Consider the following 288,358-nt stretch of genomic DNA (forward strand, 5'->3'; position numbering starts at 1 on the left):
TTAAAAAAGCAAAAGGCATCTTGGACATATCAGTGGCAAAAGCTAAAATTTTAATTAGCTGAGAATAATAAGAATAATGGTTACACATCCAGTTCTGTGGATTTGGGAGCATATAACGAAATCAGGAAAACCAGCCTTTTCACAGAATCACAGAATCACCGAATTATCAGAGTTGGAAGGGACCTCTAGAGATCATCTAGCCCAACTCCCCTGCTAAAGCAGGATTGCCTAGAGCACGTTACTCAGGACTGCATCCAGGCGGGTCTTGAAAATCTCCACAGAAGGGGACTCCACAACCTCCCTGGGCAGCCTGTTCCAGTGCTCTGTCACCCTCACCGTAAAGAAGTGTTTCCGTGTATTTGAACGGAACTTCCTGTGTACTAATTGTGCCCGTTACCCCTCGTCCTGTTACTTGGAACCATTGAAAAGAGCCTGGCTCCATCCTCCTTCAACCCACCCTTTAGATACTTGTATGCCATAATAAGGTCTCCCCTCAGCCTTCTCTTCTCCAGGCTACAGAGTCCCAGCTCTCTCAGCCTTTCCTCATAAGGCAGATGCTCCAAGCCCTTAATCATCTTATTTGCCCTTCGCTGGACTCGCTCCAGCAGTTCCCTGTCCCTCTTGAACTGGGGAGCCCAAAATTGGACACAGTATTCCAGTTGTGGCCTCCCCAGTGCAGAGTAGAGGGGGAGAATGACCTCCCTCGACCTACTGGCCACACTCTTCCCTATGCAGCCCAGGATTCCATTGGCCTTTTTGGCAACAAGGGCACATTGCTGGGCCATGGATAATTTACTGTCTATTTACTAATTTACTGTTTTATGCTGGCAAAATTGAAAGAAGGAATTTATAACTATTACTGACCCTCACTCCTTGCATTTCCTGACTTGTTAAATGGAGAGACTCTAATGTTTCAGATGATTGCATAATTATACTAAAAAATGTTTCACAAACAGACGGGGGAAAAAAATCACATACCAGGTACAAGCACAGCTAGCCATAGGCCTATCTGCCACTGGCAGCTTTCTTTCCTTGTTCTGATCGGCAAATTAAATCCAAAACATTCACTTTACCCAGTAACTCAGAGAAACATGAGACATAAGAAAGCTTCTCTTCTCCCAAGCCTGGGATAAGGCTCTGCTCCAACCTCCATTGTACTCAAGCAAGTTTAGGTCAGCTCCACTGGCAGATCAGAAGCTGTCCTATTTTTTTTTTTTTTTTGATCCCTTGATTTTAATGTTCAAGGCTGGGATTCAAAGAGAAAGGGGAAAGGAGACAGGATATGAGTGTCAGGAGAGTTTTGGTTTTGTTGCAAAGGAGAAGCCGCATAGTTACACTATGTTTCAGCGTCAGGAGCTGCAGCACCTCCCCAGGCGGCAGGCAGAGCATCGGCTGTCCTCTGGAAGAGGAGTAAAATCTGGATGACTCTTGTAGCAGCTCAGTGGGACAGTTATTCAGGTAATGTCTGGTGATCTCTGCTTTCTGCAGAAATTTAGCCGTGGAGCTCTGACCCTTTGCAGCCATCAGCTTTTTAGGCAGCTATTTGGATGAACAATGTGCCTTTTTGTACTGTGAAGGTGCTGTACGCAGCCTGGACATGGTGGTCATAGCAGGAATCTTCCCTCTTGCTAATACAGTTGGCTGCCTTCAACTCCAGTTCATATTGGAGCTGTAATATATCTGGTACAGCAGCACTCAGTGTTGGCATGACCCGAAGTGTTCTGTAGAATATTCCCATCTCAGTAACACACCGCTGCACGTGCGTTAATGATCACATCCACTTTTGGAAATATTATCCTCAACAGCATTCTGCATCTTCAGTGCCAGCTTTCACATCTGTAATTTCTACTTATCCTTTTGCTTCCAGGGTCTTGCTGTGTCTGTTTGTAAAGCACCACTTAGCCTAGAGATGGGACGGTCAGGGATGTTGAAGGGAAGCATGCAAGCGGCAGCTTATGTACAGGGTCCTGGTGCCATCCAGTGGGCAGCTGCGCTCTCCACCGCAGAAGCATGCTTTCAAGAACAACTGCGAAATTGCCACTCCTGCTTTCTGAGACCCCTTTCTCCTTCCTGCAACAGGTACTAGGAGTAATGGGGAGCCAGCTCAGGATTCACATGCACATGGGTGGTTCTCCACAGCACAGGCTGCTCGTACGGGAGCTGCGTGTCTGAGCTCCAGGACAGTCAATACAGCTAGTGGGTCTTAAAAAGTGATTTGTGTTACCCTAGTGGAGGGACCTTCTCCTGTCTGCTCTAAGGAATGCTTAAACACTTGGGTATACAAAAGAGGAGGAAAAAAGAATAATAACCCACCACCACCAAACATGTCCCAGGTGACTCACTGGCAGTTCAGAATCAAACATGAGTTTGATTTCTGAGACACCTCTGGTGGGATTCACTTTGGGATACTGAGAGCTGCTCACCTCTTGACAGCCTCAACTGTCTCCAAAACCAATTTGTCTGGATACAAGTCCATTTTTCTATCCAGCTTTCTAACCTACTGCCTGGCAAAAACAGTGGTGTTCAAGCCATATTTTAGGGGTAGGATTTTATAAAGTCAGTGTGTTCTGAGTTGGCAGAACTCTTCAGAGGTAGTCATGAATACCTTGCTCTACCCAGCTGCATCGGCCTTGTGGCATTAACCCTGGAAGGCAAGATGAAATATTTTGTGCTGACCACCAGAGTTTATGGCCAAGAGCAACACTTATCTCATTTGTCCCCTTTCTGAAGTGATTATTGCAGTCAGAAGCCTGACCCCACTCCGCACCATATGGATATTCTGATTTACTGCAACACACTTTTCTCTTTCCACTCCCTGCGAGTCGAGCTTATCTGGGAAAAGAGATGTCTTGAAAACGTGGGGCCTCTATTCTCTGTTCCAGCTAAATTCCACTTATGACTAGAAGGGAGGGGGAAAGGTTACTTTAAATCATCTTTAAGTTCCCCATATTTCATGGTAGGCAGAGAGCTCGCTTCACTTCTAATAGGAATTAAAGTGCCTTGAGGTATTGTGATATAAGGCTAGCTATTTAGGAATTCTAACACCTTTCTGGCACACAGGAATAGGCAGAGAGGGTCTTTGCCTCCTCTGGCATAATGCGTATCTCTGAGGTTAAAAAAACACAGAGAAAAAATGCACCTTCTCAGGATATTTATTTGACTCATTACTTATTCCTCTTTACAGTCTGCAGATAGCCCTTTTGCCATGGGGGTTATAGTAGAAACAAAGGCTGGCTTGATTGTATTTACAGTGATTTTAAAGAATAAGTAACCCTATCTGCAACTCAGATAACTGCAAGTGCCCGCTCTAAGGAGTCAGAGAGGCAGGATCCCCTACACAGAGCCGTTCAAGATCATATAAAGGCAAGATAACGTGTATAAGGTACAGAAGAACGCAGCTATGAACTTTGGAAAACACTCCTCATGCAAATGCAGATAAAGAATAACACATTCCTTTATGGCAGCCCTGAGAGATGTACCCTGACCACACATCCTTATCTGCCTGCAAAGACGACCCACAAACAGCATTTCTGTGGCTACGTACATCCCCCTACCCTCGCTCATATGTGCTGCTCTTCTTCCCTACTACCTAACACAGAAATATCTCCTGCCTACATGGTCTTCCACTACAAAGTCCTCAGTGAAAACAAACTAAGACCCCTGAATACAGCCCTGGCTTCTTAGAAAGAAGCACACTACTTTTTAGGGGCCAGAGAAAAGGGGAAAAAAGCTTTTCTCATACCTCGGAGCCTGGAGAGCCAGCCAAGCCTTGCCAAAGTCCTCTTTTATGTGTAGCTATAGTGACTCATTAAATGGTAAGAGGAAACATGGGTAGGAAAATCTACGTGGAGGAATCTGCTCATACCCATACTGTTGCGCTTTATTTGGGATAACAGAAGACTGAGATACTGGGATAAACTCGTGGAGGGGTAGTGGTGTAAGAAATGCCCGTCACATTTTTTTTTGGGGGGGGAAGAATCACTAGCAATACTAAAACTGAGGTTAAAAGTCATGAAACAACACAAAAGTAAAACTTTGGGGCTGGAGCTGTGTTTTGACTTCCCCATCCCACTGTTTTTTTGTGGCAGTGTGCAAGCGGGGATGCCCAGGGTGCCCTGGCAGCTGCTCTGCAGCATCCCCACATCAGTGACAGGAGAGGAGGGAGATTTCCCCAGAGCAGCTCTGAAGCTGAGGTGTGTCCGTGTAGGTGTATGTGTGGAGGTGAGGGAGCTGAGGGTAAGAAGGAAAAAAAAGCAGATACAGCTTTTTGACCAGTGCACTCATGAAAGAAAGACTGGACGAAGGGTCACCTTCCTCCTCCCCCTTTACTTTCCAGCAACCATGTCCAGAGTTGGCCTAATTTCTGGCTTCCTTGGAAACCCTTTAGTGAGCATGTTTATTGTAACAGCTTGAGTGCAAATTGTGTAACTAAAGAAAAGCCTGTGAATAAAGAGATTTTCATAGTTCAGAGGAATTTAAGCGATGTGCCGATATGTAAGTTTACATGTACGTGCATGTGCCTACATGTACCTGTGCACTCATTTTATGAAGGTTCCCAAAGGTTAGAAGTTTTCTTGGGACTGTGCAATAGCTGAAGATAACAGAAGGTGGCATGTTTTCAACATTTTCATGCAGTGAAAGAAATGCAGGAAGGAGCTACAGTAGAAGGAAAAGAAGAAGGTAATGAAATAAAAGGATACAGAAGGAAGAAGACAGCTAAGCCCAAATCATATCCAATTTGATCTATCTGTGTTATTAATGATTTTATTAACACTGAAGGCTATTTATTTCCCCCGTTTTTGTAAGATAATTCACCGATGTCGTAAGGGCTGATTTTACTAGACTCTGAAAAACGCCTGGGCAGTTGTGATGCATTTAATTTTCAGTACTTCAGCATTTTCTGAAAATTGTAAAATGCAGGTGTGTATCTTTTCTGTTTTTTTTTTTTTAATTATTATTTATTTTATTTTATTTTATTTTATTTTTTCTTTAAATAAAATTCTCACAGTGTGACCAGTTTATCAAGATCTTTAATGGGAAGGTAAATATGACATTGACAGTTTCCCTTTAAAATGCAGGTATGTAAGCAGGGATCAGGCAAAAAAGGAGAATTAATTTACATTTTCTAGAAAAATAGGAAACAAATATGAAGCAAAACCCCAAAAGAAATAAATCAGACATGATGACAGAACAGTTTGGTCCCAAGTCATTAAATTAAGGTCTTTCTGAATATTCAGCCTGGCGTTCTGAGGCTGTTACCACAAGCAAGTGCCTTTTAATCTGTGGGCACCCTCTTGGCCTGCTTAATTTTCTTTAAAGCACACGTTTACCTCCTTTTTCCTACCTCCCAATCTATTTTAAGCAACAGTCTCACCTTACACTGTGTGACAGTGGCACGAAAGACCCGTTTGCAGCTAATGTTGGTGACTCACCAGGTAGGATGCTCCACGCATCTTGAGCGTCTTGAGCTCTTCACTCTGTTCTATGAATAGTTGCCACAGCTCATTCAATGAGAAGCAGACTGAAAGTTAGGTTTGAGTGCTCCAGAGGGGTGGTGAGGGCTGGTCGGAGCTGCACTGAAGTGACCTCTCCTGCCTCAGCCAGGGGTGCCAGGAGACACTGAGGAGTTAAAGCCCTCATCCACGGGCACTCACGTGGGAATAAAGCTGCACCTTTGTTGCCCCTTTGAGAAATCTTGGACTGCATCCGACAGCTGACGGCTCTTCTTTGTTTAGCAGCCAAATTCCCTCATTCCCTGGGCAGCTAATTAGCTTTTAACTTCATACCTTCACCAAACGAAAAAGACTCTCTTACAATGCCTGGGGACTGGGGAGAAGAGGACTCACGTGTCCAAGACGCTGGCAGCATCACCTGTCATTGGTCCTTAGAGGCACAGGCTCACTGACTGAGCCTTCTGCCTGCCCCCTCTTTGGGGGCATTTCCAGGCCAATCTGCTAATGGGTGACCAAAAGCAGCTCACAGCAGCCGCAGAAGGGGAGCCAAGAGACCAGCAGCCCAGGAGAGGGGCACATGGAGAAGCTGATGCTATGGCTATCGTTTTCCAGCCCCCAGGCTGCGGGGGCTCGGGAGGAGCAAATCCTGCTACTGCAGCATCTTGACATAAAATAAATAGAAGAGGCACTGATACATGGACTTTTGGAGAACTTTTGTAATTTAATTTCTCTTTTTCTCAATGTGTTTACCTGCTGCCCTCCAAACACAAAGTATTTTGGAGGAATGGTTGTGCGGCTCCGTGGCATCCTGCAGCAGACCAGGACAGGAAAGCTCAAACTGGAAGTAGAGATTGCAGCTGCTGGTTCCAGGAGCTGCGACCGCTGAAGTCACCATCTGGGAGACAGTCCTGAATGCCACCAGTTTGCTTATTTTGGACTTCAGCAGAGTGTATCAAATCAGTCTCCCTGACCCCAAGCGCTGGGAAGTGCATTCTCAGGTTTTGGCCATGGGTCTGGCAGCTGTGACTCCTTCCAGGCAGATAAACCTTGAATTCTGCTTCCCAGCTTGTCACTCTTCATCCTTGTGATCTTATCTGAGGAATTACATATAAATAAAGTATTGTATTATATAATACAAAAATAGAAACACACATAATATGTGTACTATTTACATACATTGATATCTATTACATACTATATAAAATGTACATATTATAAATAACTATAAGTAAAGTTTAATATATATATTACATAATAAAATCTATATAAAATTTACATAATAATAAAAACATATTCTCTGTGTGTGCATGCGTGTGCGCGAACAAATGTGCACTTGTTGCAGTCATGCCTTGAAACCAATCATTTTGTCAGGGAACAAAACTTCTCAGCCACTTCATGAGGAGACTGGGATAATGCATATCACCACAGCTGACAGTTCCAGATGGGAGCTACAGGCAGTGCCTAGTTGCTGCAAGAATTTTTTTGAATTGTTGGCACCACACTTACCGTCCGTAATGATGTTACGGATGTCAAACGCACAGTTCCTCAGGAAACCGAAATTTCCTAGGGGATAAATATCTCCTCAGCACCTTCATTTTGAGAGCCAAATTGGAAAGGAAAAGCCAAGCTGCTGTGCACCAGGCCAAAAGAGCTCAGACAGAAGCTGTTATTGGTCGTCCTGTTCCGAGCGCAGCGTTGCAGGGTAGGAAAATCACCGCAGCCGAGGAAATAGTAATAAATGGGTGCAGCAACTGTTGCAGGAGGTGCGCACACAAACCTCTTCATGCTAAAGGCCGATAACAGGACCTGAATTTCCTGGACAAGCTATCTAACGATACAACTAGCTCAGAAAGAAACTGCCAGCAATAGAAAGAAGTTATTGAATTGCTCGCATTTAGCCTGGCTTCATAAAAGCAAGAAGTGGGTTCTCTCTCTTAAACTCTTTTTTTTTTTTTTTTTGAGATGCCACTCTGGTTAAAAACATTTAAGTTGATAACGAAACAATTGCAGCCACGGACCATTCTGGGTACTCTCTGCAGGCGGGTTTAGGTCCCAGTGCACAACCTGCTGTGTTGACAATCACTGCTGAACCAAGGCTTTTCCATAACCGAATGTGGCATGTAGACCCTTAATCAGCAGAGAGAATTGCACTCCTCTGTTGCACCTCTATTCAGCAACTTTTTGGTGTCTGTCCATCATGGTACAGTTCATAAATATTTTTGTGGTTTTTTTTGACCTTGTTACTAAAGTTCGCCTAAGTTAGGAACTGAGTGGAGTTGAGGCAAAGTGAACACAGTCTGCTGAGACTTTTGCATCTGAAATCTTGGAAGACGTGACATAAATGAGCACATCCCCTGCGCAGCACAGCGAGTTAGTGGTTGACATTGTGACCTGAGATGGAAGAAGTCTGCTGGGGCACAGAGGAGCCCCGAGAGTGCCTGTGCTGGACTGCACGCTCTGGTGTGTTCAGGTTGCATGGGGTATTGAGGGCATCTTGTGTTCCCAGGGCTAAGTCCTGGGAACGTGAAAGTTGCTGCACGCGTGATGCATGGGCGGCTGCTGATGCCCCCAAAGCCATCACAAATCTCTCTCCAGATGATGCTCTTTGAGGGTGGATACAAATCTTTCCCTTCCTCCTACTGGGAGACAGTGTTTCAAGATCCTGACAAGGGGAGGCTGGGAATCCTGTCTCCAGGAAACTGCGTAAGGCACACCGTTGATGAGGTGGTCTGTGGCATTGTTGTGTAATGCTGCTATGAGATGTGGGCATAGGAGGACACCTCCTATGAAGCCAATCTCTTCACATATCAACATCATTTTGTCCCCGAAGACAGAGGTTTCTGTTCTCAATGATTACCCAGATCCTACTCCAGCCTCTGTTTCACAGACTTGACAATACTGGGGACCAGTCCCTGTGAGGCGCAGTGTAGCTGGCTGTACTGAAATCCAAGCCTTTTGCCAAGAATTGGAAGAGAAGCCCAGCCATATCCCCATGAGGTACTGCTACTTAAAGAATTTGGTATTTATGTTTCTTTCTTGCCAGGATCATTCTGGTGCCATAAGAAACATGAAAAAAATAAATCAGTGAAAGAGACACTCGATAGCCCAAGAAATACTCTTTTAACCTTTTGTTACAAACAGCAGAGAATAAAGGGAGCACGTTTATGAGTTTAATAAAATAATCAACAGTATCTTTTACCTCTGCACCCACTTTCCAGACCATATGCCTTCACAGGTTATGCGCCAGGAAAAGGCTATTGGCTCGCGCGACTCTTTCAAGCAATCCTCAGTAGGAGGACTAGGCAGACGTGAGGTGCAGGTAAGTCAGCTGCCAGAGACCTGGGGTGCTGACAAATTAAAGCTTTCTTTCCCTCTTACCCCAAGAAAAAACCCCAAATCATTATGTATTTTGTACTTTCTATTATCTGTTCCAAGCCTGAGACTGGCGGCTCTTTGCACAACTGTTAGGACATGAGAGTGGCTCTTCTGGGTTGGGTGATTTGCCTCTGACAGTGCCCAGTAGTGGAGTTGCAGGGGAGAGAAAGGAACGAGAAGATGAACAGCTTGTTCCTTCTCCTGAATCCTCACAGCTTTTTTCCAGTCCAGGCTTTCTGAACTAGCTGTTGAAACAAATAGCTGATGTCAACGGACTTTTCTTCCATGAATTTCACTTCTTTTTTAGTTTGGCATACACATGCTCTTTCAGTAATGAGTCTTGACATTTTAATTTTGTCTCGGATGATTAGGTATTGCCTACTTTGTTTCATCCTTGTAGCCAGCAAATTTTGTTGGGTAGAAACTCTCTAAAATACTATAAGAAATAGTGAATCATCGTTCTCTATTCACTGCCTCTGTATTGTTCAGGATTTAATGTACCGCTCACATACTCTCCCTTGGGTACTACCTTCTGAGGGTGAAGAGCAGAAGAAAATCTTATCTAGTTAATCTGTCCTTATGGGGAAGGTATTCTTCACCTTTTGTCATTATTTTTGTCATTTGCTGTCTCATTTAATTCCATTAATGACTCACTGCGGCAGCATCAATGCCTCTGACCCAGGTCACCTGTGGGATGTTAATATACTCTAAGGCACAGAATCTTGCAGCTAGAATTGGCTGAACCTCCAGCATCTATACACTGCTGTTGCTGTGGCTTGAAGGAAGCTTTGGAACAATTCATTTTGAAGAAAAAAAAGCATGTTTTTACCCTCTATCTTATGGTTAGAAAAGGTGTATTCCACAGCTGGGATTATTCTCCATGTGTTTATTCAGAAATAGATGCCCATATGGAAAGGAACCTTCTGGGTGCTTTGCATGAGAACAGTAATTGCACACATACAGACGTACACTGGAGGTGTGCTCCATTAGCAATCACGTGGGAGGCATCTGGCTTCACACTCAGGAATGTTTTAATGGGCAGCACTCACAGGAAGCCAGCAGAAGCATCTCTGAGCCAAAAGACCTGCAGGGCCGGTTCAGGCTTGGGAAGTGATGCTGGGACGCTCTGGAAAGCCCTGTTATTATGTTGTTATGACAATTAATTGTCATTTAGACAATTATTCTATCACCCAATGACTCCTCCCCACCCAGACAGGGGAGTCGGGAAAAAACAAGGAAACTTCAGGGGTTGAAATATAAACAGATTTAATAGAATAATACTAAATAATTAACATTAATAATATTAAAGAACCAATATTGATCCTGATACCACTATAAAATATACAAGGATTATACTTAGCCAATTGTATCCGTAGGAAGCTGTGCACTCCCAGCAGTGGACAGCAAATGTCGGACACTGCGAGTGCTACGGCTTCAGGAGGAAGGGAAGGGCTCAGGGGTCCCACGCCAGGGCAAGAAGTTCTTAGGATCATCGCCATCAAGGAAGAGAGAGAATTCCTCAGCAAACTTTCTAATTTATATTGAATGTGACATTCATGTCATGAAATAATCCTGTTGGCCAGCTTGGGTCAAGTGCCCAGGTTTCACTCCTCCTCATCCCTGCACCTGGTAAGCTCAAAAACACTGAGACCTTGAAACCCACATACTGTAGTGGGCTATAAAGTATTTTCACAAATTCAGACACTAGGGCCTTCTAAAAGTACAGTTTTCCCAAGCATTAGAAGAGACTTTACTGAGAAGTAAAATTACTGAAAGAGAAATTAGTCCTGTGTCGCTCAAACCAGGACACCTGTCCAAGCCCAACCCATTCCTTCAGCTCACTTCCAGGCTGCAAATGCGGGGGCAGCAGTGGGTTTGAGGTGCCCTGAAAACATCCTTTCCTGGTGTGTGACCGATGCAAGTGCAGATGGCCCCTTGGGTGCTGCCATTAGCTGTTTTGCTTCTCTCTGCTCCCCAAGGTGAGGATATGCACAGCAAATGGCCCCAAAAGGAGAGTCCACATAGCTGCCAACAGCAGTGGTGCTATGACATGGCAGAGTTGCCCTCTAGAAAGCCCCAGGAGCCTTTACTGGGCTTTACAGGGGCCTTTGCAGGGTACTAATTACACTCCAGAGTACCCTGGGTCCCTATCTGGGCTTTGCTGGTGTCCGCTGGAGGGCCCTGCTGCCCTCCAGAGGTCCTCCCATTCTAACAAATCTAAAAGTCTACATCAGATCCCTTTTAAGTACAAATTCACTTCTGCAGATATTCTGGAAGGTTGTATAGGCTACGTTTATTATGATCCATTGTATCTGTGCTTTTTAGCCCCCAACACGCACATCTAGATCCTCTTCATCTTTCTCCAAAATAGGTGAGAGACTGGAAAGATAACAATGAGAATCATTCCAGTTCTTGTTTTCCAGGTCATCATCTGGAATTTCTTTGACACAATTTGAGGGGATGAATGCTCTTCTACCATTTGCCAGCTCTCCCACATACCAACCATCTTCGTCCACCTGTCCAAAGACATAAACATATTGTCCTCCAGTTAGAGGAAGCTCTAGTTCAAGCTGCGGACTGGGACCATCAAAAGGATCGTAGCTATAGCGAGCTATGAATCTTAAAGCTTTCCTGGTTGTGGTCCCAGAGCCTGCAGGTTGACAAACAGTTTATCTGCTACCAGTTCCTCTGCCTCACAGGACTCTAAAGAGTCCTTCTCTGAAAGAAGGCAGGACCCAGGACTGTCCTCTGCCCAAGCTGACTTTGAAGGACTCTGAAACTGATTCTCCAGCTCACTCACCTGGGCTTGAAACAGTTGCATGGCATCATGATGTCCCCTTTTTCCACCTGTCTGAGCATGCTGCAAAAACTCATGTTGCTTTTCTTTCCTCTGCAGTGCTGGCTTTCTCTCCCCACCTTCCTTCTCCAGAAGTTGCCTTCTTTCTGCCTTTTCTCTCACAGCTTTCAGTTTGCTCTTGGCATCTTCCAGTTGGGCTTGAAGACAGCTGATGGCTTGGGTGGCAGAATTTTGCTTCTCTGCCACTTGCATTAATTGCCTCTTCAGGTCAGCATTTTCAGCTTCAACCTTTTCTGCCCAGCACATCTGGCGATGGAGGCGAGAACTTTCTTCTGCTACTCTGGTGATTTTGTCTGCCATCTCCATAAGCTTTACCTTTAACATCTCACACCTTTGTCTGAAGGTGCTCACATAATACGAGCTCTCTTTATCTGCAGCCATCTGGGCCTGAAACTCCTCAGCCACCTTCTGTGAGGCTTCATTCTGCTGATCCCGTGCCAGCAAAGCTCTGGCAGGCTCTCTCCTTTCTCCAGCCCTCTGCTGAGGCAAGGATTTCATGCCCCGTTCCTCAGTGGTGCTTTGGATGGGCACTGACACTGGAGGATCCGTGAGGCGCTTGATGGTCTCCTGCAAGTGCCTGCATCTTTCTTTCAGCTTCTTGGTGAGGGCAGCAAGCTTAGCACTTTTCTGCTGGAGCCTCTCTGCCTCCTTGCACGCTTCTGGAGAGCTTCCCTTTCTCAGGAGGGAGATCTCTACCTCCATAGCACTGCATTGCCTCTCCAGGCCTTCCATGGCACGCTGCAGGTGGGCCTCCTGCTCCAGCAGCTGGCTGCATGTGTTGCCAGGAAGCACCCGGTCTTCCCCCACAGCGTCTGCACCCGGACCAGAGCATCCGACATAGCCTGGCATGAGCTCACCACAAGCGCCTAGCCCACACAATCCTGCCTCATGGCTGAAGGCATGGGGAGTGGGCCATCGGCTACAAAATGCTGCTGTGAACAGTCACCAATAGTTGCCTTCCACAGGTCTGTGAGGACTAGCACCCCTCTGACCCTGTTGTCAGCCGTTGCCTGCCTTCACCTTGCAGGAGCAGACACCACGTCTGACATGGGCCAGAGGTGGGCGAGTATGGCCTTATATGTGTGGCCTGGCCACACAGCACACAATGGAGGGGTGAGGCAGTATGGCCTTATGTCAGAGAATGAAAAAATCTTTTGGGTTGGAAGGGACCTTTAAAGGTGATCTAGTCCAACCCCCCTGCGATGAACAGGAACATCTTCAACTAGATCGGGTTGCTCAGAGGCCCATCCAACCCGACCTTGAATATTTCCAAGGATGAGGCATCTACCACCTCTCTGGGCAACCTATGCCAGTGTTTTACCATCCTCATTGTAAAAAATTTCTTCCTTATATCTAGTCTAAATCTTCCTTCTTTTAGTTTAAAGCCATTGCCACTTGTCCTAGCACAACAGGCCCTCCTAAAAAATCTGTCCCCATCTTTCCTGTAGGCCCCCTTTAAGTACCGAAAGGCTGCAATATGGTCCCCCTGGAGCCTTATATAGGCTGACCTTGTCTGGATGCCAGGTGCCCACCTAGCTGCTCTATCATTCCTCAGCAGGGCAGGGTGGGAAGGAAATAAGATGAAAAAGAACTCGTGGGATGAGATAAAGGCAGTTTAATCAAGAAAAAGCAAAGGCCGCGTGCGCAAGCAAAGGCAAACAAAAAGATCTATTCTCTACTTCACATCAGCAGGTGATGTCCACCCACTGCCTGGGAAGTTAGGCCTCAGTATGTGTAGCAGCTGCTCTGGAAGACAAACACCTTAATGACAAATGCACCCCTTCCTCCTCCTATCTCTTAGCGTTTATTGCTGAGCAGATGTCATATGGTATGGAATATCCCTTTGGTCAGCTTGGATTTAGCTGTCCTGTCTATGTCCCCTCCCAAGATCTTGCCTACCCCCAGCCTACTATCCTTTTGGCATAGGGGGGTGGTTTGGAGAGATGGCCTTGATGCTGTTGAAGCACTTCTCAGCAGTGGCCAAAACATTGCTGTGTTATCAACATCTTTTTTACCTACAAATACAAAGCCCAGCGCTCTGAGGGCTGCTATGGGGAAAGTGAACTCCCTCCCAGCCACACCTAGTACAGTCTCCACCCCTTATTCCATACCATTTGCACCATGCTCAAGTCCCACATAATTTAATACATTTATATATCTTCTCAGAATCCCATTGTATTTAATTCTCATTACCGAAATACCTTTTTACCAACACTCTACAACTTACACTACATATGTAAACCATCTTTATACCTAACATACAGATTTATACATTCTCATTAATTACTACCTCCTGTCCCTTAACAGGTAGATATCATTATTGCGTTCCATGGGCTTCCTCCACTCCTCCAAAATGTTTATAAGAACAGGCTGAGTTGGGCCCCATCTGTCAAGATCAGCACAGGAGAAGCAGCATGTTCAATTATTGTTGGGTGGCAACACCGGTTTGGTTCGTGGTTGCACTCACCCAGTTCCTTGAAAAGCTCACTCTTTGTCACTTCAGGTCATTCCTGCTACATTACTTCCTACAATATACAACTCACATCACAGATTATTTTTTCCCTTTTTTGTCCCAAGGTTAAATCTCCCTGAGGCACACACTGGGTCTCCCCATCCTTATGTATTTCCCACCAAGTCATTATTTTTGACATTTGCTGTCTCATTTAATTCCATTATGTGTTTTTTTGGAAGAGAATGCAGGAGAGAGAAAAGCAAAAATTAATATATTATTAAAGTTAAAGAGGTGGCTACATCATATGCTTATCCAGAATGCCTCCTCTTGTCTTCCATGGTAAGTTAGAGCTTTTGCTACAAAAACAGTCAAAAAGACACTACAGATGATAACTGTTACACCTGATCTTCCAGTTACACGAGTTTAACTGGAACACTTTAACTTGTGTAGCTGTAGAGTCACGCTTGACATGTAAACTTACACTCAGGAAAAAAAAGTGTCATGAAAATGCAAGTAAGAGGAGATAGCAGGAATCCAGCGCAGTCTTGAGCATTGGCCATGGAATGAAATAGATGCATCCTTTAAGAATCTTCCAGCTGTTCCCTTCATTTTTACTGTAAGTCAGTGGTTATTTACCAAAGCAACAGCAGCGCAAAGTAAATTCTGAATGGATTGTCTCTTAGGACAAATAATAAGAAAACCAAAAGTCAAACAGCTCATCACTTGAGAGTAACCTACAGAACAGCTTTCAAAGCTAAAGCATTCAGTGGCAGCAGTGGAATTCTTTCGGGTAGGAGCTAAGTCATTCTTTCCAAAGACAGCGAGGATGCATTAAAAAACCCTGACTCCGATCAATGCTGAAATGTAACCGTGCCTGGGCTGTGAAGAGAAAGTCATTCTGGACCTGCTGGAACACACCTGGACACCTCAGTAGTCTCAGAAGTCCACTAAGTGCTGAACCGAATGTGGACATGGCTTGGTCACTGTGGGCTATCACGGAGTGGGAAATTAATGCCCTTTGATTTATTGATAGTGCCATAGTCCTGTGACAAGATTATTTATTCGTTTACATCATATATAGCTATTTATATTGCATCAGGGCAGAAACCCTTCCAATCTGATTTGCTCTGGCAGAAGCCACAAAGCAGAGCTCATAGATGTGCCACTGGAAGGCTCAGCTCAGTCTGAGGATCTGCGAAGAGTATAAACCCCAGGAGCAAGTTTAGGTAGCAGAAGGTGACAGACGTAGCAATGCAGGAATCACTGCCTGCTAGCTTATCCTTCCTTATAGTACTTGGTAAACATACTTTAAGTGTTACCTGTGTACCTAGCCATGAATATGAATAGTCATTCTGACAATGAATGAAGTGGGTGCTTACTTAAGAAATCAGAGGCCAGTGCTGGCCAGTTTACAATAGGTTCAGAGTTGCTTTTTCTTTCTGCATCATAGTATATATAACAGACTCGCAGTAAATGTCTACATCTCATATATTTCTAACTTGATACATTTGCCACTGGGAAAGAAATCTGATGAGCTGGCACAAGAAGCAACTGACAGCAACATCCGCGCTGCAGGAACAAGAGGACCTCTGGCTGCAGACTCATAGACTCATAGAATCATTATGGCTGGAAAAGACCTTTAAGATCATCAAGTCCAACCGTTATCTAACTCTACCAGGCCCACTTCTAAAACATGTCCCTGAGCACCATATCTAGACGACTTTTAAATACATCCAAGGATGGCAATTCAACCACTTCCCTGGGCAGCCTGTTCCAGTCTTTGATAACCCTTTCAGTGTAGAAGTTTTTCCTAATGTCTAACCTAAACCTCCCCTGGTGTAACTTGAAGCCATTTCCTCTTGTCTTATCAGTTGTAATTTGTGAGAAGAGACTAATGCCCACCTCTCTACAGCCTCCTTTCAGGCAGTTGTAGAGAGCAGTAAGGTCTCCACTCAGCCTCCTTTTCTCCAGGCTAAACAACCCCAAGTCCCTCAGCTGCTCCTCATAAGACTTATGCTCCTCATAAGACTTATTCTCAAGACTCTTCACCAGCTTCGTTGCCCTTCTCTGGACCCTTTCCAGCATCTTCACTCATCAATGCGTATAGTATAATAAACCCTGCCAGCACACAGGAACATGGCAATCTGACCTATAAAGGACTTGCAGATATCTAGAGATTTTTGATGTTCTGGAATCGAAAGAAAAATCCCTCTCTGAACCGTTAGTGAAACCACAATGATTAAAAAACAGCCCCTGAGCTGACCACTTCGTGATCAGAAAACAATCACTTTGGGAACAAAGCAGTGAGTTTTATTGCAAACACAGTAGTAAGCTTATGTTCTTCCATCAGTGTGACAAATAATTAGTTTTTCTTAAAACTGAATTACTGACCCCTCTCCACAGAGTGATATTTATACACAAACTTTAGATCAGTAACCAAACCAGAAGTAGTTTTATTTTTTTTCCTGATACAAATGCCAAATATCACAGACATAGACATAAGCAAAAAATTGTTCCAAATAAATATGCACCGAAAGATTTTTGACAGCTTGATAACAAATTTAAACACAGTAATTATTGTATAAAGGGTTTAACAAATGGTATTATGGATAGCAGAATAAGCATCTCCAGGGAAAAGAGGATTGAATACATAATCTGGAAATAGATTAAATATATATATAAAATATACTCAGTTTATTGCATGGATAGATAAATATTAACGTATTTGTGCACATAACTGGGAACGAGGCACTTATTCAGGTTAGTATAAATGAGGCCACTTGTTAAGTAGAAGGAAAAATGTTAATAAGCCTCCAAAACATCTTGCTGAAATCTAAAACCTTGAAGCCATAACAAAAAAGGCATGCTGTTACAGATGTATTTATAGTTCACTGGATTGTAAGAAACCCAATTTCTTAAGAATGGGACAAATCCGGCAGGCTTTACTGAAACCATCGGGATTTTTTTCTCAGGCAGAGGACTTTGATATCTGACTCATGAATCTTACTCATGCTTGTCCAGCTTTTCAGTGTTTGCTTTGTGTTTTCCTTTGTTATCACCGGTTTGCACTATTATATTATATATTGTTAGAAAGATATTGGTCTGATAATCCCCATCAAGCTAAACATTTTACAGAGTTGTAATCAGACGCTATTCAAAGCAGTGATCAAGCTGTTCACTGGGCTAAATATTTGGCTTGTAGAACACATGGGTCTTTATGAGATTTTATAAAAAGAAATAATAATTAAAAAAAAGATTTTGCCTGCAAGCAACTTTAATGATATTTCTGTCTGTTAAAATTCAAAAGCAGAAAAATAGCTCTACTGATAAACACCTAATTTCTGTATTTTATATATATATATTTTTAAAAAGATCTTCTCTGCTTATACAAAACAGGCATTTTATAAATATTATAATGTTCTATTATTTACATGTGTCCCATTTTACTGTAGAACCACTGACTGCTATTATCCAAACATGCAGGTTCTAGGAGACAAATTCTGCACTTGTTATCAGAATGATTTCACATATAAGCACAAAGGCAAATTTCATCTTAGGTTACATTTGCAACTTAGTTGTGAACTTAAATACAAAAAGTATCTGTGGGTTAAGTCTTTGATCAATCTTGCACACATAATACATGGATCACAAAACCAGGAACTTCATTAAAAGAGTAAATTAATGTCAGGTGACTAGGGAAAAAGTCTAATGCACTGGGCACGTCTTGCGGGTAATTGTTTCGGGCCAGAACTCTTATTAATTAAAGTAAAAGACGACTGTATGACTTTAGTAATGGAGTTTGACCCTTAGGTTGCTGCAAACATCCTTCAATTAAGCAGTCTGAATCACAGTCTTCAGAAAACCTAGAAAAGGTAGGACAAATTCTCACCCGATTCATTGGGTGAAAAACTGATGAAATCTTATTAAATCAGTGAAGTCATAACAATATAAACCCAGAGCAAGAGATAACAGCGTGAGTCTCTCTGTGGGCATATTCACACCGTACCTTGAATCATAGCAGAGATATTCCCAGGCTAGCAGACCTCAACGTTTCTGAGCCTTTAGGGCTCAGAGGACAATTGTGCAGAATTACTAGGTCAGGTCTACCTGTGTTGACAGAGCACCACAGCCAGGCCAGGAAGCCTTTTGGATAGATTCTTTAGTGCAGAGGCAGCATTGTGTGCTTGCAGCCAGGCTGCTTTCAAGTCAGATCCTCCTCAGCTAGCTCAGATCTCTGCAGCGTGGTCCCCAGAATACCAAATGCCAAGTGTACTACAGATAAAGATAGTTTGGGGGCTTCCTGCACCCACCACCACAAGATGTTGGAAGGGAACAGGTATTTTAGCAATAGTCTCAACAGCCTGATTCAGATTTTATGTAGTTTATATAGTTTAACTCCACTGACTTGAAATGACTTATTTGTATATAACACTAGTGTGACAAATGGGACGATCTGTCCTGAAGGTTACGTATTTTTCATGACCAAGCATTTGACCGGATATCTTTGGGACAGAACAAGTCCTGTCTGGATAAGAACTAACATGACACACTGCTGATCCGCATTTCCGTGGAACATCATCCTGTCATGTTACCTAAATCAAGAACACTGAGAGAAAATCAGAATTCCTCTTGCAAAAGCAGTCACTTGTTAAAAAATGCCCAACAATGACCCAGCACGTTTGTCAAGATGTGCTATGATTATACAGTAATAAATGCTACTCAATTCAATCAAATGTTAATTTTTTTCTTCACTTTGTTGCCATTTAAGATGGCAACTGACAATCACATGCTGGAGTCAGTGTCGTGATTCCTAGGCTCGGTTCAGGCAGAACCTTGTCCTCTGCATTTTGAATCTAACTCTATCATCTTCTCTAGGTACTGAAATACTTATGCTTGCAGTTCCCAGCAGTGGATATGCACTAACAAATATAATTTACCTCACAACACTTCCATGATCCGTTACAAACTTAAGAGGACATAAGCATCTAGTTTCTGCGAAAAACAAAATTCTTTCTGGATTTGTTGTATTCTTTGGCTTTATAAAATCATAAATAAGGAAAAGAACTTCTCAGATTAAATAGCTGAATAAAAAGTATGGATTGCATCCTGTGACATGCAACTGATTATAATGCTATGCTGCCTAATTTAACTGTCTTTTCAAAAAGTTCAGTTACACATAAGTAAAAAAAAATAATAAAATAAATCACTGGTATAGCCAAGTGAAGTCAAAAGCTTATAGGAGGGAGGATTCATGCCTGAGGCATTTCATCACCTTTCAGATTAATTGTAGACATTGAGTTCTCTGCGAGAAACAGTACAAAATTTAACTGAAGAGTGTAAGGATTCCTCCTCTCAAGTATTGTGTGTTTCCGAAGAAACAGATTTCCTCTCTAATTGCAGACAGGATATATAGCACCTTTGGATAGTTTCTTCTACATTTTTAAATGTCAGAAAATAGAAAAGCAAAACAAAAACCTCTCCCTTACAATGCAGTTCCTTGAATTGCTGCTTAAGATTAGTGCATGATATACGGATGTCAGGATTACCTGTCGTGCAAAGTGGGAGATTCAGTACGGACTCTTCTATTGTTGATAATGGCAGCAAGAGTTCAGGATAAAAAAATTTCAAGTACATCTAGAAGCATATGAACTTTTTATTCCTCATGAGTCACCATGACCTGCTGCAAACAAAGTGCAGTTCAAGTTTTTTTCTTCTGAGGCACTCTGGAGACTCTGGCTTGAATCCTGTGGTCTTGGAATCAAACCTCCGAGCTGTCGCTGCTGTAATTATATGGTAGCATCATTGGTTCATTGCTGCGTGACTCCTTTGTGGCTTCCTTCTTTTCAGAATTTTGTTTCCGTTTTAGCAGCAAAATGATGATTGCAATTAAGCCAATGGCAAGGAAAATGGCAGCAGCTCCACCGATGATTGTGACTACGCTGACCCCGGCACTTTGGTTATTCAGTTCCCTGGGGAGAATGCCATTGACTGCGACCTCCCTTTGAGGAACCTGTTTCTTGCTGGTGCGATCTAGTGCGATGTGCTGTATGTTTGTTCCTCGGTTGTTTTCCACTCCAATGTCTTTTGTAAGTTCTGTGGCCTGCTCAGCTCCCCTCTTCTGACGTCTCTGAGTGGATGCTCCTGGGCTCCCACCACTAAAGAGAGAGTGGTACTGGTGCTCCACACTTCTTTTGCCGATTCCACGGTTAGCATTCTCTTTTGAACGTACAGTGTAGATTGTATGGACATACCACTCCCTACCCAAAGACACCTAGAAAGATAATTTTTCGTATTTAAACACACACCTACACAATATGGACAGCACTATACACAGAGGAAATCAATCAGTGTTCTGAATTGATTGCCTGGACAAGTACTTTCAAAATCATGCACAGATAACCCCCACTGTGTGCCAATGTGCCACAGAGGAGTCATGTTTTCTGCCAAAATTTTAGGAGGGGGCAGTCTCTATTCCTCTCCATGGCCAGACTCTATGGCTATCAGCTGCAGATGAAGCAGCATAGCCTTTTTTTTTATACTGTCAGTATAAAAAGGCCATATGAAGAACCTCAGCTGCAGACAGGCCGCAGTAGAGGACCTTCCAGGCTCAACCTGCCATCTGGTTGGGCCCTGGCTGTGGCTCTATTTCCATCTTAAGAAAACAATTTTTTACTGTGAGGATGATTAAACATTGGAACAGGGAGGCTGTGGAGTCTCCACCACAGGAGATATTCAAAATCCAACTGGACACAGTCCTGGGCAATCTGCTCTAGGTTGGCCCTGTTTTGAGCAGGGGGTTAGAATAGACAATCTCCAGAGGTCCCTGACAACCTCATCCATTCTGTGATTCCAGGATTTCCTGCAGTTAGCGTGAGATGATGCTATCTTCTCTGAATTTGCCTTGTCTTTTTTGGATACATGATAAATTTGGACTTCGCAAGGTCCTGTAGGATTGTCCAAATACTTTCTTAAAGCTACAGGCTGATAATTTCAGTGGTTGCATACAAGTTCTATTATTGTAAGGAATAACACATTTTTCATCTTATTCTTGTTTTTCTAAGTCTTTCTCAGGACATACTGTTGCTTCATATTTTAATTCTTTCGATAGAATGGGGACAAAAAATTACTGCGTTATTGGAAATGGATTCTTCATATAAAAATGAGATTTCATTTTCATGGGGACAGATTATGAAACCCTTTTTATGCCGGTCAGTAGGCTGTTCTCTTAAAATATGCCATTGCTTACAATGGAACCTTTAATACTGAAGTGGCCAGGAGTAGGATTAAAGTCTCCTCAATACTTTTTCTACTAATTTATACACTTGAGTTTTGCATGCAGTTTTGCAAATACTGAAGAGACAAATACTGAAGAGACAATTCCTGGCTGGGTTATATAGATCAACAGGGCGAATGCACACAGCTGAAGGATTATATTGAATTAATAAGTAGTTGCACCCTTTAAATGTCAATTTCTAGGCTTTCTAGTGCTTAGGTGTTTCACAATGTGCAAGTTTGTGAGGAGAAACTTGCACAGAAAATGCTGAGTAACAATTAGATTTTGATGAAGTTCACTATAATTTCTTATGACTCCTTTATTTTTTGTCTTTGACAAGTGAGATAGGAAGCAAAATTGTGTAACAAGAAACTTAACAAGTCTTTAGAAGAAATGCCTAAGAGTAATTTGTATAATTTCTGGTTAGCCTGTGGAATTAGACAAGAGAAAAGCATAGTAACTCCACAAGAATCTTTTAGTCCGTATTTTATATCCAGAATTTTTTTAAGCATTTATAATCCTATTTGACTGTCACTGGAATCAGAATAAATCTTTCTATTGGCTTCAATATGACTTACTGTTAACAACACTTGTGCAAGTGTTTCTTTTTTGGTTCAGTATTTTTGCTAATAAGCTACAGAAATCATACCTGAAATAGAGGAGTTGAGTCTACTTTAAAACCATCCGAGCCTGGCTGTTTAACTAATGGCATTGCTTCAGGATCATCTATTGCAAGTTTTGCATTAAAAAGCACATTTCCAAAGCTTTCGGCTTGTGTCTCCGGCTGAGCTTTGTCCTACATGGTCATGGAGGGAAAAAAAGAATTTGTAAAACACAGATTCATTTCTTTTAGGAAAAACAGTTCTAATATTTATAGGCAATGCATAAATTGTGTAATTTACATGTGCTCTTTTATGCAATACAGTGTAATATCAAGACAAAAGACATGAGAAACAACTGTGGCCACATCTGACTTGTATTAAATTCTATTTAATCTCTTGCCTGAAGACTTTTTTGTTGAAATACAAGGGGTAAACACTGAAGAACAACCATAGCTACATTTTTAAAATAAAGAGAGATACATAAATGTGGCCTGAAATAAAAGTAAGGAGTCTATTTCCCAGTTTAAAGAAGCTACCTTTCATTTCTATTAACAGACATTCATATAAATTTGTTTAGATCATTAGATAGTCATCTTATTTAAAGTTAACTCTCTGAAAGTTGTGGATCAGGTCAATAGTCATCTAGGCTTATTCTATAATTATTTTCAGAAGGGAAATAGTCTCAGATATTCTAAGCCAGCTTTCCCTATCGACTACAGAGGCAACTAACTGGATGATTAACTTTACATTGTAGACTAAATTTTAGATGGCTAAAGATGAAACAAATCCCAATCTTTAACTTGCTTGTCTCCTAAGACTCCCCTTGTGGTCAATGGATATAGACAATGCAGAGAAAAAGCCTATCTTGGGATTCTAAGTTAGGTCAAACTCTAAATGATGAGAGTCCCCAGAAAGATTAACAATAGAACCAAGAGGGAGAAAGGTAAGATACCACCTTCATCAGTTCGTATTAGCCTGGAGCTCATCAAAAATTTGGTGCTATCAAGAACATTTTAAAGAACCATTGGTTTTGGATAAAAAAAAAGTTAGAGAAAAAATAAAAAATATATATGTGCATCCTCCCAGAATTAGAACACTTACCACAATCTTAAATCTGTACAGAAGGGACGGAGAATCAGCAAGGCACCCATATTCAGTGTTGGATGGATTATATTTGGGTACATATCCATCAGCTCCTGTGCACAGGAAAACCTTCTCGATGCTACAGTAGAAGGAATCACCCAAATTCTGTACTGGATCCACCATCACCCGACCATATATGATATCACCTGTAAACAGTGCACGCAGTTTACATCCTATTACATTGGAACATTTAGCACAGTACTGGGCTAAATTAATAAGCCTAGTCAAGAAGCTCCGTGCAGTGTAATGTGACTGCAGTTCCTGGTCATTGCAAAGGTCCAAGATGAAGATTCTCAATCTGCCCACAGCTACATCCAAAGTCTACTTGAGCGTACCCAGCTTCCACCATAGGGGGTTGTCAAAGGCCATAGACACTCTTCCATGCACTCTGGGCCACATAATAGCATCAGGAGGCTATTTTCTGTTGCTATAACCTGAACCAGTTCAGGGGCTGCTTTAAATTCTGGGCTATACTGGTCTCCATTCAAAAAGTGAGTTAAAGAAACATTATGTACTCCTGTGCACCAGACCAGGGTGTAGGTTTTGGCCTCCTGACCATGTGCTCCATTGAAGAGACGTTCTTTATGTCAATAGAATCCTGTTCAGGCTAGGTAAGAATTTACTTATGCTTGGTCAGACTGGCATAATGTACAAGTGAAATGAACATTATGAAAAGTCACAGAGACGTTTTCTGAGATTTGGCTCCCTAATGTGTAACTGCATTTCAGCTGTCTGATAATGTTTAAGAATAGAAATGCCAGGCCTGTACAAATAACCCGGGCCATTGCTATGCAGGCAAGAAAAGTATACTATGTGCAGCAGTTAGATGCATATGGCAGAAAATGGTTAAGGAAGTCTGAGAATCTGAAGACAGAAAGGAGAAATGTTGTGTTGCTTTTACATCAATTTGGAGCAACTGTAGACTTTTTAGAGAGAGAGAGAATAGGTACCTGCTGTTCAAGAGACTGCAAAAACATCACAAAAGGCAGTCATGTATTCAAGGTGCTGTCACTCTATTAAATAGGAAAAAGAGGCACACAAGGAAAGCAGAGACATGAACTGACTGCTTAGGTCCACTGACAGATGTATCAATTGAATCAATCTTCCCACCCCCAGCCTACTCATTGGAGGGCAGGGGGAAGGGAAAAAGCCTTGATTCTGTGCAAACACTGTTCAGCGATAGCCAAAACATTGGCATGATATCAACACCATTTTAGCCACACATGCAAAGCACGGCACCATAGTGGTTACTACTAAGAAAGTTAACTCCATCCCAGCCAGACTCAGTACACTAACCGGCAACAAAAAACTGTGTAATAGTCACTTATCAACTAGGAATATTCTTAATATGAGCCAACATTTATAAAGTGCTCAGCTTATGAGAAATGGCAACAGTGCTGTAACCCTCAGACATAATAGTTTAGCGCAGATTGGCCAACAGCTCTGATGTAAATTGCCAGGTAAGAAAGGCAAATGCAGAAGAACACAAGCAGCAAGCCCAAACCCTTACTCCTGTCTTGTTTTGACTGAAACAGGATCCTGATATTGTGGAACATATGTGAAATGTGCACGATCTGTGCACAACTGTACCTTCTGAGAAAGCAACATCACTTTCTTGCCCAAAGCCCATTGAGCCATCAGATAGCCACAGTGCCTTTTTGGAGAGGAGGAACATCTGGGTGTTCAAGCTGAACTCAGCAGCCACTGGGTCACTGACCTAAAACACAACAGCATAAGGCTCTTCAACAAGTATTCTTTAATGACTCCTAAAACACAGCATGATCTTCTCCCAATGTACATTATTTATCAGCTCTGCACATCTACATGCAATAATACAGTTTAACCAAAAAGATTTCTTTGTAGTAGACATATATTGCCATATATTTTACATGCATACAACCTCTGGGTTATCTGCCTCTGTGATATTTGATAGGATTCTAGGTTAGCTTCTTTCCACCACATTTTTCCAAATCCGAGCCAAGGAGGTGCCCAAGGCAACTTATGTGTGGGGGTAACATGGGGAAAATATTTCCCTCAATAACTTGTCTCCCTCTGACTCACCACAGCCTGTTTTCTCTATCCCGTTTTCATTTTTACACCCAAGTCCCACCTCTGCTTCTGATCCTCTGCCAATTATTTGAAAGTACACACTGCTGAGGATTTATTTGCAAGTATGAGTACTTCTGATGTGCTGCAGGATATCAGATTATGCACACGAAAATGCACCACACAATTTGAGCATCTTTTTATGCTAGTGTTTATCTTTATATATTTGATACAGTTACCTATGCTTCTTCCTTGATTACATTACAAGAATAAAATAAATCAATACTATCAGCAGCAAGTTCTCATTGGGCCATATAGTGTACGTTAGAAGACAAACTATACAGGGACATGGCACAACAAAGGGGAAAAAACATAGTGAACAGAATTGGGAAGAGCACAAAGTTCAAAAAGATGCAATGTACCTGAGGGAACCATCTGGAAGACACACACATTCAAAAAACATAAGACAAAAGAACAAGAGGCCACTAAACAAATAAAAAAATGCTAATGTGTATATTTATGTATATATATGTGTATGTGTGTGGAAAGGAAGACAGGAAAACAGAAAAGAAAACATTCTTGTTGGCTCATGGACAATGGGCTGATGGAATGGGATATAACCATATCAACAGAAACTACTGCTGCAAGTTATACAGCTGACACATTTATTCTTTTTCAAATCCTTTTTTTCACAATAGAGCCCCAAAATTATCAAAGCAACAGGATTTGGCAAGAAGAATGTATAGCTGAAATATTTTTATATACCTACTGCTACCCTTTAGAAAGAGGAACCCTACTCCCATAGCCTTTTCACAGAAATAATAATTAAAAATATCATTTCCACTCTCTTTATAATGCTTCTTTCTAAATGCCTGGGATTCAGGCTGTTGGGTTGCAGTGCCACAGCTTCAAATACCTGACTGACACAACTGGTTTCCAGCTGTGGTTCTGAAAGAGAATCTAGCATGGCCTCATCAAGCTCTTCCTGGGAAGAGTAGATGTCCACTGAATAGGAAACAAGAAGTGTGTATTCAGCTAAAGGCACTGGACTTCAGCCACATAGTTTACAATGATGGTCAGAGCAATGGCCTGGGCAAATACTATGCACATAGCTGTGAATACATCTCTCAGGCATCCTATTTTTAGTTACTGTTTTTATTTCAGTTCTACGTGTAAGTCTCAGTGCTGCCAGTGGCTGACCCATAGCTGTAATTTATGACAGTAGTTTAAATGTAATTATTTAAATGTAATTTAATTATTACATTTAATTATTTAAATGTAATTATTTTCATGTCCATTTGAGGCATTTTAAACAGGAGTTCATAGAAAAATAATCTGTGAGGATCTGCTGGGTGAGAAGAATATTGTCAATTCATTCTGCCTATTTGCCATGCTCATCAACTCTGCATATGGATGACTTGGGGACAATGCAGATTGCGCATGGTAGACATCCTCACCTCACTGGGACCAAAGCCCATGACGTACTTGGTACCTCAAGAAGCTTTTGAGACCAGTCCGTCCCAGGGGAGTAAGTAACCTGATTATTATTATTGTTAAGTGCTTCTGTTAGGAAATAGTCATGCACATTTAAAGAAAGGAGATACTGAAAGTACTGGGATAAAGCAGAGCTTGGAGGCTGAATGCTATACATGTACAGGAAATCCCAGAGTGAGATAGTGGTAATACAATACTCACTAGTGTTCCAGGCTACCTGCTCCTCTTTTCAGGGGCCACAGAGAGAGGAAAAAGCAGATGGGCAGATACATGTTAAAGAAGGAAATGTTGAACCAAAATCTCCAGGGGGGAGATACCAGATATATTGTCTGCTTGATGTTTGATTCTTAAAACAGCCCCTCACGCATGAACAGTGAAAACAATTGTGAAGGAAATCAGAACAAAAAGTTTCCAAGAAAATTAAAAGCTTCATATTAAAAAGCCCAAGAAGCCCTGTTAGAAAGGGTTCACAGGAACGCCACAAAGATGATCAGAGGGCTGAAGCACCTCTCCTATGAGGAGAGGCTAAGAGTTGGGGTTGTTCAGCCTGGAGAAGAGAAGGCTCTGGTGAGACCTTATAGTGGCCTTCCAGTAGCTAAAGGGGGCCTACAGGAGAGCTGGGGAGGTACTTTTTACAAGAGCATGTAGCAATAGGACAAGGGGGAATGGCTTCAAACTGGAAGAGGGTACATTTCATTAGATATTAGGAAGAAATTTTTCACTTTAAGGGTGGTAAGGCACTGGAACAGGTTGCCCAGAGAAGCTGACAAGGCCCAACCCCTGGAAGAGTTTCAGGCCAAGCTGGACAGGGCTTTGAGCAACCTGGTGTAGTGGGAGGTGTGACTGCGTATGGCAGGGGGGCTGGAAATCGATGATCTTCAAGGTCCATTCCAACCTAAACCATTCTATGATTCTATGACTCTATGATTTCATCATTAGACTTTACAGGCAGTCATTTTGGTCCACTTGGGACACTTGCACTCACTAACTTCATAGAATCATAGAAAGGTTTGGGTTGGAAGGTACTTTGAAGATCATCTAGCCCAACCCCCCTGCTGTGGGCAGGGACATCTTCCACTAGATCAGGCTGCTCAAAGCCCCATCCAACCTGGCCTTGAATACTTCCAAAAATGGAGTATCCACAACTTCTCTGGGCAACTTGTTCCACTGTCTCACCACCCTGAACCTGAAAAATTTCTTCCTTGTGTCCAATCTAAATCTACCCTCTTTCCATTGCCCCTTGTCCTATCACTACAGGCACTGGTAAAAAGTCTCTCTCTGTCTTTCTTATAAGCCCCCTTTATATGTTGAGAGGCTGCAATAAGGTCTTCCTGAAGCCTTCTCTTCTCCAGGCTGAACAGCTACCCCTCTCTCAGCCTTTCTTCATAGGAGAGGTGTTCCAGCCCTCTGATAATTTTTGTGGCCCTCCTCTGGACTCTTTCTAATAGGTCCATTTCTTTCTTCTACTGGGGACCCCACAACTGGATGCAGTGGGCCTGTGCAAGGTATCAGGTGTTTCCTAGTCTAAGGACCAGTGTCACAGTCTGACCTTTTACGCTCATTTCTCTGTCTTTTGTTTCTTATATTTAAAACATGGATACTAATGCTTATTCAGTTTTGCAGAACGCCTAGAAATCTTAGAGGTAAAGTGCTAGATACTGCCCAGTGAATTTGTGCTACAGTGCTGCTGCTAACTGTTGCTTTTTTGGGATTTTGGGACCTGCTCTAAGTCCAAATAGTCTTTCAATCTATGATTGAAGGGAATAATATCACGGGCCACAGAATTTCCTGAATTCCTTTTACTATGAGTATCTCAAGAAAAAGGGCTGGTCTTGGTTTGAAAATTGCTGGTGATAGGGGACTAACTGGCCACTGTCCTTGGTGATTATGACACTATTGCAATTTTGCACCTTATCCGTATTTTGAATTGAGGTACCTGCAACTTCCATATACTGTATTATTAAAGCTTTATCTGATACACTGATCCCTATAGTATCTATTTGTTTTTTCAAAGGCAGTCCTTAGTCTTAGTCATAGTTCTTCGTTCTTAGTCATACACTTCTTCCAGTAATAGTTAGATCTCTCCCCAGGCTACTTTGCCCATTTTGCAATGATTTTTGCAGGTCTTTTGAATTTTATTCAAATTATCAACAACTTCTTGTTCATATAAGGACCAGACACAAGCTGGGGTTCTGCCTTGCTGTGAATTGCTTTGGAGTTCCGAGAAGTTTAGAAATGCCAGACACAAGCCAAAGTGCTGAACTAGCATAAACTCCACCTCCCTCCCTCCATTCAAACTTTTAAAAAATGTTTTGCTGGGTTAACTCTGAGAAGGCAGGTTTCATGTCAGTTCATGTATCACCTCTTTGCTTCACCAGGACTGCCGTATCAGGAATCATCTGTTCTCCCATAGCTGGCATAACACCAAATTAAAGCATAGAGACTGCATACATTCCTTTGTGTACTCTTGCTAATTCAATAATTGTGCATCCCTGACTGATTTATACTGTAAGATTTATACTGATCAGATTTACACTTTAATAGCATACATCTATACTATTTATGAGCACGAAACCAGAGCCACACTGTTCCAGTATTCATTGCATTGGCTCCAAATAACAGAAATGATAAAACTTCCTCACATATCCCAAGGTCACACTAGCCCTTTTGACAACACTGTAAGCTGCCAGTTTATGTTCTGTTAACTACCCAACATGACCCCCAGGTATTTTTCAAGCATTGCTTTCTACAGCAGAGTCCATTTCTCCATATTTTGTTCCCAGCTACAGAGCTTTACAGATGGGCTTTGTGAAAGGTATATTGTTTGCCTGTTCCCACATTACCATATGATCCATACTGCTATGGGTGGGATTTGTCTCACTCTTGTGGGTCTTAAAGCTAAGCATTTTACCAGTGTTGACTATCTACACTTCCTCTATAGTCAGTGAAGGAAGTCCTACCTTAGGACTGAATGAATCTTCCTCTGGAGGTCCCACTTCTAATACCAGAGACATAGTTCTGACCTTTGTGTCAGATGAAAACCTTCTGATAATAGTTTTATGTTTTCCTAATGATCTGATAAAATTATTTCATACCAAAGCCAACAGGTAAAGAAGCCAAAGGTTAGCTCATATCACAGTACCTATCACCCAAACCAATGTCAATGAGCTTCCTACTGGCTATCAAAGATCGGCCACGCATTGAGGCCGAAAAAGCATTTGTGGACCCAGATGAGTAAAACTGGTTAAATAGGAGGAGAGGAGTATGTGCTGCCCCACCAATTCAGGAATTGGTTTGTTGATAAGCAAGTAAATTTGGTTTCTAGCGCCACCGTTACAAGACCAACAAAGGCATTTTGGGAATCAAAATATAAAGGAAACATGAAGAAGGTATCTCTGGGGTGGTACCTGCTGGAATCGGATATCCAGATCAAATGTGATCGGCTCTCTAGGATTGCAGATAACTGGTAGGCTGTACTCCTGATGCGGAGCAGTGGTACAAGCTATCAGCTTCACAGTATACGTTCCAGAATAGTCTCGAACCTGAAGAGAAAGAGAGAGAGCTGTTCCACCAACATCCTACCTATCAGGCTGGCGAAGAGAAGGCACAGTGAAGGCTGAGGTATTACCGCAAAATCAGAAACAAAGCTCCACTGCTGTACTGGCTGGTTGTACGTTGGCTCGCTTCGGATAAGGCTGAGGCTAAATGTCAGGCCCAGGTGATCAGCCGACATAACCATGGAAGTTAGAGATGAAGCTAGAAACATGCCAAGAGACAGATTTGTCACCTTTACTATTTCACTGCAAACTCTTAGAGCCTGAAAAACATTCCAAATAATTCATAAAACATGATGCCATGGTTGATGTTAATACCTTTACAGGGCACTGGGTTTTATTAACCGAAACTAACAAAACCAATTACAGTCAACACAGCTGGGTCCCCTTGATTCTTGTTCAACTGTCTATTAAACAGTTGCTTTTGGGCTACACAACCAGAACTGTATGAAGATTAAATTTAACAGACAGGCAAAACAGTGAGAGTGGAATGGCAAAGATCTATAATCCCTCCTGTTTTAAACTTGGAATGTCAGCCCAGGGAACACAAAATAACTTCTCTTAGCAGCGTAACTCTTTCAGCTCTGCCTGATACACAAAACTTAACACTCTGGAGGACAGCTGAGAAAAAGCAGAAGTACTATGAAGGATTTTTATAGGTTAATAAAACTGAGTTAAACTAAAAGAGATTTCTTAAAATGCCTTTTTTTCCCCCCTTCTCATTATTGTTCAGCAGATTTAATTTAGTCAGATAATCTTTTCCATGGCTGGCATTCATGCTCAGATTTATGTCTGTAGACAGAGTCTTACACCTGTGATTATTCTGAATAAAGGCAGTGGGGTTTAAACAGATTAAATTGCAGGATCAGGTCCTTAGCAATGACTAATTGAATGGCAGTCAGAATGTTTTATTAACAGAGTGATACAATGCTCATACAAGACCTTTTTTACTCTCTGAAAAAGCTCTAAATCACCTAGAAAGGCTTCAAGTTAGAAAAGAAATTTTAATGCTATCTAAGTTCCTAGGGCAACATAAGTAAATAGCTAATCATAGCTTTTGGATTAAAAACATGTATTTATGGATCCCTAAGGGACAGAATGGCCTAGATCTTCATCTTTCATAAATCAGGCTCTTGATCAAGTGGAACTATCTACTTTCCATCAGATTCATGCATATTTCATTAAGTTTGACAATCCGAATACAGTCATCAATGACAAGTCAAAAATCCCAAGCAGAGTGAAAATCCTTATTTAAAGAGCACAGTACAGAAAAAATTCAGATAGCACTAATAGAAATAAGAAAAATGAATAGTATAAAGTTTGGGAGGGGTGTCTTTGTTTTTATAGTACTGCAAAAGCATAGATTAAGCTTACCAGGATGGGACATCACAAACACACCATGAAACCGGGCTTCAGTCTTGAAGTTGACAACCAAGCGTCCCTCTTCACTAATACGCATGCTGGTTGGGTACAGGGAACCTGGCAGCAGAAGCCAATTCACAAGGTTTATTCCATTGGCAGATGACAAATAAATCACACTCCTACAAAACACTAGTCCCACTCTCATTTCTCCTTGTCATGTCAGCTGTTTGGGAGAGGGCCTGCTGGTACCTTTTGGGTTGACTCAAGATTCTTCTCAAGCAAGAATCTACACAGTAGGACCTAAAGTTTTCACAATGCTTCAGCTTTCCAAAGCACGTACAGAACTTTCCAGCAAAATCATGGTTTTACAAGTTTATCATGGACCCACACAGCCGCTTTAGTAGACTGAGGAAAGTCCACAGCAGTCCATGATTGTGTTCAGGCAACAGCATGGTCAGCTGCCAGACAGGTTTGTAGAAGGAAGAATACTTTTGTTTTCACCAGGTTTTCAAGCTTACTTCTACAGCTCTTTATCAGTGCCTCCCCATCCGTTGTCCCAAGTCAGCACCCACCAGCATTTAGTTGTAGCAGTTGGTTGTGGCTTCCATGGAAATATGCTTGTAGGTGCATGAATCTGTGAAACTCATTCTGACGGGCTTTACACTGCTGTTGATTTCTGGCATGAATCTGGCCCCCAGAATGGACCTAATGTTTCCTAATTTCATGTTACAAGGTCTTGTGTATATGTCAGAAGTGGTTTATTGCTGTAGCTTGCAGCCAAGCCCCTTTTTCTCTAGAGTTCTGCAAAGCTTCACAGTTCAAGTGTTTCCTTCAGTGCTCCCTTGCAGAGAGCCAGTGATGTGCCACCATTTTGCCTGCTAGGGGCAAGCAGGAAACAGGAATGTTCCTCCACGAATGTTTCAGAAACCTACCACACTCACCAATGTGAATGTATACCACCCGTACAAAATCACCTGTACCAATCACATTTATTGGCACATTAGAAATATATATATGTATGAATTATGGATTTAGAAGACTTTGACTGCTTTACAGTTTTACGTAGAATTTATGTAGAACATTTATTAGTATCCAGAGGTATGGAAATAAACTGGAAACTAGTTAATCCCTCCCTGCCCAGAAAAACAGCTGCTCATTGTGCAAGGCTGTGGAGTGAGAAAATACTGCCCAAATCAGACTGGGATAGGTTGGGGGTCTACCCTCCACTACCTCACTGTGTTTATCATGCATTTTGTGCTGGCTGTTTTGAAAGGGAGCTGCCAGCGTTCAGCATCTCCAAAGACCTGGCCATCGGCTTCTTAAACAGAGAAATAAAAAATTAAAGCATCAAGGACAGGAAAATGGTGGCATAGATGCACCACATAACCGCTGAGACTGAGGATTAGATCTGATCGTTATTCAGTGATTAGTACATCATATGATTTGTGGCCTGTGGCTTATGCTTTAGGCATCGCATGACATGTGCTTCATTCTTCATGCACTGTAGATTCCCCTCCTCATTTCCTGCTTTTAACATGAGGACAGAAATTGCATAGCAACGACTTCTGTAGTTCATATACAGAGTTTGCAGAAACAAAAAATGGTTTTATGTTCACCGGAGTCCTGAAATTGTGTAAGTGTAAATACATAATTATAGCTGGTGCCTGTATTCTACCTTAGGTTGAGACAGATATGGAACATATCCCAGCTTAATGCTGGGAAATACTAAGTAAATTTGCATAAATAGAACAGAGCAGCATATAGGTGTAACTATACGTTTTAACCTTTCACAGACATCTGTAAGTCACAATTTTTTAAAAATAATTTATCTTTTTGCAAAGATAAATTCTGTAATGATAGAGTTTGATTTGTTGCCTAATTATAGTCATAAACATTTATTGACAGTATCTATCACGTTTAAAGAATATTTTACAGTTCACTACTCCAACACATAGGACAGGCCAATATTATACACGTTATATAATTCTGTATCTTTCGAATGTTTCACAATTAATGTTTTCAAAATATCAAAAGTTTCTGAAACTGTACATTCATGGCCAGATAAAAATGATATCGCAGAAAAGTTTCATTTTTTTTCATTGAAGTGCAAATATCTTGTGTGGCAACAGAATATAAACACATAGAGAACCTCGAGGTTCTGAGTAGAAATAAATGTGCTAATTTTTGCACGTGTACTTCAAACATAATGAGACAGTCATCTTGCTTTGCAATAAAAGAACTGATGTCAACTTCACATGGATTTCATAAACACCCCAGCAGAGAACTGTGGGTGCTAGGAAACAACAGATTGTTTGCAACTGATAATAAACAATATGCTATTTTTTTTATTCTAGTATTAGAATGATTGAAAAATCATTCTACTTTGTGCAAATTATACTTTTAGTAACAGAACATGAGTTCGATGCAAACACTCACCCTGGAGCTCTGCTTCAGGTGGGCTACCGATCCCATCCTTCCACAGGATGGCAGTGTCATACACAAAAGTCAGCCGGAGCTCTGACTGTAGGTCGAAATGCTGCCAGCCTCCTACACCCACCGGAGAGTGGAAAACATAAGAGACGTACAAGGGGACTCTCAGCGTGACATAGGACTGTACTAGGTTGAGAACCTATAAAAAAGAAAATTATGTATTTAGGTTAGTGGTCATGAAAGGCAGCACTGTACAGGTAACCCTAACGCAAGAGAAAGAGAAGACAGAACATTAAATAAATATTGTGACTGAACCAATTTCCCTCATTTTGCCAATTACAGTTGAAGTGCAAAACACCACATTTCAGTGGATTTCAGCTGAGCTTACATCCCTTCAAGTTGCATTTTTATATTTCAAACTGAATATGCATTCTGATAAACATAAACCCTTCAATTTTGACTCAGCATTTTTGTTTATTTTTTAAAATACATAAACAACATGACTACAAATGAAGGCTTTAGAAAATTTTCAAATATCATTTTGCATTTGATCTATGCTTACACCTTAACCAACTCTGTTGCTTACATTCTTATGCCACTATCCTGTAAGAAGCTCTTCTGGAAGACCCTGAATTTGCTCAGATGTCATTGCAAGACTGAGTCCCTGGACTGTACTTAATCCATCTCTGGAACTATTTCTTCTTCTGTGCATGGATAGTAGCTAACATACTGCATGCAAACATGCAACTCACATTGTTTATCACTGTCTGGAAGAACTAAAAGTAGTATGCAAGTTGATATAGACTTAAAAGTAGATCCTTTATGCATATATTGTACAAAACAATAGCACTGTATTTAATTATTATCACTCAGGGAATTACATATTGTCTGTATACTTTTTGATTAAAAATGGCAAGAACAGCATCAGTAAACTGTCACCTCTTAAGATAGACCTTACACGACACATGGATCCAAATCTTTCTGAAAACACTTCGCATTTATGTTTTGTTAGAAATGCTTTTTCGTTCACATCTCTCTGATTAGAAATGTGCAATCCAGATCCTTTTGGAACATTCTGGACTTTCTTAGAACGGCGCAGAAGGAAAGGCATTGAGATCATCTCCCAGTGGGAAACTTTTCAAAGGCACAAATGGTGTTGAACAGCCATTTACTTCCAATAGCAATTGCATAGGTAAACTTGTACATCTTAACATTTCCCTGAAGTGATTACCTTACAAGCTTTTAAAGAGTGTTTTGCACTATTAAAAAAAAAAAAAAAACAACATTCAAAGAACTTTACAAGCTGTGTAAAAACCAAACTGTTTCTGGGTTCACGCAGTGGCATGTCAGGGGGCTGAATGTCCATTACCTTACAGCTGCTCTACATTTCCAAACGCCAGCCAAAACTTTTAGTAATACTATAAAACCACAAATTTGCTGCCTGCACTGGCTAAATACTCTGAACTAATTAGGGAGTTCATTATGGCAAATGTTTGTAGTTGCCACAACCCACTTTCATGCGGGACACTCCTTGATCTACACTCTATGCTACCAAAACCCTTTCCACTTACATTGTTTGCATCGTTCCATAAAATGTGCCAGCATTTAGGCAGTAGACAGTCTGGAAAGACACACAGTATCATGCAGTAAAGCAGCTTGGTAGATAGTATGAGATGCTACAGTTATAGATTATTTTATATTAATGCTTCTTTGTTGGTGTTACATAAATACAATCAATAACTATTTGGAACAAAAAAGGGTTTTCTTCTCTATATGTATTGGATAACAAATGGAAGTTAGACAAAAATACTGTTCTTTAGTCCCATTGAATTTGCAAGTTTATCTTTGGGATACCCGCATGGATATATGATCAATTATTTCAGACGTGGATTTGCTAAATTGTTCCAAATAACAAAACTGAATTCTCACTTCTATAAAAACAATATAGCTAGGATGCAACTCTACAGTGCCTTTGATTCAAAAGTAACCTCAAACATTTGTCATTTCCTGGAACAGTATCAAGAACTGAATACATTTGGTAGCACAACAAATGTGTTACTATTGAAAAACCATCTCAGACAAACTATGTCGGCTTTTCTGCGTGTGTTTTTGCTCTACATCTGCATATTGTACAGTAAGAATTAGACATTGAAGTCAAAGACCTGAAATTCAGTTTGTTTATGAGAAAGAGACAAAGGTATGTGGAAGAAGACTTAATGTATGTCCATTAAACTCTTCAGAAGAAGCACACATAATGTTTCATGATAATGTAGGGAAGGACTGGAATATCACCCAGGGAGAATTTAATGACCTTGCGGACTAGTGTAATAGAAGTGAGTTGAAATTTTATAGCATCAAGTATAAGGTAATAGAAACTAGTGACAGGGATTTCTGGTAGAAATGAAAGACACTGGTTAGAAACAACAGGGGGGGAAAAAGACTTTGGTATGTGAATTGATCACATCATAACTATGACCTTCCTACCCTCTCCATGTGATATGATCCTCAGATAAAGTGAGGAATAGGGTGGAAATTAGAAGCATGCATGCCATTATACAGAGCACTACTGAGAGCTTATCTGGAACAGCTTTGATCATCCATGCTTGAAAAAGCCTAATTTGCATTGTAGACTGTAGAAAAAGAAATCAGCATAATCGCAGGAATGGCAAAACTACCTGATGAGAAGAGGCTAAAATAGCCAGGTTGTTTAGCTTAGTGCAACAAAGGCTGAGAGGCGGTAAGAATCCTGTCTATACACGTCAGGAGATGAACAGTGGAGAAGGGCCACTGATGATGAAAGATGGTGCTGACATGGGAACAAATGGGTAAAAGATGGGCATGACAAATACAGCCTAGAAATTAGAAGGATTTCTAGCCCTCAGTGTGGTGGCATTCAACAAGAACAGTGAGGCCATGAAATCCTATTAGTTTTTAGACTAAGTTTACTAGTGTTGGAACCACATTATATAGTGGCCTGGACTGAGTGATCCACAAAACCCCTTCTAGTTCAGTACCTTATGCCACCTCAATTTAAAACATCCCTTTCTTTCAAAGCTTTTCTTGATTTTAAAATACAAGATAGCGTTGGCTCTTCGTGTACACTGTACACAAAGCAATCCATTAATGGGGTTTGTAAACCACATTTTAGGGTTTTCTTGCATCCCTTCAACGGGAACACAGTGTCAGTGAGCTCGACTTACTTGTACTGGTAGAAACTGAGAAGTAGGATCCCTTCTGGGGATGAAACACTACTCTTTCGCCATACATTACCAGTGGTCTGTGGGAAAATCTTAAACCATAATGCCAAAGAATTATCTCCATTTCTAGGACCCTAGAATTTAGAAGGTACTTCTCTTCCAGTAGAGCCCATAAAAGATGTCAGGGCAGTAGGGCTGCTTTCCCCAGCCTGGGAATTTATTCAGGTATTTAGGAATATCTATGTGCTTGTATCAGTACAGCTGCCCTTACATGTGATTCATGGCACGTAGGGAGAGGAAGGAGTTCTTGCTAAACCAGCTGATGGAGTTTTTATGCACACAAACCCTTCTTCAGGCACTCGTGGTCTTGCAGGTGAGGAGGAAAACCTGCAATACTGATAGCCAGAGAGTTACTGAATAAATAGTTCTCTCTCCTAACAGTAAATTAAAACTTACAAGGCCCTCTCATTTCTTGCTGAAAAGGGAAATGCCACAGGGGAAAAATTACGCTTCAGTAGGCAAAACAGAAAAATCTCAAGACACTCTATATGAGAGGATTTTTTCATATAATAAAAATGAAAAAAAAAAAGAAAAAAAGGAAATTAACTGCAGAGGAAAACTGTGTCTGCGTAAGTTAGCAGAACCCCCCAACAAATGAATCGATGCAATGTGTAACACAGATGGAGGAGTCTGACTTCTCTAGCCCTCTTAATAATGCCATTTAGGCAAACATGAGAAAACATTCTTTCCATTGAGTTATCTTTATTTCCCAGCACTGCCTGCAAAGCCTATTGAAAGCAGCCAGCTGTTCATATTTTATCTCCATGTGCCACTGATGAAACCAAAACGGTAACTTAGAGCTGTATAAGTGTAGGATCAGCGTAACTGCTGTGGAGAGACAGAACAGGTGCATTATGTGTCTACGCATCCCGTGCACAGGAGATTTTAGAAGTTCTATTGAAGAACTTATATTCATTAACATTAGTTTTACACAATAATAAGTATTTATCACACTCTAGATGTGACTTTTAGCCTTGTGATACCAGGAGAGAAAAACAGACTAGAGCCACACCTGAGCTGAATTGGGGAAATTGTGTCTAATAGTCTGTGGCAATGCCAGGTCTGGAGAACCTGAGAAGATGGAACACAAAAATTGTTCCTAGCAGGGAACAGACTCTTACAGTTAGTATCTGAAAAAATTTAGTTCACATATCATTCCAATAGTACATCTCAAAATTCACGTGTGTGAGGGAAGAACATGATTTATCGATATAAGAAGTAGAGGTTCATACACTTTATTTGCAAGATAAATTATCACAGAGCATAAGGTCTATTTTTGAACACTGACAATTCCCATTTAAAGATTTAGGGAATATTAATGGGAGTTTCTATAGGTGTTCTTTTGTTCCCCTTTCTGATGCAAACTGTCAAACTTCATTAAGTAAAAAAACCCATAATTAGTTTGAGAATCTGTCATGTAACAAGCGAGAATATTTAAAAAAAAAAATATTTTCAGTTAAAGCTGTCGGGTGTGGACTCTGTTCTATATTTACACTGTGTTTTATTTATCTGGCTTACATTTCCAGGGAGCAGAACTTGGCAATGTGTGCGTGTGCACTGTTAGCACTGATAAAATCAGAATTAGAAATAACACAAGTTCATGTTCTATATTGCGTCTCCCAATGGAACAAACGTTTCATGAAAACTGTATTTTTGTTCGCCAAAAGACCCTAAGCCTCATTTTCTATTGCATTTACTCGTTATGTCTGTGAATTTGAGTCCCACAAACTTAACAATGTTTCACCTTCTGTTTACTCAATAACAATATGGTATAGCTAAGATTTGGCCCCAGGAAGGCCATGCAGCCAGGTAGGTCACAGGTGAAATGCAAAGCAGGTTTGTTTAAAGAAGCCCGAATGGAGAGGAGAATGAACTACAGCCTTGAAATGCCAGCTCCTTGAAATGTTTAACCTCTGACTTTGTTACACAGCTGGTGCATTAACCTTATAGTAGAGGTTTTTTTCTTCACAGGGCTTACTAAACGCATGTGTTTGCAGCTGGAGAAAAAAAAAAAGGTTTGACTGTTCGTGAGCTTCCATGACAAGGAAGATACAAGTTGCAGGGCTTTCTTAAACTTGACTGTGGTGGCTGAACTGAAAATAAAAATCTGAAAACAAACATTTCTGTCTACTTGCATTTTAAAGCATCTTAATGAGATTTTCAGAAAAGCTGATTTTTTTCCCTTAAAGTATGATTTTGGTAAAAAAATTGAACTAGTAAAGCTGGAAATACACTGTTTCTATGTAATAAAAAAAACTCGTCAAGCCATCTCATGTGAGCTGTGGCAACTCATTAGTGATTTTAAAATCTCTTTTCAGGTGGGATGTCCAAACACCTCAGTGCCATAATATGTGTAGCATAAAAGTGAACTGAACATATTGGAAGACAGACACTTTCAATTTTGGCCAGAAATAACTGTTTTTGTTAGAGAACAAAACAAACTGTTCAGCTGTACTCAATTACAGTAGCTTCAAGGTATCAATCTGTACGTTCAAGTATTTTAACATACGTTCTTTGCCTTCTTGTTTCTGTCAAAGACTTGCTTAACTAATTGTTGTTAATAAAATGTGTTTGAATGGTAGTTTCCTTGCATCCTCATGCCAAGTCTGGCAATAGACTGGAACCAGGGAAAGCAACATCCTCATATAAATACTTGGCCAGAACCACACAGAAGCCTTCAGATGCCAAACTGTCTGGTTACAGCAAACAGTTATAACAGTAGGAAATGAGATCAAATGATATTTCACGCTCTATCAAATAAGTCTAGGTCAAGACTTCAATATATACTTTATTAAAGGATAGTCACTTGCTTAGTTTTCACTGTTTCACTTAACTTCCTTTCAAGAATATCTGTCATTGTTCTAACACCTGCCTCTTGAGAATATGAGATCTCTGTAGTACTTAACTCTCACAATGTCCCCATGAAGTAAAGCCCAAACTTTATTAATTACCTGAAAATACAGGAAGACAGCCCTCAGGTAGGTGAGTTCCACCTTTTTAAGGCCTATATATATCCAAAGACAGACTGAATTTTAGGCTACGACTGCATGTTGTTCAAAAGAAAACTGTTGCTGCTAATCATCAAAGCTGACCTTAACTTTAACCAGAACAGAGCTATAATCCAAACGAATTAGCTCAATTTAAAGAGGAGTAGGTCTTTATTTTTAAATATAAGTTCCTGAAGCTGCACATTTAAATCCATATTTAGAAACATAAATGCCTGTTTTTTCAGATGGGATGAATACGGGCAGACCCCAGGAACAAAGCGTCAAGCTGTATCCTGAAAGGCGAGCTGCATCTAACTCACGCAGGGTTTGCTCATGCACAGAGTAATTGAGAAAGAGAATGGGTCACAAGCAAAAGGCCTCAAAGGAGAAAAAAAAAAAAAGAAAACCAAGACCTTCTCTATGTACTATGACAGTTCATGAGTTCATGGGAACTGGGTAAGACAGCTGCAGCCTGCAGCAAACACTAGGAGCATTGCCAGAAGAACTACACCAGCTGCAGGTCTCCCACCTCACTTCTTCCTGACTGAAGGTCATCTTCTTCCCCTACCCTAGGAGGACCTCCCATAAAGTGAAGGTCCACATCACGCAAGATAGTGCCAGTTGAGTTTGGGAAATCTCTCTGTCTGAATCAACAGTGCTATCTTTGCTTGACCATACAGGTACTGGAGAGCTAGAATCAAGAAAGAGACCTTAAAGACCTAGCCAAAATATCTGGTAAATTCAAGCTATTAAATTTGCAGTGGTAGCAGGATGTGGTAAGAGGGTTTTTGTTATTTATCTGTTCTGTCTGTATAATAGACCTTAAGCTTCTTTTGTGTGCTAAAATACATGGTGAAAACCATAGCTGCCAGCTTTCCTCTCACAGTAGAGGATTATTAATTGTTCACTGAAGGAGAAAAAAACAACAATGGTGACAACCGCAGAGGTAGGGCACTGACTGCCTCCCCTCTCAGCTGGAGGGGGTCATGTGAAGATAAAGACCAAACTTGGAGAAGAATTAAATGGAGGTGGGGGAAACGGGGAGGGCAGTGAAGCGCATACTGGCTGTGGGGCAATGCTTCACTGCTAGAAGTAATTCAGCTTGATATTTCACTTAACACACTGTAAACTTTTAGCCACGACCTACAAGGCACTAAAGGATGACTTCAGCTGCAGTTTCATGGCTCTTCTAGCTCGTGTTCATCCCTCTCTGCTTTCAAATGAGGGATCTTACCCAAAGTACATAAGGGTTCTGGAGCTTAAAGCGAGTACAGCTCTCTTCCACAGCCACATTACTGTTTATGTATTTACTCCACAACTGAAGATATAGGTTCTTTTCATTTACTAAAATATAGGAATGCTGTTAATTTTCTCTTCTGTTTATGCCCATATAGAAATATATAGGTTTTATTTAGACACACATTTGTCTAAACCAGCTATTCAGCCTTTTCCCTAAAGGACACAGAAGTATTTAAAAAGCAAAGGATTCGAACCAGCTCTTTCTTAATCTTTGCTGGGAGAGAAGTGGCTTGTGTAGGTCACAGACTCAGAGGACAGCTGCTTGGCAGCTGTGTGTGCTCATGATTGTGTTGTGTGGGAAATAATATATGGTTACATATCGCATGGGCATAAAGATATAGTCAAAGGAATGATGAGGTGAAGAAATGAAATCATTCTAAGAACAGTGAAGACTGCTGTCGTTTTTATCTTGTGGGAATGTGTAAGATTTACATCCCACACTCGCATGCCTTCCCCTTCCCTCTGACAGGTTCATGGTTCCAGTGGAATGTACCTGTAGGAGGATCTGCTTGTAGCAGAGGGGCAACCTCAGGCAGATGCACTGACAGCAAGCTTCCAACATCAAGGTAGAGACCTTGAACTGGTCCCTGTAACTGACAAGGAACCAGGACAGATGACAGAGCACTGAGATGACATAGCCATGAAGGTCTTTGTATCTAAGAAGGGCAGAAGCTCCATTTTATTCTGGCCTTATACTTTACGGAGCATATAGTCACTAGCTAAAATGGCCAGAAAGTCAGGAAGTTAACCAAGGGCTAAGAGAGCTGGGTGCAATTTCTTTTCCAGTAAATTGACTGTATGATCACCTGTGAAAACCCACAGAGTAAAGTGGACGTTAGGCATTTAAATATATATATATATATATATATAAATAAACATCAGTGTATCTGATTAGGTATCTATATGTCCATTGGCACCCATGTTTGTAGTAGCAAAATAGCTTTGTTTTTGCACATGCCTATAGGTTTTTTTGAGCATCAACACACTTTTTTTCTCATGTCTTAAGGCCCCGTGTCATTTGGGACTGACAAAGTAAGAATTCGTGCACACAAGGCTACTGAGGTCTAATAAGCAGATGGGTCCCTGGCAAAATGAACACCTGTTAAAAAGCAGAGCAATTATGGCCATTTCACACAGTGGCCTCATCCTTTCCATAGAAGCTCAACAGGTAAGGCCAGTCAGCCAGGAACGGGAGTTAGCTTCACCACACCATTATCATGCTATGGAGGGACTCCTCTGAAATGAGGTACTGCATTTCCAGTCCTTCTTCCAGCCTATAGGATTATTCCCTGAAGGGACTTTTCTGTGTCATGAAAGATTGGTCTTCATAGCTACAGCTTTTGTACTCCAGAGCCTGAGTGGGATCAGACAGGCTTATGTAGTAATTATACAAGGAAGACCTAGAGTTCAACTTCACTGCCATTGCACCAGAAGAAACGCTGCATGCTTTTTCTTCCACATTATTACAGATTTCTAGAAATAGTTTTGCAAAGGACACCTGAAGATCTCTCCGACCTCTTTGTTTTAACCCCCAACCACTTTCACAGCTCTGCTCTTCAGCCATCCCATATTGGCAGCTTCTTTTTGCTTCCTGACCAAGGAATTTTCTGCTGGGTAATGCGAGCCCACTGTGCTGTCTGCACTGGTGGGTCTTGTTACACAGTGAGGGAGAGAACAGCGGAGCCAAGCAGCTGGTAGGACAGTGCAGTCCATTGTTATCAGCAGGAAGGCTCTTCACAATTTTTTTAAACTCTTTTTTAAGATACACTATGATTAATACTAAATAGCCCAGTATTATCAATGTGCTAAAAGCAATCCTTTAGAAGGCTTTCACTCTAAGAAAAGGCTAAGGTGGCTCACTACACAGTAGAAGTGTGATTGGTTTGTCCTAAAATACTTCAAAACTGCATTGGGTGAAAATCACAGCAATTTTAATTCAAACTAAATTATTCCCTTAATTTCAACCTGATAAGGATTTCACATGCAGCCTGGTAGTACTTAATGGACATTGGTAGCTTTAAAGAATAAGCTGGCCTTAGGGGAAGCCTAGTATTTGTCAAGAAAAAAAAAAACAACACTTTTCAACTACATTAATTCTACAACCACTTATTTCTAGCATAGATGCATTACAAGGGAAATCATTCCTTTTAAGAACACAGTACAAAATGAAGTTACAGTATCATACCTGTCCATCTGTCCCAATGGTGCCTCCACAATCTGTGAGGAGCTCAGACATGTCATAATAGCTAACAAACTCCCATAGACAGGCTTCCAGATCCAGATTGCGGTAGAAGCGTAAGGTATTGAAGCCTCTAATTGTTGGGCTGTATTGATAGGGAATGGTCTCTCCAATCACATCTGGATTTTTGGTAGCATCAGTCAAGAAACCATGGTGGGTCTTCACTTCTGTGTAATCCAACAGGTTGGAGCATTTATGGTTTCCAACTCTAGTTCCATCAGGGCTAAGTGTCAGCTCAAAGTTGGAGAGCTCTCTTGTAGAAATAACAGGTAGCATGCCTAAAAAACATTAATTTCTATCACTATCATTAAATTTCCGTGGTCAGAGTTCTTTAATTTAGCCAAAGTTTCTTAAACACTAACCATGTTATGCAGTGCTTCTGTATTTTGTACTTACAGTAATTAATGCACTTTACAATTCACAGAAAGGTGATATGCTAAGTGTGTATGAGAATGTTACCCATGATAATTACGCCTTTGTACTATGAAATGCCAAATAAGATATTTCTAAATCTCCAACATATTTTTCAATCAGGATTTTGTGTGATTTTTTCAGAAGCAGATAGTAATTAATTGGCTTTATATTTTTTTAATAAATAAATTCTTCCTTCGTATATCTCTATGGGCTTCAAAGGAGTTTTACAAAGTATAGGTCTAGCTCAGTTTATGTAAACTGTGCAATTAATGTGGAATCACTCAATCTTTGCACCAAAGACTATGTATCAATACAGTATCTTATGCACCTTGTTGCAAACTGCACTTGTACACTCCTCATATTTTTCACTGGTCCCACATTTTAAAAGACTGTATTATGTTTTTGGATATTTAAAATAACATGACCAACAAAATAGCTCGAATAACACCTTGTTGTATAAGTTCTCTCAGCTCCACAGCTGATTTTACCCTACCATCAATATGTGGCATTGTGACTGTCAATTTGATGAGATTGGCATAATCAGGATCTTCTGGGCCAGTATAGCGCAATTTGGCAGAGAATGGTTCTGCTCCAACTACTCCTGACATACGAGGTTGACAAAGACCTAATGGAAAAAAGAGAAAAAACTTTACTTTATGTCCAGAGTAAATAATCTATACTTTCCCTTCCACTATTTTTATGCAATTTATTTCACTATATAAATTTCCAAATCAAGGACAATTTCCTGGAATGACAGGTAAGTGCTTTGGGCGGCATTTACCAGAGGTTTGAACAGGAATTTATGCAAAGGAGGATTCAAACAGAAATAATTACTTGATCAACATTTTCAAAACTGGATGATGATACTGTACCTGTATATTTTCAGTTGCATGTGTCAACCATACTTGCAGACTTAAGTGCGAAGTGCTATACTTTCTTACAGAGGTCCTCAGAGGTATATGCTTTAATCACTCCCACCCCCATAAACACATACATAGCTTTACAGAGGGTACTTGAAGAGTGTTCAGTTGGATTTGGCACTGAATTAGGGTATGAACCTATATACGCCTTCATAGGACTCTATGAGCCTCCTGTTCCAATAGTGACCAAAATGTAATTAGAATAATTGTGTCACAAACTAATTTTAGTTGGAAAAGATCTCTAGAAATACCATGCTCAAAGCAGAGCCAGCTTCAAAGTTACATCAGGTGGCTCAGGGCCTTGTTCAGCTGAGTTTTGAATTTATCCAGGGATGGAGAATCTATAAATTCTTTTGGCAACACATTCCAGGTTAGTTCAACCTGTTCCAGAATTAGTCCTGGTCTGTAAGATCAGAAGATCAGGTTTGCAATCATGTAATCTGAGATACATCAACTTCCAGTTGATGGTTCAATGCAGAAGTGTCTGCATTCTGGTCACAAGAATCATAGTACATTGTCATGTGATGGCTAAAGGACCACAAGGCCCTCTAAGAAAGAAACCAGCAGAAGTGGAAAATCAGAACATGTTCTACTCTTTGCTCATTTCTGAGGGACTGCAATAAAAGAGGAGGCTGTGAGCTCTTCTTGGAGAATTTGTTGGTTCTGGTGAACTTCATCTGGCTCAATAGCTCTGAGGTGGAAACTTCTGGCATGACACAATAGTTTTGTCTTTTTTTTTTCTCAAAAGCAGGTAAGATGTGCTAAATAGACTACATATAATTTTTTGCACAATCTGACTTTTGAAAATTTGGTCTATGCACTGGAGGTCAAGCATCTTCCAAGTTGAAAATATTTAGGATTTTGGCAGGTTAATTTGATCACTGTACTTCTTTCAAGATAGCATTGAACAATTTCTTTTATGTTGTACATGACCTTCAGTATTATTGGCTTCCATATCACGAGTCAGCTCAGGTACTGGAAGTAATATATGCATGACAATCAGTCCTGAGCCTCAGCTAATTAGCCCTGCTAATTTGTCAAGTGTAATCCAAATAATGCATTATAACACTAACATAGCCAGTCTGTTTCACATAACCAAACTAGCTCACCCAGCACAAGGTTGTCTGCTTTTAACAAGCACTACACTGCACCTTGTAGACAATACCCTTAGACAGAGTCCTCTTTAGGGTGTAGGATTCCTGAAAGCGCAAACAAAGGCGACGCGCACCTACAGTCAAAATGCGGAATAAAGGACAGGGGTAAGCAGAAATTCCATTCATTAAGCTTCTTAAAGCCCTAACTTGGTAGAAAATAAAATGTTTTAACTAAAATACTTATTTGGAAAGGCCAAGGAAATTAAAATGATATTGCAAGTGAACAATCATGTAATTTATTATCTACTGTAAGATCTCACAAAAAACAGAAGAGTTAATGTACCTACAAAAGCAGCAGAGGTGACACAAAGAATGCAAAATGGCTGCAGAAGGGTAATAAAAGACAATGTTTTGTAATCTACCTTTTGCTGATAATTATCCGTTCTCCATATTATACAATAAACAAAAGTATCTGTGATTTCTACAACAAAACAGCATACGCTATCAGACTGTACATATGTGCATGTCAGTTCTCCACCTCTGCTTCCTAATGTTATTCAGTACAAGGTTCATTAAAAGAGTTGGCTGGGCAAAGGAGGTAGACTACAGTAACTGCTGGCTGAGAGAATGCAGCATCAGTTCAGTATTGATTAGGTATCAGAGAATCAGAGATAGACAAAGAGAGCATCAGAGAAAGAAGCGGCATGAATATTATTATTATCTTAACCACAGAAAAAATATTTGTCTATGCCTTGAAATTCGACACCCGTTGCTTTAGTCCTTAGTCAAGGAAGAAACTGATTCTCAGGTGTCCAGTGAGGACTGAATGCCAAATGAAGCTTTTCTTCTGGCTAGGCGTTCATAATAGCACTCCCATGTGGATTCTCCAATGTCTAATAGGAGCTGAGATACTACTGCAACATTACTATGGTTGAATTCAAAAGCCAACAGAACCCATTAATTCCAATGCACATCATACACTGTTCTCCTGAATGTACAAGTTTGCTGTGTAGATAACTATTTCAAGATCTGGAGAACCAGCAAAGAAGAAAACCATTTTCTTTATACAATTCTCTTCTATGTTACAAAGAGAGTTTTTGCATCCCCTCTGTGAACAACAGAAGAAAAACTGAGACTGTAATGTTAAAACACTTGATTGTGTCACCAGATTTTGTTAGGATGGGATCTGGGATCCAAAAGAGGTCTGGGGGTTTTGCAATAAGCGATCATGTCTTACCTTCTGATGTGCTTATAATTACAATAGGGCTCATGAGCTCAAGACCCTCATTCCCATCTGAATTCACGGCACGAGCTGCACACTGGACACGAGAACCCGCTTGAAAGTAAATGGAGTCAAGTGTAATCATCTTGGAGGAAGTGAAGAAGGTATCAAAGTCAATCTCCTTCATGGGGCTAGTCACACCATCAGGACCAGTTGGTGCACTCACTAGCCACCGGTACCGTGTCAGAGTATTATTGATGTTCTCACTGGCACATATTGAACCAGTCTTTTCAAAGTCTTCATATTTAGGATTGCAAGCCTGCAGAACAAGGCAGATGTGTTTAAAATTTATTTGCTTCATGGCAAAAGAATTTTAATTTATCAAGAGTCACAAAATTCAACAACACAGAACTGACAACCCTAGTAAATCTCTTAAGATATTACCTTACTTTGACAGTGATGCTTTTCGCATTGCTATGGTAGATGTAAAAAAGTAGGTCTAATTATGCTTATTGAAATAAAAAATATTATTTTAAATTATGGTTTACCAGTGAAAACCTACCATAGTTATGAAGTCACAAACTACACTTCCACGTGCTACTTTAACTTGAATTTCACTCTTTGATCTAATTCTGCAGGTATACTTTCCATTTCAAGATTTCTTTTGGTTTTTTATTTAGGAGAACCATTCAAGACATGATCCATTCCTGTGCATAATAACGGTGCGAGAAATAAACTGAAGATGCAGGTGGACCAAAACCTTTCTCAATGCATATGAATATTCACGCAAACCTTTCAGTTGCAAAATTACAATGAAAGAAGCCTTTAGGACTTCAGTAAACAGGACTCATTTTTCATTCTGTGACATTCATTGAAAACAATGGCTCATCTGTTGTCTCCAGCGATTTTAACGCTGCAAATTAAGGCAAGACAATGCAGGAAAAAGTAAGGTCATGCAATCATAGATATTGTGTGAGTATTAAACTGTTTTTAGTGATGAACATGTGAAACATCTTCCTATACTTTTTGTCCTCCTGAAAACTGATTTGCTATCCAGACAAATTAGATTAGCTCTTAGGACAGTTCTAGCTTGAACCCATGTGTGACTCACAACAATATGAATTGATACTGAGTGCCTAAAATCCAATTGCTCCTTTGAACAACATTCTTCTACTGATTTTGTTTTATCCTTCCACAGAGATACTCACTGTGATACAGATGACAGGATAGCCAGCTATGGGACTGCTTCTGTCTTTGGCTCGAGAAGTATCATCATATATCAAAAGGGATGCAACTTGAGGGACGGAGGGAAAGGTGACATCTGCCATGCTGTTCATTTCTTCAATATAAACAATGGCCTTGGCTGTCTGACAATAAAAAGGCAGAAAAGTTGTCTGTCAACATTTAAATAAACAAAGGGATTCAAGCCGGACCTTGAATATGTCCAGCCTCTGATACATTTTCCCCAAACAAGTTCTGAAACCTCAGCTGGATGAGCTATTGAGGAAGGGTTAAGGAGTTAGAAAGTACATTACAGACTAGAAAGCAGGAGCTAAAATTATATTTTTGTTTTCTTTTCAGAACACTGAATACACCAGACCCTTTGACACCTTGTGTCCCAGCTTTCTTGAATCACTTCACTATTCTGGTAGAACTCTAATGTGCACTGTATGCTTTAATGCCTGATGGAAATGGGGTGTTTGTCATCAGCAAAGGCTATGTCTCTGCTTTCTGGCTACCTGGAGCCAGCCTATATATGGTGTGATACTGACAGAATCATAGAATCATAGGATCATCTAGGTTGGAAGGGACCTTTAAGATCGAGTCCAACTATCAACCTGACACTGCCAAAACCACCACTAAACCATGTCCCTCAGCACCACGTCTACACGTCTTTTAAATACCTCCAGCAATGGTGATTCAACCACTTTCCTGGGCAGCCTGTTCCAATGTCTGATAACCCTTTCTGTGAAGAAATTCGTTCTAATATCCAATCTAAACCTCCCCTGGTGTAACGAGGCCATTTCCTTTTGCCCTCTCACTTGTTACACGGGAGAAGAGACCGATGCCCACCTCGCTACAACCTCCTTTCAAGTAGTTGTAGAGCATGATAAGGTCTCCCCGCAGCCTCCTTTTCTCCAGACTAAGCAATCCCAGTTCCCTGATGAAGGGGCCAAAGAGTTTGAAATACATTTTATGCAGAATCAGAAGAATATACTGTTTATATTAAAAGTATACATGACATAATGCCAAATAACAAGAATCTGTTGCTACTGAAACTCACACAAGAATAATATCAGCACAGTTTTGACTGCAGAAGTTATACTTCACCTCTTTATACAGCATAGAGGTTATATTGTATTGCCAGCCAGTGTTTCTAAGAGGACATCAGTTTTTAGAACTGATTCTATGAAGAGAATGTGTCTGGAATGATATATTGAAGATTTCAGTTCAACATAAGCTCCCATTGTCTCCATGACCCCATGCCGTGGGCAAGCGTCTGTACGGTTCTAGTTGCTGGTTGGACTTAAACCAAGACACCCCATGAACCTTACTGCCTTGGCAACAAACTGTTTTGGGTAGGTGGTACTGTGTCAGATGGGATGATCCTCTTTGTCCAAGATAGTGTGTATAAAGCATAAAAGAAGCGCAAAGCTATGAGCCAGAAAGCAAGAAGGTCTGTTTACCAGATTTTGTTATTGAGGACTTTGCATGAGTTTGTTACCTGTATTTCTGCAACCATGTTCTCATCAGGCTTCAGGTGAACAGTGAAGGCTTCTCTCATCTCCCTTACTCCATCAAAGAGAATTTCAATCTCCACAAAGTGCTGTGTTTCACCCTCCTTAAACTCAATTTCTAAAAACATAATGAGACACTTAAAAATAAATCTGCTGCTCCTAACAAGCTGTAATTCTAGGCCAGCCATGAGAGATAGCAGTTAATACTGAATTTTCCAATTACAGATGTTCATATATTTAGTTAAACATATTTGATGCTAAAAATAGTAATAATGAAAAGCAGTGGACACATGCAGAAATCACTGAAAATGAGGCATTATCATCATCAAAAAACATTTGCAGGGACCAGGACTTAGTCTAATAGAACTTAATATTTTGAAAACGAGCTAGGACTAATTATTACATAAATGTTGGTAACATGTGAATGACTAAAAGACTGAAGAATTCTAAATAAAAAGTATTGTCAGTGATTTCTCAAAAAAATGCACTTTAATACAATGGTATATAACAAAAATAAGGCACAGAGCCAGAGTTATGCAAAATGATTTTGTATTTTAAAAACACTGTCTCTGAAAAAGCTTCTGAGATCATTGTCAGAAGTGCAATCTCAGCTGACGGAGTTAGAAGAGTGCTATGATTCTTGGATGTGTTAACTATTAAAGGATGCAGAGGTACAGAAACTATTTAACATTTGTGTATGGAATGGGTGAGAGAGATACTAAAATAGTAGGTGCGTTTCTACTGTCTTTATTTTTTAAAGGATGTCAAATTAACTGAAGATAGCCCAGAAATGACCAACAGAAACTGAGGACTAGAAGAAAAAAAGAATACTTGCTGAAAAGGATGTTCTGATTAGTATATTGAAACACCATCACAGATAAAGAATACCAGGTGCTAAAGAGCTCTTCGCTCTAAAGGGACAGGCACAATAAGCAGTAGTGAATGAGAGCTGAAGTATATATAGGAAATAAGGCACAGATTATAAGAAGCAATAGGGGCTGATCAGTGAAGCAAAACACTGAGAACACTTGTCCTCTCCAGTGCCTTCAAACCAAGGCTGGATGCCCTTTATGAAGGATATACTTTCTCCAACCAAAGGTTATTTGGCTCAATACAGAAGTAACTGTGGGAAACTGGGAGAATCTTGCAATCCACAGTGAGTGTGACTAATTGTTCTGATGATCCTTCCAGCCTTAAGTGTTATTAAGCCATGAAAATACCCTTTATGCTAATAACCATGCTGTGTGAGAGCTACGAATTTTACTGAATTCTAGTTTGTCACACTTCCTTCAGATAACGCAGTTAAGGATGTGGGTTTGTGCCCATGGTTGAATCGACAGGCTCCCTAAACCCACAGATGTTCTGAAACCTGTGGGGAAATCCTGCAGATCACAGGCCTGTCTCAAAGGCTTCTGGGCAGAGGCCCAGAACCTCTTGTTCTGCAGTAGCGTATTTCCCTTGCAAACTCATGCACTGTTGCTGCACAGCAGCGAGAGGGTAAGCAAGGCAATGCATATAGGTAATGACTATAGGATAAGTATTAACTGATACTAAATATTCATGTGGTTTTCAGGAGGAAAGAGCAAAACTCTAAAATGCAGGAGGCAAAGTGACTGGAATTAGCAGTCTCTGGGCTGAGAATTTTCTTATTGCTAACAATTTTTCTCTTCAAATATCATTAGTAGTGAATGCCTCTTTTTCTATGGAATTTGGAGATGGCTCAATGTTGTTGCTTGGATGTTCAAAAATAAGTCCTATCTTTCAGCTGGACTGGACACCAAAATAGTTTATCAAAAACTGTGACAACACTCTAAAACTGTGAAAAGTCTGCAGCAATGAATGATAAATCTTAAAACACAGATCAGAATCAGGGGTTATCATATACTTCAGAAGAAAAAAAAAATCATGGTGCTACAAACTCTATTAGTCATTCACTAAACCTTGTGGGTGGGCTGTTAATGGAAAGAAGTTTACCAGCCAAGAAATTTCTCATTCTGTTGCACAGCTCTCTCCTCATTAATTTCTAGTGAGGAGCAGCTGGCAGTGAAATGCAGAGATATATAGGGAAAGCTTAATTATTATGAAAGTAAAAAAAATAAACAGAAATAAACTTTAATTCCTACATAAATCAAAAGCCATTAGCTTAATGAATTGCTTAAGGAACAACTACACAATCAGATCCTATGAGTAGATCCTTCTGCAGAGTAATGGTATTACACTTTGCAAACGTTACTAAGGTGACACTCACACATTTCTTCCACAGTTACTTGAGCTACAGATGTTTTCAAAGGAGTCACAATTCTTTTGTAAATATCTTCACTGATATCTAGTATTCCAAGAGCAATTTGGCAGTTGCATATACCACATGGGATCATGTCCATACTGAATCTGAGTAGCAAAACGCATTAATGGATGTGGTTGCAAAGTATTCTATTCATAAAGTTATTTCATTTTTCCAACATTATCATATGTCACAGTCATGAATAAAAACGAATAGCAGGATGTGATAAACACCTGAATGGTCCTACCTTCTGATATAGGGTGATAGTCTTCTCCAGAAGTAGCAGATCCATCCTTTGTATGAACTCTCACAACAGAAACCTTGGAAGTGTCTCCCAGACGAAGCACTGGGATTTTTACAACTGCTACTTGCCTTATGTCCTTTGGTTCACTCACACTAAATTTGGTCTCACCAAACTTAATAATAGCCTCTGTAATTAGAAGAAAAATGTTTTTAGAGCACAGAAACGGGCTTCCAAAAGCCAATAAGAACAAAATAATTTCTTACTGTCTGCATCATCCCGAATCTTTATCAGGGTCTCATTTTGTTCACCAATAGAGGCACCAAAGGAAGAATCACTTCTTGGAGTGCCAAGAACCAGACGTAGTTCTTCCTCTTCCTCATGGAAAGTATCATCCATAAGCACCAGTGTGCAGGGCTTCTCAGTTTCACCTGCAATCATTCTGAAGGTAATGCCATGCAGACCTTAGGTGTTCTTTGCTCTATTACAGCACTTCTCCTAGCTCACAGAACCACATGTTGCTTCTGCCGGCCAAGGCATCCACCTTGACGCCATATAAGTTAATGAGTAACGACAATAATGAAAGCAGAATTAGTAACCATTACCTTTCTTTGGAAGCTCGCCAGATAAGCGAAATCTGCCATTTTGGGACTTCCCTAAGACAAGTTTCTATTTGGTATAGCCACTTCACATGAATTGTTTGTTTTGTTTTATCTTAGAATAAAATACTCATTTTCAGTAACCTCCCCCACAGCATGTATTTTAAAAATAAATACTTGCATGAGGAAGCAGGGTAGTAGAAACTTTCACTAATACTAATGGTAATTTTGCCCTCAAGTTTTTTGTTTCAAGAATTTCAGGCCTTTCCGAGACACAATCCAGTGTGGACCTTCACTTATATTTTTCCATTTGATTTTAATGTCTTAAACTCCCACTGGTACCAAATGAAAATGAGTATTGCCTTAAATATGCTTTGGAATTGCAAAATACTCAGTTTGAGCACTCACAAATCAACATGCCTAGACTTACTAGATGTTCTGAGACTCTGGGAAAAAGACCTTGTCTTTGACCCTCAAAAGAGCAGCAAGAGTTATGAGCAGTCTGCAAAGTGTCTGGCTCCTATTGTCAGATTCAGTGGGCTCATCATCACGAGAACGACTCCTACATCCCTTACAAAAGGAACAGCACGGGATATGAGAGAGATGAGGTCAAATTACAGTATTTTTTAATTATCACGTATGGAAAAATTATCAAGGCCCAAGATAAAGAACCAGATAAGGATGCTGACTGTGTTCATTTTCTGACGTGTTCTTTTTTCCCCTATAGAAAATAAATTATCTACTAGGAGGAGAAAAAAAAAATCAAGATATTCATCCTGCTCATTGTTACATGGGAAATGTGAAAACTTTACTGAAACTGCTGCATCTTGAACAGGTCTAAGAAGCTTATGGAAACAAGATATGATTTAAGTAGATCTCTCTGCTACTTGTCTTCATGGAGAAATGGTAGAGTGACAGTCAAAAAAAAAAAAGAGGAAAGTCACTTCCCAAGGAGCCCAGATCCATTAATCCTAACAAGTTGGATTCTCTTTCCTGGTCGCACGGAAGCAATGGCAAAGGCATGGGGTACATGACAGCACTAAAAGCTGAGGCCAGCTCTAAATAAAGATAGACCGAATAACTCACTTTACAAGAGAAATGTAATACATGTCCATAGAAATATGAAGCTTGTCACTTCTGTGATAAGGGCATACCAAGGATTTCATACTGACGACAGAACTTGTTTAAGGGTTGCAAAAATATTGTGTGTGTGTAAACTTAAAAGACTAAAAGATTAAACTGTCTTCTGCACAAATAGAGTGATTCAGGCAATATTCTTTGAAGGTAGTAACACCTGATTTATTTGTGTTTCATCTCTGATATATTAAGAACATGATACTGGTAAACTACCTTAGGAAAGCCTCCCTGGGAAAAAAAATCAAACAGAAATTAGAGTTATATACCTGTTGAAAGGTCTATTACTCATTTCGGTACAAGGCAAATGTATTTATCAGAAATCTGCCTAACAAAGAGCAGAGCTTCTGAAGTTTCCCTCCTGCTGGCAGGTCCATGCTTCTGTTACTGCGTTACTCCGAACCTGCTTTTGCTACCATGGATCAAAGAGACTCTGGCACTCAGGCTGGACCTATGTGAAGATATGTCCCTTTAATTGCTATTGGCAACTGGGCAACAGGCTGCCCGGAGAGGTTGTGGAGTCTCCTTCTCCAGAGATATTCAAAACCTGCCTGGAAGCATTCCTGTGCAACCTGCTCTACATGAACCTGCTTTGGCAGGGGGTTTGGACTAGATGATCTCTGAAGGTCCATTCCAACTCCTACCATGCTGTGATTCTGTGACTGATTATCCCTCTATATTAGAAGTGAAGGAAAAAAGAGACATCATCTGTGTGCACTCTACCCACTGTGTATGAAAAAAAAAAATGGTTTTCCACAGCAGTCTTTTTGGCATTATGTGAAGACACAATTAAAATAAAACAACCAAAGCAAAGCAAGGCAAAACAAAACAAAACACAGTAGACTAAAGGCTTCTAAATCAAGATCAAGAGCTTACCAGGAAGGAATGTGATGATGGAGCTGTCAGTATTAGGACGCTCTTCAAAGTCCATCATTACCTGAGCTGAACCTTGCCTTGTATAGCATCTCACAGTGGATGTGTATCGGATATCCCCACTCCTGTATATCATGGCAGAAATCTGTCCTTCATTTTCATTGCCTACATATACAGATTCTTTAAACTGCATCTTGGGCACTGGGCAGAAAAACATAAAAAGCACGTGTAAAGTATAAATGCAAAAGTTACCGTATCTTCCCTCCACTATTTCAAATTTAGTGGTGTTGCATTGCGCTGGATATCTAACATAAGCAGCTAGGCAGCAAATGATTTAACACGTTGACTATAGCTAAAACACATGTGATTAAAAAGGAGAAGTGCTGTCTGTGTATTGCAGTTATCCATCTCCTGCATAAATCTGAAAAGGTACAAAAAATTATCACTCACAGTCAGAGACTGAGTCATTAATGAAGATGGTGGCCTTGCTGGGTTCTCCAAGAGCAGCATTCATGGGCATTCTTAGCACAAGCTCAAACTTCTCAGTTCCTTCTAACATTGGCTGTCCAAGGTCATCCAGAATTACCACGCGAAATGTCTGCATGTTGACTCCAGGGGAAAAATCCAAATTACGACTGATGCCTACATAATCTATTCCAGCTACCAACGAAAAAGAGATAAAAAATATCGAATTAATAAACAGCTTTACATGCAATTAAAAATGAAAATATCTATCATTAGGCAGTTAATTTAGATAAATCTCTTTTTTTAAATACAATTTTAAAATTTCCTAAATTTTGGAAGTCATGTAAAGCAAACATCTTTTAACCATTGAAGCTGAATGATACATGAAACAAGTCAATATTGAGTCACTTTTTGTTTAGGGATACAAGTCACAAAACAGGGCTGATTCTGGTCTGTTGTAAACCAACAGTTACTCCACTAAAAGTAATAAAGTTTGTGGTAAGTGAGAAATGAAACTAAGCATAAAGCTCGGAGAGAGACTCTGGAGATGAAGCAAAGGTTTTTGGAAAGAAAGTTCATATTATTCTGTAATGAAGTTGGAAGTTTTGAGACAATTATGTAAAAAGGGAAGAAGAAAAGGCCACTGAGGTGACTGCAAGGAAGAACTGCTGTTCAGAGGAGTTGTGTAAAACAGAATGAATGGAAATGAAGAGGATAAAATTCGGCTCAGACCATGTCAGGTGGGGTCTGGGACCTTATTGTTAGAGGCAGACTGCTCTGGGTCTGGCTTGCTTTTATGTGTTTTTTTTTTGTTTGTTTTCAGCAAAGAAAGCCAAGCCATAAAAAAACAATAAGAAGGAAGCAAACGAAACAAGATACTGACTGAAACATGACACTGTGATGTCATGTGTCTTGGAGCTAAAGCATTAAAGGTAACTTTGGTAAAGGACTGAGTTTAAATGTTCATTTTTGGTGGGAATAAGCAGCAGAGTTGTTGAAATAAAGCTTTGGGGGAAACCATTTAATTTAAATTGAAAGAGAGTTTGGAATTCTGTCAATTTGACAAATCTGGTAATATTAAAGGCCATTTTCAGAAGGCTACTTGGTTAGAGTCCCCACTGCTCTACCCCAGAGCTAAGCCACTAAGGCAGGTTGTCAGGACTGGCAGCTCAGGGCAGCAGATCCATCACTGCACTGTGTAAGACCATGAACCAGGTTCACGTCTTTACAGGCAGCCAGCCATGTCAGAGCCTTCAGGCCATTGCAAAGAGACTAGAAAGCCCAAGAGCTGTGCCATTCTCAGTTTTGAATCCTAAAGGTGCTGGTACAATGATTTAAGATTCTTACTGTAAGGAAATTATTTTTTTTTTCCCACAGATGTAAAATAACTTAAATATTCAGGATGAAGTAGACATCAGATCATATAAAGCAAGTTCAGAAATTAAGTAATCATATATTTTTTTCAAACTTCATAATTTTTTTTTTCATGAGAAATATGATGTTTATCATATATATTTTATACAGACCTGAAGGACATGGACCTGCTGGAGCATGTCCAGAGGAGAGCCACAAAGATGATCTGAGGGCTGGAGCACCTCTCCTATGAGGACAGGCTGAAAGAGTTGGGGCTGTTCAGCCTGGAGAAGAGAAGGCTCTGGGGAGGTCTTATTGCGGCCTTCCAGTACCTAAAGGGGGCCTACAGGAGAGCTGGGGAAGGACTTTTTACTAGGGCATGTAGCGGTAGGATGAGAGGGAATGGCTTTAAACTGGAAGAGGGCAGGTTCAGATTGAACATTAGGAAGAAGTTTTTCACTTTGAGGGTGGTGAGGCACTGGAAGAGGTTGCCCAGAGAGGTTGTTGAGGCCCCATCCCTGGAGGTGTTCAAAGCCAGGCTGGACGTGGCCTTGGGCAACCTGTTCTAGTGGGAGGTGTCCCTGCCTATGGCAGGGGGGTTGGAACTCGATGATCTTCAAGGTCCTTTCCAATCTAACCATTCTATGATTCTATGATTCTATGATATATAGATGATGCTTAGATATTCCTGATATAACAGTAAAGTTTTACACGACTTTGCCTCACTGAAAATTAATAGAGAATATAAACACCACTGTCCAGTTACACTCAGGATAATCATCTAAGGAAGACAATTTTTATGCTGTCTCTATATGAATGTCTCAGTTTTAAGCACTGTGGTTTGTAAAAAAAAGAAAAGTACACTAACACTTGATTCTGCAGACAAAGGTTCTGTCAAAGCATAATTGAATCATGCAGCTGTAGCAATCCTCTTGCTGATAATAATTTCTCATTGTCTACAGTAAAAAAGAGAGGAGCAAACTCTGCATGCCGCCGGTGATTGTAACTCTGTGCCCAGAGTATGCTGTTGAGGCAGTAATCAGCTGCCTTGGTGGGACAGTGTTTTATATGAGTATCTGAAGGCATTTCTCTTAGTGCTGGACTTCACAGTTGCTCCTACTCCTGTTTCTTTGAGAGAAATTCTGTAACTACTTAATTTGTTCTAAGAAGAAAGATCTGCTAAGAGCAAAAGACATACAAATTTCATCTTAGGTGGCTGAATCTATATCAAGACCAAATGTACTAGCATTTGTTGTTGAGATGATCATGAAACTAGAGCAAAACAACAACTTACCCTCTGCAGTTATTGGCTCAGATTTGCGAGACCTCACTGTAACAGATGCAGCTTTAGACAGATCAGTTCCAGTCCTCCAGACACGTACCTCAACATAGCCAGCACTCTCGTCAACATAGTATTCATCATTTCCAAAGTAGAATGCTGGTTCTGGTGAAAGAGGAATAATGTCCATAAATGTTTCTTTACCTTATGTTGAAGGTAAAAGAGAACATAAAATCCACATTATTCAATGGAGAGCACTTTGCTCTTCTCAGTAAGTGAAATAAAGCTTTTTTTTTAAGGTTTATAATTTTTCGAGGCATTTTTGGCTTATTTTCAAGTATTGGTTTATGTATTTTGGGACAGCAATTGTTATATAAGCACTGTGGTCTTTTTGTTGCCTCCTGCATTTTCAACTTTGTGCGTCAGCAGGTATGAATCTGTGTGCAAAACCAAATGTGTTATCTCATTAAACTTATTTGAGCTGGGTCCTGTGCACAAGCCAGAAAATTCCTTGCATTTTTCACTTTGGTGCAAACAGACAAAGGTGAATATAGATAATGAAATCTTAACTTGAATGTTCACAAAGATTCCTGTTGCTAGTACCAGACTGAAACATGATATATAACTGGAACTGCTTTTGTAAATGTTTTCCAGCTAACCAAAGGGGGAAAAATACTTAATTTTACTCCTCCCACAACTAGCATTTAAAACAAAATAAATCTTATTTCATGTAAACTGGAATGTGAATAGTCTTTTATCTTAATATTTAAGTTCCACAGTTTATAAGAAAGAAGAGCAAAAAGCAAAGGAGGTTAAGTGCTATCCCACTTAACAGACATATTTTTTATCCTTATTTTCTCCTCCCTTTTCCTGTTTTTCTAGCCACAGCAATTTCACAAAGCAAAGAGGCTTAAGAACATAGCCCAGCTTCATCCTGGATGTATATCAGCTCCCCTTTGCTATCCCTTACATTCCTGTTTCAAACATATAAGAGTAAGCACACACAGTCAGTGCCTTGGTTTTCCCATTGTGCAGAAGGAATCATACCTACCTTCCCCAATGGTTGGGATGTAATTTGAAGACCTCCACAAATTCTCCTTCTATTTTATCACTATTTTCTTACATTGCCTAGTGAGAATTTATTATAATCATGAGGTTACAATATCACAAATGTGCTTGAAAATACCATACAGCATATGGTCAACTCAAATTAAGTTGACAAAGACCACAGCAATTAATCAGTACTCTATCAGTGGCACTATGAATACTTCCCCTTCATCAAGCACAGAAAAAAAGAAAAAAATGCAAAGGAAATTACTGGAAAAGTTTATAGTTCTATAGGGCTATGCCTAGCATACAGAAAAGGTACAACTTACCCAAAGGAGGAGACGTAAACGCTTTTTAATGGTAAGTGACAGTTGGGCCCATCATTTCCATGATTCAGCCAAATTTTCTTAAGATTATACGCAAAATCTATGACTTCTATTAAAAAAGCTTTGGAATTGAAGAACCTGTTTCACTAAAACTGAGCTCAATAAAGCCAAATATTGTGAAGACATTGTATTATGAAGGTTTTGGAGAGGCTTGTAGGATAACCAGACAGACAAAATATTTATGTTTTTCTGAAGTACTTGAGGACAATCTGACAACACAGTGTATGGCAACAATCTCCTCTGTGGTAGATTGCTTATTTCTTTTTATAGAAAGCTAGACAATGTAAAATAGGATTTTAATTAAAACTAAGCAGAAGTAATATAAAGTAGTTACTCAGTTATTACCAAGCCAAACTTTTATCTGAGAAGGCAGCCATTCCTAAGTATTTTGGAATTGTATACATAAATTGCATAAATTAGAAGTTTTGGATATAAGTATTTTCTCTTCTGTTTTCAAGATGTTTCCTGTATTTCACAACTGACAAAATAAATTATCAAAAAAACAAGCAAACAAAAAAACTCCCTTTATATTCCACATTGATGAAAACAAAGGCAGCTGCCTCTCTACTTGTCTGCTAAAACTAAAATCATGGGTTGTAACAGATTGATAGAACTGAATACCAGTGAAGATTCACGGATCTGCTTGAGCATTGTCAAGGTCATCAACCTTTCCAGAATGAAAGGCAAACTTGGCAAATGTCTAGCTCAGGTAGATGAAAAGGCTTTCGGTTCCAATTTATTTTTTTTTTATTCAACATCATGTGTATTTAAATGTGTGTGTGTTTGTGTGCACAGACAGATACACATCGATCTCACATTATTTGCCTATAGGGACTGGATTGTCAGTAGTTGTATTTATATTTGGGACTGTGAAGCTCTTATCTGAAACATTTTTAATAGGTGAATAGGATACACTCTCTGGAGCTTCTTGTGTAACTACTATTAACTTTGATGAGAGTTCTGCTTACAGGGATACTGCAGAACTGGATATTAGATCTGCAAAGAAACGTGCTATTTCAGACATACAATGATCTTCTAAAATTCTCAAGATGGACAAAGGTTCATTCAACCTCCAGAGGTTAAAAATACAGAACATCCACTAAAACCAAATGGCTACAAATGCGTCAATAATTAGATCAAGACAGTTAAAAATACTATAAAATCTAATACATGTCATTTCTTAAACAAGTATTTTTAGCACACTGTCCCAAGTCTAATCTCGGTTTTATAATCCTGTTCTCTCTATACTGATGTTCTGGTAATTCCAGAATTATATCTGGACTTGACCCTACCTCATTTTAAGCACTTAAGTGAGAGTTACTCACAGTCACAGCCTGCTTGCTCTCAGTTTTCAAAGACAAGGATAGGCAATTCCAGGAGGTTTCCCAGCATAACGAGCATACAAAAAGAGCGGTGGAATGGCTCATCCACTGCAGTGAGTAAAATCTGAGGAGATCTGGAAGCATTCCCTTCTACTCACTGACTACCCAGGGAACATAGATGACCTGCCTTAAACTAGATGGAAGACGTAAAAGAAAATGTTGTTGGTTTCTTGTAGTGTTATCCTAATGCTTGCTTTACTGCTGCTGAAGAAGAATCCTCGTGTTCTGTCTGCTCCTGTAGTCACAGTGAAACATAAAAACGCCTAAACCCTCAGTTGGCTTGCCTTGTATTCCACAGTGAGTTTTTCACACTTTTTGAGGCATGCATCTTCAATGAAAGACACATTCTGCATGGTTACCCATCCTAGGAAACAAATCCTTACAAATGTTTTGTAAGTTCATTTCCTGTAAGCTGTGTTAGTAGCTCCCCAGGGGAAGTAGCAAAGCCAAGCTACTAACAGGGAAAGCATTGTCTTTCTCAGGTCACGGCTGGAAAACACTCTGCTCAATGACTGCAGGCTCACTTACAGCAGATCTTTAATCTAGTAATCACCCTGGAAAGAGACTACTGCAAATTTGATGGTTCCTCTTACAGAAATAAGAGGAAGTTTAAAAAAGAGATTTTTTGTTCAGACCCACAGATTTCACTGGCATGAAGTTACAATAATCAGAGGAGAAAGGTTAGGAGCTTTAGTCCTAGATTTCTTGGCACAGAAATGAAATTTTTGTCTTGCCTTTGCACTTACACAGTCAGGAGCGTGTATCAACTGCAGCACTAGTCGGTCATCCAGCAGGAAAATAAACACACTTCTCATACTGTTAGAAATAGGTCTATTTTTGAATGTATATCAGAAAATCAATGAGATAGTGCAAAAACTCTTTATTTCCAGGGAGGTTTTTGTTTTTAAAATTATATCCTTACAATCTGCTTTAGAGGGACATGGCAAAACAGTAGGTCGTTTGTAAGATATGCAACGTGCCACAAGCAGCTTGGGCTGCCAGCGCAAAGAATGCGTAAGGCAGGATAGTTAGGACAAACACAAAAAAAACAGACTCTTCTGTGCTGACATCTCAATAAGCCTTAATACTAAAGTGATTTTCAGTGATAAATGCTTCCAGTGAGAGATACACATATATATGTATGTATATATTCTCAGGAGGAGAGAAATAACAGAAGAAAACAAGACCTGCCACTTTGACATTGGAACTAGGAGAAGTGGTCATTACAACTGAACTCATGCTTGATCTTTTCTAGTTGTGTTGAACCGTTTATTCCTAAAAGGTTTTGCCTCCTTCTTTCCACGCACAGTACAGACAAGGCTATGACGTGAACATTACGCCATAGCCAGAGCCAGCAGAAAACTGCTGTGGTAGTGCAGAAGGTGCAAAGCAGTGCTTTGTAAGCTTATCAGCCTGCTCTGGTACAGTCTAAACATGATAGTGCAATGCTGAGTCCAAAGTAATGAGCCCTGATGGCTGACACAGCCAATTACCCTTGGACATAACAACAGAAAAACATGGCCGGATTTCCTCTGGACCTGATCTGGCTTACACCCAGACAACACATACATCCCTACACAATGCTTACCTGCATTTCAGTATCACAGCTAGCGTTAAGTGACTGAGCTGCTGAGTCTATATTTAACAAAAGAGACTCCACCCTACCAAACGTGAAGTGGGTGAGTTGTAGGTAGACCAGTTAAGAACAAGAGCTCCATTAGATTTGAGAAGGAATGGGCATTTACTGTTTCATAGCAGTAAAGGTCAGAAAAACTGCCCATACAAAAAGTTTATATTATGATGTTATCAAAAAGAACTTTAACATCTGAAACTAGGTAGCACCATTCTACTGCTATTTACACATACTTGAAGCTATGCAAGCAACTGAGCTTGCATTGACCACAATGAATTTAATTTGCCAAGTCATTTATTTTTGCTGAATGCTGTAGAAGCAGGGGTCAAGATTACAGTCAGAGCTCAGTTCTGGAGCAGGTACCTATTGTGCAAATGCCAATAGCTTTTTATTTGATGTGGTCAAAACAGATTACTTTTCAAATTCATATACTGTAACCTTAACAGCTTTCATCTTCTTAGCACTGTTGTCATAACTTTTGCAATCAAAAAGCAAATTCACCTCAGAATCAAAATTACTAGTTGCAGCCAAATTGCCACACACATTATCTCAAGCAAACAATGTTTGTATTTCCATTTGTCTCAACAGCCCATTTCTGTCTAGCAACTTAAAATGATTTTTTAAAGGATACTGCAAACATAACTGGTAAAAGGACAGACTCAATGCAAACTTTACCAAACCCAGTTCTATTTTGCAAGAAAACACACATTTTTTTTTTTTTTTAATCTGCAAAGGCAATGCCATACATTGATGACTGGTTCATCATTGATTTACTCTCATTTTACACAACTTAACCCAGTAATTTCAGTAGAGTAACGCAGTGGGAATCCAGATGAATAACTGCTATGAACAACATTATATATGATTCACATTTAATTAATTTAATTAATTTATGACACATGCTAATTTGGGATAGATCTTTACATTTTAACAAACCCTTTATGTTAAAGTGCATCCATGTTTCAGTTTCTCTAGACACATTACCATGACAAGCAGCACCTGCCTAGCAGGTCTGGAACGCACATCTAACATCTCTGCTACATGAATAAGTAAAACTCAAATGTCACCAAAATAGCACAGGAAAGGAAGTAGACTACTGCCCCAGCTGCAAGATTGAGGGTGGCAGCAAGATGGCTATAGAGATACCCCATCTCTGGTCACCTACTCTTCACAGAATCACGGAGTTTCAGAGTTGGAAGGGACCTCTAGAGATCATCTAGTCCAACTCCCCTGCTAAAGCAGGATTGCCCAGAGCACGTTACTCAGGACTGCATCCAGGCGGGTCTTGAAAATCTCCACAGAAGGGGACTCCACAACCTCCCTGGGCAGCCTGTGCCAGTGCTCTGTCACCCTCACTGTAAAGAAGTGTTTCCGTGTATTTGAATGGAACTTCTTATGTTCCAACTTGTGCCCATTGCCCCTCGTCCTGTCACTGGGAACCATTGAAAAGAGCCTGGCTTCTTCTTCCTTCAACCCACCCTTTAGAGACTTGTACGCCATAATAAGGTCTCCCCTCAGCCTTCTCTTCTCCAGGCTAAAGAGTCCCAGCTCTCTCAGCCTTTCCTCGTAAGGCAGATGCTCCAAGACCTTAATCATCTTAGTTGCTCTTCGCTGGACTCTCTCCAGCAGTTCCCTGTCCCTCTTGAACTGGGGAGCCCAACACTGGACACAGTATTCCAGTTGTGGCCTCCCCAGTGCCGAGTAGAGGGGGAGAATGACCTCCCTCGACCTCCTGGCCACACTCTTCCCTATGCAGCCCAGGATTCCATTGGCCTTTTTGGCAACAAGGCCACATTGCTGGGCCATGGATAATTTACTGTCTACCACAACCCCCAGATCCTTCTCCTCAGAACTACTTCCCAGCAGGTCCGCCCCTAACCTATAGTGGTGCTTTCCGTTCTTCCTTCCCAGGTGCAGGACCTTGCACTTGCTTTTGTTGAACCTCATTAGGTTCTTCTCTGCCCAGCTCTCCAGCCTGTCCAGGTCACGCTGGATGGCAGCACAGCCCTCTGGGGTGTCAGCCACCCCACCCAGTTTGGTATCATCAGCAAACTTGCTGAGGATACACTTTGTGCCCTCATCCAGGTCATTAATGAATATATTGAACAAAATTGGACTGAGTATTGACCCCTGGGGGACACCACTGGTTACAGGCCCCCAACTAGACTCTGTGCCGCTGATCACAACCCTCTGAGTTCTGTCACACAGCCAACTCTCAATCCACCTCACTGTCACCTCATCTAGCCCATACTTCCTCAGCTTCCTAATGAGGATGTTATGGGAGACAGTGTCAAAAGCCTTGCTAAAGTCAAGGTAGATGACATCTATGACTCTCCCCTCATCCAGCCAACCAGTTATAACATCATAGAAAGCTATCAGATTGGTCAAGCATGATTTACCCTTGGTAAATCCATGTTGACCACTTCCAATAACTTCCTGCTCCTCAACGTGTTTGGAGATGACATCCAGAATGAGTCGCTCCATTACCTTCCCAGGGACAGAGGTAAGACAAACTGGTCTCTAGTTCCCTAGGTCCTCTTTCTTGCCTTTTTTGAAGATTGGAGGGATGTCAGCCTTCCTTCAGTCCTCAGCCACCTCTCCTGTTCTCCATGACTTTTCAAAGACGATGGAGAGTGGTCTAGCAATAACATCTGCCAGCTCTCTCAGCACTCGCGGATGCATGCCATCATGGCCCATGGACTTGTGAATGTCCAGCTTGGCCAAGTGGTCTCTGACCCGGTCCTCCTCAACTGAGGGAAAGTCTTCCTCTCTCCAGACCTTCCCCTTTGCCTTCAGAGTATGGGATTCCTGAGGGACAGCTTTAGCAGTGAAGACCGAAGAAAAGAAGGCATTCAGTAACTCTGCCTTCTCTGTGTCTTCCACCACTAGGGCACCTGTCTCATTCACCAGTGGGCCTACATTTTCCCTTTTTCTTCCTTTTACTATTGATATACTGAAAGAATATCTTCTTATTGTCTTTAACTGCAGTGGCCAAGCTGAGTTCTGATTGAGCTTTGGCCCTTCTCATTTTCCCCCTACATAGCTTTGTTATATCTTGATAGTCCTCATAAGTTGCCAACCCCCTTTTCCAGAGAATGTAAGCTTTCCTTTTGCTCCTGACGTCTTCTCTTCTTTTCTTGTCAGTCCCATCCCTGCTGCAAGGACAGCCTGCAGCATACTTTACAGCCTGAAGAACTGAGATAATTCTGATTGAGCTTAATTCAGGTTGCAGTTGATAATGGTTCAGTAATAACTAGATGAGCGACAGAGGATGCCTGAATCACGGAGAATAGAGATATCTGAGTGCGTGAAGCTGTGCTGTACTCAACTCATTCAAGATGCATGCCTTTAAACTGAAGATGTATTTTTCAACAATTACTTAACTATTATGTACAAGATTGTAATGAACAGTCTAAAGTTGTCTCTCAGCTATAACTGGCATTTCAGGAGGAAGGCTAATGTGTGACGTTGACTATTATAAGTCACCTTCTCTTGGAAGCACGTCATTTACCTTTGTTGATTTGCTGAGAAACATTGTTACCTTTCCAAAACACCAAATTCATATATATGTGAACTAACATATAAGTGAAAATATTTATTAGTAGAAGTAGTACTGTTATGATCATTGCACGGACTCTAAGGATGTAACCTACAGACCTTGATATCACTGGAACCATCACAGGTGTCAGAGAAGCTTTTCCTATGTTCAGATTCAGAGGACAGGGCCAAAAGATTTTTTCCTGCTACAAGTACATCAAGCTTCAATCACTTGCGCAAACTGTTCCATAACACAGATAATTGCCTCATTTACCAATCTAAATAAAAATATAAAGACTAAGAGCTGAAGAAACAAACACTTTGGAATTTGGGGACCCACCCAAACGCGATGGTATTACCTGCAGCAACCATCTAATTTTCACATACCATTTTCCTACTGGCAAGACCTCCCACAGAGCATGAAACCAACTCAGAATCTTCTACATGTTCTATTTTTAAAAAGAATGAGTTTATTTTTATGTAATAGGCCCAGGAAATGGCATCAGTAACAAATTCTCAATGAACTGATGAAACAGAGGCAGGCAGATAAATGGGAAAGCTTGGCAGTAATATTTAAATATACCACACACAAGGTACCTCACAAGGAGACAAAGCATGAAGGAGCTCACAGTCAGTGATTCATACATGAGATAACAAATGAACCTACAAACAGAAATGGTAGGGAAGCTGATCAGCATTTTAGAAATCAGGCTACATAAAGATAGAGCATGTAGCCATTTGTAAATATGTTTTTCACATTTTAATTGAAAAATTATTTTACTACTGGGCCTTGCAGAAAAAGTAGTCTGTAGAACGGGTCTGAGTGTAATAAATACATTTGCAAAAACAGAGGTTTTCTGAGAAGAATATTTTCAATTTTTCTTGTCCAGTGTGTTCCTCGCGCCTACGCTCATATCAAGAAACACAACCACAAAATCGCAATAGCTCATTCTATGAATATATTCTTTATGATAGCTTGTAACATCATCCACTTAAATCATGAGCCTGTTCTCTAAGAGTTTAAAGTCCAAAGTCATAGTGATGTCAATTAGGTTTTCTCCCCAGCTGAGACTTCCACTGGTTGGCAAGTAGTACCAGTAAGGCTTTTGAATGATAAACAAGCATTTTGTGGCTTGGTAATGAGAGATGATAGGAAGATGGCGAGGAAATTGTGGAGAACCAATAGCAAAGACAGTATTCCTGGACCTTCATAAAAGTAAATGCATGCTGAAAATGTGTGAGTTCCTTATGCAGTAAAAGCTATTAGACTTTGAGAAAAAGGATATAACGATATTCTAAAGATCAAAATAAATCCAAATTGTGCACTTTCTGAGAGTATTCTTTCATAGAATCACTGAATGGTTTCGGTCAGAAGGGACCTTTAAAGATCATCTAGTCCAATCCCCCTGCTGTGGGCTGGGACATCTTCCACTAGATCAGGTTACACAAAGCACCATCCAACCTGACATTAAACACATCCAGTGATGGGGCATCCACAACTTCTCTGGACAACCTGTTCCAGTGTCTCACCAGCCTCAGTGTAAAAACTTTCTTCCTTCTGCCCAATCTAATACCCTCTTTCAGTTTAAAACTTGCCTCTTGTCCTGTCACTACAGGTATGGGTAACAAGTCTCTCTCTGTCTTATAAGTCTCTTTATATGTTGAGAGACTGCAATAAGGTTTCCCTGGAGCCTTCTCTTCTCCAGGCTGAACAACCTCAACTCTCTCAGCCTTTCTTCACAGGAGAGGTGTTCCATCCCTCTGATCATTTTTATGACCCTCCTCTGGACCCACTCCAACAGGACCATGTCTGTCTTGCGCTGAGGGCTCCAGAACTGCATGCAGTACTCCAAGCGGGGTCTCACGAGAGCGGAGAAGAGGGAGAGAACCACCTCCCCTGACCTGCTGGCCATGCTTTTTATGCAGCCCAAGATACGATTGGCTTTCTGGGCTGCAAAGCACACATTGCTGGCTCATGTCCAATTTTTCATCCACCAATATCCCCAAACCCTTCTGCGCAGGAGGGAGATACTATTCATCCCTCAGTCTGTACTGGTATTGAGGATTGCCCCAACTCAAGTGCAAGACCTTGCACTTGGTGTTCTTGAACTTAGCGGGCAACGAGGTTTGCAGGGGCCCACTCCTCAAGGCTGACAACGTCCTTCTGGATGGCATCCCTTCCCTCAAGACTATCAACTGTACCACTCAGCTTGGTGCCATCTGCAAACTTACTGATGGTGCATTAAATCCCACTATGTCATTGATGAAGATATTAAATAGTATTGGTCCCAGCATGGACCCTCAAGGAACACCAGTCATCAGTGGTTTCTGTTTGGACATTGAGTGTAACTATTCGGATGCAGCCACCCAGCTAATTTCTTATCCATCCAACAGTCCATCCATAAAACCCACATCTCTCCAATTTAGAGGTAAGAATGTTGAGGGGGACTGTGTCAAAGGCCTTGAAAAAGTCTAGGTAGATGACATCTGTAGCACAGAATTATAGAATCATTTAGGTTGGAAAAGATCTGTTAAGATCATCAAGTCCAACTGTTAACCTAGCACTGCCAAGTCCACCACTAAACCACTTCCCAAAGCACCACATCTTCATGTCTTTGAAATACCTCCAAGGGATGGTGACTCAACCACTTTCCTGGGCAGCCTGTTCCAATGCTTGACAATCCTTTTGGTGAAGAAATTTCTTACTAATATCCAATCTAAACCTCCACTTCCTTTGTCCACCGATGCAGGCAGTCCATCATAGAACGCCACTAGATTAGTGAGGCACGATTTGTCCTTGATGAAGCCATGTTGCCTGTCTCTAATGACTTCCATCTACTGTATGTTTCTACATATCTTCCAGTAGGATCTGCTTCATGATCTTACCAGGCACAGAAGTAAGACTGTTAAATTTACTTTATCAAGTGAATTACAAATCTGAATCTTAGCAAAATAGCAAATTTGTTTGGTTTCACTGAAGAATAAATGAAGAAGAAGGAAGGCACTATTATTATAACTATCATTACTACAAATGGTGCATAGAAGAGGAATAGCATAACTAAAAAATGTAAGATATTTTGTTTTCCCAGTGGCTGTTGGTATTTGTATATCATTTCTGGTACATCTTGTACCACATTTTTAAAGAAAATTATGATCCTATCCATTCTTGTGGATAGTTATTAAATGTGTTCTGTCTCTATGTATACACAGACTTTTCTGGATTGGAGACATCTTGACCATATCACAAGACAGGCTAAGAAAGACACTGCCCCAACTACGACTTTAGATTTTTGCACTTTTACTATTCAGTCAACTCCTGTTGAGTTTGCTTAACTGGCAGAAGCAATTTCTTGCAGGCTTTTCTGCCCACATACAATAAGAACACATTGAGCCCACTGAGGTCTGAAAAGAAAAATACGCAAGAGATCTTCCACGTTCCCATTACAGGAGCTAATGTTGGGGATGGGACTCAGCAGAGAAGACATTGCAGAAGTGAAAACAGAACAACAGCCAGACTTATCAGACCACAAAAGCAGAGCTCTAATGACAGAAAATATGCTTTGCTATATTCTCAAATTCTCTCTTTTGGACTTCTGACCCCATTCGTGTCAAAGGGAAGAGAAAAGAGTTGCCTGACAGACAGTAATGTGAGATAATAACTGAGTTAATCCCTTGTTGATTTATACATTCAAAAGGAGAATCAACATCATTAACGCCCAATGGGGTACACTGGTTACTCTGTTGTTCAGTATCCTATGAGTCTTCGAAGACTGATGAGCAAAGTGGCAAAGTCTCAGTATAAGAAGCTTCAGAGGAAGAAAGATGATCTGAAGAAACCTTAGGAAAATTGAATACACCAAGATGTCCTACACAATTTGATTATCCAAATCTTAAACACACAAAGCACTCACAAGGTCACTAAATTAATTCCCTATGATCGCATGCAAACAAGAACAAATTGTTAACTTAGAATGGTTTGCTGGGCATTCATTGCATTTTCAAGCAGTCTATAATAAACATAAGATCTGCAGTACAAAGACAAAAGACATAAAAATATAACTCAATGTACTCTCGAGTGAACTGTCATAAAACAATGATCCATTAGGCTCTGGAAAATAACTTCAGCACACGTAAGAACACCATCTCATTTAATTCATTCTAGATTTAACAGAAAGTGTCAATTTTCATACCTTGTCTTATCAACTATTTTATGTGCTTCGAGTACAAAACTCAAAAGCTGTTTTCTATATTTAAATACTCTCCTAGAAATATTACTATAATTCACATAGAACTGTAATAATGGATATATAAGCTAACCATTTAAGAACTTGCAGTTGTGAAGGCTTGGAGATATGCTATTCCACCAGCTGAATCCTCTATTACAAAGGAGTCATCTAAAATAGGTGTGACAAAGTACTGTCTGGACGTCATGGTCTGTCCTCCTTACCTATTAAATAACCTAGTTATTAAGCAGATAACTGAAGATGAGATTAATCCAACATCTGTAGTTCATATAAATATAATGTGCGAGTGTGTACCTGCATACACACACATACAATAAACTGCCAGTAACAGATAATGCTAAAAAAGCAAATCATAAATGTGCCTGGTTGCCTCTACAGAATGTCCTACTGTAAGATATGACATTAATTTATTTCTGTGATAGACAGAAAACAGGGACTTTCCAAAATCTTTAAGGCTATCATCATAAATTGAACATTTTTCACTCTTTTGAACTGGTGATAATAAGAAACTGTAAGCAAAGAAAACTGGGAGTATAACATGTGTCATAAGTTGGCTGTCTTCCACATTTTCCCTTGATTAGTTGCCAATCTGGCTACCTGCCACAGACTGGGGAAAGGGGAGGGGTCACATAGAAATTTTACCTAATGAGAGGACAAAAGAAGCTAAAAGCTGCACAGAAGTGCCAGAGGCATCAGATCCACAGGCACTGTAAAAATAGAAAAAAAAAAGAGAAAGTAGGCAAAGATGGCTGTAGAGAGGAAAAAAGAATAACTATTTTATTATTTTAGTTCCCTCCAGAGAATGATGAAGGATACTTGGCCAAATCCAGTCATCTAACACTGGGCATGCTCAGCCTATAGTGTTCAGGTTGTAACTACAACTGGACAGACTGGCAGATATTAACTACCAAGGATCAACCAACCACTCATTCAGTTTAAGGTTATGGCACACCTACTGTTGAAAAGAAAAAGACACATTCAATTGCCTGTCTTGGAGGCCAGTGGAAATAAGGAGACTCCGGATAGCCTTGGGAGATAAGGATGCCCCTCTGCAAACCATGTTACTAATAGAACATTTAATTATCATCAGCTGGAAATTTGGCTCAGTACGCACGCCAAAAGTTAGTTGATACCGTATGCCTACTTGGACACGTAATGTAAAGCATGTATTTATAATACAGCATTGCAGAGCTGACTTTCTGCCTCTTTTCAGGCTATTGATAGTAAACGTCAATATGGACTTTACTACTCCGAGCAAGCTGGACAAGCCCTAGTGGCTACTGATTTCCAGAACATGGTCTAAGGATTTCCAAAGTTTAATTAACTGCAGTGACAGCAAGTTTTTAAAGAAATCTCCAGAAGACTAAAGAATTAATCTGTTCTGTTTGACCTCTAACATTGGCTTTCTGCGTTATCATACCATGACCATACCATCATCCGGTTTACTCAGCTGTAAAATATTCCCAGATAGTGCTACCCTCTATCATGTGGATGATACGAGTGATCGATTCTGTTGAGTAGGTATGAAGAAAATGGTAAGCAAACCTCTGACATAAACCTGAGTCCTTTGCTTTCCCAGCCTTGATGTAGAAATGTCAAGAAGAAGTCTGAACGGCTGCTTGCCCATCTAACGTGAATGAAGTGGAACAAATGTATTTAATGTACTTCCTGCTGTGAACAGCATGAGGCTTCAACAATTCCACTAAGGCAAGATGACTGTTTCTCAGCCTGGCTGTAAGGCTGTGCGCTCTCATGGTAACACTAAATACAGTAGCATGGAATTAAAATCACATGGGAAGACAACCACTGACAAAAAACTTGAAGTAAACAAAATAACTGTAAGCATTCCCCTCTTAGCCACAAACTTCCAGCTCTGCATTCATCACACCTCTTCTCTGCTGGTTTCCAAATGTGATTACAAACCAAGAGTTTAAAATTTGCCCGCAACACAAAACAGAGTAAGTAAAAAGGAGTCCAAACCAGTATCCCGGCAATCAAAACATTTGACTATGAGAGCAGAGCTTTGATGGCAAGCCCTGTTGCATTTTGGATCAGACTTGTTGCACACAACACAGCAACGCTGTTAGCGTTGGAACCAAATTACAGGCTCCTCATTCCCAAATGAATACTAACAAAAGAGCTTGATCTCATTTTTTCTCGATGTATGTGAAATGATTTCAGAGTCACAGCTTCAGCTGGAAAAAGGGTGATTCCAGGCTGATCTTGCTTAGTTGCTAAGTGCCTGGGGGCAGGGGTGGCGGGGGATTAAGGCATTTCCATGGAAGACTGGGGGCTGAGTATTTTCAGGATCTGAGACTAAACTCCGGGACTCCTCTCTCCAAGGGGAATCAAAAGTGCACAGCAACCTTATCTTCCTTTCCCTAGATCCATGATATTGATCTATTATGTAAAGTGCCTTCTCTGAATAAAGCTTTATGCTGGACTTTGTGCTCTCCATGCAGGTATGTCCCGAGCCAACCAACTGACCTCAAATTCTTCAGGGATTTCTGTTCATATCCCAAATCCTTGAGATGCATGAAGACAAGTAGTTTGGTTCATCAATTCTGGCTAGATTTAATAACACAAGTTCACATTTGTATGGAAAATGGTTGATTTTTTTTGTTTGTTTTGGGATTTTATCTTGAGCATCTGAACAGCTATTGAAATACACTTCAGCATTCGTTTCTTTAGACTGCAACTCGATTATTTTAGATCTTTCTTTATAAATCATAATTATTTTATGAAGCAGGAATAGCTATGTATCCCTCTTTTGTTTAATGGCATTTCATAGTAGGAGCTCTTTTAACACAAAATTAGAAAAAAATCCTTCCTTCATGCCAGTAGTGCCTTCGACTTTGGGTTGAATGGCAAATTAAATTTCTAAGGGTAGGGTTTATTCTTATGGTCAGAAATCAATGTATTCAGATGCACCAGGTACCCATGGTGATTGATCTCAGCCATCCTAGGATGGGATAATTCTTGGGAGTATATCTCTTTTCATTAACTATAGAAGGAACCTGGCATAGTCTGCTTGAATGAGATGTCTAAATTTATAGATGGTTAATATCAAGTGAGATTACTGCCGCCCCAAAAGTGGATGATTTGCATAAGTCTTTCCCCTGAATGCTTTTCTTCCTGTGGTTCATGGTTAGTAACTATTATCTCTGACTCAAACAGATCCATGTTTTTATTTTTTAGTGTTTAAACTGTAGTGACACATGCAACTTTGAATACAAGATTTGCATGCGCAACTTACTTTGCTGTGTATTTCATTAACTTAATACTTTTCTTCTTTTCTACCTGTCTCCAACTTCAGGACCTACCAGGAAAAGTCCCTTCCAAATTAAGAAATGTCCCAATAGCATGACCAATTTTAAAATCACCTTTCACAATACATACCTGTGCATGTTCTACATACTATGATTTTTTTTCAGATTTTGGTTTGGCAGTACAGCATAACTGCATAACGCCCAATTAAAGTATTGAGTTGCCAGGAATTTTTTAATATACCCTGTTCACTAGAAAGTTGAGCACACCTCTTTTACTTTTTGTTTATTGCCATGATTGTACAGCAACTCAGCAATTTTACTTAGACCCTAAGGGCCTTGTCTAGAAATAAAAGAAGAAGAAAAGACTTTGATGATAGGTACTGAAGGTGAATGTTTCCTAATTAACTTGCATTGAATGCCAAAGGAGATAAGGCAATGTTGCTAGTGCTGACTTGACTTCCATAGGAAAGATCGCGTGTAGTATTATTAAACTTTGACCTTTGCTGTTTGTATCTTTTGACCTGAAGAAGTCAATGCATAATGTTAATCCAGTCACAGTACTTAGAGAAATCACAACTTAATGCCATACTGTGACATTCAGCCAAAGAAACTTTGTTAAGTACAAGATGAATTTAAACAAACAATAGAAAAATATATCAGTAGGTGTAAAGTAAAGAGACTAAAGTGGACTACAGAACTTAGTGTAACATTATTATAGCTCATAGGCTATTATATATGTGCTAAAGCTTTTATCCACTTTTATCTTAGGGATTCTCTGAATTAATTTTTATTGTTAAAAGCTAAAGAAAATGCTTTTTATTTCACATAGCATACTATTTCAAGTTATTAAAATTAATTTTGTGCACTGCAAACAATAATAACCAATGCTGCTTAAAATCTCCTGCTTATTTATGCAGAATTTTAATCGTGACTAACAGGGTGTTAAATTGCTCACGTTACATAAATATGTGTGATGTGTGTATATACACAATCTGAAATAAGCATATATATATTCATATATGTGTGTGATTACATAAATAAATATGTAAGGTATTACATAATTTATCTACTCTGTAGTTTGTACTCTGCTTTTTATAGAACAAGCAGCACAAGAGATCTCAGATGAAACAAAATGCATATGGACTTTTCTGTTACCATGCATTATGTTGTTGTGCAAACTAAAAGTGTGTGGCAGAAAATTTTACTGGTAAGTTTTTGAATGCTCTGGAATTTTTTGTGGGAGTACTTTCAGTGATACACAAAGCAAAAAAGGAGTTCTGTCACACTATTTCAAATATGACGCATGGAACATTTCAGGTGTAAAAGACAAGTGAATGTTTGTAAAAAATGATCCAAACTTATCTTTCAAAGCCCCCTTATCTTTCGATATCCAAAATATTGTTTACTCTTACCAACAAATGTAGATGTTGCAGTTACTACATAATGAAAATGTTCTACTCTGATGTCCCAAACACTTCTCCATGGCAGTTTTTTTAATAAATCCCATAGGATTACTTTTATTTGCTAAATAAATCCTGTTTAAAAGTTTGTAGCATTGAGACAAAGTTGTGCTCATAAATGCAAGAAATATTAGACTTAAAACTGAATGCTGGTATGTAAACCAAATTACTTCTCATGATTTCTAATAGTGGTGTTAAAATAAAGGAGATTTCTTGTTAACTTCCCTAATATCTTGTGGGAGTTTCATAAACTGTTAAATTCTATACTATGTTGGGATTGATTAATTTTCATCATTTCTTATTTAGTCACTCTACGTTACTGTTAAAATGACTGTATAAGTCTATGAATGACAATATCTTATTTTAAATGCTAAAAACAATACATAAAAACATTCCCTCCCAGGCACTGAGGTTCCCACTGAAGTTAGATGCTCTAATTTCAGCGCATCTCTGTTTTAAATAATCTCTTGGAGAAACTTTCTTCCCATCTCAAACTTTCTGTATACATTTTAAGCAGTCAGAACACCTTCAAAAGCCTCATAATCAGCTTCTTCAGGGATATATTTTTATAGCTACTCTCTCAATATTCTGTGCTCTGCTATCTATAAACTGTACAGCTCATGAATTCATCAAATTATTAAAAAAAAATCAAATTATTGTAAAAAATGTACACAAATAAACCTGGAATTACTATCACCGCAAAGTCAGATAAACATATGATATATGATGTTGCTTTATAAGAAGTATTATTTCAAACTGTTGATTAATGCTATATGATTACCCAAATGCTCCGCAGAGAAAAGTCACCTCTGTCACAGGATTACAAGTGAGAAATTTCAAGCAGACTGAGTATTTATGATTCAATTAGATGGGTGTCAACTTCCTGCCTTTAAGAGCTGCCTTTTATATCCTTAATTAGGGAGAAATCACAGTGCTGGTAAAAACTGTCTATCTTCGCATCAGACTTTCAAAGAGTACTATATAACTCCTCACATTAGGAAATAAGACAGTGTCACAATAGATGGTTTGATGGCCTCATAGAGAGGACTAAAACAGCTTATCATTATTCCTTTCACAGAATTCACAGCTGAGGTGTCAGCCTCCAAACACCATGCATAAATGAGGGCAATTGTACCAGGAAACCAGGAAAATTGCTACCACTCCTAGAAAGACAGTTGCCACACCAATGCTAAGGACACTGAAGGAGAGGCTTGAAGTCTCAATGATATTTACGTGTATTTTCAAAAGCAGTTGGTGACACAGTGTGCTGATTCTACTCTTCCTCAGTCACAGATCTTTCTCTAATCACCACCAGAAATGTTGCTTTCAATGCAATATATCAAAGCTATTGACCACTTGAAAGGACATTAATTCTGTCAGCGCTTCCTCACTGAGGTGATTTCTAAAGCAACATTACAATCTCCTGATTATTTGCTTTGTTTAAAAGACAAAGGAAGCATATGGGGACATTTCTAGGCAGAAATTTCAATGCAGCATCAAATCAGAAGGAATATAGCTTGCCTCTTAGCAGCTGCTAGATGGCTTCTGGTCCATGAGGACCTCTAATATGGCCCCTTGGAGCATAATGCAATGGGTCTGAAGGCTTTGTGGACACAACCTCAGAATCACACAGACAAGAGTGACCGTGCAGGCTGACATTTTGGATTAAACTTGTTACTGTGATAGAATGGAAAGGTGCGTCTCCTCACTCCCAATCACTGCTCATGTGATTTTCTCAAACCATAAAATATCAATACTAAATACTTTAAAGAACCCACACAGCTTCCTAATAGTATTTTCAAATCTCAAGATGGAAGCAGCATGTGTTTTAACCACCAGGGAGAAGTGCAAAAATCTTGTACATGCTGATTTCAGTGTGGTGCTACCTGTGGTTTCGCTCCTGGACTGGCACTACGACTTTATTACATGATGTCTTACCATCATCCTTATCAGGTACAATGGTAATTCGAGTGCTTGGGAATTCTGCACCAATTCTTCCACCCATCGGCATGCTCAGTAAAACATCAAAGGTCTCAGACTCTTCATATAAGGAATCATCTATGATGACTATCCGACACATTTTTTCTCGTTCATCTTTATCAAAACGTAGAATGCTGTTGTGATCCTCAGGCCTGGATATGTAGTCAGAGTAAGAAAGTACAGAGGTTGGGGCAGTGCCAGATGCTGTCCCTGTGGCACAAAAGGAAAACAGTCACTATAATACCATGGTTATAATGATGCCCTCGCAGAGGCTGAATTTTATTTTCATTATCTTTTAATTTCTCTTTACTTTTATGTGATAAGAGGGGCTGAAACTTCTAACCAGGCTAAATTTCGGACGTCTCTGGACAAAATACTTCTGTATATGATGCAATGCAAGCACATGGCTCCTCAAATTCGTTTGCAGTTTTTCAGTCAGAAAGAATATTGTAATCTATCACAAGAGACATAGATTGACAAGGGAGACGCTGTGAGGACTACAAATTAACTCCTTAAGTGCGTTTTATCAGTTGAAGATATCAGTGGACCAGAAATTAACTATAAACAGATAGAATTTGATGTAAACAAATAATTTTTATTCCACATCACCTCAACAAAATCACCTCTCCAGATGAAAAATAACAATAAAAGCACAGGTGTAGAGACCCCATGCTCTGTGTGGATATAATCAATAGCAAATTGACAGATAGAGGAATTAGAAGAATGACAATTAAACAATATTATTTTATACCATTTTTTTCAAGATACAAGCAAGTAAAGGATATCCTGGGCAATCACCGCAGCGCTTTCAGTTCTGATCACTTTCAGATATATGGGGCTGCATAAAAAAAATCTTGCATAAAGATAAAGAACACAGATTTTCTTGACCTCCTAACGAATAGCAGAAATTTGGAACATGATATTTTTTCTGCTGTATTTAACACTTTAAGACAGATTGCAAAGATGAATACATTTCCAATTGAGACTGAAGATATTTAGATGAAAAAGTAATTAACAATTTTATTATGCAATAGATGGAACAATTCTTTTTTGCTTTTCTGTCTTTTCCATTTTTGCCTTTTTTTTTTAACAGTAGATTCTGTTACCTTGCTGCGTGTAGCAGATAACCATCAGTTCCTGGCTCACATCTCCACTTCTTCTGACCGGAATAAATAATTCACCAACATCTTCTTCAATAGTATAAGTGGACTGAGGAATAAAGACAGTTGATTCTGCAAAGAACAGACACATTTGTTTATGTAGGTTTATGGCCTCATAAACTCACCTGTAAAACAGCTACGAGCACTTTATCATATTCTAAAGCGCAACAAATAACTCATATTTATCAGCAATGGTGCTAAATTTGAAGAAAAACTTGGAGGGTGAGAGAAGTAGAGTTTGTTAGTCCTTCAGAAATGGAAAATAAAATCAGATCATTAGGTCTGAATTTACAAGTCCTTACTACGCGGTGTCTAATGTGGCTAATTTACTTATCTAGTGTTAATGGTGCAAGACAGTGTTTGGTGATTTTGTCCACAAGGTCTATATTTTAATTATTTCCATAGTATTTCATTATTAACTGTTAACCACAGAAGTAGCAACAGCATAGCTCACACACAGGCAGTGTTTGTGCCAGGTCATTCTTTAACTTACTGCATCAAGATAACCATGAAAATCATTTGGCATTGAGAATGCAAGATTGAGCTCTTGCTATCTTACTCTGACTTGAAGATTTGCTTTGAGTTGGCTACACGCCTACCCTCCTGTTTTACTCAAAGGAGGCCTAGCCAACAGTCAGTGGAGTCTGGAGAGCAACCTCACCCTAGAATGTATCAGACCAAAGAATGTCAGATCTGTTTTTTGGGGAAAAAAACACTAAAACGGATTCGAACCACCTTCATTATTTTACACCCATATAAACAGATTGCTGAGTGTTATGCTGCTACTGGCATTCAGGATCAATTTTGTTCTTGTTCCCTCAAAAACTCAAGAACAAAAGGTGGTTATGCATACAATTATAAAGCAGCCTTATAGTTTCATTAATATCACTGCAGCCCTAACAGAATATAATTCTGTGTAATACCACATCGAGTGGTATCAGCTGATCGCACAAAGCAATTTTTTTTCATTATTTCAGAGTACTTTGGCAAACAATGTTCTGAAAATTGTCACATGACTTCTTTGAAAACATGTTCCAGGTTTTATTTCTCCAACTGGAAAATTCTACAAGCATGACTTAAGGTCAAAAGCCTGCCTTAAAAATGCTGTAATTCAGGTTTGATAACACTTTCACATTTCCAGCAAGTAAAAAATTCAATGTGAAAACCACCAAATCCCTACCCTTTTTTTTTTTTTTAAAATAAAACAAAAGGTACCACACACACATACACACACAATTGTTCCTTTTATTTCTCCCTTTAGAATTAAGCTGACAAAATTAAAAACTCTATCCTTCAAAAAAAATTGCAGGAATCTGATTTGTTGTTTCCTGTCTCTTTCATAATTGTTCAACTAGGAGTAAAATGACACTATAAAAGTTTAACAGACCTTATGAACAACAAAAAAACTCAGAGGAGAATGATCTACATCACCTCAGGTAGCATAAGAAAATACATCCTTATGCAATCTCTTTTGGGAATAAAACATTAACTAATGTCCCATACAAAGGGGCTGGTACAGCTTTCCAAACAAGCTCAGTATTTTGGTGCTAAGACTACACTATTCAAATCAATGAATTTAAAAATAATTTTTACTGGAAGCATAATAAAACTTTTGATGGTTCCTATTCAGTTAGCATCTGAACTTGTTATACCCTGTGCTTTAAAAGATGATTAGGAAACCTAGTCCTTCCCCACAAAGTTCTCTCTATATTTTTCCTGCAGATATTCCTTGATTTGCAGTTGCGCATTTGATTTTCTCCTATGCAACTTTACCTTATGTATAATTATTACAAAATCTCTGGGACTGTAAAAACTTTATCTTAATATAGGAAATAGAAAAAAAACATGGTTGGCATTAAGAAAACTCAGATGATTATCTTGAGTTGTGCCATCTCACTGATTATAGAAAAAATAGATTTAACACATCATAGAAAAAATAGATGTAACACATTTTCAAGTAATTTCGCTGTCTCATACATACTGCTTTTCAAGTTAAGCACTATTTTCCTCAGTGACTAAATATGGACGTCAGATAACCTCTGGTTTAACTTCCATTTGTAATTAGGAACTAAGAAACCTCTGACAGTTTTTCTGCTCAGTCCTCTTGAAATGTTAATTAGGGACGACTATACAAAACAAGATATTACAGTCATCCAATACTTGAAAGATTCCTCAAGGACAGTTTTGTGTGACCATGGCCCGTGGGTTCAAGAGTCTGAAGGCAGCTGAAAAGCAAAGCAACCACAGCACATTCGACTTTTTTTTTTTTTATCAGCTTCTTCTTTGATTTAAATTTAACCATAATTTTATTTGGTCTTGACACATCTTGTGGTGTATTTGATCTAGTGAACCTTACCCTTACTGAGCTTCTCAGCTTGATATTAAGGCCTAAATGATGCAACTAGTCTGCTCCAAGACCCAATCTCTTTGGGACCAACCAGCCTGGACTCTCCTGTACCATCCTCTCCCACATGAATTATCACAGCAGAGTGAATCAAGTCAGCCTCCAGCCACCTGTGCACATACACTCCGTTTGCAAACACATTGAACTGAAAACCTATTATACCTAAAAAGAAAGCAAAACTAAACAAAACAAAACCCCTAGATATAATATATGATAGAAAAATGCAGGTATTTCATCAAAGTGTACTACCTTGGTTATATATTCATGAATCACTTAAAGTGATAGAGGACAAACGGCTACCCAATGCCAAGTCTGTCTTCAAAAATATTCTGAGGAAAGGTGAGCTTTACTATTCACTGTTACTCAGCATTTGCACTCCAGTTTATCTTTTGTTGTATGCACATATTGGCAGTACATTTCTGCAAAGTTTCTTACCATCTCCTGGGTCAATAATTTCCACTGTGGATACATCAGGAAATTCCAGAACTGCCATGACTGGCTCAGAAAGAACAATTTGAAAGGACTCAGACTGCTCATGTTCTCCATCACTCAAAATCCGTACTCGCCATGTAGCTAAGGTTTGGCCAGGATTAAACTGCACCTGCTTCTGGGCTTTACCTCTGAAGTCTTTATCTTTCTTGGCAGTACCATCTTTGGTGCTAATACCTGCCAAAATGAGAAATTTAGATCATTATAAACATCACTTGTAATTTTTCTCTCATTATGTCATCTTTAAAAAAAGAAGTTTTAGAAAAATATACTTTTCCCAACTTGAGAGTGTTCAAGCCAACTCTGTTACTCTTGATCAATTTTATATTGGTGTCACACATAGAGGTGGAAGCACATAACATTATGACAGAGAGCTTGGACAGAATTAGCCAAAGCAAAACTAACTATTAGAAAAACTCTACATTCTCCGAGGTTAAAGTCAAGTTTCCATTTCTCTGTAACTCATCTACGGATGCCCAAAAGGCCCAACAGATTCCTTCTCCCCCCAACCCCCCCTCCCCCACCCCCCCGTTAATATTCTGGGTTCTCTTCTGTTCCAGAACATCTAAACAACATGCTGCCTGAAACCCTCAAAAATATTTACTTCTCTTAAAAAAAAACAAAACAAAAACAAAAACAAAAACAAACCACACCTGGAAAGTTCATCCTTCAAGGTGAAAGCTAAGGAAAACACAGAGACACAAAGGGATAAAACACGTGGAATAAGGATGAAAGAAGAAGTAAAATCTGAACCATTGTGGCCATTCCCACTACAACAAGCATTTTTTTAAGTGATTATCCTCTTATTTCAATGTTTACACAATGACAATCATTAAACTCAAGTAAAGTTGAAACTGCAAAGCCAAGGGATGAAATCCAATACAGCTCATCCCACTGAAACAGCACAGACCTTACATCCTCAGACCCAGGCTGCTCTAAAACGGCTTTTCATTGATGTTTCCCTCCCTGTTCAAGGCTGTCTGACAGGCCCTCACGGAAATTAGCCCGTCCTTCAGAACTACCTCCAACTCATGCGTTTGGCCTCTGAATCTCACAGTACCCCATTCAAATCTTAAAGATCTTAGGTTTTCAGAACAAAAAATTAAAAATTCTCTCTTCTCTGCCTGTTTCTTCCAATTGTATTGTTTAAGGTATTAAAACATATCACCTTTCCCTATAAACTTCGCTTTTCTTGCTTTCTGCTTGTGCCCCCTTCTAAGTCATAGCCAATATTTTATACGACTTCTATAACCCTTCAGCACCTTTGGCACTGCACATGGACCAGAAAGGCCAGTAAGCATCTTAACCAATATCTTTTATGTTCTTTCCAACTCCATAATTCCATTCTTCAGGATTAAGGTAGTCAGAGGCAAATTATTCAAACTGCTTTTTCTGGATTTTGAGTCAGCTCAATTCAGAAACTGAACTTGAATCCATAGGTAGAAAATTTTGTAAACAGTCTATTTGAAGAACCAGAAGTTAAATCAGTATCTGTTAATCAGTACCAGTAATTAATTTAAACCACACATCCTTAGCTTTGATTTCATTAATCTCTTTTATTCTTTTACATTATTTAAAAGTACATTATCAAAGTTAGTTCACTGTTCCAAACGGAGCCTTTTAAGTAAGATCCAGTTAGTCAGTGCCTACATCCCTTAAATCTCATGCCAAAATAGGTGTCCTAACTACATCTCAACACCTGAAACTCAGATTCTTTTTCAGAAAGAGACTTAAAAAGAAACCTGATTTCTAAGCATGAGCTTGTGCTCCATGCCAGGTAAATGCTTACATATCTACATATCTCTTCAAAACTAGCTTTAAATAGAGCACCTTTTCTAAGCAGCATAAGCTTATCACATAGGTTTCGACATGAAACTGTACAAACATAATGCTCCCTGGTCCAAATGCATCACTAGTAAGAGAATGGGAACAGATCCAGAAGCTAGAGACAGGTGTGAGGTTGCAGAATGTGATAACACAAACTTTTTTCACCTTTTCACTCCCCAGACACTGCAAACAGCTTTCAACACCTTCTGTATCAGCCTCAGTTGACTGCCAACTTTGACTGAAGGAAATGAGCCTAATGCTCGTAGCTGCTAATCAGACCAGCTCACAATAGCCTTTCTGGGAAATAATGTATGTTTATTGTTGTCTTTCCAATTGCTACAACTGTATTTTCTCATTACAGGAAAACCAAAATCTGGACAGGATCGGTATTCTGTGAAACAAATCCAACAGTGGTATCAATCAAATCAAAGAAAGAAGGACTGGGTCTTGTGTTGTTAAGTTAAAAATTGCAGAAGACCAAAAAAAAAAAAAAGGTGAAAATTTCATCATATAACTAAAGAAATCATACACTTAGCATAATAAAAGATACATGCTTTAATAAATAAGCATAGTCATTTGAATCTAGCTTGCTTAGTGTCAGACACCAGTAAAAGGATAAAGCTGTATTGATACATTTTATCAAACAGCTAGCCAGCAATTTATATAAGCAATTGATGATGTTAAAATTGAACTTACTTATAAAAGAGGTTTCCCCCAGGTAACCTCTCCGTTTAAGAACAACATCGAGATATTTGGAGTCTTCATTTATTAAATAATACTCCTTTTCTAAGGAGATCCATGCCCAGTTTAGGCGAAAATGTTGATTCTTCAGCTTATTGCCTCCTGCAAAACAAAATGATAAAGATATAGTTATTAATTTTTCTTTTTTTGTTAAATACTACTTTGTCTTTTGAGGTTAATGTAACCTGTAGCCTGAGTAACATGTGTATCCTACCTGAACATTACGATCCAAAGGTTTTAAACATTTAAAACTAAGAAGTAAAGAACTCAACCATGATATATTTGGTACATGTAGGAATACATTTTATTTTAGATACACAGAAACTAGTCGCATTCATTCCAGAGTATGCTAATTTTCTTCTTTTTCAAGGGAAAAAAAGACAAGAATTAATCAAAATATATTTGGGATGCCCTTTTTAGAAATTCCAAAGTTGTGGATGATCCAAGTTTCTCAGAACTGTATGGGTATTTCCAAATAACACACAACGTAGGACATCATGCAGAACTTCCTCGATATGATCAGACTGCCAGAAACACTAGAAGATCCTTAGTATCCCGCAAGACTGGAGGTGATACCTACCATCTTTTAGACTGCATTTACCAATGCAGTCTGCTTCTAAAACACAATATTTTGTTCACTAAATCTAATAATTTTTGCTCTTATTGGTTTAATATTTATACATCAGCACTGGATGATTTTAGGAACAGCTTTCACATCTTCCTAGGAAATGGTTTCAACAAGATTAAGCACCCCTGATACACGCCACAGTTTACAGCTATGCTGATGCCCTCCGAAGCTTACATGCTCGTAACTGTTGGATTAAGGATGATTGCTTGTGTCACCGAAGAATACTTAGAGAGATAAAAATATCTTTTGGAATTCTCTTGAACTATTTTGCAATGACCTATCTTCATGCCATGATGAATGCCCCTAACTGAGTAAGCTGCTGAGATGTGTTTTGAGAGTCAATTTTCAAGAGAACAATAGAAGCCCTCACAGTTCTTTTTACACAGGCACAACTGTAGCAGCACACTCCTGGGCGAAGAAAGCTGACTCCAGGGATCCTTTCCAAGGTCTCCACTGTAGCAGTAGCACAACAGCTCTTCTGAAGTCTTGGTGAACACAGATGGTTTCTGTGCCCTCAAACACTGGGAATTGAAAGCACAGGGCATCAAGCACTACGCTCAGCTACGGAAACTGAATAGTTAACATGGACCAAGTCAGCATCTCTGGCTGGCAGCTGTTGAAGTTGATAGCACTGTCCTTAAGTTGAAGACTTATCACCTCTTACGATAATGGGAAGAACTTTCACAGTCTTCCTCAAAGAAAAATGCCAATATATTTACCAACGGAAGTAGGGCCCATTTTTTGAAGGCAAAGTCATGCAGGAACATAGGAAGCATCTCTCAAAGTTTTAGACGGGATGATACGCGTGCCATTAAATTCCAGCTGCAAAACACTAAGCACCAGCCTAAAATCTGAGCATGCCTCAGCCTAATCTCTCTCTCCCGGCAGAAACAAAGCAGTTGTGTCTACAATTAATGGGATTTGTACAACTGTAAACCAGCAGGAAGTGTTCATTGAAGTGGCAGGCTTCATGGAGCTTTTCGTAGCCCAAAAAAGCAATCCAGAAACAGCAAATGCAAACAGATGGCACTCTAAGGTCTAGTTAAAAATGCTACTTTTTTTTTTGAGTTGGAAAGGTAATAGCTGAAAAGAGCTAGCATCCATTTCACTGACTATAAACCAAGTATTTGTACAACAGACTGAATATCTCAAATTAGATTACCACATTTCCAATAAAATATAGCATAGCTTTACTTTCTCATGTACAGTTTACCTCCATCTGTTCACTGATTTTCCACAGTAAAAAAGCATTTCTTGTCAGTGTCGGGATTCTGGATGCCACAGATAAAAGGGCATGACAAATCAAGTTCTGTATATCATCCTGTTGGATGTGTGTGTTATTACTCAGGAGAATCCTCCAGTTTCCATAGCAAGAATAAAATAACCTGTTCAGCTCACTGAAGGCAGATGCTCGCTCAGCAACTGTCCTCTGGGAATGTTGGCTTGTATGAGAGGCTGTAGTCTGATTTCCTTCCCACAAGGTGCTGCTACAGAACAAGCTTTGCTCAGGTAATGACTGCCTTAAATGTGCAAGGAATTCCCTTTAGAAATTAACACTTCTGTACACAAGCCAGCGAATAACGTAATTCTTCTGAACAGCAGAGAAACGTATCTAAGTATTTCAGTTCACTCATGGCTTAACTCCTGGAGGAAGAGCCAAATGGATCTTGCTTTTCCCCTTCCAGTTTCTTCCATTCTGTTCCTTGAAAAATTAGGCAGCCATTCCATACATTTCCACTCTGTTTCAAAGATAAGCTTCTATATTTTTATTGACTTGTCTACTAGAAAAAAACAACCGTACTTGTGTAATCTAACATAAAGGCAATGGTACTGTGTAAACAAAAGGAGGGAAATGGTTACTGGGGTATCATGCCACACTCCTTGCCCTGCTTCTTTCTGGTCTTTTGATCTCTAACGTTACTGACAAAGGCGAAGGCAACAAACACACACACCAAGAACTGTAATGAGCACCACAAGAAAACCAGTAACTATAGAGTTAGCTATACCAGCACTCATATTTGGTTAGCTACGTGTTATGTCTTCCCATTAGTTTCTTGGGACAAATGCAACAGAATGTGTCTTGTCCTTTAATCTAGTGAGAAAAGTCATTTCTAGTGAGAAAAGCCACAATCTAGTGAGAAAAGCCAGTAGTTCCACCTACTTCTTGCTTTCAGCAGTTTCTTTCTATTTTTTCTTAGAGTAAAAAAAAAAAAAAAAACCAACCGAAATTATTCTTTCTAGGGGTCTTCCAGCAAGCCTACATTTCTACAGGCCTACTTCTGCCTCTGAAATATATATTGTTCACCTTTCAGAATGTGCAGTACTAAACTGATCAGATTTAGAATTTTATGAAAATAATATGGATATTTTAGATCTTGCTTTATTCACTTTGTGCTTTTTGTGTTCAGAAGACATTTTCTAAAGTATAGAAGCCATTTCATGGTCCATTGTCCCCAAAGAAGAAACCCAATGATGTTGTTGTTGTTGCTATTGTTACTATTATTATTATTATTACAGACCTCTGAAACAATAGAGCAGGAAGCATGCGATACTTTTTATCTAAATTCAGGTATTTATTTTTGGGCTAGAAATCCTAAACTGTCTTTATAGCCAAAACTGGGAAAGAGGCTATGACTTATTTTAGGCATCTATTTAGGAAGGAAATTAGCTGTGCCTCAAAATATGCAGAAATACGTGCATTTTTCCTCAGCAGCTGTTAAAGATGCCTGTTGCAACCAGTTAGGTTGTAGACATTTTTATTATAGTCATGTAATGCCCATTAAGATGAATTCCACCATGCCTGAACTACATGAAACTGGGCCTTCTCTACAATGCGGTAGAGCCAAGCACCATGCAAACATAAGATCTGTAAAGAATATTAACAGTATAGCTTTCAGAAATCATATCAGAAATAAAATTGCGCATGTCATCTGGCTTTGGTTCCCTATTAAATTAATTATCTGCCCTACAATAATATTTCTATAGGCAAATGAATTTTGCATGGCTCAGTAGCGCTTCCCTTGGGCTTAGTCAAACATTTAGCTGCTAGGCAAATAATTAAGATACTATACCTCAATGACAGTTTTGCTTTTGTTGCTTTCCCAGACAAGTGCTTGTAATACAAATACACCAGAAGTTTGGAGAGGGAAGCCATTACTAGAGTGCTTCTAAAACTAAACAAAAGAAAGGAGGGCTGCGTTACAATGAGATAAATCCAAAGTAACTTTGCTTGTATATCAATGAGACATGGTTGGCAAGATGTTGCTATAGTGATGCATGAAAACCTGTCTTGAATTTTGCCAGAGATCAGCATGCAGCAGTGCTAAATCAGAAGATGCTAGAGAAATGAGATGGCAAGAGTTTTGAGACAGTAAAAAACTTTGTAAGGAGCTAAAGCTCAGGATCTAGAGCAAGGTGGATCACAAAGTGACTTTGTGACTGTGACTTCATGACTGACTGAGGCTGCTGAGGACAATATCCTCTGAAAAGGTTTGCCTGAATATGATTAGTCAAAGATGGATGTCACCTAAAATCGGTCTTTATAGAAGTCCGGTCAGCAAGTTGGTCACCTGTCAGAAAACTGATATATTATTTTTGCACAGATCATCAAACCAGAAATTCTTAGAAAGATTAAGTCATCCATGAACTCCAGTTTCAGTTACTCAACATGAATAAAAGAGGAAGGGGAAGAGGACTTGGTTAGTCAACTGGTTAAAGGGAAAAATATTAAAATGAATATTCCCATTTAAGCATTTACCTTTCTAACCATGCTGTTCAGATACCTTTAAAAAGATATAAAACCTCCTTAAGAAATACAGATTATATTGTCAGAACTTTCTGTTGTGATGCAAAGAGCTCAGAGAAGGAAAGAATCAGTTCCAGTTCTCTCTACAGATCACTGGGCTACGTGAAGACAGTATAAAATATATCTCTGTCATCAAATTGTGTCTCTTCAGCATCAGCAACTTGAAGGGCATTCCATAAAGAATGTCTGATTGTAGCTTTGCTGTCATTAGTAGCTATCCCAGAACCCTAATTCATAAACAAAATCATACAACTACACCACGGTGTTCACTTATTGACACAACAGAAATTGATGTATCTTGATCTTGATACAGATATTGGATTCCCTACACGGTATCCATGGCATCATCAGTCAGAGATGAATCAGCTAACGAGTGCCTAACCAGTATAACCATAGCCACACAGACTTACTGTGTCCACAAGATATAAGTCTGTACAAACACAGCTGTCTGGTGCTTGTAGAGCTTTATGGTGCAACATATCTGCTCTCTTTAGTCATCAGGTGAGGTTGTTTAATGGGGAGAAAAATTTCTAGAAATTCTTCCAGGCCAAAGAACATACATCAATCACAAGAAAGACAGAGGGAAAAAAATGGTAAATACAGCACTAAGAAGAGGTCCTTTAAAAATTTTACTTTTGCTTTTTTCTCTTTTCTTTTATTATCTAGCTTCCTAAACAGACTTCAAAAGAGGTTAATAAGGAAAACTAGTGCAATTGCAAAATATTAACAAGCACACCTATAATTAGGGAAGCATTGTATAGCACAATTACACAGAATCACAGAATGGTCAGGGTTGGAAGGGACCTCTGGAGATCATCTAGTCCAACCCCCCCGCCAGAGCAGGGTCACCTACAGCAAGTTGCACAGGACGGCACCCAGGTGGGTTTTGAAGGTCTCCAGAGTGGGAGATTCCACAACCTCTCTGGGCAGCCTGTTCCAGTGCTCTGCCACCCTCAAAGTAAAGAAGTTCCTCCTCATGTTAAGATGGAACTTCCTATTCAAGTTTGTGCCCGTTACCTCTTGTCCTATCACTGGGCACCACTGAAAAAAGACTGGTCCCATCCCCCTGGCACCCTCCCTTTAAGTATTTGTAAGCACTAATAAGATCCCCCCTCAATCTTCTTTTCTCTAGACTAAAAAGACTCAAGTCCCTCAGACTTTCCTCATAGGGGAGATGTTCTAATCCCCTAATCATCTTTGTAGCTCTTTGCTGGACCTTCTCCATCAGTTCCCTGTCCTTCTTGAACTGGGGAGCCCAGAACTGGACACAGTACTCCTCACCAGGGCAGAGTAAAGGGGGAGGATGACCTCCCTCGACCTGCTGGACACATTCTTCTTGATGCCTTGTTGGCCACCAGGGCACATTGCTGGCTCATGGTCATCCTGTTGTCCACCAGGACTCTCAGGTGGCTTTCCACAGAGCTGCTCTCCAGGAGGTCAGCTCCCAACCTGTACTGATGCATGGGGTTATTCCTCCCCAGGTACAGTACCCTACACTTGCCCTTGTTGAATTTCATAAGGTTTCTCTCTGCCCAACTCTCCAGCCTGTCCAGGTCACGCTGTATGGCAGCACAGCCTTCTGGCGTGTCAGCCACTCCTCCGAGTTTTGTGTCATCAGCAAACTTGCTGATGGGACACTCTATCCCTTCAGCCAGGTCATTGATTAGAAGCATAGTAAGACATCTTAACAAATGATATGTTTCCTTCCTCTTCCTTCTGTTCTTTCCAGGTCCTGCTACTGCCTGCTGATTTGTTTGCATGTCTGCAAGAACTGCAGTCTTTTTTCTTTGGTTCAAAATATTTGACCCCACTGGGTGCCTCATTCAGATGAGGTTACTGAAGTCGGCACTACTCTATCCTCCTTCCTGTGGATCTCCTCATTGCAGCAGGTACATGAAGCATCTGAAAAAGGAAACCCACTCCTGAACTTTAGTTCAACCTGCTGAGAAAACAAAGACACAGACAAAGGAAAGAAAAGGGAATCATCCATCTTTAGACATCTGTTCCATTTTTTCATCCTCTGATTAGCCTCCTTCTGTGCAAAGCCAACTTTGTCAATATACACCAGGATAAAGTTACCTGAGCAGTTTTATTAGAAGTTAAATCTGATGTGAAATGCAGAAATCTTTATCCCAAACATCATGATTCTCCATTTAGCCACGGAGCTCCCTGTCTCCAATGTTAGCGCTTCCCAAGGTTTTTGATCCCCACGCTACTTGCTAGTCATTAGTCATGGTTTGTATGAACATGTTTTTTGCCAGACTACAGAAGGAACATATAATCTTAGGTGATTCTGCTAGTCAGAATAAATACAGAGAAGATATTATATGCTCAGTTCGAGACAAATAGTTTCAACAACTCTGATTTTCTATACTGTGTCACAGTCCCACAACGTTCTAGCTCCAGGTTAAAAAGACAAAGGTCTCAAGTAAATCTTGTCTACCAAACTATTAAAAAAACCCCACCTGTAAACCAGATAATAGTTGTTTATTTAGTGCATTGGGGCAGCAAATCATATGCTATTTCCTCTGCTATGAAAGATCATCAGAAAAAGCATATCCTGTAAAACTGCCTTAATTTCATATAGAAAAACTATTTGCAGAAGTGAAACACATAAGTAAACCCAGCATATAAAATATGCCATTAGAACGTTTTGAATTGACTTCAACCTATAATTTTATCGAATTAGAAACCCATCAAAATGCTTCACTTTATAAGTCTTTTTCAAATGTACTATAATGGACTCCAATCACTAAAATAACTTGGTGAACTCTGCACCCTTCTGCTCTCTCTCTGCCACTGTAATTCAATATATTTGCAGAACAACCAAAACCAACCCCCTAAACTAGCCCCTAGTGATTAGGGAATAAAACAATGCTTTCTCTGACTTCTCATGAGAAAACACACACTTCCCAGCATTATGGACTTGGCTTGCCTGGAGTGTAATTGCTGGTATCCAATGAACTGCAGACAGTTTCCGTCTTTCAGTAGTTTCTGTAACTCTTTTTTTGCTTCTGTTTTATGTCTACCCCCAAGAAACAAGTTGGAATGGCTGCATTTGCCAGGACTCAGACTAAGCAAATGCTTGAAGTCATGTAGCAGAAAAAATATCTGAAGAATACTGTATAGTTGCTTTGTTACAAAAAGAGAAGGGGAAGTGAGAAGAAACACAAATGTAAAGGCTAGCTTGTGCATATTAAATTTTGATCCTAGTAAAATTCAACTAAGCATAACTAAGGATGTCTCCAAGCACAGTCTGGAGATTCACGCTGGGTTAATTTAAGGAATTCCAAATTCAAGTCTATGCCCAGCTCTTCTGCAGGAGATTAACCAGATTTTGATTAAGAGATTAACCAGATTTTCATTTACAGAAACTGTGGAAGCAAACATGCACTGGCTCTTCAGCCACTGCATTTCACAGCTTTAAATTAATTTCAGTTTAAATCAGATCAGTATATACATTAGTTCACCAAGAGCCAGGACACCTTCACTCTACTTGGCTGCAAAAAGAGGCTGTGAGCTTTCAAGGAAAAGAGCAAAGTGGATAAAGAGAAACCCAGTTTGAATCACCAAAGAAAGATGCTGGAGCACTGTGTGTGTTTGAAAGCCTTTATAGATATCAAGTGGGTACCTTTGTAACTGATTTCAAGGGAATCCAAAAGATTCATTTGCTGGTCTGGGATTCTGGGGGGGGGATTCTGTCCCTAGCAAGGAACTAGCTCTGCAGAAGCTGAATGCTTCCCACTTCTACAGTTCCAATGGAGCATATGTAAATAATTTCATGGATTCAGGGTACTACTGAAGCACTACTAATGGAAATGCTTAAGCACATACCCACATGTGCTGCTGAATCATTGTCTGTAACAGAAAAGAAAGACATTGAGCTACCCAAAAAGTTCTTAGCGGGGCTGAACAAAGTACAACTGGGCAAAAAATATTCGTATTATTCCTCTTCTCCCTCAAAATACTAATCCATCAAAATAAAAGTTGTTCACAAAAAGACTAGCTTTGATTAATCACTTTATTGAAAATATTGGTAGAGAATAAATGTTGAATTTTCATCTTTTTCCACAGTCTGCCTTAAGTCTTTTAGGTATAGATAACTTCTTCGATTAATACAAATTTAAACTAACTTTTAATATAAAAACTGAAAAAAACCCCAAAACTGTATTTTTTTTCAAATTGAAAAGCCTATGTTCAATTATTCTGCAAAACTTCATAAGAATTTTGACTTTTTGTCCTGATTCAAAATAAAACACCTCAACACATTTTCACAGAGTAAGAAAATTTCTTATTGCTTTGCTCAAAGACTCAGCAACTGTTCAGTATTTCTTGGTGGAGAACATATATAGAATAGCATTCATAGAATCACTTTAGCTAATACTTTCTCCTGACAATCACACTCTAGAATTTGATTAATCTCATTTTAAAGTAGACATTTTAAATATGTCCGATGCAGCCTAAATTGTCTTCTAAGAGCAAGGAGTTTAAACAGAATTAAGGGTAGGCTAAAAGTAAAATAATGACAGTTCATTAGACAGAAAAATATATATATTATTTATATTAATCATACATATACCTATATTAATATATTTGTAAAAGAATGGATATATAATACTTGTTCTATGTACATACCAACAATAAGATATTACAGCACTTTAAAATCTTGAAACATTCACAGTGCAGCCAGACAGGTTACTGTGATGACTATGACCAAAAGATCTGATCTAAATCCTAATGGATCATCATACAGTTTATACGGAAAGATTTCTTTGGAAATTGAAGTGCCACACAAGTATCAGTTCCATAAAAAGTATATTTTCTAATTAATACAGTCCTGTTCTCATTAAAAATCTGAACTGACAGTGGTCTTTTTCCAGAAATACTTTGTCTCACTGAACGTCAACAGGAGGAGGCATTCATCACAGAATCTGCTAAAAACAATTCCTAATCAGACTCTATCCTCTCAGCCTACTATTGGGGAAAAAAAAAAAGACATCTAAAAACGATGAAAGCGAGCATGTTAAAGGATCAGGATACACTACAAATAATAACCTGAAGCTATGTTGAATGCACCTGATTTTGGCCAGTATTTGAGGTCAAGCAGTCACCAACAGGCTGGTGTTTGGCAGGCATACCTCTAAAGAAACTTCTGTGCACATGCAAAAGTTGGTGTTGTACTGAATTTACGAGGTGAACACTAACAAAAAAAAGAAAAAAAAAAAAAAGCGTGCCACCTGTCTCTTGGTTGGTATTGCCTTATTTCCAGGTAGCAATCACTGCTGATCACCTTTATTTGTAAGTAGTAAATGACCAGGAAGAGAGTAAAATGTTTGGGAGTTTACCCTCACTTCTGGAGAACTAGCTCATATAAACAGATTCAAGAGAAGCAAGACAAAACCAAAACTGAGGGGATGGACAGAAGAGGAAGCGTTTGAAAGGGGACAGTTGGCAGCTACTGAACATAACATCTCACTAGACCCGGAAAAGGGAAGGTACCAGCAGGCAGAGCTGTTTGTAGACTGCTCTATTAGCAGCACTTTGTTATCAGAAGTCTTTGTTCTTATTGTAGAGATAAGCCTTTATTTTGAAATGATGCTTTATGTTATTGCATATTGGATATTCTTCTCAGCAGAAAAAAATTCAGAGCAGCCAAATTCAATAGTTCCAGTGAATAACCACTTCTGGCAAAACACAGTATGTTTTCGCTCAGGTACCAGTGCACAGGAAAATAATCAACTGGCTTCTGTTCCACAAAAGGTGAAGACAAGAGACCTGCCACTTAAGGGTAGGATTCATATAACCTAATTTTATAATTTTAAAAGACCTATGCTTAATCTAGCAGGCTAGGCACAACGAATGGAAAGAACTGCATCTCCAGGAACTGCAGGTACATCTGATATGATGAACAGCTGGGTTACCCTCTGGAAAGATTTGGCCCACTCCATTGAATATAACAGGATAGTGTTAAAACCCCCGGTCTAGACGGCTAACTAAAGTCAAACGACGTGGTTTTCATGCATGCACAAAGGCGAGTCCTGAGAAAACATGACGATACAGCCAGTAATACGGTAAACTTGCAAATTCAAACACTTTAAAACTAATCTTTGTAATATTTAAAAATAACAACAAAAAATCTACTTGGACTAGAAAAATTATTCTATTATTATAAAGCTATTTCCACGTTATCATTAAACTAATTAGCACTTTGTGTGCTAATAAACTAACTTTGTGAGCAGAAACGAACTTCACATCAGAAAAATAATTTAAACTTCCTCGTGAGTAGTAACAGACAAAACCCAAACATACCACTCAAGCTGTCATGTCTATCATTAAACAATGCCCATATTACCTAAAGCAGAATACCTTTTTTCCTAAGGATCCACACCCTGCACCTCCCTCTGAAGGAAAAAAACACCACCTGGATTAGTAAGGTTTCGTGCATGCATGGCCTGCAGCAGTAAGTGAATTTATTAGATCTCTGGCAACACAGTCTTAAAATAAACTTAATAAGTCTTCAGGTCTCTGCTTACTCATTTGTTTTGTGGCGCCAGACAACTTCTCCCAAAAACCAGGCTGCAGCTGAACTGAAGCGAGGTTTATTTCCTCGTCTCACAGAATAACGGGTTTAGCTCCACTTGCTTAGTTACTATCCCATATGGGACTGTCTACTGGTTTATACATTTAAAGCAGTGCTACACACATATTAGCTTGTAGGAAAACTACTATCGTTTAAAGCCTAATCAGACAAAGCATTACATTTGAGGGTCATGGGGTATCCTCAGTCTCAGTCTTGAAACTAATGAGTAATAACAGAAAAGCGTATTGTGACCTCACAAATGAAAGACATTCCAATAGAATAGCAGCCAGGAGAAATATACTTAGAATCAAAATATTATCTCGCTTAACATTGTACTATTTTAAGAAATTCCTTTATTCTGGGTAAAGAATATACCAATTTCCCTTTCTTTAAATCGTATTTTAATTTAGAGCCCATTACTGGCAAACTCCCTCATATGTGCCTAATATTTCAGTGCTTGCAATATCATTCCCACGCTTAAAACCCAAGCGCATGAGTGGGTGCCATCTGAAATTGAGGCCTCTATTTTTTTCATAATGAATTTGAAATTGGTGTTTGTGTCAAATTGGCAAATTTCTCTTGAAGAAGTACGTGAACTTTTTAACTCCAACTGTTGAATGCTGTCTTTGCAAAGAATTTCCCTCAATTTCAGATGACAATCCAGACTCATAAATCTCCCATTTTAAAGCCTTAAGAGGAAAATGTATGCACAAGGGATTAAAGAGGTGGTTGTTATTTTCAAAACCTACTCTAAACAAAATGGAACAGCTTTTCCATTTTATCGACTGGACTTCTTGCTGTAACTAACTGAGCACTTACAGGAAAACTATTCTTTTAACTCCATGCCAGAGTGATTGAACTGTTTTTCTTTATTAAGAATTCATTTCCACAGACTTGAATTTTGGTTCCTTTTCTGTTCTGGCAATGCAACAAATAAAATGTTCGACTGACTGAAGGAGAACAAATGTCAGGCTGGTTCATTTAACATTTACTTTTAATTCATTTCAGAGTAATTGTACCAGGTAATCTCAAATACTTAACTTTTAATATTATTTGACCAGAGAAACTCCTTTGTGGTGCTTTTCATCCTTTTTAAGCTATGCCAAACTTATAACCTTTTGCAGGTGATTTAGTCCTCCTCAGAAAGGGCAGAGTAAAAAACTGAAAACGTACAAAATTGTTGATACAGACAAGGGAAAAAAAGGGCTCCTTTTTAAATGTAACTTTTTTAACTGTAACTTTGTCTTAAGACAAACTTTGTAAACAAGTCTTCAAAGATATTAGTTCTGCTGAGGAAAGAAATATTTTTGCATTAACGTGTTATTATTTTATATCAGTTTGACTTGAGGCATATCCTATGGAACATAACTGTGTATTTCTAAGGCAGCAATTATATTATATTCCTGTATTCTTATCTTATCTCAAATTCCTATGTTCCTAATGCTGCAGTCACAATGTATATAGCTAGATGAAAACATAAATAAATTGGGAGAAGCCAAAAATTCCTTAAAAGATTCAAGTCAAGATGTGAGAAATCTGCTTAAATATCAAAATTAAGTACAGGAAAGTACTTCTGAAATGAAGAGCAGAATTGAAAATCCAGAATAATACAACCACTGTGAGTTTCCCAAGAGAGAAGCTCAACAGACATAAGACAGAGGCACAGGGGACAGAAGTGAATGTGAAATTATGACAATTCAATCTCAATAGTACATTACTTTTAAGACAGTATTTCTCTCTCCCTCCTTCTCTCTGCATATGCATGTAATCTTCACATACGTTTTGAGATAAGTAGTTAAATTAAATGAAAATTGTCAGTAGAAAAATTGCATTTTTAAAATTAAATTTATGTTTTTAGCACACAACAGATTTTAACAACTGATTTGTTTATGTATGGTTCACATTTTACTCAGCTTGGAAAGAGATTACTGTTTTAGATTTTATTCGCTGTCTTAATGTACTAGCAGAATATTGCAATGTCTTGGTAAGTGAAGAAGCATATTTACATAAAAATCCCCTTATTTATAATACATTTGGCAAGATTCTTTTCGAAAATTACATATTGACCTTAAAATACCAAAGTGTGTTTTTTGACATGCCAAGTTGAAGCTTATTTGGCATCACTCACGCTTTTGAAAAGTCCTTGATCGAGATTTCCATGACCATTCTCCCACATGTATTCAGATATTAAAATCCTTCATCTTTCTCCCAAGGGCCAGGGAGGCAATGTTTTTTGTCAACTTGAGTCCAGCTCCCACCGAATCTGCTGGCGATCACATACAGGCAGGTGAAGGCCTGGGTATCTGTGGTCTCCAGTTTACATTTTTTTGTCTTAGATTTTGTGCAGAAATGTGTGGAGGTGCGACCACAGCAGCTTTAACATGCCAGCTCGCACAAATGTTTCTCAGCTTTAAAGAAAGGTGTTTCCCACCCTTTCTTGAAAGGTAGCTGCATAGCGCTCGCCTGTCGGGACACGACCTCAGCTTCCCGCGTGTTGCCCGCCGCAGCTGATAACATCGCTGACACACAAACCAGAGCGGATCCCCAAGCTGCAGCACAACTGGGGGCGCTTGGGAAGTTGTTGGGAAAACTCCTCTCGCCTCAGCCTGCAGCAATCCCAACGATGTTGATGACACAGCGCCGAGCTGTCATCGCCTACCTCCTCCTTTTGGCTTGGGGTGTTAAACTTGTTATTTTTAACTGATTTAATGGCTCTTCAAAATATTTATTTTCTTTCCCCCAGTAAATCTGACAGTATTTTTCCTACTTGTTAGGAACCCTACTCCTTGTAGGATGCAGTGATACGCTGGAGAGTGAAGCCCACAGGTTTGGGAGGCCCATTCCAGGAATGCCAGAGAAGCCCCAGGGACTGTAAGGCCACGAAGAACAGTGGATACAGCAGAGGTGGGAGCACACGGCAGAGGTGACAAGATGACAAAGCTCACCAGTTGCTCAGTGAGATTAATAGGACATCCCAGACTGAATCACCCTAGGCAGCCCTCCTGCCAGATAAGTATAGATGGCTACTGAAATCCTTCTAGCTAATGATTGCCGTTGAGCTACCTGTGAAAGCCTCATTGTTTAGGAAGATTAGCTCTCCCTTGGATGTCTTACAAGGATATTTCTTTTGCTTCTTACCTTAATTATAGGAGAAAATTAAGGACTTACTTAGCAGGATTGATTAATGAGAGGTGCAGAAGAGTTAGATACATAAATTAAGCTGACTGGATTTTGTTCTCTGTTCTATAGGACCGAACAGGTGTGAATGTCCATTGATTTAACATCAGAAGATGGGATGGCAGAAGTATTAATCTTCACATGGATAACTAAGAAATACATAAAATGTCACTGATCACTGGGCCGTTGTTTGACACCTCTGGAAAGACATGCATATGAGCCCATCTATGAAAGCTGAGTGACCAGTAATGTTGGCATATGTAACTTTAGTCATACAAATGCCCCTACCCTTGCTAAATCACATCCTTGACTTCCTACCTGCTATAGGTTTCTCTGTGCTAGAGAAACTTTCCTGCTTTAACTTTGGTCTACTGGTCAGTCCTATGTTGCCACTCAGAAGGGTGGACTTTAGCCTTAAGCTTTCTGATGAAATACCTACTATGTTACCTATTTAAGAAAATAATTTGTATATCCAGGCCTCAGTCTCCTGCCTTTTCAAAGATGGAAAATATTACTAATCTTGTTCGTAAAGTCTAATGGATAAAAATGGTATTAAATCTCAATACATAAAACCTGGTCTTTATTCTTAAATTGCGATTCTGTCCCCCTTTCTGCCCCAAGCTAGCAAGTGCAGTTTTATCAGCTAAAAGTGCTTATCAGTTCAGGTTATTGACAGGAGTGGTTCTACCTATTCTTGTATAACCATTTATCTTCTAATTATTCCAGTTATTCTTTCGGTAGCTTTCATATCAGAGAAGAGGGCAATACAGTAGTAGGGTAACCCAATGTCTCTCACTTTGCTTTTAAGGTTCTCTAGTCCAAACTCAGCCAGTCTTCTCCAGTGAGTTTCACACCATGAATGATCTGGGATCTCTCTTCCGCTGTTTGAATCTGTAGGAAATCTCACTGGAAGGGATCTTCCAGATGGCTGCCTCCTGTCCCCTATTGTGACAGAAAGTCTTATCGCTATTCCATGACAAAACCTCATTAATCTCCACCTACAAAGCAGAGACTTCTTGTCCTTCTCTCCACCTCCACCTCCTATGTTGGAGCCCTTCAAAAACTGTTGACTAAAACTGGGCGCCACAGTCCAGAGGAGGTCTCACAATAAGTCTTTTTTAAGCACTGTGACTTAAACATTTCAAGAGAACATATTCTGACCTTAAAAAGTCTTTGTCCAAACATATTTCTAATCCTTTGGACATGATTCTAATCCCATGTTATCAAATTCACGTACGTTATAGATTCCCTAGCTGCTGAAATATGAGCAACAGCTCTGTTCTTCACCTCTTCACATACTCACTGAATAGCTTCTTGGAAGGACAGTGAGCCTAATACAGTCTAACATAACCATGGGAAAGCATTTTCTTTTCACTTTCTAGTTAATGAGCAACTTTCAGGATAAGTTTAATAAAAGTCTTTGTGTTGAAGAACACGGGAAGTAATAGTGAAATGAAACTTGAGAGTGTACTGTCTCAAAAACTACTTGTTTAATGCAGACACATTTGCACTATTCTATGCTTACATTAAAGAGGCCTATGTCGTAGTCTCCTTGTTCATTTATTGACAGATATTTCAATCTACAATCACTGAGACATGTTAATGTGCCTTGGCATGTGAACATGGGGGCAAGACACAGTACATGCAGCCTTTTAGAGCCATGTAAATGAGCTCCAGTTGAGTTGGTACATCTCCATGGCACAAAGGGCGATGCCACAAGACTCAGCCCTGTCAGAGTCAAAACTTTACCAGTTTGATACTCTGCTAAGTCTACTCAGCCTTGCTGATTGATGATTCCTGAGCTAGTTCATTAAGCTCTGTCTTGAGTAGCTCAGTAAGGGAAAAAAGGTTTATTTTTGGCGAGTGGGAAATAAATGAGGAGGGTAGATTTTTTCTTGGGTTCTCTCAATGCTTTTCCACAGTGCACTCTACAGGTTGTTGGATACACTTTCTCTCTTTCCTACCCATTTGTGGCCAGAGAATCCATTTTCTCTCTGGTCTGTGATGACATGCCTTTCTTGTGGTAAATACACTGACTGTTTACACAGACATTATATACGGTCCAAGTCCTCCAACCTTTATTTTGAAGGTTTCCTTGAACATTATTCAACAACTAGAGACAAGAAAGGGTTCCAGCAACCTGTGTCAGACCAATTTCACAGCCTGTTTTCACACCAGTGTCTCACAGGGCACCGCCTACTCTGAGTTACATTTTGATAAGCGGAAGAACAGCATTTATTTAAATGTATTGGAGACCAGGGTGGCAAACCTCATGACATGAAAGCGGGCCTGGAGTTCCATTCAGACTATGTTTAAACTTCTTCCTAACAGATCTTGGAGCAGAGCCACTCAAAAATTGCTGGAGAACAAGATTTGGACAGTAAACTGTATGGGAAAGTTATAACCTTTCAGGTTAATTCTTTTCTTTCTTACCAAGTGTGCAACAAGATCTGAATAAAACGAATGTTACTTAGAAGTGCGTGGAAGTTCTGCATAACAATATAATGATTTGCACTACGCTTAAGTATTACTTACAGATAGATATATATAATGCTGGAAATATTCCAGAATAAGATTTAAAGTTTGAGCATATCCATTTAAGGCTATGCTACATTTCAACTTCAAAGTAAACGTGGTCTCTTCTTATATCCCATAGTGCTGAGAGAGGCTGGCTTTGTAACACCAGCTTTCCATTGTCTGAGTACTAATGTATTGACTTTAAAAGCCTTCTTCGAGAAAAAAAAATAGAATATCTAGAGAAGAGTATTGTGCAGACATAACATACAAAGCCAGACTTGGCTTGGGCAAGTCCCTGAGCAGGCAGACTGGAATATATCAGCAGGGAAGTTTTTACGTATTGGGTGATTCTGCCATCTATGCAGTCATTCATGCTAAAAGAGATGGTGAAAAGAAGCTGTGGTGAAATCAGGGATCAGTGACAAAATAATTAAGGAATTTCATTAATAATACTGATTTGGCACATGAAGCATCTTTAATGAGTTCTGAAATAGATTTGTTTGTTTGCTTGTTCTAACTAGGTAGCTATTTAATATTCATCATCTGGCAAGCAGGAAGGTTGACTTCATTTTAGAAAAGGAAAATCTCTGTACATTTCAGATTTAGCCAAATCCTCAAATACATGTTTTCTCTGCTTTGTGTTTCCCAAAGATAGCATAGTTTGATGTTACACAGAAAATAATTTCATCTCACTGACAGTCCTACCTGCCACTTTTCAATATAAATCAATTACTCTGCAAGGAACTATTAAGACCGTTCACCTCTTTTGTGCGCACACTGTACCATACTTACAGTTTTAATACTCACTCTCTTCAGAACTCTTTAACATCTCACATATTTGACTGTCTTTCAGACTGACTCTAAATTTTACTGTCCTTCATAATTCTGTCTTAATGTTGATCTGAGAGAATTGATTTGGACTCAATTTAAAATGCAGCTTCCTCAGTAGCTTTCAACAGTGTGCCAGAAGATCATTTTTTCAGAGCAGTAAATCATAATAAGGTGTGAGACAAGAAAGGAGTGTTAGGGGTGAAAAGAAAACCATTTGAAAAAACAGAATAAGTTTGAACAGGAATTAAAATATTGATTTCCTATATCAGTTTTGGTATCAAAAGAAAAGAAAGAGGAGTAATTAATACACTTTTGCCAAATGTAAATTTCTGCTTATGCCACGTCAAATCTGATGATAAAATATGCCCCAACTCATATTAATATAGTTTAAAACTTACTGTGAAATTTTCCTGTGAGTTATGGAATGCTCTCTACAATCTAATATTCAATATTTTGGATAAGAATTTTTTGTCTATGGTTGGCACACAAAGGAACCCTTATAATCACATATAAAGTCAGTGGCAACCAAGTATCCTGCAGAAGTTTTGTAAAGAAGTTTTAAAAGAAAGGATCATAATGTAGCATGATAGAAAGAGAACTACGTCTGATATGATGGTTAGATACAAGGAAATACACTTTAACAACATTTTGAATGCTATGTCATTAGTATAATCTAAAGATATTTTTATAAGGTATACACACAAACCTAAAATATTTCCATGGCCCAGCAGTGTGCCCTTGTTGCCAAAAAGGCCAATGGAATCCTGGGCTGCATAGGGAAGAGTGTGGCCAGGAGGTCGAGGGAGGTCATTCTCCCCCTCTACTCTGCACTGGGGAGGCCACAACTGGAATACTGTGTCCAGTTTTGGGCTCCCCAGTTCAAGAGGGACAGGGAAATGCTGGAGAGAGTCCAGCAAAGGGCAACTAAGATGATTAAGGGCTTGGAGCATCTGCCTTATGAGGAAAGGCTGAGAGAGCTGGGACTCTTTAGCCTGGAGAAGAGAAGGCTGAGGGGAGACCTTATTATGGCGTACAAGTATCTAAAGGGTGGGTTGAAGGAGGATGGAGCCAGGCTCTTTTCAATGGTTCCAAGTAACAGGACGAGGGGTAATGGGCACTAGTTAGAACACAGGAAGTTCTGTTCAAATACACGGAAAAGCTTCTTTACAGTGAGGGTGACAAAGCACTGGCACAGGCTGCCCAGGGAGGTTGTGGAGTCCCCTTCCCTGGAGATTTTCAAGACCCGCCTGGATGCAGTCCTGAGTAATGTGCTCTGGGCAATCCGGCTTTAGCAGGGGAGTTGGACTAGATGATGTCTAGAGATCCCTTCCAACTCTAAAAACTCCATGATTCCCTGATTCCATGATTTTTGAAATCAAAATTAATATAATTTAAAAAAAGTTATCAGTTTTCCCAAAACAGTATACGACCTCTTAAACAAAAATTAAATAACAGCGTATATTTAAGTAAGCATCATATATCAATGAAAAAACATCACCGATGAGTACAGTGTTTAAAAGATGATATTGCTCAGTTTCATAGCTTCAAGTACCCGTAAGGTTTTTTATCACCTCCTCCCATAAAATGGAAATCTTTCAGTATGAAATCTGAAGTCTAGATAGCAGGTTTTATGGCTTAAATATACTGAATTCAGCATGGCAAAATGATCAGCTTCTCATAATGGGAAAAATATTTTGCATCCTTTTACATCCCTTAGGACCTATGCCCAAACATTCAATCCCTCTCTCCACCATAGAGACACATGATTGACAGGCAGCAGGAGGCACAGTTTCGGGGGATATACTTGAATATTCTTCCCCTTGCTGTAGAATATGATCTCAGAAATGTTTAGGAAAATTGTATTTGAGTTAATACAGAAAAAGTTTTGACACTTTACAGTAAAGAAATTCAGAGTATTTGGGTCAATAAGAGAACAGTACATGAAAACTTCCATTATCTCCCTAAGAAATCTAAATGGTGTGTCAAGCAAACAGCTTACAGTACTTAGAGCTCTTTCAGAGACATACTCAACAAGGTATAAATCTTTTCACTGTAGTAAATATAATATCTATATGCTTTAACCTTTGCCATAATATTATTATTAACAGGACATGAAAAATTATAAACATTTATGTTTTAGAGAATATAATTTCTACCATTCCCTCCATTCCTGGTGTTTCAGTACAATATTTCAAACACCAACAATGAACTCAAGTTCAGCATTCATTTCTATGGTTTGAATCTGCCCAATAGTCAGTGTGAAGTGCAATTATCAGCAAACAATGCAGTATAACTACTAATGTTAACACCAATTTATTAGGGATGATTTGTGTGGAACACAGAATATTATTAATGCTAAAGAATTTTACAGCTGATATGTACAAAAGATTGACATGAAATTTTTTAACCATGCAGATTTATATTTTTAATGTAAGTTTTGGGAAGAATTTGGATTTCTTCCCAACAGCTATGTATCCTATATTTTCAAGAAGCCACATGCACTTCACCTGATGAACTTAAGCCAGCTTTCTTTGTACGCTGTTACATGTATAAAGAAAATTGAGACACACTACTTTCATGGAAAACTCTTTAAGATGAGATCTGACAGACATGGGACATAAATATGTCCTTATACTATACGTCTCTTTCTCTCTGTATATATCTTAAACAAGAAAATTACACATGTATATGTAATTCCCTATAGATACACACACACACATAGGTAGGAATTCACATGGCCTGAACGCTTAGTTAATCAGTTCATTGAGTACATTGCATTCACTCCATATTCAAAATCAGTCTCATGCTGCAGCTTAGCTGAAGCAAATGGAGCAATGACTGTTCATTAAGATGAAGACCTGGTCCATATTTTTTGTGCTACTCTGCCACCACAGAACAGCATGGATATGTATACCAGATGCTCACCAATGAGATGCACTTCACATCAGCAACATAAATGTGAATAAATATGCTCTCAGTACCACACCCACACAAATTTATCATTGCCATCCATGGATGTATTTAAAAGCCATCTAGATATGGTGCTCAGGGACATGGTTTACAAGTGAGCCTGGTAGAGTTAGATAACAGTTGGACTTAATGATCTTAAAGGTCTTTTCCAGCCATAACAACTGTATGATTTTTTTAACGTTCACATGGAGGACAAGTCTTACGAGGAACGACTGAGGGAACTGGGGTTGTTTAGCCTGAAGAAAAGCAGGCTCAGGAGTGACCTTATCAATCTCTACAACTACCTGAAAGGAGATTGTAGAGAGGTGGGGGCTGACTTCTTCTCCCTAGTGACATGTGATAGGATGAGAAGAAATGGGTTCAAGTTATGCCATGTGAGGCTTAGGTTGGATATTAGGAAAAATTTTTTCACTGAAAAGGTTATCAAACATTGGAATTGTAATACGCTGCCCAGGGAGGTGGTGGATTCGCCATCCCTGGAGGCATTTAAAAAAAGGGTAGATGTGGTACTTGGGGACATGGTTTAGAAGTGGTTTTGTTAGGGTAGGTTAATGGTTGGACTTGACGATCTTAAAGGTCCCTTCCAACCTCAACAATTCTATGATTCTATTAAGCATCGGGATTTATTTTTCATCTTACAGAAATTTCAAGTTTTTATTCAGAGCTGGAAGAACCTATGTAAAAGGCTAAAGATTAATTCCCTTTAGCTGTCTGAAATAAATCGATAATATGGATGATAATACTATTATGGATAATAATAATATGGATAATAATAATATTTCACTGTATGAAGCAAAGTGAAATATACTGCAGATCTCCAGGGTCATGTTTTACGTATTAATGGTGCCATTCTACTTGCCTCCCACTACAATTCCTATAGGGAGCGATTCCAAGACTGATTCCCCATGAACCTTATCCAGAACTGCAGCAGACTCCTACAGCCCACACAAGAGAAATCAATTCATAATTTCCCAAGACACACAATTAAAACTTCCCATTCTGCCAGTAAATCAAGACCAAGCACACGGTTCTTGAGTGAAAAAGGTATACGGTTACCTTCCCAACACAGGAATGTCAGGCCATCTCTGCTACCTTCAATAATGCTATTTAAGTTGCTATAACACACTGAGCTGTCCTCTCCCACTACTCAGACTTTCACTTGGAGAACACCAAGCCTTTGGGCTGGACACTGTTAAGCCCCTTCTGGTTCCACACTGCTTGACTCACTAGAAACACCCTGATAAGTAACGAGATTGTGGAGAGCAATGTTCTGGCAAAAAATGTGGTGGTTATCCCAAGCAGAAAACTCTTTTTGGTACCTATGGCATTGCTTTATCTCTTGTCTCCACTGAACTTATATACTCATGCAACCCTTTAGTGGAATGACAACACTTATGCCTCACCACAGAGGGCTTTGCTGGGTGAGTATATGTAGCTCATAGTCGTAACCACAGCCCAAATCCTCACCCTTTTACAAATGGTCTAGGCTGTAGACCTGCTGCTCTAGTAACTGCAGTTCCCTCACTATTCTTGCCAGCAGCAGCTGGAAGCTTTCACCCACTTTCTCTCCAGGACTCTCTATGTAAGGTGACATTACTGCATTTTATTACACCCATGCTACATTAGACAGGCGTTTGTTTTTTTTTAAAAGCCTTTTTTGGGATTTGTTTCACCTAACTTTGGACACTGTAGATGTCTGTATCCTAAGATAGTTATCCTGAGCATCCATTATAGCCACTGAAAGTCTAGTCAGTGGATCAGGACTCTGTTGCCTAAAGATAGGTGTTCAGGGCTATTTAAGATCCTTTAAGGGATCTGGGACATCTGCAGAGGGCTGGCAAATATAACACAGGATTGATAGGAAATCCATGCTCTTCTACAGGGTTGGACAGAGGTCAGGCAGGTTGGCTGGAGCGCCTCACGCTGCGCTCAGTCCTATGCTGAGGGAACTGAATCCTGCCCAACAGTGTCTTGAGAGCTATTCAGCTCATCCTAAAGAAGACACCTGCATCAGCTGAGTAGTTTTTTAATTCCTGACTGTACCACGTAGATCTTCATGGCCCACAATTGGACAACTAGACACATTCCGAAACCTGCATTTAGACATCTAATTTTGTGTGTCTTTAACCTAACACAAACTCTCACACATAACATTTAAACCTTCTTTTTTTTTCAGGGAGGGGAGTGTGCAGATTGAAAAACAAATCTCATGTTACATGGCAGCTGACTCTACTGCTAAAAGAGAGATTTGCAAGCCCTACCTCTTGGCACTGTATCTTTGAGATGAACGTGTGGATGTTTGCCTGTGTCAAACAGGCAGCCTGAAGCAATATACAAACAGGGTAGGACAGGAACATGTCACTGAGAGCAGGGACATGAAGGAGGCAGTATCTGTTTTAGTGCTGGGTCTCAGATTGGCTTAAACTGACTGAAAATGCATCCCTGAGCCATGGCTTCATCTATGCATTCAGCAAGTACAGACTAAGCACTGCCTAAGGAATCAGGAGCTCCCTGTTCCGCCACGGGCTCTCAATCCCAGTCTCTGCTCTGTCCCCTCCCTGGAGCTGGCACAAGTGGTTGTGTGGCCATGTAAGGAACCGCTCTAGGGAACTGACCTGTCGTGGAACTAAATGCAGAAAGAAATTGTGTCATTTTAATTTGGGTGATTTCCCTGACCCAGAGTTCATGGCACGGTGGTAAGAACGCTTGTGCCAGTGTAAGGGAGGCAGCAGCACAGTGGCACATATCAGGGGTGGAGAGAGAGCAGGACTGCTGTGTTTGGCCTCAATGCTGTCTCCTGAGGCTAAAACTAAACACTTATGCTCATTCCTTGCTGGTATAAATCCATGTGTTAGAGTGTAAATCTGGCCGTTATTCTGAAAAGTGGGTTTTGCATATTATTTCCACTAAGAAACAACTTCATGCCTGAGTCTTATACCTCATGTAGAGTGTCACCGAGGAACACACACTTTGATGTAGACACAAATCACATCACTTTTAACAACGTGAAAATGATTCCTGATAGAAGCCAGGAGTTGTTGTGGCAACCATTTAAAGAGGTCATAAAGGTTTCAGCCTTACAATGCTTCCCAAGAAAAACAAAAGCCTACAGATACCCAAGCTTTCTGTTAAGGCTCCTTTCCATCAGACCCACCAGCCAGGACACTAATGTGACTGAAGGACAGAGCTTTCTGAAATGCTGCAACTTGCTCCTTTTGATCATTTGTGAGGCGCTACCTTGCATCTAATTGCCTTAGCCCACCAGCCACCCGCTTTAAAGGTGAAAAGGTACTCCATAAAACAGAGATTTGATGTCCTAACAGGAAAAGCACACCAAAAAAATCTAACCCTTTAAAAATTAATTCCCTTAAACTCATGCTTTACATACACCCCCACAGATACCTACCTACAACATACAAACATGTAGCATGTATAGCACCCACAATAATGAATTCTAAAGTGAACGTATGATTTGAAAAATAAATGAAATGAACAGAAGCCTGGTTTGTTTGCTCTGTAGAAGACCAAAAAAAAAAAAATAGTGTATCACTTGTAACCATGTGCTAAATACAAAAATCTAGATCAGTATTAGGAACTAAAAAATATAATTTTTTGCAGTTTTGGCAGACCTCATTAGCTTGAGAAATGCTTTAAGAAAGTCACTTCTGACTGTATCCACAGTTGTATTCTATTTACTAAACCATTCAACATCTTGATCTCACAAAAGAATAAAAGATGAAGAATATGGGGCTCATCTGAAAATCGAGATCTGTGTATTAGCTGCTCCATTCTTCAGTGCATCAAGTGAGTGCCCCTTCCGTACATTCTAGCCCTGCAAACACTTATGCGAGTGACTTTTTTCAGCTCAGTACTCTTATGGATATTAAAGCTATTCATATACATAAGTATGTGAATGAGCCAGTAACAGCTATTTGCTGGAAAATCCTTTTTTCACTGTTTACTTACATATTAGAGAATAAACAGATCTGTCTGACTGTGACAGACATCAGGGCAAAAGCAGTGAAGAAACCACTCTAAGTAAGATGAATCTGAACAACATGTTCTTTAGTTTCCTTTGTTCCTCTTGGTCGTGTTACAGTTAATGTAACTAACATACACACACAAAAACTTCACATTAACCTCTGGCACCAATTAAACTATCTCAGCATTTCATGTTTGTTCAAGTTCATTTTAAATGCAGTGATGTTTTAATAGTACATGACAGTGCACGCAAGAGAATCACCATATTCTCTTGCACGAAGGTCATGGAGGGTACGGAAAGAACCTCAGATCTGACACAATTTCACTGCTTTTTAGATTAATCTGAGCCTACACTAAAGCAAGGCTTGCTTCCTGCTTACACAGTGACGGTAGGAGAATATAAAAATCTATCTTTAAAATATGTACAATCTGCATGCAAAAATAACAGTAATCATTCCAGACTCATAGAAAAATAGGTACAAGAAGAAGAAAAAAAAAAAAAAAGCAATAAAAGTTGAAGGAGATTTACTCACGCAGTGCATAAGGGGCCCTGGCATGGCATTTCAGTGCTTTACTATAAGAAACGCAATAATCAACACATAGAACAACAGAGTTTATTATTTTATCATCTCACTGGCTGTTTCAGTTGCAAGAACTTCAGCAGGTATTTATCAGTTTCTCTATTCACTAATTACAGATAAATTTTATGAAGCCTGCATAGTAGCCTCCAGTACCATTTTTTGCTTTTGGTTTCTTTCACACGTACTAAAATAAATTAGTTTGTGTTTTTAAATACAAGAAACCCTGTGAAATGTTTTCTGGTTTGTATTAAAAAATCCAAATATTAAACACAAAATACAATTGGCTAACAAAGCCAACCAGTCTAAAAAAAGGTGCTTTTTTTGTTCCCTTTCTACTTTAAATGGGTATTTTTCTACTTGTTTTTGACAAATGTCAGACCACAGGGCCTTGTCTTATACAACAGCCTTGTGATGGGAGTACAACAGTAGGAATCTCAGATGTCTCCCAAAGAAGGATGGCGGGAGAATGAAAAAAACTTGCTTCCAGCAGCCCAAGTGCTGTAGTCTCATGTAATTAAGATCATATCCATCAAGTGGGTAGGATCTCAATATAAAACTGTATGCAAAGTACAGCTTTCAAAATCAGCATCGATAACATATGTGTTAACGTAAAGGTAGAAAGAAGTTGTGAGATTTTTTTGCTGTAGTGACATTACGTGCTTTCAGGGATTAGCAGTGTTGAGTAACATGGCTTCAGTTTGCTTTCTCATTAGCATTTTCTGATTTGTTTAACGTATTTTGAAGCAGAATTTCACAGTCTACATTACAAAGTCATGCCTATCTTCAAGAAAGGTAAGGAGGAGGATGCAGGGAACTACAGGCACGTCAGCCACTCTTTAATGACTAGGAAGGTGATGGAACAAATAACCTCAGAAACTGTTTCCAAACACATGAAGGACAAGAAGGTGACAGGGAGGAGTAAGTATGGAGTTGCCAAAACAAAATCATGCCTGATGAATTATGGATTTACGTAAGTGGACAGTGTAATGGACTGAAAACTGTGTGAATGACTGGGTTTAAAGCTGTGATCCAGCATGAAGTCCAGACAGAGGCCGGTCACTAATGGTGTACCTCATGGGTACACTAATACTGGGGACAATACTGTTTAACCTTGATGATTAAAGACCTGGATGCTGGGACAGAGTGTACCATCAGAAAGTTTGCAGATCATACAAAACTGGGAGGAGTGGCTGATACATCAGATGGGTGTGCTGCCATTTAGAGGGATTTTGACAGGCTAGAGAAATGGGCTGACAGAAAGCAAATAAAATTCAACTAAGTCCTGCCCCTGGGGAGGAATAACCCCATACAAAAGTACAGACTGGGGGCTGACTGGCTGGAAAACAGTTTTCCAAAAAAGATCTGGGAGCACTGGTTGGCAACAAGCTCCCCATGCACCCTTACAGCAAAAAATACCAACATCATGGGCTGCACTAGGAAGAGCACTGTCAGCAGATAAAGGAGGAAGATCCTTCCCTTCTACTCAGCACTAGTGAGATACATGTGGAGTGCTGGGCCCAGATCTGGATTCCCCAGTACAAGAGAGACATGGACATACTGGATGAAGTCCAGTGAAGGGCCACAAAGAATGAAGGAACTAGAGCATCTGACGTATAAGGAGAGGCTGAGAGAGATGGGGTTGTTCAGCTTGGAGAAGGCTCAGGTGAGAAACTTACCAATGCCTATAAATATGTGTAATGAGAAGGATCTGGTCCCTTCTCAGAGGAGCCCAGTGAAGGCACAAGAAACAATGGGGACAAACTGAATTACAAGATGTATTCAAAACATGAGAAAAAATTTCTTTACTGTAAGGCTGTTCAACCTGTGGATCATGTTGCCCAGAGAGGTTATGGAGTCTCCATCCTTGGAGGTCTTTAAAGGTTCCTTCCAACTATGATTCTTAGTCACTTAATCTAACTCTTATGAATCAGGTCTTTGAAATCCATAAAAAGGAGGGCAGCCACTGTCTTCACTTTAATCCTAACTACTTATGAGAACTTAATCTTGTAAAACATTCTAATGTCACATTGCTGAATGCAGTGGAAATTACTAGAGTAACAGGTTATATAGATGTGGTCAAAAGAAGAGACATCTGACTCCCCCAGTGCTACAAATGAGAGAACCAAAAGACTCGAGATTGTCTAACATCCAGAGCTGCTTTATAGACAAAAGAACACCAAATGAAAAATAAGCGATGGTGAGATTCATCTCACAGAAACCCGGTTGCCCAAAAGCTAGATATCTAAACCGAAACAATCCTCATGCAGTCAGCAGAGAGAAAAGCATCTCCAAGAGTAGCTTTCTGGTCCTCCTTTGAACATTGCCTTGATAGAATCATAGAATCATAGAATGGTTAGGTTGGAAGGGAACTTGAAGATCATCAAGTTCCAACCCCCCTGCCATAGGCAGGGACACCTCCCACTAGACTAGGTTGCCCAAGGCCACGTCCAGCCTGGCCTTGAACGTCTCCAAGGATGGGGCCTCAACAACCTCTCTGGGCAACCTGTTCCAGTGCCTTACCACCCTCAAAGTGAAAAAAATTCCTCCTAATGTTCAATCTGAACCTGCCCTCTTCCAGTTTAAAGCCATTCCTCTTCGTCCTATCACTACATGTCCTTGTAAAAAGTACCTCCCCAGCTCTACTGCGGGCCCCCTTTAGGTACTGGAAGGATGCAATAAGATCTCCCCAGAGCCGTCTCTTCTCCAGGTTGAACAGCCAGAAGTCTTTCAGCCTCTCCTCATAGGAGAGGTGCTCCAGCCCTCAGGTGATCCTTGTGGCTCTCCTCTGGACGGGCTCCAGCAGGTCCATGTCCTTCTTATGTTGGGGCCTCCAGAGCTGGATGCAGTACTCCAAGTGGGGTCTCACGAGAGTGGAGTGGAGGGGCAGAATCACGTCCTTTGACCTGCAAGATTCTTCTCAAAAGTATAAAGTCGCACATACAAACTTCACAATTTCCCATCAAACTCTGGATGTTGTCTATCTGGACTTTATTAAAGCCTCTGACACTGTTTTCCACGGCATTCTCCATGAGACATTGGATGCTCGTGGCTTGGACAGGTGCTTCACTGGCTAAAAAACTGGCTGGATGGCCGGGCCCAAAGAGCTGTGGTGAATGAAGGTAAATCTGGCTGGCAGCCAGTCACAAGTGGTGTTCCCCAGGGCTCAGTATTTGGGGCAGTTCTGTTTAATATCTCTATCAATGATCTGGATGAGGGGATTGAATGCACCCTCAGTAAGTTTGCATACAACACCAAGTTGGGTGGGAGTCTTGATCTGCTTGAGGGTAGAAAAGCTCTACAGAGGGATCTGGACAGGCTGGATCAATGGGCTGTGGCCAATGGTATGAGGTTCAACAAGGCCAAGCGCAAGGTCCTGCACTTGGGTCACAACAACCCCATGCAATGCCAGAGTCTTGGGGAAGAGTGGCTGGAAAGCTGCCTGCTGGAAAAGGACCTAGGGGTATTGGTCGACAGACGGCTGAATATGAGTTGGCAGTGTGCCCAGGTGGCCAAACAGCATCCTGGCTTCTATCAGGAATAGTGTGGCCAGCAGGACTAGGGAAGTATATCTGCCCCTGTACTCAGCATTGGTGAGGCCCCACCTCGAGTACTGTGTTCATTTTTGGGCCCTTCACTACAAGAAAAACATTGAGGTGCTGGAGTGCATCCAGAGAAGAGCAATGAAGCTGGTGAGGGTCTAGAGCACAAGTCTTATGAGGAGCAGCTGAGGGAACTGGGGTTGTTTAGCCTGAAGAAAAGAAGGCTGAGGGGAGACCTTATCGTTCTCTCCAACTACCTGAAGGGAGGCTGTAGCGAGGTGGGGTTTGTTCTCATTTCCCAAGTAACAAGTGATAGGACAAGACGAAATGGCCTCAAGTTGTGCCAGGGGAGGTTTAAATTCGATATTAGGAAAAATTTCTTCACAGAAATGGTTATCAAACATTGGAACAGGCTGCCCCGGGAAGCAGTTGAGTCACCATCCCTAGAAGTATTTAAAAGATGGGTAGATGTGCTGAGGGACCCGGTTTAGTGGTGGACTTGGCAGTGTTAGGTTTATGGTTAGACTCAATGATCTTAAAGGTCTTTTCTGAACTAAATGATTTATGATTCTATGATCCTAAAAGGAAGGATTATGTCACTGAGCAAGGCATTGCTTTCATCAGTACTCGCAGAAGAAATGGTTATACTTGTTTTTATCACTTCTGTCATGGTCACAGTGATGTGATCCATCTTTAACATGTGGCCTTCAGCCCAGAGAGAATACCAAATGATACCAAATGCTGCCATTCATCTGACCAACACAGACTTTCAGGGGCACATCTAGTCTTTATGTTAAACAGTGTTTTGATGACTTGCTGTTGAAATTTGACTGAAGTTTAAATGAAAAAAATATTCAAGGCACTCATTATTCTGGGCCGACCATATTTAAAACACTGCTTGAAGCTCCAGTTCAACTGGCTAGTCAGTACTCCTCAGGCATAAGAGATTTTTTCCTCCCAAAGGTAAAGCCTGTCTTTGCAGGAAACACAGCTTCCTTGGGAGCTGGTCTGAGTCTGTGAAATGAACTCCCCCAGGAACGAAGAACAAGCACAAATCTTCCAATTTGAGTCAAGAGTATACACCTTTGATTTCTCTTTAACAAACATGTAAAATACACATTAAAAAAAAAAAAAAAAAAAGGGCTAGTTTACACTATACACACAATTCTGCCCCAAGGAGAGGATGAAAGAAAGACCGCTTTGTGACAGATGCTAATCGTGTTTGTTCATGTACTGCTGAAAAGTGTTTGGATACTATAGGAAGAGGGTGGGGGAAGTGCAATAAGAACCAACACAGAAGAGAATAGCCTCACCATCACTCATGCCCCGACATGTTCTGTAGGACTGTTTCCCTGTCCCAGTGCACAGCTCTGTGCTTCATCAGGAACACATTCTCTTTGCCATCTCCCCAAGCTCGCATCTTAAGTAAATGAAGCTGACAGTTTATCCATCAAGCCATCCTCCTAAACCTAATATTACAATAAACTCTGTAACTGTTAACTTTGATTCTCAATAAACAAGAAATCTGAATGTAAAGTAATACTGACAGCACAGAGCTATCAATAAACTCAGTCTTAAACATAAATTTCCACAAATTTCCGCATGCGCTTTCTATTAGGCAACCGTGGTTTTCAAGCTCTGTTTCCTAGTCCAGAATACTTTTCTGTAGGTTTATCAATTCCTCCATTCTTATTTCAAGTCAGCTGAATACCGTATCGGACATCTGCTCAGATGTAAATCCTTTTAATGCTCTTGATGGGTTTTCAAAATCATGTAATCAGTAAAACTTTCAGATACCCATCCCTATTTAATAGCAGATTATTACATTAATCCTCAGCCAGAAAACTGATCCTAAATTGCAGTCTCCATTCTCCATTTTAACTCGCCTTGTGCTGACAGTTGCATGATTTTACCACAAGCAACATCTGTGTACTCCTTATCCAAATGCAGGCATAAAATAAGGGAAGGAAAGAGACCAGTTGACTTGATTTGATTGATGAGTGAAACTCAATACAGTGTGCAAATACTGTGTGTCTTTCAAAATGGTCATGAAGCAGTTTTACACACTGAACAAACTGACAATAAAACTTTATGCTGGATCCTTTATTGTGTCACATATGTTTTCATTTAACAAAGCATCTGTCATGATTGACCTTGTAATCTTATCACATTTCTCAAAGTGACAGTTTCAATAGCAATAACCTGCACTTTAAAGAGATCTGTTGGTTATATTTGGACATTTAGGAGCAAAGTCTTTACCAAATAGTCAAGTCAGGCACTGAAATCAATGTGGACTTTGCAAAACTTCAGTAATGATGTCAAAATTGGTCTCTAGTAATAAAAATGAAGTCCCTGCAAAAAAATCCAGAAGCATTACAACACAAAAGATTTATTTTTATACATGCAAAAGACATTGTCAGTAGGTTATTATCAAGCAGCCTAAAAGATATGGAAGAAAGAGCACCATGAAAGCAACGTACAGTAAGTAACCAGTAAGTTCATGTTTTACTGCAGCATTTATACAAGCGGTACTCTCTACTTCTATAATGAGTTCCCGTTCACAGCTGATGGTTTCCTCCTACCAGGATACTTCCCCTCCTCTTGCTAAGCTGTCCTTAGTGCAACACTAGTCTTAGCCCATTCTCAGATTGCCTCAGGTAACACAAGCAGTACAGAAGCGGTCATCTCACTCCTGTGGAGTGGATGCCCTTTTAGTCCTTGCCCTCTTGTGAAGGGAATGACTGGTGCTACAGTGCAGCAGAGGAGTACAAAATGAACATGGAGAGAAGGCGGCTCCTGCCTGCCCTCCCCATAGCTGGCAAAGCTGGCCAGACAAGCGTTCATGCCAGAAAGCTATCAGAGGGTATTCTCTCTTTCTCTGAGCCAGAATCTCTCTGGCACCTCTCCACGGGCCCTGCTACTTTCCATGGGACTCGTCACGGACAAATGTCAGTAAGCAAAATGTTGCATGCTCCAAGGGAACCTGAACTCAGATGCTGTAGGCAGGTCCCGAATTACTACAGACAGGTGGAACTTCCACAGCAGATGCAGCTACATGTCAAAAGTCAGAATATGCTCTTGAGTTCAGGTAAACTCTGGTGAGAATCAATACAATTCCTGTTTTATAAGGCTATGATGCAAAACACAGAGTATTTAATGTTGCCTCTGCATTTTTGGTTTCAGAGCACTAAATTAACACTCCCGTACACATGTATTTATCAGACAGGGGCAGCTGGGAATGCTGAGAGATGAGCAAATGGCAAGCCAGAGATTTTGGTGTCCAGTTAGTCTTGGATAGGGGCAATACTGTAAAATACTGGAGTGACAATATGAAGGAGATTAGCTATGTCACTGCAGCTATTTAAATTGCTATATTTAGTTTTAGGCAGCAGCCAGACATTCACTAAAGAAATGAATGAGACAGTATTAGAAGCTAATATACCTTGGCTGCTTGTTTCTGTTCCTCTGCTGCAGGCTGTCATCCCTCTAGCAATGTCAATAAATAGACCTTGTGAGCCTCTCTCATCTACTCCAGCACAAGTTAACCAGCTTAGTTTAAACACCCTTCAAATTAACCAAACACCCTTCAAATTACCCAAATTAAGGTAACTCAGATGGCATTATGCTGAAGCAAAGAAAGATAGAGTTCTGTTGTCTCTTCTATGAGGTTGCAGAGTTTAGCAGAGGTTTAGTAATGAACAGCTGAAGGACAATAATATCTTAAACCACCACAGCTGCTTCTCTGATGATTGTCTGAGAGGGCCTCAGTGTTAACTTACTGAGATGCATATATGGGGAAGGTCATACATATGCTAACTGCTACGGCATGCTTATAGATTCCAGAAGAAAAAAATACCATGTTGATGTGATTCAGATGCCTAAACAATGGCATGTAGTGCAATTTAAGATGGTTATGGAAACCAGACATCAGTACAGGCTGGCAGGAACTGTCATAGGTCCATGACTTGGGACCTATGGAAAATCTGCATTGTTGTGAAGGGGCAGCTAGAGGCCAGAGGGCTACCTCATGGTTTTACCCTACTTGCACTATTCCAGGACATATACATTTAGGCAACCCATTCTTAAAACACTTTTCTTGATTATAAGCACTGGAAATGTGTTTTTAAAATTAAAAATTCAGGAAAGGACTTTTTTTTTTTTAAATCTTTTTTTTTCTCTGATAAGATCAATGGTAAATTTCCTATTTCTATTCAGCAAGGACAAGAATTAGGTTAATACTGGATGCTTTTGCAGATCATACCCTTCCATTCTGGAACACAAGATACAGGCTGGATTCTGCAGCTGTAGGTGTATGGAACATCTGGACCCTTGCCTATAAGACACTAGCGATCCCTTATGTTATTGAGTACATTGTCATTGCTATTTCCTAATTCCCACAGGCATCGTTGTTACCTTATTCTGTTGAAAACAGTCTTTCAAATTCTTCTGTGCTGCCAGCAGAGCTCAAGGAGAACCATTTCCTCATCAGAAAGGTGTCTCAGCAAGCGGCACTTCCTCTGTATGATGACTTATACTTTGAACCACTTTGTTAGCCTACCTGCACTGCCAGCCAGAAAATACGCACTCAAGTGCTGCAATGTAGTTTCTGCCAGTCATGAGCTGGCAAGGGTGTGAAGGATTAAGGAAGGGTTCTGCACAGCTCCAGGACAAAGAGGCTCAGTCTTGTGATGACATCTGCTGGCTAACCAGAAAGGCACTAACCCACCGGTAGGGAAGCTCACTCCAACGTTTTCCATTCCTGAACATTTTAGGTACATGATGCATCTAACCTCAGAAAGACGAAGTTAAAACAGCAATGAAAATAAGGGCCCACTGAGAAACTCTACTTCTGCTGCTGGTGCTTATTCGATGTATCTTGCCTTCTCCCACAGAAGAGAAATGCAAAATTGACACAGGTGCTGAGCTGTATTTGGAATGTATTTCAGGTAAAAATTTCCCTACTGTAGCAGTTTTCCAGCTTTGCTTTTTTTTCAGTCCTACCTTATTCTCTTCTGTAAGCGTGAACCCCTTCTCAAGGCTCTGTGGTTGTCCTTCTCCGTGAACGCTTTCATAATAACTTCCATCTCTAACCTGCCAAATGAGTACAAGCCAAACTGTCCCCTTACCTGATCGTTTTAGAAAAATACACTTATATGTTTCTTTTTCTTCTAAGTCCTCATCTGCTAAACTATTTAGACAGCATTTTCACAGTCTAGCCAGTCCTCTCCCCAACTCACCTCCAAACTTTTTATCTTATTTCCCAGCAGGTGTTTCATAGCACTGTGAGCTAAAGGCCCCATAAAGCTGATTCATTCAAAGCATCACCAGAATACCCGGTCCTTGTGTGACTCCAGCATAAAGAGCGAAATTTGCTTCTTGCCACCACAACCCAGTTCCTTGCAGCCTTGTACCTTGCAACAAACCTGCTCTTTTCTCCCTTACCAGTCCAAGCCTGAAGGAGCACCGCCTGCTTTCCATCTTGGTATAGACATGGTGCAAAGCCTGGCTCAGTTCAGTCTCTACTGTACCAGGATGAAGAAAGACAGTGCCCCTCCGGCTGGCTGACCACCCTTGACGAGTGTACTGGAAAGTAAGATATCAGCCTCTCTTGATTCCTCTTCTCTGTCAATTCAGCAGGCATGATACACTGCAAAGGAGGTGGAATGCAGTTTCTCAATACTTTTCCTTAAGTTCACTATCTGTAGCATGAGCTTAAGTGCTTGTTCATAGCCTTCATCCTAACTCTTTCACTACAGCAGAATGAATTCATACGTAATACCAAGGAGAGTAAGGAAGTGAAAAAGGTTATATAGATAGGATGGGAAAAAACAAGTCTGTTTTTGCCAATCAGGCTATGTGAAGTGTGAAATACAAACAAATTACATAAAGGAAAAAAGTTAAGATTTTTCAAATGCTCTTATCGCCACTTATCTGGGAGTTTAACTTCAGAGGAGCAACATAAGAAAGTCATTCAAAGGATTGCTCAAATACCCCTTGTAAAATACACATATTAAACCTTCCAAAGGCATGATTGCTTATATTTGTAAGGTTATTTTCTTCCTTGACATAGCATTCTCATTATAATTGAGTTCACGCCATTCAAGTCAGTTTAGGCTAAGTGAAAATGGACAAAACCAAAGGTGCTCTAGAATGATTCTCCAGGACAAAGGCATTGTGTTAGTAGCTGATGAGTTGCACTAAATGGAGTTGGAATGGACTCCCCTGCCAAGGCTGTCAGCTCAAGGTAAAAGCACTAACCTGCTGGATTTAGCAGATTTTGTACATAGGCAAGACTAAAACTAAAGACAACTCTAGAGTCCTAACTTGCAGGAAAAGTATTTAAGTAATGTAACTAAAGGGCAAAATTTGCTATTAGCAGTCTGGTATACCTGTAGATAATAAAGTTCAGAAAATCAAATCTTTCACACACACACATTTTCATTTATTGACAGCCCGTTAACATTTTTGACCACAACATGAACACTAGCTAATCAATATGCCTGCTTTTCAACAATGACCTTTTAAAAGCTTAAGATAGGAGACATGCCTGGGTACCATAAAAGGTATTTCAAACTATGTCACATGAACAGGAGCATTGCTAGAAGCCAACTATTACTCTGGAAGCACCCTTCAGTGGTCATTCAGTCAGTTTGTGTGGTTTCATTCTTTTCTTCCCCCTAGGTAGAACCAATTATTGGACAGAGATCTGAAAGCACACAGGCAGCTCTCTCTGAGGTCAGGAAACAACTACTTAATGTATCCTGCTTTCAACTTTGCTAATGAATGGGTAACTCCTAGGTTAAAAATTATCTTTCAGGGTTTATGTACTTTATGCCAGAAAGGGCAGGGGGAAAAAAAAAAAGAGTGAATTAAAATCACTGCTTGTTGTATGTTTAACCTACGTTCACCACAATAAATGTGTGAAATAGTGGTAATCACAAAATATCTGTCAGGTTGCTAACAAATATTTTTGATGCTTACGCTAATGCCATCACCTAGAAAAACACAGTATTAATGTTAATGTAGCTCGTAAGAGGATTTTTAAGTATAATTTTTATTACAAAGCCAAAAAGCTTTCATGTTATTTCTGCTTCAGTGCTTTCCAAGATTCATTCCACATTTCTGACACTGAGAAAAAAAGGTGGCAATGCTCAGGTTTTTAAAAATCAGGTGATTATCTCCTTCATTTTACCTCGTCACCTAAAAATATGTCCCAAATATAGTAAACATCCCCTACTAGATTCTGAACACAGCATAGTGCTATGAGTTTCAAGTTCCCTTTTCCAGTGGCCACACACATACATACCAAATAAAACAAAATATGGGGAGGGGGACAGACAGTGCAAAAGTATATTTTTAATGTGCCAGATATGGTGCAAAAACGACACAATCTCTTATGCTGCAGCCTCACTTTAGGAGGCTGTTGGGAGCTCCCTAGCTAATTAGGGAGGTGGTGGTTTATTGTGAGCACAGACCTTGTCAAGCGAGCAGAAAATAAACACGTGTAAATCCCATTCTATGATCCTCATGGCTGAGCCTGTACCTTGAACACCTGCAGTACCATGCCCTGGCTTTTTTTGCTTCACAGCACCACGTCCCAGGGGCGAGCGGCAATCAAGGACTGAATTTGGCTTGTTTTGTCAGAGCAAAAGAGAGGTTGTTATGCTACATAGCCACAAGGATACAACCTACAAGTGAGCCATGATCAACAGAGCCCTGCTAAAATGTATGTTCTCCAGCAACAGCTTAGCATCACAGCCTTGCTTTTATCATAGGACTTGGCATGTCCCATCAAGTGACACGACACAGCTCATTGGCAAACAGCGTATTAAGCTGTGAGAAGGCATGGTGAGTGCTTCACATACCTTGGAGCTTTGCAGGTATTAACCCTCTGCCAGTTCCCCAAACCACTCCTGGATTCCAAATAAAATGAGAATTCCTTTGTGAGGCCTGCCAGTAATAAATGGCACAAACGTGTTCATCACAGCCCTTAAGAGTTCCATTAAGTAAATCAAACACGTATTCCCGACACAGTTCCTCAGGGCAGTCCTGTACAGGAGTACAAAGGTGAGGTTTCTCTGGCTCAGTGCCATGTGGGCTCCCCTCAGGATTCAGTAACGCACTGTTCTTCAGATCTCCTACACACAGCTCACCCCATTTCGGTCGCATTTTCCGAACCCTTTTGTGTAGCTCATCTGTTTGTCATGGCCACCTCTGTTTCCCCTGCTAGCTAACAAATTGCAGCTTTCCAGCCTGCAGACCACCATATCAGATTTCATCTGTTTTTCTTTCTATAGCTCATACCAGTATTGGCAACTCCATGATTTTTATGTATACAAATTTATAATACAAGTCCAAGACACTGAAAACAGCAGTCTAGTCAGAATGTAAGGCATGGGACTGCAAGCAGCCTGAGGAATATTATACTAAATTTTACAGTTGTTAGTTTTGGTGGGTTTTGTTTCCCCATTGGATTACACTGGATTGAATAATCAATCCCCCACACCCACAAAGTTCAAGAAAATCTCAAAAGGTAAATCTTTTATTCATGTAAATATAGTTTGCATACATGCTATCACTTTCTATCTGTGATGTATTTATTAGCTATATTCTAAAACCCAAGTAATTTTATTCTCAGATACACCAGCATGTTCGATAGTAAGGATGAGAAAAAGGCAGTAATCTGCAGTATAAACATCATGTTTCAGTTCCTTAAAGGTCTGTCTTTAGTCAACAGAGAGGAAGGGTAGGATTCATCTCATCCCAAAACAGATACCTAAAATAAATCTAAGTTTTAAGTTTGAAGCAATAAATCCCCTCCTTGAAAGACAGTTTAAAGGTGTTGTAAGCTAAATAAAGACAACAAAAAGGAGACAGAGGTGGTTTTTTTTTCCTACCAATGTGAACTGCTACTGAGAGACAATGGGATATACCCAAGATTACCAGCCAGCTGAGACATGACTGAAAAACTGAATACAGATTTCAATCTCAGCCTGGTCTAGTGCCTCACTCCAACCCCTTGTTTTCTTCTCAAGCACAGTAGATAAAGATCTTCTGAAGTGAAGACAGAGGGAGATGAGAAGAGAGGTTTACAACAAAATATTTTTATATATGTGTCTTTGTGACCACATTTAAGGGGCTCGAGAAGAAATTAATCTCTCAGGACAAGTTATTCTGATTTTAATTTTTGAAAGTAGGATCAGTTTTCTATTAAAATGAAAAATGCACTTTAAAATACCTCCTTAATCAAGACACTGAGAAAATCACATCCTACAAAGGACACATGTAACTGTATACACTCTTGTGACAAAAGACCAGTCTGCTGACATTTCTCTCACCAGGACAAAAATCAGATGGCATAAAGTTTTAAGTCTTAGGACTGGGTATAACCAAATTGTATTCTCTCTTGTAAATTTTGAAGTGCAGTGCTAGCAATACAGAATTACACTTAACTCTGTATTATCCAGGGTTAAGGTTAAGGGGCCTGGGAAAACCCAGAAAATGGAAAAATAATAACAAGTGAACTATGAGACATGCTGGGGAGGATGATGTTCAGATAGGCAAGCAGCTCTGTAGGGCATCAGGTCAAGTTTAGCACAGGGTGGAAGCAATTAGTTCAGCCCTCAAATAACTGTGAGTTTGCTCATATAATTAATCCTGAATTCCTCTCTGAAGTTCTCCCTTACCAGATAAAATTTTCAAAAACATCTTAATGACTCAGGAGCCACTGCTTTTTCGTGAAACTTCACATGTATCTCCAGTACAAAGAGATTAGAAGAACAGTACTGAGATCTCCAGTTATGAGGCAAGGTGTCAGTTCCACTTCATGAGGTACAGAGGTGACAAGCCCATCAGAGATGACTGCTTCACTGGCAGAACTCAAGTGGCATGAAGACAAAAAAATAAGTTCTTTTTCTATGACAATGAATAACTCTGCATGTCTTGCAAGGGGATGCACTGTTCTCAGGTTTTATGTCTACTTTCATATTTTTCTTTCCCTCAGCTTGATTTCATAATTTCAGTGCAGCACTTTTAATTTCAACAACATTTTATTTGCTAGCAAAGCTTGCAGGACTGTTTTTTTTTTTCCTTGAGTTGTTCATTATATGGAGATAAGATGGGAAAAGAAACAAGAAGATTTTATTCTAAATTTTCATGAATTATCATCAGTTCTTCTAATCCCATAAAACCAAAAACACCTAAATGGCCAAGTGTTTAACAACATCACGCATCTCCATTGTAGCAGCTTTTCTTCCTCCTGCCATGCAAAGACATGGAAGCACAAAGCATTCCTTATTTTCCTTGCTTGCTTGGAAGTAGCCTACGTGATGACAACAAGTACTTTCCTAACCCTCTGTAAGGGCCACAGAAATCAGCAGTGCCCTTGCAATTGCATAACAAAAGCTCTAGGCCTAACGCTTAGTGACTGCAGCATATGCCAAAGAACACAGCACCCAAAAGAGCAAACACCTCTCAAACCCCCAACTCCATACAGAACACCTATGTTTTACTTGATGATATCAATCTGATCAACCACAGCTCTTGGCAGACTAGTGCAAACTAGCATTCATGGCAGATTCTCAAAAAGCTCTAGTTAGATCTATTTCCTTATGTACAATTTCTAATTATCATGGTTTATTTGTTCCAGGGATGCTTAATACTGTAATCACTTGGTAGAGCACAAACAAAAGGACAGTCTGGGGAACTGATCTGTTTGAGCAGCCATCCATCTGAATATATACAAAGCTTAAATCTCTTCAGAAAGAGGTATGTGGCTGAACAGGAATAGTCAAGAACAGAGGCAATATGAGACTGGTCAGAATATCAGTATTGCAATCTGCATTAGAAGCTCAGCTCCCTGCGTAGAGAACCTGCAGTCATTGCTTCATGCAATAGCTGTCTCCACCTTGCTGCAACTTCACCCAAACTATATGATCATCTTGCTAAAACTTACTCCATCTTCTGAGGCTCCTGTACCACTACGCTTCTATGTCTTTCTGGCTGCAGTAACAGGATGGCCAGAAGCAGAAAAGAGTCATCAGAGTGTGCTGGGTGCTGGCACAGCTGGAATGGACAGACAGAGCAGCAAGCTCTTGTGTAAGCCAAGAACACCACTTCAACACCAGTTTGTTCAGAGACTCTCACAACTTGGAAGACAAAACATCGCAGGGCAGCTCAGTTCAGTGAGGCCATAAGAACCCGTACCTGTGCTTTAGAAAAGCCATCTGCAAACCCAGCTCCGGCAGCCTCAGCGCGGATGGCCACATGCTGTGAGTGGACTGCAGCCCTGCGCTATGAACGCCCACAGGCAGACCTGGATCACCTGCATGCTGAGATCAGCTCTCGGACCCAGGTCACAGCTGCAGTGGTAACATACCTTCAATGGGCAGCCTGCACTTTGGCAAGTCTTCCAATGAACTTCATCGAAACCCCACTAGTTTCATCTAATGAAGGATTTCTTGATATACCAAACACACACATGACAGAAGAAAGGATTTAGGTCCTCCTAGATTCTTACAATGTGTGACATATTTCTGATGATTAAAGTAGAAGGCAAAGGATACTCAGTTACACATTAGATAGATTTGCTTCAAAGACCCCACAGAAAGACATTTTTCCTTTTTAAAGTAAAACTGTCAAGAATGTATTTCTGCCTGAGCTCAGAGATATCTCATTTAAATACATAAGGAGAAGCAAGAGACATATATAAAAAGTAACCAAATTGTAAAGAGTGACATTTCACCCTGATATTCCAAACTAAGCCCCTATTTTTAAAGAAAAGAGAATGCCCAGTTTAGCACACAATGCAAGTTAAGGAAGAGGTATGTGTGTATATAATTTAAAGCTCCAGTTGGCAAATAAAGAGCAACACAAGAAGACAAATTACATAGAAATCCTCACATCAGATTCACTTCCCATTTTGATTACTTTAATTCTGTAGACTTCCTAAATCATTCCCTTTTTTTCTTCAGTGCCACAGAAAGCACTGCAATTTCATGTTGCTCCAGGGAAAATCCCTTCTATTACTTAAATTAATTTCATAACAATTTTAAAACCTCATTTTTTCCTAAGTGGTTCCTGGATGTATGGCACCTTCCTTTCAGTCTCTGTTTCTCTATTAATATCCTTCTTTGTCTTTGTTCTTTCTCTACAACTGTTCAAAAGTAAAAGTCAAGCTTTTTCACATGTACAGTTTTATCTACACCAATACATATCTCGCTTTCTCCAAACCACTGGCTCACAGTTTCCTTATTTTATGCTGCATGTTACTCCCTCGTAATCGCTATTGCAATCACTATGTCCAAATTTCAATTCTCTCTCAACAAAGCATTCCATGATTGCTTACATGTTATCATGTGAGCCAGAAATACATTTTCATATATTCTTTATTTGATATGACACAGAACAGGTAATACAAATATTTCTGTAATAAAAAGACTTTCTAGCACTGTAATGCTCATAATATTATCCTTTAAAGGAATATTTCTTTAAAGTATGAAAGTCTGACTGCATCTACATCAAGCCCAGAGACCAAAGAAGGCAGACCTGAGAACAATCCATTCATAGGTGAACCTGAACTCATTTTACTTTGTTAGAACTATATATTTTTTTAAATCCAGTTCTGTGTATACTTATTAAAACACAGGATTGCTTTTCATAACATGCTATTCATGATCTGTATTGTACTAACATGCAAATGTCCACAATTGATATGAAAAATACAGAGAGAGTACAATTAAGAAGGTGGTGGATTCAATGACAATTACACTGTCAATGTGGTGATTTAAATCTGTATGCAATCAGGATAGCTTTCTAGGCAGCAGGTACTAACTTGGACATGCCAGACACGCCAACGTATACTTCAAATGAGCAGTAAATAAAGGTTATTAATGAATTGCATGATATTGTACGTTCTGATACAAATCTTGACTTCATGAGCATATCTGACAGGCAAGCCCTGGCAAATCTTGCCTTAGCAGCTTTAAGACACTACCCCCAATAGCTGTCCACCCCCTTCCTACATTACTGGCAGACCTCTGGCAGTGTTAGCGAAGCAGAGTACATCTCCCTGCCCCTAAAACACCCATTCATAGTTCATCATCTTAGCTTGCACTGCTACAGAGCTGGACGAACGCTGGAGTTACTAACATATGCATACCACTCTGATGACTCTGTATAAAGGCAGCTACCTCTGGCAGAGGGGGATTTAGTAACATATTAAACCACCACACCTGTTTCCTCAGTAAATGACAGTCAAACCTTGTTTTTTCAAATGCGGTCATTACTCCAGCAATCCTCCCACTATCTTCAAGAAGAGCTTAGGGACAAAACTTGCGACAAGTAGCGTCAGCAAGCTTAGATACGTTTGATTAAAGGCAAAAATGTTAGCTTTAAACCCCAAAAGAGGCTAACCTAACAAAATAATGTCCATATCCTTGCCCTCACAAAGGTTCCTTTGCCTTGCTCATGTCCCAGGTGGTCCACTGGAGCAGAACGCTCTCATGTTGCAGAGGAACAGCAGTTTCTACATCACACCCAGAGAAAAGTGAGAGCGGCCCTATGCATCAACATTTCCCAACATTTGGTACCATGCCTTGGCATCATGCACTGCAATCCAAATAAGCAATTGCAGCACATACAGATACATAACACCTAGCTTTTAACTAGTTAGTTAAAAAATGTATGGCAGTGGCAATGCAGAACTCAGCATGAACAGCTGCTCCGAGGACTCCAGACTGCTTCTGCAGATCAACCACAGAGTCATAGAATAGTTTGGGTTGGAAGGGACCTTTAAGGGTCATCTAGTCCAAAGCCCCGGCAATGAGCAGGGACATTTTCAAATAGATCAGGTTGCTCAGAGCCCCATCCAACCTGACGCTGGAATGTTTCCAGGGATCTGGAAACCTCTCTAGGCAACCTGTTCCAGTGTTCCACCACCCTCATTGTAAAAAATGTCTTCCTTATAGCTAGTCTATATCTACCCTCTTTTAGTTCAAAAACATTACCCCCTGTCCTATCACAACAGGCCCTGCTAAAAAGTTTGTCCCCATCTTTCCTGTAGCCCCCCTTTAAGTACTGGAAGGCCACTATAAGGTCTCCCCAGAGCCTTTTCTTCTCCGGGCTGAACAACCACAACGCCCTCAGCCTTTCTTCATAGGAGAGGTGCTCCATCGCTCTGGTAATTTTTGTGGCCCTCCTCGGGACCCGCTCCAACAGGTCCATGTCTTTCCTATGCCAAGGGCTTCAGAGCTGGATGCAGTACTGAGTGCCAAGCTGAACCCCAGGTTTTTGTGGCTACAGTGTTATTGGTACTTGGTCCAGATGGTAAAGTCAGTTCAGGTTCCTCTCTACTGTCATTATTCCACCTTACAATTAGCCTGCTGTGATTTACACACAGCATCCATCATGAGTAGAGTCTTTAGGTATCCTTTGATGCAGCCCAGAATCATCGTGAATGTTCAAAATAGCTTTAGAATTCAGTTTACCGTATCACCTTATCTAGAAGTGCAAAAAGATTACATTTTGTTTCCATGCAAAAATAAGCTGGTTAACTGCAACACTGACAATAATGTTTTCAGATACTCTGTTCATCAAAATCATCTCTCTTAAGCCATAACACATCTCATTACTACGCTATTTGGGAAATCAGAAACACCTCATCACTGTCACATATGAAAATGTAAAGTACAGTGATTTGCTGTGCAGTATGAGATTATGTTAGATTAAAAAATAATGCAACTCCAAGTGCAAACACAAACAGGAAATTCGGCATGCACCTGCATGCATTGTCTGTAAACAGAGACGTCTTCAGAAAAAAATCTCCGGAGGCAACATTGTCTTTGTTACGCAAAAGGGATAGTGAAATGTCAGAGTAAGTTGGCATCTCTACAGACACTGCATGTTGGAACAAACATGCTTCAATTTCTTCCTTTATTATAGCAACATTCGGTATTTTTCCCTGTAGTGTCAGAGATGGCAATGGACAGTTAGTGACTGGAAAGGAGGTCACATGAGAGCAGCAGTTTGTGCACAAAGAGACTGCTCAGAGCATCTGTAACAACGGTTTTCCTTGCTCACTGAATTCTTCACTTAAAAAATATATTTTGATAAATGTGAGTAATATTGATTCCCTTATTTCAGTTTACCTGGATCTCTGGGACAGGGGTAAGCCCCACCCCCCCACCCCGTGGGGCTGCTTGAACAGCCGAACTTAGACAGAGAGTCTAAGATGCCTTGGGTAGGAGACCTGTCCCCCTAACTTCCCTTGAAGTCCCTGTAAGGAGAAAAAGGCTTCTTCAGTGCAAACTCAGGGGAGAAGCTGAGTACTCTCAGCTACTTTCTGAAGAAGCCCTTCTTCCCTGGGCACAGGCATACAAGCATGGGGTTCTGACTTCATCCCCAGCACTAGAAAGCTACCCACTCAGTACGAGATGGGAAACCACTTTGTCCTGACACACACAATACTAATAATTCCTTACACAATGTTTTCAAAGCAATAGCGAACATGTAAGCATTCTGGAATTCACAAGACCTTTTATCGTACAATGAAGAAGATGCACCTTTTCTTTTTCTTTTTAAAAGAAGAAACAAACACAACGAACCAACTTTTGAAAAATCCCGTGACACTAGTTCTCCACTAGCCTTTACTCAACCAAACACTGAAGCGTTTGCCTGATGTTCATCATTCCCTGTACTGTTTTGACGTCTCAAAAGGAGATACTGTTCCAATGATCTGTTCATTGCATGGGTGCCACATTCAACCTGATAATCAAATAATTGATGTAAGGGATGTCCTTTTATTATGGTAGAACACAAGATACAGCCAGCTGGACCTTTCTATTGCACAAGTTTTATAGGATTATAGTGCCAAAATGTATAGTTACATGACCCATCGTTTCAATAATCAAACTGTATGTCTCCTATAACATGCAAACCACCACCTTGTGTAATGTACTTAAGAAGTTTAATCCACTTTTGGTCTAGTGATAATCAATTTGCAGCACAATGTTCCTTCCACAAGAGCAATTAAGTTATATTTTCATCACTTGTTACCTCAATTCCAAGCTAAATCCATCACCAATATTGATGCAACATTCTAAAGAAAATCAGGAGTTTCCTTTTCTAAATCATTAAAACGATTTAAACATTTAATAAAAGTTATTAGAATAATACAAATTAGAAGACATAAAACATTCTATTTTATAATGTGCGTAATGCTATATGTAACGTATTTTTCCCTTATGTACAGATTAAGATTTTTTCTCATAAACATCACAGATATCTGTGTAATTTTCCACCTTATTTTTTATTTTTTGTTTTATTCTTTATTTTCCTCTTTTTATGTTTATAGTGTTATTCAAAAATATACAACCTTTTATGGCCTATTCAAACCTCCAAGAAAAATTTGCCTAGGTGTTAATGGAGATGTCATGCTAGAATGCCATTCTACAAACTAAATGGACTCATAACATTTTATAAACTGTCTTGTCTCTGCTGTTAAACCACCAGTCACTAAAATCTATAATAAAACTTTTGTAACAGTAGCTACAGAGCCATTTAGCCATTTAACTATTAAATCTTCTTAGCTTGAGGAGCCCAAGAGCGTGGTTGCAAGACAGTTTTAAACTGATTAATTATGGGATGCTGTGGATAGGTGGAATCCACCCCTTTTGTGTGGCTGCATCATTGCTAGTGCCAGCACAGAGAGACCAGGTACAGCCAGACGCAAAGCGGAGGTGGGACTTCCCCTTTGATAGGCAGCACAGTTTCAGGTTGCCTCAAGCAGTCTGTGAAGCCCCATCTGAATTGAGCATGAAGCAGCGTAGCTAGACCACTGAGCTAAATCAATCCAACAGCTCAAAGCCCTCAACCTCAACAGCTCAAAGCCCTCAACAAGCCAAACCCCATTTCTCTCTCACCTCCTCTGGTCCCCCCCATTCCTAGCTGTGTGCTCTGCCTGCTGCTCATCACTGCCTGCCGGTAAACCAATTCAACGCCCTACCACTCATTTAGCCTACAAAGCTACTGGCTTTCTGCCAGGACGGTTAGTTGAATCAACTTAGCATGCTATAAACTGGAGTAAGATGAGATAGGAAAGGATGGGAGAGGGAGAGGGGCTCTCTTTTGGCAGCAGCAAGTCATCAAGTCAATTTGAGTGCATCATCAGACCACATTTTAAGGGAGGAACCCACCTGCCCTCGGCTCCATAAATAGACAGTGGGGAGAATTGAGTAACTCCAGAGGGCTACTTGGCCTGCGTAAGACCTGAAATGCCCTCTACAGGTACCTACATTTCCTAAATAACGCTCTGGAGGCATCACTTCTAAGTGTTAAGAACTAGATGGCATAGATTATGGATTCCCTTTCTCCCTACCCTTAATCAATTAAATTAAAAATTAGGGATGGAATTCATTCCAGATAGTACACTTTTATCATAGTTCAGACACTTTCAGAATATCTTTTCATACTCCTTACATGATTATTTTAATGTTCCCCAATTTTAGGCAGTTAAATTTAAAGAAAAATTAACATTGGCGAGTTTGCCTCCCAACTCTGTGATTCTTCTAATTTTACCAGCCTCTCTGGATAGGAATGTCTATGCTCCAGCATATAATACTCATCTTATACAAAGAGGGGAGAGAAAAAACGACAGCTTGCAGCTGCTTCACCATGAGTCAAGGTATTAAATGGTAATAAACCCTCTGAGTTGCTGACGCAGCCTTTTATGGGATCTCCCCACAATCCCACTATGAGAATAACTTTATTCTTACAGTAGATGGTTACTAACCATGCTTCATTTGCACGTAGAATATGGAAAGCAGTTGCTAGCCCCAACTCAGCTATCAGTGATTCAGTCTAATTTGGAAATGCATCTTGCAAATAAAATTTTTAAGTCACTCGCATTCATCACAGTTTGCATGCTTGAAATATTGAAGCCTTGCTTTTTCACAGCTGAATGAAGTTACAGGGAATTGAGATTTTTCTTACTGCCACAATACAAGCCTTGGGTTTATTTAGATTGGTTCATGTTAGCACGAACGTCAACAGCATCCTGGACTGCATTAGGATGACCTGCCAGCAGGTCAAAAGTAGGTGATGCTTCCGTTCTACTCAGCACTAGTGAGACTGACGGGGAGTGGTGGGCCCAGCTCTGAGGTCCCCAGTACAAAAGAAACATGGACATACTGAAGCAAGTCCAGCGAAGACCAGCAAAGATGATTAAGGAACTGAAGCACCTACCAAACAAGGAGAGATTGAGAGAGCTGGGATTGTTCAGCCTGGAGAAGAGAAGGCTCAGATGGGAAACTCAGCAAAGCTGATGGGAGCGTGTAATGAGGGGGAGCCAGTCCCTTCTCAGAGGTGCCCAGTGACAGGACAAGAAACAATGGGGACAAATGGAATTAAAAGATGTATTCAAACATGAGAAAAAAATTCTTACTGTAAGGATATTCAAAACTGGATCAGATTGTCTGGAGAGGTTGTGGAGTCTCTATCCTTGGAGATATTCAAAACCTGACTGGGCTCATGCCTGGAGAATCTGCTCTAGTTGATGCTGCTCTGAGCAGAGATATTGGACTATATGATCTCCAGAGGTGCCTTCAAATCACTGTCATTCTGTGATTCTATGGCTTGCATGAAATCACATACCAAATGTGAAGAATTAGGAATAAAATACATTTTAACAACTTAATCTCAAAGCCATTCTTTCTCCACTTAGAGACAGAAAAATACTGGGAAAGTACTAGATTCTTGTCTAATCATATTATTTATTTTTACCTAAAACCTGAGAATATTCAGAATATTCAATATAAACATAATGTCTTTGTTTCCTTAACTTCAAACCTGATAGTTTCATTCCATTGCTTGTATGTACATACGCATAAACATACATGATCGGGAGACACTCTATGCTCACACGAATATTGAGAGAAATGTAGTTAAATATTTATAAAGAAGTGTTTGCAGTATTTTGGTTTCAATTTTGTAATCTTCAGTGCTCAACTCCCTATTTTCTCTAATCACTTGGTGTATTAAAGGATTATATATAGTAGATAAAAATTTTACTTGCATCTCTAAGCATTTTCTTTTATCTGAGTAACAACTTCTTGGTATTTCACTCCAACAAAAATTATCTCTGTATTCTTTCTCAACCATTTAGATAACAGGAATGGCCACTACAAATGGAAGCGGTTTGCCAAATTTATAGTGAAGAAAAAGATAACACAATCTTCTATTAACTCCATGAACTCATTAAAACTGTTCTCAGTATCTACTGCATATATTGTAGTAATTAACTTCACAGAGAAATAAAGTTGAACTGTGACCATGTCCAAGCACCAGGAAAGGCAAAATGCAGAAATTGGACTTGGGTTTTATGAATAACACATATTCAAATTTTAAACATATTCCTATGTAAAACAATTAGGTAGGAGTAATTTAGAAGATACAGTAGATTGACTGTACAACCCTTGGCCTTTGACAAACAGACTTTTCTGATATGCTCTGAAATTCAAAGCACACTATGGTAAAATTACTACAAAGGTGAAAAGAATTGCAGACTTTTCTTAGTTAGGGAAAGATTATAACATTTTACAGAAGCCCTAGCATGTGCAATTTTAATTTACCCAGTGTCAAAATTGGACAAGTCTGCATGTCTACTTTTAGCTCCACTTACTTTTATTCCTCTTTTTAAATAGGATTTCAATTATTGGGTCCAATCCTTAGGGGTTTTTGATGTGATTCACACCTAAATTTTCCGCACCATTAATTTCAGCAAAGGAAACTCTATGCAGGTGTTAAGGAACTGTGTGCATCGAAGCAACTTTTTTCCCTAACTTCCACCAATGACCAAGATGTACCATGGCATCATGGAGGGTTTCTCAGTTTACACCTGTGTCGTGGTTTCAGTTGGGATAGAGTAAATTTTTTTAATAGCAGCTGGTATAGTGCTGCTTGGATTTGGGATGTGAAATACTTTTGATAGTGCGCTGGTGTTTTCAGTTGTTGCTGGGCAGGTGAGGCCTTTTCGTCTCCTCATATTGCCCTGCCAGTGAGTAGACTGGGAGTGCACAAAAGTTGTGAGGGGACACAGCCGGGACAGCTGACCTCAACTGGCCAAAGGGATATTCCATACCATGTGACATCATGTTCATCATAAAGGTGGGGGAAGAAGAAGGAAAGGGGGTGGATATTCAGAGCGATGGCATTTGTCTTCCCAAGTAACCATTCCGCATGATGGAGCCCTGCTTTCCTGGAGATGCCTGAAGACCTGCCTGCTGATGGGAAGTGGGGAATTAATTCCTTGTTTTGCTTTGCTTGCATGCACAGCGTTTGCTTTACTTATTAAACTTTCTTTATCCCAACCCACAAGCTTTAGTCTTCTGATTCTATCCCCCATCACAACTGGGGGTGCAGGGGAGGAGGAGGGTAAGTGAACGGCTGCATCATAGGGGTTAAACCACTACAATCTGTTTTATTATTAAAAAAAAGTATCCTAGGTCATTAGTTTTAACTTCCTTATAAATTCCAGCCTTTTAAAAACATTTAATAACTTCACTGTAAAATGTGTAAAATAGTGTTGTTCTCATAATTTTAAAATATTTTTTAAATTTATTTCTCCCTGCACTGTTTTCTACAGCCACCGTATTATTTTGATATATAAAACAAACGTTTCAATTACAGTCCACAGCAACGTTCAAGTGCTGTATATTTTGCAGGAACTCAGCAACTCAGGTGAACAACTCCACTGCACATCCAGGCACCCTGAAAACTTCTTCCATGGGGGACACTGTGGCGTCACAGCCCTCCTCTATCTTTGATCAAGGACTCATTCAGAATAAGCTGCACCCCAATGCCTGTAGGTTCCTCCCTGTGATGCTCAACGAGGTCTCTGACTCATACGCTGTAAGAACACGAACATGAGGCACCTGGTAGATTGTAAGTGAACAATACCATCTGTCATGGGTGTTCACTCTTGGGGTTTTTTTTTGACCTCCTGCAGTTCCCTGGTTTTCCTGAGGCCTAGAAATTCTGAGTTTTGTCATTTGTAAAGATGCCTCCTCGCTGCTCACTCACACTTACAGATTACCACAAACTACTCATGAAAGAAACTACAGCATCCTCATTACTAAAATCCTGTTAACAACAGTTAATTAAAAGTTAAGCTTTACTACTCTGTACTGTTGCCTAACTCACATCTAAAGCACAAAACCATCTGATCTCACTGATGTACAATGACAATTTAGCTACTGTAACAACTATTTGGGAAGGGCTGTGAGGAAGACTGATTTTGATATACCTGATTTTGACTTTTAAACAATTTACTATATTCTCTAACATCAGGAGTATCCTAGTAGATTACAGAATTCCTGATTATTTGTATTAACACAATATAAAAACATTCAATGTTTTAAATACTCTCCTGATTCAACCATAATACCTATTACAGTAAGCTTTACTGGTCATTGTTTTCCAGAGAACAGCAATATACCTTCCTGCAATCAAAGGATAGTTTTAGCTTTTAGAAACCTCTAGGTTGTTTTCTGCTAATTTAGATAAGTGTCTACACTGCAGGGAAGCTCGGCCACTTGTTTTTTTAATTTCTGGTTTTGTTTTATATTAATTTTAATTTAACAGTACAATTCACGGGACTTCCTTCTTCAGCGATGACTTTCTTTCAGTACTTTTCTTGTGATGGGTTGATTTTTGATAGTATGACATTTCCTTTATATAATCTGAGTAAAGATCACCCAAACTATGGTTCCCTTTCACCTTTGCCTTCTGCATCTTGTTTGTTAAACACTTCAGTGTTTCTCACTCTAAATGAGAACTTAACTGAAGGCTAGCATCTAGATCCCCAAACATCTAAAGAAGGGAAATGTACGTGCAAAGTTTCTTGTGGGTACTGTAAGCAGGAATGTACATCTGAGTTGGAGAAAAAAACTTGCAAATGAACAGTTTAATTACAAATGTGCATGCTTTTGAGAACTAAACAACGTTGCAACATAGGAAGTAAAAACTTGGGGAGGGGGGAAAGGATCTGGGTCATTTGGTCACTTTAATAAAGAAAAACAAGTGCCTGGAACTAGACCCTAAATCAGTACAAGTTAAAGACGATGAGTTAATTCCTGACACGTTCAATGAAATAGTACAAACTAGAACAAATCAAGGACACACACGTTTATAGCCCCAGACTACAGAATTAGAAAGTTAACTTTTCACAATGTCCATGACCAAGAGCACTGACTGATCGATCATTAATGAATTAGTAGGCAAGTGGACAAATACTGTTATGCTAGGTAGGATACTACCAAAAGTGATAAGGGCACATGGATATCGATGTAATCAGACACTTACCAATAAAATGCACAGACACAAATATTTGGTAAAGGAAAATTACTATGGAGATCCTATCACACTACAAAAGAGCTCACACTGGTTTGAGCAAGTACTTCAAATATTTAAAAATAGATGCTTCCAATTATGTATACTACGTAGTTAAATAAAACAATTAAATAGCTTATCTTTCTATGATATTTGTGTCCAAATTTAGATGACACTTCAGAATCTGCTTTTAAATGTTATTTTTACAACCTGCACCCACAGATAAAATCAAAGAGGAGTGGGATTCATCTTTTTCATCTTAAGATGTTTAATTTTTTCCAGTTGTACCAGGTTCCCCCTTACCATAAACGAACAAATGAGCACCCCAGGAGAGAAATACAATTTATCTTTTAGCTCTTCTCTTAGACTGAGATGAATCACCCTTATTTAATCAGGTGAACAACTCCATTAACTATAAAAGGATCCAAAATTACCGTTAGATTTAGAACCATGTATTTTGGATGCATATGTTAAAACAAATGACTCCCATCCTTTTCGTCTTCTGTCTGAATTTGAAAGAGCAAAATTTGGTTGTACATTGAGGAGAATTGTTTTTTGTTATGATGTAATAAAGAAGCAAACTACTAAAATATATTCCCTCTTTAGACCTTCCACTTTTACAAAAAACCTACCCAGGGAAGTATGCTACAAACCCCCTCCAAACTTGCCCAGATCTTATTAAATAGAAGACACGTCTACAAAGCAAAATTAAGATACTAGTACAAGTACATGATAGTGTACCTGTGCTAGCTTGATCTAGCTAGCACCCAAACTTTAGCAATTAAAGGATTGTTATGTGGGTTTTAGCAATGCTTCTTATTTATTTAGCACATATATCCAGAACACAGAGAGAGTTTGTGCTTGGATTAACATATGCTAGAATTCATGCCATGGCTTCTGCCTCTACTCTAAGCTATGCAGCTAATTTGAAGTAAAACAAATATGTTAGCACATACAATTAATCATACCTTTGTTCCTCCTGTGTATCCTATTCAATGCCATTTAGCACACAGCCTTGTATCTTGGAATGGAGCTCAACAACACTGCCCAAAGGGGAATTCACAGAGGGAATGTATGTATGAAGGGAAAAAAAAGCGATTTTTTTACCTTAGCAAGGAATAAGGCAAGGACTACTAAGCTACACAGTAATTAAAGGATTTTAAAAGAAGCGCAAAGAAAGAGCTACTTTAAAAAAAAAAAAAAAAAACACCAAACAAAAAAATAAATTCTGAATTTACTCATGGACACAATTTTGCACTGAAAGCCCACCCCAAATATTTCATTTTACTCTTAATCCTTAAGCTTGTGTTTATCAGCTTCTTGGTGAACTCTTATCAGTTCTACAGTGGAAAGGTGGGCTGGGAATGAGCGCTGTAGTTTCAGATACTATGAAGAGGGAGAGCTAAAAGTTGACATAAAAAGTATTCTGTAGAAGTGTGAAAATATCTCCTCACAATCTTTCCCCCAGCAAATAAGTCTTTTTCATCAAAACTCGAGTCCTTCCCATGCAGAAGAAATGTGCATTTTTTATATATTTTAAAACTGACTGCTGCCTGAAACAGTATTCCCTGTCTCCTTCCAGTGTAGCTAGCTGACTGGATAACGATATCTATAAGCAAAGGTCAGGGTAAAGACCTGTTTACGCAAAGCTAAGCACTGAAAGAGGAATACTTGCTTTTCTTCAGGTAGAAAGCCAGTTCAGGCATGTCAAGAATTCAAAGTTCAAGACTTAACTGTGAACCAGGCTACTCACCAAAGCAACCTCAGCCTAATATGGGAAAAAATAGGAACGAAGAAGGAAAGAAAGATTTCCCATTAGAATATGTACTTACTATATAAACTCGAAGAGGCTAGTTGGCTTAAGAACTATTTACAGTCCTTTTATATATATATACACACGTGCACATATATAGTCCTTTTATAGTAGGCTATAAAACATTTAGCTTACAGACCACCATTTCAAGTTAGTGTAGTTAAGCAAAAGTGAAGTAACTTTGCATGGGCCACTGGAGAGCTATAGGAGAGGGTAGTTACGCGATATGGTCACAGCAGAAAGTCATCCATACCCCCCCTATTTGGCATCATTTGACAGCATGTCCACAGAGGCGCCAGCAGTGTGATGAACATGAAATCTCACCCTCATATGTTGGAACTCTTCTGAGCAACACACTAATTAGGCAGCACACATGTTGGAGAGCCTCTATGGTAATCACTTTGTAGGGCAAGAGCCGGGGAAAAGCTGGCTAGTCGTGTTCTACTTTCATTTACATAAGGATGGAGTTATTTCACTTGATTATGTCAGAATAACCCTGATCTAGCTAAGAAGAACAGGGCAAACACTGGAAGTCTAAAAAATATTTCACCTACATTTATATATAATATTATTTAGAAAAAGCTGGCACATGATGTGGTTTTGAACACAAAAAATAAAATACAATTTGGCAAATTTCAGCTTTTTTAATTGTTAAATGCAAAAGGTTGTTTTAAAATTCAGTAAGACTGGTAAATTTTTTTAGGTTTGAGTGTTCTTTTTAGTTGTATTTTGAAGTGCTGCTTACTTTTAAATTTTTTCGTAAAAAACTTCCCTGGGGTTAAAAATGTTAAGATAACATTAAGATTAAGAAGATATACTTTACAAGAATGTGTGTGGGTGGGAGAGGGAGAAGATTGTATGTAGACGTACTAAGCAAATAATGTTACTAGTGACGATATGAAAAGACATAACAATCCACAGATTTTGAGGTCTGTACCATTCAGCTTTCATTTCTATCTTTAAATTCTTGAATTCTCAGCTATGTGATTTAAAGGTCCTTCTACCAGTTTCATAACAGCACTTCGTAATTTCCTTAAGGATCTTACAGGGTGGTCAGGGAGGAGTAAGGATTGTTTCTTAAATATACAATTTGGCAGAATGGCACTGACAAGACTGTCCTGCAAATGGTATATTCTCTTTATGGTTTTTCCTCACTGATCTCCAGGTGAGCTTTGCTGCTGATTCTAGCTACATGCAAAATCAGTAATGGTTGCGTTTCTATAAATTCCTGCTCCATAGATTTCAGGCCAAAAGACGTATTTATAATTATTTAGCTTGATTTTCTGTATTAATAGAACATACAATTCCATACAGTAACTTTGTGTTGGATGTAGTTTGACAGGGGGGCGGGAGGGGATTCAGTAAGATACCTGTTCTTAAAGACATCAGGAGAATTCATGACTTGCCTTGAGAATCTTCTAACAGAGCATTCACTCTTAAAAACTACATTCTCATCTGTAATCTGAATAATTATGCATTCAACTTCCAACCACTGACCTTTCTTATGCCACTTCCTACAGTAGGTGAAATACAGAAACATAGAAATTACGCATTCAAAAAATGCCAGCAGACCAGAAGCAGCTTAGACTCCTTGTTTAGCAAAATCACTATTATTGTGAAGTTTCATGAAGCACGGCCTCTCAGGAAACTACACTTCCCAGTGTTTGTGAAAGTTGAGAAGACCCATGATCCTTCAACAAAACATCTCAAGCTGTCCAAACTGTCATTTTATGAAACTCGGTGTTGGCTAAATGTTTAAGATAATTTTGTCGTGTGTCGCTATGTCAAATGCTGTGAAAGAAAGCCTATATTAACTGTTTGTGATTATCTTTATAACTAAATATTCAATCCCACCATAGCTATACTTATTCTGGAGTCATCAAACAGGCAGGGGCCTGTTGGGAGTGGGGAGCAGAAGTGGACTTAAGCTGGAAGCATTTGCAACTGTGTTCACAGAATGAATCTGAAGAACTAAGCTACATGGACAGAATACTTTAAAAACCTCACAAGTCAAAACGAATATTATGAAGAAAAAACTAGACTATAATTATTATTTTTCAGTAGTACTTAAAAGATATGAAAACATGGGATTTACCCAAGGAATCATATATTTTTGCACCGATGTGCACAGAACAAAGTAGAAGTACTGCAGGAAATAAATAGCATAAAAGTTATTTTTTGATCAAAATAATACATTGCCTATCGATGAGAGTATAATAGAGCAAAGGCATGCGTGGCCAAATCAGGTTACACAAGCATTTGCAAATGTCCCAGCTAGGAAAGGCAGCTCTGTCCCAAAGAGGAAACATACATTTGGACAAACTCTTACTAAAAATGTAAGTCAAGTTCACAGAAGATTTAGATTTATTCTCTTTCAGTTGTGGAAACCAAGGGAAGACTGCAATAAAATTACATGAGATCAACAAAGAACAGATTATTCGCACATAAGAGCAACATCTGAGGTACTTCAATGAGGTTCCCCTACAAGCCAGCAGCTCCACAAGGTAATGCTGCCACTTGAGATCTCAACTCAATTCTGTAATTAGAAGTAGTTCCAGGGCTGGCTAATAACTTGCACTCCTCAGATGCTTAGATGAATCTGGGACTTCAAAATAATGAATCAGGTCTGGTTTACATGTGACATTAAGGGAAGTGTAAAGAACTGTGAAAAATCAGAAGTTACGTATTTAGAATTGTTTGCTTTAATAGGCAGCAACAGTAGTAATCAAGAGTAGGAAATAATTTTATCATATGATTTCAAGCAGAATTCCTATGAGTGGTGATTATCAACCTACTATAAATAACACCAGTAACTACACGGAGACATAGACTAAAACTACATTTGCTTATTACTCAATATGTTGAAATTACTACAAATTTAAGATGAAAATTTGAACTAATGGATGTGTATTTCTCAACTGTAGATTCTTTTGAGGCCTCTTTTGATTTGCAAGCACTTTAGGAAAGAGCTTTTTCTCAGAAACAGCTCTCTTGGATGACAGAAAAGGGGAATTAGTTAAATCTAGGCTGTTTCAGGGGATGTAGTGAGGAGACTCAATAAAGAAGAAAAAACAGACCAATCCCCCCCAAAAATATTTCCTTTCCCTTTCTCATCAAGTGTTAGTAAACATTTGTTGGTCATTAACTCAAATACGATGCAGATATATTTTTGTGAGCTGATCAAAATAAATCATATAATCTTGAATTTACTTGTGCTATGAACTTATAGTTCAGAAAAGGAGTTCAAGGTGCAGCGTAATTCAGGGGGATGGAGACATGACACAATTGCTCCTGCAGGCTCACTACCTTGATGTAGAGATGTGGGTCGGTGAGTGTGTGTGCTGAATAGGGAACAGGTACACATATGATAAAATGCTTGAGAGGTAGAAAGTGCATTAGTACTGAGATCTTTTTTCTAAAAGAGATATTTTCTCTTAAATAAAAATATTTGTTATGTTGTTTCTCCATTCTTCATAAACTGAAATCCAAGAATAACCCATTATATAATTTAGGGCAGGACCACTGCTGGTGAAAATTATCCTCCTTATTTGAATCTATCTCAGTTATGATCCTTCTATGGACCTGAAGCGGTATATTTGAAAACAAGCACAAAGCATATAGTAACTGTGCATCTTAAAACAACAGACAGGACTCTGCTATGCTATTGCTACAATACCTGTATGACATACGACTAAATGACCTTATGCCTGTCTTCAAGTGGGGGAAAAAATGAGAGATATATGAGAACATACAGCCCCACGGGCTGGCTGATATGTCCCAATGCTAAGAATTACAATCCCTCATTTTTAGGCCCCTTCAACCACTGCAGCCCCTAGCTTCAATTTAATGCCTAAGGTCCATCTATTCCAGCTACTCTGAAGGGTGAGGGATTCAGAATACATTCAGGAGCATCAAGCATAGCTCTTTTTTTTTTTTTTTCACCCAATTTTTTTCACTGGTGGCAAAACAGTACCAAAAGCAATGCTTTGCTTTGTCTCATTCCAACTTGCCACTGGTGTACAAACAATAGGACCCTGCAGGAGCACCAGCTAACTCAACTCTTCCCAGTCCCTGCCAGGAAAAGGCATCCCTCTGTCCCTAGCAAATATAGTCATCTGATAACCATCTGATTAGCTCTCAATGATTCTTGGTACAACCAGACTATGGCAGCAAGCAGGAGGCAGTAAAAGGACAAGGGAAGGGAAAAAAAAAGAGTTTGATTGGATGGAGATGGAGGACAGAGAGCTGAAAACTTAACTGGACAATCCCACACACATGCGTAAGTGGAAACTCCTAGGGGCCACTGAAAATAGGGAGCTAGGCTTTCACATGAGGGAAGATTATGAAAGAAAAGAAGAAACTTTTCCACCATGCTGGATGGAGCAGAGAACTCACGAGAGTTGAGCAGCAGCCCAAAAAGGCCTGGTTTTGATACAACGGAACAGGAAGCCTGACCTGTGCTCGACAGCAAAGAGTTACTCATTCCACACAAAATGACTCTGCTTCAATTGAGAGGGTTTCACCTCACATTTCCTATAGCCTAAAGGCTACAGAAGTTGTGTAGGAAAAATCTATTTAAGCTTCCTCAGGCAGCAGAGAAAATTAACTACAGGTCTCAAGTATCAGCAATGAATACAGTATACAGTGACTTGTTAAGTAAAAGTGAGACACTGGCCATCTCATGTCTGTTCGTATGTTTAGCGTAATGCCCAAACCAGCCAATGAGCTTGCAAACATCCACCAAATAACCTATAAATCTTGCCAGTGCTGAAAGCTGCCCTGTTTAATACTCACATGATTGATGCAATTCTAAGGACACATTAAAAGAGAAATATGGGCAAAATTGGATTAGAATTCAGAGCAATTGCTCCTATGCCCCATCTAAATCTCCTCGCACTCAAGGTGTCTGTCATTTTGTCAGCAGTTATGGAGGGAACCTAAATTTATCACGGCTATAAATTCAGCACTTTAAGGACCTCCACTTGATTAGGATGAATCCAGGACATAATCCCACTCAAAGTGCCCACTAGAGAAGTTCTGCCATTTGGATCTTAAATGTACAATACTGCATCACCTATCCTTGAGGAAGAAGCTGAGAATGATGCACTTGTGCATCTGCCAGAAAAAAAAATCACAGGTAATGACTAGTTTCCTCTTCATTAGGATCTTATATCTCTATCCAAAAGACTCTCAGTGCAGTTCTCTCAGGAGGGATGTATCTGAGCACACAGTACTACAAATCCTCTACTGTAATAAGACAGTTTAAAGGGCATTACTGATATTAAACTGTGTAGACAGTGAATGAATTCAGCACAAAGCCCGAGAAAGTCTTAAAATAATATGCAGAGTACTCCAGTGTTTTTTTTAACTGGTTGCAGTGTCTCGGGTTCTTGAGCTCACAAGTTCCGCCTAAAGAGGAGACATCAGAATAAGAAATCAAATACTTTGAGGGCCCTAAAATAAAAAAAAAAACTTTTAGGGTAAAATAATTTTAGGGACAGCAAATAATAGCATGCTATGAGTTCTGGGAACCTGATCTTCTACAACCTGCTCTTTAACATCACAGTAGTAAGTGAAAAAAATATTCTCCCAGATTTCACTAACGCAAGACCAAACCACAAACCACTACATGCAAAGAGCCTCACTGGAGGCACTGGGCTTTGAATTAGTCTTCAAATGTTTCTTTAAAGATATCCTTACAATTCCCTCTCTAATTATTATGTTCCACCCTAACTACAAAGCTTCAAAGAGGCAGCAAGGTGTGTGGTAACAGCATTCCTACAGCCTTGAAGAAAATGCACGTTATACAGCAGAGTGACAGAAGTGCTATGCTGGTACTTAAGTTAAAAGTTACTGAGATTGGAATCCTGGCAAACATTCAGGGCAGTACTGTATCAAGCTGAATGAATTAATGTTTTACTAATGACTCGAACTTAAACAAGCTAAAATCCTTCTTCAGAAAGCGGAAAAAAAGAAAAATTCTGTCTTTTCAAAGAGCTTCCTAAGGGCCTATTGCTAAATGAAATTCTTTCTACTACTAAAACCAAAAACTAATTAGTTAAATCTGTAAAACAAAGATTAACTGAAGAAAACCCCAGAGAAAACAAGCCACAATATACTGACTTAAGAAATTCTCATCTAGGCCATACCCAAGCAAAAATCAACACAGGTCAAATTAATTCATTAGTTTAACAGGATTTTCACTCTGGTTGTATTATTCCTGGCTCTTAACGTCCTCTTCTTAAATTCTTCAATGCCAATTATAAAGAACAGGTCATACAACTTCAGGGAAAATTTGAACATCATCCAAACACAGTTTGGGCTTATGAAATAAAACTAATGTCTTCCTTTTCCCAGAAAGTACACAAAGACATTGATAAGGTAACAATGGTCCTTATATTGTAAGATTTAGCAAGGCAAACAGAATAAATGAATATACCAATTCTTGTAACTCTGTTTTCCAGCAGACTTGCTTTTCAGCCTGCGCAATCTTATATGTGTTATGCTGTGCAAGACTAGGTCAGAAGAGATACCTCCAAGTACACTGCACTTTTTAAAGAGTAACAGAAGTCTAACTTTCACAGAAAAAATTCTAAAGAAAGCCCTTTGCTTTGAACTACCTTCCCTGAAGTAGTGCTAAACCAGCACACATCTAAACTCTTTGTTATGGCTGCTCTTCATCATAACCGTTTGCTACAAGAAAGGCCACGTACACATATCGGATGCTTTTTCTTCAAGCAGGCTTCTAATTCCCCATCACTCAGTGGTTATATAAAGTTTCAGTTTCGGTACATTCCCAATGCCTAGCAGACCACAGTAACAACGTGGCAAATGTAAGTTAATTACATAATTATTTAATACAAATAAGCATTTAATTTATCCTGAACAGGCAATAAATCCACCATGTGTTTGCTGATACATGGTTATACTGCTATGGGGAGTTTTTCTTGCAATAGCGAGAATGTTAGAAATTAAGATGCACAAATTGCAAAAATTTGATGACAATGTATGCCTTCATTACCTTTTCTCCATTTTTAATTTACCTTGATTCTTAGTGGACTCACTAATTTTCTTGGTGGAAAACTGTCACATCTCTGCAGTTTTTTTCAGAGATGTTTGTCCCTCTTGTACAAATAGTAGACTAATTTTTAAAGAAATCAAGAAACCGCCCAGAACCATTTAATCTAGTGATCAAATGAGCCTTTATGGGAACTCTAGGGACTCTACATCATTAACCGGCAAGTGGAGTGAAAAATGCTAAACTCATTCTGAGTGCTATTTAGAATCCCTCAGTGAAATCAGGTTGGGAAATCAGACAAGCTGTGCTGCTGTGAGCGGGGTTCCTCGACAGCAGCCAGTGTCCCTTCCCTCATCTCATTCTCCCCTAGACCTCTTTAGTCTGTCTGAATGAAAAATATTTGCAACCAACAACCAATATAATTTCACAGGCTTATTATAGCTCACTTTAGGAATTAGTGTCTTTCTACAGGTTCTCATGTCACTGGCAATCAGCGTTACTCCCGAGAGTTCTCAATTCTTCCACTTTAAGCCTAGTGTGTCTCCTTAATCCTTTTAATTCTTGCATTTTCACCTAATTTTACTGTTCATTGTCACGCTTCTTTTGCTGCTAGCTGGGCCTTATTACGTACCATAAGAATATAAAAGCTAAATTGTGGATTATTTTTAAGTAAACAGCCTGCTAAGTAGTGCTATCTTGTGCATTATCTTCCTTGCCTCTCACCAGACCAGGTCAAATGAAATCAATGGCACTATTCAGTTCGGTAAAGCAAGCAGGATGCCGCTCCAAGAGTTGAGCTGGTCAATTTTGTTGCAAATACATTGTTCTTTAAAAGTCCGATTATTCAGCAAGTCATCTCAGCTTAAAACTAGAAAAATATCTATCACCAGGTGATGGTGTGGAGAGATTTCCCTTCTACCCAACCAACCCAGCAGCTGGGATGCTCATTTTACATGGAAGACAAGACTATTGGTCCTGACTTCAAAGGGAACTGGAACCAAAATCTCCCCACCTTAAACCCTGATCTAAACCATAAGCCTAGAGGTTATTCTGGAGTGCAGTTCTTCTAATTGGTCTGTTCAAGCTGTTTTATTCTGTGGAAAATAGCAGGTATTAGCAGAAAAGGAAAAACTGGGGGGGGGAAAGGGGGAGGAACACACACAAAAAATGAGAATTTGTTCATCCTGTGGTAACAGGGCTTAGTTGGACAGTGGAACATCAGAGTTCAGGGTATTTAAGAATTCGCATACACAGGAGGCAAACAGAAAATGAATAAAAAACTGGCCAGAATATAATGAGGGCACATTATGGGGAGCATTGGCTCAAAGCCTCTGAAATAAAGGAAGGAATTGCATCCAGGTCTTCCACATTTGGATAATGTGCCCTAACTTCTGTATAAAAAGCAATTCAAAACACAATTGCCTGTCCTTTCCTAATCCAGAACAGCACCTAAACCCACCCCTTCAATTACACAGTTTTGCTTTTGTTAAAAATGATGAGTAATTCAGGATGGGGAGCAGAGGAAAACTTTGCTTTTGGCTAAAACCACCACTTGAACCCAAATAATTAAAACCAAAAATTCTCTTGCTGAACCAAACAACTACCTTTTTTCCTCTCCAAATCCCATTTTGTTTTATGTGAATAAAGCAGACCTTTTTTTCTATGTACATATTTGGAGGATAAGGTAATGTTCAAATTCAAAACGGAAAATTCGGTCATTTCCAGCAGTCAGCCTAAAACGTCAGTATAAAGAAACCAATATAACTAGTATCGAAGACAGTGAAAACCTTTCCACTGAGATTAGTAAAGCCTGTACTAGACTTTCTATATGCCCCATAACCCCAATAACCTACACAAAACACATAGCTACTCCTGTACACTTTGACATTAATTTTGCTGTGACCTTGCAGCCACATTCACACCGTCCCCCCCCATAAACTAATTTTTTATTTACAGAAAGCTTTATTTTGAGTCTTTTGGGGGGGTTTGTTTTATTATTATTATTTTTTAATAAACTGTAGTGTCAAACTACTATTTAAATCCCCTGGTAATACTTACAGTAAGAAGCGTGACATGCGGAAAATTGTTTGGGCACCAACCTAGAGTATACCAAAACAGCAGCAACAAGCCTGGCAACAGACCAGAATCCAATACAGTACTTGGCAAGTGATGGCAAACGTACCGCCAACATGTGATGCCCTCATTTTTAAGCCAAAGATAAAAGTAGTTGATGTTTCTTGCCAAGACTAGTGTGCCCAAATGCCACATGTGAGGTCAAGCAAGGATGCTGCAAATAATTCCCAATGATATTTTACCAGTCTGCTTCTCTAGGAACTGTCAGATATGAGTCCAAAATGTCCGTTCCTACACTATTATTATAGCTCACCCAGAAAAACACATCAGTATTGTGGCTTCGAAAAGCAGCACTGACAACTGTTTTAGTTTAATAATTATACTCAGAAGTGTAATATTATTCACTCATAAATTAATAAAGCCTACCAGAACAGTGAAATTCCTAAAAATATATTTTTTTAATAAAATGAAGGATGACAGATTAAATAATTATAGTTCACAAACTTAATGGAAGCTTTCCCTAAGCAGTAGAACAGTGCTTCTTTAATTAACATAATTTCTTGCATAAATATATTTGGGAAAAGTTTATGAAGTTTTCCCAGAAATTAGGTTTAAAGGCTAAATTCAGGGAACTGTTTTTGAAAGATTCTTGCTTCAATGGGGATTTAACCAAATGTTAGTAAAGCAAAATGGAGTGCTGTGTTAAGGCATTTAGAGATCTGTAATGAAAAGTTTAAATGAGATTTAGCTAATGATGTAAATCACCAGTTTTGGTGAGCCTTGGTTTTGCAACGCTTTGGCTTTAAGTCAGAAAAGCTGCCCAAAGAGCCTGAAATTTTTAAAAAAATCTTGTTTCTTTCCTTTCCTAGTGATCCTCCCATTCCTAAAACAGCCATGAGAATCTGTCATTACTTCCCCTTTGAAACCATTCTACCCTTCAGGCAGTGTACTGCAACATACCACTTCGCAGCCCTAAGGAAGCAGTTTTGGAGGACTCCACTAAAGCACTGAGCAGAGAAGGGAGTTAGACAAGGGAGGAACAGGTTATGGTTCAAATTAAGGCTGAAGAGGAAATGGGCTTCCCCCTTGCTCAATCTTCTTTTTTTTCTTTTTTTAAGAATGCTCCAGGCCCAAATCAGCATTATCTCATTTTTTTCCTCAAAATGGGAAAATTTAACGGAACTGACTCTGTAATGCAAAACATTGTTAGTATGGCACAAGCCTCTTGCAAGAAAAAATACTGAGGCACATGACGTGAATTTCTTCCATAGGTGCTAGAGTCCTGGTTGACATTTCCCCAAGCTTCAGAAGACAGGGTAGAAGAAGGAGCAAGCAAGGCAGACTACTTTGATGAGAGCACCAGCCAAGCAACAAGCAGGTCAAGAACAAGGTCATATTTTAAAAATATCACTATTTAGAAGAGATGAACATTCTTTCACTGACTTTACATGGTCTGAACTTGAACGCTTCAGAGTTAACCATAAGACTTAAATAGAATAAAGATTATTTCTTATGTGAAGCAAAAATGAAGACAACAATAGTTCTTTACAGAGAAGCTCTGCTTTTCAACTGGCATTCAGCATACTGCTACAGTACCGCTACTCCAGACCCAATACCCATTTCTGGACTGATATTGCTTCTGGAGGTATGGGGTCTGAGCTGGGGTTTGAGTTTAGTGCCAGCTTTGGGGTATGTTTGTTTTATTATATGCAATCAGCAGAATCTGGGCAAAAATTAGCCTTAAACTAGTTCAACCAGTTTCACATTATTTGAAACTGCCCATTTAATAAGAGAATATCTTCTACAGATTGGATAGGTGGACATTTAGATCCCTATTCTTTTTCAATTGTTATGATTTACTACAGTGAAATTAAAAAAAAAAAACAGACAAGGATAACATAAATTGAAGGCAAATGATGGACTTAAGTTTTAACTTCACATTCTCAGTGCTAGTTTCTCATGTAAGGAGTAAAAATGCCTCAAACAACTCACAAGGGATGTAGTGTGAAATTGTAGCGTGCAGTTGTCTGAAACAGGCACAAGAGCTCAACACAGTGGAGCTAATTTCTGTGTTAACTTTCATTCCATACAGATTAGTGCCATTTTGCATAGCTGAAGCACCGACTCTATGCATGTATTGGGCAGTGACGTACATATCCAGTTTCCCCAAGCTTTCAGTAATATGAAGTTGCTGCAGACACTGCACTTTCTCACTAAGTCTATCAGATTTAAGTTACTCCGTGAGTCTGTTTTTCACTAATTAACAGGCTCAAGCATTTTCAGATGGATCTTTTTCTTCAGTCTAGTGAGTCTCTCAACAGTGTGCAAAATTACATACCACCAACACATCCAGGAGTTCAACTATCAGTCTAGATTTCCATTTTGTTATCACCCCACAGGAAAAAGAATCCTGTTTTCCCTGCCTTCTGCTAGCATCAGTGCCTTTACTAATCCTTGAATTCAGAATTTAATAATATAAACATCAGGGTTCGCCACTGTCACAGGCTTGCACTTGTAGGAAGAGTTTTTTCTCCACCTTGTTAATGGAATGCGGAGGCCACTGCTGAGGAAAGAGATTCAACTGAGACTAATTTGCAACCTTTGTGAAAAACAAAATGCCTCACTTTCTTCAAGGTTTTGCTAAAGTAGACTCATAACACTTTTTCAGTATCAACAGATCTCCACACGATCATTTTAAGTTAAAAATTCAAAACAAAACAGAAAGCAAAATCTTAATATGAACTACAGTAGTTGCTTTTGAAATGCCACACAGTTAACTAAGCAGCATCCAATATCCTACAGTGTCTTCTTGTTCTAAGTATAACAGAAATGCAAGGGCTCGCTCACTTTACAGCAGACCATCTTGAGGCTAAATCCCTAAGCAGGAAGAATTAAAACCTTTTCTACTTTTAAAAATAGTGCTGATAAATAGCTGAATTGTGTACAATTTATTTAACTTTTTAATTACTCTTATGAAACATGCCATTTAAAGCCAGAAAAGCGCTACAGCCATATATATGCAAGTAATTGATGCTGACAATAGACTCTTTCAGAGCTTTCAACCAGCTCTTTCTGGTGAAACCTCTAATTTTGGTTTGAATACAGCAGGTCTATGCTCTTGGTTAACTCTAGGCTGCAGGTTTCTCCTTTAGCCAGTAAGTGAAGTTTGTCCCAGTACCATATTTCACTCTTTCAGACCCTGAGTCACGATGTGGTACATCGCATGGCACTCCCCTTGCTCCTGCTGGGAGAAACAGAGCAGGCAAAGGGCCAAGAGCTGGCAAAGTGCTGACGTGGCTCTTTTCCCCTCGCTTCCCACCTAGTCTGCTGTTGCCCTAACTTGATTACCACAAATGCTAGCCACGTGTAAGAGGATAAACAAAATTCTGGGTCCACAACTAAATTCACACCAATGCAGTCTGATGACTTCTTATACTCGGCCTCCATGCAATTGCCTGAGATGACAGACTCAGGCCCCTGACATCATCATTTAAGAGGTGGACAAAAAAGCTTCTGCACTTGTTCTATTAAGTCACACTTTAATGAGTGGGGCAGATCAACCATTGAAAGATGGAGCTAGAGAAAGTCATGCTTTTCTTCTCCTATTTGCAGTTCATAGATTATGAACAAATATTCCAAGTCACACAGAAGAGTATTTTACAGGCAACACTACAGGTATGGGACAAAATCAACTTTCTAATTTCTATTTGAAGAGAGCCGGGATTAGTGTTGTAGGTTCCCCTCGCTGAGGCATGAGAGGACTGGAAGACATAAAATACTTGGGTCACAAGATGTGCCTTATTATTTTTTTTTACTTATTCAAATTAACAGTAGCTGAATAATATGAAGAAATATTCATTCATTGAATCACATTTTGAAACCCCTTCTGATTTCAGCTGGATCATTTTTGGACTATGGCACAATTCAGCTTAAGTGAAGTCCCACTTACTTAATTTACAGCATTAGGCACTGTGTGGTAGCCATCACAAACTTGTTACTACTGCAAGATTCCTGATACAGGAGACAGAAGTCTGAAGCATGCCATTCTGCTGCGGATGTTGGTAGTCTGTGCATCTTTCACTCAGACCTTGTGCTTAGTTTCCTAGAATGATCTGGCTTAAAATCAAAACCACTAAAACAATAGTCTTGGTACAACTGAAATTCTGCCAAAATATACCTGAGCTGCAAAACACTACCTTTGATGTCTTTCTGAAGAGGGTGGAAATATAGCTAGGTTAAATTGCTGTATTTTTCACCCCACTACAGATTCTGAAGACAATGCTAATAAATTTGAGTTATTTTAGACAGACAAATATTAAAGTTTTGATCACAACTTCATCTCTTTTCAATACAGTTTTACCATCTTCATTCAAGCACAAAATCAGAAGTATTCCGAAATGCAACACAGCTCATTTTTCACTGTGTCAACAAATAGCCTCAGGAAGGCAAAGACTATCTTACCATCTAGGTAAGCAGTCTGCAAGATGATAACGTTGTCACAAGTTCCAAAGGCTCTAAAAAATCAGCAAGCACCTTGTTACCATAATGATTCTTTGTATTATGAAAAATAGCATGCTGCTACAATTGACAGGCTGTTACAACTCTGCCAAGTAGAAGCAGATGTGGCAGGTCAGCTTTCCAATGAAAGGAAAATTTTTGGTATAGAGTCAGAATATATTAAGTGCAATTTGCTTTAACTACACATTTGCCACTAGAAAGTGTTCAAATAGAACAGAGAGAAGTCTCACAAACATTGCATTCTCAAGGAGCAACTCAGTTTTAAGAACTGATGTGAATCAGTTCGCTGAGAGTAAACTTTCTTCAGATTTAATTATTCCCATCACATGAAATCTTGAAGTATCTCAGGACTGAGTATTTGTTCACCTACCAGAAGAACAACTTGAAAATCATGAACAATGTCACCATGTGGTGACACTTGTCACAAGAAAATGATGCTATTGCTAAGAAAATATAGTACTCCGTGCTCCATTACCTTTACTTAGCTTTAAATTTCTCTAACCTTTATCTCCGTTAAAAGAAAAGATTTAAGGAAAAGAAGCCAAGTGTTACAAACTCTTATCTCACTACTTGTTCTCTGATACAGCAAAGATTTGCAAAGACATTTTCAAAAGTCTCTAGAGGTACTGTCTCTTCTGTGCTTGTTCAGCACAACGAACAGGAGAACATACTTTAATATCCTACTCCCAGCAGTGAAAGATAGTGACAAAACTGTTCAATCTGTGACAGACAGGACAAATCCCTGTTCGCTGATCTTAATACCATTAATTGGCGTACTTCTTGTGAAGCAGTAACACAAGCTGATTACGCATGAGCTGAAAATAAGCTAACTTGAAGCATTTTTTTCTAAGTATATTATTAAATCAACTAATAAAATTCATTGCCAATTACTCATAGAGCTATATACCACATATTAAAAAAAGTATTGAAGTAACATAATCTAGCCACCTGCTACCACACACAGGAATATCTAGATTTAGGAGTATCCACATTAAGTACAGACCTTTGGATACAAAAGTACAGAACTTTGGATACAACAAAAAAGGCCTGTTAATGTTTTGGGGTTTTTTTTACCCCTTAAACTGTTCTTTCTTTGTTCTTTAAAAACAACAAAAAAACCCCACAACTATATATTTTTTTCCTCAAGCAAGTATATGCCAGTATTCTCAATTTGCTTTTATTTTTTCCTTTTGCATCCTCCACAATCCTACAAAATCATATCAATTAGGAGAATTCACATCAGTCACCTGACAAAGATCTTTGATGAGCCATTGAGGATCCTCTTATGTTAAGGAGGTAGAATCAGAACTCAAACTCTATGCAACATGTACATCACAGACAATGCGTCCATATAAATAGTCTTATAGCTGGAACCTTTAAAGACGTAGGCAACCATAAATGTAAATAAAAATTTAGTAGACTTAGAGAATTTCACTTTCTTGCTAGTGTTTTATTCATTAGATGCAATTACCATATCAACATCTCTCTTTGTAATCACCAGAAATAGTCCACAATATGGGAAAGTCATAACAAAAATCATATTCCAGGAGATAACACGAACTTCCCTCAATTAAAGTCAATGCTCTTAAACTCCCAAAGTACGCTTAAACTCTTTCTCTTTCAAGAACAACAAAAGCACAGATATAATGAGTACTTACCACCATCTTCAACCATGAAATGAAAAATGTCACTGGTAGCATTGTCACCCCCTCGTAAAACATAGCATATCTTCATATCATCAATATCAGCTGGAAAGAGTCAGGAAAAATAGATTTTATTTTAAATGCTGAAGGTAGGAAACTGTTTTTACAGGAAAACTTGACATGTATTAGTTTAGCTTCAACAGAGAGAGGTCAAGGTTCTACAGCAGAGCTAAGGAATTTCAGTATTAACAGCACTGAAGTTTTACAGATACCATTCATTCTCCCTCCCTTTACTTCCCCTCCCCACTGCCCTCTTTCTTTTAAGATGTATTTACAAAAAGAATGGAAAGGAAATGTAAAAACATGGGCTCAACAGTCAGAACTATTTCATATTTTTAGTGGTGCATTTTCTTAAACAGAGGTGAATCTCTACTAAGATATTGATTCTGCCATTCTTCATCCTGAGAAGTACTGTAGAGGTCACAGAAAATCTGTGGCTGAGATGGGACCAAAGCCCAGGGTATTTTCTATGTTAAGTTTTGCCCTCCATTCAAGACGCAAGACAAATTAGTCCACATGACCCTCCCACCACCACCTCTAGAACTAGATTACTTCTGGCATGTGGTCTATCTCTAGGAAAGGCTATCTCTACATATTCTGCAGTAGAGAGATCTCAATCACATTAGTCCCCTACAAAAATGCCCTCTTCAACAGACCATCCTTCCTATCAGCATGTTTTCAAAGGATATGCCATATAATCTATATGAACTGTCATAAATAGTGCTTGAACACTTACAGTGATTGACTGTTCTAAGAAGTCACATAGGATTAAAGTAGACAGACAAGATTTAAGTAAGAAAAAATTCAATGCACAGTTTTGAATCATCAGTTGCAATAAAGAAAGCATGTAAAAGGTAAACAAATACTTATTAATATTGTGTTTTCTGGTTTCCTTGAGCAGTGATGAAAAATATGTAATACATAAAAAATAATTTTGTCACTTTCTTTGAAACACTGCTGTTGTTAAAAATCCACGTCTGACACTTTTTAAGAACAAGTGTTAGAAATTAATAGCATTAAAGTGGAGCTCAAGTACCACCCAAGTTCTTCTCCCACATTAGGGCACATGCATTAGTAAAAAGAAGCCAAAAGCACTTTTGTCAGAGCTCCTCAAAATCCTCAGTTCCAAAAGTTGCCAGACATCTACAGCAAACAACTTAAGAACCTTATCAGCACATATATGTCACTGAAGAATCTCTTCCATAAATGTTTGAAAGTTAAAGATCAAAAATTCATGGGGCTGTAAAGAGGACGCAAACAAATACCTCGTCATGCCAGCGGAGAAAGTAAGTCTTTCATCCTGCAAACACTTAAGCAAGTACTCAGCTCTGCCCCTGTGGGTAGCCTTTATCAAAATCCATGGTTCCAACACATATAAAGATAAGCACTTGAGCCAGTGTTTGCAGGACCAGGACCACCTCATCAAAAAAGCCACTTGTCATCCAAACATCTTAATTTTGTCAAAAGAATTGCAAAGGAATGGCCTGTTTTCTGTTCATTAACATATTCAGAGTCACTTGAGCAATTCTACACTTTCCTTCCACAGTTGATTTTGTTATATCAAAACTTTCCTGGTTGTAAGCACAATTCATTACTGTATAACTACAATGCCTGCTAAATATTAATGTGACATTGGAATCCTCCAACATAAGTTTGAAATCCATCCCACATAATTTTCTATTAAAAAAAAAACAAACACATCTCCACTAGATCAGGGTACTGATTTCCCATTTAAAATTCTGCAAAATGGATCTGATTATTAAAGGTTACATATATTAATATCTATTCTTTAAGAAACAAATGTACTTCACAACATCATTCATACATCTCTCTGAAAACACTTGCCTGAAAAAGAAGATAAAAAGCATTATCAGGGGTGAATGCTGAATAAAATCTTTGCTTGCAAAGTGCTGCGTATTTGGCTGAAGTAGCCATGTAGATATCTTTGGCCTCAAGAGGCTACATGGAATGCTGAGACATCAACCAAGCCAAGTAAAAACTACATTGTGGTCATCTGACAAATGTACACCTGGCCACATGGCACAAAAAATAATGGAATACGTACCTATCCTGACTGCCCCCCATCCTCGAAAAAACAGGATATAACTGTCCTATGCAGTGGTCTGCTTTCAAGAAACATCCACTCAGTAATTCTACATTCTCCAATGTAACCAAAAACCCACTAAAACAGTGATAATCTGTTTATTTGCTGAATCCCATTCTCTTCTGTTTCTCACTTATTCCGACAACCACACTCTTAATACTACTCCCAGTTCACTACTGAAGTATTACAGTTATGGAGTTGACGAGGTTCCCAAAGTTTAGACATGGTTTGGTCCCTCCTCATCCTCACTGCTCACTCCACAGCTGCAGGAGGCTCCAAGAAACCTCATTTCATTTTTAATTAACCAGCTATTAACTCATTGCAAAGTACCATGGAAAATTCTCTGGAGGATAGCAAATGTTCCCCTTTCAATTAAAGTTACTTCATAGCCCTGTGTTGAGGCTTTATTTCAGAACATACGGCCCATGTGGTTTTCATCCTATTTATACCATCTAGTATTTTAGTTCCATGTAAAAACTAACATTGACATAATTTTAAAACATTTACATTACCTTTGAATTTACCACAAACACTTTGTGGTTAGGATTTGTGTAATTAAGGCAACAAATGCCCTCGTAGTATATTATTTCCCCATGTTTGGGAAATTATTTTGCTTTTACAGTTCAGTGCACTCAGACTGTATAGCAACTGATACCCCAGCCATGGTATGACCATTAGTTAATAATATCTTGGCCGCTCCTGCAACATTTTCTAAATAAAACTGTTTAAAGGCGGCACTCAGCCTCTAAAGATCTGGAACTATGTGCAGCCCAAATCTGTCATCCAAATTTCTATCACTGATAGAAAGTCCAAATCACAGTTATGTGGACTGTAAGCTCTCCAAAGCAAAGATGCTCCTTTATTGAGTGTTTACCCAGCAGACCCCCTTTCCTGTTTAAAGCTGTCACAGATGCAATAAATAGAACTAAAAGATACACAGCCACTTTAAATAAGCTCACTGTCAGAAATTTTCTCTGATCAATTATTGTAGTGTTTAGCACCAGTGGTCTCAAGAAAGCATGGAGCATAATACCTTGGGTGAACTGGCTGATGCTATGGTTGCCTTTCCCCAGGTGAATCAGGAAGCCATGGCGCGGGCCCTCTGTGATTCTGATCTTGAGAGTAGCATGTAAACTGTCCCTGTCTTCCACTTTGAGCACCTTGCTGGTAATCAGAAACCCGATGTGACCTGTGGCTAGAATACGGAGAGTCTGAGCACCCTTGTTTATTACAATTTGAGGTACACTGTTGTCCACAGCCATTATTCGTATCTTCATAGTCTGAGGTTTCCTTGTTTCAAACACAGTGTTGGGGAAGACATAGAAATCTGTATGAGTGCCATCCGTAACAGTGAAAGAGAAGCTATCCTCAACTGATTCTGTGCCATCGTGTTTGTAGCTAATGAGATTTTCATTTAGATCTTGTTTGGTGAAGGTGGTGACTGGTTTGGAGTTGTTGAACATGATCTGGCCATGAACTGGTAGTTGAGTGAGGACAAATTTTAGCAATGCGTCGGGTGTATCTCTGTCTTCTGCAGTCAGTTCAAATGGGGTTATCAGTTTGTATTGATTTTCACTCACCACCAGGTTATGGATTGTGACGACAGGTTTCTTATTGTCCACATCACTGATAGAAATCCTGAAAGTACGAAATACAGGGTTATAGCCATCAGTCACCTCAAATTCAAAGCTGTCCATTTTCACCTCATCTTCCGAAGTGTGAATGTAATAGATTTTATTGCCTGCTAAGAGGAGTTGAGTAAAAGTGGAGATGGGTACCCCAGGCTGATCTGTGCATTCAAGATGACCACGAACAGGTGCTCTGGTAATAGTGAAAACTAAGTTCTCATCTGGACTATTCAGGTCACTGGTGCTAAGCAAATCAGTAGTAAGGGTTACCTTCCCTCCTTCCTTCAAAGAAACTCCTTTGCTGATTACATCTGGGAAGACAATATCAATGCTACCTATTGTCACATAAAAGTAGCGGTCAATGAGAGGATTTATTCCATCTGTCACATCAAACTTGATAAGATCACGAACTCCTTCTTGGCCAAAATGCATATATCGAATTAAGTTTCTATCCACTTCATCTTGGGTGAAGTTCATCCCCAGGGTAATATTCTCAACTCCACCTGAAGGCTTTATTCTCTGCAAGAGGCCTTGTCCGGGCCCATATCTTATAATGTATGTCAAGGTTTTGTCTTCAGAATCTAGGTCAGTAGCCTTCAATATTCTGTTATGAATAGTTCTAGTTTCCCCTATTTCAATCTCCAAACCATCATTGATGGCCATTCTGGGTGTCTCATCATCTACAGGAATAACCATGATGAGTACTGTTTTCCTAATGGTATGTTTACCATCTGTGAGTTTCACCTCAAAACTGTCCTCCTTTGTCTCAGAGTCGTCATGTTCGTAGAGTATATTGGAGCTCTCCGTTATCTGATCCAAGGTGAAGCTCTCCACCAGGACAGTTCCATTGACCAGCTGGTTCACAATGTGGCCATGCTTGGGAAGTCTGGTGATTGTGAACACTAATTCATCAGCAGGGATGTCGGTATCAGCTGCGTTGAGGATAGGGGTATCAATAACCAGGCTCATGCCTTCCATCACAACAAACTCTCGTATAAAGATTTCAGGCTCTTCATCATTGATCGGCACAATGACAATAGGGAAAAAGTGCCTTTGGGAAAAGTTAATGCCATCAGAACAGCGGAAAGCAAATCTGTCTTCAACAGGCTCCACACCCTTATGTATACTTTGGACATAAAAAATATGCCCTTGACGGAGGTCTTTCAACGTAAAAGCACTTATAGCTACACCTGCTCTGGATTTTTCAGATCCTGGGGCTGGAGAGATGTTCTCCACATAACCAGATGTGGGCTGAGCAACAATGGTGCAGAGTATGTCATCATTAGGAGTATCCACATCTTCAGCCCTGAGGTGAGCAAGAGTAATGACCCGTTTGTCACCTTCCATTACCATGAACTGCTCCCCCACAAAAATCTCTGGGGCTTGACTGTCAACAGGAAGAATGGTCACCAAGACTGATACTCCTTGAACAACATTGCCCCTGATGCTCCATTCCTCAGACATGTCAGACAAGGTAAGGTTGAAGGTATCTTCTTTGGGCAGAAGGCCTATTTCACCACCAGTGTGAGCATATACCACAGCACCATCCAGCACATCTCTCTGGGAAAATCTCTCTGCAGGTAGGCCTTGGACCAGGATGTTCCCATGCTGAGGAGGATCCTCTACAATGAAGGTCAACATTAAGTCATCTGTATCCTCATCTGTGCCCTGAATGACATTAGCAGTGATTTCAGCAGCACCATTCTCCAGCACATCCAGGTAGGAACCAAGAGTGCCTGGGGGTAACCGTAGCATAGGAACCTCATCATCAACTGGGTGCACGTTCATTTTCAGTGTGATGGGCACAAAATGAACCCCATCACTCACATCAAGCCTGCAGGTATCACTGTTGGTTTCAGCTCCACTGTGCACATACACCACCCGCCCTTGTCTGATATCCTCCAGGCCAAAGACAGCTCCCGGAATCAAACTGTACCCAGAAAGCTGCAACTGGCCATACCGAGGAGCCTGGGTCAGGATAAATCTGAGATGGGCAAGCTCAGTGTCCGTGTCACTGGCATCCAGCTCAGTTGGACTAAGGACATGGCTGCCTCCCTCAGGCAAAGTGAAGCCAGTATTAGTGATTTCAGGAGGCTGGTTATCCACAGGCTGCAGGTAGATGGTGAAAGTTCCCTCGGCTGCATTGCCAGCTGCATCTTGCACTTGATACTGAAACTGAATCAAATGAGGAGCCACCCCCAGTTCTTCCTGTGGGGGACGGTACGATATCTTGTGATGATTGATCTGGGCTTGAGTGAAGTGGGTAACTTCCACAGAGTGATCATCAGTCAGCACGAGGGATCCAAGGCGGGCTCCATATACATCTGGAGGGTGGTTAGTGTCAGTGGGGGGCTGGGTTATCGTATAGCGGAGTTCACGGTCCCCTGAATCCTGATCTGTGTAACACAAGTGCTTCCTCCGCAGTGGGGTCACCTGCTGTTCTGCAACTATTAAGTGCAGGCTGCTGCTGCTGTGCAGCTCTGGAGCTAATCTGTCTACGGGATGTACCCGGATGACAAAAGTCTGTGGTCCAGAGCGGTTGGGTGGATCATTGTCATCCTGGACTCTGAAGATGAACTGGTCCAACACAACACCAGGGCCAGGGCTGTGAGGCCCAAAGTGGTGGTAATAGAGACGCCCTTCCACAATGTCCTGCTGCAGCCACTCTCTCACTGGCTTTTCATAGATTAGGGAGCTCCCTGCTAAACTTGGCACCCTCCTCCAAGAGAAGCCTTCATCTTCTTCCTCCTCTTCCCAGCCAGGAGGTGGCTGTGCTTGACGGAGGAGGAGCTGCCCAGCAGTAGGGCCAGACTCCACTGTGAAGAGCAGGATAGCATCCTGCGAGTCAATGTCAGTGGCGCTAAGAGCACGGGTGGTGATGGGCACTGTTTCACCTTCAGCCATAGCCAGTCCTGTGTTAGCATTGAGTAGGGGTGGCTGGTCATCAGTGGGCACCAGGGTAATGGGGAAAAGGAACTCAACACGGTGGCGAGAGCCACCATCTTCCAGCCGCAGCACCAGGTTGTCACTAAGTGGAGACTCACTGCCGTCATGCTGGTAAACGACCCGGCCTGCTGCCAGCTCAGCCACCGTGAAGTGTTTACGTGGGGCAGCAGGTACTGAGGTGTCCTCCAGCAAAGTAAGGTGGCCGTGCCTAAGCCCTGCCACCACACTCACCCGCACCTGCTCAAGGTCATCCTCATCACTGATCACCAGGTTGGGGCTTGGACCGGGGCCTGACAGAGGCCGTGACTGACCCTCATAGAGCACGAGGCCAGTGTTGCGGGTCACCACAGGTGCCAGGGTGTTCATCGGCTTCACCACAATCACAAAGGCGAAGGGCTCTGAGGCAGCACCCTCAGGGTCCAACACTTCCAGCTCGAGCTCAAAGAGCCGCTCCCGATCAGAGTCCTCCGTGGGTGGCTGGTAGGCGATGCGCAGCTCCATCACGTCCCGCTGGCTGAAGGAGGAGACAGGCAAGCTCCGGTCATCTGTGCTGACCATGTGCCCCTGGCCAGGGCCAAAGGGCGAGGTGATGTTGAAGAGCAGCAGGTCTGCTGGTGACTCAGCATCCTCGGCCGCAAGCATGTCAGGCGTGAGGGCAGTGAGGACAAACTGGTCAACCTCCATCATGAGCATGGCCAAGAAGCTGGGTTTGGGGGCCACGTTCTCAGTCCCGGCTCGGATCCGCACCAGCACCTGGAAGTACTCGCGCTTCAGCAGCGCCCCACCGCCCGCCGCCTCCCGCAGCTCAGCCACCAGCGGCACCAGGTCACGGTTGGGGGAGCCGCCGGCCGCCGTGTGCCGGTAGCGCAGCCCCAGGCGCAGGAACTCCTCGCAGTCCCACATGGAGGCGGGCACCGGGCCGTCCCCCGCCGCCTCCCCACCCGCGGCCACCGCCGCCGCCGCCGCCTCCGGGGGGTAGTTGAGAATCTCTCCGTATCGGGGCAGCCCGGCCAGCGGCGGCAGCAGGCCCACCCGACAGCGCTGCCGGCCCGGCTCGAAGGCGAACTCCAGGCTGCGGGAGTCCAGCGGGTTGCTGGTGCCCCGCAGGCGCTCGACGGTGAGGGGCAGGTTACGAGTGACGATCTCCAGCTGGGTGAAGAGCACCTCCACCTCCAGCACCAGGGGCAGCACCAGGGCCCGGCTCGGCGAGTCGTAGCGCAGCTGCAGGCGGACGCGGTCCCGCGCGGGGCTGCGGCCGCCCAGGTGGGAGTACTGCACCTCGCGGGGCCCGAAGTCGCAGGGGAAGCGCCTGGGGCTCAGGCGGCCCGGGCGCTGCCACAGCGGGTCCTCGTCCAGCACGGTGAGGTGGCACCGGTCCCCCGGCTGCACCTGCAGCACCAGGTCCCGCGCCGGGTCCAGCCAGGCGGAGCGGCCCAGGGGCACCCGCAGCCCGCGGTTGGCCACCACGACGGGGGCCGCCTCCAGCGCCCACGGCGAAGAGACGGCGGCGCTGCCTGGCGGCGGCGGCTCCGGCGCCCCCACCCAGACGCAGCCGGTCAGCAGCAGCAGCAAGCCGGCCGGCAGCCGCCGCGGCGCGGCGGGGAGAACCTGCATCGTCCTTGCCGGCGGAGCGAAGCGCCGGGAGCACCCGGCAGCGGCGACTGCGCTCCGCAGGGGCCGAGTGGCCGTCCCTCTCCTACCGCCGGCGCCGCCCGTCCCGACCTGACCCGACTCGCTCGCCCCGCGCACACGCTGCGCTCTGAGAGGAGCGCGCCCCGCTCGGGAGGGGAGCCCCCCGAGCCGCGAACCCCCACCCTCCGCCTCCGAGTGGCCAATAGACACCCGCGGGGGGCGAGGCTGTATAGCGCGATTGGACAGAGCCGTATGCCAATCTTGCAAGCTATTGGGGGAGAGCCTCCCCCTCACTCTCCCGGCCCCTCAACAGGTTGCTGAGGAGAAGGCGCCGAGGAAGCGGCGGGGCGAGCCCGGGCCGTGCGGGAGCGGGGAGGAAAGGGGAGGCGCGGGGCACGGATCTCCCTGCCGGCGGCGATCGCCTTGCCGGCAGCCACCGCGGGAAAAGCGCCGCGGACCGCCCGGAGCGCCCGTGTCGGGGGGAGGCCGGTGCTGTTTGGCCGCAGCGGAGGAGCGCACCTCCGCCAGCCGCGGGAGCGCACCGCCGCTCCCCGCCTCCCCTGCCTTGAGCTTCCCCGCTCCCGCCTTAAATCCTGGCTCCCTGGGGCAGCCTTAGAGCGGGGCCGTCCCCGAGTCGCCGCCGGGGAGGGCGCGGGGGTTTCCCTCTCCCCTCAGGGTACGGGGCGACAGGTGAGCGCGGGGCGGCGGGTAACGGCCCGGTTCCCGTCGGCGGCAGGAGCCGGGCTGCCCGAGAGCCGAGCCGGCCGAGAGCCCAGCCAGGCTAACGGGGTACGGGGTGAGGGGAGAGAGAAAGGTGCCTGAGGGAAACCGGGGCGGGCCACGGGAGGAGAAGCGCCCCGGGGCTACCGGCGGAGCGGCGGCGGCGTGAGGCGGGGGGAGGGCGGGTTGTTGGGGGGGACCTGCCCGCCGGCACCGCCTTTCTTTGCGGCAGAAAGAGAACGGATAAATATCTCCGGGGCAAAACACATTAGTTAATATCCAGTTTCATTCCTCGGAGGTGACTAGTCAGTCCCAGCAGTGGGGGAATAAAAGCTTCACGGTACTTCTGCCATCTTGTGTCTGCAGTTAAAAGCGTATTAAGGAGAGCCTGAGTTTAATTTGCCTTTTAAAATTCCTAATGGCAGGCTGTGACTTTTTATTCATCTTCTCTCACAGCTGCTAAAATTCTTTCTTGTTAATGAAATGTGATCCACAGTCTTTTTTTTTAAAAAAAAAAAAAGGTTTCGAACAATAGGAAAGTGAAAAATACTAAGGAGGGGCAGATTCAAAGCTGTTTGGAAATGACTTTGTGTAAATTTGTGGTGCCGTCTTAAAATACTCTTTGACGTTATCTTTCAGTGGTGGAGCAACGTGATGGCGTGTGATCTTGTTTTCTGTATGGAAAACTTGAATCTGAAATTTCAGGTGTGGACACCCTCAGCCACATTTACACATAAGTATTCATTACAACAATTCAGCTTGGTTTGGGGTAGGAGGACATCAGTGGCCATCTGTTCTACAACACTGGGTTATTGTAGTTTGTGAGATACTTTTGTATTCTATTGTTGACATACCTGTGGAAAACTGCAGAAAGCTATTTTGTTAAACAAGTCTATACTGAATTATGGACTTGGATGCTGCTGCTGCAGGAGGTAGTAATTCTGGTAGTCAGATATCTAGTAAGTTAAGCAACATTAACACCATTTCTCTACCCTTATGAGGCATTTGCCCTGCATTTCAGTAAGCTAATGTCCTATTTTTAAGCCTCAAAGGAAGATAATTCAGTAGAAAAAGTTCAGTCCCAGGACCAAGGGTCTCCCATAGTTTCACAAACATGGTGTTAGTATGTCTTCTTGTCAGAGATTACAATATTCAGGATAGAGTGATTGGAGTTGCCTAAATATAATGGTTTAGTGTCAAGCCCTGGGTTCTGTTTTAAAACAAATTAAAACAAATTAAAAAAAAAAAACAAAACCACAGAAAACAACTCAAAACAAAACAAACACCAAAACCACCAAATAACGAAAACCAAATGACCCATCACAGAGATTTGAAGGCGTGTCCACTTACATGGGCATGAATAGCTCAACTTATTAAATATGTACTAAGTCTCATTCCAAATTTACCCAATAGTAAAAGGAAGTTTTACAGAACTAATGTTCAGTAGAAATCTTCACATTTATTCACTTCAAGGGAGAAAGATTCTCCTTTTTTCAAAATAAACTCCATTTTGCAGTTTGCCACTCAAATGGTGTGTGTATGTGCATATATGCATGTGCATGTAGAGAGACTTAGTAAAAAAGGGTAATAAATCACAAATAGTATCTAGCTTTTTTATTTGTTGTTCTAGCAGAAGAAAAAAAATAAGGGATCTAAAGAAAAGTACACTATTTTTCTCAGGTTTTAATATTCTTAGACTGTTAGGCATGGCAGGTAAACATGTACCTTTAAAACATTTTCTCTTTAATGATGTGTTTTGAGCCACATTTGTAACAGACCAATCTCTTCTTTGTTAAATTCAGGCCAGTATTTGTTGTGATGTTTATCAAGAGATCATGTCTGGGACATCTCTTTTCAATTGGTAAAGAGAGTTAAGAGAAATCCAGTAGATAAAGGAATAGGTTTTGAAATACCTGTGTTGAAAATGAATGGAGAAAGGCATTCCGACAAATACATTTTTGAGAGATTTAGCTTCTTAACTGAAAAAAAAAAATTGAAGAGAAAAGTAGTGAAGGAATGCAATTGACCCATTGCTGATACAGAAATTTCTTATTTTCAGTGGCTATAGGGTCAGGTTCTTTGATCTCTATTATCTCCATTGTCAAGTAGTAAATCTCCATGTACAAACAGCAGAAGTCCTCTTTATTTTTAGCAGTCGCTGTCTTGTCAAACAAGGCAATGAGCTCTTGTGCCACAGTCCAAGTACAAAGTGCAAGACTTTTTTTTTTTTTTTTTCTTTTCACAGCACATCATAAAATAAAAAGTGCTCCAGATTATAGAGTTGATAAAAATTTGGTAAAGGATTTTCCTTGGCTTGCTGACTGGTTGGCTTTTACCAACACTTGTGTTCAAATCGTACTTGAAGAAAATTCATCATGGCTAAATTCTGATCTAATGACATAGCTGTAAATCCAAAGTGTTTGCCTACCAGTTTTCTTTTAAAATAAATTTTTGGTGAATCAAGTGACTGGTATTTGACCAAGGGGAAAAAAATAAAAGTCTACATATCTTTGCATTAAAGCTTGCAGCTCTGCTACTCTACTACACTGTATTTCTGAGTCTAAACAGAAACAGAAAGCTTTAAGACAAAGAAGACTTGCTCATTTAACAGAGTATTAATAAATAAAAGCATGCTTTGGAAATTTAGTAATGAGTATTTCTTCTGAAATAAATTACCTGTGAGGTTCAGTAGGTTAAATCTATATTTTAAGACATTTGTTTATTTAAAAATGAATGCAAATCTATTCTTATTTTAAATGCAACCCTTTCCGAAGGTATCTGACTTCTGGTTTTGATGGTGGATCACAGATTTATATTGCTTATTGAAACCTACACAACTCACAGTTCCTGTGTAAGACAAACAGTTTACTGTTCACGAAGTCTACATATAAATTTATAGTTATCAAAGACTGCCCTCTGTTGATAAGATATCATCTTAACATCTTAACAGTAGCGAAGCCTGATTTTTGTTATTACATTACTTTTCTCAGGAGTTTTGTACTTAATGATGGGGTTAATTCCAGACATGCTCTTCAAATAAATTAGTAAAAATTAAATAACTTTGATGATTAAATACTGAGAAAGGAGACTAAATATGACATACATGTGTCAGGTGCTTTTAACTTTTTCCAAATACATAGCCTGAGTATTTCATAACTTAAAAGTGTGAAAAGATTTGCCATCTCTTGCCAATGTATATTAACTATCTTGCCAAGGACATTAGGAGAGCAGGGGATGGAAACAGCAAATGAGATTCATGGGAGCATTCAGACACTTACTGGTTGTGAAAGTAATTTTGCTATTATAATTCAAATCTGAAGGCCACATAAAAGCAAGGTGTACAGTACCTACTGTGGCACAGAGAAAATTTTCATCATTCACAATATGACAGGTGCTTTGGTGTACAAAGATCAAAGAACAGTCTTATATAAATAGTCTGCTGAAACAGAGTAAAAATTTGAAAATGTTAAATCAGCCAGATAAGAGAGTGTGCCAGTTCCCTGTGTGTATCTGTACTTAACCAACAACCTTTCTGTTGCTTCCATATTCACTTTTTCTTCTCTTTTTTAATGAATGAATTATTACGCAAGTGGCTATTAATTATCGGGCATAGTTTTTTGCCTGGGTTGCTAAACTCTAACTTTCAGTCATCCTTTTTCTGCCAAGTATCTCAAGAGGCAGATAACCAACTCAAGAATCCTCTCTCTTCATCCTGAGATGTCTTCTTCACCATCACACTCTGTAAATGTGGCATTGTCTTGAACCTGTTCTCCATTTCTTTCACGACTTCTGTTTCAGTCCAAGTATTTGTTGCCCTGCAGGCAGAGATGTTCCTGAAGAGTCCAACACCACTAAATCTTGCATCCATAGTTTTATTTCCCTTTGCCACAGATAAATCTTTCCTTTGTAGCATGAAGAAACTTCAGTGGCTTCTGTCAGGGTAAGGTTTCATTCCTTGACTAGTGAAGCTCTTATACAGTCTGTTCTCAAAGTTGTTTTCTGTTGGTGCTGGGATGAGTGTAATGCTCATTTCTACATTTCATGTACCTGCAGTAAATGTGACCACACGACCCAGCCAACATTCACTCCAAAACTAATTTTGAAATCACCCTCCATGGTTCCAAAGTTCTTCTTAGACTCTTGTATGATGTTTCTTCTGCTGCTGCCCCAGTAATTGTTTTCACCTGCCTAGCACTGGCATCCTGCGCACCCTCTAGCGCTATTTTTACTTCAACCTTGGCTCTTTGAAAAGCTACTTTTCAAGTCAACCTTCTTCAAGCTCATTCCCACTCATCAGAAGCAATGTGTTTTCTTTTACATTTTTTCTTCTCTGCCTTTTGATCACTCTTACTCTTTGTTTCAAAGCCAAAATGCAACTTCTTGATCTCTTATTAACAATAAGAAAAGCCTTGGTAATTTACTCGAGTAAATAAGGAATTCCATCAATTCTCCTTACCTGTGGTTTATGTCTTGTGTTTGGACTCTTTGAAGTTTTTTCACTGTGATTATGGAATTTATGACATTACTTTTAAATGTACGCTGACACACACACACACATGTACTTTGATGTGTAACGAAGGCAACAATGAGGACAGTAGAAGCAACATAGCTGTTTTCACAAAATTTTTAGGAACCTAGACTTTGAGTCCTCTGTCAGATTTCCCCTGGATGAAATTCGTGAATGGTTGGAAATGTTCTTGACAGGAGATGGCCAAATGCTGTCACCAATGACAATGACAAGTTCACCTTAACATGCAATCCAGAATAGGTCCGTGTTGGTATGTGTATGTAGTGTTGGACTATAATTATGTAAATTATAACTGAAATTGTGTATCAACAAGGAGTTATTGGTAAGACATTTATTACTTATAGGTAAATACTTAATAGCTGGTGGAGATCAACACAGTCAAATCTTGCATGTTTATACATTTATCTGAAGCACCAATTTTTTATTTTCTTTTTTTTAAACTTTAAACTGTGTCTATACTGGTTATCTAGTCTAGTCTGTATGGCCATGTTTTAATTACAGATCACTGAAATTCCAGTACAGTCAAGTGCTTTTATATTTTATTAATGAATTAAGTAGGAAAAAGTTCCTGACAATACTTTATTTGAAAAAGAAAACAGAATGGAAGCTACTTAGTAGATCAAATCCAGGCTAAGTTATTTAACTCCTCCTGTCCCACAAATGCCCTACAAATACGTATTTTCTTGTTAGGACACATGCAACATTGTGGTGTTTTTTTTCTGGTGACACATGGCTGTTATTAGAAAAAATTGCAACAGAGATTTATTTCCCTTCCTCTCTCTCCCTGTTCTTATACTTTCAGAAAGGATGAATAATGGCTTCTCAGTAAAGCTGTTTTGCACTGTGGCTTGTGTGCATTTTGGCATGTGCAATACAGGCTTTCTATTAGTGTAGCCTGTAGAAAACATCGATGGCTGATAGAGCAGGGACCACTTGGTTGGTGCTAGGGTTAAGGTTATTCAGCTGATGGTGCAATGTTGGATAGAAAGTGGATAGAAAGTGACAGAGAATCAAATTCTAGTTTTCATGACAGAGTTGTTTATGAGTCCACATTTGATTTCCATATTAAGAACTATGAGTTTAAAAAGTAGAAGTTCAAATTAATTTAATTCTAGCACAGAGGTTAAAGGTGGATGAAGTAAAACTTTTTGGAGTAGTCCATTCCTGTCTATTGACTACCGTCTAGTATCTTTGACTGGTGGTGGTGTACTGGTTATTATGATTTAAGCATTACCCCCTTAAATAAACAAAGGAAGACATGTACATAAAGTTAATATCTTTTAATAGATTTAATAAAAATTACTGGGTAAAAATAGAAAAGCCTCTGACAACATAAGCCTATCTTACTTTCTGGCCTGCTATAGAAACAGAGAATAAAGAATATTTGCCCCAAAATTAACTTTCTTACAATAAGTCTATGAATTAACTTGAGAGAGAAGTTGGGCGGTTCCTGTAGAATGAAGCCATGCATGTTGAAATTTCATTCAGAGGATGATCTTCCTCCATCATGGGTTAGAATGGTTAATCATTTTCTGCATGTTTCGTGTTTAGCTGAACAATCAGTGGTGGGGAGAGACCGTATTGCACTAAGTACCTACATTGTATTAAGGTAGCTTATTGAAAGAGCCAATCCATTTTTCTGTAGAAGAGTAATTTCAGTGGTTGAGAGGCTTTTATACATTAGCCTGATGTTGTTCTCAAAATAATTGCAGCAATATCTAGATGCATGTTACTATCTTTTTTTATGTGTCTTGGATGGCTGCTGGTCATATAGAAGGAGGTATGTTTGTGGGTGAGGAGGTTGAATTGTTGATAACAGGGCAGTAATTCTGCAGCTGACAGAGAATTATATTTAGTAATAATATTTAGAATTATTTGAATTCATCTGAGCCAAGATGTTGATTTTTTGCCTATTAACAGAACTCTTTTCTATCAGCTAAATATTTTTTATACACACCTATAGTATAAACATGACATACTGTGCATTTTATATAGTATACAGTCATGTTCCACGACAAAGATTGTTAAACTAGGTCCGGAACTTCAGTCAAACAAGCTGTCAGGTATCCCCAAACTGAATGCTTTTAATGATTCAGGACACTGTGGTATATGTCACAAAATGAAACAAATTCTTTTGAGGGATGATCCTGCCATCTCTCTGTTGACCTTGTATAACTATTAAAATTGCATATCAAAGGGTGAAGAAACTGTTGTTTAAGCATTTAAGGTCCCCTTCACTGTAATTTTCTCTCTCCTGCTTTATAAAAGAAATTTTACCTAATCTTTGTAGCTTCAGTTGTCATAACAAAACCACCCCACACAGGCAGTTTCGTCATATTATACTTCAAACAGTATCACTGCCAAATACACATTTTGCTGTGGCTATAAACTACTGGCCTTTATGTTAGACAGCCACAGGCTGGGAAGTAAATGAGAACTAAGCCTTAAGCTTATGTAGAGGATGGAAACCAGCATCCCCCTCCCTTTTCATATCCAGGTAGTGATGTCAAATACTTATAACTATGTTTCCTTTCCCTCATATAGCCAATGTTAACTTTACTCCCATTTTGCACACAACTGGGGTGAATACACAGACGTCTTTGGGTCTGATACCGTGACTTCCACTCAAACAAACCTCATATTGTCTTCAATGAGTTTTGCCAAGATATGAATCACAGGCAGCTTAAAATATGACAGATGAGGATTTTGTTAATGTGCAAGTCATATGGATGTAGGTGTCTGTTTCACCTGCATACCTATTAAAATTAGGCATTTGTAATGTTGCAAGTTGAACTCCAGGCACTTCTGTAAATTTATTTCAAACTAGTTCTCCTGACTTTTACTCACATTCAGATGAACCATCAATTAGTGTCAATGTACACTATGAAATAGGAGCTATTCTGGAGCAACAACTATAAAACCTCTGGATCAAACTGATTTTACCTTACCAGTAATACAGAAGGTGTTCATCACAGACAAAACCCAGCAGCTAACAAGTAAGAATCCCATTTCAGGCTACAGCTCATTTTAGAGGGAAGATTTTTGAAGGCATGGATAAGTACTTGATGCCTAACTTCATTTTTCAAACAACATTAACTAGAAGTCAGAGAACAGCTAGGATTTGTGTTTGGAGAAAAATATTTGCATCACTGCCAGGGTACCAGTCTCTCTGAGAAAGGGGACACCATGTACTCACCACAGAGTTGGGACATGGCAACTGGCTGCCCTTAAACAGAACCCCAAAACTTGTGCAAGGGAGTTTCAGGTTTACAATCTCAATATGTGTGTGTTGAGTGTGAGAGGCAGAATATAACTCCCTAAGCTGAAAGGTCCTTTGGTCCATTCCACTTTTTAACTTAAATTTTGGAGTAAAATGAGTTTGTGGCATTTCGGTAAGGAGACAGTATTTCAAATCTGCATTCAATAACCTGATATGAAACTAGTGTTCTGTGTCCTTCATCACCCCTTTGGACATCAAAAGACTGTATTCAGGCCATTTATTTTAGGTGTCTGACTTAGACCTTGCACCTTACTTGCTCCATTGACAGTATGTTAAACCAGGTCTCTCAGCCCCAGCAGGAGATCTGAATCACTTATTGCTGTCTTCATATTAGAAATGAAGAAATTTTGGCAACTGCCGGAGAAACACCACGCTGTAGAGAGCCTCCTCCTATAGTCAGTGAAAGGGAGATGGAGGTTAGAGGCATCTCATCCTGTGAAAGACGCTTGAGAAGTGTTCATGTCCTTCCATCTCTGCTATGGGGAGGCTTAAGTTCCTGGCTTAGACTAGGTGCTTAACTCCTAGACTTGCAAAATTGGGTGTGATAAATGCTACTCCAATTTATCAGGCATTCAAAAGCCCTAAGCCTATTGGCTCCAGGGCTTCTATTTTTAATTCTTTTTAAAAAATATTTTTAAATTCGCTTCCACAAGTTCTGCTATTTCATACGCACTTATATTCCTGAAGAAGCCAATTCTCTTCTTAGGCATCCTCAGGCTTGCGTGTGATGCAGCTCTCTTTAGTGCTCTGATACGGAACAGAATCCAAAGCGCAGGTGTTGCAGCATGTTCAAAGGCTGGTGCTGCAACTTTGGGATTTCTGAGTCGCTTGTTTACAAGAAAATAAAAATAGTGAAGTATCAGTTTCAAAACATTGCCCACCATTGTGATGGCCTCGTATTACTTGACTTGGAAAGCCAAATTCATCCCTGGCAAGTCCACTGAAATCAAAGGTGCTCCGATGGGAATATATTTGGCCAAATGGGCACAAAATAGAGAGAACAAATAGTATTTTGCAGTAAGAGTTTCTAGACTCACTTAATGGCAGAACACACAACACTTGCAGCTACCTTCCCCACTCTTAAAAGCAGTTTGCTATAAAACTTTTCCTTAAAAAAGCCTATTTACCATTAACAGCTCAATTAGCAAGCATGCACTCACCAAATAATGAGAGATGGGGTCAGAGGCCACCAGTATCTGACCCCCCACAAAGATTACTTGTGCTACAGCACGTAAATCTGCAGCTAAGCAGGTAAATCAAGATCTCTACCAGGGGCTACACAACAGCATCTTGCCAGTTGCCTTAGATAACTAAATAAGTATTTGCAGTCAAATAACCTTAGTATTTGCAGTATTTGTGGTATTTCCACCTATATTCAGGAAAGTAAAATTGGCACCTTTATTGGAAAGACTGTCAGCTGGGAGGTGAGGTATGCGTGGTTGGAATACACACTTAATCCACAGCGCACAGAGGTTTTTGAACTGGGTCACCATCAGGCCTTCTTTGCTCACTGTATTTCTATAAACAATGTTGGGACGCTCATGGGGAATGGCTGCTTGAAATACAGCCTGTGATTACCTTGTACCTAAACAAGCACCTTTGTATCTTTGCACCACTGCCAGACACGGCAGATTTCCCTGTAGCTGTTTAGACCCTTGGGATTCTGTATGTGCTCATGTCCCTTAAAAAAATATGTAACTTTTTTCTTTTTTAAATGGTCTGTTTGGAGCCCATTGTGGATTAAATCCCACACCAAAGGTCCAAATGAGCAGTAAACACATCATATATGTATAGGAGAATTTTCCCTCTTTAGGGTCTCTCATCTATGAAATCATTTGAATTAAGCAAAATCTTCACAAAGCAAGTTGGCATTTCTGCATGCGGTATTCCAGGCCGTTCTTTTATATAACAACCTTAATCTCTGTAATGCGTTACTCTCCGTTATATGTCTAGGTTTAGATTTGCTTTTCTGCCCCTTACTGTAGACTGATAAGAGGTCAGTAATGGACACAGCTCAATGTTGCCTTGAGTGATCTCTCTGAGTTCAGAACTCATTTAAATGCCTCAGGAAGTTTACATTATTTTGTCTAATGAAATATTTTGGATTTGTGGGAGTTAAATGTCTTCTATCACTTTAACTTATCATATTTCTTGAGTCTGTAACTGTCTGAGAGTTTTTTTAAATATCTGTTTTCCTGTGAATACTCCAGGACTTCTCAGCCTCAGCAATGAAGTTTTTAGATGAGAAACAAATAAGTTTCTTTCTCAGATTTGAAACCAGCTATTCCAGAATATTGTAAAACAATGGAAGCAATAACATAAACCGTCCAAAACACATAAAGAAAAGGCACATGTGTATGATATCTAGTGAAAAAACTCCCAAGGCATTTACATAGATAATAAATCCCTACGGATATCTATGAAATGAAATGTCACGGATTATGGATTATCCCCCGTGACTTCCTTGTTGTTAGTATTTTTGTATAAAGGAGTGAGGAACAGACAGTGAATGACATGCCATAAAGATTGTGAGTCATCTTTGTCTATTTGTTTTAAGGAAGAGGTAAACCAGTGGTTAGAGCATGTTCTCAGGATGCTCTTGGGGTGGATTTTAGGCTTTTAACAGTCAAAGAGGACTTAAAATGTTTCTCCTTCTTACCTGAACCACCAGGCTACAGACCAGTTTTGTCCTTCCCAGTAATGCTAAACTAGCAAAGGGACCAATGAGAAGAAGAACCTGTTACTGCCCAATCTAACGACCGAAGACTCAGCTCCCTTGACCTCAGCCCTGGAAATCAGAAAAGTCACAGAAAGGAAAAAAGAAATACTTTTGGGGAGCTTTTCTTACTGCTCACTTCACAAAAAACATCAATCTTCTTCAAGTGCGCGTGCTCCCACAGGGTAGCCCTGGATCTGAAGTAAATGAAAGCATCCCATTACACCTAACTTCAGGTGCCTACAGTGAAGGTACTTCAGTACTCATCACTCCAGGCTCCCTTTGTTATCAGCGGAGAGAAAAGGTGCTTTAATTTGCAATTCATCTGACCTACTTTAGGTACTACTTTAGGTACTACTAAGATGAATAGTGCTCTGAGAGCCTCTCTGTCTCCATTTACTACAAGAAAAGCCTGGCTGGGTAGGTCAGATGCAGCGTAGGGATGAAAACAGACAGACACCTTCAAAAGACCATCCTTTCCATCCTAAAGATGAGATCACTGAAGACATGAGGACTGAATTGCCCTTTGTCAGTATATACCTAGCTATATACAGCAGGGAACCTGAAAACGTCACTTATATCAGATGCCTAATGTTTACATGTCTATGTTATTAATCTTTTCTGCTATCTGCTGTAAAGTGGGAGCAACAGCACTTAATCTTTCAGGAGGGATAATATGTTAGAAATTCTGAAGTGTCCTGAAATTATAGTAATCAAAGTAAATATTTCTTACGAGAAGTAAAAATAGCGTTGCAGGGTAGCTGGTGAAATACCGCAAAAGACAGTGCATTTCATATTGTTATTCTTAATTTTGTTTTTCTACAGCACTCATAATTACATGCTACCACATCTGAAATTTTGCTCATTACACACCACAAAAGCACACAACTGCTGATAAACTATGTTTAATATGGAATGGGACAGTCTACCCTATCTTGTCATAAATACTTTTCTGAGATATATATATATATACACACACATATGCATAATATATGTATACACACAGACATATACAATTTTATTAGAGCTTATCCAAATAAAATAAGCTGGAGGGAAGTGGGGCAGGTTAATTGCATTGCCTGATTTCTGGTGTTTACGCAGCCATCTAGCTTAACAAATCTACTGAAGCGTTAGGAAAGAAGCAGAAAGTATTTTAGGATTAAAGGTATCTCTGCTAGATCAACAACATACTGAAATGAAATCTAACAAACAGTAAAAAATGGACTTAAGAAACAGAAACATTACAATGACTGAAAGGCCAGAGCTGAAACCCATCTATCTATCTAATTTAACCAGGATACATGTAAAAAGGCTGGCTTGACATTAATAAAAATACGATGCCCCCAGTTAATCTTTGTTTACATTATTAGTGAAATTACTTCGAGATTGCATCCTGACACTTGTTAGAAGTTTGAGTTTCCTTTATACTTGTGAATATTCCTCCATTTCAATCTGCATTGTACCATCGTGGAGCTAGTTTATATACTGGAAAATGCAGCAATATGGATCTCAACTGAAAATAATTTATCCTGCTTCTTGGGTAATCGAGGCAATAATCTCTCCCTACTGCTACAGCTGTAATGCTACAGGAACCATAGGCTGTTTGGCAATCTCTACGATATCTCATTGACTGTAATGTGTAACAGAGACAAAAGCGCAGACTAAGCATCACAGTTAAAGGCAGCAGGAACTGTAGAAAAAGCATCTCACCGCAGCTCGAGGCTCGGTAGCCTGAGTGTATTCCCTGCAGCAAGAATCGAGGGACCCAGGAGGGAAAAGGTAGGATGGAAAAGGCAGCATCAGAGGGAGTTGTCCTCATGCTAACACTGTGAAATGGAGGCAAGAAGAACCACTTCCCAAGACATTTGGGAGCTAGTGTTTCACCCACGGTGAGCGGGGTTTGTATGATTTCAGGTTATCATTCTTTCTGTCTTCTGCCCCTGCTTTGTCCTCATTCCTGCTCCAGCATGACCTCAGCCCTCAGAGGCCTCTTCCCCAGAACTGAATGGTACTGAAAGGACGTTACAACTGCATTGTACAATCTTTACATTTTCTATTGCAATCTGTGTCCTTTTTCTTCATACTCTAATAGGTTTTGTCAATAGAATTATAAAATAAGCAAAAGTTGCCATGAATGCCGTAAGAAGTACTACATTGTAAACTAACTTCAAACACCTGCTGAAAGGGCAGACGCAGTAAAACAAATGACTCAGCCATTTTTATTTTTATTTTTGCTATTATTGGACAAATCTCAGGAACAGCCTGGATATGTGAAGATGCTAGTTCAGAAAGGAACGTCTTAAATTTCATTTAATATCCTAGCAGCAATGTAGACAAAATGAAGATGAAATAGCTCAGTTATTGTAAAGCTAGGTTGTAGAGCTAGATCATGACCAACCAACTCCACAGGTTTGTGAACAGATGAGTTTAAGAAGCAACTTCCAAAGAGCTAGCCAAATCTCAAGGTCTCCACTTGAAATAAATATATTCGTTAGTATCAGTGTGCTGTAGAAAGAGTGCTGTTCTGTAAGAATATTATATAAGCAAAATGAATTTGGAAATTACACTTTACTAAAATACTTTGATTCATCAGTGACGTTGGCCTAACAAAATGTGATGACAGTTTTTGAAAGGCAAATTTCCTGACAGTGATTCACTCCAGGTAACGTTTTCATCTGGTCAAGTCAGCATTCTCCAACTCTGGGAGACTTTCAACCAGGTCTTCTGCTTCTTCAAAAGAAAAAAAAAGAAGAATTTATGATTTTGATCTGTTTACACCAACCCACAAGACAAAGGAGAAGAGCTCTGAGATACACAGTCAGAATAACATGTCATGATATATGATAACATACCACACTTGTTATGTCATGCTAAAGCAAACTTCTTCCTTCCTCGTTAATCAGTTCCTGAATCCAGGCTTAGGATCTGTGCTGAGTACACATATATTCTTTACCCGTAAGATCCCAGCGTGCTGCGCATGCTGTAACCTCTCTGTTACTGAGTTCAGGAGTGCCCTTTTTCTGCTCTTTCAGACCTTATTCATCTTCCCGTGTCTGGGTAGCCTGATTATTTACTCTAATTGAGAATGTGAATTAAGAAACAGAATTTATCTAACTGAATGTAGGCGCCTGCATCTGAGAGTCACTTTGGGTTCTTTTTAGAGATAATGCAATAAATCTTCCTAGAATTTGCTTAATTTAACCCTGAAGCGTAATCTAAAACAGGTCACGTGACCCTTGAATTAAAACGCACACTTTTCTTCATTAATCACAGTGAGAACTTTGGAATGTACATACCTGCACTGCAGATACCTAAAGGCAAATGTGTTTAAGTCCACTCAAAGCACTCATTTCTTATTTTACTTACAATGATTTAAAAATTATTTTAAGATTCCCTCCAGTACTACTAGTGTTTTGGAAAAATGTCTGCTTTGTACTCCTATGGGTAAGATCGAATTTGAGCCCTAAGCATATACTTTGAATAAAGAAGTGGAAGCCTTGTTATATGCATATTTGACATGAATATTTAATGAGAGAAAATGCTCAGAAATTATATATCAAAGATCTCAGCATGAAACAGCCCTGGACACTGCTAAATTATTTAAGAGTTATTTGTAAATGTATAGTAAAACTGCACTATAACTTTTCTGAATGCTTGAAAAGTGTTTTCTGACTTAGTGAATTCAGTAGTTTAAATGTTATGTAGAACATTTACATGAATCCCTCTAAGTGATTCGATCTTCATATTAAAAGCATTTCACTTTTTTTTATAATAAAGCTTCTTTGGTAAGGATTTTATTCACAGGGCCCTGAAGCTTGCAACCTATGATGTAGGTCTCTTCCCGTGCCAGGTGACTGTGGATGTGAAGTGACCTTGGGAGGAACCACTTCCAAGGGCTGGCAGCAGTCCAGGGTATGCTAATTTATTGATACAATGGCGTTCAGTCTGAAATCAGCCCTTCAGGAAACTTTCCCTATTTCTGAATCAACAGCGAAGGAAATCCAGTGGGTTATAATTCCCTTAGTAGTATTCTGCAAAAATACGGTCATTCGGGTAGCTTGCTGCCAGACATAACTTGCCTTTGTAGATTATAATGTAAACCTTAAGCTGCAGCTGTAATATTCAGAGGGTGAAGCCTGCAAATACTATTCAGGAAAGACTGTCGACCTCTGCACAATTTGTGGTCCAGCCTTACCTCAGATAATTGAGTTTTCTGCACCCTTTTGCAAGTTATGGCATCATTATACCAAAAGGACAAGGGCAAAATAAAGGGAATTCTAATAGTGACAGGTAGAGTTATAGGACATATGAAATAGAAAAGTACCAAAAGGCTAAATTATGTATCTCTTTATGGGATACATAATGGAGGAAAAGGTCCTAAGTATGACATATTTCCTGTGAAATAATCTACCAATAGGTAGATTGAAAGGATTATTGAAACGATTAGATTCTAAAAAAAACATTAAATAGCTGTAAGTAGAAAAGAAACAGATAATTAATGCAAGCTTTCATGATACTTAAGCTTAAGGGAGTAATATGTCACTTAGTCTACCCACTGTTCAGGGCCACCCAGAGAGGAGATATGGTAGTGATGGCTAAGGTAGGCACCAATGGCTAGTTCGTGTACCGGGCAGCATTAATACTTCAGTAGTAACTGAAATCTTTGTTTCAACAAAAGGTGAATCAATCATGACATAGAGACTATGTACTGATGGATCTGGTAGGATATTAAGCAATAAATTAAATTGGCAAAGGATAGACACCTTTACGAAAAGGTTCAAGCACAAGTCTTAGGGGAGTTAAGGGATCCTACCATTAAGTTATTCTTTGTCTTTTTATGTTTCTTCTATTTTGGCCAGGATAAGGTGAGAGTTTTGGTCTCGGTCTGTGGTCTACAGAAGTATTTAGGATCTCAGTTTCCGTAGAAATAAATTGTTTAACCTTCTAAGTACATTTACAGGTTCAGCCTTTGGTCCTCATCTTTTTCCAGTGCCTAACCTTGTGAAGAGCCCAGCAGCCTACTTATCAGGAAAGAATCAGAAAATTGTAGGACAAAATAGGACTAAAAAGGATGTCAGGTGGTCAAGTAGTCCACCTTCTTCCCCCAGGGTGGGATTAACTCAACCTAGACCAAATAGCTATTTGTCTCATCCAACAAAGGAGATTGCCTGGGGAGGCCATGCAATCTCTGCTAGTCAATCATAAATAGAGACAGTGCAGATCAAAACCTCTTACTCTGCCTCCAAGCAACCGCGCACACATGGTGCACTCAAGGAAGGACAAGCTAAATCCCAGAAGACCTTTAATGATACAGTCTAAAGGCTGAGATGTCAGTTAAACTCTCTTTGATGGGAACAGATCCACCTGACATGGCACAGGAGAGACTGCAGTGATTCAGAGGGTGCCTATGCTAAAACATGTACTTCTACCATGAACTCCTAAAGGACATTTCTTTGCATAAGAAATAAAGCCGAGGCAAAAAGAGTGTTCTTTTCCATTACTCACTTTTAAAATAGTATATCCATCTGAAAATAAGAGTTAATAGAACACGTGCTGCTTTGGGAGTGGCTCCTTCTATGATATTCTGGCTTTGTATGTGTGCATGAAGGATCAATGTCGCCCTCTAATTGGACTTTGCAGAAATCAGAATACATCTGTCTTACTACTAGCTAAAACTGTTTTGCTGTCTTTTGTTTAGTGCTGTTTTTAGTTATTGCTACATTTTCTGATTTGCTACCTTTCATACCCACTCTCCTTGCTTTCCAAACAGGACTAATAGGACAATTAGCAATCTGGCTTTCTGTTTAGAAGTGTGCTGCTTGGGTGGTTTTAAGCAGGTGGCTTGTAATAATAAGGGGCCTTTGCAGAGAAAAAAAAAAAAAAAAGTGGGAAAATACAGGATCTGAAGATGCAAAAGAACTACAACATAAGAAATGAAGTCTGTTTTATATGAAATATTACTTCTAAAAGCAGTAGATATACAGGACCCATTACACAACACATGGAGTGAGATTCATTGACAAGCAGAGTTTTGTTATTTTTTCCTTGAAATTCTAAATACAGTTATCTGTATCAGTGTTTCCCACTGAAAAAAACAACACTAGAGATAGAAGAGTAAACAAAGGTTTCCTAATCCTGCTGAACTTCAGTGCAAATATGTGGTTCAAGCTGTATTCCAGAAGTGCTGTTTAAAGCTCTTAGATGCATATCTTAGCAATCCTTGCTAAACTCTTGCATTACATGCCAGCTAAACAATGACATCCTGCTTTTTGGCTGGAGGGGTCATATACTGTCCGGGAGTCATTCCAGGGCTGTACTGCCTGATTTTCCTGTAATGCATCTAAAATGTGCCCAATATATAGCTAAAAGGCATAAATTCTGGGCTTTTTTTTTTTTTTTTTGCCAGGTTGCACACCAACTCCAACATAGAATCATAGAATTGTCTAGGTTGGAAGGGACCTTTAAGATCATCGAGTCTAACCATCAACCTAACACTGGCAAAACCACCACTAAACCATGTCCCTAAGCACCACGTCTACCTGTCTTTAAATACCTCCAGGGATGGCGATTCTACCACAAACATGCTCATGCTCATGTCACAGGACTGATTATTTTAGTCCCCGCAGAAAAGAGGATTGCTAATGCAGTTCATCTTGTCTTCATAGTTGAAGAAAAGAGTGTGTCCAGGAAAGAGGTGATGGCTGAAATAATAGAATATTTTCTTTGCTGTACCCTAACTTGGCAATCAACTCCTCCTTTTGCCTTGATTTTAAGCATAAGGACATACTGTTGCTAGAAGAATCCCATAAGCTCGAGCCAGCATGATCAGTAGACTACAGGGCTCAGGAGAGAACTGATTAAAGTCCTTTCCTCTTTTCGCTATCACCCAAAGGCACACACATAGAAACATCCCCCACTCCGCCAATTTGATCTACTTTTACTTCAAGCAATATATTCTGCCCTAACAAGCAGTCAGACAGAGTGAATGGTGATATCCGGGGCTGATCAGACCACCCTCAGTTACCTCTCAGGAGTGGGTCTATCTGTTAGACGTTGATAGTACTTCTGTAGCATGTCATGCTAGTAGTATATGACCTCTCAGTAAATGTTGATTTAAAATCCAGTTTACTTTAAAAAAGAAACAAAGTAAAAATGCTGGAAAATCAGCTATTTAGCACTTCATATCTTGACTCCATATCCCCTCTCCCCCAGACATTTTGGTTAGAGACCTTAAGAGTGATTCAAGTGCCTAAGCATAGGCGTGTAGTGCTATCTTAGGTGTCCACACGGTGTCTGAGACATCACACTGAGCTAGTAAATATGGCACAGGACCTATGGATGAGCAGCTACAGCCTTACGGAGCAGCAGAGGCAAGATAAAATACACAAAAGCATCTAAAATAAATGCTACTGGGCATGTTTAGGCACGTGAATCCTACTCTTCATATTGTCTCAGATCCTCCTTTCTTGTGTCAAATAGAAGTCAACTATTAGCAGCCCCCTCCTAAATACACACTTGCCAGCCTTCTCAGGTGGCGAACATTCATTTGCAAAGCTCAGGCCAGGGACTAAACTCCTCTTCTTCACTACTGTCAGATTCAGAAGCCAGCGACATCAGCTACTATCACCTGATCCCTCCTGCTTCAGTTTATTAAAAAAAAAAACAACCACCACTCTAAGGACTCCACCCTTTACTGTTAAAGCAAAGAAATAGCTCAGCTGCCACCTTGCCCTGCAGCTCCTTCTCCTTTCCCTGGTGTTTGACTTGCTGCAAGTACTTGCTGCTCTCATGGTCTTACCATTCTTTCTGTCCTTCACTCTTATACCACTATGGGCTTCAGCTACTCTGCGAAGTAGGAGCTGCAAGCGTTGCCAACTGAAAGAAGACGACAAATGAACACTACAGGCATTTCCACCCTCAGTCCAGCTTGATCCTGATCTGTGGGGTTAGACACCTGAGCTTTCATGCCAGGACGACACAACGGAGCCCTTCTCACATGGAAAGTGGTCCCAAGGATAGAACGTGGAATTCACTCTGCAGTTTTCGGATAAGCCTGCTCGGGCCTGATGAAGATCAGAGGAATAGTAGAGAAGTATTGTAGGTAATTTCAGCAGGATCTAGGATTTGGTAATGCCAGGGATGATTAAAGATGCCTGAAACTTTATTAGAAACAGCTGAAGAGGGTGGAAACCACTCATTCAGATTTGGCTGGATCACAGTCTTTTGATAAATCACACAGATGCATGCTCAGCGGAGATGTATGGGGCTTCTGAAGGCTGCCAAACAAGGACTGTGAAACCTAGATCTGAACATTGTCTGCAGAAAGTTTCTTCAGACCTGCAACAAGACAAGCATGAGGTGAGGAGCAGCTACCCAATACGGACAAATATGTCCTACCTTCTGCTGGTGCTTTCAAGGAACAAGGGCCTCAGGTGTGGGTGAGCAAACGGGAGGAGGTGGAGGGATGAACAGCAGGGCAGGTTGATGGGTAGGATGGAAGTCAGGGTTGGGCACCCCAAAGGTTAACAGCTCACATTTCCCTTAGTCATGTCTATGAAAGTTCTTTAAATTAGTGGGGAAAAAGGAGAGAGAGTGGAAAACCAAAATGAAACAGCAACAGTGGCTAAGAATGGCCAAGGAAACTAATAGAAAGTAGCTCTTTTCCTGGAAAAAGACTTGCGGTGTAGGTGGTATGAGATTATGATTTGACTCTTAAGTGATCACTTGTATACTCAGATTGTTTCTACCGCACTTTTTTGTGTTAAGTTAAAAATGTGTATTTAGAAAGACTCTTGCCAGCAGAGGGCTCAAAAATAGCACTTACGGTGAAAAGTAAGTCATTATGCCTGTTTTGGGTGGGGGTTTTGTTTGTTCTTTTTCTAAAGTTGAGGGCTTGCACTTTCTTTTGCATTTGCAGGCCAAGCAAAGATAACAAAGCTTTATTTTTACATGTCACTTGACAGAATGAGCATTAGTAGCATAGTGTTTTAGTGCTTTAAACCAATTTGGCTAAACGGTTTGGCTGTTCCTGCCCACGCTATTACTCCCAACTATCCTCTTCAGAAATTCTTTAGTAGTTGGGGTTGTACAGTAACTAAAAGTTACGGTCTATTTACGGGTACATGAGCAAGTGGAAGGGCTGATAACCTTAGCAGTGCCTTTACAGTAGAGTGAAGCTCTGTGCTTTCTCATATGCACACACACGTTGGCTTGCAGCCAGCCCTAAATATGTTGAGTTTTTCACGTGCACAGACACAAATATCCAGTGACAATGACAACAGTGAGCTGAGATAGATAGGCTTTCAGAGTTTTTCATTCCATTTGTGGCGGGAACAGACAGGTCATCTAATTGTGATCCTGTAGGTATTATTATTCTCAGGATATATAGCTTCAGCACTTGAGAAGCTTGTTATTTTAGACAAATATATTAATCTTGTAGTTTGCCAAGTCTTTTCCTTTTAGTTAGAGTGTTTGTAACTGATTTACGTGTTAATAATGTTTTAAAATTCAGAAGCTTTAACCCCGGAGCAATCCGATTGGCATGCATTTTATTTAACACAAGACAGATTTCATCTGTAGTGGAACAGCACCACAAAGGAAGATAGAGATCCAACTCACCACATGCTATTGAGTGGAACTGCTCCATAGAGAGCTTCTTTCCTTTGCCCTGGGCATGCTGAGAAGGCAGGGAACTGGCAGATGCTTTCTGATGTGCGGCACCATGGCTCGCACATGGCATGTACTCTTAAGAACAGCATCAGTTCAGTTGGCACCACAAAGGAATTGGGAGGGTATCACAATTCTCAGTATATATCTAAAGCTTGCAGCAGCAAGCAATGAAGAGCTACTTGTGCCATTGCAACAAAGCAACCTTTAGAGCTGATACAGCAAGGTAGTGTCCTCATGGTCACTGTCCGGTCTGTTATTAGGCAGAATGAATTCTCTCAGCTAGATAACGAGCTTTAATTTGCCTTGCCAAAGTAAAACACTAATGGTGCTTGTGGATCTGCGCTGGCATATGTCCACTGTACTCTGTGCTATGCACCAGCGTGTTCTGGACAGGATTTATTCCACTGAAAGTTGGCCATTTACTTGTGGTGATTAAATTAAGAATGTAATAATCCTAAACTCTTTCTGTATAAACTTTTTTCATTCTGTGATAAGTTTCACAAAAAGAAGGTGTGTGCTGCAGAGCTCCTTTTGTCCACAGCTGTGAGGACCTACCAGCTGTCTGTAGAAACATGACACTTTCTATCATAGGATACAAGATAAGGTGTAGAGGTACAGGATAAGGTATTTCTTGATCCTTAGGTCAACATCCTTGTAGAAACATTCCTTGGCTGAGTGGAGGATGTGGAAGGGGACAGAAGTGTGCCATGGCCTGCTCATGTCCCGATCTGGAGCTGCAGCTGTCAAAGACAGGAGAGCCATCACCTGAAGCAGCCAAACCCTGTTGCCACAGGCAGCCCCTGCCTCTCTGGATGGGGCTTTCCCAGCTTCACACCAAGGCTGTGTATTCCATGCCTCCCTGATGGCCAGGAGACATCTATTCTGGGCCAACCATGCTGGCCACCGCTAGCGTTCTGCCCACTGTGACATGGCTGCTACATCACTAAAGATAGTGCCAGGAGCTCAGCCCCAGGGTACCCCGTGAAAAAAAGGGCTCAGACCTCCCTTTTTCCATGGCTTTGGGGAGCTTCCAGCTCCCTGTAAGACCTTCATAGGGTGAGGGTTGGTGCTGTCTTATCTGTCCTGTAGATCATTGGCAAATCTCCAGCTCAGTGACAGAGGAGGGAGAGGACAGGAGTGTGCCATGGTCTGGTCACTTTCCTGTCTGGATGTCCAACTGTGGTACAAAGCAGCCACCCTCCATCATCATGAGCAGCCCCTGCCCCCATGTCTGCCCCTCCTTGTCCTTGCTCACCTGGACTGGCACAGCTCTTTTCATACCCATCCTGGGCTGGCGATGTCACTGTCCTGGTTGGAGGTAAAACAGGGCCAATTTTCTCTTCAGTAATTTTGTTTTAGCTAAGCCTCTTCTAACTACTGAAATTAACAGTGTATTCTGCAGATGCTGTTCGATCTCAGAGTGATAAGACCTATGCCCAGGCATGGTGTGCAGAGAGGCTCCTGCTTATACTTATTGCTCTAACACCCAGGGGCAGCCAACTTTGTTACTTGCCCCGTTGGAGGGTCAAAAGCGGAAAATCAGAGGGGTCCCACCTGCGGGGAGGAACAGACAGAACAGGTGACCCAAAACTGACCAACAGGGTATTCCATCCCATCTGCCTTAGGCTGAATACAAAAGCTGAGGGATCAAAGTGTCAAAGAGTCAGCCCTCTTTCTTCTATGTCCGGCGTCCGAGGAGGACTCTGTCTGTTTGTCTGCCTTTGATCCCAGTCCTGAATCCAGAGCCAGAATCCAGTTCTTGTCCACCATTGAGTCCAGCCTGGGACTTCCCCAGTGCCAGCCAGTGTCGTGATTGTCATCCTGGGAGCTTGATACAGTTTTGCATGTATTTCATTATTTTCTTGTCATTTTATTATTAATATTTCATTAAAGTAGTTTGGTTCCTTCTAAACTCATAAGTCTCTTTCTCTCTCTCCCCCTCTCCTTAGAGAGAGAGGTGGGGGAGAGCATCTGCCATTCATTTTCATTGGCCAATCTGGCCCAAACCACGACATATTTATTGGTGCCCAGTGTGGGGCTCAAAGGGCTCAACCAGGGCTCTGATAGATTGCTTGAATAGTTTGAATTCCAGCTTGCTCAGAGATTTTAAACTTCCACTGCTAACGTTCTACCTGCTGTGACACCACCATGACATCTGTATGCTGTGTACTGTTCTCTGGGTAAAAAACTGGCTGGATGGCCAGGCCCAAAGAGTTGTGGTGAAAGGAGGTAAATCCAGTTGGTGGCTGGTGACAAGCAGTGTTCCCCAGGGCTCAGTATTAGGGGCAATTCTGTTTAATATCTTTATCAATGATCTGGATGAGGGGGTCGAGAGCACCCTCAGTAAGTTTGCAGATGACAACAAGTTGGGCGGCAGTGTTGATCTGCTTGAGGGTAGGAAGGCTCTACAGAGGGATCTGGACAGGCTGGATTGATGGGCTGAGGACAACTGTATAAGGTTCAACAAGGCCAAGTGCCGGGTCCTGCACTTGGGTCACATCTACTCCATGCAATGCCAGAGTCTTGGGGAAGAGTGGCTGGGAAGCTGCCCAGCAGAAAAGGACCTGGGGGTTCTTAGCAGCGTGCCCAGGTGGCCAAGAAGGCCAATGGCATCCTGGCCTGTAGCAGGAATAGTGTGGTGAGCAGGACTTAGGAAGTGATTGTCCCCTGTACTTAGCACTGGTGAGGCTCAAATGCTGTGTTCATTTTTGGGCCCCTCACTAGAAGAAAGACATTGAGGTGCTTAAGCATGTCCAAAGAAGAGCAATGAAGCTGGTGAAGTTTAGAACACAAGTGTTATGAGGAGCAGCTGAGGGAACTGGGGTTGTTTAGTCTGGAGAAAAGGAGGCTGAGGAGAGACCTTACCACTCTCTACAACTACCTGAAAGGAAGTTGTAGCGAGGTGGGGGTCACTCTCTTTTCCCCAGTAACGTGTGATAGGACAAGAGGAAATGGCCTCAAGTTGTGGCAGGAGTGGTTTAGGTTGGATATTAGGAAAAATTTTGTCACTGAAAGAGTCATCAAACATTGGAACAGGCTGCCCAGGGAAGTGGTTGAATCACCATCCCCGGAGGTATTTAAAAAACGTGTAGATGTGCTGCTTAGGGACATGTTTACTGGTGGACTTGGCAGTGTTAGGTTTACGACTGGATTCGATGGCCCTAAGGGTTTTTTCCAACCTTGGTGGTTCTATGCTTCTAATATGTGCAGGTTGTTCTACCTGCAAGTATGAAGCAAGTGATGAACCAGGGGCAGATCCTATCTAGGAAGCGCAGTCTGAAGCAACAGGAGTCAGAGCCAAAGACAAGCTGCAACATACATATGATGGTCTGATCCAGGAGAAAGCTACGTATAGCATAGGTACAAGGTTCATCCATGAGACAAGACCAGAGACAGACACACCTGTGGAGCTCCTGGGGCAGTGGACAGAGGGTGCAGGGATGGAGGTTCCAGGTGAGGCTGGACAGGGCAAGTGAGACATGTTGGTGTCCTCAGGCCCCTGGCAGAAGCTGACAGATAACTTTTCTGAAGATTGCCTGAAGAAGCATTGAACTTGCAGTGTTCTATGTGAGACAGGATTGCAAGAGGTGGGGAAATTTATCTTCTTAAAGACCATGAGCTGAGCCAGACTTGCTCTACAAATTCTTCCCTGGCTGCTAGGGGCCCTTGTGGCAGCAGAGCCATGTCTCTTTTTTGCTCTTAGCTGAAAAGAAGCAGCAAAGTGACTAAAGTAGATTGCAGTGAGGACTGAAATAAGATCAAGTATTGCCTGCAGGTGACAGAATAAAACCACAGTGTGGAAAGAGCAGAGATTTCCGTCCAGTCTGGACAAGGGAGGAAATGGAGCAAAATGTGGATGTGGTCGGAAGGGTGTCTAGCAAATGGAACCTGGAACTGATTCAGGATTCCTGGCCCTCCTCTATTGTCAGCTTTAAACGCTGCTGTCAAAATGTGTCTCTCCTCCTTCCTCTGATTTATGCAGAAGTTCACAAATATGCTACTATTAACTCAAAAGGATCTAAAGAGGTAAACTCTGATGATGAACCGTATGGGTCACTATGCTGCTACATAATGGATTTCCTGAAGGGGGTCAGTTTCCTTTTTAAAAAACCCAAGATTTTCCATTAGCATTCCCTCTCTCCTCCCTTTACTCCTTCTCCTGCTAGATTAATAGATGAATAAATCTGCGAAGTCAAACATTCACACATAAGTAATTGCTGAGATGAAGGTTACTTTAGCAGGAGAGGAGAAGAAACCTCTGCTGATCTTGCCACCTGCCCATGTACTCAAAGGCAGATAGCTTACTTGTTCCCCTAACCAGTGGGAAACAGCTGCAGCCACCCACTATGTGGTCCATATGGAAGGTTGTCCTTACTCCCACAGAACATCCTTGCGTACAGGCCAATCACAGATTCATCCAAGATCACAAGGGGAAATATATAAAATTTTTACAGCCCAAGTGATCTCTCTGTTTTAGCTCTTTTTCTTCTTTCCTTCCGTTTTCCTCAGAATTATCCTTGGATGAATCCAATAACTCCAATAATTCCAAAAGGCTACTGCCATGCTCTTTGATAGATGTGTTTCAATACTTAAAATATACTGGTCAAATTCCCCATAGTCACTTTATGAAAGAGATGGCAAACAAAACCTCCTCTTTTTCATGTTTTATGTTAAGCATGTTTTGGCATCGGGTTATATATTTCCGAAAAGAGCGGAGTTAATATGCATCCTAAGATGGATGGGATGCATATCTGTGTGTGAGGGGCAACCTTTTTGTATCTTTGTGAGTATACCAACTGCCTTTATAAATGTGTGCTACAAATCTTGTCAAGCAGGACTGTGGGCCCAAATAAACTTTTTGGTCTCTGATCTCAAATGGAATGTTTTAGTGTGGCATTACATGTTGTTAATTCGTGACTAAATATTTAACAAAGTCATAAATTGGGAGGCCCAATTTCCTGGGCAGAAGGATGCTACTCCTATGTAAAGTTTCCAAGTCATTGAAGCAAATTTGATTTAGTAGTTTGATATAACTGGCCTGTGAGTAGCTTGATGCTTTTAGTCTAGACTACAAGCACTTAAGTTAAATGTCTTCTGGGAAGAATTCAGCATGTACAATCCTCACTGAAGAGACAGTGGGAAGAGCTGAGCCTCTCAGAAGTGGGAATTAACACTTTCAGGGATTGGATCTTTATCTTTCAATAAAACTAGAAATTATTTTACTGGCTACTTTTGTGGACTTCCTTATTTTAAATCGTCTGTTCCCAGAAGTTTTTTCCCTGTTCTCATCAACAACTTGTTAAATTACCTGGCAATCTGGAAACAGTTAATTGGTACTCAGAAATGAAGTGTTTTTATGGTATAGCAAATGTTCGCCTTCATTGTGGATATTCTTATAAGTAACAAAAGTAAATGCATTAACACATTAAGGGTTTGATCTCTCCTGTTCAAATGTGGATTTCTGCAGCACAAATAGCTGCGTCCAAACCAGTTGTGCAAGTTCCTTTGATGGTCAGAGGAAACAAAGCCAACTGGTGAAGCTGAGGGTGAGATTCATCTCCTTTTAAAGCAGAAGCTTACATTTGGGTAGATGAACACCATTTCAATGGTTAGATCTGCACTGACTGCATTAGGAACTTAAATGTATCAGATATAAACACTCATAATCACTTAGACAAATCCCATGAATGCTGTCTTTAAAATATTGTCGTACATAAGCAGTGGTATCCCATGGTTTTCTCTTTCTCAGAAGTCATTGCTGAATCAAGGCTTTGTGGACATGCAAGTGTATATGTTATGGATGGAAGAGAAAGATGGAAGCTTCCCGCAATGTTTAGGTGCATCTACAGACAGAAGGCAAGATACATCTGGTCCATTTTTAGCCATCTAGAAATTAGCACCTAGACAATATTAAACACCTTGCCTCCCTCAGTGGAAAAAGACACTAAAGCGTAATTTATCCTTCCTTCTTTAACACTTGTTCTAGGGTAAGGTGAATCTAGACAACCTGCCTAGATTGCATGTGCAGCTGCTAGATGATCAACATTACATGAGATGCGTCCCACCTACAAATCCTATTCTATCACCTATTTGCATGTGGTGGCATTTTAAAGTCACCACCTGTGCACCTCCTGTAGTTGTTTTACAACTATCCTGGTCCCCACTGCAGTCTTTACAGCTTTCATTCCTAACGTATTGTTTCTCAAATCCCTGCTTAAGACTTCTTCCTTTGTTCATTTGCTCTTTGTTTGCAACCATACTCTCAAATCTATGATGCTATGTATACAAATCTGTCTGAATTTTGCTGCAAACATTTCAGAGCATCCTTTTCTATCTACAGGGATTCAGCTTTATAAATAATATACATTGCTGTTTAATTTTAACATGACTCTGGAGTTAAAAGGAATATGTGCACTACAACAAACGCTGAGGAATATCATGCAATAGAAGTGGAAATGAGAGAAAATGAACTGAGTGGTACGAGGGAACCTCTTCCAGTAAACGGATGCATGAAACAGAAGACCCTGAAGTGGGAACAAAAGATTGTATTCCCAAACTTTAGAGACAGGCAAATGTAAAATGCAACATTCTGAAACTTGGAGCTCTTGTTTTGATCTTTATAATTGCTTTCTTTGGACTGGAGGGGCAGATAATATTGCTGCCCAACCTTAACACGGCCCTTGCATACTTTGTAACTCTTCAGAAGTTTATAACATGATATGATTAACAAACATCTTCTCAGCTGCCTTGCTGCATGTACCACACACACAGAGCCTGGTCTCAGGCCCACGGGGTGATGCCAGAAATCAAACAAACTTCGGCACAATCTTTCAAAAGACATTTGGATGATAAAATAAGATTACTCTCTGGCAAAACATTTTAAAAGGCATTTTCTGTGATTGGAGAAAGATGCAAAAAATATCAGCTCTAAAGACCAAACCTCTCTCTCCTAATGGGCTTATGAGGAACAGGACAGTCTACCTGGTCCAACATTGCCACCCCTCTTTCTGGCTGATGTGGGAGATGTAGAAGACATCTTTAGGAACAAGGGAGAAACTCATCCTGAATGGTCAGTAAATCCTTGTTCTCTTAGCAGAAATATTTGGCAAGGATATCAGTGAACTCCAATGTTGCTAATTCATGTAAAGCAGGCTGCTGCTAGCCATCGACCAGCCAGTCAAATGTCACTGTGCTGTAAACAAGTACGTCATGCTGAAAGAAAGGGAGCAATCACATTAGTCACTGCAAGATGGTATAGAAGACTTGAGATGGTTTGAAACTAACTGGTCTGGTTTAATTTTATGTTTCTAAGGAAAATAAAAGGGTCCACAAATTTGCACACTGTCATGCCTTGTCTTCTACGTAGCTGTTGGCTTTCTCTGGCTCTGTGTTCTACTACTCAGAGAAGAAGTCTCCAAGGCACAGTTTGGCCCTGGTCTTGGAGGCAGTTCAGCACTGGGAACCCTTCCAGTGAACACCTTTGCGTGCCCTTCAGCCACCCTGCAGGCACCATAGCACTGTTATTGCAGATATTTCAAATAGGAAATATAACAAAGACCTTGTTCATTTGAGTGTGGATGTCTTAGGACCATAGAGGAAACTGGTGGTGTAGCGTACCAAGGGATATAATCTGTTGTAGAGGGGGTTAGCCCGAAATGGTGCAGACATGAGACATCTGAACCCCTCAGCCCGCACCCAGCGATCACCCCTCAAAACTGATGCCAAAGATGCAGCTTTGCGTGAACAGTGCTGGTTAGACGGAGATGAAAATGAAGGGTGGATTCCATCATCTGATGTCTATGCTCTAGCGACAGCTCTCCTTCCAGTACGTCATGTCCTCAGCCAAAAGTGCAGACGTACCACTGGTATTGCAGCCAGTGTCCTCTGAACATTTTCCCAGGCCACAGCAATGCCTTAGGCAAATTCTTCTTTAAGCAGTGCAGTGTAGCTACTAGTCCTACTAATTCTCAGCAAATAAGTTAACATTTTGTCATGGTTTAGGCCAAAATCCACCACTGGGGACGTGAGGGACCCCAGATGGGACCGACAGATGCCCCCCTCTACCCCTCTTCAAAGAGAGAGGCAGAGGAGGAAAAAGAGACTTATGAGTTTAGAAGGAACTAAACTACTTTAATGAAATATTAATAATAAAATAAAAAGAAATAATGAAATATATACAAAACCATATCAAGCTCCCGAGATGACAATCACGTCACCGGCTGGCACTGGGGCAGTCCCAGGCTGGACTCAGTGACGGACGGGAACTGGATTCCGGATCTGGATTCAGGATCGGGATCACAGGCAGACGAACAGAGTCCTCCTCAGACGTCGGCCATTGAAGGAAGAGCCCGTGACCCTTTGATCCCTCAGCTTTTATACTGAGCATGAGGCAGATGGGATGGAATCCCCTGTTGGTCAGTTTTGGGTCACCTGTCCTGTCCGCTCCTCCCTGCAGGTGGGACCCCACTATGCTTTTCCGCTTCCGACCCTCCAACGGGGCAAATAACAAAGTTGGTTGGCCTTGGGTGGTATAGCAATAAGTGTAAGTGAGAGCCTCTCTGCATACCATGCCTGGGCATCAGCTGTAAACATTGGTCTTCTCACTCTGAGAGAGTGAACACTGTCTGCACAATATGCAGTTAATTTCAGTAGTTAGAAGAGGCCCAGCTAAGAAGCGAAGTTACTGAACAAAATTGGTTCTGTTTTACCTCAAACCAGGACACATTCCAAACGTAACAGGTAAAAATAATGAACCTAAAGCTTGTCACGTAAAACTGTGCTGTGGTTTTGCCACTTTTTAGAAAGGATGCTGCCTCATTCTGGAAGATGAGATCCTTTTCTAAAATAAGAAAATAAATAACAAAGCTAGCAATTTCATTGCTATCTGCCTAGAGTGATGTTGTGAGATCAAATGCAATGACAGTTCTTCTCATTTTAATGTGGCATTTACACTTATCAGCTGGTCCTATGGCTACAAATTCTGAAAGGGACAAAGATTAGATGCAACTTCTTCACGGTAATATGCTCCATGTGTGCTACTTAGCCTATCTGGCCTCATACCCAGGTGTCTAGTCTTCTTTGTAACACTTAAGACAAGCCCAAACTGAAAGGGCGATGCCAATACGAGAACGAACAAAGTAGCTCTGCAGTCCTGCAAAAGAATTTAGAGAACAAAGGTTTTCCTTTGCTTTATGTGGTGTTGACTTGTAGCATTGCATTATCACCTTTATTTCCTGTCTCTTAAACGCTCAGTCATTAGCCATCAAATCTGGAAAGGTCTTTTCCCTTGACTGCACAATTCCAAAAAAAACGACACTGTTTCATGCAAGTATTAGCGTGAGATGGAAAATTCTAATTTCAGTAAAGAAATTTAAAAAAGCCCCTTACCATAATTACAGCCTCTATTTTGTTTGAACTATTTTTGTGTTAATTGTAGACCTCCATTTTGTTTGGTAGTAATAGTGATGTCCTTAAATACTTTGAACATACAAATGTAGATAAGCTGATTTATCATGCAGAATTTATATGCCCAAAACATCACTTTTCAGATGTTAAAATTCATAAGCTAATGTAATTCCTACTAGTTAGATGAAGTAGAATCTATGCGTTTTATTTAAATGAAATAAACACATGTATTCTGATCAAAACTTCTCTTTCCCTCTTACTGATAATTTCACCCTTTCCATTGCAGAAAAAAAACCCTACTACTAGGGTTTCTTTTGTTCCAGATATAATTAAAATAATTCAAAGGCTTCTTATTGTTCATAAGTACACTGACAAACTCTTTATACTCACCTGTTTTTCCTTCTCTTGGCACGTTCCTGCAATGACTAGATTCCAATTGAAGTTCATGCCTATCAATTTTCTTCCCCCCCCGCCCATTTCTACATTTTCATTTCTCTTTCTTAACTGTGTTCTATTTTCTTCCTAAGGCTAGCTGCTGTTGTGGATTTTCTTTAAAGAATAGGAATGTCTCTTTCTTGCTTTTCAAAATCTTGTGTTTAGAATATAAAATAAAAAGTAAACATTTTTTCCAAGTATCATTTTTTTCCCTCTCGTATGCCACCGTTCATGATCTTTCTTAACTCTGTGAGTGGTATTAATCATTGTGGCTTTATTGTTTTCAGAGCTGAAAATAACCAAGCGATGCTCACTTTCACTGGCTGACTGTTAGCTCAGTGCCTCCTTATCTGTCCTGAAGAGCTTTCACTCAGCCTTTACCCTTCTCAGGTCTAGGACTTTACATTTAGGAGACTGTCATCTCTACAGTTTGAAAATTCCAAGGATGGTTTAGTTCTAGCAGCATAAGGACCTTCAAACATTTCCTTTCAGCTTGAAGTCCCTCACAGTGCCATGACAGATAAATGCTAAAAAAACCCTATAATAAACAAACAGAAAAAATCACAGGAAAAAATGAGTAAGATTGTTCTTCTGTCTGACTTGCATGCACCTGATAGGGCTACAGACATCTGTCCAATTGTTGGAACTGTGATGTGTAAAGATTTGGCGTAACTTGGTCCTCAGTTATCTTTGTCTCAGGAAAGGTAATTCTACTTTTTACATGATGTGCTACCTCTGTTCCCACATTTTAATCACTGGATCTTTTCCTAAGCAGATCTTGGGCATTGACCGTAACACTCTAATCAACAGAAAAGCTTGCTATATTTTCGTATTACTAAGAAGATTTTTTTTTTTTTAACTCAGCTATTCCAGTTCTTATTTTTCATCACCTAGATTCCTTGGCAAGCAGGGAAAGGGAATTTTATTTTTATTTTTCTTATTTTTATTTTTATTTTTTTGTCTTTATTTTTGGTTTGGTTTTGGTTTTGTTTTTATTTTTATTTTTACTTTTATTTTATTCCTTTTTTTGTTGTTTTATTTTTATTTTTAAAAGGATGTTTGTAACAGTTTTCCCAGTATTAGCAACTCTTATTATATCTTCTGAGAAAAAAAAAGAAAAAAGGAGTTGCGCTCTGAATCTTGGATAGATTATGTGGCTCCTGCTGTCAGAACAGCATGATGACAGCTGCCCACCCCATTCCTTCCCCAGTGGAGACCTGCAAGCACACTCAATCACATTTTGCACGTATACCTTTAGAATCATAGAATTGTCTAGGTTGGAAGAGACCCTTGGGATCATCGAGTCCAACCATCTACCCTACTCTACAAAGTTCTCCGCTACGCCATATCCCCCAACACCACATCTAAATGTCTCTTAACCACATCCAGGGATGGTGACTCAACCACCTCCCCGGGCAGTCTATTCCAATGCCCGACCACCCTTTCTGTGAAAAATTCTTTCCTAATGTTCAGTCTAAATCTACCCTGTTGGAGATTGAAGCCATTCCCTCTTGTTCTGTCATTAATTACCTGTGAGAAGAGACCAGCACCAACCTCTCTACAGTGTCCTTTCAAATAGTTGTAGAGAGTGTTGAGGTCTCCCCTCAGCCTCCTCCTCCTCAAACTAAACAGGCCCAGCTCCTTCAACCGCTCTTCATGTGATTTGTTTGCTAATTTGTTTGCTATTTAGTAAAGCAATGAGATTTTCTGTGTAAGCACTGCATTTTGAAGTGTCTGAATATAGTTAGTTTCAAGGCATTTGCTTGCTTAAGGCAAGAATATTTAGGCCTATATTTAAATTCTTCACCTGAATACCAACTCATACCGCGAATAAGTTTTCACATTACACCCCCACTGAACTCTACAGAAGAGTAAAGATGCAGTCTGGGAAAGAAAAAGCGAGCCAGCTGCCCAAATGCTTTCAGCTAAAGAGAGAACCTGATGAGTGTTTTTTGTCATATGCTATTTTGAGAATTACAACTCAGAATAAATGAAAAGATAAATAGAAGGCACATGACAGTACTGCCAGGAATGTCGGTCCTGACAAGACGTGGCCCTAAGGTCTGTCATTATTGTCATCATTCTCTGTGAAATTCTGTAGCAGTAAAATGTGATTTATCATTTTTAAAAGAAATTCCTATCAACTAGGAAACAAAAATATTCAGATGTTGGCTGGTATGCTAACATTACTTTTGGTTTAGTGAGATACGGTCCCAAAAGCCCTAACTCCAGTTTGGCAGTGCCATTATTCCTCTGAATAGCCTGGATCCAGTTACCATCTCTCTCCACTCTCCATATTAGTTTCCTTATCCATGAAAAAGTAAGAATTCCACCTCTTCGTTAATCTGGCCGAAGCATTAATGACACACTCTGGTGAACCGTGCTTTGAAAGTGCAAAATAGCTTTTTTTTTTTTAGAAGAAGTAAAAGCAACTAGTTTTCATCAACTCATGACTAGCAGAGGAAAACACCATCTGGCTCAGTGATTTCATGGGGTGCCTGTGACCCACAAAGCCACAGTAAGACGTCTGTAGCTGTTCCATGAGCCATAGCGCACTTTTAATTAGGAGTTTGATGATAAGTATATGCTATGCTTTCTGAAATCTTCTGAAGGTTGTTAATGTCTGAGATTCAAAATTCCCCAGGACAGGAAGGTTTGTGGAGACCGGAGAACACAGAGGCTGTAGCTACATTTGTGATGCATAGCCTTGGTATTTGCCTAGTATTTGACTGTTGGTAACACATGGATGATGACACATACTCCATTTCTGAAGTGGGAATTAAGAAAAAAATAAACAAGGGGAACTATAAGGGAATATCTTGTATTTATAAGCACTGAGATCTATGGATGAAAAGAGATGTGCATGTAGAAGTTACTTGTGGAAGTGATTCATCCCCTGTATCCCACATTTTAGCATGTCTTTCAGAGCATTTGATAGTCACACAGTAAATCATAGACATGCTTTTTGGTTTTGAGCATTTTTTTACAGGCTTTGGAAAACTCATAAAAGGAGGTGTCGTTTTCTAAAGGAAGAGCTACCACATGATGTGAGAAACTGTATGGGTTCCCTAAAATATGAGTAAACTAAATAGCACATTTGAAATAATCTCTGCACTGTAGTCAGAGGAAAAAAATCCAAATCCTGACCGAGGCCAACTATGAACTTTCTGTGCTTCCAGTTTGAGATATTGTGGAGATAGAATAAACCAGAGGAGTACTTTGAAGATGTTAAAACACTCCATTTTTAACCCTCAGCAATGTTGCTATCTCAAACAATGCCTTTGATATAACCTAAGCTTTGAGAAAAGTTTTTCTCTAGCCTAAATTCACACACAGAACTGGACTGAATAAGAGGACTGAATACTCACACCTAATTTTGTAAGCACTAAGGAAGCCTGATAATGAAAATTAATGTTATCTTTAATGAAAGTAAAACCACATGTTTTATAACATGTAGTCTGTGCCTCATTCTCAAAGGAAAATACTCATCTCAAGTGTGTTTAAACAGATCAACAACATAACCATGCATAAAATAAAATGTCATAAAAGGCATTTTGCTTTTTCTGCCCTCCCCTTCCATTTCCTGCCTTCTGCTTCCCTCCCCCCTCCCCGTAAAATTTAGATTTAGCCATAACAGGTCTATCTCAGATCTTTTCTTCCAGAATATAATTGGAGAAGAATTTCTCACAGTCCGCCTTTAAGGTGAAACATGACACAATGCATCCAATTCCTGATCGCAGGACTGACCTGCATGGATTCATCCCTCATGGAAGAAAGAGCCTGATCCCATCTCCGTCTGGTCCTTCAGTGTGGCTGAGCACTACAGGGGTCACTGCCTGTATAGTTGTCCCCATTAATGCATCTTCTATAAGAGTGTGCAAACTGATGTAGTGTTTCTACAAGGAATTCTGCCTTCCTACACCCCTCAAGATGCTCGGAGCATGAATGAAATTAGGAGAAAGCGGTGTGGCTCCTCCACACCACCAAAATCAGCTGGCCGGGTAGATGCCTCTTCAGACAGGCTGTGGGTTTTAGCAGACATTCAGCACTTGTGTAGAGGCACAGCTCTTTCTGCTTCCCGTAGCTGACAGGGCCTTCACATTAACTTGTGATTTGATCCAGCCCAAGCTCTGCTCCACTGAGATCCTACAAATTTGTCCTCCACACTGCCAGAGCAGATGATAGAAACAAAGAGATGACTTAGAGAAGTTTGTTTAGTCTAGGAAGAGAAGAATATAGAAAGCCACGATAACCATTTTCAAACATGTAACAGGATATCGCAAAAAAAGAAAGGAATTAATCATTCTCCGTATCCAATCCTATCCAATAACCCTATCCAATGGGAAGATAACAGTTGATGGGTCTGTATTGCAGCTGCAGAGACATGGATATAAGGGGGAAAAAATCTAACTGTTAACACAGAGAAGCACAGAAATAGATTGCTAAAGGAGAAAGGGGGCTCTATCATGGTTTTAAAAGTAGTGTAGATAAATATAGGTCAGAAATGACATGCACATTCCCTGGGGCTGAGGCTGGGACTATACCACCTCTCAGTGTCCCTTCCAGATCAGCTGTCTAGAAGTCTAAAAATAACTAAAAAGCAGCAATAAGTATTGTGAAAAATAAGCTCTCTTGCAGTTTCACACAGGTATCATGCAAAGACAAGGAAACATTTTCAAAGACAGTGAAACGTGTTTGTCCTTAGCGTGTCGTTTACACAGTGCGCACACAGGACCGGATTCAGTCTTTCTTATGTCCATTGCATAAACAATGCTACTATGAATTGAAGATTAGAAGGTAAATTTTGGGCGGAATTCTCTGCTTGTACAAATTGGCCTGGCTCCAGTTACTCCCCGTGGACTCATGCTGGGTTTTGTTTACTGTGCTCGGGTCTGGCCGTTTGACTTAAAGTCTCCCCTTGACTTCCCTGGCCTTTGAATCTACTCCTTGAGCAAGTCTGACTCTCTACTCAGAGGGTGCAGGATCCACACAAACAAGCCAAAGTGCTTCAAGACGGCTTGAACTGTGGGAGCATTCATGGCTGTGTCTAATTAAGCAAATACAGGGAGCCAGAAAAAAATGGGCGAGAGCAGTTAAATCCAGGAAGAGGTCAACCCCGTCGGTAATTAGCAGGATAATGGATCAAAGAACTCCACTTAGCACAGGAAATATTGAGCACCTCGTCTTTATAGCTGAATCTGATAAAACTTGGGTTATACATTTTCTACTAAATGAACCGGAGGCAGCTACAAACAGGACGCTATTGTTTAACCTCTGTGGGAATTTCGGTTGGGTTATTGCATGCTTGATGTGCTACAGAAGAGCAGCCCTTATGCCACATAGTGATGTAGGTCTAATGATCTCTTATCTTCACATCCACTGTGGTTACTCCAAAAGCAAAGAAAAACGAAAGCCTTACAAATGGCTTTGCCTCTAAAAAAAAATGCCTCTGGGTTTTTGCTTGATTAGTGTTTTATTTTGTGTTGTCTTTCTCTTTTCCTTTCAGCTTACAAATAATTATATCCCCTGTTTTATTTTTAACAGGTTTCTTGCTCCAAAGGAGTAATGTACTGGTTTTGTGTTACACCCTTCAAAAACTTAATCAGAAAACTCTATTCAGACAGAAAAGATCAGAATTAAAAGTGAAAAGAGGAAAGGTGTAACAGTTACATTAATCCCTAAAAATTACCTTTTAGTAAACACTGCACTACTCCAGGCTCATCCCTGCTGACACTGCAATTTCAGTTTTTTGCAACAGCTTAATTAAGGGAATAACACGCATGTCATATGTGCTGGACTCAGTCCGAACTATGTCATCCTTTGGGTTTATGCATTGAAGTAATAAAGAAAAAAATGACAACCAAATATCCAGTGCTCAAAAAAAAAAAAAAATCCTTATGTTTGCAGACAATTGCCATTCAATATATACACTATTACATGTTTCTTCATGGCTGATTGCAGATGAAAAAAATTTGCTTTTACATTTCTCCCTGGAGACACTGCTGGGTGTATCCTTAGTAGTGACTGCACTGTAAACTCTCTGCACTTGTTTCAAACAATAGACAGGGATAGTTCTTCCCCAGCAAAGTAAGAACACCTAAAGTTAGGGTCCTCCTCTGACCTTTTCTGGGAGGAGACTGTCTCTATCCACAGATTATACAGAACAATGTTTTCTTTTTCTGTTTTGACACAAGCAGCCTTTCATTATTGTCTCCAGCACGTGACTGGGATCAGCCACATTCAGAACAGAAATTGTCTCCATCAGTAACAAATTCGCTGTAGAAGACATGATTTTCTTTCCCTCCTCCTTATAGAACATCTGCCACCACTGAAAACTGCCTTCCTGAGATTATAGTATACTGCATTCTGGGTACTGGAAAAGGGTATGGGGATCCAATCGCACTCTCAGATAATTTCATGGAGTGTTTCCATTGCCTAACGAAGCTGGACCTGCCATAGCAGAATCAGAGCAAAGGTAGAGCCGCAGCAGTGCTCTGACCATACACAGCATATTCACAAACCCTTGTACTGCCCTAAAGCTCTGATTTTTCACTGTGAAATAAAGGCTTCCTATGTTTTGTGGGCATTAAAGTGGAGTGGAGCACAGTTTCTAATCAACGATTACAAAAAAAGAGAAGGGGGGGGGAGGGGAAAGGAAGGATCATGAAAGTCAATTACCACCAAAAACCTCCATAGCAACTAAACTGACTACTTCTTTTCTTTTAAGCCTCCTTATAATTGCCGTGAGCACAAAGCATCCAGACCTCCCTACAGCTCGTTGGTGCCAAGTGGATTAGGCTGGCAGGGACCGCGCTGGTTTAATCCCCTTTAATGCCTTGCACCTTCAGTCTGGTGAGCAGCCGGGCCCTTTCGCTCCAGCTCCGCACTGAGCTCATCAGCGACAGTGGCTTAGCGTTCCCATCATCAATAGGAAGCTGCTTTTCCCTGTGCTCCAGGCCTTCGTCCCGATTTTTAAAAAAAAAAAAAAAAGCTGAAGAAAAATACAAGCTTTCACTGAGATGTTCCTCCTCCGAACAGCTCAGCTGCAAGTTGCCTAGTGAGGAGGAGTAGCATTTATGCACAGTGCCCCTGAAAAGCGCAAATGAAGACTTGGCAATAAAAGGCCGATTCCTGGCAAGTCCTTGAAGAGTACTTTGCACACAGCAGTGAGGTGGCATTCGTTCACATCTGAAGTGTATCCCACTGGAATTCAACACCAAGTAGTATTTCATGGGCTTTTCTGTACTCAGGGTAGGACAGGTTGGATCATACACGTGCTCTTGGAAGGACCCGGGAGAGAAGGAGTATTGTTCAGGCCAGGAAGGGCGAGGGGTCCCTGGGCTCACCCGCACAGCGTGGCCCGGCTACACGCCACAAAAGCCAGTTCCATGGGACTTTTAATTCTTATTACTGGGGCAGAAGGAAAAATGGCAAACCACATGAAGGGCAGAAGAAATACTGGTAAATGTGAACATCTATCCTCCACCCAGAGAGTTAGAGAGTGCAGAACCATAAAACTAAGCCCGTTCTGGGGAAAGGCACAAACTCTTTACAACTCAGCTGGACTCCTGCAAACCAGCATTTTGAAAGCAGTTCATTTCACAATTTGTTTGTACTTTTGTATGCCGTGGCGTGTATTGGTGTGTTGGAATATGACATCCACTGTAATGTGTGATAACTGCCATCGCTCCTGCTGGTCGCAAGGTCTTAAACCCTTGGCTAACTTTGTATTTTGGTATAAGAACTGATGCCCCAAGAGGACAGTTCAGGCTCCACAGGTGGCAGCAAATGTAAAATAATTTCCACAGACAAGGCATTAGGACCCCCTTGTCCCAAGGTCTGTCTCATAGGACTTCTCTGAGGGAGTCCAGCCTACAGTTGTCCTCCTACTGTCACTATGACCTATGGAGAAGAAGATGTGAACGCAGAAGTGCAAAACATGCTGAAGTATCCAAGTAAAATTTGGCTTCACATAGTGGGAATAGCATGAATTTGGCCTCTTATTTTAAGTTGTCCCATTATCATTCAACAAAACCATCTCTAACACAATCCATACAAAAGAACTATGGATAACCTGCAAAAGTTATGAATGACTGAGAGGACAAAAAGAAAGACTTGTACATTACATGAGAAAACACTTGCTTTTAAACAGATGAACCATTCCTCAAGTCATTTTAAAAGACATTTGAATGTCTTAATCCCTTAGCCCTTATTTTTCATTGTCACTGGTGTAACATCAGCCTTTTCACACACAGCTCTGAAAAGTAATGTCCCATCATGCTATGAGAAGAAAAGTTTTTTCTTTGATATTTGTTATCAGATATCCTTTGATATCAGTTGTCAAAGGAAATGAGTAGATCTTTATTATCATAAGAGAAACTGACAACCTCTCCAAGATGTGTAAAATTTAGCAAGCCAAAATCCTCTTCTCTCCTACAGCAGCAGCCTCACCACTCTGACAGAGCGTGTTTAAGCACTATCATTTTAAACAGTGTTGGCATGACAGGGATATGTAGCAGATGAATATCAGGACCGGTTTTGTACTTGCTCTCAAAGTTAGTTACTTTTTTTAACAATACTCAAAATGACTTTAGGAGCAAACATAACACTCATTCCTAACATTCACCTGCTGGATATTTCAGTACCAGCAGTGTTTAAAATCCCAGACAATTCTTTGCTATCAGAAATATCACCGTGTTGTTTATATATTCCCATAAAATCTTTGCTACATTATTTACTGATGAAGTCAAATATAAACCAGAAGTTATTTCTTGCTTGTAGATCCCATGTAACTTCGTTCACGCTTAGCCTAAAGTGCCAGAAGTAGCACAGCACAGCAGTGTTCTGAATCAGACACATTATTTTTTAGAATGCAGCAGAAGAGAGGAAAGCTGCACTATTATAACACATGAAAACACTTTTTTTTTTTTTTTTTTCTGTTTTACATTATAGAGTCTGGATGAACACCACAGCCTCCGAGAGAGAGAAAGCAGATTGATAAATCAGTAACAAAAAAACGTGTGCCAGTAACTGAGCTTCTGGATGCCAAGAGCTGCCAGCTCTGCCTGGGTGATCGCCGCTGGCGTGCGCGGTATTTGGCTGACGGCACAACACTAATCACGGCTGCTGCTAAGAGCAGTGCGGGAGAAGACGGCTGGCAGGGTACGAGCGGGAGGCAGTGGAGACCAGGCTCTTTCACAGTGAGAAAATCTTACAAGTGCCTTCCTCGGCTCTGGGCTGGGGCAATGCAGTAGCTGTTCTGCATACCAGCCTGACCCATGCCAAAGCGTTTTGTATGGCCCTGTGGCTTCGCTGACAGTAGGGAAGAGAGCCGTAGTAAATTTGGCTTCATGCGAGCGGACAAGTTGACGGTGGAAATTACGCTGGTAAGAGAGCAGCCCTGTGGATTTACTGGGCTGTTGTCGTTAGGACATCATTTTCTCAGTTCTCCCTGCCCCCAAGCATCCAGTTTTCAAAACTTCCATAAATATTTAGCATTAGGATTCAGTTCACCTAGCTGTAGCTTTTCAAAAATCAGTTGTCAAGGCTAAGCCATGCCCATGTTTCCTTTATAACCAATGGAGGTAGCTTTGTTTTGTTTTGCTTTGTGTGTAAACTTTCTGGTTTTAAGGAAAATTGAGTTAACCCCAAGAGGATCTTCTCTATCTTTCTTTACTAGGGAAAAAGCCAAGAAAACTAGCTAAGACTATGAAAGGGACCAGCTTATGGGTCAAACCACCTGTATTTTGGTGTCTATATATCATTGCCCAGGTATGCCAAGAGACTAAGCACTCATCATAATCAAGGACAATCTCAGCAATACAGTCAGTGAAGCCTCGGGAACACGTAAATTCATCCTGAAGTAGTGACTACTCAGCTGAATCACTCTCTAGGTTGCACTGATGGTAGCAACTAGGTGTCCTGTACCTATTAAGGGGAGCTTGATCTCATTAACGTCTTGCAGGCACTTACATATCCTATTCTGTGAGCTCATTATGACCACAGAGGCTTTAACTTGCAGATGACCGAAGCCATATTACATGAATCCCATCTCAGACACTTGTATTGCACTAATCAAAGCCTATGAAGAAAAAAACAGCAAGTTTCCATCTCCTCATGTGCATTCATTGACTTGAATGGAGTTACTCTGATTCTCTCAAGTGGAATTCATAAATTATTAGGTTGTACTGTCACTACATGCTTGGGAGTGAGGGATGCTTGCCTGGTCACAGGATGATGTCCTTGCTTCTCAGAATGAGAAACAGCAAGGCAGTCAAGTTCCCCCAGTCTGAAATAACTTTCTCTCGTGGACGCTCGGTGTCTTTTATAACATGGTCTGAGCAAACATCCAGTGGAGAAAAAAATCCTATTAGCTTCAATCAACTGCGGATGAGATTTCTAGTTTGTACGTGTGACCTGTGGCAAACCAAAATGTTTGTCACCTCAGCAACTCAGATAAGTTTCTAAGAGAGGACTGAAGGAGGATGTCTGTCTGAAGGACAAATTATCTTGCATCAGCTTTAATTTTTTGGATGAAACATTCCTGCCCCACAGGACTTTTGGCCGTAAAACAACAAGAAGGACATAAAACATGAAATGGATTTCTTTCTGTCTTTATTGAAACATGATCACTTTGTTAATAAATCTTTCTTTTGAATGGGAATGAAGACATGCTGTGTGGTCTGTAATTACCATGATCAGGCAGTTTTCAGTCTTCCACAAAGCTAGGGATTTATTTGTGGGGGCTTTTTTTGTGGATATTTCTGTGCATAGTTTGAAGGTCAAATTCAGCAGTGTATGGTGTGGGTACAACTACAGTAGATTCAGCTCTGCCTTTGGGCGTTTGACTCTGAGCTTGTATAGCATAACTCCGAACACTTTCCTCAGCTCAGAGCGGAAATCAAGTTCTTTATGGCTTCTTTGCAAATCGCATACTTCTCTGTTCCATGGTTTGCTTCCTAAGAAAAACTTGGCTATCATAGGAAACGAAGATCTTTTTTTACTGAAAAAAAGTTATGATTTGAAGTCAATGTAAACTCCTTAAAATTGCCCAGGGTTAAAATAAATGTGGACTTTATATCCCTAAACTGATTTACAATGTTCACCATAATTGTATTGTCTCTAACATTGTATGGATTGCATTAATGTGTTTCAACATGTTTATGGGTTCCCAAAGATCTGGGCAGTCAGAGCGTGAGAATCAGATGCTGAGTTCCTTCTTTCTGGTGAGCAGGACAGCACAGTTGTGGGTCAGAAAACACGGGGCACTTCAGGCATATTTCCACATTTGACTAGAGACAGCAACAGGCTGCAACAAATACAGATAAACCAGGTCATTTAGAGTTGCTGTGAAACAAGATTTGAGCAGAGCGAGGCACAGACCTCTCATTAAGGCTTTTCAATCAGCTTCATTCTGCATTTGTGGTCGTCGTTAGGGCCTGTGGGCTGGGTGCCATTTTTGAAGAGCAGGACACTCTTCACTGATGGGGTCCTTTGCACACATGGCTAAGCAACGTCTCAGAGCTGCTGGCTCCAGCGCAGCACTGAAGATCCTTTCCCCTTCTCCATACCCATCATGTCAGACAGGGCTGTGGAATAAGTCAAGTAATCTGCCACGCAGCCGTGGCTGCGGCCTGAGGGCACCAAGCAATAAAAATTGAGGCTATGAACTAATGGCGAACTGCACAAACACGGCGGGTAGCCCAGGCTGTGGGGGAGGTGAAAATGGGAATTAGGTGTGAATCTTGAGCCCAGTGTGCATGCATGAATGCTCAGACCTGAATGACTTCCACAGCCGCATTTCAGAACATGTCAAGTGAGAAAGGAAAGACTTTTCCTCCCCTGTTTTCAATGTAGTTTAATGTTTTTATTATCACCTGACAGCTCAGTTACAGTTTGCTATTGAAAAGCTTTGCATTGCATTACAGAGCATTGGCACCTAACCGTAACAATTAGCCTTATTCAGTAAAATACCGACATTCCAGAATCGCAGACAAGTCAGAAACAAAACCTATCAGTAGTTTTAATCACATAATTCATGTACCTGAGCTGTGTTTGCAGATAAATCTCTCCTGAAAAAAATCTTCTGCAAGAAAAGAGCATGTTTAAAGTGGAGAGAGTAAATGAGAAGACGTGTGTTGAAGCAGACGCACTGATTCATTTCTTTGTTCTCAGTTTTTTGCATGCTTTTCCTCAAGTAAAATTTCAGTGTTTCAGGAAAAGGGGGGGTTTAAGAAATATTTTTTTCCCAGCATCAATGGAGAGAAAGAAAGAAAAATCTCCTAGTCCCTAGAAATCTGTTCACACATTTAATTTTTCCTTTGTCCACCCAAGCTGCTTATGATTTTGTAGGCACCACAGTCTCTGAAGCACCCTTGATAAAGACGCCTCTGTTTTTGGCAGAATTTTGTATTTGGTTATCACTTCACACAGGCACTGGCTTTTCTGCTTTCCAAACTGCCATTTATCAGGATACGTTTTGAACAGAGCTCCCTGGACTGTGTTACATATTTATTATTTGGAAAAAAAAAAAAAAAAAAAAGCTTCTAACCACATAGGCTGTGCACTGAGCTGTGTGATATGGGGTGGCATATGGGACCATACTTGTGGGTACAGCAGTCAGGAGCTGGATATATAAAGTACTAATTATGTGTCTTATGTATCTGCTGGTCCCCATTACTAGTAGCACTTGAGAAAACTCAATTTAATAGCCTCATATGAAAGGTAAAAACTTCCAGAGAACCATCCAATCCACTGTACTACAGACAGACAGAGTGCATCGTAACCATGAGAGCTTTACCTCAAGCTAACCTGTGCAGTGGCATAGTATGTACAAATCCACTCAGTATCCTGGACCTTTCCTTGTGTAGTTACTCCAGGTTGAAACCTGTGTGATTCCAGATTTTCACTAATTTAGCGTGAGAGCTGAAGGAAAGCAAGCTGCAGATTGTCTACCTGTGCTGCAAGCCCACCTCTGGCTGTCATGCTTTCTGTTGCTGCATTCACCTAAATCAAATGTAACACAGTTTACGCATCAGACCTGTGAAAACCTTTGAAAGCAGACTTTCAGTATCTGAGTCCGTTACTCACACAGGTCCCCATCCTCTCCCACCTCCCCCCTGCGGACATAGTAGAATACAGGAATAGAGATGGAGACAGGGAGAAAAATATAGATTCTTGGGGATATATGGAAAACCTGTTGGTTTAAGGCAGTTTTAGGTTTATGGACCTTGGCTTAAAGCTTCATTGATGATGAGATATGAAGAGAGAGAACATTGGTTTTGTATGGGAAACTTCCATAGGCAGGATTTGAGGGTAGGAGAAAAGCACTGCTTTCTCTCAAATAATCTGGCTATTAGAAAATTCATGTGGCTATATTCTTTACCTATCCAACCTTTGCTCTTCCTTCCCTTTTCCTCCTTTTCCCTTAGTCCTGCCTTTCTAATTCATTCTCCTCCTTCCATGGATGGCCTTTTGCTCACCCATTCCAACCGCTGAAGAGACTTGGAAAGCCAGAAAAGCAGTGCGAAATGCCAATTGTTTCTTTATCCACAAGAGTGCATTTTACCAGGGGGTAGAGTCATGCCTAACGCACGCAAATAACCTCCTGCAAGAATTCAGAGACCTTTAGTGCTTGATGGGATGGGGGTGCCCTGCCTTGGCTCTGCTGGCTTGAACACTGCAGTTTGTAGGCTGCTGTTTGGAGGAGCCGACCCCGACTGGGGTGCTTGGGCTTGGCACCTTTCTCTCCCAGGGTACTCAAGGCTCACACGATAGAGAAACTAGACCAAGAGTGTCCATGCCCTAAGGAAAAAACAAAGGATCAGTTTCCCAGCCATATGCCACGTGGTGATACTCCCTAGGATCTGTTCTCTTTGCCATGGTTTTTAGCACAGACTACAACACAGGGCCCAGCCTCCTGCATACATGAGATTTCCAGCAACCAAGGCAAAAGAATGCCTTAGGTTGCCTCAATTATGCGTGCATGAGATACAGACAGATCTGTAATTTTGATGATAGTGGAACGCATGCCTACCCAGGCCCTTTTGCAACACCAAATTAGATCCCGGCCTTAGCCATTTTGTAGCAGCTGTGCAATCAGTTACCAGCGCAAGAGCAACCCTATCCAGTACTGGCAACCCGAAGGAGTCAAACACACTTTGAGGAGGCCCTCAACTGAAAAACAAATTTAATACTCAACAGCTTTTTATTAAAACACTTTACATTTGCATTATCTGCTCACTGATTATGAGGCCTTTAGGGTATTCTTTTCTCACATTGTCAAGATTTTCTCTCCGCCCACAAAGTTTAGCACCTTTTTATTTTTTTAAATTTGAATTTTTCACAGTAGAAGGAAAGGTTCTGAAACAGTAAAATCATTGACTAGCATTACATAGAAAACATCACAGAAGTAGGAAACAATCTGTATAAATGTATGTATAATATCCTCATTAACACACAAACCTTACCTTCATTTATCAACAAATTAATCTGTCCTTATTCTGGTCTATATTGTTCTAGCTAATTTAAGCCTCCCCTGGTTTTTAGATCACAGAGAGCAAAGGGAAGGCAAACTGGTGGCGCGTATGCCAGAAATGGCATGCATGGTCCAGAGTGGCATTTCACATGACATAAAAGGTTTTGCCACCACTGGTTTAAAGGCTCATCCAATCTCACTGATGCACGTCAGTGGCTATTACTACCTTGTAGTAGTGGAAGCTAACACAGAAATGAATAGAATATACATATACAATAGAAACATTCTCACAAACTGAGACCATATCTGAGCTACTTACTGTTACCACACACACTGGGAAGAAGACCAGAATTGTATAGAATTTCCTCTATCTACTGCAAACATCGGCACAACAAAACCCATTCCGCCCGTAAAGTAGGCGCCATTTTTGTGAACACATTTCTGCAAGCAGAAATGTTATCAATACTTCTTGAGCCCATCATCCTTGTGCTGTGCCTTATCTCTGAATCTTAGTTTCCTGGAGGTTGCACGTGTACTAATGCACTAGGTAATCACAATAGTTGCTTGTCTACTTATATCACTTAGAATTAAAGTAGAATTTATTTAGCAATGGTGCAAAAATATTCTGAGCACATGAAATTAAGTCTCTCCAAATGATGATGCTTTGAAACACCGAACATGATCCTTTATTGAAATAAGGAAATTTCCTAACAAACAGCTCTGTTATTTCTCTTCTTTGTTTCAGTGTTTCTGACTATTAATTTCTCTGATTCCTGCTACTTTTGTTCTTAATATGGATTTTAAAACAAGACTTCATGTTAAATGTTTCATAATGAGCATGAAAAGGCTTAAATTCTTCTTGCCCCTAGTTCTTGGGAGTTTACCACAGAGTGAAAACATTAAATAGCTTTTGTCTACCCTTAATCTGCAGTTTTTCATTCTGGTGGAGCAACAGGATAGAGTAACAGACTCAAATTCAGATGCTGTCTTTCATCAGGTAATAAATGGTCAGTCCTCTAATAAAGCGTACGCCCAGTCTCTCCTTGTCGCACTCTGCTTGTGCCATGCATATAGGTAGGAAGAAGCTGTCTCGTATGTCCCAGGGCCTCAAACATTCAAGCAATAGAGAAGTCCTCTGTGCTGCGGAAATCCTGTGGCCGCTAAAAAGATTTATGTTTCTGTAGGGTGACAGCTGAGCTTCATAGTCCAAGATTTTTATGCTGGAGCAGTACAAGTATTGCCTGTAAAAGAGAGCACCAGCTGACATTTGCTGGGGTGCCTGGAGAAGGAAGCAGCTGAAAAGAAATGAAAATCATTCATTCTTGTGCAGTTTAAGATGCGTTTAATACACCTGTGCATCAGTTCTGAACGTCACATAATTGATTTTATTTTCCAGTCAAAACTTGGTTAATTTATGCTTTCATCATAATTTCTGGAATGTAATGGTATTCTAATTTTATTTTTTTTATCTCTCAGCAATTTCTGGGGGGAAAATAGGTTTAATTCTTGGTTTTAAAGAATTTTTCCAGATTGTTTATGATTTTTTTCATTTTTGTAAAAATCAAACCCTAAGACATTGTGGAAGCAATTATTTTTAATACTAGTCTTGACTGTATAAATTCTTTATGGCTCTTGATTTTTTTTATTTATTTGACCATGTAAGTCTGTAGCATCCGAACAGCGTCCAGATACAAATCTACATGTAAACACAAAACCCAAAATAAATCCTAATAAAACAGGCTCAGTGGGCAGATGGCAGATATATTATGTCCAGGTCTTTGCCCTGGGCAATCAAGGGACCAGTACTGTGGTCATGCACAGTTACACTTTTTCCTTTCAGTTCACACACAGGTGAAGACACCACCAAGGTTTATCATGGTTCTTCCAACTCTCAGAACACCTTTGGTGTGTAATCAGGCAGAAGGATGCCCTAGTTCCAAAAGAAATAGTTTCTGTGATCTTGTATATAATGAAAAAACAGGAGACTTAGATAAGCTCTGATATGGTTATAAAATGTCTTACAAACATTTAGAAATGTGTGTTGGTTTTTCGCTTACTCAGCTTGAAAACATGATGGTGTCTCAATCACAAAATTCATCTCTGGAGCCCATGTGAAATTAAACACCTCCCTTTTTTTTTTGTCCAGGGAAAAATATCCCATGGGACATGCACATATTTTTGACCTTACTTGAACTCCAGATAAGCAATCGCAGAGTGTGCAAGTATATGCAGTTTCCTCTTATGTGTACTTACAGGAATGACTGAACATTAGCTAGGCAAAGCATGCAGTCACTAAGGTGATACATGAATGACGTTATTTAACCAAAAGAATGCTTATCATGGTAGAGTACCAGGAAAAAAAACAAAACCTGATAGCAACTTAAATCTTTCTAACAACTATAAAGGTCTGTTTAAAAGCATCTTTCCTAAGACTGCCCGTGTTGTAAAGAGAAAAGTACCTTTGCTATAATTCTTTGTATGTGCCTCATCCTTCAGTAGCAACGTTCTGCATGTTTGCTCAAAGGGAGCAGGCGTACAGGTGACTAGCAGATGGATGACTGTTCTCAAAACTGCTTTCACGAAAGACAGATGAAGGCAGAATTGTAATATTTCTTGCAGGATTAAAGTGTCCAAGAAAGTGATCAATGGGCATTATCGCAACAATTCTGGTGAATTTGTCAACCCAGTGCAAAGCTTAATTTGATGTTACTTAGGGTTTTGGGCTTTATCAAAAGGACTTTCCAAAAATAAGGGATTACTTTGTACTTCTCAGCAGAGCAAGATGCTGACATAATTGTTCTAAAACTGCCAGATGGTATCAGCTATTCATCATTGCTCAGTTAGACAGAATTAGACCCCAACATTTATATACAACCTAGAAAAATACCAGCATGCTTCACACATGCCAAGAAGGTTAATCCCAGCATCTCTGAAATGGCTGAAATAGTCCTGTTGTTACAGCAAAAAAATGTTATTTTCCCTCAGGCTGCTGAAATTTCAGGGAGAGGAATTTCAAGGCCTGGGAAGAAAGCAAGTGGATGTATGTCAACAGCTTTGTTGTAATCAATTATTTGTACTTCAGACCCTATGACATTCTTTCACCCCTAGTAATTAACGTGCTACAAGATCCGTATTTCAACCTTTCTCCTCTGTCCATGGCTCTTGATGTCTCAGCTCATCTTGTAATAGGGTGCTATCGATTCACTTTGAAGAGAAAATGATCGCATCAACAAACACTGTACAGAAATGAACCATATAACAAAAGGTTATTGTCTAAAGTGGTTGTTTTAAGGTATAACCACTGACAACCAAATGTAGGCCTGTTTCTGCATCTAATACACACTGGTTTATAACTTGTCATGTTCAGAAGGCAACATTAATTTCGTAGTCTTCTTGTTTTTCATTTGTTCTTGCCCTTCTAATTTCCCCCTCTCCCCCTCTCTTCCTTTATTTCCTATAGCTCTTGGTTGCTTTGCACTGATATCAGATTTTCTTTGCACAGGTCCCAACAGTGCAAATTTCTGGCACATAACTGGAGCTCCTACTTGTTTCAATAATACTGATAAAGTTAATCTACTTAAATGGGTTAATCAACCTCAAAGAAGGTAATTTTACCTTTCTGAAGAATTAGGTAAGTGATGAGATTACTTCCTAGAGTGTGAGCAATTTGAGCGCCTCCACCTTTGCTCTGTTTCTGTTCTTTATATTAGAAATAGACATTTTCTACCTGTATTCTTTTAAAAATGAAAAGACTCAAATATTTACAGGTGGTATTCAAATTACTTAAATTTGTCTGCCTAGAGGTCAAGTTCTTAGTCTAAACTAATTGTCCAAAAGTCAACAGAGAGATAGACCAGCTGCAAAGAGTTATCCTACTAATCTTAGATGTTTATCTTAAAATAGGATAAATGAGTCTACAGAGATGTAAGTCTGTTAACTGCAGAGGCTAACTTAATGAGTAGTTTAGACTAGATGGCTAATTTGAATTGATAAAGTTCAGAGAAATAACAGCGTGTCTCCCTGACTCCTGCCCCCTCGCCACTTGACTGCATTATTAAAATCCATCATGATATTTTCAGAGAAAAACTTTTAGAAAGTGTATTGGGTTTACAAGGCAAGGTCTTGGTAGCAGGAGGTCTGCAGGGTGACTTTTGTGAGAAGACACCAGAAGCTGCCCCCATGTCTGATACAACCAGTTCCAACCAGCTCCAAGACAGACCCACTGCTGGCCAAAGCTGAGCCCATCAGTGATGGTGGTAACACTTCTGGGATAATGTAGTTAACAAAGGGAAAAAACTGCTGCACAACAGGAGCTCAGAGGCAGGAATGAGAAAATGTAAGAGAAACAACTCCGTAGACACCAAGATCAGTGAAGAAGGAGGTGGAAGAGGTGCTCCAGGAGCACCCTGCTGCTGAAGACCATGGTGAAGCAGGTTGTTCCCCTGCAGCCCATGGAGGTCCATGGTGGAGCAGATATCCACCTGCAGCCCATGGAGAGCCTACATTGGAGAAGGTTTTCTGGCAGGACCTGTGACCCCATGGGGGACCCACGCTGGAGCAGTCTGTTCCTGAGGGACTGCACCCTGTGGAAAGTACCCACAGTGGAGCAGTTTGTAAAGGACTGCTGCCCAAGGGAAGGACCCACATTGGATAAGTTTGTGAAGGACTGTCTTCCATGGGAGGACCACACACTGGAGCAGGGGAAGAGCATGAGGAGGAAGGAGCAGCAGAGACAACGTATGATGAACCGAACACAACCCTCATACCTCGTCCGCCTGCGCCATTCAAGGGAAGGAAGTAGAGAAATTGGGAGTTAAGTTGAGCCCAGGGAGAAGAGAGGTGTGGGGCGAAGGTGTTTTTTAGTTTTGTTCTTATTTCTCACTATCCCACTCTGTTATTAATTGGCATTAATTTTTTTTTTCCCAACTTAAGTCCATTTTCCCATGACAGTAACTATTCAGTGATTTTCCTGTCCTTATTTCGACCTATGAGTTTTTAATTGTATTTTCTCACCTGCCCTGTTGATGGAGGGAGAGTGGTAGACAGGCTTGTTGGGCACCAGGTGGCCAGTCACAGTCAACCACCACAGGAACTTATTTGATTGCGATTGATACTGTCCCACACGATATCCTGGTCTCTAAATTGAAGAGACATGGATTCAACAAATGGACCACTCGGTGGATAAAGAACTGGCTGGACAGTCGCACTCAAAGTGTTGCGGTCAACGGTTCAATGTACAAGTGGAGAGCAGTGACGAGTGGCATTCCTCAGGGGTCGGTACTGGGACCTGTACTGTTCAACATCTTTGTCAGCGACGTGGACAGTCGGCAAGTCTGCCGATGATACCAAGCTGTTTGGCGAGGTAGACACGCTGGAGGGGAGGGATGCCATCCAGAGGGACCTGGACAGGCTGCAGAGGTGGGCCTAAGCCAACCTCATGCATTTCAACAAGGCCGAGTACAAGGTCTTATATCTGGGTCAGAGCAATCCCAAGCACAAATACAGGCTCAGTGGGGAATGGCTGGAGAGCAGCCCTGAGGAGAAGGACCTGGGGGTGCTGATTGACGAGAAGCTCAACATGAGCCAGCAGTGTGTGATCGCAGCCCAGAAGGCCAAACCGTATCCTGGGCTGCACCAGAAGAAGTGTGGCCAGCAGGTCAAGGGAGGTGATTCTGCCCCTCTACTCCACTCTCGTGAGACCCCACCTGGAGTACTGCATCCAGCTCCAGAGTCCCCAAAATAAGAAGGACATGGACTTGCTGGAGCGTGTCTAGAGGAGGGCCACAAAGATGATCCGAGGGCTGGAGCACTTCTCCTATGAGGAGAGGCTGAAAGAGTTGGGGCTGTTCAGCCTGGAGAAGAGAAGGCTCCGGGGAGATCTTATCGCGGCCTTCCAGTACCTAAAGGGGGCCTAGAGGAGAGCTGGGGAAGGACTTTTTACTAGGGCATGTAGCAATAGGACAAGGGGGACTGGCTTTAAACTAGAAGAGGGCAGGTTCAGATTGAACATTAGGAAGAAGTTTTTCACTCTGAGGGTGGTAAGGCACCTGGCACAAGTTGCCCAGAGAGGTTGTTGAGGCCCCATCCCTGGAGGTGTTCAAGGTCAGGCTGGATGTGGCCTTGGGCAACCTGGTCTAGTGGGAAGTGTCCCTGCCTATGGCAGGGGGGTTGGAACTCGATGATCTTCAAGGTCCTTTCCAACTCTAAACCATTCTATGATTCTATGATTCTATGATCTTCTTCCCCTGATAGAGGCCATCATAAGCAAGCCAGCATTTATTGTTGGTAGCCATGCATTGGTGCCTGATCTCAGAGAGACAACCTCATGTACGCAGAGAAGAAATATTGTTTCAGATACTCTGGTGTAGTTCTGCAGCTGTGGAAAATATTGGTTCTTTGCTGGTTATACTCTTAAGCTCTTTGTCAAATCCAAGGAGAATTCAAAAAGTATCCAGTAAGGTCAGTGGGTTGCATTTTTGCTGACAAGGGATTTTAGAAAACTACAATACAGTTGGAGAAAGCTGATAATCCAAAAGACCTGTTTGAAAAGACCTGGACTGAATGTTTCTTTTAGACGGTATCACCAAACTCAGACTTTTAACAGTAAAATTGACAATACCACTCCTTCAGTTTTTCTTGAAATGCTTCCCAATAATTACTTCACAGGCAATATTATATTTCACTACCTCATCATTTCATGCTTGTTCTGAAATAATTGCAAAAAGCATGCTTTACCATATATTATTATCTGATGATATACTTAATAACTGACATTGCAAGTGTGGTGCCTAATGCAGGGTAAGCAGGTACTTGCCTGAACGAGCTTTCTCCACGTGCCTGCTGAAGAATGGAATGCAGATGGCCCTTTGCTTCCTCCCCGACAGGCTGCAGCTCTCTAATCCTTGCAATTCAGCTCTTTACATGGAGGCACATGAGTCAGAGCAGGCCAAATACACTGCCCTAAGTAACTATGCGCTTAATACCTCAAAATCCGAGCATTACGAGGTGCGGTCCTGAACAGCACCTTGCTAGAAAGATACTGAGCAGCTGAAGATTGGTCGGAAGAGCAATATAAAAATGATGAAGAGAGAGACCTATTTTATGGTGGAATGCTAGAAGAAATCTGAATAGTTTGGCTAAGGAATGACTAAGAGTAGGACATGATAAACAACTCAAAATATCTAAATGATGCTAATATCAAAAAAGGTAGAAGAATTAATACAGTGGTATAGACGATAACTGAAAGTAAAAGGATGAACTTAGAAAAAGGAGCAGGTGGGCAGCCAGCTTTAGTATTCCTGTCAATAAGTTTTGCTCAGGTATGTCTCAGTCTTCAAAAGACACAAAAATAGAGTAAAAAACACACCCTAAAAGTTGTATGAAATTTGTAAATTCTTCAGTTAGTAAGATCCTCTAAGAAGAAAAATAAAATAAACTTGGAAATTGCAAAACTTAAATATATATTATACACCTTATACCCCACCCAGCTTTCTCTTTAAGTTTTATGAAGTGATGTTAGTACAATTTCAAAAATTCAGGACAGTAAATCAGGCAGCAGATGAACACAGCGTGGAGATATGGGGTAGATCTGAGGGCAGAATCAAAGATTTGCATTTCAGACAAGGTATAATGTGAGGCATAATGCTTCAGGATAATCATAGATGAATTGGGTTATTTATCTTCTGAATTTGTGTAAAGAAGGAAGAAGCAAACACTGTGGCTTTGAAGTCCACAATAGTCAAAAGCAGAAGTAGAGGAGAAGAAGTAACTAACTATCAATGTTTTATTTAAGGTGATACATCGGGTGTGGATTGAAATTAATTTATATTATATTTGAGTTCAGTGAGGTGACAACACAAGTCTACACAAGACTACGAAGATGAAAGGGAAGTTCTGCCCATAAAGGCGGATTTAGAATTCATTGTGACTGGTAGCTCAATGCTGAGGAAATGGATAGATTACTGCACCTCAAAGAAAAAACAGAGGAAGAACTTCAATAGTAGTTTAGCTATTTTTGCTGAACGTATTTGAGTACTTTTGTTGGCTAGTAGAAAATCATCTGGTCTGCCAGAGTGAGGAAGCTGGCAGTATAAATACTATGAACAGAGCATCATACATTATTTGCCAACACTGCAGTAAAGTTTTCTAGTTGAGAATATTGTTTCAGTAGTTAGATGATATGAACAAAGCATCTGGATACAGAAGGCAGCTGAATATTAAAAATGCGACCAGCTGTATTCTTAAAAAATGAATGTAATTTGTTTTACTATGTAGACCCTTACTTTTGGGAATGTTATTCTCATATAAGAAGTTATTTAAACCCCAAACATTGTATGAATGTTAGTAGACATATCATAATATGCAACTATCTTAACTATACCTTCTTCCAGCACACTAACAACACTGCCCTTCACAAACAAAATTAACCAGTTTTCACCTGGTTCCCTCCACCTCTGTCCTCACTCTGTGGCATGTACAAGCAAGTCATCCCACCAGTACCCTCATTCTGTCCTCCTCCTCCTTCACAGTTCTCTAAACTTTGGCAGCACGAGGAAGGTCGTCGTTGTTCTCCACAAACCCAATCTGTTCAGTTTGCTTCTAGTACAGCCCGTCATAATCAATGACAGGTTGACTTCGTGCTCCTACAGAGAAGGCACTTTGCCCTTCCACACTGGCCAGGAATGAGACAGAGAAGAAAATCCATTTGAGGAGTGATAAAACCCCAACTGGGTGACCAACAGCCAAGATGGACATAATGTGCACGGACAGCGTCTATATTGTTATGTTTGCCAAGGTGACTCACTAAACTCTTATGGGTAATAAATACATTTACTGATACTAGCACAGGATTATACATTTACTGATCCCAAACAAGCCGATTTTATTCATAACGATTCATAAAAAATTATTTATCTGACTTGAGTCGTAATAATTTAGATCCTATCTCTGGACAGTTTTCCAGAAATCTGCCTAACCCAAATTCCTAACACTAATCAAAGGGCAGTGACTCCCCACACTCACATTATTTTACCTGTTAGTGAAAAATAAAGGTTTTTCCAGTCTGTGCTTTCAGGCCTTTCTATTGCAAATGTTAGAGAGTCTTTGATGCCACCTTCTGGCTTTAGTAAATATGTGTAGCTCCGCACCAGCAGAGCCACACACTGTAGCTGTCAAGCTGACATATACAAATCCTACCAAATTTCCATGTTTGTTGTGCACATAATGCAGCAGTAGGTTTCTGACTATTCCCTTTGGTTTGGTCATCGCTTTTCCCCAGGATAAAAAGTGTCCTTTTCACATAGCAAACACAGACAACAACAGAGAAAAAGCCAGTGATATTAAATCTTAGCAGTCAACTCAAAACAGAATATATGAAGAGTTTAAACTTTACTAACTAAGCTCTGAAATGCATCTGCATGACAAAAATATGTGGTGGTTCTTGCAGAAAAGCATTTGCATGTATTAGAAGAAAATAAACATGTTCTTTTTGCATGTCTATGAGTAAGCAAGGTTTTCTTAATTTGGAACTTTATTTTGAAGATAATATTTAAGCAGATAAGCTAAAAATGTTGTATTTAATCAACAGTAGCTGCCAGAGGCAGTGACCTCTGACCATTACATGAAGGTGGAGAAGAACATATTACAGGGGCATCTCACAACTCTGTAATTCACTGATCTGGACAGTAGTCACTTGCTACATTTGTAGTTCCTACTACATGAATAAATTTAGTATGTAACGCATGCATTTTAAAGTTTTTTTTTTAATTGTTCTTGTTTTTCTTTATGCCAAAATACTATTTTCTAGTAAAAAACCCCCACAGCTTCTGTTCCTAGCTGAAGAATACATTTTTGCGCTAATAAATGGTGCATTTTGCTGATTTAAACTGTCCCTGATCTGACCAGCAACAGTTGCCCGAAGCACTCGAGGTCTGGGCTCCTGATCCTGATGCTCTGGCTCAGGCTGTGCTGCTGGGGGACTGGAAGCAGAGTGCTACTCCCTGTCCCGCACTACGCGGATGTGGCGTATGCCAAATCGATCAGTCGCTAACCTGTTTGTCCACTGAAGAGACAACTTAATCCAGTTGTGATTCGGCTTGCAGGTTAATGCAGGCTCGATTCATTGAGCGGTGTATTGCTGCTGCTGATTACTGTGCTGCCAGCTGGTCACTGGAGTGCTTCCACAGTCCAGAGAAGCTACTATAAAATTCACCTGACAGACTACGAAGCAAGTTATTACTGTTGTCCACCCGGGCTTTCTTCCAACAATAAAGCTAATACTTTTAATTCTTAGAGATGATGTGGAGTCTTCAGTGTTACAACACTACAGTAGCTTATCTAAATGAATGTGTTTATTTTTTGCTGTTTTTAGAGGATTGCCTCTTACGCACAGCATAAATACAGAACAAATTCTCTATGCCTCACACAGTATGAGCGAAAATAATAATTTCTTAGAGATAAGGGTGTGGGATTCAAGGACCATAGTACAGATCTATAAAACAATGTAGCTAAGAGTTTAAAAATTCTTGTACTTCACCAGAATTTGTGTACACTTAGAATGGAGTTTATCTCATCTAACCTTAACTATCTTAAAGTTAGGTATCTGGTCAAATTTGAATGCCTGATCTTTAGTTCAGTGTGAGATAGACATCTCCAGAGGGCAGTTTACTTCATCCTAAAATATATGTTCAGAGAAAAACGTATCCCACATGTTTATGTCAACAAGCTAGTGCAGAAGCCTATCTAGCAAGCCTACACTAGGCATCTAGTTTTTATATGGCTAGAGGAAGAGGATATGGAACTTGTGCTGAAATTTATTGTATTTTTCATTCAAGACCTGATGTTACTTCTTTATAAATCAAGATTTCTTTACTTTGTGCCCTTAAACTATACAAACTTTATTTTTCAATGGAGAATACATGTTACTTTCATTGTCAGGTTTACGTATAATATTGTTGCTACAGGGTAGCATACTTATTTGTGTTTTAAGTTTCTTTATATGTGGTGAGAAAATATACATGTAGTGAGTCAGAATAAAGCCACAGCCCCAGACCTGTCAGAAGTCTGTCTTCCTCTGCTTCAGCCTTGGTGCTTTCACAGAGCTGTGCCTCAGTCTTTTTGTATTCCTGACAGAGAGATTCATTCCTAATACCATGAGGATTAGATCAGCCACTTTAAACTGTTCTGTTACCATATAGCATTTTGTCATCACATGAAAAACCATGAAATTCATTTCTTCTCTTACTTTCATTTTAGAAGCTATGCTCAGGTACACTGCATCAATCACAAGTATGTAGAGAGGCAGTCATGAAAAAGGTGAATAATATAGCCACAGCTTTACTGCCAAGAAGTAGTACTATAATACAGTAAGGGGGCCCTCTGCTTTTTTACTCCAGTCCTATAGGAGTTTTTATGCCTTCCTTCATTACTCCTATTGCCATACTTCTACTCAGCATCCCCCATCTCCCAAATATCACTGTGTTCTCCTGTGTCCTCTACAAGTGGTACCTCCAATGTTGATGTTGTTGGGAAGTGTTACATCGGCCGAGCGCTTGGGTGTAGGATGTTCATAACACCATTGGTTTTATCACGCGTGAACTGCTCACCGTGGGCAAAGCATCCCTGTGCTGCTTCCCTAAAGTTTAGTTTCCATTGCACAAACCCCATGGAGCTAACATCAGTGTGAGCAGTGGATGTGTCCAGAACCTCAGGCTGACTGGCTGACCAGTCTGAACTGAAATTTTGACTGGGCTGCAGTATGACAGAAAGACTCAGAAAATGTCTTCAAATACCATCTAGATGGAGGAGAAAAAGTGTTACTGGAGAAGCCATGTGCTGACTCTTAAATTAGCCTAGACTTGGTTTGAGGTATTCATTAGAATACAGGACTAGAAGAAGGAATGAAAAGGATAAAATACTACTTCTGCAAACGATGTGGGAGTTCCTTTTTTCCCATGGCTTTTCGAAACCCAAATGTTTGAAAGCGGTAGTTTATTTGATTCAACCTCTGCACCTAATGAGATATTTCTGTTTCAGAAGAAAATAGTTTGGCATTGTGTAACTTTCCAAAGTCGCCAGAGAAATCTGTAAAGAAAACGTGCTTCAACTGCCTTTCTTTATTTTCAATCAAGCTATATTAAAAACACCTCTAACATTTCTAAGAGGCTTCATATAACATAGGCTTTCCTGTGTTTGTTTCTGCGTACTTTTTCCAGGACTGTCAAACTGAATTTCTCTTTTGTATACCACAGCCTAAGCCTTGAGAGGAGAGGGCTTTGAGAGCTGCCTAGGGCTTATGCTGTTCTTTCTCTATTACAGCACACTCTTTTTCCAACATCATGAGTCAAAAAATGACCCCACCGAGCCATCATGCAGTATAATACATTGTATATGTGCTATTGTTAGATGACTTCGTTTACAACTGATGATGTTGATACCCTCACGAGAAACGAGAGCTGGAAATACAGCCAGCAGTGTCTCAGGAAATTCTTGTCTGGGAACTTCATGTCTGAACACACTGAGCTGGAAGAAGTTGGTTGTGAGTGGCCACAAATGCCTATGTGATCCTCACCTACCAACAGGGAGACCGTATAAAAAACACTGCTTACTAGTTTTGGCGTTAAGACATGACTCGGGACATACAGGGATGTCAGAAATAAGGATGGTATGTAGGAGACAGATGGGTCATTATTTCACTAGCCAGATCCACCGTTCAATTGACATCTTGGGACAGAAGTGAAACACCCAACAGCAGGTTCCAGGTAGAGAATTTCCTCAGCTGAAGAGATTTCATTAACACAGGAAGAGGCTGAAAAGCTGTTTCAGTTGCAGAACTGTGTCTCCACTGCTTTTTTTCCTTCTCCTTTGGGGCCCAGAGAAACCTCCATGCCTTTCTTCTGAATGGAGGGAGGTAAATCACATGCCTATGGTCGAAGGAAAGGAAGGGTAGGATGAGCTTTTGCAGTCTTGCCACACCAGAAGTGGAATGTTTGCTAATATTTTTGTGAGCAAGGCGTGTGTTTACATCCATTATTTGGGGAGAAGAAAGTTGAAGTGAAGAAACGTAAAAGCATTTCTCTCTTTGAAAGGAAAACTTTTCCTCATAAATTTGGCTCCTACTTTATAATTAAATAATTACCCCAATTTAAGCTAATTGCTTATCCATCCCTCCATTATATCCCTAGATGAGTCAGTCTCTAACTTGTTCAAAAGGAAAAAAGCAACGCTACATGATTTTTGGAAAATATATATCTTTAAGGGTATAATTCTAGTGTGTTTTTCACCTTGTGAAACCAACCCTAAGCCTGAAGACCGAGTGTAAAGGGCTACTCAAATGCAAACAGTGTTTTAGAGACCAAATGCAAGAACCAGGTGGCCAGAGAAACAGGCTCTGGAGATGTTGTCCTAAAGAGAAGACATGCAGAAGTGTACTGCTGACGTCTATAAAATGAAAAGTGCAAAGCATTTAGTGCTTTAAGAAATAAACTGAAAAATGAAAAAGTATTTCACTGTTGATCCTAAGTCCTTCTTCAAAAACTCCTACTTAATAACAAAATACCAAAGAAACTGTGGTGTTATGGGAGTCACCAGCTACACATCAAATTGCCAAATGTTTCGCTTACTGGCTCTCAGTCCCTTTGATTTCCACAGGCATGCTGTGGGAAAGCAGGGGAGTACTTCCAGAAGGCTGAATTCTTGGCTGGATGCGGCTGAAGAGAGGTCAGACCACGATAACAGGAATGTAAATCATTAGTGTCACTTTTTCATTGCTTTTCACCAATAACATTTTGGGCTTTAAAATCTGGAGATAAAATATAATATACCCTTACCCAGCCAAAGAAAATGGAGATCAAGAAGTCGCATAAGAAGTTATTGTTCTTTATCTCAGAGCAATGTCATTAGATGAAATTTATTGTTTAAATTTTTCTGCTCAGTTTTTGAGTCAGGACTACCAAGGAATGTACACCTTTCTTTGACAAAACTGTTATAAATGGCATATGTTTTTAAATTACCATCTTTTGTATCTAGTTACTTTAAAGATACCCACACTACACGTACCAACTTCTTTAAGGGGTTAGTGAGAGCAAGGATACCTCGACAAAAACCTACAAGCCAAAATTTGCATATAAATTTCATGACCCAATTTCTGTACCGTTGAAGGGTGAAAAATAAATACCCTTGGAATCAATGGAGTTGGGCCAACTTGCACCAGCAATAACTGGGTACCGTTCCTCTAGCCAGGCGGAGACATACATGAGGTTTGTTAAAGTGCAGCAGTGTGGAAAGAGGGAGTATGATACTGTTGGCATTTATTTTAATTGTCTGTTCTAGCTACTGCTGCTCTGCTGCAGACTCATGTCTCAACACAGGGCTTGTACCAGGTTATAGCAAAACACTGCTTGAAGATGGTCTAATTGTTGCTGTCTTTGCAGCACATGAAACTGCAGTTTGCCGGGCATTTTTCAAGTATCTTTGTAACATTAAACCCAAACACTTTAATCTTTCTTCTGCTGTATTGCAACTCTTAGGTTAGACTCGCAAGCTTGAACGCTGTGGTGTGGGGAGACATGAACTCCGCTTATCCTCTGTGTTGGACGGATGACAGTTTTGATACTGTTGTCCACATTAGCAAGCAGAAAGATCCCAGCAAAGCATGCTAAGCAAGCTGATTGAGACAGTGGATTGTTTTGGGTAACCTATGGCCATCGCTTTCCTGACCATTCTGAGTGCCAGAGCCCTGGGGGTTTGGGCTGGGTGCTGCCAAGAGTGTGGCTGTAACCTCTGGGACAAGTGATGCGCTACATGTGGGACAGACACTGTTCAGTGGGGAGTGCGCGCTCTTAGCTACAGGCTGTTACCATTTTCTTTATCCTTCCAAGGAGCAGCAAACTCAGTGTTCTCCAGTCTATCTTCCACCTTTCTGCTTCTGTAAATCCTCTTTCCTCTTCCCCTTAATTCATCCTTTCCGTTGATGGCCCCAGCTTTTTATTCTTGAGGAAGCAAAATTTTTTTCTCCCTATCTTACTCAAAGCTTTGAGATGGCCAGAGCTGTGCCCAGCTAGTGAACCTTGCAGGGGAGGCGAGATTACTGCTGCAGACCCAGTGCTGAATGGATCCTGGTGTATGGCTTTCAGAGGAGAACTGGATTTTACTCAGTCAGCTGAGAGCATGGGCAGAACAAGCTGCCTTTTCTGCTCATCTGTGTAGGCAACCTCAAGTTCTAGCTCTCTGATGGAAAGAAATATTCAAATGAAGGGTAAGGTGGAGGTAGAAGAGAAGAAAACAGGGTGAAGGAGTGCAATGCAGCAGGATGAGGAATTCTTTTGGAGGAGATAAGAAGTAAGACATGGGAGAAATTAGGAGAGATTTTTTTTTTTTCAGAGATTTAAAGACAAAATCCAATATAGAGGGTAAAAGACATTTGAAATTTGACTTGCACCTGAGGCAGGCACTGCTGAAGAAGGAACAAGCGGATGGAAGAAAGAGGACATAAAAGAAGTGGGTTGGAACAATCTTTTGTAGAAAGACAATTGTGTAGACAGGAGTGTTGTTTCTCATATATCCTAGAAAAAAGGGCAACACTTAACTCTGCTGTATTCAATTTAGTTGTTTTTTGTTTTTTTTTTTTTTTTTTTACATAATGATATAATATATTTGGTTTTTATACACCTGAACCCCCATGAGATCAATATGAATGTAAATATCTAAGTATCCCTGCATCTGGCCTTACATGCCTATTGAAAAGGATCAATTACTATTTTAATACAAACCAAGGACTACAATCTGATTTGGCAAATTTCTAGAAATTATTGCTTTGCAATTGGATGAGAAAGTACCTTGAAACCCATGAAAAAAATATTGCTCATACTGATAGAATGGTGAGGAAATAACACCCTAAGGTGTGAGATGATAGAATCTCAAGAACAATTATTAGTTATGCAAATGGAACAGGTCATATTAAAACCTTAAACCCAGGCTCAGATCCCAATCTGAAGTGCTCCCACATTTCCGAAATTTCAAATATCAAGTGGGGTGTAAGGACAAACGAAGCAAGTCTTGGTTACAGAGGAACAAACTTTTCATAACTGGGTTTAATGAGGGATCAAACAGGCTTTACGTTGCACATGAATATGGCGTTAGAAGAGTAACAACGATTCATGCCAAGGCATATTTCAGTCTACAAATCCAGTGCTTGCAATGGAAACACTCCATCCCTTATTTCTCTGCATCCAATAAATCTGAGGAATGCATGATGATGTCTCAGAAGTTACATTCTTCCTGGAGGAAGTGATTACTTTTAAAAAAGTGGTATATGCCTTGACAGAAAAAGGAATTTAAACATATGGAAAATGGATTCTACAAAATTGGAAAAACTTGCAGCTATTGTCCCTCTCTCCTAACAGTCTTTGCCCAAAAATAGAATGGGTTACAGCGAAGGGTTATGGCAGTGCTTGACAGCTACAGCAGTGATAAAGGATCTCGCCTATTTTCTGTCAAATAATGAACATTTTTGTCAATTTAATGTGGTAACTGAATAATTCCACTGGAAACATCAGTAATCAAAGAGTAACTCATTTTGACAATACCTCTAAAACAATAAATGGCTTGGACACTACTGTGTATGTAAAGTATGAATAATTGCAACAAAGACACACATCTAGTGTAACACAATGTATATCTTGAAATAAACGTAGGGTAAAACCAAAATACAATCTTGGCACCTTGGCAAGACATTAATTTACTCTAAGAAGTGACACATAAAGTTCTACGAAGCCTTTATTTTACAGTGTTGTTGGGTTTATAACGAAATCTGATGTGTCCATCTTTATGTAACTCTACCTTTTAAAAAACATTTTTGTGAATTTAGATGAAAGGAAAAGCATTAAGTGTTGTAAGTGGCTTTTAGTAGCAATTCAATATGTGCTATTATGCTGAACTGATTCGAAGACTAAATATGCCTTGCAGTGGTATGAACTGATCTTGCCTCACCAATTTCAGGGAAGCCGATACTGCCATACTCAGTTAAACAAGGTGATTTTGAAAAAGGCCATGCTTTTCTTCAAGTCCTGAAAAGGACTGAGTATAAGGAACCTGCACATGATTAAGAGGAATTGTTGTATCCAGCTATTCAGCAATAGGTCGGTAATGTTGGTAACAAAACTGTGACCGTACTTCTAATCCCTATGTCATGTTTGGACTTAGTCACTGGGTGTCTTAATGTTGAGAAGACGACTATGATGTGATCATTTACGGAAATAACAGCAGTGCCTTGGAGGGTTTTCTTGTTGCTGCGATTGACTTTAAGACATCATAGGAAAGGATTTGCCTCATATCAATGTAAAGAAATTATCAAAGCATTACAGTATCTTCTTTCCAAATATGTGTATAGTGGTGATTAACAAGCAGACCTTCCTTTTACCTGTTGGAAGAAAGGAATAACTTGATTCAGAGATGGGCTACAGATACACACGTTGAGACTCAGGGTGCAGGTCCATGACCAGTGTAAGCCAGTCAAAAAGGCTACAAGGCAACTGAAAGGGTTGTCTTCCCTCTCCCTCTTCTGTTCTGTGTTTCTGCACCTTTTCGCCCCAGCTGTAGCAGTGCCTGGATGCAGAGCCAGCAAATCAACTCGCTTTCCTCTCCAGGTCCTTTTTAACCAGATTGGTGATCTGGTCCAGCTCACCACATGGCAGCACCATCGTTAACACTATCACAAAGGAGTCAACAGGGATATGTGGTCTAGGGCAGGACAGCTTCTCGCAGCAACAGCACGGTTTGCAACTTCAGATGTACAAAGGGACTGATACAGTTTCACATTTCCAAATTTACCAGGGCTTCATTCTTAAGATCTAGGCTTAGAAAAGCACTGGAGACTCAGGTAGCAATGAATACACATGTATGAAATGCCAGAGTGAGGCGTGCTGCACATCAGAGAAATGGCGTAAACTGTAACTTAGGATGAACTTCCTCCACACTGCTGGCTGTCAATGCCTGTCACTGACACAAGTATCCCAGCGTGACTGAGATATAGAAAAATACCGTATCTGCTTCCAGTGGCCTAGCCAAACCCTGTGATCTCATCTCCAGTGCAGTGTTTGCAAAGGTAGAACTAAATCCAGGTCTGCAAAGCCCCTCATCCCCTTCTGATACGAGTGTAGATGAAAGGAAGTTACATGTAGAGAGCTAATAACAAAGGCAAAGCACAAAGATTATTTTTTGTTTCAGAGATGATCCGTTCTTTACATCAGAGAGACACATTGTAGAAACTTTCTGGCTTACTGAACAAAAGTCCAATATGAGAGACGTTATTTCTCCTCGTTATATAATGTAAAAGAGCAGATTTCAAGGCTCATGTACCTGGACTGATTCCCAGACCCAGGAAAAGCTCTGAAACACGGCCTCCTTTCCTCTCCTCTTAAACCTTTTCTGCCCAGAATGTATAAGATGCAGAGAACACCATATTATCCCAACTTGTAGTGGGCTTTAACTACTGCAGTAGGGAAAGAGGCAATGAAACCAAGTGCTTCCCCCTGGACATTAATGGTGTCAGATTCAGCTTCCAGAACCCAATTAGACAGGTCTCTTCTTCCTTTGCTGTGGAAATCTCTATGTCCTGGATAACACAGTGCCCAGGGCTGCAGACCAATTCAGCCTTCTCTTTCTTCCTGCACACAAATGCCCCAGTTGTGTCCCAAAAGAGCACCTTCACTACTTCCAATTCAAAACTGAAAAACTTCTACAAACTAGTTTGATGAAGGATAAGCTATGAATCTCGGGAACAGAAATAACACTTAAAATAGAGGGGGACGATCTTTTGGGGATATATTTAATGATAGAGCCTGTCAGCTGTCTAGCAATTGCCCAATGAGCCTCACAGCAGGGAAATTTTAAAAGAATTCAAGAGAAAATAATATTGTGTTTGATACAGTGTCTTCAGAATCAATAATCATTTTCCTAGCATGAGTTTTGCTTCAGATGAAAGTTGTTTCTCTTCTGTTCTGGTAAGGTCACTTGTGTGAAGTTAGGCTTTCTGCTGATCCCACACACCAGCTGCACTCTGTCACAGGGCTTCTCATGAAGAAAATTTCTGACATTTCACCTCTGCAGCAACCAGATAGGATATGACTTCTGGCTTCATGTTTGGCATGGACTAAAAGAACAAAAGCTATTGTCCACACCCTGTATTTTGCTTTACTGAAAATATTCCGTCTAGAAAATAGAGAATATATTATGTACAGTCTCAAACATGAATGGAAGATTTACATCAGTCACTAGAGCTTTAAGCAAGTTTTAAAATATGATTTTTCAATTGCGAAATATTATTTGTTATAGACACTGGAGAAATCTGTGCTGTATTAATTTATCTGGCTGAATTTGGTGGGAAAAATAATCAAACCACCTAGATGTAGGCTTTTTCTTCCTAGGAAGGAGATTTCTTAAGGGCAGGAACACTGCAGGCTGTTCCTACTCTCTAGTATGATGATTAAAATCACTGTCCATGACAAAGGTAATGCTGTGCAGGCACACAGCAGGGGGAGATAATTTTGTGTAATGCTCCTATTTGCACTGGCAGTAAAATTTTGGACCATGACTGTACAGAGACAAACAAGTGCCAATACCTCAGAATACCTTTGCTGCCAGTTATCCCTAACTACTTAAATGATCTATATTTTTTTCTCTAATATCTTCAGTTATGGCTGCTCAATGCATTCCTCTTTGTGCAGATACGCACAATAATTTTGCTGTGGTTCCCTTAGATGTAGTGCCCGTACCCACGTAGTCCTCGTTTGGTTATACCACCTTAGGTATAGGTTCGTGAAAAGGCTTTGTTTAAATCACAAACAGAAGAGGTGAATTACTCCAAGGTAGATACCCTGACTTCTCTCTGAAACAGAGGACCACGTTAGAAGCTCTTATCTATTAATCTCCTATCTTTGGATCTCATCTTCTCTGATGCTCTTTTTCCCTGAGACATGACCTCCTTTGTGACCTAGTAAAACTCTCCATAAATCAGAGGTGTAGCGAAGCATTTGAAACTGCTGCAAACCAACTCTGAAGATGGAAAAGCACACATTCGATCAAAAGAAATTGAACAGTTAGATCTAGCTGTGATAAACCATCACAACCCAGTTTTCAGATACAGTCTGTGTAAGTAACCCTCATCTACAGAACAAAGACAGTGTTAGCGATAGTAATACGTGGCTGAAATCCAACACTGTCAAGTTTTTTTTCCTCCTTATTCTCCCCAGCACTGATTAGCTGGTGTGCATTCCTCTACAATCTACTTGGAAGATTTAAATTACACAGTGTTTGCTAAACCTGACACTTGGCCAGAGAAGTACTTAACAGAACTAATACAAGGACTACTGATCAAATGACAGAGTCTTGCCAAAGTGTCATTATCTATTTGATGAGTGACAATTTAAGCTTCAGTTTGCTGCTGGTCCCTTTTGAAGAACTGAGTCTCCAAAAATATAGTTCATAACTTGACAATGTCCTAAAGACCTGTTAATTAATTGTTCATGTAGGCATGGGATTGTTAAATATCACTCTCCTGCAAATTAAGTGCAAAAAAAAAAAGCTCCATTTCTTTGATGCAAGGAAGTGTGTGGCTCACAGAGGAAGGTAATGTTGCAATTAGATGGTGATAAGGAAAGGTCACCGGTGCAGACTCCATGTAATGTGTAGGAATCTTTACTGGAAGTAAACATTTTGATCCTGAAGAAAAGATCGGCTATGGGTGGCAAATGTGGCACTGTCATACTGCCCTTTGTTATCTCTTCAAGAACAGAAAAAGGATTCATTTATGCTCAGTCAAGGTATAGGAAGAAGCTGTAATTCTCTGCCATTCATTCTCGGTGATTAGTGCCTGCCTTTGGCAGCTGACTTCCAGTCATAGGATATTACTGTGTGTATGGAAGCAAGGAGTATTCCTCTGTACACTCCAGACATTCAAATGTTTTCTAACCTAAAATCACGTGCAACATGTGTGCTAGGGCACGAGTAGACGGGTCTTGACAGCAGGTTTCCTGGTAACCCGCGGCAGGAACAAAACCTGCCTGTTCAATAAACTGCCCTTCCGAGGGACTGTTCAATAACCCTTCCTTCTGAGTCACTATTAAAACTAAAACTGGAGTTGTGGTTAAAAGGTTGTTTGGTAGCCTGACTGTCATTTCAAAATAGCAATTAGGAGTCTTGCAAAAGCATTTGTCAAGTTAGAGATAATACTCTGGCCAAATTCCAGCTACTTCCCCTTTTGTTTGGAGGTACAAGAACAGTGAGCTAGGAGAAGAGGTAGAGAAAAGCTCCAATTAATATCAGCATACATCTTTCTTAAGGCCCTACAAACACTGGAGTGACAAATTTGCAGCGTGAGGAGCCTCTTATATCTGCAGTACTACTTCTGTGCCCTACTTTATCTCAGTTGCTGAAATTTGCCACCGCTCTGATGCTCCTGGAAACTTCAGCAAACAGGCTGAAGGACTGACTTCACCACCTCCTGCCATCAGCACTGTTTTGTAGACTCCCATCTATCCATTAATGATCTGGCTCCATTTTATACTCTGTCTTTATGCCCCTGCAGTGCTAAACCTAACTGGGCCCCAGTCTATGAGTAGTGCTTCCACGTAATGCTGGTGGTGAGAGGAAGAGAGGCCTTACCCCTCTGTACCCAAGCCACAGTGGAGTCTCCATTCCTTCGAAGAGACCTCTGCAGGCAGGCCATGAAGTTCACGCCCAACTTGTCTGAGGAAGGCAAATGCCATGCCCAAGGCTAAGAAGACTCAACCACGTGAATGTATCACCTCAGCCTGAGAAACCGTTTTACCTTCCCCTCTGTCATTCTCCCCCAGTGTCTCTCTTGTCCAAATAAATGCCATGGCACAAACCAGAGGTATTTTGGTTTTTTTTCTCATCGTCTCATGCAGCTATTTAGATGAGCTGCTCAAAACACAAGGTAGCCACCAGGTTTATTCTTTGACTTTACAACCTTCTTTTTTCCCCTCTAGAAAGTATTTTCACCATGTTACTTTGTGACATTTGGAACATATGAAGCTAAAATAGTATAAACTATGTCCTGCCTCAAAAGTGCCCCATTGCAGACCATAGGCAAACACTACTGAAGCTCTTTCAGCTTGTTTTCTTAAACTAATTTCACTTCAGCAGTGCAGCACCTTTTTATAAGAGCATGAGCTCATGCGATCCGTACTTGGTCAGAGGCCACAAGTTCAAAACACAGAGACCTACTTCCCTCTGCTGGCCATGTTTATAAAACAGTGTCCTCTTCAGCAAAATAGATGTTGAAAAATAAACAAGTAGTTGACTTCTGTGTTTGACGCTGCAGGGTTCAGGTAAATAATCACAGCATTTATCTTTGAGCATCTAAATTTAGATGCTCCCAAGTGCCTCTGGAAGCATCTACCTTTCTTCAGTGGAAGGAACCAGGCTCCTTAACATTAGCTATTGTAGTTGGATGCTTCATATAGTTAGTGCAAATGCCATCCTATAGCTCCCAAATACTTTAGCTGGTAGTCAGCTTCCTCAGATATTTCAGGTCCATATAAATATCACTGAGCAATTTTATTGGTTTACGTCATTATTTGCAAACGTAAGGTGGACATTTTTCCAAAATATTTTGGAATATTTTCTTGAATGGCAGTTATTCTCATGCTGAGGGAAAAACAGTTGTGTTGGGTTTGCATGGCAAGGTTTTGGTAGCAGGGGGGCTACAGGGGTGGCTTCTGTGAGAAGCTGCTAGAAGCCTCCCCCAGGTCTGAAAGAGCCAATGCCAACCGGCTCCAAGATGGACCTGCTGCTGGCTAAAGCTGAGCCCATCAGCAACTGTGGTAAGCTGGGGAAAAAGAAAACTGGGCAAAGGCAATTGCAGCAGGAGAGAGGAGTAAGAATATGTGAGAGAAACAACTCTGCAGACACCAAGGTCAGTGAAGAAGGAGGGAGAGGAGGTGCTCCAGGAGCTGGAGCAGAGATTCCCCTGTGGCCTGTGGTGAAGACCATGGTAAGGTAGGCTGTCACCCTGCAACCTATGGATGTTAATGGTGGAGCAGGTATCCACCTGCAGCCCATGGAGGGTCCCATGCCAGAGCAGGTGGATGCACCTGAAGGAGGTTGTGACCCCATGGGAAGCCCATGCTAGAGCAGGTTCCTGGCAGGACCTGTTGACCCATGGAGAGAGGAGCCCACGGTGCAGCAGGTTTGCTGGCAGGACTTGTGACCCCATGGGGGACTTGTGCTGGAGCAGTCCGCTCCTGAAGGACTGCGCCCTGTGAATGAGACCCACACTGGAGCAGTATTCTGTGGGAGGGACCCCACGCTGGAGCAGGGGAAGGGTGTGAGGAGTCCTCCCGCTGAGGAAGAAGGCACGGCAGAGACAACGTGTGATGAACTGACCACAACCCCCTTTCCCCATCCCCCTGTGCTGCTCGGGGGGAGGAAGTAGAGGAATTGGGAGTAAAGTTGAGCCTGGGGGGAAGGGCTCACCCCCTGGAGTGGGGGGAAGGTGTTTTTAAGAATTGGTTTTATTTCTCATTATCCTACTCTGACTGGATTGTTAATAAATTAATTTTCTTTTTTTTTCCCCCAAGTTGATTCTGTTTTACCTGTAACAGTAATTGGGAAGTGATCTCTCCCCATCCTTATCTCGACCCATGAGCCTTTTGTTATACATTCTCTCCTCTGTCGAGCTGAGGAAGGGGAGTGAGAGAGGCTTTGGTGGGCACCCGGCATCCAGCCAGGGTCAACCCACCACAATAGTAAAGAGAGACAAAAACTGTTTGCAAGCAAGCAACTGGTTAAGAACTGAAAGCATTTTCAGACTTCTGTATAATTTTGGCATATTTTTTTCAGTAGAATTACTTGCACTGCTGTTCATGTAAGAAGAGTTTAGCTGATATAGCAGTTTAGCGACTAGGTTCCACTGCATTTCTCCATATTCAATGCATATTTTTCAAATTTTTTATTCATGTTGTCAGTTTATTTCATATAAGTTGTATTATCTAGGCTGACTGGGGATTTTGAAATAGTGTAAGGATTTACATTTTTATGAGTGCTCAAGAACTTCTACTGCTAAATATTTTGTAGACAAGCTGATTTTATGGTACACTTCAGCAATTTATATTATGGTCCACAGATGGAAGAAATATTCAGGCAATAGAAGAAAAACAGACTCCCCATTTGTTGTTAATTATCCAGATTAGTCCTATGTCCCAACAACCTTCTGCTTCAGGTTGATTAATTTATGATCATTGCTTCACAAATTAAAGCACTATCCTACACAGTGCAACACTAGTATAAGTGTTTATCACCTCTATTCCTTTTACATTTATTGCTATATCATCTAGGGGTTCTGCCAAGGAAAAATTGTGGTTCTGTTTAATTGTGTGATGCCTACAATTCCAGGCTTTGTTTCATTATGCTCTAACCAGAAAAAAAAGCATTATCCCCACTGTTTTAGAAAGGTATTTCTCATTTCAGTATCAACCTCAGTTCTCAGTTCCTAAAAAGATTGAACTAAAGTTCTGCTAGATGGTTAGTTTTCTTCACCACAGATTGCTTCAGTCCATGAACCCCAATTCTTTAACATAATCATATTTAAAATCAGGTTCCCTCTTTATCTTGGACATCAGTACATTGACCTTGTTCTTTTGTGTCTGTTTATTGACAGCTGTAGAGTTTCTCATCTCTGGCTCTCTATAATCATAATCAAATTGAGATAAATTTATAAATTATAAACTTATAAACTCTTAATAATTCTTATTTACTTGTTATATGATAACATCAGACAGCAACAAGACGGCTAGATGTCTTATTTACTGGATGCTACTTAAGTAGAGTGAATAATTAAATAATCTAGTTGCCTTACCTCGTAGCTCTTGTATGGTCTTGACATATCCTCTATGAATATCGGAAGACTCAAGCTATATGATACCTTAACTATCAGAAAAAATGTGTCCCCTGAACACATGACTGGGTAAAAGAGGAGATCAGTGCACTCAAAACATCTTCACAACAGGTGAAAGAAGCTTGTGGGGTAATATTTGGAGTTAGCTTTAGAAGAAAAACCGCTGCAGATTAAGGTTAATTTTATCCCCAACCAAACCTCTTAGCAATCCCCACTTGTCCAGCTAATCATTTTATTCCTGTCATCTTTGTAATAGCCTATCTGGCCATAAGACTGTTCAGCATTATATACAACTGAACCCTACACCAGAATGAAATCAAATACACCTGCTAACGCTTGACTTGTTAGTTTCAATATCCTAACAAGTCCTTTAAACTTTACTAGCAAGTAATACTGGGTTTTATATTAATTACAAACAGTTCGTTATGTGTTTTTAAGGTACCTTCACTCAGTTGAAATCTTCCACTTTTCACCTCCTGCTGTTTTCAGGTGAGTCATGGGGGGATATTTAATTCTGACTAGACCCTGCTCAGCACGTTAGAAACAAACACAGTAAAGAAACCTCTTTTCAGTCCTCCTCTGCTTTGCGATATCCTTGCACGTATCAGATCCTTATCATAAACTTTTCAAAGATATTCTCTATTAATGCACAGCATTAAGACCTAGGAGTGTGTAAAACATAAAAAGACAAAAAGAGAGGTTTTACTGAGAGGTACCCAAAAGTATTGTAATTTTCATTTCAGCAATAGCTCCAAACTGCAGTGAATACAGATCAGAAATTACCCACCATCATACATTGCAAAAAAGGTGGATTCTCCCTCCTGCTGAACAGTAATAATGTCTCTCTGCTGTTGCAAAGTTTATCAAATAAGATTCAGTTAAACTCCTTACCTTCACTTTTCAAACTATTCAGAAGGATAATTACTTTAGCTAAAGCATGACTTAAGTGCCCAGGAACAAATAGAAAGCAGTAGAAAGAATGAATTGAGTTAATCCTCAGAGTTCAGGTATATTCTATGGCTTTCTATAGAAGACCCTATAGAAGACCTATCAAGACCTAAATGGGAGTTAGAGATGTTCAAAGTACTTTGCACCAATAGCAAACTAAATCAACACTTTAGAACTCCGTACAAAATTGCAAGACTTGTAGAAGATTCATTTCTGTGAGGTTTTTCAAATTAATCTATTGGTAACATGATAAAATTCCTGTGGTTTATTCCACTGATTATCTCCTGTTCAGTCTGGCAGATCTTTCCTAAGAAGGCAAAGTTTTGGTTGCGTCCCTTGAGTGATGTCATTACACAAGACTAGATTAGAATTTAGATGCCAGCACCCTATTCTTACAACAGAGAGAGTTGCATTAAGCAGATTTCAGTTCCTTCACAGGGTTATCTAGAATGTCTCATGTCAGCATACAATGCATATGCATGTGTTCTGGTCCTCACCATAGATACAAACCAGTTTCATAGTGGTAAGCACATCAAGCAGAAGAACAGACCTTCCATAAACCATATCTAAATTATATATCTAGAAAGACAGTAAGACATTGCTTGAAATAATATTTTTAAGGTGACGCGTGGATACCAGCTAGGATTGGGTGGTTACAATGCAGGCAGATACACTTGTTCAGATTTGTTACTTGTTCAGTAACTTTAGCTCAGCTCAGCAAGACTGATGTTTGCTGTGTGATGAATAACAACACTAGAATATTCGTACATACCTGTCAGTTTTCAAGAAAGGGAAAATTATTTTTAATACAACTAAATATATAACTGAGAGGCCTCCAGGTAATGAAATTCCAGATGGGGAAAAAGTAAAAAAGATTTTTGTTTTAAACACACTAATACCTAATAAAATTTTGCTTCCTGACACAAATCGCTAGCTCTGAACTTGATTGTTGATGCAGTCCACATGGGCTCAGGATAGCACCAAAGAGATGTCAGAAACACTAATTTTCTGGGAAGACTTAACCCACTGTACACAGCCAGGGTCCGCCTAGCACACCTTAAAAAGATTAGACCTTTTCTCAAAAATGCCAGCTGGAGGACTTCCCACACCTTCCTGTTCAACAACTTCTTACTGTTGGCAGTAGTCTAAAGGATTTTGGGGTGACTTCAGTTCCCCTACAAATAGCAAATGCATCCACACAGAAACATTCTCCTCCTCATGCAAGGGATACTGGAGACAGAAAATCAGGTGTCACCATCACTTTTTTCTTTAGCATTGAGTTGTCTGCTTTGCAGTGCACTCTGGAGGCACTGTAAAGTCTCAAAACACTTTAGAGCTCTTTCAGAAGGTTGAGATTTATGGAGTTATGTGATGTGGAATCATCTTATTGACTGATGTAGAAATCTGAGTACCTGTTGCTTCAGAGTGAGCTCCCTAGATAGGACCTGCCCCTTGTTCATCACTTGCTTCATACTTGCAGGTAGAACAGCCTGCGCATAATAGAAGCATAGAACCACCAAGGTTGGAAAAGGTCCTTAAGACCATTGAGTCAAACCATCAACCTAATACTGCCAAGTCCACCATTAAACCATGTCCCTAAGCAGCACATCTATACGTTTTTAAATGCCTCCAGGGACGGTGATTCAACCACCTCCCCCCATTGGCAGCCTGTTCCAATGTTTAACAACCCTTTCTATGAAGAAATGTTTCCTAATATCCAATCTAAACCTCCCCTGGTGCAACTTGAGGCCATTTCCTCTTGTCCTATCACTTGCTACTTGGGAGAAGAGACTGACTCCCACCTTGCTACAACTTTCTTTCAGATAGCTGTAGAGAGTGATAAGGTCTCCCCTCAGCCTCCTTTTCTCCAGGCTAAACAACCTCAGTTCCCTCAGCCGCTCCTCCTAAGAATTTTGCTCTAGACCCTTCACCAGCTTTGTCGCCCTTCTCTGGACACGCTCCAGCACCTCAGTGTCTTTCTTGTAGTGAGGGGCCCAAAACTGAACACAGCGTTTAGAGATGGAGCCTCACCAGTGCCAAGTACAGGGAGACAATCACTTCCCTAGTCCTGCTCACCACACTATTCCTGATACAAACCAGGATGCTGTTTGCGTTCTTGGCCACCTAGGCACAGTGCCTGTATATCACAACTGAAACTAATGCAACTCTGTTAATAGTAACTGTGCATTGGTAGGAATATTTACTAATTTAGCTGCCAGATTCACCAAACGTTTTGCTAAATGATCTCAATTCATTACTATTACTACTGAGTCAATCACTCCGAGATATCATGTTGTGCTGGAGAAATGTCCAACTCTGATACAGGAAAAGAAAAATATCTCTTTGTTTCACTGAAAACAAATATAATAATCCAGCAGACAGATTGGATATTGATTGCTTTTCTTTTACACACTAAATAATAACTTGCTTCATTTTTAAAAATCGTACCTAATTCAAACTGAGGAGACTAATACAATTTCAGTAAAAGTGTTTGTCCTCAGAAAGCAAATGGAAGTAATTTACTACCTGTTATTAAAGATCATGTTGATTCCTAACACACAGAATAAAATTTTACTCTTGAAAAGGCTTAGGTTCATGCTTTACATGTTTTTTGTAATCTTTTGGATGAAGGCCCAAGTCTGTAATTTGCTAGGATAAAGCTTTCTTTTTTTTTTTAAAAAACATACGTTATAGAAATTTGTCTGTCCATCTTTAAGAAATATAGTGAAATTTCTGTTTCGGGAACTGTTTTTGGTTAACGAAAGCAAAAAGGCATCACATAACAAGACAAGGCACTGTTCAAAATAAATAAAAATTACACTTGAAAAGAACAATTCTGGAAACTGAATTTGCAAATTAACTAGCGCATAGTACCGCACTTCATTAAAACATATCAAGATTACTCTGTGTCTTGGTTCTTTTTATGTCTTGGGAATAATATAAAAAGAAAGCAGAGATCAGTTTTAATTATCACCTTTTCATGTTAGAACTGATTTGCACATTTCCACATAGATTCTGTTTTGTAACAGAAACATTTGAGCTATGATAACATCATAGGGTCAAAGTGCCTTTAAACAAGTCCAAATGAAAAGTAAATTGTAATTGCCTTTCTTCTGGTTTAAGCTGTTGACAGTAATAGACTTGGAAGTTGTTATTGAATATCCAAATTATTAAAGCATGTCTATGTTGTTATTAATTTAGAAGTTAACACTTCAAAAATAGTACTGAGTAGTAATTGTGAGTGAATGATGAGAGCTTTTAAAGAATTTTATTTCTCAGTAGTGTAGAAGTAGTGCTGATTTCTCCTTAGAGCTTGTCAGGGAGCTGCAGCTGAAGGTCTGTTCTGCAAGTGTAGGTGAGCCTGGAGCCAAGGACCAACAAGGCAGGCTCTTGGACAAGGGCCCGGTCCTGTGGTGCTCAAGCAAGTGGAGCAGAGTAGGTCTGGGGATGGCAACCAGGGTCAGCCAATGGCCCTGATCGCCACACAGGTCTGTGGTGATGAGACAGGTCCAAGGCCAAGCCAGGAAGCCAAGTCAGCAGGTCCACATGGCACAATACTGAGCACCTACAATGCTGCTCAGACAAGGACCATGGACCAGGTCTGAGTCCAAATGCAGCTCCTGAGCCCAGGGGAGGCCCCAGTGAGGCTTCTCTCAGCTCTTTCTCACACAGCTCTTTCCCAGCAGCCGGACCCAAGGTTACAGCCACACAGTGCCAGAGCTGGCCTTGAGCACACACAGCCAAAGCTAGAGGAGGGAAGAGGCTGCAGAACCTCTTGGTGTACCCAGGGCCCTGATAAATCTGTCCTCAGCCCCACTAAAAGGCTTGCTTATTTGTGTGAAATTTCTGAAATATCTGTAAAAAGGAGCAGACAGGATCTCCTGTATTACTTAGTCCTACATCCTGGTGTCATGAGTAACATTCAAACTATTTGTAAAAGGGGTTCAATCCCCTTTCATAGATCAGAATTAAGCTCCATTTCAGTAGGACACTACTTGTTTGTACTTTTCATAACAGAAGGAATACAAGTGATGGCATCCAGGCCCTGAGATGGTACAACTTCCACAGAGGTGAAGTGACATTCACAGCTGAAGACAGCTCTATTCTTGGCATTTTCTCATGGGGCATTATAGACATAAGTTCTTGTCACAAATCAGGAGGTGAAACTTGACACGTCCATCTTCTTGATTTTTTGGAAGAGACTGATATGGTCCCATAGTCACATAACCATATAGGTAAGGGTCCAGTGCTAAGAATGGCTGAGAATCTCAAGAGAAAACCAGTGCCTTCCTCTATCTAAGGGTTAGGAGTTCCTTTCATCATTTCACAGTGGCCAGTTAAGGTATCTCCCTGAACAAAAACATTTTTGTGAATCCTATGATCACTCGCTCTCCTGAGCGAATAGTAAAATTTGGTATATAGGGCCAATAAATTACCCTGTGATGGCTGAATTGTATGTGACTTGGCATCAATGCATGCAGATGTTCGGCATCAAAGGCTGGGGGGAAAGTTTCTGCATTTGTCTGTTACTTCTCTACCAGAAGTAGATGTTGCAATGCTCAGTCAAAATCACCTTTGTGGATTTATCTTCTGGTTTATCAATTCATGGAAAATTAGTATTAAATCATCCTGGTTTTGAATGGCAATCTCTATCTTCCACTGATTTAATACCATTTGATTTGAGGAAATATCTTCATGTTGAGTATGAACATAATTTTTCAAATATTAATAAGGACAAGCATGAACTCCTAAACCTTGAATATCTGTGTAGGCAGTATCTTTCAGGATAGAAATGTTTCATCCCCTGAGGCTTCATTCTGTCTGCAAATCCAAATCCTGCTAATTGCATCTGGGGATACATGCTCCTCATGTAGTGGCAATTTCACAGCATTACTGATTAGAGAAGTCATTAGCTCATGCATATACTCCATGGCCTGTGAATGTGCATTAATGTTTTGGGCAATGATAACAGCCTTGTTTTCATCCCAGGAGCAGCTTTCCTCATATTAAAATCTGTGGATACAGAAACTCAGTGATGACATCTTACCATAGGAAGATATGGGAACAGTTTCGTTAAGGAAATAGTTATAAGGGCAAAGGTTTTCTAGCATGAATCATAATTTTATGATCTAATTTTTGAATGCTTTATACAAGGTTTATCCAAAGGGGCTTGATTTTCAAAGGGGAGGAAGGAAGACTGAAGTCCTCTTGAAAGAAGTCTTTGAAAACCTTTGCTCACTTCTAAATATGAGAAGTAAAAGGGAAGGCATATTAAAACTGCATAGACAAATGTATCAGCAGTCAGCCAACACCTTCCTTTTCCCTTACAATTGCTTCTACTGGCATAGTAAATTTAAACCAGAATCACATGAAAATGAGTCTAAATGCAAACAGAATGTTTATTATTAGATGAATATTGCAGTAGGCCATCTAAAAATTACTTTTTAAGAATAATAATAATAAAAAAATTTCATTTAAACATGGTCTGAGAAATCCTAAAGGAAACAGCATGAAAGAGGAGCATCAACAGATCTCTGTACCTTCCAGATTAACAATGCATCTTTAAAGATTAGTCCCACAGAATTCAGGATTTTCATTATTACTGATTGCTGCACATATTTTCTCACATTATCTTTTGTGGGTCCCAGTTACACTTTCTACTTTTATCAAATGTTGTCATTAATATTCAGGAGTACTCAGCCTCATCGACCACCCAATTTTACTCTGACTTTTAAACAGCTACTCAGAATTATCCTGCTTTATTATTTATTCTTCTAGTCAAGCCATACATTACTGTTTGCTCTCTGCATATATTCCTAAGGGCTCCTTCCCTACAAAGTTTAAATCTCTCATCCACAAAGTCTTAAAGCTCTATATTGTGTTACAGTTGAATATTAGACAATTTTTCCTGGCACAGTGCTGTAATTTAGGTCAGCTTTCAAACCACAGTAACTCACCCATCCTTTGCTGTATCAAGTCTTGGCTATTTGATGGTCTTTTATCATCTTACTCTACGCCATCAGAACAAGTTGATGTCTTAGATGAATTGTATTTTATTACAGCATTAGGAACAGCCCTTGCCATCATAAGTGGTGTATAAAAGCATCCATTATTAAAATGAAAAGAATTGTCAGGATGACATTTCCTGCACTGAACAAAGACACAAAGTTTTTGCCAGTGCTGCAGGTAAAGCGAGCCTGTGTGCATAAGTGTGTAGACACTTTAGATGAATACCCTGTCATGATGATTTCCCAGAAGAGTTATGCGAGCTTCACCCACAACACTGTCCTCTTGGCACTTCCTTATTTGTATGCACAGGAGGCACTGTGAGGGAAAAATTTAGTCCCATTTGAAGATTACATTACTTTGTCACAGTTTCCAGTGAAAAGGACAGGCTAATTTCCCTTAAGAAACATTTTTGCTTCTAGACAACTCTCCTATTTTCTTCTTGGAAATACCTTTTAAAAAATGTTTTGAGGTATTTCCAAGTCAATATTCTTTCTCCCGTGTGTTATGAATTTCCAAAGAGGCATACTGTATATATCCAAATTAATTTAAAAATGTTCATGTACCACTGTGCTTTCATGTAACCTGTGGTCATTCAATAATTTTTACAAAGCTCAGAATATTTTACAATAAGAATCTTGCCACTGAATGGAAGCAATAACTTTTTTTAAAACTTTGTAAGTGTCTGTACTTGTTCTACTGATTTTGCACCCTTTCATTGAGATATGTAACACTATAAACCTTATGTAAATAAAAAGTCAATATGTAAATAAGAAGCTGTATAATTTCTGGAGAATGTAAGTTATTTAGTAGACTTTTCTTATTATGTTTCAATAAAAACATCATTTTTATTCTGGAAAGATTTTACCCTGTGAATGGATAAATTCAGAAAACTCCGTCAATGCTTAGAAATGAGAGGTAATTATGAGCTCCAAATTTCATTTCTGACATTCAAGAGTCCTCAGATATAAGACTGACTTCAGTCAAACTCTAGTGGCTACCACGTTTGAGACAGTCACATTGTCTTCCTTGGCTAATGAAGTGAAGAAGGACAACATTTATCAGTATTGGATTTTATGGTCAGATAATCTCTGACAAGAATGAGAATAAGGTTTGCCACATCTGTGATGAATAAAACAGAGCCATGAGCTTCAATTCTGCAAAAAAGGTTCAGGATAGACTATCATAAAGGACACTGCAATGAAATGTTATGCTAGCTTCCATGGGACGTTATGGAACATTAGTCAACAGAGGTCTGAAAAGCAGGTGGGAGATACATTGCCAGGTACAATTCAAGTACGGTTATTCTTGTCTTGAAATAAAACAGTGGAATAGATCACTTTTGATATTCACTCTAGTCTGATTTTTCTAGAATTTTATAAAGTTAGACATCAATGCTTACCATTTTACAGTTACATGAAAGCGTTTTATTCCATTGTATTTTGCATAATCTCCATCCAGCTTCACTTAGATAGTCATACTCTTGAATTAAAGAAAAATTAGGTGTTTTGCTTACTGTAACTAAAAAGTCAAATTATTACTGCATTATTTCATTAGGACTGTGTCCACACAAAACAATAACATACATACACATTACAGAATTGAGAAATAAGAGATAAATATCAAGGCTTGAATGCAAACTTCCCTCCTGCATCAGTCAAATTCAGTCACAATTCCTCCCAGAATTAATGTGTACAAAAGCACTTGCTTATCTCCTGAAAAGTCCCACTCAGCTGCTAGATCCCTAGAGCCGCCCACACTTCAGAACATCTTGTTCTCCCTCCTTAAATTACTCAGGAATATGGGAAATCTGCTTTTGGTCATACTTAGAAATGACGTGCCCTGAGCTGAGCTGAGCAGCTCAGCATCTATCCAGCACCATAATCCACAAATGTCAGAGATTTTTCAAGCCAACATCTACAACTGAGCTATTCATTTCAATATTGGGGCACATCCAAAAGCAGATTTGCAAAAGGTGGGGACCACCGTGGAAATGTCCTGTTTGTCCTCCTTCAGTATAAAAGAAGCCTGAGCTGATCAGCGCAGAGGTAAGAATGCCACTCCAGCCTTTCCCTCTACATGTCGAGATCTTCAAGCTTATAACATTTTATAGAACAGAGTCCACACAGAATGGAGTGGCCCCTGCTGCTTCCAACACCCCCACCCCAATGTACACACTCCTCTACTCCATTAGCAGAACATTCACTCAGGATTTGGGAAAACCTGGTTCAGTGCTCTATGGTATTAGGCATTAAGGCACTGTGCTTCTCTCCAGTGAGTATCCATGTCACCAGGCTGTGGACTATGCTGTGATATCACTTTGAGGTCGTGTGTTAATGACTACAATGGCAAGGGTGCTCCTCTTTTAAAGCGACGATGATATATATAAAAAAAAACAAACCACCTAAAAATCCCTGACCCAGTATTTGTTGAGTCAACAGATGAGAGGAACAAGAAAAGAAGCTCTAGGCCATTGTTAGGAGAAAAGAATCCTGGGATCTCAGTCCTTAAGGTTTTTTTCTTACATGAATACCTAAAAAGCCTTTCAACTGGAACTAGAAACCACGAATCCCTTTCCTTAGTCAGCGCCTTAAGAATTAGAAGTCATCTTTTAACCAGGCTCCGTCTCCCACTGTAGCCTCATAAAATCTTCATCAATGGAGAAGACTTCGACTCTGCATTCCAGGTAAACTGGGGCCAACTGATGGGTTGAACTCTTCCACAAGACGAGAGAGATGCATTTTAATAGTATTCAGTGGAAGAAGGCATTAAACTGAGGGCCCCTTTGAATGGTGAGTGGTTGAAAGGAGGGTCATGAGCTGCTCTGCTTGTGAAAGAAAAATCAAAGGCACCTTCAGAGTTTCTAGGTTGAATCTCAGAAAGAAAGATAAATTTCTTTAAACCACTCAGAAAATACAGAGACTTGAAGTCATTTGCTATCATTAGTTCCCTGTTGGCTATAGGCAGCTGCCTGCTCAGCATGCTGATGTTTCTCATCCCACGTGGAGGGACTAACCCCTCTCAGTATATCAAAATTCCCTTTATCTGAGATATCTAACAAGGTCATCTTGATTCAAGGATCAAGAAGACAATTCAGTCACCTGGCTTTAGTCACTGACAGTTAAATGCATACATCTTAACTGGATATCTCAGAGTCCCCTTGTAGTCAAAGAATGAGATACATGTCATTTTAAGGTACAGATGCTTGTTCACATGCAGCTCAAATGAACTGAGCTCCGGAGATGCCTACTTCTCTGCATTGACTATAAGGAGAGTCTAGATGACCTCCTCAGACATAGTTATATACATTGTAGACATCTGAAGTTATGTCAAATGAACAAAAAGATAAGCTTTCAGTATCTGAAAGGCGCCTACAAGAAGGCTGGAGAGGGACTTTTTGCAAGGGCATGTAGTGATAGGATGAGGGGTAATGGCTTCAAACTGGAAGAGGGGAGATTTAGAATAGATATTAGGAAAAAAATTTCACTATGAGGGTGGCGAGGCACTGGAATAGGTTTCCCAGGGAAGTTGTTGAGGCTCCATCCCTGGAGGTGTTCAAGACCAGGTTGTATGGGGCAGAGGGGTTGGAACTAGATGATCTTTAAGGTCCCTTCCAACCTAAAGCATTCCATGATTCTATATAAAGGTAAGCACAGATGGCTTGGTGAAAACAGACATCCCAAATACACTTCCTGCATTCTGCTGCTGGTCTAAGCTGGCTGGAGCTAAGGCATTAAGAAGATATTCCCCTCTTGGCCCAAAACCTCCCAATGGACTTTAAAAGAAGCAGATGTATACTCCTTTGGTCTTTTGAAGGTTCGTGATACCTGCTGATAATTTATTGAGGTCAGGCACAGGCAAAGATGCTATTATTTATTTTTACTGGCAGATTTCCTGTCCCTGGGAAAAGAATGAAAGTTACTAGTTTTTCTTTTTCCAAGACAGACTATATTTTGCTTTAATCCATCCACTCAAGTGAATATGTGAAATGCTGGGGTTTTTTTTTGCAAGCCCATGAAAGTTTTACTTGTCATTAATTTTGTTGGTGGGAATTCAGCCGGCTGTGGTTAGAAAGACAGATGAGTCAAATTTCTTCCTTAATACATAACATATATGAATTAAAGATCAGCCTGCAGTAGTGGATCTTAAGTAAACAATATGCATAATTATAATTGCTTTGTTATGATTAGTCAAAGAAAATGCACTCATAATTAAGTACTTATCATTTAAAAATTACTGACTTTAACAAGAACTTTAATTCCATGGCTGTCAAAAGAAATGGAAATGACTGATGTCTGTCAGAACTGGCTGAGACATTCACCACCATTGCAGAAAGGAAGCCAAATGATGTACTGCAAGGCTGTGGCAGGCAAGTGCATCGTCAGGAAAGACAGACATCTCAAACATTTATTTTTAATGTATTTGCATCTTAGAAAGATTAAGACGTGATTGATTGTTTGTTGTTTAAAGTTAAAAAAAAAAAAACAAAAAACAAACAAACCACAAAACAATGACAGTTCAGATTTCTGCGTTGTCCACTTTGGAGTGGGTCCAATTCCTCCTGAAGTAAGTGGTGAAAATATTTACTGAGTGAACTGAGAGATGAATCTATGCCTTTTAAGGAACAGTTTGAGCTGTTATACCTCTCTTCTAAGATACTAAGCTTAACACAGACAGTAATTTCCATAACAATTTCTCTTTCAGAAGAAAAATGTGAATCTTTCTTTTCCATTTTTACTTAAGAGAAAATGACCAGCACTATGAATGTGCATATATAATCCACATTAAGAATGAATGAAAATGTTAATTTTCCAAAGAAAGAGATAATAAAAATTCTTAAGCTGTATGCTATGACTTTGAAAAACACTAATATATTTCAAGTAAAAATCTATTAAAATTAATTTCTCTTTGACCTGAATAGAAAGTGCAGGGATTTTTTTAAATAAAATCAGAATTGTTGGAGCTCACAAAACCTTATCTAAATATATATGTGGTTGTACAAAGTTATAACAGAAATATGTTTTGAATGCTATCTGAAGCTTTCCTTTGTTTTTCCCTGGATCCATATATTTTCAGATGAAATTACTGGTTTTGTAGATTAAGGAAAACAGAACAAAAGTGGCAGGGAGATAGAGACATCAGCACATGCCGTCTTTTTGATCCTGACTCACAGCATCACAACGAGGCAGACTCTGCAAATGTTTTAAAATAGAGCGAGCCTGTAACAAAACTTTACCAGCCCTTCTGTGTAACAAGAGTCTTAGTGTCAGAAAAAGGAATACAAGACTAATTTCCCACCTTGTAAAAATCCCTGTTTGTAGAATGGGGTTTGTTACCCTCTATCAAGACACAGTTCACAGAGACAGCTGTAGTCTGTCTCAGGTGGAGGATTATAAAAGAGCTGGGAGTTCATATGTGACAGAGGATAAGCTAGTTTTAAATTACATTCAATACTGGTTTAAAACATTTAAGAAGTCCTATAATTATTGACTTTGTTTTCAAATGCATGGTAGTGACTATAGTAATTGATCCCACTGAACATCTGCTAAACAGGAATAGGCATCTGTAGACTAAACCAAAATAAAAGTTACTGAGTACTAGTTCCTCTTCACTTTCTTTCAGCCTAAAAGTACATCACAGTCTAACCAGTCATCGCATCTTGCACTGTGCTCTTCTGCATCTCCTTTTTATATCTCCTCTTTCTCTTTTCATTTTTTTTTTAAGCTACAAGACGTCTTCTGCAGAGGCAGTCCTGCCTTAACCTCAGGGAGAAGAGGGAGATGTCCCTCTGCTATGTGCCATCTCTTTTGAGACACACATTGACCTGTATATCTATGGCACTAAAAGACAAAAATGCCCTTTTGAGGTTCTTTTCTGTGCTTCCCCTCAGGAGTCTGAGTTGAGGTTTTTGCCTTTCCTGGAAACCAAAGAATTTTGGATGTCTGTTCCTCCCTAGTGTCCTGACTAGAGCATGAGTATGCACTCACATGAGATGCTGGGTCTCATGCTATCCCTCATTATGGGTCAAATCTCACAGTTGACTTTGACAGGGCACAGTGTATTCCATTAGCTTTTTACCACCAGGCCACTTTGCATAATGTATGAGCAGTCCTGGCTAACTGGGGAGGTCCCAGCTGACTAGAGGTTGGCAAATGCGACACCCATCCACAAGAAGGGACGGAAGGAGGATCCAGGGAACTATAGGCCAGTCAGTCTGACCTCAGTGCCTGGGAAGGTCATGGCATTACACGGCACATGCAGGAAAACAGGGTGATCAGGCCCGGTCAGCATGGGTTTGTGAAAGGCAGGTCATGCCTGACAAACCTGATCTCCTTCTATGACAAGGTGACCCACTTAGTGGATGAGGGGAAAGCTGTGGATGTTATCTACCTGGATTTTAGCAAAGCTTTTGACACCGTTTCCCACAGCATTGTCCTGGAGAAACTGGCTGCTCATGGCCTGGACAGGTGTACTCTTTGCTGGGTAAAAAAATGGCTGAATGACCATGCCCAGAGAGTGGTGGTGAATGGAGTTAAATCCAGTTGGTGTCCGGTCACAAGTGGTGTTCCTCAGGGCTCGGTGCTGGGGCTGGTTCTCTTTATCAATGACCTGGACGAGGGGATTGAATGCACCCTCAGTAAGTCTGCAGATGACACAAAGCTAGGCAGGTGTGTTAATCTGCTTGGGGGCAGGAGGGGTCTAGAGAGGGATCTGGGCAGGCTGGACTGATGGGCCGGGGCCAATGGTATGAGGTTCAACAAGGCCAAGTGCCGGGTCCTGCACTTGGGTCACAACAACCCCATGCAGCGCTACAGGCTTGGGGCGGAGTTGCTCGAATGCTGCCCGGCAGAAAAGGACCTGGGGGTGTTGGTGGACGGCTGGCTGAATATGAGCCGGCAGTGTGCTCAGGTGGCTAAGAAGGCCAATGGCATCCTGGCCTGTATCAGGAATAGTGTGGTGAGCAGGACTGGGGAAGTGATCATCCCCCTGTACTCGGCACTGGTGAGACCCCACCTCGAGTACAGTGTTCAGTTTTGGGCCCCTCACTACTAGAAGGACATTGAGGTGTTTGAGAGTGTCCAGAGAAGGGCAAGGAAGCTGGTGAGGGGTCTGGAGGACAAGCCCTATGAGGAAAGACTGAGGTAACTGGGGTTGTTTAGCTTGGAGAAAAGGAGGCTGAGGGGAAACCTTATCATCCTCTACAACTACATGAAAGGAGGTTGTAGAGAGGTGGGGGCTGACTTCTTCTCCATAGAGACAAGTGATAGGACGAGAGGAAATGGGTTCAAGTTATGCCATGTGAGGTTTAGGTTGGATATTAGGAAAAGTTTTTTCACTGAAATTTTTTTTCACTGGTTATCAAACATTGGAATAGGCTGCCCAGGGAGGTGGTGGATGTGCCATCCCTGGAGGTGTTTAAAAAATGGGTAGACATGGTACCTGGGAACATGGTTTAGAAGTGTTTTTGTCAGGGTAGGTTGATGGTTGGACGTGATGATCTTAAAGGTCCCTTCCAACCTCAACAATTCTATGATTCTATGTTTCTATGATTGTATTTCCACTTTATCATCTCTAGGCTGGACAAGGACAGGGTACTTGAAGCTGTGGAAGCCCTTTTTTTATGATAGGGAATAGATGAGCCAGCTTTATGAAATAAAGTGTTGTTTAGGAGCTCAAATAAAACAGGAGAGAATAAATGAAGTTTGAAATGAGCTGCCAATAAACATTTATTCTTACCAGCTGTTACAAGACCGGGGACTAGCTGAGTGATACTCAGGTCCTATCTGGCCCATACGGACTGGATTTGATTCTCTCATTCCAGGTCCACAAAAATATATGAGCTAATCACTAATACAGAAAATGTTTATGAATTATCTCAGCAGAGATGCAAATCTGCATAGTTCACTTGCAGCAGGGCTGTGCTGGGTCATATTGGTTACAGTCCTGGTTGACAATTGTATATCATATGCAATAGAGTATTTACATTTAATTAGATAAATTGGATTTTACCTTAAATTAATTAAATAATCCTAATTTAAATATTTGAAGAAAAAAAACTGAAAAGAAAAAATATGGGTCTCTACTCATTAATGGTTTCTAACTGTATTAGTTACTGAGGCTAAAGCATGTAAGAAAAACACATCTTGGAAATCTTTCCCAAACTGGATTACACTTGATTCAAGTAAATTTAGTGATCATCAAAGGCACTGCAATTACACTGTGCAAAGCACATTCAAAATTATACTGTACTGCAATATCGATGTCTGAATGAGTACGATTCTGAGTTGCTTGCTGCCTATTGTTCTACTAAGGCCCTCTAAGTGCTTAAGCACATGATGAACGTTAATCCTATAGTTATTCAGGACAACATTTGCATTTGCAATGAAATAGATGCTAATGGAGAGGGGTTGTTCTCTGGAGTCTGAATGGTCCCACAGAACCAGTCTTGAAATGCATTCAAAGGAATTCGGTGAAACCTGAAAGCTGGGCATGACCTCACTGGGACCACTTGTAAATTCACCAAGATGAACTGGGATTTCATAGTCTGGCCTTTTGTGTCTGAATATTTGCTGTTCCCATATCATTCTATCAGGGAAAGATAAGGCAGGTACTAGGATGTATTAGGTCTGTGGTCTGCCTCTGTAATGTACAAGTTTCCACAAGTCTCGGACCTTGAGAAAAAGGAAATGTTTGTTACAGCAAACCTTCTTTTTCATCAGCTTAGAGCATCTATTGTGAAAATCATTTGCAATTATATAGAAACTAACAGAGAATTTGAAAGGAAGCAACTCATTTGTGCTCCTTTTTTTTTTTTTTTTTGAGATTCATGGCAACATGACTTTTGGCTATGACAGAAAATGTTCTTTTTAATGTCTTTGCTGCAAATAACAATCCACGTATCATTTCTGCATTTAGAATTTTAAGAGTTTGTATTCAGAAACTTGTATCTTGGAATATATTTAATTCGAGGACTAGTCTAGACTGGTCTGAAGAAGATTGCTTGATTTTTCTTTTGAACGGGTTTCAAGTTTTTTAAACAATATAACCATTTCATGTGCACATTCACTACCAAAGCAGTCCAACAGAGTGCACTCATGTACTGTGAGAGCTGAAGCTGTGCCTCGTTCAAGGCTGTTCTCTGTAGCTGGAGTTGTTCTTTAAAAATAATTAACTGTAAAACTCCATGCCCTGTCAAGATTTATAATGACATACAATATGTCCAGAAGAAATAAGCATCATCTTATACAACTAAACACAGGAAGAGAGGGAATACTAGATGAGAACAATGGGAGTAAAACATGGCACTACATTTGTAAGGAAGACACCTGCCATGAAACTGGAGGGACTGTAAGAGTTTTGGGGAAAGAAAGAGCTGAAATGGATTCTCTTTCTGGGGGATGCTTGCAAAAAGTTCTGCTGGATAAAGGTTGTGATGTTGAGACATGCAGAAGTTGTTGTAGCACTGATAATATTTTTTGCCAATAAAAACTGTATTTGTGTAAATGTGGGATGGATCCCCAAAGACCACAGCTAATATTCAGCGTTGGAGATATCACAAGAACTGGGTGCAAATGTATAGCCTTCCTCATAATGAATCTGCTTCTGACAAAGTTGGAGCTATTTCACATCATTAGCAAATCCCATTCTTTTCACAGAAACACTTCAAAACCCTGACACTGAAATCTGTTCTTTGAGTAAAAACCGTAATATAAAGATCTGCTCAATACAGGCAGGAATATGGCATGTTTTGATGTGATGCATCATATGCCTTTATCCACGAGGCCTGAATATTTTTTACAGGAAAATGCAGACACAGGTATTTGGAAGCTAGCGTTACACAAAAGGGAAGAGGGACCCTGTAATGGTAAGGTCACAGAATATGGACTTTCGTTGCTACCTCAGTTGTCTAGTGCGAAACTATAACTCAGACCGACAAACGGGATACTGTTGGATAGCAAATTAGTTCACATTTTCAAAGTTTGGTGCCTTAGCCCACAGCAAATGCAAGGGGCTTAGATGAATCCGAAGTGCATGAAAAAGCTGAGAGAGCTGATTTTGTCAAGGACTGTTGTACAGCTACTCCCTCAGGGCAGTAATTTATTCTGTGCCTCAAAGCCAAACTCTAAAAGAAGAGTGTTACTATTGCTCTGAAGGTTGTCAATGAATAAAGTTCATTACTGATTAAAATTAGCAGTCATGTCATTACTGTCATTACTATTGTAATGATACCTACTTGGTTACCTAGATGAACACTGCCTACTTCACAGTGACATAGCAGTACTGTTCGAGAAAACCACATTTGAGAGGAATTGGGTACAGTTTTCTGAAAAGGTAATCCCAAAATCTCGCCAGCTGGCAGCTGCTTAGTTCTGCCTAAACCACAGACAGATTCATTCTGTTTCACCTGAAGAATTCCCCAAAGACCCAAATCGAAGTGTTCCTGCGAAAGCATTCTGCGTACCGAACTCCTGCCAATGCTCTCTTGCGATGTGATTACACTGTGCCACCTCCCTACAGGTTAGGTCTTTCTCTCTCTGGCAAAATGCTTCAGCATTCTGGGTCCCCTCTTGTGCATATACCATGTAAGGCTCAACCCTGAGGATTAGCCTGCTTTGCCTTTCTCTTCTTTGCCACAGTCACAATCTTTCTTCCCTGCTCTAGGCTGTAGGCCACTTTACTGGATTTCAGTTTGGTAAAACTGAACAATTCATAATAGCTGAAAACGATAATCAAGAGTTTAGACATGTGGTCTAGTGCAAGGACTAGAGATCTTGCAAGATCTTAGTACCTGATGTGGTTAATTTTATAATCCATCAGGATTAAAAACAAATTCCTCCTATAAATATTGCCATTCTGCATCAATTATAATCAAATATATTTAGACTTTCCTTGCTATAAATCAGATAAGACGTCTGGTGCAGTGCTAGTATAAATAGCTTTACAAAAAAAAAAATTAAAGTCTGTGGACACTGAAAGCTTTCATCAAACTTTATTTGAGAGTCGCCCATCATTCCCATATTAGTATGATTATAAGAATGTAGTGGATGGGATACATTCCTCAGTTTGCGAGTCTTCAATTCTTTGTCAGCACAGCTTCCAATTCAGTCTACATTTTTAAAATAAAAAGTGATTTGATATGTCTTGGTGTTCGCCTCATTGTAGATGTCTTTGAAAAGCGAGCCACGTAGAATCTGCCTTTTGCCTCCTTTAAGAAAAAAAAGTTCAAAACCCAAAAAGACATTGTGAAAGCCCTATGACTTGTGAGGATGTAGGTTTTTCACTGTTATATTTCATTGAAGTCTCATTCTCCGTCATAAGGAAATTCATATTTTAAACTGAAGTTTAAAAACTGTATGGGAGCTGATTTGCTAGAAGAATTAATGGTCTACTGTACCTATGCACACATTTAAGAATGAAATAAAAATAAGCAAACCTCATGAAGCAAAAATTCCTGGGATTCGCATCTTCAGGTTGCGTGACTGTGTGGCTTCCCTAACAACAGGAGCTCAGCAAATGCCACATTCATGCAGTCTGATGTTTAATTTCCCCAGTTGTCTTTTTTCTTCTTTATGACTTCTATATTTAAGCTTGTATAGACTCAACAAACAGGAAAAAAGACTATGTAACAGTAACATTCAGTTAGTCATAAGATTTTTGTACGTGGAATCATCTTTAGTTCTGCAACCAGACAGGGAGTGAGTTGGCGTGTTAGCGGCGTTGTCACTGCTACCAAATAATAGCTAGAACAGTTTCTGCTGTAACAGGTTATGTCTTGAGGATCAACCTGTAATGCAGGCTGCAAACCTGTCTGATTTATGAAGCAGCTGCTGTCTTCAGGAGCAGATCCTGTCAGACGCATTCATCTGGCCATACTGTGAAAAAAAAAAAAAAAAGCAGATTATGCCCTTTAGACCAACAATCAAATATGAAACTCTCCCATTTCTCACCAGAAATGACAATGATGCAAAGGAAGGAGAGGCCATTTGCTTTCATTGGTCTCACAAATGGCAGCTCATATTTAGACATCTGGGACAATTGTTTCCAAAATTAAGACACTCAAAATAGCAGTTGTTTGTCTAAAATCAGCTTGCTCTTCACTATTTCAGTCAATACTGGCAGTATTTCTGATATTCTTAGTTCAAATGGTGAGAAAATTCAGTTCTCACTGAAATATTCCGAAGTTATTACTGCCAAAAAAAAGCGCTTCAAATTCACTTTCAGGCAAATTTAAAGAAAAATGTGGCACAAAGCTGAAAATGAATACAAGACATTGTAGCTAAAAGGGATGGGTTCTTCAAAGACACAGGTTACAGGAAAATGAAAGACGGACTTATTTTCCCACTGAAGGTCGAATAAAACTGAAGTGAACTAAGAGAAATGAGGTCTGCAGAGAGCTTGGCAAACTCACAGAAAGTATCTTTGTGCCTGTAAGATCATGCAAAATATATCAAAGGGCAACAATTACTCCCTGAGAGAGACTGGCAGTCTGGATTGGTAGTAATTATCGATTAAGAATCTCAGCCTTACTAATCAGTAATCAGTAAGACTTGGGAAATGATAAAATGTACAGTATCTTCTTTTATCTAATTGTACTAAAATTATTAGATCCAATTCTCTGAGCACTGCGGAAGTTCTCATCTGTACAAGTTGTACAGGCAAGTTCTACTTAAAATGAGATAAACTGAAAAGCTTTTTAATTTCAATTTCCTTTTGCAAAGGCTGGTTGCCAAAAAGCTCTTCTCACTATTGCTCAGTCGTCGGTGGGCAATTTGTTCCAGGCTCTTCTATCTTCTGTGGAAGGCATCTTCATGCCAGCTGTTTTCCCAGCCAGTTTTATATCTCGTCCATTTCTGTGAGAAAAGAAAAAAAGAAAAGATAGCAAGAAATGCTTCCTTTCTGTCAAAAGAACCATATAATTCTCTAAGGCACAGAAGATCCCACATGTTCAGGATGGGCAAACATGTTAGAAGAGGCAGATGCATGACAGTCTCTCCCAACGCACTTGCTCGTTTCTCCCCTGTGACTGAATTATGCATCTGTGGGTCCGCATAAATAGAAGAGAGACAGAGTAGATAAATAACCTCTTATTTCACACTTTTTCAATATCTAGGACTCAGAATGCAAAAATACCATAAGCTACTGCTGCTGTCCTCTTTAATATATCTACCTGCAAAGTTAAGTATTCGAGGAGGTGGCTATTAGCCTGTCTTGCCCGAACTCTGGACCAAACTTTCTGTCCATGTTGGAGATCCAACAGGGTTACTGAGACATGTCTTTATGCGTGATGATGAATACAGAAATGTACCTTACCAGTTTCATGGGATACTGAAAAATCACCCCCACGAGATATGGATCGCTTCTTCACCACCAGCCCTTGAAAAAATCAACAATAGGGTCTTGGCTAGACACCACCCTGTCCTCCCCAGTCTCAGCCATAGAGCACTGATGTACCAGCCATTGGGGTAGACCTTGTCACCCACACCTGACTGGTAAGTGCCTTTGAATGCTCACAAAAAGTACAAAACCACAGCAAGACCTATGATCTCAGCTCCCCAGTAGGACAGCCAGCAGGTCTCTCTGATGACAGTGTGCAAAAATAGCCCGGCCAACAGTGCAGCAGCAATTTTAACTGCATAAATATATTGTAGCAGAAGTTCATAAAAATATATAGAGTCCATCCCAGCCACACTCAGGAAATCGAACTAAAGGAGCTGAAAAATAAACAACAACTATGAGACAGCACAGTCTGTAGCCCCTTCGGATCCGGACTCCCCCTGCCCCTCTCTCAGAAATGTTGCTTCACCCTGCGGCTCTGCTGGCCATGACAGCTGGTTCGGCTCCAAGTAAGAGCCAAGTGGAGTGGCTTAAATCACCTTCCCAAATGCAATGTGGATAAGCCTGTGATGGTGTCGGGGCCCTGAGGGCACCACCAGCCTTGCCTGCCCCCAGGGCTCCCCCCAGGCTGACCCCATGTCTGCCCTACGGGGCCACCAGCCCCAGCAGGGCCCATCTCCAGCTCCTCACAGCCCTGCCTTTCTCAGCCATGGGCTCCAATGGTCCAGGCACATGTCCCAGCCCCTGTCTTGTCCGCAGGGAGGTGTCCAATGCCGGAGGTGGCCCCCAGTCCCCCCCAACCTGTCCCTGATCCTGGCTATGCCCTGCAAACAGGGTGGGCGCTCCTTGGCCATCAGGGTCTGCTCAGACTGAGCCCTGGCCTGACACGCTGGGATGGCGCACACCAGGGCAGGCACCATAAATCATAGGCTTTGTGCGATAAAAGTGCCACTTTGGTGAGCTGCAGCACACCGCTCATACGGCAGGAGATGTTCTGAACAAAACGCATGTGCATGACCAGTTATAGCTTGGAGACACAGGAGCACCAGCTGGCACACAGAGGAGACCCAAAGCCAAGTCCTTTTGCAAAGCGGGCATGGCCAGTCTACTCCAGAAGGGGTGCAGCCATCCCCAGCACTTATGCCCAGTAATCCCCTATTAAAGCAGCTTAATTAATTTAGCATCATGGATGCAGCCATAAAGTCTGGGGTCCTACTCCCTCCCTTGGCTTTGGATGTTGCAGTCAGCAGGTGGGCACACCGTGGCCCTTCTCTCATGGCACGGTGTGAGCAGTCAGCTGGGACACACCAAGGTCCTTGTCACTGGCCACCATAAGTATTTGGCAGAAGGAGGTAAAACACCAGCTGCTCCTCTCCAGAGCCTGCAGAAACCTATGTCCGGGCAGCAAAAGGGAGCATGTGAGATGGAAGTACATGGCCCAAGCTGCCCTTCACCAGACAAGGACAAAAAGCACAATTCAGATTTAAATACTTCTTAGGAACTCTGCTCTGCGTTTGTTAGACAGGCACAATTCTTCAGCTGGTCAGTAACAAGCTATGCCCGAGGAATGCATAAGCAGCGGTTCAAAATAGCTGTGTCACTTTGCTCTGCCATTATCCAATTCTGCAGCCCAGGCCTGATATCTATTTTCTGCCCTCCCGGGTGCTGATAGTTTCTGAGCTCTGAACCAGTATTTGCTGTGGCAGAGCGAATGCCTGTGGTTTTGTGTTCGGGCTCAATGCCAGGCACAAATCTCTAAGCACATTAAATCCTGCTACTCGCTCTGCAGAAAAACTCAGACACCAGCAACACATTCGAAGGGCCTCCTTTTGCTTAGCAGCATTGCTCTGCCCACAGTCTCATCAATAACAACATTAAAGTCCATTTATATGCACAGCTGGACACCCTGAAAAACTGATTGCATCTAATACTCAACAGATGAGCACTCCAATCATTTAAAATTATTAGATATTAGAGACCATCAGGGTTTTTAATCCATAAAACCACCTTTCCTGTGCTCAAATCTCATCTCTTTACATAATATACATTTTACTCTAATACTGCTCCTTGGGGGGAAAAAAAAAAGAGAGCTTCCCCCCCCCCCCCCCCCCCCCCCCTTTATGTAGGCAGAGTCCCATTTCTTGAGACTGTGAATCGTTGCTGACACAGGGGACAGATGAAGAATGAATGGTCAATACCAATGTTGTTTTATGCTGTAAAGTGTTTAGAAGAACATCATACAAGACCAGAGAAACCAATTAACTCATGGAAAGAACACGTTCCTAGCTGCATGGTGCAATAGGTACACATTTTGGTGATGAAGAACAAAAAACTGTGGTGATACCAGCCTAATTTAAAAGTAGCTATTTCAGAGAAATGGGAAAAAAAAGCAATTATATGAAAAAGCCAGTAAGGAACAAACCAACCAACCAACCAACCAACCAGTGATGTTAAAAAACAAGTAAAGTTGCACTTTGTGCAGCACTGTCTTTGTGTCATTCTGGCACCGAAAGGTCCCAGTCCGAATCAGGCTATTTGCCATCCTACAGAAGGATACACCTTTGGGAGTCTTAAATTCGATGTGTTTTGGGGAATTGGAATATAGTCTGACAAAAACCATGCTTACGTGGCAGTCTGCTTAGACTGTGTTCACTGCAAATCAAAATCTCTGACATTTATGTGTAGCTAACAAGTAATCATAACAAAGGACCAGGACAGTTTGCACTGGAGTGTTATCAGACAGTTGAATGACTCAGAATGAAATTTCTGACATGTTTTGGAAACCTTAACGTTTTCACTGTAATGAGCAAGAATATAGACATATTTTATATAATGAACTGATGGTTACAATTCTTTGGCCATAAACAAATTCTTAATAGATAGACAGACAGATACAGAAACAGGTAGATAATGTTGAGTGACACAAGTGTGAACTGTAGTTAGCAACTGGTTTTCAGACTCCCACCTGGGAGTCCTGGTGGACAACAGGATGACCATGAGCCAGCAATGTGCCCTTGTGGCCAAGAAGGCCAATGGCATCCTGGGGTGCATCAAGAAGAGTGTGGCCAGCAGGTCAAGGGAGGTCATCCTCCCCCTCTACTCTGCCTTGGTGAGGCCGCACCTGGAGTACTGTGTCCAGTTCTGGGCTCCCCAGCTCAAGAAGGACAGGGAACTGCTGGAGAGGGTGCAGCATAGGGCTACCAAGATGATTAGGGGACTGGAACACCTCTCTTATGAAGAAAGACTGAGGGAATTGGGTCTGTTTAGTCTGGAAAAAAGACGGTCGAGGGGGGACCTGATCCATGCTTATAAATACTTAAAGGGAGGGTGCCAGGAGGATGGGGCCAGGCTCTTTTCGGTGGAGCCCGGTGACAGGACAAGAGGTAATGGGCACAAACTTGAGTATAGGAAGTTCAACCTAAACACGAGGAGGAACTTCTTTACCTTGAGGGTGGTAGAGCACTGGAACACGCTGCCCAGGGAGGTGGTGGAGTCTCCATCTCTGGAGACATTCAAAACCCACCTGGACGCGTTCCTGTGCAACCTGCTCTAAGGTGTCCCTGCTCTGGTGGGGGGGTTGGACTCGATGATCTCCAGAGGTCCCTTCCAACCCTATGATTCTACGATTCTATGATTCTATGTAATCTGTCAGCATCCAGAGCATGAATATTGTAGAGACATTTCTTTGAACAGTTTCTAAATGCTTCCAACCGCAGTTATATAAAATACACAGTAAAGAAAAAGTATGTTAAGAGACCGAGTAAATGTAATGCTGAACCAGTTTGTTTAAAGATTTTTGATAGCATTAGGGAACAATACCTGTTAGAAGACAGCTGTTCATAGGTATGTCTGCTTCATCACTGTGTAGTATCAGAGGCTGTCACTTACCCGCATGTAAACTGTTCAGCCCAGTGTTTGGGGCTGGAAATAATGACCTCAATTTCTTAATATTTTACAGCCACTTCACACACATATAAATGACTATTCAAGCTGCAAGATAGAAGAGAAACAGGCCCAGATTCTGTTTTATAAATAAAATATCTAATGCATCAGATTGACTTTTACATTCCTGTAACTTCACTATAGCTGTGGGGCTTTTTGTTACCTGTTAAAGTAGAAATTGGCTCCGCATGCGTGATAGATGGTACACCTATGAGAAGGAATCTGGCAGAAAAAATGTGTTTACTTTTAGTATCGCCATAACAGCTTGGGATATTATCATTTGTTGTATACATTAATTTAACAGCATATACTGAATGTATAAACACTATATTGTATTTCATAGCTTTAGATGTTACAGATTTTCAGCATCTTGTCAGGAAAGGAGTCCAGCAAGTTAAACAGTATAATAAAAATTTAATCCATATGTGGAACTGCTATAAAATATACGTGGTTTTTATACGTTAGAAGTACTTTGCTTTGCTTCAGTTAGTTTTCTTTCTCTTGTCTTCCCCATACCACATTTCTTCTTTATCTCATGCAGTTCATTAGAGTTATAATAAAGAATAGATTTATCATTTATTTTAAAGTCACATTTCACCTTTATTTCTAGCATAATAAAAGAGAATTTTACAATCTTAAGATTTAGTAATACTCTGTTATACTTTAATGGCTAAGCCCTTTCCCCCTAACCTGTCACAGACATAAATAATGAAGTTACCACGGTGATTTTCACTGGAATCACATGTAATGTCTAATTTCAACAAGAAGATATTAAATATTTGACAAGAGAGACTGGGTAACTGATTTTCTACATGTGCAGTATTTTGTAAAGAAAATAGTAGCATTCTACTATTCTTTCTATTCAAGAGTATAATCCTAATTTTAAAAATTAAACAAGACATCATTTTATTTTAAAAAACCCAAAATGTAAATCTGTAATAATAAAAAGGATCTGGAGGTCCAGCAGATCAGACATGACTTTACACATGGTGTAATCACAATGATACACATTTCGAAATATTTTGTTATGCAGCACTTTGAATTTCTGTATGGGGTTTTACTTTGAAGCATTCTCCCTCTCCTAAGGTAATTTTAAGCATAATTTGCAATGGTTTTGTCCCTATTTTCTATTAGGATGTGATTTTGATCATTGGTGAAAACTGACGTCTTATGATTCACCAGCATAAGAAAGCATAGTTGCCCTGAAATCAAGGTTAATTAATGTCAGCTGATGTTCTGAGTAGTTGTTTTCATTCTTAGCGCTGACAAGGTACTGGGATTTCAGGCAGTGAAGGGGAAAATAAAGTGTCAAGGTAGGTAGGATAAACAGTAACTACGGGATAAATATTTGAAGTCACTAAAAGGAAAGGAAGTATCTTCCTTGCACAGTGCGACAACCAAAAGCAAAAAGAAAAAAAAATCAGAAAATACAGTTTTTAAAAAAAAAAAAACAGGAAAAATGACCTGTCAGATCTTGAAGGATATGGAACACAGTCAATAGATGTCTTTTCACCTCATGGTTTTAAAATTAATTTGATAAATAATGAGATTAGAAAGCATACTCTAAGAAAATACTGAGGCTAAAAGGCACATTTTTTTACTTAAGAGATTCTTTGTTCTTCCAGCGTCTGTGGATGATGTCCCATCTCCTTTGAAGTCAAGGGCAAACCACCTACTGAGGTCAGGAATTCACCTCATACTCCTAAGATTTAAAACACTCATCTGCAGAGCTGTTAGAAAACCTACTTCTGAAACTTTTAATTGATACAGAAAAATAGGTAAGATAACTAAATCCCTGCGTCTTTATGAAAACTGACTCTCCTGTTTGAAATCCCACTGTTTTATTTCAATGCCCTCGCACACACATACACACACTCAAACACTCTTTCAAAAGCTTCATTAATCTAGTCTAGCAGATTTTGTATGTATTCTTAGGCGATTCAGCCTATATGGGCTGTGTGTAAGACTTTTATCTTAAAACAGGCTTCAACTAAAATGTCACTGGCTGTATCAAATGCAAATAAATCCATATTCCATACAGGTTGTCATGGTTCTCCACTCAGCTGGAGGGAAAACTGCAACCAAAGCACTAGGTTTATGGGTAGTACTGGAGGAACACTGTGTGTAACAAAGCCCAGACCGTCTCTTACAGAAATCCAGACTTTTTTGCTTTTGTGTCAGAGGCCTTGGTGTCAGGCAGCCACCTGGTGAGGGGATGGTGCTTGTGGTGGGATGTCACAGCCTTAGCACTGCCAAACAGCAAGAAAAAGGTAAGGGTGCCATCCCCAAGCTGTGGGTGACAGAAGAGGGATAGGCATTCCTCCCGTACCCTTTTTTCTGGCATGCCGGAGAAGTATTTAAGAACGGGCAGCTTTTCCCAGCATTATCCCAGACTGTATGTGTTCTCACCTTCTCCCCAAAAGGATAAAGTCCCGAATTTTGGCTTCCTTTTTCACAGACCCTACAGCGCAGTAAATTTTTCTGGTTTTCCTCTGAGTACAAAACCAGTTAGGGTAGTTTTATTTGCTGGGGTCCTTGCACCCAAACAAAACAGAACGCGTATAAGAACAGAGCAGCAGAGAACGCACTGAATGCTTTCTGTTGCTCATGGAAACCAGGGGTCCACGAAGGACACGTGTATGTATTGCTTTGTTTGATTTGTCCTGATTATGACAGCCCGCGGGAAGGAAGTGCCAAGATACAGACAATTTTGCCTATACAGGACAGAAAGACAGCGTAATACTTTTGCTTGCAAGATGAAATAGCGTGCATCAGACCTGACAGTTACCATGAGACAGTGACAGGTAAGGCCTCTCCTTTCTCTAATTTATCTGGCCACGGTCCTTTAGCTGACAAAGCACTGATCAGATTACTACCCAGCCAGCCTCCAATCTGGCACTCAAGGAATGCAGCTGCAAAATCTGGGAAGAGCTCATTCCCGGCAAATACCACCCAGATACGCCAAAACCAATTATGGCTGACAGATATTAATGCACTTTAAGATGAAAGAAGTTTTACTGGTGTAAGATTATATAATGCATAATATATGCCCAAACATATGTCCACAGACCAGTCGTGATGTATTTCAGTTTGGGCAAAAGCATATAGTTGTTTGAATTAAGTAATAAAGGGGTTTCAAAACCTTTATAGAAACCACAGGGAATGCCAAACAGATGGAACTGAAAGTCTTTCTTTGTTCACAGCACATTCAGGATAAATTCTATCAATTTTGCAGAATTCACCCAGTATTTTACTGTTATCTGAGATGATACAGCTGACACAAGTATCTCGTGCATTTTCTGTGCTATGGCATCAAAAATGTGCGTAGCATACTTTCCATGAACACTGGTTTAAGAAAGCAAATTGCTTGGCCATCAATACTAGGTATCGACATCTTATTAAAAAAAAAATACTACTACTAAACTTCTAAAAATTTAAAGATGTTAAGATGAAGACAATTTCAACCTAACATTAGGAAATCCCTCCCAGCAAATTCCTCTGAATTTAGTAAGAGCAACTGAAAACATCTGGCTGCTCGCAGTCCACCTAATCTGCAAGGGAAATAAAATTTATAACTAGGATCTTAGATGCCACAATGTAAAAATGCATATTCTACAGCTATGTTATTCTTCCTAAGACAGGTAAGATTTAAAAAAAAAAAAAAAAACAAAACCAAAACCAACAACAACCCTATGTAAATGATTCTATTATGGAAGGATCTAGGTACTCATCAGCTTTCGTTGCCAAGTCCCATATTCAATATTTTTTCTACCATGATGCACTGCAGAATGCTAATGGCAGTTGTTGCCATTGTCCAGTTGCTGGGTATGGTGCTAAGGATGTCCAAGAGAGTAAAAGATTTATCCATGACACAGTAACAGACAAGTGTCACAGGGTTGCCCTGAACATTAGGTTCAGTGGAACAAAGTGTCTGTCATTCTTGTTTCCATTAATCTCTCAGCCTGCATAAAATACCTAATGGAGGAACTGCCAAGTAAGAAATCATGTTTTGGTGATCTGATCGTGAAATAGGTTTTGAAATAAGTATTTTAATTATGATTTAAACTATTCCAGTTGCAGGCTAGACAGAACTACTGCCGTATGCCATTACTATTACCACATTGCGGTATGCTGTTGGTTGAATCCAGATTTAATTTGCTAACATCTTATTCTATATGTTGCTATTGGTGCAAGTGTAACAACTAGCCTACTTTTGGGGAGAGAAAGTTTATTCTTATGGTCACGAGTGTGCTGTGCTACTCTCCTGCAAAAAGCAGCCCTGTGAGTAGCACAGGCAAAGATAAAAATAAGAACCTTGGGTGCGGCTAACACCTGAATTATGGTATCACAGAGCTTTTGAGGTGACCCTTGCAGCTACGCTGTGCCACTCAAGAAACACAGGCGAACAGAGTTTTTCATGGTTGGCAGATGAAGGCACTCAAAATAGGCAGGAGGGGAGCAATATCTCTTATCTCAGCCTTGTGGGAAATAGGGAGGGTATCTGTATTTTTCCAACAGTGTTTTCTTGGCTGCAGGACAGAAAGGAAAAAATTAGATATGCAGAAAAAGTATTTATTAATTCAGATTTATGTAGTATTCCCTCATCAGAAGAACTCTATAAATATAAATTATTTAAAAATTGATGGCATAATGAAGAGCAAGGGAATCCTCTGTGGTCTCCACAGGAGCATTACAGACTCACCAGGGAAATGAGCCGTCCGTTGCCCAGTCCTCCAGAAACAAAAGCAATAGTTTACAAAGGGGTGTATTGGGTTGTGTGTATCAGTTCCAATGACAGTGGGTAAGGGCTTACCTATAGCTAATTTGATCAATAGGCGTCTTACTGGGTCAATGCCAAAAAAGGAACATGACCCCGGTCCTCTCTCAGGACACAAAACACGAGATGACAAAGCTTCAAATCATCCTGGGGATGCTATGTGGACATCTCCCCAGAGGACAGGGAGACTTTGATCACAGTGCATTGCTCTTTATCATCAGAAAAATGCAATTCTTCCTCCTCCTTTCTCTGGCATGTTTGAAATCGCTCTACTCTTCTAGTTCAGAGCTGATCTCCTAACATTTTCTGCCTTCTCTCTTACAATGGGGAAAGGTTGCACAGGTTTTCAAAGATTTTTGCTCCAATTAATGCTTATGTCGCCTGAACAATGGCAAATGAGAACCTTAGTCCTGTCGTGCCACGGTACAAAGCTACACAGATTTCTCTGTGCTTTGGAAAGGGTTATTGTGTTCACTAGAGAGGTTTTTGTGTCTGAAACAACAGTGAATGCAGTTTGGAAATTGGTTTTCCACCCCAAAGATAAGTTAGGAAGTGCTAGTGTAGTCGTTGAAACCCTTGTCTGTATTACAGGAATACTGTCAAATGTCACCCTTTCCACAAGGTTCAAAAATGCATTTCAGCTCACTTGCAATGAGCCTTTGCTGCTTGTTCTGGGTTGTGTTTTATGTTCCTACAGTAATTTTAACAGTACAAAGGTACAGAGAAGCAGAAACTTGGCTGTCTCCTGAACTATCTTCCTCTGATCTGACAGATCTTTCAATCTATTGATTTCACAAGCCACAAGGTCTGTTTCAGTTAGTGTACATGTTTTCATTTTATCTCCTGTATAAAGTCTCCACAGATCTTCCCAAATACAAATGTGACAACCTAAGTGAGAGGAACCAAAATGATTTTGCAAAATCCATTTTTCATTTTGAAAGTATATATAGCTTATTAAAAGATACTATATTACTACAAGGCTGCAATGGATGCTTTTCTTTAAAGTCAAGATTTTAAACTGAAGAGAGGAAGTAACAATGTTGCTCTTGAGGGATAACACAAGAAGCATCTTTAGATTTTAAGCCAGATCCTCTGCTAACATGAAGCAGAGTGATTCCAGTGAAGGCAGTGGAGTTCTGCAGATTTATGCCTGCTAAGCATCTGTCTGATAGTGGCAAGTGATTGAAGAGACAGACATCTCTCAGCAAAAACAAAATGCAAGGATTAAAAAGCATCTAATATGTATTCAAGAAGGATTGCTCAAAAGTAAAAGGGCAATAATAAATGCCCTGTACTGGAAATAGGGAAGAATGATGCAAGCAAGAGAGAGGAAGAAGAAAATAATTACAGTCAATCAGAAGTTGCAGAGAAAAGATGATAAGGGCAGCAAAATGTCAAGCTGGGCTGAAGCCAGCTGAACGATGCAACAAGAATAAGAATGTAACCTGCTGATAAAGCAATGAAAAATGACAATAGTGAGAATAAACCCACTAATCGAAGCCTGGTGTGTGAGGCTCCAAATACCTCATGTGCAATTTTGAGACCCATTTTGTCCTCAGACAAAGATGCTTTAAAAGACTCCTCTGTCAGGGCCAACTTTTTACTGCAGTTGATTAACATGCGTAGTCAGTCAGAAGTACTGCACTTGATAAAAATGGCTTTCCATAGGAACAATTTTTTCTTTTTTTTTTTAATATTATACTTCTGTAGAGTTTTTTGATTTAAAAACATTGAAAAAATAATCCATGGAAGTTAAGAGTTTTCTGTTTTTCCCAGTGAGAACTCTGAAGCTTTTTACATTTCATATCATACCTAACCTAATAGGTACCTATACCTATAAAATCCAAGGGAAGACAAAAAGAAAAAAAAGAGTTTCTAAATGAACAAAGATATCAGAAAAGAAACACTTTTTTTACAGAATCAGACCTTAACATGGAGTACAGAGCTCAAGACAAGGAGATATTAGTACCATTATGTGTATTGTACAACTTTTTACCTACTAGTTTTGCTTGAATCACTAGCAATAATCATATTGACCGTAAAAGTGAGTTACTCGGATAAGCTCACAGCCTTACCCGTAGGTAAATACCAGATATAGGACTGGACCTAAAATGCCTTGGCATAAATAGAATATGTGACAATATAGAAGCCTTGAGCCAAAGGGACATAATTTCTCTCACTGTTGAAGAATGAGCCTATAAAGTTCCTAATGTCAGACCTTTGCTGATATCACAGCAAATGCAAGACTTGTTAAAATTAATAATTGTGGTTATTAATATTTTCCCAAGGGTAAGAGGGTTTCCCAGTGCAGCCTGTGTATTACAGACCACATGTGGTTCTGAGAGCCTTAGATACAGTGACCTCTGTTGTGGTCCTCATCTTTCCCCCGGGTTTATGAAGGGATTAATGTTCTTATTCTGGCTCAGTCTTCTCCTGTATCGCACTTCATATTTTGAAAAGTAGAGTGAAAATCCCCCTCGATTCCTGCTTTCCCCTCTTTGAAACACTGATTACAAACTCAGCCCTCCAAGGGTTCTCCTTCTCATCGCTCTTGCAGTTTCTGTCTTGCCTCTCAACTCTGATTCTTTGACATACTCTGAAGTCAGCCTGTTATTTCTATATGTTGCTGTATACTGAACTGAAACCTCTGTGTCATGATATTTATCAGTCCATTTCACTGGTTTTGCTATTTTTATCTTCTAGGCCAGTTGTTCTTCTTTTGGGTTTTGTTTAATATCGTGAACGCTACAGGAGCATGTATAATGGGTACGGATGGTAGATAGACTTAAATATAGCACAAGAAAGCGGAGGCTACCTAACACATTGCAGTTCTGACCTGGGCTCTCAGCCTCAGGGCTTTCATATATATGTATATATATATGCTTTTAGTTAGTCCCAGAAACTGAGAAAAATGGCTGAGGGGGATTTGTTCTAGTCCTGATCCTCAGGCAACATGTGCAGAATCTGTGTGTTCCTACAGGACTGGCCTGAACACAAAAGTATTTTATTAGAATTTTTGTCCTTTAAACCAGCATTGGTGTCAGGACCTACATTTTCATTCAATATTAGACTGTGAACTACAACGACTAATGAATTTTATTTTTGCAAGTTTTGAGTGAAATCTGAATATTCCGAGAGGTTTTTTTGTGTTTCTTTTTGAATGCAAGAAAAGATAAGTTTTTTTCTAAGAGTTTTCTAAAAGATCTATCTCAAACTTCCTCATTCAGTTGGTGCAAGGAAAACCAGTTATGTATATGCAACTTGAGCTGGTGCATAGCATGTACATGGAATATGCTGGATAATTTAAGTGAACTCTTTTCAAAGTCTGATAAAATACAGTTAGCTGGAGAGTTTCTTTGTAATACTGCACCTATTTTTTGTCCTAACACACCATACGTATTTCAGTTTATTAAATCAACCTATTTTGCCATGTCCAGATTCTTTCCACTGCATATGCACTCTGACACGGATCCTGTGTCTTTCAGATAGACATCTTTGGGGGAAGGTAGATTTGTAATCCATGGAAAAATATACTTTTTTAGAGGAGTTAGAAGCTGCTGATTTTCATACCGTTATTTTAAACCGACAGAATATTGTTTGAAACATCATCTTTTGTTTTCTTGTTTATGCATTTTTTTATTTTATGTAACTCTGCTGAACTAGTAAAGTAACAAGACCATCAAACTTGAGTCAAGAAGCACAGAATAAAATTTGCAAAATCTGTATTTGGACCAGGCTAGTTAAAAAAGCTTTTAAAATTTCATGCAAAGTTGGAACCAGCCCTGAGAAAACCTGGGCAGATGGTACTTATTTGCTGAAACCATCTCTGCAGCCGTATACTGGAGCTGGCTGGGAAACTTGAAATGCAAAAGCACTGAAAATAAATTTCTTCCCAGGGATGTATCCATCACAGTGAAAGATACTGATTCTGCACTAGATTGGTTGAGTGGGACACTGAGACGGGAAGTTAGAGACCCGGGGTAAAATTCCTCTGCCTGAATTTGGAGTAGAAGTTTAACCTTTTCACTTCCATATTCCATATGAATAACTGACCTTAGCGGTTTCCAACCACAGTTAGGGAGGTCTCTGTGCTTCTGCCTCCTCCTACTTTCCTCTAACCCCTGCCAGAGTCTCCTTCTCTGTCCCATGCTGCTGACCCACACTGAGGTCCCTGCAGTCTCCAGTAAGCCTTGCTCAAGCCATGACACTGCCTTCTTGCTCTGATGTTTCACATCCCAAGCTCTGCTTCCTCTCGGTGCTGTCTCCTCACCTTCCTCTGCCCTCTGCCACTTTTGCATCTCCCTGAGCTACATGGTGGGCCACCAGTGCTGCCTTCTCACAGGAACCCTGGCTTTGGTTGGGGATGGAATTAAGGACCGTGGCAAAGCTGGGTAAGCTGAGCTTTGCTCCTTATCTCCCCTTCATCACTGGTGTGACTCCCTTGGAGAGTGTGACCCAAAATTTGGCAAATAGTGCTCTAACCAGCAGCATAGCAGAAATATCTTTCTCTCTCTCTCTGTGAAGTGAAAACAGATGCCGAAGCTGTTTGAGATGATTTCAGGAGGAAGACAAGAGGAATGAACTCCACTCAAGTTTTGGATTAATTTCAATTAACAGTGAAATGCAGAACTGACACATCTAGCTCTAGGCAGTCAGTGGCATCAATCTCTGCAGAACCAAAGCTTCCCCATTTTCAACAGGTTTTTCCGTGAACTTTTTGCTGTGTAATATTTAAAAAGGTATCTGGACAGGTATTCGCTTTCTCTAAACCAAAGCACAGTGCTGCCATAAATAACACACACAAACGCGCACACACAAAGGCAAAAATAAGAGGTTATTCTGAGTTTGGAAGCCAAAAAATTTCAGGATTTTTTCATGCTTCCAAATTGAAAGCTGGATGGATCCTGGTCCTATTTCATCTATTCAGACAAGCATGGGTGAAATTAAGGAACTGAAGACTAAATATGGCAAAAAAAAACTCACATGATGTAAATGGTCACTGTCTGGTGATATCCAGAATGTTACAACAGTTTACATTTAATCTAGGTAGATCTTTCCTTGGAATATTAAAGATTAAATGGTGTGTCAGTAGCAACACTCACAAAGCTCAAGGAAGAAAAGTGAAACAATATGAGAATCACTTGTTTGTCTCTCCTCTAATGTTAATTCTCCGAACTAAAAGTTCCTACATATGATTGTTAAAGGGAGAGCTACAAAAAGAAAACAAAGCAGCTGGAAATCATTGTAATGTATAAATGCCTCTTTCCCTGGCCATTTTAGAGATTTTGGTTGTGTAAGTCAGAACTATTCCATCAGATAAGAAGAAAATATAATAATATTCACAACTATCTAGCATAAATGGACAACTCTATAAGGCTTTAGCAAGTTTGCTTTTGCTCAGTATTTGACGGTATCTCAGTCATCAGAAGTTTGCCCTACAGATCCATGGGTTCACACAAAACAAATCTTCATTAAAACCAAATCCCTGTTTTTTAAGACTGCATGCTAAGAGGAAGGAAACAATTACATTGCATTTGGGAATAGGAAGTAGTTAGGTTTTTCTTTCTGGTAAAATATTCACATTTAGCAGGAAAGAAATAGCACTTCATAAAGAGTCTATAAATAAAGAGAACTACACTTTAAAAAAAAAGACATGATTTTTGAGAGTCTTTCGGGGTTCCTTCTTATTATTCTTTAAAGGCTGTACTGAAGACAAATTCCTGCACAGCTTAATTGCAGGTATGATGCAATTCCTGCAGGGGAAGTGTCTGAAAGTGGTACAGAACCGAACCTCCCTTTTACTCCAGCTAAAGAGTTGGCTGACCACTCTCCTGTACAATGGTCTGCTGGTCTTAGGAAGAAATGAAATGCTGCTGGCATTGTGAAGATTTATAAGAAAATTCAGTAATCACTGTGGATAATCATGCTGTTCATGCAGCCTTGAGCATGTAAGATGTCTTGCTCGCCAATATTTTATGTTCTCGTTCAGTATTATTCATCATTATTTTCTGCCCTTCAGACTCACGGTTTTTGTTGCTCTTTAGCACAGCGCATTATTTTCTGTGGATTTTATGTTCTTTGCCCCACTGTCACCACACTATTCTGTTTTACTTATTAAATGTAACTCTTCCATTATTATATTTATAAATCATCTTGGGCAACTATGGCTATTTTTGTGTGTTTGTTATTTTCCATCTCATGCATGTTTAATTACTGTAACAGCAAGGGTATCTTTTAAATATTTTTAGCAGACACAGCACACAGCTTAAATTGGACAGTTGTTTATAAATCATTATGGGAACGGCGCCTTGAGAAGCATTCTCCTCATAGTACATTTATTTGTTTTTGTTTTCGAGTTAGAGTAAAAGGAATTTTTTAAAGTTGGGCTGTGTCTGCATCTTTGCACAGAGAGGAAATTCACTGAAACGAAGGAGAGACAGTGGCAGGTCTGGGCCCTGCTGACACTCTTGGAAAAGATCTGAAGTGGAACATGGATTGTGCACGGGTCTGCATGTATCTCTCCCCATTAGTAAGTCAAGGTACGCCTTTTAGCAGCAAATGTGAAATCCTCACCCAGACAAACCAGGCACTGAGAAGTGAATGGAGCTCAAAGGTCTCTCTTGCCTTCTAACTCAGTCACAATAGGGTTTTACTTTATTATTTTTCCTACTCTGAAATAGAAGTGGCTGTGTTTGCCTTAACCACAACGGACCACCATGGACCACCGTGGACATGTACACCTCTGACAAGAAGGGAATCCGTGCACAAAGAAAGCAAAGAAACCTTGGAGAGCCATTTAAAATCTCCATGTTTCACTCTAGCTGCACCTTTGCTTTTTATAATACCTTCCAGTGAGTGTGAATATCTCATTCTTTCCTAATTTCAATATGATCTTGAAATAATGCTCTGCTTTTGAAGTAAAATACCCATTTTCTTTGCAGGTAGCAGTCACAATGTGTTGAGTATCTGGGCAAGCCACTTATTATCAATTCCTGTATTGCACAGAGGCTCTTATTCCATAGAGCTGGCCAGCTCTAAATGAGCGTTGCAGGCCTTTATCAGATAGTACATCTGGAAAGGTCTTCATAGTCCTTTCCAGCATGTCTATGTTCCTTAATAGAATTGCCTATGCTCATGTGAACTAACATTAGCCTCTGGGTTTGTCTGCTCTTGATCTTATCGTCCTCCATTACCTATTAAAATCTGAACTGTGAATCTAATATTCATATTAAGGAGCACTTAATTTTTTCCCAAGAGGGATGCTCAGACTATCCTTAATGACCTGAAACACCGGCCACGGGGAAGACTAGGCTCTGCACATTTATACTGCCCTGTGAGCAGTCTAAACTCTAAATCCCATCTGCTCCTACAGCAGTTAACAGTGAGGAGCTGCAAGGCAGCACTCTGTCCCCATAATCGTGGATGCTGAGTGACCAGAACATTTTGTTAGCCCAGAGGGGCTAGAGAGAGGCTCCTTGCCCAGCAGCAGGGTGTAACATGTAGCCCATGGTAGTGAGATGCACCTTTCCTAATGTACTGTGGCACAATCAGCATTGGAGGTTTCCTCAGAGTGTTTCCCCGGAGCCAGCCCCGAGGTTGCTGCTACAGCCAGAGATAAAACAGAAAATTCATCCCTGGTCCCTGGTCCGGACCACTCCATAACAGCATTGTAGGCACAATCAGTGAATCCCTTTTGCTACCAGTGGGGAGTAGCAGCTGTCTAAAATGAGCATTTCACAGCCTGACCCTCTTTTACGGGGCACCTACGTGCATTGTCTGCTTGTAATAAGATGCTATTATTCTCACTATAATGCTGCGCTACATTTTAGTTTGCTTTCTGCAAAACAGACCAACTATTTTTCTTCAAAACCAGTTGATACAACTCCAAATGAAGTCTTGTTTAAAGGAACAATGGTCGAGCTGTAGCCACAGATCATGAGTCGTACCTTTTTTAAAAATTTACCCTACTAGAGATGTCAGAGAAAAAGCTTAAAAAATTCAACCTCAGATTGAGTTGTTAATCATGAATACAGGAGGCTGTTTTAGAAAGAAGAGGTTTGCTAATGCAAACAGCATGAAAGACCAGCATGAATGCCATGTGAACAGCAGCAAACTCAAAGTAATTGAATGCAATATTCAGGGTTGATGCAGTTATTTATAGATTTGAGATCCATTTAAATTCAATGAGAAATGCAGATTTAGAGAGGCAGAGAATTCCAAAGTTGTCATTTATGACTGAGATTAAATGACGGAGAAATTGTATGTGCGTGATAAAGCTACATGTGGGCCTAATTTGTGTCAATATGGATGCACATCAGTAATTGCATGCAGCCAGGAAAATATAAGCTGTTATGGCAGTGCTAAGTATTGCTATTATGAAAATGTATGAGGAGCTGGACAACACACTGAAATAGAATTCTGAAAAACAAAGTCGAAAATTCACCATTTTCAAAAGCTTTAAAGACATATATGCTAGGATTTTTTTCTATTAATTTTATTAATTCTGATGTTTGGCAACAAATTGTTAGAGCTTGTTATATAGACCCATCATTCCAATTCAACCTCATGGGCTAGTAATGACCAGATCTTACCTTTTGCTTTCTTGTTGATACACATCTCTCCAGGTCAATACAGACAGTAAAGCATAGTGTAAAATGCAGGACTTGCTTAAAATGCCCATGAAGGCTGGGAAACACTGGTTTTGCTAAATGTGTTTTACCTGGAAATTTGTCACACAAACATGCCAAAGACATATTCCTTGTTTAGGGACTGGAATTAGGCAGACCACGCCTGTCCTATTTTAACAAATGCATTCCTGACCCCTTCCAAGTCCTCTTTTATTTTACAACTAAAGCATATCCAAATTGAGCCTACATATCCTGTAATTCAGGAAGGAATCTGGCTTTGTCATCATGAAAGGCAGGTTCTGCAATTCAAGTTGAGGTCTTGCTTCTGCAGAATATTTAAGTATCTGGTTAGCAATGAAATGCCATTAAATTGCACTGAAGCCAGTACAAGAGGACTTGAGACAAGCCAGTAAGTGGGGTTGAATATTCACTGACGCCAGTGCCTTTAAACTTACTTCTAATTAAGTCTATGATGGTATAGCGAAGTAGCATTTTCTTTAGTGCCTTAGCAGTGAGCTCAATTTTAAGACTGAGACCTAATTTTAAAAATAAATTCTCTACAGTCTCTTAGTTAAATTGTACTCTGTTTACACTGGAGCAGGAACCTGTATTTTATTTAGGCACGTTCTAGTTGTATGTTGTGTAAGATAAATGGGGATGACCATGAAGAGACGCCGTCTAAGACTGTGACCTCAGGACATTACACTGGAAGGCACAGCTGGCTGGCTGTTGATGGGAAGGATGAAGTCCTCTGGCTTTTCTGGGGAATCTTAGCCAAAGTAATCGTTGCGTTAAAAAATAAAAAAAAAAATGGGGCTTTAGGTTTATAAAGATTAACAGACTTCAAGTAAAAGACCCAACCATAGACTTAGTGTTTCTCTTAGCCTTTCCAAACATGGGTCCTCAGTAGGTTCACACTTAGTGTGATGAGGAGCCATGGACACTTCCCAAAGCCCAGCAGAATTCCAGGCCAGTGAATTCCCCAACAACACTGCCAGAGTTAAGGCCTGAGGTCCTCAGATACATCTTATTTAGCAGTTTGGTACAAATCCCTATCAACTGAGAATCTGAGTAAATCTGATCTGTACTAACAACAGAGATGTAAATGATCCCCAAACAAGGTTCTAAAAATCTCCATTTCACCTGCTTCTGCTAATGAGCCACATCTTTTCCCTATCAAGCTGAAGAAACGTATCTTTAAACAAAACCCTCCAGTTAGCAGAAGGATACATACTTTTGGGCGTAGAGTAAAGGAAGGGTCTGCATACCAGAGAGCTTATCTTTTCTTCCTATTGTGTTAAGTTTGAAGAAGATATTGCAGCTACTGCTAAATCTTGCCTTAGGCAAATATCAGTAAAGCTTCTCAGGAAAGGCAGGTAAGAGCAAGGGAAGGGAAGGGAAGGATGGAGTGACAATGCTTCACAAGGATGGTTGTAGAGATTACAGATGATCAGTTCTTACATGTGTACCCAATGCCCTTGCTTTTACACAGTTTTTTTTCCAAACATATTATTGTCTTACTCAAAAGAGGATACACCATGCCTTCTAGTTAGAAACTACAAGTACTTTTTGTCTGTGCTTTTCTTCTCTTTCTCTGGCCTGCTGCACAGCCTGTGTGGCACAGCAGGCAGTGTCCTGCAGAACCCCAATATGCTGGAATATCTCCCACTGTCTTCTAGCTCCTGATTCTTCTCTGCAGAGCCCTAGGAAATATCAGTGATTATGATATTTAGAACAGTAATGGAGTTCTAATTTCTTACGTATAATGAGGACTGTAATTTGGGGAATTAACAAGTTATTTTTTTTAAGCACTGTGTTTCTCTGACTTCTAGTAACCTGTAGTCCGAAACACTGAGGGGAGGATGATGTTTTGATGAACTGAGCTGAGTGTTTGTTCTAAAACTGTTGGATGGAGTGCAAGTGCCTGAAATTCCAAGGTGGGGATTAAATGATCCTCTTTGAAAAGTGGCAGGGGAGGTTTCAGCCCTGAGTTTTGATCTCCCTGAAGCTGTTAAGGTTGTAAGTATGTAATTTAGGGCAGGAGTTGACTGAAGAGTGTAAGAACATTGAGAATCTTGAGGACAGCTGAGAGTACACATAAACAATGCTTGGGCTCTGGTGCGGTGCATGGCAGCACTGTATACATTTCTAAAATTAATGAAGAAATCATCTGTTTATTCAGAAAACCTAGACCCTATAGAAGCAAAGCTGACACAGCTTGTAAACTCTAGAGAGAGTATCTCCATGGCACTTTTTAAAAGAATACCTCTATAATGTTCTATTTATAGAACAGTAAATTCTAATGTGACTTAAAATGAAAGACTTTTTTGCCACCTACTTGTAGATTGAGCTGTGTCAATCTGTAGAAGTGCAGTTAGATACTGATTATCTGTTAAAGAACATTTGAGGCCAATGATGCCCAAAGATCCCAGTGAAGCCCAAAGTGGGCCCATGTGAATCTCATGAGGTTCAACAAGGCCAAATAAAAGGTCCTGCACCTGGCTCGGGGCAACAGCCAATATCAATACAGACTGGGGGATGACAGGATTAAGAGCACCCCTGCAGAGAATGACTTGTGGGTACTGGTGAATGAAAAGCTGCACCAAGCAATTGTGAGCCAAGCAATATGTGCTCGCAGCCCAAAAAGCCAACCATATTCTGGGCTGCATCAAAAGAAGCATGTCTAGCAGGTTGAGGGAGATGATTCTGCCCCTCTACTCTGCTCTGGTGAGAACCCACCTGGAGTGCTTTGTCCAGCTCTGGAGTCCACAAGGACATGCACCTGTTGGAGTGGGTTCAGAGGAGGGCCACAAAAATAATCAGAGGGCTGGAGCACCTCTCCTGTGAGGACAAGCCGAGAGAGTTGGGGTTATTCAGCCTGGAGAAGAGAAGTCTCTGGGGAGACCTTACAGAAGTCTTCCAGTACTTAAAGGAGGCTTATAAGAAAGATGGGGACAGACTTTCCAGCGATAGGACTAGGGGTAATGATTTTAAACTAAAAGAAGGTAAATTCAGACTAGATACAAAAAAAGAAATGTTTGGTTTTTTTTTTTTTTTATGATGAGGGTGGTGAAACACTGAACAGGTTGCTCAGAGAAGTTTTAGATGCCCCATCCCTGGAAAACATTCAAGGTCAGCTTGGAAGGGGCCCTGAGTAACCTGATCTAGTTGAAGATGTGCCTTCTCATTGTGAGGGGGTTGGACTTGATGATCTTTTAAGGTCCCTCCCAAGCCAAACTATTCTATGATCCATACTGACCTCCACTGCACATAGAAATATACCCACTAAAGAGCTTCTTATTCCAAAGTTCTCAAGTCTTTCTTTGCAGTATATGAGCAATTATTTGTAAGAATGACTGAATTCCTCATCAGCCTCCACACTTTGGAGTCAAAAGACTTTACAATAATTAAGTAGCACATTTGTCGTGTGACTTGAATAAACCAAGCAGGAACCCTAAGGAGAAAACAACTTTGAACTCGAGTTTCTTGAATCTCAAACCAATAATTTAACTACTCGACCATCTTTTCTTCAAATATGATTGCTGGGTGAAAAGAAAATCAAAATCTTCTGCAACACCTCATAGTGTGTACCCAAAATCAAAATTTCGAATTGTTTTGTAGCCCACAGCCAAATATTGATCTCTTTGATCATTGTAGAGTAATAATCAAGTAGAACAGCATCTGGTCAAAGAATTTTGGTGGACTTTAGATCTTGCCCTAAAATTGTGTGAAAGTTACTGAATCTAAATGAAAATAAATGCTGAGGCTCTGACACCATGCTAAGCAATGGTTATACTTGGGAAGTATTCGTGTTTGTTATTTTTTTTTTCTTTTTAAATACTTCAGTGTTCTGGGAGATTTCAGAGTTCACTAGAGAAATGCTTCTTTTTCTCCATCAGTTGCATTTATAATTCTGTTGTTTCTCTGAGCCAAAATAGGCAGCCAAGCTTACTCTTGTTACTATTATTGTAACAACAATACAAAAGTTAGGGCATTTTTCAAAATGAAGCCCATTGGAAATAATCCATTTTTGCATTTTTGCTGGCTGCAACCATGTAGTCAATTTGCAGTCCTTAGAAAGCTCCCAGACTATGTAGCAGTTGTCAATTAACTTCTTTCTTAGAAGTCAGTCTTCTTTTAGGGTATGGTTAGTAAACAGAGTGGCCTGATTAAAAACTTTAACTACTAGAACTCACGGTAGACCCACCATCCCCAGTAAACAGATTAATGACCCGACGTCCCTTTGCTGATAATTTTCTCTGTATTGAATACAGTGCTGTGTTCAGCAAAATACACAGTATTTCTCCTTGATACAGAACACAATTTTAGGAAAACTGAATTCAAATTTCCAACTAAGTAGGTGCCTACAGACACAGGCATCTGTCAAATTTGTCAAACTTATCCACATACTTATGCACATCTTTTGAATATCTTGCCCCAAGGTTTTGGTTTTTTTGTGTGATGTTTTTTTTTTTCCACCATGGAAGCTGGTAGCTACTGAAATAGTCTGTAATGAGTCAAATAAGGAGCATTTACCCCAGACCTTTTTTGTATTTTACTAAGTGCTGCTTTATCATCATGCCGTTTACCAGAGTTTTAAACAGAAAAAGGAAAGGAGGAGTTTGAAGGTGCATTCGCAGAGCCTAATATTAGCCTTCAGAAGCTAATTTACCTGTATTTCTTCCAAAGTGAAGAAACAAAGAAGAGAGAAGAGGGAAACAGGATTGCCAGAGCACAGGTCAGAAACTGAGTTGAAATTCAGTTGTTTTGACTTACCCTCTGGAGTAAGTGTATCTTGCTACAGTAATCATAGGAGGAATTTAAGGAGATTAGCTCTGGTCTCTGAATGCAGTTACATATGAGTTTAAACCCTGAAAAAGCAAAGTAGGAAGACATAAGCTTAAATCCATGCCTCTTTGTAATTTTTGCTTAGCTTGGGCAATTCATACCTCATATCACTTATTAGCAAAAAAATCATACAAACATCTTTGAACCTTGTCACCTGCCAGTTCCTGAGACAGTCTTCAGTATTTATAAGCAAAACTTGTGCATGTCCTACGTTGGTTGAATTGTAGGTAGAATTAGTCATGCTGGTTGACAAAGTTAATTGAAATTCAATCTTTTTGTCTTTAAGTGAGTTTCTGATTGACTTTGTGTTAGCAAGTCTAAATTATTCATGGAAGGGCCCGTGAAAATGAATTTCAGCCTCTTGGTTAGTTATGAAACGTCCACTGTGACAGTATGCAGCTTGTGATTAATTACTGGAATAGCTTTTGTTACTTCTTTTCACAAAATGACCATTGCAAACTTTTCAAGCAGGAGGATAATGCCAAGTACACTGCATTTTCAAACATTACTTGGGGCTGGGGCAGCGAAGAAATCATCTGTTTTTCACTGACAGGGTGACATATGTCTATGTGTATGCCAAAATATTGCTGCATTTCTAGTGGAGATACATGTACACAGATTTGAGCTTACTGACCAGATCTTAGGTGAGACCTGTTGAAAATTTGATTTACCATTGACTGAGAAGCCAGAAGAATTTCTAAACAAATATAAAAAGATTGAAGGATGAGTATCCTTAACACAGCAAACAGCACAAAAATATTCAGCTGTAATTAAGAAGCAATTTGAAACTCAGATCAATTGCTGATTAAAACAAGAAAAAAAAAATCATATTTCAGTTCAGACAAGTGGGCTATTATCACATGCCCCAAATTCAGGCTGCTACAACACTTTACCTTAATCCATGCAGTCTGTCTTGTTAATTTTAAAATAATTATTCACATGCTTGAGAAGGATTCTAGAGATGGGAATTGGAATTGATTTAAAAATTTATTAGCCAACATATATCAGCTTACTTTTTCTTAAACACAATAGCATTTAATAAATTCAGGCTGCTTTATCAGTGGTAACTTGACAGAGGGTAAAAATCTTGATACTTATAACCAGCCTCTGAGCTGTGCATATACAAAAAACAATTTAAACCTTAAGCACCTCTAGCATCCTCTTATTTGAGACATTTAGGGTACATGCCATGCTTACCTTTCAGTGATTTACACTTAATTATAAAGGTAAATGCATTGTTTATAGCTCCTCCTCTACAGGGGCTATAGATTTTGTGTTGTGATATTGTAGGGCAGAAAAGACTGAAAAGTAGCCAGGATGGACCAAGAATTTACAGATATCCCAGCAAGAATGAATTACAAAATGCTTTTTAGTCTCAGTGGCTTTTCAGCAGATGGCACTGTAACAGCATTTGAACTGAATTCCCAAATATGTTGCATATATTATATTGTAGACATAAATTAGTCTTTAACATCGAAATTTGACATTTAAAGATAAATGTCTCTTTTTTAATGATTTTTTGAATCAATGGGAGAGAGGATATCAACTAAAAAATAAAGTAATATATCACTGGTTTGGGATACTTCATTTTTGATTACTCTTTATATATCCAACAATAACATGGTTATTTTAAATTAAACTAAAATACAATCCAGCCTTTTTTCATGTCTCCGTACCATTTATATTTTAGATTATTTTTTCCTGACGCTTAAATGTATGTTATGGGCTTCGTGGGAAGAGATAATGTCAAACTGGGGACTGCATTTTCTCTCTGGATATTTGACCAGTCTTGTGCAAAAGTGAGACCAGAATTGAGCCAGTCCATCTATCATTCTCTGTTCAGCATTTGTCAGAAGCCTGTTACTATATTGTTTAAAGACTTTACACATTGATAAACACTGTGGATTGGACATTTGGCATTGGATCAATATTTGGCTTTGATCTCAAGCTCTCAAATATTAATTTAAAGCTGAATACAAAGGCATTTAACTCCATCTTCCAAACACCAACCCAGCAACCTTTTCAACCACTTCCTATCCCTCCTTCATGCTAGTGTCTGGGCCCCTTTCCGATTCGTCCCTTACACCTCTTAGTCCTTTTTCATCCAACAGTTCTCCAATTGCTTTGTCTTAAACTAGGTGATTCTTCCATTGTTAAATCTCAGCAAGCCCCTCATTTTCACCTCCATCATCTCGTACTTTGCTGTTTGCTCATTACAAGGTAAGCAGGACCTACAAGACTGGACACTGTTATTGGATCCTAGCCCACTCTGATGCTCCTCAGGGAACCAAAGATGCTAAGTGAAAAGCAGACATGTCAGGGTTAAAGGTGAAGTGAAATAACCATCATGCACAACATTATAGTCACAGAACAACTGAGTATGGGTTGTTTGAAAGAAATCCAAGTTCTGAGAAAAGCTGAGATGCATGATCTTTCTGAATTTTTAGCTGATGCAATTGTTATAATTTATTAATATGGAGTGGGTTGTTCAATTCTCTGTTCTAGAGGACAGGGATTTTTGGCAAATCAAAAATTGAAAACAATTATTTTCCAGGAAAAAAAAATCTTTTCAAATATCCAAAGTAGGTGTTTTTTCAAACCTCAAAAACACTCTTAACCTTTAAGACCTCTCTCTCTCCTCATACCCACTTCTTCCAGAAAAAAAAAAAACAAAACCAACCAAACAAAAACAAAAACAGAAGAAAAACAAAGCAGCTTGAATTCAATAGCGGCATCATTAGGGTTACAATTCTATATAGCATACAAGAAACAGTGATTGAGAAAGAGGCCAGGTTATGGTTACTGCCTTGAGTTAGGTTTTCCTGATACCTTCACTGACTTGTGGTCTGTGAAAACAATGCTAAGTCCAGCTGGCAGAATAATGGGAACTCTTCAAATAGGAAAGCAGGCAGATAATCAGAAGAAAGAGTGACTGCCAAAGACCTGTGTGCACCTTCAACAAGTCCCCCGAGGAATGTGGGAATTAAATACTTTGTTATAAAGCACTTTGGTTTTCATTTAATTTACATGCTATCTATGGCTCTGATTCAGTGCTGCACTTGGCTGCTTCCTGTGTGCCTTTACTGAGAACAATAAAACAAATGTGCCTGAAGTTCGTGAATCACAGCAATGCTGAATTGCCTTCTGTTGTGCAAGGAGCCCACCACACCTCTGAATTCAGTGCCTGAATGATGAAGTCTGAGCCTGAGTCTGATGAAGTATGAGCCTGAGACCTAGACATTCATGAAGAAAGAAGACAAAGAGTTGAAGACCTTCAAAGTCAAGGGACAAACCATGCAACCAAATGAATGGATTGTATGTTGGGGGATGGGGATAGGAGTGCTAGTAGAAGACTGTGTGAAGTGTCAGAAGAATTATGGCTGGTAATACTTAATGTAAACGTCGTTGCTTTGTGGGTAGATGAAATGACAGGGACAGACCAGCTAATTGTCCACCACGGGCCATAGCTGAATGCAAAATATTGGACGGAGAGTATATGGACATACCTAAGAACTCTTGCTATGAATAACCAAAAAATAGGAACATGTGCTCCTTACAGAGAAGTCATATTTTGAAGATCAATCACAAACATTTTTCAGTTTGTCTATTTAAAGGTGTATAAAACAGTTATAGTGGCATATTATACCTGATAGATTACTTACCATTTCATTTGGCTTCCATGAGGAACCTCTTAGTCATCTAAGAAAATCTGGGAATTATCTCACTGTGTGCTTGAATAAGCCTCTTTATAATGCAAAAGAATAAACGATGTCTAAGCTCAGATTTGTGTAACTTTCATAATTTATCTATGCATTGTCAGGAAAAAGAAGCCATCCCTATCCCTGTCAGAGAAAATTATTATTGTTTATTAAAATCTATCCACTTATTTCATATACATGCATTCAGCTTAATCTTAAGAACACCAGAAGTAGGAGGGGACACAGTCTTTTTTCAGTGGTGCCCAGTGATAGGACAAGACGTAACAGCAGATCAGTCCAGAATTCTATCATCTCAGGTCAGGTATCCAAACCTACTTCTGAGAAAAAGTCTCCTTAAATGTGAATAAATCTGATATGGTTTTGTGCTGGGCTAAAGAAGGGTGAATCATATAGGAACTATAAAGACCATATTACATTGCTTTTCCAGAAGTCATTAAAAGTACAACATTGTTTTGGCTTTTTCTCAAGGGAATAGTATGTGTGCAGTCACGCTATGTAACTGCCTACTGGTTTCCATCTCCAACCAATAATCCCTGAAATTGTTGGCTAATTTCAGCCAAATTTGAGCACTGTGAAGGGTGGTACGGGGCCCAGAGTTCACATGTTTCATGAAATAAACAGAGGAGTAGAAGACAAAGATTTTGGCTGGCTGAAGGAAGTCTGCAATGTCAGATCAGCTATATTACTAGATATCAGGCACCTCAGGAACGAGACCTTGAGTCTCATGCAGTGCCAGGAGTAGGCTGGCTTGGAATTTGCGTTTAATTGGGATAGGCTATTACAACCACAGATCACAAAACCTCAGGAAACCAAGCTTCAGTCCCCCTGCCCACAGGACTAGCTGCTTTTCAGAAGCCTTCCCATCCCCACCCCCACCCCCTATCTCTCCTCCTTTGAGGATACACACTTTCTTACACATTTTAGAAGCCCAGGCCTTTGTAACTAAAGTTATCTAAATATACAATTATAATGGCAAATCTATGTTTGCAAGGTTCAAAACTGGTCTCACCTCATTGTTTTTCTGCAAACAGATTATATTCCTTTGGCACATAATTGTACACCAACAAATTTAAGACTGAAGACCTGTACTTGGTTTCGTTATCTCTGTATAAAGGCATGCATTAAGTTGTTAATAGTGGCAAATGCCTTATCAGTCACTTGATGTAGGTGAGTGAGAGGTTATAACTTGCCCAGCCCAGATGCTTGTGCACATTTCCTTAAAATTTTCATGAAAAAAAAAAAAACAAAACAAAAAACAACCAAACAAAAACTGTGCTGCAGCTCGTATGCAAAGATCTCTCTTCCTGAGCAAGGCTGCAGTGGGATTATGCGGCAGAAGGAATCTCGAGAGACACTGTGACTGACTCACACCAGCAGCGGCTGAAGAGACTGCGTATTTCCTTCTAAACAAAAGAATTTAATTCAGATTAATAAGATGCATGTTTTTGCTTGGGAGAATTTCTGTTCAAGCAGAGATACTGTCTCAATACAGCTGTCAAATTTTAAATTTTTATTGTCTGTGCAGCACTTCACTGGCAACAGAAATCCCCCCAAAACAGTTCTTTTCCTCTCTGTTACTTATTCCTGCCTGCAGAATGTCTTTTGAAGGTAATGCCCATTCTTTTTTCTCTGCCTTTAGTGTTGCATCCTTATCTGGGAAAATAAACCTTTCTTCAGATATTTCAAATTGCTTGTTCTGAGAATAGGATCACCCCCAAACACACTGCCCAAACTCGTAGCTGTAAGTCTAGTAGCAGTAACTTAAATAATTTCATTATTTCCATTGCATTTTAGACACATTGAGGTCAGTTCTTATTGATCGCGTGCTTTGCAGACGTTCTTGAATTCAATAGGGACATGAACAAAGTTAAGTGCATCATCATCCTGAAAATGTATTAAGTGATTCTGACATCTATGTGAGGAAAGTTGTCCCTTTTCTGCAGTAGATCCTTCAGGATCGATTTAAATATTATCGTAAAGGCAAGCAGGAATCACAGAAATCATAGAATCATTTAGGTTGGAAAAGACCTTTAAGATCATTCAGTCCAACTGTAAACACAGCACTGCCATGTACACCCCTAAACCATGTCCCTCAGCACCACATCTACATGTCTTCTAAATACTTCCAGGGATGGTGACTCCACCGCTTCCCTGGGCAGCCTGTTCCAATGCTTAACAACCCTTTCCGTGAAGAACTTTTTCCTAATATCCAACCTGATATCTGTCCCTTGGTGCAACTCGAGGCCAGTTCTTCTTGTCCTGTCTCTTGTTACCAGGGAGAAGAGACCAACCCCCGCCCCTCTAAAACCTCCTTTCAGGTAGCTGTAGAGAGCCATAAGGTCTCCCCAGAGACAGTAATTTAAGTTGTTATGTCTGTTTTTTCCACCACTCACCTCTTCCTCTACAAGTGAAACCAAATAGCTTTGAGCTTTAAAAGATGGGGACAACTGGAAAAAAACTCCAGGTATCAGAACACGTCAGAGCAGAGGCCTTGGAATGTGAGCTGCGCTTAGACTTGTAATAAAGTGCAGCTGTGGAGGGGGGTCAATGTGGCTTTTATTCCACTTTGACACCCCATTAAACCTCAGCTGTTAAATGTCCCAGGGTGGTCTTTGACCCTCAATCCTGCTTCTTCCTGATACTGTTTAGCTGGTGGTAGTGTTCTATATAGGTCACCAATTAGATGTTAATCAATTAAGCTTCACATTTGTCCAGCATCCAGACCTTTTTACTGTGAATCAGTCCCTTTCCAAGTGCAGGAAGGATTTTGGCAGTAGCAGTTCTCTGCCCCCTTCTATCTGCCAGCAGATCTCCTCTGCAGAAGCAGAGGGCTTAAATACACACAAAAACATATCACATATTGCAAGAAAATAAAGAGAGGTTAACTATGTGCAACTCCATATCAAAACCTGTAAGAAAACAAATGCACAGGAGGGAAAAAAAAAATAATTAAAGAGCCTGTAATGTTCTGGCAGAGCAGTGATTCACCACCGGGAAACTGCTATTTGCGGGACTCCTCACCCGTCGCAAGCAAGAGGGAGAGCAGTGCAGTGGGGAGCTCAGGAGGCAGGGGACCGCGACTGGCAGGCACTGGCTCACTGCCTGGCTATGTCCCAAGCTCTGCACTAAGAAAAGTGGGAGAAAGGGAGGAGGAAAACCAGCCCCTCTCCTGACCAGCTGAGGTGCGAACAGGCAGGCTACCCGCAATGCTGCAACGGAGCTGCTTCCACTGCTGCCTGGAGGCTGGAAATCAAATATCGCAATCAATTTTTAGGCCAGCTAGAGCCTCTTTCCTGTGAGGATATGGCATTTTAAGGAAGGATGTGAAGTTTGACAGAATGTCAGGCTATGTGTATTTATATAACCTATAAATTACAGCAGTTTTCTTCAGGCACGGCCTGGGGATCTTGTCTCCAAAATGCCTTTCTTCCTCATCCAGTCTGTGTCTCCAGGACATTTTGTAAGTCATGTATGAGACCTTTGAAGGTTTCTCTTACAGATAGTAATCTCTAGTAATGTCTAGTAATTCTTGTCCCCAGCTAAACAGATACCATAAATACTGCTTTAATCCTTTTACCCAGAAACAGTGAAAGGACCACCTTTTACCCTACCTACAATGGGAAAAAGAGACCTCATCCAAGATCTGCAAAGCTCTGCAGTTTCAGTTCACAGGAATTTAGGAGACAATTTCCTTTCATTTCAAACTGTATGGATATGTAGACAGGAGCGTTCAAAATCTTAGAACATTCAAATTTCAAAGTAAAACTCAGTTTCCCGTATGTCCCTTTTAAAACCATTTAAAACCCCTGTTTAAAACTCCACCTCTTCTTCAAAAAGTAAGAGAGTAGTCTGCAAAAAATAAACAAGGTTTTGATATAACAAAGACTTTATACATGTGCTTAACTATACACATGGTATTTAATCTCAATTTCAGTGGAATGTACAGCGGTGTCTAAAAATATACACAAATCTGCAGGCTTGGGACTTGTTTAAATTTCAGCTTTGTAAGAAAACTGTAAACTAGATAATTTCTGTGAGTCACAAACTTTTTGAAACTCTTTTTAGAAGAAGGAAGTAGATTTTGTGTGTATATATGGGGGGAACAAGTAGAATCATCATTACCGATATGCTTGTAGGAAGCAGAGTCAACTTTCTTTTGGGTACACAAGTGTTTTATTTCCGCTGCCCTTGCTAACACCACTTGCTGCACTCTTTGGTCATCTAATGGCAGAGAAGTTGCATCATTACAGAGCTGCCACACGCTTTTCATAGCTTGCAGATCTGGCAAACCAGAGCGGGTCACTGCAAATAGTTTGTTCCTTGACCCAGAATCATATGGAAGTGCAGCTTTCCATGTGGTGTTTGTTTTAGAGAAATGCCCAAAAGCTATTTTTATTGTATTGAAGACAAATTTGATCTGAATGCGAGCTGGAATGTTAACTCCAAGTACCTTTCAATTTTTGCACTGATCTGGATTATATGTCTTTTGGGGCATTGACATAAGAGAAATTTGTTTAAGGCTTGTAAGGCTGAACCCAGCTAAAGAATACCTAAAACTGTGCTTTTAAAATTAAATATAGACTGTTTAGCAAGCTTATCCTTTCTTTAATAAATGCTACTGACTTCTTATGGGCAACCTCTCTCAGCATATATTCAGAAATAGCTTGCTTCAGGACTCCTTTTTTTTACTTCTCCTCTGTTCTTTGGCTTGTTCCCAAGTGCCTGGACCTCTCCCTCTCAGGCTCCACTGTCAAATATCTCTGATTACTGCCAGAAACTTGTGGCTTGCTTTTATTTTAACAAGGTAATTTTATTTTGCAATCACTGATGTTTTTCTTGACCTTTTCTTCTTTCCTTAGGATGGATTAATGCGTTGCTCTACAAAAAAAAAAAAAAAAAAAGAATGAATGGAAGATGGATACAAATAACTGTAAAGTGTGTAATGCGTCATATGATTTGTTCAGCATGGTGCACTTTCAAAATTAATTATACCTAACAAGCAACTAAGACTGATGGGGTTCTTGTGTGGGATTGCAGCTAAAAGATATATAAGCAATGGTTTCTCAATGACCTGAAATTTTAGTACAATGACTTATTTGAAAGATCTAAACCCCCCCCACAAGGAAGAAAGGTGAATGCCATTAATTTGAAGAAATTATGCCTTTGGCTGCTTTTTCTGGAATGTTTTTGTCAAAGTACCATTATATCACTATTTTCTTTCTGAAATGGGCCTGTGGAATATAGGATTTTTATTTGCTATTTGTGTGGGTTTTATATGGAAAGATTCAATATGAACTGAGATTGACATCATTAAGCCCCTTTTGTATCTAGGATACCAGTACATTCTGAACATTTGTGATTGAAAGTACTCACTATCAGGAACAAAATTCATTTAGTAATTTATGTGGGTACACACATTGATTCCAATTAGCTACACTGGACTCTTCTAAATCCAGCCTGCAAGTCATGAGTGTAGTGTTTACACAACTTGTAGGAAGCAGGGCCAAACCCATTACTATCACATGCAAAATAATGCATTTCTTCAGAGCTGCAAGCACTTCTAACAGACTTGGCAAGATTTAAAGATGTATCTATCTCAGCAACATGTGCTGTTTGCTAAAGACCACTGTAGGGTAGCGAAGAGAAATACTTTTTAAAGTAGGCAGCCTATAACTATTATAGTGCGGGACTGAGAAAAGCCAGCTGTACCTACTTTGTAAACTATAGTGACTTAGACTAGATGAGAACAACCAACAAGAACTAAGTGAATACAAAGTTAGCATTCTTTGCTTACAGGCCGTGACAAGCACCCCTGGCTCCTAGATTCCCAGTCCATTCTCCAGCTTGCCTAGTTTAGTGGAGCCAACAAAGTCAGCAGAGGTTGCTGAAGATCTGATGTTTTGTCTCCAGCCAACTCGACCAACAGCTGACAAGTCCGGGAGATTCTACCCACCTGCAACACTGCAAATTCATGGCACAGAATAGAGGACAATAAAACCAAAACAGACGGAGACAGAAAAGTTAGTGAATTTAAATGTTTGGGCGCAGATGGTACCTTATATATGTATCTTAAATGTGAACACTAGAGGCATCTGTGCTCTTCTTTGATGTTCCTGTAAGGCTGCAAGTCTGTTCAGAACTGCCCCATCTGAGCACCTCAGTTCTAGCTCACTTTTAAACCAAATCCTCCTTGTTTTTGTAAATGTCCTGGTTTGAGGTAAAACACAAACAATTTTGTTCAGTAACTTCTCTTCTTAGCTGGGCCTCTTCTAACTACTGAAATTAACTGCATATTGTGCAGACAGCGTTCACTCCCTCAGAGTGATAAGACCAATGTTTACAGCTGATGCCCAGGCATGGTGTGCAGAGAGGCTCCTGCTTATACTTATTGCTATGCCACCCAAGGCCAACCAACTTTGTTATTTGCCCCATTGGAGGGTCGGAAGCGGAAAAGCATAGTGGGGTCCCACCTGTGGGGAGGAGCGGACAGGACAGGTGACCCAAAACTGACCAACAGGGGATTCCATCCCATCTGCCTCATGCTCAGTATAAAAGCTGAGGGATCAAAGGGTCACGGGCTCTTCCTTCAATGGCCGACGTCTGAGGAGGACTCTGTTCGTCTGCCTGTGATCCCGATCCTGAATCCAGATCCGGAATCCAGTTCCCGTCCGTCACTGAGTCCAGCCTGGGACTGCCCCAGTGCCAGCCGGTGACGTGATTGTCATCTTGGGAGCTTGATACGGTTTTGTATATATTTTTCATTATTTCTTTTTATTTTATTATTAATATTTCATTAAAGTAGTTTAGTTCCTTCTAAACTTTTTTTTCCTCCTCTGCCTCTTTCTTTGAAGAGAGGTAGAGGGGAGCATCTGTTGGTCCCGTCTGGGGTCCCTCGGGTCCCCAGTGGTGGATTTGGCCTAAACCACGACAGTAATGCTTCATCCACCAGATGATTTCCAAAGACTCTTTACATGGAGTGGGAGGATCAAAGTCTGCAGTGAAAATGGCAGCAGATTCTTTTTTATTTTAAGACTGATGGAAGACATACAACCCATCATTTACATCATAGCCGTGGCCCAAGCACTGGGAGACTTGAGTTGAAAACATAATTTAGTTAATAAATTCAAAACTATCCTTCTGAACTTCAAAATAAATGAAAGGTAGCTTGAATTGTGCCCTAATGGTTTGAGCACTCACCTGGGAGAAAAAAAGCACTGGATTTTGTTTTTCTAATCACATTATACATTAAAAATTATAGCACAACCACACTATTAGAAAACAGAGAATGAGTGATAGGTTCCGTGCTCACAAGTTTGCACATGTGCTTGAACTAAGAGAAAAAAACGAAAACAATCAAACAAAACCAATTCAACCAGCAACGTTCTTGAACTTCCATTTCCCAGAGAACACTTGTCCTGTGAGCACAGAACTACATTCCTGCAAAGAATTGCCTACTCATTCAGTCATCAAAGAGGAGGTGATCTGGTCTGTATGGGTACTAAAGAAAGGGACCCCTCTTTTTCCTCTTTGTCTCTTACTAAAACCGTGTCCTAAGGTGACATAAAATTCCTGCATGTCATCATATGAAAACAGAGTCTATTGTCTTAGCAGCTGAAACTGCAGAACAAAAAACCCCAGCCCCCACAGCAAAAGAACAAGATTAGAATCATAAAGCCGAGTATTCAAAAGCACGGAAGTGACAGACTGAAGACTGCCAGAATTTTCTTTTTAACAATTTTGTCTGTAAGTATATGACTGCATATTATCAAAAGGTCACCAGCCTTCATTTCTTGCACAAGAGTGAATAGCTACTATATTCAAATTAATGAGTAGTTATGCTTATTTTCTTTTTATTGTTGTGTAGATAGCTCCATGCCCTAATACAATACATTTTGAAAACTTCAGGGCAGTAAGAGGTGATATTAACCTCAATTTTATGGCTCTGGAACTTAGGTATGAAGAAAATGAGATGCAATGCTTTCACTCATTTTGAATGACAATTTGGAAATAATTAGAACCTCATTTTTCAGAGAATATGAGGTTATATGACACATTATATATGCGACATGGGTTCATTTGGGATTGCCATTTGCTTAATCTGTCTGAAAATCAGACCTTAGTGTCTCACATTAGATACACAGAAAATGAGAAACATGTAGTTTTTAGCTTTCTTTGAAAAGTTTGGGTGAAATTACTTGCCCAGAACTTCTTGTGCACATTATAGAAAAGCCAAGGATAATACCATATTTCAACAGCACCACCAGGAAGTTCTGGTTAATGCTGAGAGTAATTAAGCTAGAGGATGGACACTTTTGAGATTTAACTGCGAAAATCAGTTTCTCTTGATCACGTGTGAACTGTGATTTCCACAACATAACAAAAAGTATGTCCTCACCCTAAAAATCCCCCAGAACATCACATCTCTCATTGCTGCAAAGCTTGTGGTGCCTGGAGAAGTTCTCACCATATTGTTAATAAACATCTTTCAGCTTTGTCCCTCAACATTACTGGAAGATTTTGGTTGAAATACGTAGTCGGCTTGAGTCAATCAACTAGTCAGGAAAAAAATAATCTTTATGAATGACATATATCAAAGTTCTCTGGTAATATTTTAATTTTATGCACATGTTGTTTGAATTTATGCTAATTATACAGAGATAAATCTGCATCCAACAGAAAAGATAGGCTACAAATTTTTCTTTCTTAAAGAGGGAAATTCTTTTCCTATTACATTTCTAATACTGAAAGTAACATTTAAAATAATGTGGTTTGTTACATAAAGTACAAATTGCTTTTCTGTTTTGTGGGTTTTCTTTTAGATTAAGGAATGACCCTGTTGCATTTACTAATTTCATCTCAAGATAGGAAACAGGAATCCTTTGTGGCAAAGCACACATGAGAGAGATACAGAAAGAAAATGCATACTGAGCTGGACACTTCTGACCTCCCTCTGTTGCTGCCATTTTACACTGTTGCAGCTGAACTTGATTTGAATATGGAGCTATTCCATGTTGACATATATGAAAGTAAGAGAACTGGGTTTCGTTCCATGGTTTCGTTCTGTGCTGCCAGAAAGTAAAGGATGCAAACATCAGAAACACAGTAACTGTAAAAGTCAGTTCACCAAGAAAATAAGAAATAATTTAAAAATCAAGACTTTTTTTGTCACAGCAAAACAGCTATTAGTGTAGTCACATCACTCATGCAAGCCTGAGAGAATGCATGTGCTATCTGGTAATGGTAAACACATTGTTAATACATACAATTTGCCTGAGTACATAATAGCTGTCACCTTATATTTAATCTGTGTCATTGGTAGACAAAAATACACATGCTTTTGAAACAGCTAATTCAGGTTAGCTACCACTATGGAAAACTGTAGTCAAGGCAAAAGAAAATCAATTTTACCTCGATGTCAATAAACACAGTAAAGTTTAGACTCTTCCCTGACATGCTCCCACAGCTCCTTTACCAGCCAGTGATGCAGAACTACCCAGCGCGCTGGTTTCGCCTCCAGACTGACAGTAATTCAAGAGCACCTGCTACATATCTTGCTTCAGTTAAAAGAAATGACTTTTTATCTTGACAGGAGAGTACCTTGGTCCTGAAACAACACCAGGAAATCACGTATATGTTGGCTGAATTCCTGACACACCACATTTTCTTCCAACATGCTGAGGTTTCCCTAAAGGCATCTCATCCTAGTCCTGGTGGGAACGTGCCTTGTTGGAAACAAAGATCTTAGATGTTTACCAGGTAGAAAACTACAATCTGAGCTAGTCACTACAAAGTCCTTCTATAATTAAGGAAAATAAAAATGCATTACCGTAAGCATAGATTTTTTTTCTCCACTAACCAAGGTAACATAGGGAAAATATTCCAGATGTTATGTCTTGTAGATGGCTAAAGTTACAGAAGATTAATCCCACGTACCACGATGAGAGATTCTAAATAAATCAACTATATCTGACAAAAGATTTTTATTCCAGTTACCTGAAAAATGCAGGAAAGGATTTACTCTGTTAATAAGGTTATCCAAGATGAGAAAAAGCACCATTAAAAGTCAGCTGTAGATTTAACGAGCATGCAACTTTCTCTTAATTTCCCTACACATGTATATAAAAAATAAAATGGGCAAATTTATTCAGCATTTCAATAATGAACTTCTGAAATGTGCTTTTAGAGAATAAATAGTAGTTTGATTTGCTTAATAATAACAGCATTTTAATGTTAATAGCATTTTATTATGCTGACGACTCCTACAGTTACAAAATCTTGCAAACACATCTACCTCGACAGTATTGTCACAAATACAATCTTGAAAGCAGTGATGTCCTTCTTCATTTTCTCAAAATATCTGTGAATGCTGGTCATTTGGGTCTGAAGGTACAATATATTGCCAGAATTTTCTAAAAATAAGATTTCTGTTGGCACGGCCCTGAGCTCTGATTACAGATTCACTGGTCATGAAACTTTTCATGTACCACTTTTCTTAGTACCTTCTTCTGGTGCATTTGTATAACTAAAGATGGATACCCACGGTTTAAGGTGAGTGTCTATGAGTGAGCACCTACTATAATCAGGGGAGATCTAGGGCAGAATTTATTGCATAAGCATATCTGGTATCATTTGAGGTGTTATGAGGTATTCTGTCAAGATTCCAGCTGCAAAAGGTCTCCCATACTCCTGGATATCTAATTTGTATAGTCAACAGAGCTCAGAAAGTGACTATCTTAAAGTGATATATATTTAGTCAGCTGACATGCTCCCCAGGCTACTACAGGCACAAATACTCGACAGGGAGCTAAGGCAAATCTGGCGAACGGGTAAGAGGAGGTTGAGGTACAACACCCTTACAATGGTACATCTCACGATTATAGCCACTGTGAAGTGAAATTCCAGACTTTCACAGTAGTAATTTTTCATTGGCATCTAAAGTGAGTTAGGCACATGATACACATACGGCTAGGTTAAACTACTCGCGCGTAGATGTGTAATGTAACGGCTTGTGATTCGAGTCAGTAGACAGATGAATGAGTCAAAGCTCCTGCTGGTTTTGGCAGCCAAACAGTAGCTATCCATACCATCACTGGCTAAAACGGTGATTAGATTATGTTGCCAAAGCCAGGATCTCTGAACAGGTTATAAGCTTTCAGTCCCCTCTGAAAAGCCCATAGTCTTCTGCTTATCAATAAAACAATAAAACAAATGGTAAGATGAAGCAGGATAAAGTATTGACAGAAATATTCTATTAGCTACAAAGAAATCATATTTTGTAACATAACTACATCTGATTTATTAAAATAAATGTATGAAAAAGAAGCCTTACTGAATTTTGTGCATTTTTTGACTAATAGCTAAGATTTCATCTTTTTTTTTTCTAGTAGCTGCTATTTTATTGCATAATATAAATAAAGACAATTAGCTTTTAAATTCCATTCTTCTTGTGTTGGCATAGAACAAAAAGTAGGTGGTAGGATGTGGGTGTGGAAATGCTTTGGGGAATGAGGCAAAATGACAGAAAATGAAAGTAGTTTGTAGCAATACTTACTTTATCCAATAAAAATAATTCTCTGGTTAAGAGAGACCTAG

At 40.2% G+C, this 288,358-nt stretch overlaps 1 protein-coding gene across 1 annotated transcript; it reads right to left on the reverse strand.

Annotated features, from left to right (window-relative positions):
• Positions 1 to 19,895: 19,895 nt before the first annotated feature.
• On the reverse strand, positions 19,896 to 160,404 carry FREM2 (FRAS1 related extracellular matrix 2; the record flags this gene model as incomplete). Its single annotated transcript, XM_082481988.1, has 24 exons — positions 19,896 to 20,408; positions 22,060 to 22,206; positions 23,114 to 23,301; positions 24,746 to 24,872; positions 30,103 to 30,237; positions 30,324 to 30,451; positions 31,624 to 31,728; positions 34,048 to 34,240; positions 43,770 to 44,101; positions 44,731 to 44,862; positions 47,489 to 47,792; positions 48,682 to 48,840; positions 50,199 to 50,329; positions 52,740 to 52,922; positions 53,000 to 53,164; positions 55,343 to 55,540; positions 55,790 to 55,999; positions 58,452 to 58,601; positions 77,333 to 77,584; positions 78,481 to 78,606; positions 81,374 to 81,604; positions 83,951 to 84,097; positions 152,068 to 152,157; positions 155,250 to 160,404. 24 exons carry the CDS (start codon positions 160,402 to 160,404, stop codon positions 19,896 to 19,898), a joined length of 9,501 nt encoding a protein of 3,166 aa, XP_082338114.1.
• Positions 160,405 to 288,358: the final 127,954 nt, after the last annotated feature.

The sequence above is a fragment of the Vanellus vanellus genome (genome assembly GCF_965231255.1).
Source record: "Vanellus vanellus genome assembly, chromosome: 1".
Classification (NCBI taxonomy): Eukaryota; Metazoa; Chordata; class Aves; order Charadriiformes; family Charadriidae; genus Vanellus; species Vanellus vanellus.